The 251,736-nt window shown below is 43.5% G+C and overlaps 10 protein-coding genes and 2 long non-coding RNA genes across 25 annotated transcripts; 7 read left to right on the top strand and 5 right to left on the bottom strand.

Annotated features, from left to right (window-relative positions):
• Positions 1 to 9,535: 9,535 nt before the first annotated feature.
• LOC129857636 (interleukin enhancer-binding factor 2 homolog) lies at positions 9,536 to 12,587 on the bottom strand. Its single transcript, XM_055926083.1, has 5 exons — positions 12,010 to 12,587; positions 11,440 to 11,888; positions 11,172 to 11,259; positions 10,509 to 10,685; positions 9,536 to 10,083 (listed from the first exon to the last, which is right to left on the bottom strand). Exons 2-5 carry the CDS (start codon positions 11,511 to 11,513, stop codon positions 9,979 to 9,981), a joined length of 444 nt encoding a protein of 147 aa, XP_055782058.1. The 5' UTR covers positions 11,514 to 11,888; positions 12,010 to 12,587; the 3' UTR covers positions 9,536 to 9,978.
• Positions 12,588 to 24,312: 11,725 nt separating this feature from the next.
• On the bottom strand, positions 24,313 to 28,942 carry LOC129857631 (cyclic AMP-responsive element-binding protein 3-like protein 4). Of its 3 annotated transcripts, none has more exons than XM_055926079.1 (10): positions 28,734 to 28,942; positions 27,839 to 27,979; positions 27,392 to 27,656; positions 27,139 to 27,281; positions 26,605 to 26,712; positions 26,302 to 26,408; positions 25,961 to 26,029; positions 25,775 to 25,859; positions 25,583 to 25,679; positions 24,313 to 25,491 (listed from the first exon to the last, which is right to left on the bottom strand). In XM_055926079.1, the coding sequence occupies exons 2-10, from the start codon at positions 27,974 to 27,976 to the stop codon at positions 25,166 to 25,168; spliced, it is 1,338 nt and encodes a 445-aa protein (XP_055782054.1). In that variant the 5' UTR covers positions 27,977 to 27,979; positions 28,734 to 28,942; the 3' UTR covers positions 24,313 to 25,165. The 3 variants fall into 3 exon arrangements, with proteins under 3 accessions (XP_055782054.1, XP_055782053.1, XP_055782055.1); XM_055926078.1 differs by having other exon boundaries at positions 27,824 to 27,979; positions 28,734 to 28,941; XM_055926080.1 differs by having other exon boundaries at positions 26,623 to 26,712; positions 27,824 to 27,979; positions 28,734 to 28,938.
• Positions 28,943 to 29,139: 197 nt separating this feature from the next.
• On the top strand, positions 29,140 to 38,195 carry LOC129857634 (uncharacterized). Its single transcript, XR_008759930.1, has 2 exons — positions 29,140 to 29,492; positions 29,674 to 38,195. It is a non-coding gene; the product is annotated as an uncharacterized LOC129857634 (long non-coding RNA).
• Positions 38,196 to 40,318: 2,123 nt separating this feature from the next.
• On the top strand, positions 40,319 to 44,824 carry LOC129857633 (zinc transporter ZIP1-like). Of its 2 annotated transcripts, none has more exons than XM_055926081.1 (4): positions 40,319 to 40,478; positions 40,994 to 41,211; positions 42,765 to 42,895; positions 43,268 to 44,824. In XM_055926081.1, exons 1-4 carry the CDS (start codon positions 40,459 to 40,461, stop codon positions 43,961 to 43,963), a joined length of 1,065 nt encoding a protein of 354 aa, XP_055782056.1. In that variant the 5' UTR covers positions 40,319 to 40,458; the 3' UTR covers positions 43,964 to 44,824. The 2 variants fall into 2 exon arrangements, with proteins under 2 accessions (XP_055782056.1, XP_055782057.1); XM_055926082.1 differs by having other exon boundaries at positions 40,320 to 40,478; positions 40,920 to 41,211.
• A 389-nt stretch (positions 44,825 to 45,213) lies between these two features.
• On the top strand, positions 45,214 to 66,683 carry LOC129857630 (CREB-regulated transcription coactivator 2-like). 2 transcript variants are annotated; one of them, XM_055926076.1, is made up of 14 exons: positions 45,214 to 45,553; positions 49,126 to 49,227; positions 49,439 to 49,552; positions 49,789 to 49,850; positions 50,951 to 51,019; positions 51,430 to 51,530; positions 51,726 to 51,752; positions 51,891 to 52,020; positions 52,883 to 53,121; positions 55,074 to 55,552; positions 56,245 to 56,790; positions 59,515 to 59,589; positions 59,727 to 59,928; positions 60,203 to 66,683. In XM_055926076.1, the coding sequence occupies exons 1-14, from the start codon at positions 45,380 to 45,382 to the stop codon at positions 60,400 to 60,402; spliced, it is 2,520 nt and encodes an 839-aa protein (XP_055782051.1). In that variant the 5' UTR covers positions 45,214 to 45,379; the 3' UTR covers positions 60,403 to 66,683. The 2 variants fall into 2 exon arrangements, with proteins under 2 accessions (XP_055782051.1, XP_055782052.1); XM_055926077.1 differs by lacking the exon at positions 50,951 to 51,019.
• A 21,031-nt stretch (positions 66,684 to 87,714) lies between these two features.
• On the top strand, positions 87,715 to 110,616 carry LOC129857629 (DENN domain-containing protein 4B-like). Its single transcript, XM_055926074.1, has 26 exons — positions 87,715 to 88,032; positions 88,550 to 88,802; positions 88,917 to 88,986; positions 89,206 to 89,375; positions 94,873 to 95,114; positions 95,269 to 95,335; positions 96,055 to 96,113; positions 96,302 to 96,446; positions 96,570 to 96,745; positions 96,870 to 96,970; positions 97,258 to 97,473; positions 97,685 to 97,830; positions 98,074 to 98,207; positions 98,578 to 98,692; positions 99,193 to 99,528; positions 99,643 to 99,787; positions 99,918 to 100,070; positions 102,126 to 102,363; positions 102,480 to 102,762; positions 102,920 to 103,200; positions 104,028 to 104,178; positions 104,278 to 104,517; positions 104,630 to 104,729; positions 104,827 to 104,992; positions 107,313 to 107,371; positions 107,479 to 110,616. Exons 1-26 carry the CDS (start codon positions 87,734 to 87,736, stop codon positions 107,622 to 107,624), a joined length of 4,491 nt encoding a protein of 1,496 aa, XP_055782049.1. The 5' UTR covers positions 87,715 to 87,733; the 3' UTR covers positions 107,625 to 110,616.
• A 9,188-nt stretch (positions 110,617 to 119,804) lies between these two features.
• LOC129857628 (immunoglobulin superfamily DCC subclass member 3-like) lies at positions 119,805 to 143,530 on the top strand. The gene is made up of 14 exons (XM_055926073.1): positions 119,805 to 120,046; positions 128,334 to 128,639; positions 129,345 to 129,489; positions 129,576 to 129,706; positions 129,859 to 129,996; positions 130,362 to 130,520; positions 135,939 to 136,104; positions 136,272 to 136,522; positions 136,741 to 136,905; positions 137,196 to 137,384; positions 137,584 to 137,700; positions 139,079 to 139,208; positions 139,378 to 139,504; positions 139,619 to 143,530. Exons 1-14 carry the CDS (start codon positions 119,995 to 119,997, stop codon positions 139,724 to 139,726), a joined length of 2,184 nt encoding a protein of 727 aa, XP_055782048.1. The 5' UTR covers positions 119,805 to 119,994; the 3' UTR covers positions 139,727 to 143,530.
• A 6,813-nt stretch (positions 143,531 to 150,343) lies between these two features.
• Positions 150,344 to 177,351, bottom strand: LOC129857626 (gonadotropin-releasing hormone II receptor-like). 6 transcript variants are annotated; one of them, XR_008759929.1, is made up of 5 exons: positions 170,431 to 172,507; positions 167,379 to 167,580; positions 166,256 to 167,207; positions 157,060 to 157,277; positions 150,344 to 156,933 (listed from the first exon to the last, which is right to left on the bottom strand). XR_008759929.1 is itself a non-coding variant. In XM_055926071.1 (5 exons), the coding sequence occupies exons 3-5, from the start codon at positions 170,965 to 170,967 to the stop codon at positions 166,786 to 166,788; spliced, it is 1,161 nt and encodes a 386-aa protein (XP_055782046.1). In that variant the 5' UTR covers position 170,968; positions 172,514 to 175,220; positions 176,770 to 177,350; the 3' UTR covers positions 163,152 to 166,785. The 6 variants fall into 6 exon arrangements, 5 of the variants coding, with proteins under 5 accessions (XP_055782046.1, XP_055782047.1, XP_055782045.1 ...); XM_055926071.1 differs by lacking the exons at positions 150,344 to 156,933; positions 157,060 to 157,277 and adding exons at positions 172,514 to 175,220; positions 176,770 to 177,350 and having other exon boundaries at positions 163,152 to 167,207; positions 170,431 to 170,968; XM_055926072.1 differs by lacking the exons at positions 150,344 to 156,933; positions 157,060 to 157,277 and adding an exon at positions 176,770 to 177,351 and having other exon boundaries at positions 163,152 to 167,207; positions 170,431 to 170,968.
• A 2,932-nt stretch (positions 177,352 to 180,283) lies between these two features.
• On the bottom strand, positions 180,284 to 182,442 carry LOC129857625 (uncharacterized). Its single transcript, XR_008759928.1, has 3 exons — positions 182,357 to 182,442; positions 182,050 to 182,084; positions 180,284 to 181,958 (listed from the first exon to the last, which is right to left on the bottom strand). It is a non-coding gene; the product is annotated as an uncharacterized LOC129857625 (long non-coding RNA).
• A 763-nt stretch (positions 182,443 to 183,205) lies between these two features.
• LOC129857624 (tetratricopeptide repeat protein 24) lies at positions 183,206 to 194,971 on the bottom strand. Its single transcript, XM_055926067.1, is given in 10 exon segments — positions 183,206 to 183,384; positions 186,924 to 187,016; positions 187,342 to 187,463; positions 187,932 to 188,060; positions 189,042 to 189,194; positions 189,303 to 189,504; positions 193,507 to 193,800; positions 194,165 to 194,319; positions 194,322 to 194,412; positions 194,705 to 194,971. Coding segments are annotated over 9 exon segments (1,197 nt in total). The 5' UTR covers positions 194,368 to 194,412; positions 194,705 to 194,971; the 3' UTR covers positions 183,206 to 183,381.
• A 307-nt stretch (positions 194,972 to 195,278) lies between these two features.
• On the top strand, positions 195,279 to 223,043 carry iqgap3 (IQ motif containing GTPase activating protein 3). Its single transcript, XM_055926066.1, has 36 exons — positions 195,279 to 195,519; positions 195,839 to 195,926; positions 203,027 to 203,183; positions 203,546 to 203,623; positions 203,738 to 203,882; positions 204,005 to 204,118; positions 204,424 to 204,602; positions 204,707 to 204,788; positions 204,878 to 205,041; positions 208,886 to 208,973; positions 209,151 to 209,314; positions 211,822 to 211,982; positions 212,084 to 212,199; positions 212,344 to 212,507; positions 212,602 to 212,692; positions 212,833 to 213,000; positions 213,350 to 213,489; positions 213,610 to 213,780; positions 213,891 to 213,974; positions 214,060 to 214,131; positions 214,227 to 214,296; positions 214,451 to 214,659; positions 214,797 to 214,949; positions 215,087 to 215,250; positions 215,346 to 215,570; positions 215,870 to 216,010; positions 216,225 to 216,309; positions 218,885 to 219,117; positions 219,237 to 219,369; positions 219,500 to 219,750; positions 219,843 to 219,930; positions 220,044 to 220,256; positions 220,424 to 220,590; positions 220,692 to 220,820; positions 220,935 to 221,043; positions 221,236 to 223,043. The coding sequence occupies exons 1-36, from the start codon at positions 195,483 to 195,485 to the stop codon at positions 221,347 to 221,349; spliced, it is 4,947 nt and encodes a 1,648-aa protein (XP_055782041.1). The 5' UTR covers positions 195,279 to 195,482; the 3' UTR covers positions 221,350 to 223,043.
• Positions 223,044 to 224,992: 1,949 nt separating this feature from the next.
• LOC129857622 (transcriptional repressor p66-beta-like) lies at positions 224,993 to 246,403 on the top strand. Of its 5 annotated transcripts, none has more exons than XM_055926065.1 (11): positions 224,993 to 225,297; positions 234,807 to 235,210; positions 235,324 to 235,453; positions 235,837 to 235,968; positions 237,642 to 237,770; positions 238,138 to 238,314; positions 238,735 to 239,098; positions 239,245 to 239,444; positions 239,586 to 239,696; positions 240,577 to 240,832; positions 241,319 to 246,403. In XM_055926065.1, exons 2-11 carry the CDS (start codon positions 234,813 to 234,815, stop codon positions 241,453 to 241,455), a joined length of 2,034 nt encoding a protein of 677 aa, XP_055782040.1. In that variant the 5' UTR covers positions 224,993 to 225,297; positions 234,807 to 234,812; the 3' UTR covers positions 241,456 to 246,403. The 5 variants fall into 5 exon arrangements, with proteins under 5 accessions (XP_055782040.1, XP_055782039.1, XP_055782037.1 ...); XM_055926064.1 differs by having other exon boundaries at positions 238,723 to 239,098; XM_055926062.1 differs by having other exon boundaries at positions 237,642 to 237,791; positions 238,738 to 239,098.
• The last annotated feature ends 5,333 nt before the right edge of the window (positions 246,404 to 251,736 follow it).

Below are 251,736 nucleotides of genomic sequence, written 5' to 3'. Positions count from 1 at the left end.
CAGGGCATTGTGATGGCCACTCCAATACCTTGACTTTGCTGTCCTTAAGCCATTTTGCCAGAACTTTGGAAGCATGCTTGAGGTCATTGTCCATTTGGAATACCCATTTGTGACCAAGCTTTAACTTCCTGACGGATGTTTTGAGATGTTCCTTCAATATATCCACATAATTGTCCTTCCTTATGCTGCCATCTATTTTGTGAAGTGCACCAGACCCTCCACAACATGATGCTGCCACTCCCATGCTTCACGGTTGTGATGGTGTTCTTCGGCTTGCAATCCTCCCCCTTTTTCCTCCAAACATAACGATGGTCATTCTGACCAAACAGTTCTATTTTTGTTTCATCAGATCAGAGGACATTTCTTCAAAAAGTATGATCTTTGTCCCCATGTGCAGTTGCAAACCGTAGTCTGGCTTTTTTATGGTGGTTTTGGAGCAGTGGCTTCTTCCTTGCTGAGTGGCTTTTCAGGTTATGTCGATATAGTACTCGTTTTACTGTGGATATAGATACTTTTGTACCTGTTTCCTCCAGCATCTTCACAAGGTCCTTTGCTGTTGTTTTGGGATTGATTTGCACTTTTCGCACCAAAGTACATTCATATCTAGGAGACAGAACGCGTCTCCTTCCTGAGCGATGTGACGGCTGCGTGGTCCCATGGTGTTTATACTTGCATACTATTGTTTGTACAGATGAACGTGGTACCTTCAGGCGTTTGGGAAAAAAAACTTTTTCTGAGGTCTTGGCTGATTTCTTTTGATTTTCCCATTATGTCAAGCGAAGAGGCACTGAGTTTGAAGGTATGCCTTGAAATACATCCACAGGTACACCTCCAATTGACTCAAATGATGTCAATTAGCCTATCAGAAGCTTCTAAAGCCATGACATAATTTTCTGGAATTTTCCAACCTGGTTAAAGGCACAGTCAACTTGGTGTATGTAAACTTCTGACCCACTGGAATTGTGATACGGTGAATTATAAATGAAATAATCTGTCTGTAAACAATTGCTGGAAAAATTACTTGTGTCATGCAAAGTAGATGTCCTATCCGACTTGCCAAAACTATAGTTTGTTAACAAGAAATTTGTGGAGTGGTTGAAAAACAAGTTTTAATGACTCCAACATAAGTGTAAGAAAACTTACGACTTCAATTGTATGTAATTAATTAGATCTATATCAATGACCATATCACATTCACCGGGCTGCCAGTAGAAGACTAAAGATTTCATGTTACAATAGTTATGGGTGGCCATTTTCCAGAAGATCACCACAAAAGAAGCTCATATAAGGTGCATTTTGTGCCACATGAACAGATTACCTGGTTGGCAAAATGAATATGGCACTGGGACAGCATTATACCCTGCTACAAATTAGGTTTCTGTTACGTCTCACTGTTGTTCCCATGAGATGCCGACTGGGAGGGAAGAAGAGAGTTCCTGAGTGAAAGAAGGACTCAGTTCACTCAGTCTCAGCAGATTGTGTGCAAAATTCACATTCCGTACCCTCCCCATCGGCTCAGGGCAAGATGCTCATCAGTGTCCCTGAACGTCAACAAAACATATTAATGCTTGCTGTTGAGCGAATTTGACATTCATCTTCTTTCTGTGCTGCATAATTTTTTTAGATTGGAAAGAAATCCTACTTTTTGAAATAAAAAGATAAGTCAGTTTTCTAAGTTTAAAAATGAGTTTAGGGTCACAAAGCCAGCACACACTAAAAATAAATAGTAGAATAATCAACTTTGTTAAAATCTTTTACTTGAACCAAAGCATTCCTTTTTAATTCCATTACAGAATGTGAGACCTAACCTGGTGGAAACGGGGATGTAGGCTAGTATGTACCAGAGGAAAAGTCACGGCTCCATGATGATAGCAGACAGCCATGTTCAAAAGCTTGGGATGAGATGTCAGGTTGTTTTTTTGTTTTAAAGCTGTCACGATCGTCAAAGGGACTGAGAGAGGACCAAGGCGCGGCGTGTGAAAAATACATCTTCTCTTTATTAAAAGAAGGAAAAACGAGACAAAACAACAAACAGACGACCGTGAAGCTATACAAACATAAGTGCTGCCACAAAACACTTCGACATAGACAATTCCCCACAAACATCTAAAGCCTATGGTTGCCTTAAATATGGCTCCCAATCAGAGACAACAATAACCAGCTGTCTCTAATTGAGACCCAGTTTACAATTGGCTCATTCATCCCCCTCCTCTCCCCTGTAACTATTCCCCAGGTTGTTGCTGCAAATGAGAACGTGTTCTCAGTCAACTTACCTGGTAAAATAACGGTAAAATAAAATAAAAAAATTCAGGCAACCATAGACTTTCCTAGATACCTACACTCAACCATAGACACAGCTAGACTTCTATACTAAACAGAAACCCAACTACTCTAATAAACCCCTCAACCATAGACACAGCTAGACTTCTATACTAAACATAAACCCAACTACTCTAATAAACTTTACAACCACCCTAGACACTACAAAAAACACATACATTCCCCATGTCACACCCTGACCTAACTAAAATAATTAAGAAAACAAAGAATACTAAGTCCAGGGCGTGACAAAAGCATCAGATCTTTTTTTATTTACAGGCTGACAATTACCGTATAATTGTGTAACCAACGATTAAGGATGAAGACCGTCATGAAAATAAAACAACTGCCATAACCGTAAAAAACAACAGCTGACTGAAGACGGGACGGCCGGGCATTCATGCGGTTGAGTCAGTTTCCGCAGTAACATGGACCCTTTGCAACATGAAACTTTGTTTATTTCAGCAATGCACAACATGGTGTTGTAGCAAACAAGTCTAGTTTCCTAGGTAACACCCCCTCCCTGCAGCAGCACAGCACATACAGTCAGTCAGGAGCGGACGAGAGAATGTGCGTATTAAATATATATATTTTGCTATTCACGATTATAATTTTGACCACGGTCATTTGGCTGACCAATAACCGTCATCCAAAATTCCATGACAGTCACAGCCCTAGGCATATATATATATATAACATACATACACACACCTCTCTCGTCACATATCAGCTCCAACATGTCAAATCGGTTTTGAATTATAATTGTTTTGCCTGCAGTCATTTTACTTTTTTCTATTCTTATCAGAATGGCTCTGCTACAGCATAGCAACGGGATAGCCACTGCTGAAGGACATTTCTATCAGGCAGATTTAATTACATTGTCCCCAGTCATTGAATTCCATAGACATACATTGCTGAATTACATGTGTGGGAATTGGCCTATATGGATAGGGATGAATTGAAATGTTTCTTACAGAAGAAATATGGAAATCATATGTATACCCATGGCAGCTATTAAAAGGGAACAGTTGAGATTATGGGGATATTAAGACTAAAGGTAAGGACAACAGTTCACCTGACAGGACAATCCAAACATGACTGTTGATTTTTTTGGTGCATTTTATATTGACTGTCTCCTTGCTCTGCCATTGAGGAACTAGAGCAAGAACACTTGTAGTTGTTTGGAACACAGCAGTTCATCCATCCTTTACACAATTACGGTTGTTTACGCTATCAAAAAACTGCCCAATACAAATCGCAATCTGGGTCAGGTGGGCGTAATTTGAAAGCTTGTTCTATTGCCAATATGACTAGCAAAATGATAAAATATTATCTTACTGTGTTATGCTTTCACAAGGCAATTCAGAGAAGCGGGTCGTAATTTGTGAGCATAGAATGTTGTCATGAGTGCATTCAGATGCCTGGTCCACAGCAAATGTTCTTCACAATACAACAAACATGGACTCATTCTGTTCAGTACAACCCAGGGTATAACCACATAACATATTGTAACTGTACAAACATAGTGATCATAAACATGAACACTGTATATTACAAGTTTCATACGGTAATGTGAAGTGCCCATTTGTACTCACGGTGTTTGGCTTGCTTGTATGACAGCAAAGCCATATTTATTAATAGTTGTCAATGTCTCATCTTTGAAAATACATAGAGAATACAAAAGACGTCATTTATTTTTTATATTTAACATTTATTTAACTACGCAAGTCTGTTAAGAACAAATTCTTATTTACAATGGCAGTGGGTTAACTGCCTTGTTCAGGGGCAGAAAGACAGATTTTTACCTTGTCAGCTCTGGGATTCGATCTAGCAACCTTTCAGTTACTGGCCCAATGCTCTAACCACTAGGCTACCTGCCCAATTAGCGGGAGGGATGGGGGGAACTTGTTGTCCTACGCGGTGCTCAAGTTCAGAACGGCTGTCTGTCAAAACCAATATAGAGCTGTCTGTCAAAACCAATATAGAGCTGTCTGTCAAAACCAATATAGCTGTGAAACGCAGATCCAGAGCTCTGATTTCACATATAATATGTTACTGTACAGCGTTCCAATTTAGAAGCTTATTAGTGTCCAAATCTGCCATTTTCAAACTGCATACAGGTACGAGTAGACAAATACTGCAAATCAACAACCCATTGAAAAGCTAACCATGGTCAAGGTCCAAGAAAAAAAAAACAGCATAATTTCTGTTATTTTGACACAAAAGTAGTCTATCCAGTGTTACGGGATTTTTATGGATAATGACTAAATATGTATACATTTGACTTAGAATTATAACTAAACAGAATACTACTATGTTACTGTACGGATGAATGAATCTTATTATAATCATAATGCTGAATATAATCTGTTCCTTGTTAGAAAGAATGGAGTTATCTTCAGACAGGCTGGAATGATGTGTTCCTTACAGGAAATTCTGTCTCTACCCAGGGAGGGGTGAGACCTTGGGCTGGTTGCAGATTGTTTAACAGGTGGCAGACAATAAGAACGCTAACTGTACTGCCATTGTATCCGAGAGGAGGAAGGACATTTTAAAACCTATGACGTCAGTTTTATTATATAACCTGATGTAAATTGTACTATGATCAGTACTCTCGAGAATAAACGCTATTGATTGATTGATTTTGAGACTGGTTTCTGTCCATTTTATGCTAATAAGAATCTTACAAATTCTTATGTATGGGCAGAGTGTTTTAATTGAATTGGTTGCTAACATATAGGAATAAAATTCCTTTAACATCCAGCTATGTTTTTTCTCAGAATGGTTGGAACCCTCAGAAGGATGCAAAAGTTTAAACCTCTGCCGTCTGAGGACAAGTACTCCAAAACCACAGTTGCAACATTCCATTTGAAGAGGATGTGGTTAGTCAGCTGGAGTATCAACAATAACTACAGCATGTTTATTCAGCTTAATTATTCAAGAAAAAGTTTAAATATTGAAAAAGCTCTGTTCGATGTGTGGGACAGAATAAATCCTTGAGTTTAATGGCTTACGAAAGCACTGAAAGATACTTTAAAGATTTCATACCAATAGCATAGTATTTTGTGCACTCATATCAAACAAAATAGATGATATTCTATCAGCCATGGCTCGATCTCCGTCTAGCCAGAGAAAACCTCAGTTAGCCAGCCTTGGGTTTAATTGCTGAGTGCTAGCAGCTTACTGCCTCCCCCTCCCATCACAGCTCCTCTAACTGATTATGACATTTTGCAGTTCTTCTGTCAAGGGACTCCGTAATTGGGTTCATTGATTAAAGCCCAGTTATTACTGACAACACCACCGCTGTATGCAATAGTCCAGATAACATAAACAGAGACACGTCTGGTCTCCACTGCCTGCTCAGTATCTTCAGACACCAAACTGACATGATCTATCCATTTTTGACAGCCAGCTCGGTGAGAAACTGTACACTGGAGCACCATCAATTGGGAGTGACCATAGAAATAAGATTTTCCAATTCAACTTTTTTTAATCAAAATCTTTGACATAATAAGCCAAGAGAAAATAGTTCAATTTCTGTTAACAAGACTTGATATGAAATGAAACATAGGAAGCCACACATTGTGTTCCTAGTATCAGGTTTGTCTGAAAACAAAACAAGCCCTTAAACTGGGCGACGGTACAAAAATAAAATATAAATCCCCATCCCTCCTCAGAAGGGGACCATGCAACACAGTCGAATGATAAACTGAATAAAGCCCTTTACCACAATCACTCTTTAGCGTCCATGCCCTCTTTAGCATCCATGTCATCCATTTCTACATCACTATCAACATCATCCACCTACAATTCCAACTCTGGCATCTTCTCATACGCCTTCTCAGAAGGCTTCACTGTCACTCCATCCCACGTGGATGTCTCCACCACCAGATCTGACCAGAGAGGACAGAACAGGTAAACGTGCGTGGGGGAGAAAGTTCAATCATTAATAAAAGTGCTGCAAATGCCTCATGTTCAGGTGAGTTGACTTACAGCTAGCGTCTCCATCCAGACCCAGAATCTTCATGTAGCCTGTCACGTTCCTGACCTGTTTTCTGTTGTTTTGTATGTGTGTGATGGTCAGGGCGTGAGTTTTGGGTGGGCAGTCTATGTTTTCTGTTTCTATGTTGGTTTTGGGTTGCCTGGTATGGCTCTTAATTAGAGGCAGGTGTTTTGCGTTTTCCTCTAATTGAGAGTCATATTAAGGTAGGTTGTTCTCACTGTTTGTTTGTGGGTGATTGTCGCTGTGTCTGTGTTCGTTGCACCACACGGTACTGTCTCGTCTCGTTCTTTCGGTCGTTCCTGTTCATGTGTTCTTCGTTTCATGTAAGTTCGTAGTTTAGGCCTGTCTAGTTTGTTTTGTTATTTTGTATATTTAGTCAAGTGTATTTCGTGTCTGTCTTTGTCTTACAATAAAGTATTATGTATTCATCACCCGCTGCGCCTTGGTCAACTCACTCACCGAAAGAGAGCCGTTACAGAATCACCCACCAAACCCAGATCAAGCAGCGGGTTAACGGACAGCAACGACAGCAGCAGTGGGAAAAGGAGGATTGGACATGGGAAGAGATCCTGGACGGTAAAGGACCCTGGGCAGAGCCAGAGGAGTGTCGCCGTTCCAAGGCGGAGCTGGAGGCATCGAAAGCGGAGAGGCGACGTTATGAGGAGGCAGCACGGAAGCAAGGCTGGAAGCCCGCAAGTACTACCCTAAAATTTCTTGGGGGGGGGCTAAGAGGTAGTGGGCCAAGAGGTAGTGGGCCGAGGGCAGGTAGGAGACCTGCGCCCACTTCCCAGGCTAACCGTGGAGAGTGGGAGTACGGGCAGACGCCGTGTTACGCAGTAGAGTGCACGGTGTCTCCTGTACGGGTGCATAGCCCAGTGCGGGTTATTCCACCTCCCCGCACTGGTAGGGCTAGATTGGGCATTGAGCCAAATGTCATGAGGCCGGCCCTACATATCTGGCCACCAGTACGTCTCCTTGGGCCGGCTTACATGGCACCAGCCTTAAGCATGGTGTCCCCGGTTCGCCAACACAGCCCAGTGCGGGTTATTCCACCTCCCCGCACTGGACGGGCTACGGGGAGCATGCAACCAGGTAAGGTTGGGCAGGCTCAGTGCTCAAGGGAGCCAATACGCCTGCACGGTCCGGTATTTCCGGCGCTACCTCCTCGCCCCAGCCCAGTACCACCAGTGCCTACACCACGCACCAGGCTTCCAGTGCGTTTTAAGAGCCCTGTTTCTCCTCCACGCACTCTCCCTATGGTGCGTGTCTCCAGCCCAGTGCCTCCAGTTCCGGCACCACGCACTAAGCCATCTGTGCGTCTCCAGAGCCCTGTACGCACTGTTCCTTCTCCCCGCACTCGCCCTGAGGTGCGTGCCCTCAGCCCGGTACCTCCAGTTCCGGTACCACGCACCAGGCCTATAGTGCGCTTCGAGAGGTCAGTGTGCCCTGTTCCTGCTCCCCGCACTAGCCTTGAAGTGCGTGCCGTCATCCCGGTACCTCCAGTTCCGGCACCACGCACCAGACCTACTGTGCGCCTCAGCAGGGCAGAGTCGGCCGTCTGCCCAACGCCTTCTGCACTGCCTGTCTGCCCAGCGCCGTCTGAGCCATCTGTCTGCCCAGCGCCGTCTGAGCCATCTGTCTGCCCAGCGCCGTCTGAGCCATCCGTCTACCCAGCGCCTTCTGAGCCATCCGTCTGCCCAGCGCCTTCTGAGCCATCCGTCTGCCCAGCGCCTTCTGAGCCATCCGTCTGCCCAGCGCCTTCTGAGCCATCCGTCTGCCCAGCGCCTTCTGAGCCATCCGTCTGCACAGCGCCTTCTGAGCCATCCGTCTGCACAGCGCCTTCTGAGCCATCCGTCTGCACAGCGCCTTCTGAGCCATCCGTCTGCCACGAGCCATTAGAGCCGCCCGTCTGTCCCGAGCCATTAGAGCCGTCCGTCAGTCAGGAGCCGCTAGAGCCGTCCGTCAGTCAGGAGCTGCCAGAGCCGCCAGCCAGTCAGGAGCTGCCAGAGCCGCCAGCCAGTCAGGAGCTGCCAGAGCCGCCAGCCAGTCAGGAGCTGCCAGAGCCGCCAGCCAGTCAGGAGCTGCCAGAGCCGCCAGCCAGTCAGGAGCTGCCAGAGCCGCCAGCCAGTCAGGAGCTGCCAGAGCCGCCAGCCAGTCAGGAGCTGCCAGAGCCGCCAGCCAGTCAGGAGCTGCCCTACAGTCAGGAGCTGCCCTACAGTCAGGAGCTGCCAGCCAGTCATGAGCTGCCCTACAGTCATGAGCTGCCCTACAGTCATGAGCTGCCCTACAGTCATGAGCTGCCCTACAGTCATGAGCTGCCCTACAGTCATGAGCTGCCCTACAGTCATGAGCTGCCTTACAGTCATGAGCTGCCCTACAGTCATGAGCTGCCCTACAGTCATGAGCTGCCCTACAGTCATGAGCTGCCCTACAGTCATGAGCTGCCCTACAGTCATGAGCTGCCCTACAGTCATGAGCTGCCCTACAGTCATGAGCTGCCTTACAGTCATGAGCTGCCCTACAGTCATGAGCTGCCCTACAGTCATGAGCTGCCCTACAGTCATGAGCTGCCCTACAGTCATGAGCTGCCCTACAGTCATGAGCTGCCCTACAGTCATGAGCTGCCCTACAGTCATGAGCTGCCCCACAGTCAGGAGCTGCCACTCAGTCAGGAGCTGCCACTCAGTCCGGAGCTGCCACCCAGTCCGGACCTGCCAGAGCCCCTCAGCCCGGACCTGCCAGAGCCCCTCAGCCCGGACCTGCCAGAGGCCCTCAGCCCGGACCTGCCAGAGGCCCTCAGCCCGGACCTGCCAGAGCCCCTCAGCCCGGACCTGCCAGAGCCCCTCAGCCCGGACCTGCCAGAGCCCCTCAGCCCGGACCTGCCAGAGCCCCTCAGCCCGGACCTGCCAGAGCCCCTCAGCCCGGACCTGCCAGAGTCCCTCAGCCCGGACCTGCCAGAGTCCCTCAGCCAGGACCTGCCGCCCCTTATCCCGGTGCCGCCCCTTATCCCGGTGCGCCCCTTATCCCGGTGCCGCCCCTTATCCCGGTGCTGGCCCTTATCCCGGTGCTGCCCCTTCATTTAGGTGGTTTTAGTTGGAGGGTGGTCATTGGGAGGGGAATACAGAAGCGGGGAGTGACTATGGTGGTGTGGGGACAGCGTCCGGAGCCTGAGCCACCACCGTGGTCAGATGCCCACCCAGACCCTCCCCTGGACTTTGTGCTGGTGCGCCCGGCGTTCGCACCTTGAGGGGGGGGTTCTGTCACGTTCCTGACCTGTTTTCTGTTGTTTTGTATGTGTGTGATGGTCAGGGCGTGAGTTTTGGGTGGGCAGTCTATGTTTTCTGTTTCTATGTTGGTTTTGGGTTGCCTGGTATGGCTCTTAATTAGAGGCAGGTGTTTTGCGTTTTCCTCTAATTGAGAGTCATATTAAGGTAGGTTGTTCTCACTGTTTGTTTGTGGGTGATTGTCGCTGTGTCTGTGTTCGTTGCACCACACGGTACTGTCTCGTCTCGTTCTTTCGGTCGTTCCTGTTCATGTGTTCTTCGTTTCATGTAAGTTCGTAGTTTAGGTCTGTCTAGTTTGTTTTGTTATTTTGTATATTTAGTCAAGTGTATTTCGTGTCTGTCTTCGTCTTACAATAAAGTATTATGTATTCATCACCCGCTGCGCCTTGGTATACTAACTGTCCGAAAGACGACCGTTACATAGCCGCCATGAGACAGCAACCTCACCAGGGTCTGAGCAGTGAGGCACACCATGTCCTGGACAGAGCAAATATTATGTCAGCATCTTGGTATAATGTGGAGAACACACTGAAAATGTATTGTTTGTTACCTTAGTATTACAAATTAGGCCACGACTACTGTCTCGCAGACTACGGTTTAGACAAGCAAAAAAAACAGAAATAAAAAAATAATTCAAGATTGCATTCAGAAAGTACAGGTTTACACTCTTACAAGATAGGATAAGAGACAGGCCGACGGGTAGCATAGCGCTTAAGAGTGTTGAGCCAGTAACCAAAAGGTTGCTGGTTTGAATCCCAGAGCCGACTAGGTGAAAAATCTGTCGATGTGACCTTGAGCAAGGTACTCAACCCTAATTGCTCCTGTTAAATTGCTCTGGATAAGAGCATCTGCTAAATGACAAAACATGTAAATGTAATGGAGAGAGGCCGGCAGGTAAGTACCTGTTGCTCCAGGTTCATGACAGTGAATACACAGTAGTGTCCATTCTCACAGGGGTCTGCGATCCCAGCTGAACCAGGCAAGAAAAGCCCTGTTGGCAGCATCTGCAGGCTCCGCCTGAAGATCACATTGAGGGCTAGTGGCTGTCTGCTGGGGTTGTTCATGACTGCAGAGTGACCCTGGACAGAGAGAGAGAGAGAGAGAGAGAGAGAGAGAGAGAGAGAGAGAGAGAGAGAGAGAGAGAGAAACCGAAAATCTTCACCACGGAAAAACAGACTAAGCAGGCAGGCAGCATCTTGTGCCAGTACACATATTGACTGTTGTGTCAACGCTAAAATAGCAGGGCTGGCCATTATTTTGGCCTCGTAAAGTGCAGTTTGCTTGGGTAATGAATGACACCCAGAGACTCTTGAGTGCGTATCCAACTGCTGAGCAAACCAAAACCTCTCCTCCAAATGAAGCTTGTCAGGAGCATGTCCAGGCAATCCAAATATTATGCCCACACTGAAGTCTAATGAGGACACTAACATATGGGAGTGGTTTTTACACCTCTTCAGGTTCAACACACAAACTCTACAACCAGTTTTCTAAAATGGGGTCAGGACAGGCATACAACATAAAATCGATAAATTGAGTGTATGCAAACTGCTGTTTATGGGGCTCACCAGTAAGTCCAACATCCAGGGGGTAAGGGGTTCAAACCCTGGGAAGCGGGTCCTCAGGTCCTTCAGCAAACTGACCAGGACCTTCACCCTGATAGGCCAGAACCAGACCCCCCCCCCCCCCCCCCCCACACACACACACACACAGACAAATTGACATGTTTGGATAGGTACATTTAACATAAACAATATGTCATTCCAAAATGTACAGGAAAAAAAATAAACTACTGACGAAACCATAGGTGGGTGGGTGTTCGCAGTGGCAGCTCACGTGGAGTGGGAGGCATTTTCTTCAAACCAGCGAGCTTGGCGAACGGCAGCCAGAAAGTTCTGCAGGAGCTTCATATCGACTGTGGAGAAGGGAGGCAGACAGAAATCACTCAATATATCTGGCTAAACCTGCCTGACATTGATGTTTTAGTCCCTCACGTCAGCTATAATAGCAATACTTCAGCGACTGGCTTCTTTGATCAGAGGGTACAGACAGTAGAGGTGAAAGGTTAACAGCTAAACCATTCCCATATCTCTGGATGCCTCCATCCACCCTTCATCCCCCATCCATTGTAAGAGTGTGACTGTTAATCCTCGCTAAACTATATGTACTGTGCACATCAGGCTCCAGCTTGAGCATGTTGTGGGGCACGGTGGCAATGAGGATCTTCACGGTGGCGTCGGCCGAACTGATCTCAAAGCCCATCTCATTGGGCAGCATGGAGAGTACTGGGGAAACATATTCAAACACATACTGTAGTTTACCAAGGTCATAATCTCAGATTGTTTCTGAGGGGAGATGTATGAGGAAAAGACTGATGATAATGTAAAGAAAAGGGATGTGCATTACCTTCCGAAGGGTCCTGTGTGCGTAGGGTCTCCACCACCTTGGTGCCCAGCGCGATCACTGTCTCCACTGGGAGAAACAGTCATATTAGCGGTCAGTTTTGACCGTGTTCCATCCACTACCCCATTTCCTCAGAGTAGTGATTATCAAGTAATAGGGGCATTAGAAATGCATTTAGGTAAAAACTTTCCAGAAGGCAATATCTTCAGAATGACAGCAAGGTCTGCAACATTGTGTCCTGTTGTCATTGTGCCTTTCTTGTAGGAGCCCACCCACCTGTCTCATTTCCTCAATTTCCTAGAGTTAGAAAATTATGAAAACAATGTTACATTCAACTCAACTAACTTGTTTGAAATTCCCTCATCCCTGCATTTGAGGACTCACCAAACTATTTCTCTGTTGAGATCAAATCTGACACTGTAGTACGTACCACTTCATCAGCCCCAGCTGAAACGATGACGTTGTCAATGACGTTGGTGATTCTGTTGACCAGTGACAAGATGGATGACTAGAAGACAGAGAGAGAAGGTTTTAAAACTACTGTCTGATGGCAGTTCTAATGTGCTAGTTTAATTGGTGTCATCCTGGATACTGGTTCAAAATGGGTTAAGGAACACTGGTCTATGAAGCACACAGCGGGAGTGAAGTAACACATCGGGCACCACTAAACTATGGAGTAGGCTGCCACCAAGTGTCTGAAATCAAACTGCCATAAACACACACAACTTCTTGAGCACTTGAAACCCACATCACAGCAACAACAGTTCTTGCCCGTAAACATTGCAGACACATGCCAGATCTTACAACAATTAGGTATTTGTAATGGGAAATTATAGTAACTATATACCTGTATTTGAGTTACTGTGGATATGGATTGATAGGTAATAAACATTTATTTGTATTTATTTAACTAAGCAAGCCAGTTATGAACAAATTCTTAATACAATTACAGCCTACCAAAAGGCCTCCTCCAAAACACACATCCCGACAAGAGAGACAACACTACATAAAGAGAGACCTAAGACAACAACATAGTATGGCAGCAACACAGCATGGTAGCAACAACATGGTAGAAGCACAACAAGGCAGAAGCACAAAACAGGGTAAACATTATTGGGCAAACAACAGCACAAAGGGCAAGAAGGCAGAGACTACAAATACATCACACAAAGCAGCCACAACTGTCAGTAAGAGTGTCCATGATTGAGTCTTTGAATGAAGCGATTGAGAAAACTGTCCCGTTTAAGTGTTTGTTGCAGCTCGTTCCAGTCGCTAGCTGCAGCAAACTGAAAAGTCGAGCGACCCAGGGACGTGTGTGCTTTGGGGACCTTTATCAGAATGTGACTGGCAGAACGGGTGTGGTATGTGGAGGATGATGGCTGCAGTAGATTGTATCTGTGGCTCCCCATGCAGACAGAAGCATTCCCTTGGGGAAGGGAAAAAGGAGTTAACCATGAATGTTTAAGTACCATATTTAATGAAGCCATTTGGCGCCTGTTAATCTATCATTATCTGATGTAACTATGTACTGATGATTTTACCTTTGACCTGTATCAAATGTCTGCCAAGTGTTGAATGTTGTGCATTTAGTTTTTACTGACAGTAGTTAGGCTTCTATCCAATTGGCAACAGATTTTCATGTGAATATTCTAAAATCTGCATACAAACTAAATCAATTCTCTCACCAGAGATGTGTTTCCATCAAATTGACTTGTTAGGAAACAGTCTCTGCGTGATGACTTAGTGCACATAGTAACTTTTGCGGTTCAATTCTCATGTACTGAATACAAAAATACAAGTTAAATGGGTTTCTATCACGTTCTCAAATCGACTGTTGGTTTGGTAAGAAATGTTGCGTTATACAGCAAATCTCTGGTCTTGGCACGTGCGCTTTAGCCAACAGCTCACAGATACAGTGCAGGTAGGCTACCTACATGATGAGAGAGAGATTATTTTTGTTTGTTAAATGGTAGCCAAACATTGATCATCATGTCATCAGAAGACCCTCAATATTTATTGGAAAGGAACATCAAGCTCATCACCGTGCGCTTAACCACCCTGTAATGTTCATAACATATTTAATCTGTAGCCAAATAAACCATGTTTTCCCGAGTCGTAGTGAGAGGAGCACAAAATATTTTTGTGTGAATCGCAGTTTATTTTGATATGGTTAGTAAATAAATATTTGTACATAAAGGCATTTCTACCGCCATCTCTCACATACTTAATTTTACCGACACAAAAAAATCCCACCTCGTCTAGCGTATTTTGTTTTGGCGACATTTGGAAAGTTAACAAATTTGCTGTTTCCATCAGACCTGTCGTGACATTTTTTTTTATCCGTCATGTACTTTACTTGCATAAGAAGGTAGGATGGAAACCTGGTAACTGTGTGATTCTGTAGCAGCAGGGGTGTATTCATTACGATGATTCTGCTGCAAAATGTTTTGCAACAAAAACTATTTACTCCAAACAGAAAATGTGTTTCTATTTGACAAATTCAAGTAGGCCTCTCCCCATTTCATTCCATTTGCTTCTTAAAAGGTAAACGGTTTCTGTTGCAAAACGTAATGAATATACAACCCTGATGTTGTGACTTCCTACAAGCCTCTCGGGCTTGTGTTTAAAGAACATTCGGTACGGTGTGATTAATATAGAAGGGCCTTCTCAGAGAAGGATTGTTAGACATTTTCTCTGCTCCGGTTCTGGAGGTGTCTCTCCTTTGCAACTTGTAATAAACCAGAGATTTTATCAATGACTGCCTGCTTTTTTTCTTCACATGGAAATTCCCGTTACAGTATTTGACATATTAGCTAACCACATCATATGATATAGCAATTGATGCCCAGTCGATTGACTTGGCATGCTAACATTGGTTGATGCAATGCTGCACCGGCGCATCTAGTTCGGCAGGAAAGCGATCATTACCATAAGTGGATATTATTGCCAGCTTATATTACAGACACACAACTAAAAAAAGGCACTTGCTGCTGTAGTGTCTGGTCAGGCCACCTCACTTGAAATACTCCAGTTGTACAGTCTGCTGCTTGTGAACATGTTTAAAATAGTAAATGGTCATGTAAACACGTGTGCGCTTAGTAACGGACCTGTTCAACAGAGGTGGGGCCAAGGTCCTGGTTCCTCTTCAGTAGGGCCTCACTGAAGGCTGTCTCATCAGGGGCAGGCTTCAGGCAAGGGAAGGCTATTTCACACTGAGACAAGGGGAAATAGATATTTATTAACACATCATGTTGTATTATGTAAGTAGCAACATCTTCCCATCAGTCCAATTATTTCTAGTAGAAGGAAACTCTGCATCTAAAGAGTGTTGCGGAGCAGGGTGGTGAGAAGAAATGTGGAAGCTCAAGGATGGTAATATTAACCACAACTTTGGTGTTTTTATACAATATATCCCAATTATTCCATAAATAATATCTGTGGAGAAAAATTATGCTTATAAATTTAGGACCATGACAAGAAAACGTGCCGATGAAAAGCAGAGAGTTTCACTGGAACTTTGTCAATATTATAATTGCAAACCAACATGAAGTTAAGGCCACTAAAAGTAGAGAAGACATGATGAGGAATAAAATTCCACATAGAAGTGGTTCTTCTTAGGAATTGTTCTTTCCAATTGATCTTAAAAGTATTATTTAAGGTAGTAAAGTCCAGAAAATTCATCCCACCATACTCGTAAGTGTTCATTACAACAGTTTTCCTAATGTAATGGGTAAGGTTTCTCCACAGAAAGTTGAAAAGCATCTGGTCTATCTCCTTGCTTATTTTACAGTCAAGACATAAAGATAGAGCGCCATATGCTAGCCTAGAGATACCTTCAGCCTTAGTTATTAGGACTCTTCCTTTTAAAGTTAAGTCACTCTGTAGCCATTGATTTAGCTTCTTCTGGGGTTTTTTAATAAGAGGGTTAAAATTTAGTAAGCCTCTAGACTTGTGATCCTTAGTAATGGTTATGCCTAAATATGTAAGTTCTTCTTTCACTGGAATACCATAATATGAAGGTGTCACAATCTTTGACAGCCATGAGTTCACGTGTATTCATGTTAAGATATAGACAAGATGCTTTGGAAAAGGATTGTATCACATTGATCGATATGGGAATTTGGTTAGCGTCTTTCAGAAAAAGTGTAGTATCGTCAGCCAGCTGGCTTTTAATAATTTCTTTACCAGCTATGGAAATACCTTGTACAGGACTATTAGTTAAAGATTCTGTAAGAAGTTGGGTGATTAATAAAAACAGATACGGAGAGATAGGACAACCTTGCCTAATTCCTTTCTTTAACTCAAATCTAGGTGAGGTGCCATGTTTCTGTTTGACAGAACTGTTACCATTTCTAAAGAGTCTTAATAGCCTTACAGAAAAAATCCCCAAAGACAAATTTCTCAAGGGAGTGGAAGAGGAACTGATGGTCTACTGTGTCAAATGCTTTATAAAAATCAAAAAATAATATGAAGCTATCCTCGGTTATTAGGTCTGAGTAGTCAAGTGTGTCTAATACTAGGCTGATATTGTTAGAAATATGACTGTTCTTCATAAAGCCAGACTGTGTTTCATCAATGATTGCATCCAGGATTATTAAATAATTTTTGCAAGTAGTTATATCTTATAGTCATTATTGAGAAGTCAAATTGGACGCCAGTTATCGATGAGCACCATTTCTTTTTTAGGCTTAGGTATCAGTGTTATTAACCCCTGACTTATTGTAGGAGGGAGAACATTGTTTTTAATACTCGTTAAAAAGACTTCAAGTAGGAAGGGAGCTACTTGTTCAGAAAATAATTTCAAAAATTCAGATTCCATCAACATTTGGGGATTTATTGTTCTTTCGATGTTTGAAAGACTCTATTATCTCTTCAACTTTGATGGGTTCATCACACTGTTAGATTCTGTATCACTGATAGAGTGAACATTATTCAGTGAGTCAAAAAACATATATGTGGATTCCTGGGAGTACATAGAGCTATACAATTTCCTGTAAAAATTGCTACCATATTTAGCGACTGTCACGCCCTGGCCTTAGTATTCTTTGTTTTCTTTATTATTTTAGTTAGGTCAGGGTGTGACATGGGGAATGTATGTGTTTTTGGATTGTCTAGGGTTTTGTATGTTAAATGGGTCAGTGTCTTGTCTAGGTGTTTGTATGTCTATGGCTGCCTAGATTGGTTCTCAATTAGAGGCAGCTGTGGTTCATTGTCTCTGATTGAGAGCCATATTTAAGGCAGCCATAGGCATTGGGTTTTGTGGGTAATTGTCTATGTAGAACGTTTGTAGCTTTTGTATTGCACTTACGTTTGTAGCTTCACGGTCGTTTGTTGTTTTGTTTCGTTTTGTTATAAGTGTTCGTTTCGTGTTTCTCTCGTCTCAAATAAAATATGTATTTTTCACACGCTGCGCCTTGGTCCACTCATTATCCTCAAGACGATCGTGACAGAATTACCCACCAAACAGGGACCAAGCAGCGTGTTAAGCAGCAGCAGGAGCAGCGCATAAAGGATTCTTGGACTTGGGAGGAGATACTGGAAGGTAAGGGACCTTGGGCTCAACCGGGAGAATATCGCCTCCCTCGTAAAGAGCTGGAGGCAGCTAAAGCCGAGAGGAGGCGAAGCAAGGCTCTAGCTGTGGCTCTAGCTGTGGGACTGTGGTGACGTGGGGACCACGACCAGAGCCGGAGCCGCCACCGTGGATGGAAGCCCACCCAGACCCTCCCCTAGACTGTGTAATGGTGCGCCCGGAGTTCGCACCTTAAGGGGGGGGTTATGTCACGCCCTGGCCTTAGTATTCTTTGTTTTCTTTATTATTTTAGTTAGGTCAGGGTGTGACATGGGGAATGTTTGTGTTTTGTTGGTTTTGGGTGTTTTTTATGGTAAAGGGGTTGTTGTATAGTATATGGGTTTGTGTGGAGTACATGTGTCTAGTGTTGTCTATGTCAGAACGTTTGTAGCCTGTGTGTGTAAGTGCACAACGTTATTTAGCTTCACGGTCGTTTGTTGTTTTGTTCGTTTTGTTAAAGTGTTTCGTGTCGTGTTTATTTTTCGTCATCTTTTAAAATAAAAGAAGATGGCTTATTTTCCAACTGCTGCGTTTTGGTCCGTCAATCCACCACACGATCGTGACACATATCCAAATGTATTGATAGTGAGTGTGTTACTACAAATATTTGTGCTACTCCCCTCACAATTGATATTAAAATATTTACCCTTGATACTGATCTTGATAGGGCATCCTACTAGAAGCTAAATAGCTTGTAATTAAATAATAATTATAGTTAAGTTTAAGGTTAAAGATCTGCTCTCACACTTTTTGGGAAAGGGCTTGTGAAGAAAAATCATATTGCAAGAACTGGGAGCTCTTTCAATTTGAGGTGTCCAAATACCTTAGAAAATATGGTAGGAATCTTGCTACGACCAGAAGAGCTGAGGAGGAATAGGTGATCATTTAGATAACTTCCCTTTCTCAGAGGTCCTCAGTCAGCCTCTCAGGGGAGGAGAAGATGGAACTAATTGAGTTACAAAATAAACTGTATAATATATATAGATTAAATAAACTGGATAATATATATATAGATTAAAAGCATGAGCTTTTATTAGATCTAGGAAAAAATGGCTTGAGGGAGAACAGAATTCATCCTAGTTCTTTAGACTTGAGAAACGTCACTCTACAAATAACACTATCCATTGATGGTGTTATTGCAGATGACCAAAAATTAGTCGCTGTCACGATCGTCTTGAGGATAATGAGTGGACCAAGGCGCAGCGTGTGAAAAATACATATTTTATTTGAGACGAGAGAAACACGAAACGAACACTTATAACAAAACGAAACAAAACAACAAACGACCGTGAAGCTACAAACGTAAGTGCAATACAAAAGCTACAAACTTTCTACATAGACAATTACCCACAAAACCCAATGCCTACGGCTGCCTTAAATATGGCTCTCAATCAGAGACAATGAACCACAGCTGCCTCTAATTGAGAACCAATCTAGGCAGCCATAGACATACAAACACCTAGACAAGACACTGACCCATTTAACATACAAACCCCTAGACAATCCAAAAACACATACATTCCCCATGTCACACCCTGACCTAACTAAAATAATAAAGAAAACAAAGAATACTAAGGCCAGGGCGTGACAGTACCCCCCCCCCCCCCCCCCCCCCCCCGTAAGGTGCGGACTCCGGACGCAAAACCTAACACAGAAGGGGAGGGTCCGGGGTGGGCCTTCCTATGGCGCCGGCTCGGGTGCGGGACGTGACCCCCACTCCACCATTGTCAATACCAGCTTTGGCTGCTCATGGCTGGCTGCTCTGGCTGCTCATGGCTGGCTGGCGACTCTGGCTGCTCATGGCTGGCTGGCGACTCTGGCTGCTCATGGCTGGCTGGCGACTCTGGCTGCTCATGGCGCTGGGCAGACGGATGGCTCAGACGGCGCTGGGCAGGCAGGCGGCTCAGACGGCGCTGGGCAGGCAAGCAATGCAGGCGGCGTTGGGCAGACGGCCGACTCTGACCTGCTGAGGCGCACAGTAGGCCTGGTGCGTTGTGCCGGAACTGGTGCTACCGGACTGGAGACATGCACCTCAAGGCTAGTGCGGGGAGCAGGAACAGGGCACACTGAATTCTCGAGGCGCACTATAGGCCTGGTGCGTGGTACCGGAACTGGTGGTACCGGGCTGAGGGCGCGCACCTCAGGGCGAGTGCGGGGAGAAGGAACAGTGCGTACAGGACTCCGGAGACGCACAGGAGGCTTGGTGCGTGGTACCGGAACTGGAGGTACCGGGCTGGGGACACGCACCTGAAGGCTAGTGCGGGGAGAAGGAAAAGGGCATACTGGACCCTGGAGACGCACATTAGGCCTAGTGCGTGGTGCCGGAACTGGTGGTACCGGGCTGGGGACACGTCTCTCAGGGCTAGTGCGGGGAGAAGGAACAGCGCATACTGGACCCTGGAGACGCACATTAGGCCTAGTGCGTGGTGCCGGCACTGGTCGTACCGGGCTGGGGACACGCATCTCAGGGCTAGTGCGGGGAGCAGCAACAGGACGCACAGGACTCTGGAGACGTACAGGAGGCTTGGTGCGTGGTGCCGGAACTGGTGGTACCGGGGTGGAGACACGCACCATAGGGCGAGTGCGTGGAGGAGGAACAGGGCTCTGGAGACACACTGGAAGCCTGGTGCGTGGTGTAGGCACTGGTGGTACTGGGCTGTGGCGGGGAGATGGCGCCGGAAATACCGGACCGTGCAGGCGTACTGGCTCCCTTGAACGCCGAGCCTGCCCAACCTTACCTGGTTGTATGCTCCCCGTCGCCTGACCAGTGCGGGGAGGTGGAATAACCCGCACTGGGCTATGTAGGCGAACCGGGGACACCATGCTTAAGGCTGGTGCCATGTATGCCGGCCCGAGGAGACGCACTGGAGGCCAGATGCGTTGGGCCGGCTTCATGACATACGGCTCAACGCTCAGTCTAGCCCGGCTGATACGTGGAGCTGAAATGTACCGAACCGGGCTATGCACGCGTACAGGAGACACCGTGCGCTCTACTGCGTAACATGGTGTCTGCCCGTACTCTCGCTCTCCACGGTAAGTACAGGGAGTAGGCGCAGGTTTCCTACCTGACTTCGCCACACTCCCTTTAAGGCCCCCCCCAAGAAATTTTTGGGTTGTACTCACGGGCTTCCAGCCTTGTCTCCGTGCTGCCTCCTCATATCGCCTCCTCTCGGCTTTAGCTGCCTCCAGCTCTTCACGAGGAAGGCGATATTCTCCAGGTTGTGCCCACGGCCCCTTACCATCCAGTATCTCCTCCCATGTCCATGAATCCTGTGTAGGTAGGTCCTGTTGCCGCTTTCCATGCCGCTTGGTCCTATAATGGTGAGTAATTCTGTCACGATCGTGTGGTGGATTGACGGACCAAAACGCAGCAGTTGGAAAATAAGCCATCTTCTTTTATTTTAAAAGATGACGAAAAATAAACACGACACGAAACACTTTAACAAAACGAACAAAACAACAAACGACCGTGAAGCTAAATAACGTTGTGCACTTACACACACAGGCTACAAACGTTCTGACATAGACAACACTAGACACATGTACTCCACACAAACCCATATACTATACAACAACCCCTTTACCATAAAAAACACCCAAAACCAACAAAACACAAACATTCCCCATGTCACACCCTGACCTAACTAAAATAATAAAGAAAACAAAGAATACTAAGGCCAGGGCGTGACAATATGAGCCAAAAATCTATTCTGGACTCTCTGGAACCTGTTTTGTTACTCCAAGTGAAAGATCTGTCGGCCGGGAACCTCTCTCTCCATATATCAGTAAGATCATACTTTTCCATAAAAAGTATTAAACTCAAATTCTGACTGGTTGGCCTACCTGGGGGCCATCTATCAGATGAATTATCTATAGTAATGTTAAAGTCCCCTCCTATAAATAATAATGAATTGGGAAATTTAGATAACCAATGAAGTATATGTTTCTCTATAGATTCAAGCAACTCATCATTTTCAAGTTTGGTGCTGTACCCGTAGAAGTTTACAGTAATGAGCGTAATGCCATTGTAACTGATCACAAGACAAATAAAGTGACCAAAGGGGTCACATTCCGAGTGTAGAATATTACCACCAAAGATATTTTTCATTGTAGTGACACCAGTGGAGCGTTCAGATCCATGAGATAGCCTAATATCGTTGTCCCACTGTGACCTCCAAAAGTTGGCATCAGTAGAAATTGAGTGAGACTCTTGAAAAAAAGCAAAAATCTGTTCGAAATTGTTTAGCAAATAAAAATAAGACCTTGCGCTTCACATTGTTTCGTAACCCCCTAGCATTAAGAGAAACTACAGACAAAGACAAAACAACAAAGACAATATAAAAGTATAAACTGTAGGATGAGTCAAAAACGTTGGAGCAGTGAACGTAAGCGATAAGGAACTGAGATCTGCACCATTTAAGTCAACTTAAAGAGGAAATAGCTTATCCCATAAACTCTGAGCTAGTTGTTATCCGGCTTTTGAAATTCAACTTAACAGAAAATTATTTTCAAAACCAAACCAAGGGTTCTCTGTAGTAAGAGAGACTAAGAAACCCTCTTTAGTGTTATCAGGGACTATTCTGTGTCACGCCCTGACCTTAGAAAACCTTTTTATGTCTCTTTTTGGTTTGGTCAGGGTGTGATTTGGGTGGGCATTCTATGTCCTTTATTTCTATGATTTGTGTTTCTATGTTTTGGCCGGGTATGGTTCTCAATCAGGGACAGCTGTCTATTGTTGTCTCTGATTGGGAATCATACTTAGGCAGCCCTTTTTCCCACCTGTGATTGTGGGTAGTGGACTTTGTTAGTGGCACTATAGCTCTCGGAAGCTTCACGGTCGTTTATTTTGTTTCTTGTTTTGTTGGCGACATTCTATAATAAAAGGAAATGTACGCTCACCATGCCGCACTTTGGTCCACTTCTTTCGACGGCCGTGACAGAACTACCCACCACCAAAGGACCAAGCAGCGTGGCCGGGAGGAGTAGCGCTTTCTGGAGGAATGGACATGGGAGGAGATATTGGAAGGCAAGGGACAGGCTGGTGAATTTCGCCGTCCTAAGGAGGAGCTAGAAGCAGAAAAGGCGGAACGGCGACAGTACGAGGAGTTGGCACAGCGGAGCAAGCACGAGAGGCAGCCCCCAAAACATTTTTTTTTGGGGGGGGGGGCACACAGGGAGATTGGCAGAGTCAAGGTATAGACCTGAGCCAACTCCCCGTGCTTACCATAAGGAGCATGGTACTGGTCAGGCACCGTGTTATGCGGTAAAGCGCACGGTGTCTCCAGTGCGCTCTCATAGCCCGGTGCGCTATATGCCAGCTCTCCGCAAGTACCTCGCAGAGTGGGCATCCAGCCAGGGCAGATTGTGGCAGCTCAGCGTGCTTGGTCTCCGGTGCGCCGTTCCGGCCCAGTGTATCATGCGCCGTCTCTGCGCACTGTGCGCTGTGACTGCTTAGTGCATCCTATGCCTGCACTCCGCCCATGCCGGGCTAAAGTGGGCATTCAGCCAAGAGGAGAGGTGCAAGTGTCAAGCACCAAATCTCCAGTGCTCCCCCACAGCCCAGTTCATCCTGTGCCTGCGCTCTGGAGGTGCCGGGCAAAAGTGGGCATTCAGCCGGTAAGAGTGGTGCCAGGGATCCGCACCAGATCTCCAGTGCTCCCCCACAGCCCAGTCCATCCTGTGCCTCCTCCAAAGACCGGGCCGCCAGCGACGGCCTCCAGTCCGGAACCTCCAGCGACGGCCTCCAGTCCGGAGCCTCCAGCGACGGCCTCCAGTCCGGAGCCTCCAGCGACGGCCTCCAGTCCGGAGCCTCCAGCGACGGCCTCCAGTCCGGAGCCTCCAGCGACGGCCTCCAGTCCGGAGCCTCCAGCGACGGCCTCCAGTCCGGAGCCTCCAGCGACGGCCTCCAGTCCGGAGCCTCCAGCGACGGCCTCCAGTCCGGGGCCTCCAGCGACGGCCTCCAGTCCGGGGCCTCCAGCGATGGCCCCCAGTCCGGGGCCTCCAGCGACGGCCCCCAGTCCGGGGACTCCAGCGGCGGCCCCCAGTCCGGGGACTCCAGCGGCGGTCCCCAGTCCGGGGCCTCCAGCGACGGTCCCCAGTCCGGGGCCTCCTGCGACGGTCCCCAGTCCGGGGCCTCCTGCGACGGTCTCCAGTCCGGGGCCTCCTGCGACGGTCTCCAGTCCGGGGCCTCCTGCGACGGTCTCCAGTCCGGGGCCTCCTGCGACGGTCTCCAGTCCGGGGCCTCCTGCGGCGGTCTCCAGTCCGGGGCCCGCGACGAGGGTCCCCACACCAGAGGCGCCACCAAAGTGGGGTGAGCCAGAGGTGGCGCGGGGTCAACGTCCCGTCCTGTTCCACCTTTAACGCACGTTTTCAACTTTAGCCACTCTCATTTTGACATCCTTGATTACACCACATGCAAACTCCAGTCTTTTTCAAGCCTTTGATTACCACGGTGTTCGCACCTACCATTGTCTCAATGGCGTCAGACCTGGAGTTGATGAGTAAGGAGAGGGTAGCCACGATGTCAGAGTCCATGTTTGATTTTTTGGAGGGTGGAGGTTTGCATGGAGTAACCGGTGAAGAGGGGAACTCGTCATCTTCAACAGCATTCAAAAGCATGAGATTATCCTCAGGGCAAGCGTAGTTTTGGCAGTTGTCAATACATTTTTTCATGGATTTCTTCAATGCACTGAATAGTCAAACTTCAGGTAGGCTGTATAATTACGATAAAGCAAAACCAGTATTGTTCCCATTTAATAAATATAAAAAGTAAAGTAAAGCACATAAAAATAGGACACCAGCAACCACTAAAATTAGGATAGCAAGTTCTGTGAAGAGTATACATTTGGACCACAATTTCATGCTTAAGATAAGGACATGTTTGGATTGTACACACCGTTTATCTCTTAACCGAATAAGGGCCAAAGGACATTTTTAAGTACACGCAAAAGATATGACAGTTTGCTTACAGTGCAAAATGAGTCTCTCAGCATTCAGTTATGGGAGCTGCAAACTACATTGAGCACAGATGCCAGTCAGAAACTAGCTAGGCAGTTTCACAAACAGTTTGCACACGAGTAGGTAGTTAGTCCAAAACATAATCCATCGGTGTAGGCTCACTTTCAAGGAGTGTGTGTGTGGTGTACACTAAGACTTGCTTAAAGTATGCATAGCCAAAACAATATATTCATATCTGTGGTGTTTTTGAGGCTACAATCTAACAACCTTCATCCTTCCCACAGGATGTACTAACTAACTCCTCAGAGTTCAAAGTTAGAAATGTACTGAAACCTTTTCCATACAAACATTAAGAAGTGGTGCTTAAATAGAAAAGTCAAAACAGTCAAAAATGTTTTACCCATTTTGAGGACCATTCCACCGAATCCCAGATTAAACTTTGTTTGCACCACAGCACCAAAAAAGAGTAAGGCAATGGTTAGGCATTGAAGGCACCCAAAGGGGTCTTGTTGAAAACCAATGTGGTAATGGGGCCGCATATTGGACTTGTCCATTGTTCATAATGAATTCAAGGAGCTTTGAAGAGCTCTATAAAGCAAATGGAATGTTGTCAAACTAGTTCATCAACAATGTCTACATCTCATCAGTGTGGGCTGGTTTGGTGGGGTCAAGGCTTGCACTCCCTTTTCCTGTTGCTGACCCCAGGGCCAGAGGTTCAGTAAGCCCGTCAACCAGAGTCGAGCTGTTCCCTGGTTGGCTCTCCTCCAGGGCCACACCCTCAATGTCAGTGATTTTGGGACTTTCTATTGGTTGCTTTAGTATTATGGAAGCATCCGGGGGATCTGATTGGCTGAGGTCACGGGAAACGGGTAGGGTATCGGGCTGAATGATACGGTTGTCCACATCCTCAGCAGCTTGCAAGGATGAAGCAGGATCTGTGAGGATGTTTCTGGAGATAACTGAAATGGTAAAGAAGAGGGAAGGCTATTTAACTTTCATAGTTTTCAGAAGAAAAATGATCCATTATTAATTCCTAAATAGATAACTAACCTCCTTTTGGTGTATAGTCTTCTTCTATGGATGAGGCGCCCCAGTGGAAGGGGCTGTAACTTGGGAAGATGATGAGGCCCAGAGAGAAGATGATAATCTGATGGGAAACAACAGACACACGTTCAATTAACTTTTTTTAAAGATCACCCTGAAAGTACCCAAAGGCATGGATGAAAGACATGTTGATCTCACCATGACGCAGGTGCTGGTCTGTGCTGCTTTAGTGACCGTCTGCTTGATCAGCGACTGTAGTCTGCGCAGCTGAGCCAGGAGAGACCTGTGCATGGAGATATTATTAAAACAACAGAACTAACAAGACACAAACATCTTCATTGAGCATCATCAGTGCAAAAAGGTGATGTTAGCCAATTTACTTACATGTTGTGTTTCTCCAGCTGTTCCACGGTCCTCTGCAGCTCTTTGTTTTGCACTGAGCAAGCTGCTGCCCTGAGACACAGAAAATACCTAGGGTCACTGACAAAAAAGTATTCCTACTGTCCGACAGTGTCACCCCATTGGGGAGAGTCAACAATAATTCAGTGGCAGAATAGAACAGAAGGACCCATTGTCAGGACTTCCTACTGCACATGCCTCACTGTTGTACCACAAATGAAAATGCTAAGGAAATGCAAGTGAGTTGTTTATAGAGGATATTATCCACCATGGACTACAAAGTGGGTCCAATTGTCATGGAGCCTAATCAAAGCCTGAGGCCTCACCTGCTCTCAAGCCCATCCACATAGTCCTTCTTCCTGCGACGGCTGTCTTGGGCTGACTGTTTGTTGCGTATTTTGCGTCTCACTTTTTTCAGAATCCGTTCCTCGGCCTAGAAGGAATTCAGTCCAGTACATTTAGATGCAATTCAACTCAGCGCTAAACAATTTCACTCAATTTCAGTCAAATCATATAAAATATACAGCAAAGTAATTTGTTATGTCAAAGTTGTTATGCAAAAGTAATGTAATCCAAGTGCATGCAGGAAAGTAATGGATTTGGGGTACATAGAATAGTGTACCATCTACCGTGCGTGTGTGTCTGACCTTGGTGAGGGGCAGGTTGTTGGGCAGAGAGATCCCCTCTTGGTTCAGCAGTTTCTGCTCCTCCTCAGTCAGTGTGAGGTCAGGGTAAAGCTGATCAGGAGAAGAGGATATTGTGTTTATAATCCTCACCGCCATAATCCCATAGAGAGACACTTGAACAACCACCGGGGTCTCAGACTAACAATCCCCCTCCCCTACTATCTTCTTATTGTGCCTATCTTCTCCATTCATTAGGGATTGAGGCCTATGGATTTCACCACATCTTTACAATAAATTTGCAGGCCATTATAAATAAGCGGGAAAGATTGTCACTATGTAATTACATCTAATTAGATGGTAAAAACATTCCCTATTCATTTGGGATTGAGCCCTGCAGCTTTGTCCTAATGCATACGGCGGGATCTTCACAACAGATGCCATTGAATATGGATTTATCTTGGCATAAGACCACTTTTGTGGTGTGAAAATACCAAACAACTCTTATTTTGGAGTCAATTTGCCCCTTTTAAGTCTCACCAGCGGGCTGTCTGGACTGGTGGGGCCTGAGGTGGAACCAGAGAGGGTAGAAAGGTGACCATGGTCAAATCTACCAGCGGATACTAGGGGTAACTCGTTGACGATACAGGACTCCGAGATCAACATCTGAGAACTCCACTCATCTGTAGCAGAAGACATAGGAAAAGAGAGTAAACTCCCACCCAACATACATGGACTCACACACACATATGCGTGTGCGCTAGCGTACACACACACACACACACACACTCACCCAGTTCTATGGAAATTACATCAACACTATGCTGCTCTGGCTCCGTCTTGATGTTGGCCAGGGTGCTGATGTCATAGACCACCTGATAGATAGTTGTGGGGACCTGAGAGGGGTCCACCGTGGCAGTTAGGGGGCTCTTGGAGCAGGGTTCCTCAGAGATGCCACTGTCGCTCTCTGAGGAGGTCTCCACTGGGTCTCTGGTAGGGAAGACGTCATTTGGATTGATGGCATAAAGCACATCCTCTGGCTCGCTGTCGTTTAGACCCTGTAACATATGGAGAGGAATTTGGTAATACTTTAAGCAAATGGGTATAATACATTATTACATGTTAATAATGTGTTAACAAATAAAGTTGAGTAAATATTGCCCCAGGTCTTTACAACTTGGCTCACTATATTGTACAACTAGTCATAATGGGAAACCATCCGCACACTTTGGGGGTCTACCGTGCATTCATCCAGGGGTTTTTCAGAGCCAGCATAGATAACATCAGAGCAAGAAAATGGCCCTTCCAGTCCCCAACTCTCCTCTGTCATACTGTCCTCTTTGTGTCCGAAAAACAGCTCTCCATTCTCTATATCCATGTCCTAGAAGAAACAAAACAGCAGTTAGAAGTATTACAAAATATTTATCAATTCAGTTCACTTTTGTGTACTTCTCTTATTGCACTGTCAATGTTACAACTCTTTGTTATTAACGTGTTTGAAACTCATATCTATGTTGTTGTAAGTTAAGATTTATAAAGCATGAAGAAGGTGTGGCAACTGCTCAGAGAGCTGTTAAAGGGTGGAGCTATATCTATTATTACTGTTTGATCAGTGGGAGTCCTTTCGCAAGAGGATATCAGCATCCTGGTACACGCACGCACGCACGCACGCACGCACACACACACACACAGTTGTATTAAAAACGGATAGGCTTTCTCAATAACAATTGTACCCCCTCATAAAATCACAACTGTTACCCTTTTTTGGCCTTATATTTAATATGTAGGCCTACTAGTTAGGCTAGCAGAAATAATAATAGCACGTGACCCACACCATTAGTATTTAATAAACTATAGTCTGTCTATTCGTATGTTTTCTATATTGTAAGCTATTGCATGAATATTTCAGCCAATTGTTTAGATAATGATCTCACACTATTAAATGCCCGAACTTAAATAAAGTTGATCCATTAAAATTCAACATTCGTAAACGATTTCCCTCTTGGTTCGTATTAGATGTTGAGTTTGACACGACACCTCGGTCATGTGTAGGATTCCGTTCCCTGTCAAGCAGGATAAACAAGTGTTACATTGTACTCTCCGACTATAACTTCATGTCACCGCAAACAACTTACTTGTCTGCTGCTGTTTTCAGAAGCGATGATTCTTCCGAATATATATATAGGTCTACTTCAAGAACATTACAACAATAGTAGGCCCAACGTGAGGAGAAAAATGCAGACGAGTAGTGTTTAAAGATCAACCAGTGTAAGACGCATTTCTCCCAAAAATCCAGCTGGCAATTCTCATGTCAATCATCCCGGAGGGCGAATAACCATACTGACACGGCGGATGTGCGTCGCTTATACGCAACCGTTGGCTCTAAAATCACTAACTGATAGAGTATGTGGATTTCTCTCTGTTTCTTACTTATTCCATAATGCAAAAACATGTCCCCTTTATAAATCAGTACAATTACACCAACATTGTACAGTTCATAAACGTCAAATAACCCCGAAGTCCCTCCCACTTTACGCCTTTGATTCGGCAAGGCAATTTATGTGTGAAAAATGTGTGGGCACAATGTAGCAGTAAATTAGAGATTGTACTGGACATACTGGAAAAGAACAGTTACAGTATCGTATTGAACTCAAAAGACCTATACTTTTGCCAACATTCTCTAATGAGACGTTTTTGCAGTAGGAAAGTCAGAGCAAAACCAGGGGATCATGGCAAAATCTAAAAGTCTGTCACACCATCTGGAGTTCTGACTTTGAACAGGTCATGGATATGTCAAAGCAGTTTTGATGCTTTGGACTACATGGCTGGCACGTCAATGATGGTTGGAAGAGCCTGGTCGGTTGGTGTTCCTTGCAAAAATGGATAGCAGAGTGGTGAGTCAATCTTTGTATGTGTTCACTGCTCTCTTTGCACTTATCTATTTCAAATAGACACTAATCTTTTTGTCTCGCCATTCTTTGTAGTTGATTGACTGATCAAGAATGGAAAAGGCAGCCAAATGTTGCGATCTTGAATGCAACTTTGTGAAATTGTATCATTCCCTTTACCCTGTAGGTGGCGTTAGAGTCTGTCCTGCTGGTGGATGGTGGGGAGACCATTGTAGCGCAAGGGCCGTGGGTGGCTCCTAGTGTGAGTGGCCAGGGGATTACTGGTTCCATCCAGAGATGCCTGCAGTATATGCCTGCAGTCACTTTCCACAGGTCACTTGCCCGAAGACTGTGCCGAGAAAAAAAAAGCTGATGCTCCAGATACTCAACTAGTCTAAAGAAGGCCAGTTTTATTGCTTCTTTAATCAGAACAACAGTTTTCAGCTGTGCTAACATAATTGCAAAAGGGTTTTCTAATGATCAATTAGCCTTTTAAAATTATAAACTTGGATTAGCTAACACAACGTGCCAAAGGAGTGATGGTTGCTGATAATGGGCCTATGTAGATATTCCATAAAAAATCTGCCGTTTCCAGCTACAATAGTCATTTACAACATTAACATTAACACTGTATTTCTGATCAATTTGATGTTATTTTAATGGACAGAAAAATTAGCTTTTCTTTCAAAAACAAGGACATTTCTAATTGACCACAAACTTTTGAACGGTAGTGTATGTATGGACAAGCATCATGCAATGTATCTTGAGCTGAAATAGCCTTCTCTCTTGAATCACCTATTGTGTATTGTTCTTTATTTGTGTTGTGAGGTAGGTGACATAGGACCTTTCCTTGAGGAACTACAACAGAGACTCGACCAAGAGTACAAGGCTGAGGCCTTCAACCCAGTGACCCTGAGCCAAGCAGAGGCAGAAAAAGCAGTGCTGAGCACATACGTAGTTGCAAACCTACTGCCGGGTTGCACCATTATCAACGACTGAGAGCCACTGAAGTTTATGGAGGCTAATCTGGAAGTGCTTTGCAGGAGGGGGCTAACCTGGGTAGCAGACTGCCCACTCAGGCCCAATACCCTCAGTCTCCGCACCAGACCACACCCAGCGCCCTATTGCCACGTTGCCCTCCATTTTAACATCAACATTTTTTGGTCACAGCCTTGATTCAGTCTGTACTCTGTTCCTGGCACAGCTTAGAAACCTGCCCTGATGCTTGAGTGGATATCTCATCTTCTATACTTACAGTACCAGTCAAAAGTTTGGAAACACCTACTCATTCAAGGGTTTTTCTTTATTTTGACTATTTTCTACATTGTAGAATAATAGAAGACATCAAAATTATGAAATAACAAATACGGAATCATGTAGTAAACAAAAAAGTGTTAAACAAATCAAAATATATTTTAGAATGTATATTCTTCAAAGTAGCCACCCTTTGCCTTGATGACAGCTTTGCACACAGCTTTGCAGCTTGGCATTCTCTCAACCAGCTTCACCTGTAATTATTTTCCAACAGTCTTGAAGGAGTTCCCACAAATGCTGAGCAATTGTTGGCTGCTTTTCCTTCACTCTGCGGTCCAACTCATCTCAAACCATCTCAATTGGGCTGAGGTCGGGTGATTGTGGAGGCCAGGTCATCGGATGCAGCACTCCATCACTCTCCTTCTTGGTCAAATGGCCCTTACACAGCCTGGAAGTGTGTTGGGTCATTGTCCTGTTGAAAAACAAATGATAGTGCCACTAAGCGCAAACCAGATGGGATGGCGTATCACTGCAGAATGCTGTGGTAGCCATGCTGGTTAAGTGTGGCTTGAATTTTAAATAAATCACTGACAGTGTCCCTAGCAAACCACTATCACACCTCCTCCTCCATGTATCACGGTGGGAAGCACACGTGGGGAGATCATCCGTTCACCTACTATGCGTCTCACAAAGACACGGCGGTTGGAACCAAAAATCTCACATTTGGACTCATCAGACCAAAGGACAGATTTCCACCAGTCTAATGTACCTTGCTCGTGTTTCTTGGCCCAAGCAAGTCTCTTCCTATTATTGGTGTCCTTTAGTAGTGGTTTCTTTGCAGCAATTGGACCATGAAAGCCTGATTCACGCAGTCTCCTCTGAACAGTTGATGTTGAGATGTGTCTGTTACTTGAACTCTGTGAAGCATTTATTTTTTGGGCTGCAATTTCTGAGGCTGGTAACTCTAATGAACTTATCCTCTGCAGCATTGGTAACTCTGGGTCTTCCTTTCCTGTGGCGGTCCTCATGAGAGCCTGTTTCGTCATAGCTTGATGGTTTTTGCAACTGCAATTGAAGAACCTTTAAAAGTTCTTGACATTTTCCAATTGACTGACCTTCATGTCTTGAAGTAAGGATGGACTGTTGTTTCTCTTTGCTTATTTGAGCTGTTCTTGCCATAATATGGACTTGATCAATTACCAAATAGGGCTATCTTCTGTATACCACACCTACCTTGTCACAACACAACTGATTGGCTCAAATACATAAAGAAGGAAAGAAATTCCACAAATTAACTTTTAACATTAATTGAAATTCATTCCAGGTGACTACCTCATGAATCTGGTTGAGAGAATGCCAAGAGTGTGCAAAGCTGTCAGTGAGGCATCAAGGTGGCTACCTTGAAGAATCAACAATCTTTTTTTCTTTTTTTTTTTTTTTTAACCCCTTTTTCTCCCCAATTTTCGTGGTATCCAATCGCTAGTAATTACTATCTAGTCTCATCGCTACAACTCCCGTACGGGCTCGGGAGAGACGAAGGTCGAAAGCCATGCGTCCTCCGAAGCACAACCCAACCAAGCCGCACTGCTTCTTTAACACAGCGCGCCTCCAACCCGGAAGCCAGCCGCACCAATGTGTCGGAGGAAACACCGTGCACCTGGCCCCCTTGGTTAGCGCGCGCCCGGCTCGCCACAGGAGTCGCTGGAGCGCGATGAGACAAGGATATCCCTACCGGCCAAACCCTCCCTAACCCGGACCCTAACCCGGACAACGCTAGCCCAATTGTGCGTCGCCCCACGGACCTCCCGGTCGCGGCCGGCTGCGACAGAGCCTGGGCGCGAACCCAGAGACTCTGGTGGCGCAGTTAGCACTGCGATGCAGTGCCCTAGACCACTGCGCCACCCGGGAGGCCCCCAAGAATCAACATTCTTAAATATATTTTGATTTGTTTAACACTTTTTTTATTGCTACATGATTCCATATGTGTTATTTCATAGTTTTGAGGTCTTCTATTTTTCTACAATGTAGAAAATAGTAAACATAAAGAAAATCCCCAGAATGAATAGGTGTGTCCAAACTTTTGACTGGTACTGTATGTGCATCCCAGTATCCATCCTGGGCTAAAGCAGTTTTGTCAGAACCCTTCCAGTGCCATGTTCTTCAAGGATTATTGGAAGGAGCTTTTGCTGGAGACCTTTATCAATATCTGGAGCTGGAGGAAACACAATTTGTATTTATTTTACCTTTATTTAACCAGGTAGGCTAGTTGAGAACAAGTTCTCATTTACAACTGAAACCTGGCAAAGATAAAGCAAAGCAGTGCGACACAAACAACACAGAGTTACACATGGGATAAACAAACGTATAGTCAATAACACAAACTAAAAATCTATATGAAGTGTGTGCAAATGTAGTAGGATTTGGGAGGTAAGGCAATAAATAGACCAAAGTGGCGAAATAATTACAATTTAGCAATTAAACACTGGAGTGATAGATGTGCAGAAGATTAATGTGCAAGTAGAGATACTGGGGTGGAAAGGAGCAAAGAATAAGTAGCAATATGTGGATGAGGTAGTTTGGTGGGCTATTTACAGATGGGCTGTGTACAGGTGCAATGATCGGAAAGCTGCTCTGACAGCTGATGCTTAAAGATAGTGAGGGAGATAAGAGTCTCCAGCTTCAGTGATTTTTTCAATTCGTTCCAGTCATTGGCAGCAGAGAACTGGAAGGAAAGGTGGCCAAAGGAGGAGGTGGCTTTGGGGATGACCAGTAAAATATACCTGCTGGAGCGCGTTCTACGGGTGGGTGCTGCTATGGTGACCAGTGAGCTGAGATAAGGCAGGGCTTTACCTAGCAAAGACTTATAGATGACCTGGAGCCAGTGGGTTTGGTGACAAATATGAAGCGAGGGCCAGCCAACGAGAGCATACAGGTCGCAGTGGTGGGCAGTATATGGGGCTTTGGTGACAAAACGGATGGCACTGTGATAGCAAATTGGATGTAGTCTAAGTAGAGTGTTGGAGGCTATTTAGTAAATTACATCGCCGAAGTCAAGGATCGGTAGGATAGTCAGTTTTACGAGGGTATGTGTGGCAGCATGAGTGAAGGACGCATTGTTGGGAAATAGGAAGCCGATTCTAGATTTCATTTTGGATTAGAGATGCTTAATGTGAGTCTGGAAGGAGAGTTTACAGTCTTGCCAGACACCTAGGTATTTGTAGTTGTCCACATTTTCTAAGTCAGAACCGTCCAGAGTAGTAGTGATGCTAGACGGGCAGGCTTGTGCGGGCAGCGATTGGTTGAAAAGCATGCATTTAGTTTTACTTGCATTTAAGAGCAGTTGGAAGCCACGGAAGGAGAGTTGTATGGCATTAAAGCTCGTCTGGAGGTTAGTTAACACAGTGTCCAAAGAAGGGCTAGAAGTATACAGAATGGTGTCATCTGCGTAGAGGTGGATCAGAGAATCACCAGCAGCAAGAACGACATCATTGATGTATACAGAGAAAAGAGTCTGCCCAAGAATTGAACCCTGTGGCACCCCCATAGAGACTGCCAGAGGTCCGGACAACAGGCCCTCCGATTTGACACACTGAACTCTATCTGAGAAGTAGTTGGTGAACCAGGCGAGGCAGTCATTTGAGAAACCAAGGCTGTCTAGTCTGCCAATAAGAATGAAGTGATTGACAGAGTCGAAAGCCTTGGCCAGGTCGATGAAGACGGCTGCACAGTATTGTCTTTTATCGATGGCGGTTATGATATAATTTAGGACCTTGAGCGTGGCTGAGGTGCACCCGTGACCAGCTCTGAAACCAGATTGCATAGCGGAGAAGGTACGATGGGATTCGAAATGGTCGGTAATCTGTTTGTTAACTTGGCTTTCGAAGACTTTAGAAAAGGCAGGGTAGGATAGATATAGGTCTATAACAGTTTGGGTCTAGAGTGTCTCCCCATTTAAAGAGGGGGATGACCGCGGCAACTTTCCAATCTTTAATGATCTCAGATGATACAAAAGAGAGTTTGAACAGGCTAGTAATAGGGGTTGTGTAACGGCGGTCCTCCTCCTCTTCGACCGAAAAGGAGGAGTATTGAGGGAACCAAGGCGCAGCGGAGTTTGAACACATAATTTATTAAAGAAAACACGAACTTGACTAAACTAACAAAAACAACAAACGGTGTAGACAGACCTAGACGACGAACTTACATAAAACAAGAAGAACGCACGAATAGGAAACATAGGCTACACAAATGAACGAGGAACAAACAAACCGAAAACAGTCCCGCGTGGTGTGCAGACACAGACACGGAAGACAATCACCCACAACGAACACTGTGAAAACGCCTACCTAAATATGACTCTTAATTAGAGGAACGCCAAACACCTGCCTCTAATTAAGAGCCATACCAGGCAACCCAATAAACCAACACAGAAACAGAAAACATAGAATGCCCACCCAAACTCACGTCCTGACCAACTAACACATATAACAAACTAACAGAAATAGGTCAGGAACGTGACAGGTTGCAACAATTGCGGCGGATAATTTTAGAAAGAGGGTCCAGATTGTCTAGCCCGGCTGATTTGTAGGGGTCCAGATTTTGCAGCTCTTTCAGAACATCAGCTTTCTGGATTTTGGTGAAGGAGAAATGGGGGAGGCTTGGGCAAGTTGCTGTGGGGGGTGCAGAGCTGTTGACCGGGGTAGGGGTAGCCAGGTGGAAAGCATGGCCAGCCGTAGAAAAATGCTTATTGAAATTCTTGATTATCGTAGATTTATCAGTGGTGACAGTGTTTCCTAGCCTCAGAGCAGTGGGCAGCTGAGAGGAGGTGCTCTTATTCTCCATAGACTTTACAGTGTCCCAGAACTTTTTGGAGTTTGCACTACAGGGTGCAAAGTTCTGTTTGAAAAAGGTAGCCTTTGCTTTCTTATCTGCCTGTGTATATTGGTTCCTAACTTCCCTGAAAAGTTGCAAATCGCGGGGGCTATTCGATGCTAATGCAGTACGCCACAGGGTGTTTTTGTGCTGGTCAAGGGCAGACAAGTCTGGAGTGAAGCAAGGGCTATATCTGTTCTTAGTTCAAATTTTTTTTGAATGGAGCATGCTTATTTAAGATGGTGAGGAAAGCACTTTTATAGAATTACCAGGAATCCTCTACTGATGGAATGAGGTCAGTATCCTTCCAGGATACCCAGGCCAGGTCGATTAGAAAGGCCTGCTCCCTGGAGTGTTTTAGGGAGCGTTTGACAGTGATGAGGGGTGGTCGTCTGACCGCGGACCCATTACGGACACAGGCAATGAGGCAGTGATCGCTGAGATCCTAGTTTAAGACAGCAGAGGTGTATTTAGAGGGCAGGTTGGTCAGGATGATATCTATGAGGGTGCCCGTGTTTACGGATTTAGGGTTGTACCTGGTAGGTTCCTTGATAATTTGTGTGAGATTGATGGCATCTAGCTTAGATTGTAGGATGGCCGGGGTGTTAAGCATATCCCAGTTTAGGTCACCTAACAGTACGAACTCTGAAGATAAATGGGGGGCAATTAATTCACATATGGTGTCCAGGGGACAGCTGGGGGCTGAGGGGGGTCTATAACAAGCGGCAACAGTGAGAGACTTATTTCTGGAAAGGTGAATTTATAAAAGTAGAAGCTCGAACTGTTTGGGCATAGACCTGGATAGCATGACATAACACTGCAGTCGATTGAAACTCCACCCCCTTTGGCAGTTCTATCTTGGGTGAAAATGTTGTAGTTGGGGATGGAAATTTTTGAATTTTTGGTGGCCTTCCTAAGACAGGATTCAGACACGGCAAGGACATCAGGGTTGGCGGAGTGTGCTAAAGCAGTGAATAAAACAAACTTCGGGAGGAGGCTTCTGATGTTAACATGCATGAAACCAAGGCTTTTACAGTTACAGAAGTCAACAAATGAGAGCGCCTGGGGAATAGGAGTGGAACTGGGGGCTACAGGGCCTGGGTTAACCACTACATCACCAGAGGAACAGAGGAGTAGGATGAGGGTACGGCTAAATGCTATAAGAACTAGTCGTCTAGTGCGTTGGGGACAGAGAATAAAAGGAGCAGATTTCTGGGCGTGTTAGAATAGATTCAGAGCATAATGTACAGACAATGGTATGGTAGGATGTGAGTACATTGGAGGTAAACCTAGGCGTTGAGTGGCGATGTTAGAGGTTTCGCCTCTGGAGGCACCAATTAAGCCAGGTGAAGTCTCCACATGTGTGTGAGGTTGGACAAAAGAGCTATCTAAGGCATTTTGAGCGGGACTGAGGGCTCTACGGTGAAATGAAACAATAAGAACTAGCCAGAACAGCCGAGTGATCATAGGGGCAAAAGAGAAGCAATAGGTGAGCCAGGGTGCCGTTCTGTAGTCACTTACTACGCTAGGCGAGCAGGGGACACAGCGTTCAGAAAAGCTAGCGGGCCGGGGCTTGTAGATGGTTCTTCGGCAACATCGTAACAGAATAGCCTGTTGAGACCACATCGGGCGATTACGTCGGCAGTCCAGTCGTGATGGATCTGCGGGTCTCCATGTCGACAATAAAGGGTCCAAGCCAATTGGCAAAGGAGGTATTGTAGCCCTAGAATTTGCTGCTATATGGGCCTAGCTCGAGGCTAGCTGAAGGCTAGATGGTGCTTGCTTCAGGACAGAGGCGTTAGCTAACAGTAGCCACTCGTTTGCAGCTAGCTAGCTGCGATGATCCGGTGTAATGATCCAGAGCGGCAGGAATCCGGTGTTATGGTAGAGAGAGGCAGTCCGATATGTTCTGGGTTGATATCGCGCTGTGCAGACTGGCAAGTGTTGTCCGAGCTAAGGCTGGTTGGTGACCGAGAAAAAGGTGAAGACCGCTAGCCGTGGCTAACAAGAACTAGTAGCTAGTTAGCTGGCTAGCTCCTGATGGAAGTTCCAGTTATAAGGAATAAAAATAGCAGAGCCGTACCACATTGAGTGAGGCGGGTTGCAAGAAAGTATATTTAGTTCGTAGATAGAAAGTGAGATTAAGATATATACGAAAAAGACCGGCTATTTACACAGGATAAGATACGGGATAAGACAAAGACAAATGTCCTACTGCTACGCCATCTTGGATCCGCTGTGTCGGATTGTGTCGTTGAGCATTCATGTACATATAATAACACCGTAAATTCAAAAGCCGTATCTACATACTGAATTCCAAACCAGGCCTTTAGCCAAAATGTCAGACAATGTGTTTAATATATTCATGTCCTTTATACTGTATTTCATGGTTTATTCATATTATGGCAAATATAAATTGGATAGGATCTCCTGTATACTATGGCAAAATAGGACAGTTATATATGACTCATGGAACTCTGTTTTTCTCTTTTTTTATACAAGGCAAGGTTTGTCTTTATGATCTCACTTCATAAGAACTGGGTTGTGGCATCAGCAATTTCTGCCTCAATAAATACATTAAAAACATTGTGTTGGTGATCTTTTAAAAAACACAGATGGCCCTAAATTCTAAACAATATACTATGCAATCAAGATATTTTTATTCTATACAGGAAGTAATAACATACATTACCCACTGAGCAAAATTACTTTGAAAATAGTTTTCCATACGTTGACATCACGTGCCTTTCATGTGCTGAATGAAAGGTTTGAAGACGTCTTATACGGACATAAAAAATACGTCTGTAATGGATGTCAAAAAGACAATTTACAGACGTGAAACATATGTATTTTTCTGTCATTGATTCTATGGACAAATTTCAACTGCACATACATTCTCAATGAAGTATGCTTTCTATCACAATAATATAGGAAAGACTGCAACTGAAGACTGCAACAGAATATTTATTATTGCTCCCATCTGTCACATGCACTTAATGTTAGATTTTGGTGCCGTATTCTTTCCATTTTTTAATAATGGATTTAATGGTGCTCTGTGGGATGTTCAAAGTTTCTGATATTTTTTATAACCCAACCCTGATCTGTACTTCACAACTTTGTTCCTGACCTGTTTGTACATATGCACGCACCACTTTTCCGTTGTATTTTTTTTGAAACAAGTTATTTTTTTCGTTTCACTTCACCAATTTGGATTATTTTGTGTATGTCCATTACATGAAATCCAAATTTAAATCAATATAAATTACAGGATGTAATGTAACAAAATAGGAAAACGCCAAGGGGATGAATACTTTTGCAAGGCGCTGTAAACACCTTTTTCTCACACTTCGAGCGTTAACGACTCTGATCTGTCGAGAAGAGCCCCAAGGAGGGCGACGTGCTTAAGTCTCCACAGAGGACATATGTAAGTCATTCAAACGTGTTAACCCTCGCAAGGCTGCCGGCCCAGACGGCATCCCGAGCCGCAACCTCAGAGCTGATGTGTTTTCGGACATTTTCATCTCTCTCTAGCTTAGGCCGTTATCCCCTCCTGCTTTAAGATCTTCACTATCATCCCAACCCGTAGCACTCACGCTTTGAGGCTAGTCAAAGACCACATCACCTCCTCCGTCCCTGACACACTCGACCCTGCATCACTGCCTGGTATGGCTACTCCACCGTCGCTGACCGCAAGGCTCTACCGAGGGTGGTACGCTCAGCCAGTATGTTTAACAAGTTTAAACATCCCATTGGAGTACGGCAGTTTAGTACAGTAGAGCACAATACGGTATGGCCTGGTACAGGAGTTTTATTAAATAGAGCACAGGTAGAGTACATTAGAGTAAAGTAGGGTACAATACAGAGCACTATAAAAAAGAAATTTAAAAAAGACATCAACGTCTGTAAATGCTTGGTTGGTAAGTGTAGGCCTATACTTGTTCACTATAGGACTTCCCACAAATCTAAAAGCAGGATCAGTGGAATTTTGGGGATAGTAGGAGATTCCAGCATTTTTCTTAGGCTACTCGTCATGTTTCATTGTCATGGCTGTCATCCCATTTCTGACACCAGTGTAGCAAACAACAAACTCGGTTCTTGGCGTGAAAGGCAAACACCCTATCGGACCAATCATAGAAGTATATATGTAGCCAAATCAACGCCAGCCTGGACCAGACCTAATCTAAACCGATAATAGCCGTCTGTTGACGTTGAAATCAAGGCCAGTCCGGACCGCAGCAAAAATATATATATAAATACCACTGGTCCAGACTGGACCAGAAAAAACGACGTCCAAATGACATTGCCTGACGGTAAATGCTTAGCTAGTATGTAGCCTACTAGGTTAGGGAATGCAGCAGAGGTGTGGTACTGGAACGCATGCCATTGTCATATTTCGCACATTTACTGGACTGATACAAAGTCTAGAGATGGCACGAGATGGCACATGATGTCCCCTCAAACCTTCATCTGTTGCAATTGTGTGCGATTTAATAAGTGATACAATGTACAGAATTTCTTGTATCAAAAGTCCACGAATGAATAGACTGCGATAGTTCGAAGTTGCTCCGAAACAACTGATAAATTATCTGTTTATCGGACCCCCAATCTTGAGATGAACTATCGACAGCTAAAACGCAGATCTGACTTGAGATCAGATTTCACTGAGCGTTGACGAATCCGGGATATGCCCCTCCCTCGAGGTCGTCCCAGCCTCATTCTGATCAGTTGAATCATCACTTCCCGTACAGAGTGCAGTTTTTTGGCATAGCAGTAATGTAATTTTGCTGCCTTTTTTCCACTTGTTATTAAGTCTGTGCCAATACAAGCTGCTCACCAAGGCTGTCCTTTTATGAGAGAATACGACAGAAGGTAGTACATTATTTATTGCTTGCTATTTGTAATGTGAGAGATGCCATAGGCAGAAAGCTATACGTTTAGTCAAATTGTTGAAAACTTTTTATGGACTAGCGACAGTTTTTAACTTTCTAAACAGCTGTACATGATATTATAACAGTCCCGGTAAAGCAATTTAATGTTATCTATCTGATGTTAGATCAGTCACATACTTTCTATGCCCCCCCTTTCCTTCACAAACTGTACGTTTCTATCCTTTCACATACTGTATCTGGGAATTCATGTTATTTGTTTGCCAAGATCCCAGAGCAGATGCTACAATGTGACATTGTCACAGAAGTCTCTCACCCTAACCATGGGCACTATGAAAATGTATGCAATAAATGTCAAACTGCGTTTATTTGTATTGACTTGATTTGAATGTAGGTAAATGTTCCTCAAACTTCTCTGATGCAGGTGGTCTACCCCTCCCCATTCGATTGTAAGCCAATGGAGGGCGTCTGAGAGCTACTCTTTGCTGTTTCACTCAGGCGTGAAAGAGAAGCAGGGAGTGCAGAGATGGCTCTCAGAAAAGGATCTTCTGTTGCCCTCTCCGGGTGGCCATCTGAAGTGCAGATGAACCCAGCTTATGTCCCTGGCCTGGAGGTAAAGCTGGGAGCACTGGTTGTTCTTTTCTCCATCACACTGGTCTGTGGCTTCGCCCCTTTGTGCTTAGTCAGGGGGGCAGGGAGGTGCAATGTAGACCCAGGTAAGTGGTACTTTAGATCAGAATGAATTTTGAGAATGTGATTTAAAGGTAAATCCATTTGCATTAAAAAAAAAAATGATAGTACTCCTTTTGAATTTAATAGAACCTAACCTTCCTTACATTTCTTTCCCATTGTAGAAGTGCTCAGAAAGTTACTTTTTGTACCTGAATGGCAAAATAGTCAAGAGATAAAATACACGGTTGACCTATTTTGCATACACACCATACCATGAGACATCCATCTCTTCATCACTGGAAAAGATAAACAGTTGAGATTTACATATTTAAAAGCTTATGAACATGTTTTTTAAACATAGTTTTATATTATACTGTCAATCCTCCATAGGAAACCTATTGAAATATAGATCATAGAATAGACATGACCATTTTAAATTGACATTCGACAATGGGTGGACCAGCGGAAATCTTTGTTAGTAATTAGAAGTAAAAATGTCATTTAAATTAAAATGTCAATGGTATACCAGCTAAATTACAGAGGTCTGAAGGGATAGGTCCATTCTATGAAATATATTTCTATGATTGAAATGACACCCACCCTGTATTCAAGAGCATGTTGCGTCTCAACCGATGGCAGGAACAACACAAAAACCTCAGATGTAAAAATAGGGTCTAAGCTACAACATACAGTACCAGTCAAAAGTTTGGACACACCTACTCATTCCAGGGTTTTTCTTTAGTTTTAAAATGTTCTACATTGTAGAATAATAATGAAGACATCAAAACGATGAAATAACACATATGGAATCATGTAGTAACCAAAAAAGTGTTAAACAGATCAAAATATATTTCATATGTATGTGAACATGAAGATTATTTTTTAGATAATTGATGTTAAGGTAAAATAATATTTATTAAAAACATTTTTCAGTAAATTATTAAGTAGTTTGATAACCCTGTTTGTAAGCTTTTAAATGGCATCAAACTCAACCGTTTATTTTTTCCAGTGATGAAGACATGGATGTCTTATTGTATGGTGGGGTATGCAAAATGGGTCAATTTTTAGCACTTATCTCCTGAATGTTTTGGGATCGAGGTCCAAAAAGTCACTTTCTGACCACTTCTTCCATGGGAAAACATGTAGGAAAGTTTTGTTTAAATCAAAAGGGATGCTGTCAAAAAGTGATTGAATTCAAACGGATTTATCCGAAAGGAAGTCCTGGGTGTAAACTTACTTGTTGACTCCTATGTGTTCCTTCCTTTCACAAACCCTACATGAAACAGAAAGACCCCCAAATCCATGTAAAGACAGTAGCATGTAAGCGGGTTCAACTTCCATGCACATCCGATAACTTTGCACAGGGCTGAATAATAAAGTGCAGATAAATTAGTAAAAGGAAGACATACCTACTCACTTTTGTGTAATCTGTTCCCGGATGTTGTCAGATGTAGTCTGTCAAATCTGTATATTTTTTCCATGGAGACCAGATGAAGACAAACAGGTTAAAACATTGACATTGTTGTAGAGCCATTCAATAAACTTGCATGACTGGCTGATACATTTGTGGCTGAGTTGGGTCTATTGTATTCCACAGAAACGCGTCACAAGATAGTGAGCTTGGTGAGCTGCTTCGCTGGAGGAGTGTTCTTTGCTACTTGCCTTCTGGACCTGGTGCCTGACTACCTATCTGGGATCAATGAAGCATTTAGTAGCCTGGGCATCACAGTAAGAATTTGGGGAAGTCCCCATTAGCGGTGTCTTTTTTTGGTTTCTGCCCTTCTGTTAGTCATTTCACATCTGATTAGTATTTAGGAAGTACAGCGTTATCTTGGCCTGCCCTGTATTACTTGATGTCAGAATTACATTTTTAATCTTTGTCAAATTTGAATGCTGAGAAAAATACAGATGAATGACTTAGAGAGAGTCATTGTAGAGTCATCAATTTCTGTTCGCAGACACCTTTTTTTAATTGATTTTTTTTAATGTTACATTTGTCAGCTTAATTTGACTGATTAGGCTATCTTTGCGGTTGTTAGTTCTTCCAAGTAAGTTATAAACTGTGTGTTATCCTCTTATCTGTCTATCTACCCCTTCCAGCTTCAGTTCCCTCTACCTGAGTTTATCATAGCCATGGGCTTCTTCTTGGTCCTGGTGCTGGAGCAAATAGTCTTGGCCCTCAAAGACCGATCGGCGGGCCACTCTGAAGAAAGACGCGCACTATTGGTGGACTCCAGCGTCCAATCACATGACAGAGATGGCCGGAGACACTCCCACCACTCCCATGGTAGGGAGGAATTAGGGGGAGAGGATGCCCACTTCCATGTGGACTTTAACTCTACCTCGGCCATCCGGGCCTTCATTCTAGTATTTTCCTTATCTCTGCACTCAGTGTTCGAGGGCCTGGCTGTGGGGTTACAGGAGGACAGTCAAGAGGTGCTGGAGATCTGTGTTGCTCTACTCCTCCACAAGAGCATCATCTCTTTCAGTCTAGCCCTAAAGCTGGCCCAGGGCAAGCTGCGGCGGGCAGCCGTGGTAGGTTGCCTCCTGCTCTTTGCCCTCATGTCCCCAATGGGCATTGGGCTGGGCATTGCCCTCACCGAGACCAAGTCATCCCCCCAGCACCAGCTGGCCAGGTCCACCTTAGAAGGCCTGGCGTCTGGCACCTTTATGTATATCACCTTCATGGAGATCCTGCCCCATGAGCTAAGCTCTCCGCAGAACCGCATCCCCAAGGTGGCCATGATTCTCACTGGGTTCGCAGTGGTCACTGGGATGCTGTTCATCAAAATGTAAATATTCTGTAGATCAATCCTTTGGGTCTGATTCGATCAAAAACTGACAACCCTTCTGGGAGTTAAGACAAAAACAAATTTCCTCTTGCGCCGTGAGAATGCAATTTGGACTGATAAGCATTAAACAATGTTTACAGCATGAGACCAAAAGATACTCAAGCGTGTTATTAATTCAAACAAGTTTTCTTAAGGTGCAGGGAGAATGCTGGTTTTCCTTACACTGGAAACTTGATTCTTTTAGTTTTAATATGTAGATGAATGTTATTCATTCAGATTTAAAAAAGGATATATGCTAATCCTGCCATGCTTTGAAATGAACATCATATAACATTTTCTATTTTAGATATGAGAATTTGAATGTATCTATATTTTTTATATTAACAATAACATACTTCACAAATGGCTTTCTGTATACCGTGATGTGGTCAAAATGACCTGATTTAAAAAAAGGTAATATGAGCATTATATAACTCCTGGTTTGATATTATAGCATACCTAATGTTTTGCTGGCTGTGAAATCTAACTAGCTGTGTCCTGAATTGTACACACATTTGTTTGTTCAGTAGTATGACTGCCTAGCCCCTAAAAAAAAACATAAGAGCATATACAGCTGGCTACTACTTTAAATGCTTAAAAAGATACATGGAGTGGTTGCTCTTTGTCAGAGCCTTACATTGAGATCTAAATATAGGCCCTTATTTCACTGCCATGTGGTGAGAGATGTGAATTCGTCCTCTATTCTCTTGTAAAACTTGAGTTTGAATAATTGAAATGGCTGCTCTTGTTTTTATGTTCACTTTTATATCAGCACTTGTTTATCTGTACCTGGTTTACTGATTAAAAGTAATCTGAAATAATTGAACATGTTTCCTATTTCTTTTTCACCTGGAGAGCGATAGGATTAGTGATGAGTATGATAGTGATCAGACAACCAGTCTGGCAGTGTATTTTACTACTGAATAATCAGGTTAATATGCGGCCTTTTTATTTTGAGAAAATCAACCAATACAATAGTTGTATTTTGGAACAATTTAACGTTTTTTAATCAATATCCAAAATATCCATTACACAGTACTGTAATTTCTGTGTTGACCTAGCCTTGCATAAAAATAAAATAAACTACATGCCCCAGATTGGCTTGGGCGCTCACTTTCTCCTCCCCCCACCAAGTCAGATGGTTTCGACTAGCTAGTTACCACAGCTACAAAGTAAAAATTATTTGTCGTACAAATTCATGAAAACAAAAATAGCTTTTTGGTCTTCACTTAAGGTTTACTGTGTTAATGTTAGGTTTAAAATCCCATTTTAAGAAGATAAATTGTAGACATAGGCAGCCCGTATCACTTTGTGGCTACAGTAACTAACGTTAGTGACGACCAAGTCAGATCATCCCACTGCGTGAAGTCGTTCGGCAAAGATGTCTGCTACGGATGTAGGCGGTTGTGGACCCGGAGCAGGACCCAGTTCGGGTGTTGGGTCCGGGGCATCAAACCCTCGAAAATTTAGCGAGAAAATAGCTCTACATACCCAACGTCAGGCTGAAGAGACTGCCGCTTTTCAGGAGGTTATGATGGACATCACCTCTACCAGGGTAAGTTGGAGGGGGAGGCAGGAGAGGAAAGCTGGAGTAAGTACAGGCCCGGGGCTTGTCAAGAGGGTAAACAAAAAATACGAAAATGATAAACCAATATAAGTTTAGCGCGCTAACTCTAGCCAAGAATGAACGTTATCCACGATTTGCCTTTTATCTGTTGGAGTTTGAATGTCTTCTAGTTATTTCACCTACCTAACGTTAACTAGCTAACTACGATGTTGATTGCTATCTTATCTAACTTGTCAAAAGTGTAATGCGAACCAGCTAGCTAGTTAACTAAAGTTAGCGTAAATAAACGAGTTAGCTAGCCCTGAGTTAGCCATATGTGGCTAAGTAGTATTTCAAATTCAGTAGCTAATGTTAACTAGTTCGTTACGTTACTTAACGTTAGCTCGCTAACTACTTAGCAAGCTAATGTTAACGATATAATGTAACTAACAGTTTTAATACATTTTCAAACCTGCTGAACTGTGTGACTGGTTGATAACGTTAGTTACCAGCCATGTTTTGGCTTAACGTTAGTTTTTCAGTGCTTAGCTAGCTAGTTGGTCAGACAGGCGGTGCATCAAGTGAAGTGGCACATAGTGGTTGCTGTCAACCACCACAGCAGAACAGATTGCAATCTCTTGGCATAACTGAAACCCACTCCATAATTTTTCCACTGAGTTTAACATTCACAAAATTGTGTGTTTATAGGAACTCCACTGCTGTAGTAAGTACACCGATTCTGTTCCAAAACGTTTAGCAACGTTAACCGTTTACTCCAAACATACATTTTTGTTCAACGAAAACTAGTTTATTGGACAAATTCAGGTAGGTCCCTCCCCGTTTTTAATAGTTTGCTCTGTTTGTGTAAGTTTGATTCTGTAACGTGTTTCCGTTGCAAGACATAATACATACACCCCAGATTTCATTCTAAGGATCTTTCAATTTGAAGTGAATAAAGTTTGAACTGCTTTTCAAACAGATACTAATTATTAATTTGGTTATTAATGAATTCATCATATTTTTTTGAACATTCAATATTTTAGAAACATGATAATGGCCAGAATTCCCCACCTCTATGAATATCCTATACATTTTGAGGTGAATGTGATGCAGACTGGGTGGGAGGAATAGAGAAGAGTGGGCAAGTCAAATTCAGTTATGACTCACCCTCCTAAATTGCATTGTTGGGCAGCACATTCAAGGGCTCAAGTCTTACACTGACTCATCCAAACCCCTCATAGCACCCCACTTTCTTCATTCATGGTAATTCCCCTTTGCCATCTCAACCACTGTAGTTTCTGGGAATTCCTTTGACTCCTGTCCTTTACAACCTCCCCATCTAATATACTTTTTGTCAGGGTGGTCCAATCAGCCTAATAGCAAGGCAGGCATGTGGTTACCGGTAAATGGAGATGGAGCAAGCTGTGAAACTGATGTGCGAGAGAGAAGGCACAAACTATGGAGTAGAGTAATGCAGAATTAGGCTGATACTTCACTTTAAAATGAATGCCAAACAAAAACCATTGATTTCAAAGTTGAACAAACCATACAATTCGATGCACAATGACTACTTTGAACAATTTACATAGTAAATAAAAAATCATTTTACTGGAAAAACTGTACAGGGTAAAAGTTTCGTAACAGAATTATGGTAAATTCTCACTCAGTTTCATTTGTTTTCAGACTTAGGACCCCATCCTGTAAATGTGCTTTTGTAAAATGTTCAGTGGAAATTGTTAAAAGTAGTACTTGTGAATAGAGTTCTATGGGTTGTTAAACTTATAAATCAATGTTTTTTGTTTGGTATAGCTCATAGCCTGGTTCCTCTCTAGGTTTCTTCCTAGGTTTTGGCCTTTCTAGGGAGTTTTTCCTAGCCACCGTGCTTCTACACCTGCATTGCTTGCTGTTTGGGGTTTTAGGCTGGGTTTCTGTACAGCACTTTGTGACATCAGCTGATGTAAGAAGGGCTATATAAATAAATTTGATTTGTATACATTTTAAAGTGAAAAATCTGAGTGTGTAAATCCGTTACCATGGATTTACCGACTTCCATTCATTCATTGTATTTATGAATCAGTTTGGTTGTACAACCTGTATATGTGTGGAGAATTCATATTGTCATCAGTGTGATGAATACTGAAAGCGCTAGCTATTTAAATCGTCTTCGCCTGCAAAAGAGAAAGGGGATTTAAAGATGGAATCCGCACAGGGGAAACAGCGCTACCTTCCGCCCCATGGCCGTTGTTATTGCTTTTATTTTGTTGACGAAGCAAAGGTGAGGAGCGTCACCCATCGTAGTAAAAAAATGTATCACATATTCTGCTGTTCTATCGCTCGTGCAATGATGTCAGAGGGGAAAGAAACTGTGTTAACTTCTTTGTTGTTGTAATATCGCAGTTTCACAATTAAGGATTCAAGCTTTAAGGCTTTTGGACATTTTTAGATGGGTTTGTAAAATATGACACAGTCGGCCTATCTTATCTGTATGCTGGAACAGTAGTGGTTCATATGAATCCATTTTAGAAGGGAACTTTGTAAGGGCAGATTTAATCTTATGTCCTATGAAGACCTTGTCTCATTCTTCTGCTGTCATAATATTTTACACTGCCAATGTCACATTTGGGAGGTACACAAAGCAGTATTTTCTCACTGTCACCTCACTGGAAATGTTTTACATTTACATTTTAGTCATTTAGCAGACGCTCTTATCCAGAGCGACTTACAGTAGAGTGCATACATTTTACATACTGGGACAAGGATGGCCAAACCCTCCCTAACCCGGACGACGCTATGCCAATTGTGCGTCGCCCCACAGACCTCCCGGTTGCAACCGGCTGCGACAGAGCCTGGGCGCGAACCCAGTCCAGCCTGGGCGCGAACCCAGAGACTCTGGTGGCGCAGCTAGCACTGCGATGCAGTGCCCTAGACCACTGCGCCACCCGGGAGATACAGGGTTTTGTCCTACTTGGAATGTATTAGGCAACTCCTGGGTGTTATTAGCGATATCCAATATGGTGGTGGGGATATTGTTGCTTTGTGACTGTTTTCAGAGTTCTTATTTTTCTTAGAAATAATAATTTAACAGGTTTTCCTCAATACTTGTGGTTTTCCCTGTGAATGATTGTCCTTTTATTTTTATTTTTTTACAATGATGAACTCACTGCCGTCTGTTTTAAAGGTTGAGAGACTGCATGAAAGATGTCAGAGGCAGGACAGCACATTTTTATAAAATGTCAAGCTTTTACTCAAAAGAACAAGGTCTGAAAAGACACCAAGATGTTTGGCTGTCATTAATGAAAATGGCCAGATAGTGTCTTACTAAAAGAACGGGCCAGCTCATTTCAAACATTCTATCGTGACGTAGGACAACCACAGCTTTGCAGGTGATAAAGCACACTACAACAAACTCTTGAGGATCTTGTTACCCACTTGATTATCTCAGTCCACTGATGTGGCTTCTGTCTCTGTGTAGGCTATGCAGCAATCCAGCAGTGAAGTATGTCAAGGGCACAAGTATTGCAGTTTGTCTTACAAAAGACATTAGGTATTCATAAAATCTTCATCTCCTCTTTGTTCTCCAGATCCAGGCTCAGAAAGTGCGTCTGGCTAGAACCCAGGGCCCGTACTATGGGGGCTCCCTACCCAACGTTAATCAGATCGGCAGGAACCCAGGCGACTTTCAGGTGAGAGAGGTTCACCTTTTTTTATCCTCAGTGTGTGTGTGTGTGGGTCCACATTTAATATATAGCCTAAAAATCTATCCATACAATCACTTGACACCAATATAAACACCATGGTGTCTCTCCCTCTTCTCTTGCACCCCTCTTTATCCTCTTTCCCTTTTATGTTTCTCTCTTCTCCTACTTATTTCCATCATCGGTCCCCCTCTCTTAGGGTTTGTTCCACTCTAACCTGGACTCCAGTCGCTCCACACGGCACCACGGCCTGGTAGAGCGGGTCCAGAGGGACAGACGCTTCATCTCCCCAGTGCGCCCCTACAGGAAACAAGTATCCTTCACAATACATCTGAGACCAGAACATCGTCAGACCTTGTTGCACAATCCAGGAGCTAATCCAGAGTTTTGCTCTACTTAGGCAAAGGACTGCTTTGATGATATATTATTGACCATAACCCTGATATATTATATTACTGACCAAATCCCTGGTTGTTAATCTCTGATTGTGGATGAGAAGAGTAAAAAGTGTAACAATTTAGTTGTTGCCTTGACTTGTGTGCTCCTCAGGTGGACAGCTCTCCGTACAACTCAGCCTATCTGTCCCCGCCTCCGGACACCAGTTGGAGAAGGTAATGATCTGGAGTGGACCCCAATCTGCAGAGACATGGGTGTCCTCAGGGAGCCTGTTTTATTTTTTATGTATTTTGCTTAGTAGTTTTTCTCTGCAGCATTCTAGCTTGGTCTCACGGTAACAATGCATGCTAACGCGATTGGGACTGACTAACAAGACGCCTGATTTTAGCTTTCCTTCATAGCCTTGAATTTAGTTGCTTTTCAGAACTTTATATTTATTTTCTTCACTTTCCTCCCTTTTTTCTGGCATCCGAATACACTTACACTCTTTTTTTCTTCAAGTTTTGGAAAGAAACTCCCACCTCTTTTCCTTCTTGCCAGTCCTCTTTTTTCTTTTTTTCTTTTCTTTCTTTCTCTGCTAAATGGAAAAGGACAAACTCTTTGAGAAAGGGAAACTGGCTTTGACATGAAATTATATGACTCTTACACACCTCCCAACAGTTCCATTGTTTATCTTATTGTCTGAAAAAATAAAGGCATGTCGAGATGACTTATAAAGCAGCGTTGATGCATGAATGAAATGAAGGCCGCTCTAAACCAGCGTTTCTCATCCCTGCTCGCTTGGATGCTGCGCTTTGGGAAATAGCCTCCATCAATCAGGTGAATGGAGGGAGCTGCTCCTGAAGTTTGTTTGTGGTGGATTTGGCACACGTCTGTCAGATTCTTTCCAGATCAGCACTGGGGCTGGAAACACTGATAAACATCTTCGTAAATTCAACTGACTTGAACCGATCGCTGTGAGACCCCGGTTTAGCAGAGAATTTAAGAACCTCTTTCATAATAGCCAGTCTTACAGAAGCACATGAGTACACACGCATGAGCGCAAGCTCACTCTTGTGAATGCATATATTTGTGCACATGAGCATGCAGTAACACACACCCACAAATGCACTCAATTCACTCAATATTCTCTGTATCCCAAAAAAGCATCTATGGATGGGCCATGTGTTCTGTAGATTGTCAGTATCCCTGTCTTCCTCCCTCTATCTCTGCGTCTCTTATGCTAGCCGTTCGTCCCAAGCCTTCACTCTCTTTTTTTCTCTCTTTTAATCCTTCTCTGGAGAATAACGGCCATTTTTGTTGTTGATCACAAAAGGAACTGTTCGGGCAACTTCCCAGGAGACAAAAGCCAGTTGTTTCGCCTCCCCACCATGGCACTCAACAGGTGAATCCCACCCTCTCCATCTATCTTCTCTTCTCCCCCTCAACATAGGGCATCAACTCACTGTCCTGGGGCAGACATTAACAGACGATTGTGCCAGTGCAAGATATGACCATTCAAAGATCTTCCAAGAGCTTGTATATTGAATGAGTTTTTCCTTTTTATATTGAATGAATTGATATTTAAGACTGAGTTCCAATATATCATGGATGGAGTTAGTTTGTGGCTGAGCAGAAGCAAAAGTAAGGTGGTGATTGTCATGATGTGGTTACCGGAGGACTTTTCTAATGAGTCATGGATTGACTTGAGTAGTTGGTTCCTGTTTGGTGAATGTGTATGTGGGTTGATGTGGCAATGGAAAGAGACCTCCTGGATATATCTTTCTCCTCTCCTAATGCTTTTTGTCTATGCAGGACCAACTCAGACTCTGCCCTCCACACCAGTGTGATGAACCCCCCTGCAGGAGACCTCTTCAACGCTGGACACACACTCACCCTTCAGGGCAGACTCACTGGTGAGGACTCACTAAAGACTAAACCAACAGCATATGTGTTTAGTTAACACATCGGAGTGGGTGTTGAGGGTTTCCCACTGAGATAAGTGTCTGCTAAATTACCATATTGTTATAATTGTTTAAGTGTGATTGTGCCTTAAGCCCATTCCCAGTTTGCCTCAGTACTCTGACTTGTATCTCTCTGTGCTCCTCTAGGTCAGAGTGAAGGAGAGGGGAGAAGAAGTGAGTCTAACAGTCACACTCGCTGTACACTAACAATTCGGTCCTACTTTAAACACACCACAAATAATCTTGACAATGGAAAGAAATGCTTATGACTAGGAGACTTTGATTTGTGATCATGTTGTTTGTCATCCACAGTGTTTCCGTACCCAGTTCCCCCCATTGAGGATAACATTCTGGATCAGGGCAAACTGCTCAAGCCCTGGGACACCAAGAAGTTGCCCCTGCTTTCTTCTCGACCCAAGTCCTGTGAAGTTCCCGGTATCAAGTAAGTAAATTATTCTAAAACACATCCAAGTCATTTCTACAGCTTTTCTCACAGGACAGAATAACTTATGTGAAAATGTCTGTGCCTCTAGAAGTTTTCACACAATTAATTATCTATAGTAATTTGTTTCAGTGCAGACACACAGTTATTAAAAACCTGCGATGTTGTGCATTCATTTAGAACTAATGGAATTTGTTGTTGCTGCTTACATTAAGGTAATTTGTTTAATTTAATGTGAAGCAGCAATATATTGAGGGGAGTCTGATAGGAGACATAGTATTGTACTATGGCTAGTGTGTGCCCTCAGGTATGACATATGAATGCATGGCTGATTTTCTGTTGAACACTTTCTGTTGATGTAAAAGCCTCAAGCTCAATCTCCATTTGTTTTCCATTGAAACATCCATTTGAAATATCTTCCTCTGTTTTCATCCTCTGTCTATCCTCCTCTTCTTCGTCATGACTAGCATGACTTTCGTTGCGCATTATTTTATCTTTCTCTCATAGCTGGGGTTTAGATTGGAACGTGTGTGTAGTGGACATTCTTTATTTGTTCCTCATTCACTTGCTCTCTATCTCTCCATTTCTTTATTTTTTTCTCTTCTCTCTCCTCTGTAATTTATTATCTCGCTCGCTTTCTCCCCTCTCGGTCTATTCTGTTCTTTTTCTCTCTGTCGTTCTCTCTCTCTCTCTCTGCGTGTGTCTGGAGGCTGCTGTTTGGTGTGGATCAGTTTAGCTCTGGGACGCTGAGGTCATCCTGTCTGGAAATCACACACGCCCCAGTGTCTAATTCTTGACGAATGTGAGACACCACTGTGGTTTCTCTTGTCTTTCTAAATAGTTTCTCCATCTCGTCCTCCAGTATCTTCCCCTCCCCTGATCAGCAGTCCAGCACCCCCCATGCTCCCTCAGCCCTGAATACGGGGGGCTCCCTGCCCGACCTCTCCAGCCTGCACTTCCCGTCGCCGCTGCCCACCCCGCTGGACCCAGACGAGCCGGGCTACCCTTCGTCCCTGAGTGGGGGCAGCAGCACGGGCAACCTGGCCTCCACCCTGACCCAGCTGGGCATCAATGCCAGCAACGCCTTCCGCCACTCGCCAGGTACAGGGAGGGACTGTGGGACAGAGGCTGAGGGAGTGTGTGTGTGTGCCATGTTGATCTTCAGCACTTCTCTCTTTAGTGTATGTTAGTGTGTGCGCTCATGCAGGCAGGCTAGGAACAATACAACCCTTTCCGTCACACTAGTTAAAATGTCTAAGTTGTGACTCAAACGGAGGAAGCTAGTGGGTGTTGGTACAAGAGGGAGACAGGCCAATATTCATTTAGGTGGGTAAGATGTATTTAGAAAATGGAGGTAAAGTGCAGGGCTGTGCATTCTGAAAAAGTAGCTGTCCTAGGGCCCTATAAAATCCCTGATGCAGAGAACGCGGACAGAATCAGAGAATCCAGACAAAGCGGAATTCAACAATATACATTTTTTTTATAGATCTTAGTAGGGAGTCAACTAAATGTATTGAACATTTATTAATTAGCCCAGGTTTATCATAAGACATGAACAGAATGCATCAGTGATTTGTATTTCCTGCAACTTTCTGAAGAGGCAATGAGAATTCTCCCATCTGTGTATGTGCGGTGTGCGCAGTTACCACTTTGTGTAGCTATTAGCGTTGATGCTAATGAAAACAGTCTTCTGGTAGATGGAAAGGCTTTCCCAAAAACCTTCTAAATTAAATGTTAACAACAAAGCCTATGCCTACCTGGCAGAATGATATCATGATTATTTGCATCAGGCCAGTGGGTGTTTGTTTTGCAAACTATCATAACAAAAACACAGCTTAACAGCCTCTTGCTAGGTGTGCAATCAAATTAAAGGGTAACTACACCCAAAAATCTAAATTTCAAAAACAATTCCCAGACCTCAAAAGTAGTCTCCTAATGTGGTTTAAGCATTGTTGTGGACTTAAAATCCCATTTAGTTGTTTTTCAATTCAAGTGTCATTTGGAGAGTGAAAGCCTGAAAGAAACCGGGGTAAACAGAGACCTGTAAAACTCAACGGAATTTGTGTAAAAATAACTAACCGCAATCAGGCAAGGAATTTAACAGATTTTATATGGCCCTACTGACCTTATCTGTGTTGAGGTGATTTGGCCGACCACACACAGGAAATGTTAACTTCAGTCTAGAGGCAAGGCCTAGGGTGCATGTCAATAGTCTGAGGTGGCTTGCTCTTCTCCTCTCATCTCTTGAGAAAACAGTATGGTGAATGCTTACCAGATATTTGTTGGTATTATTCTAGTTCTTTCACATCAGTGCAAATTAAGGATAGGAGATGATGAAAGGAAACCTAGTTTGACACTTGAGATGCACCCTGCAGCTCAGGGCCTCTTCAGGGGACTGAGCTACCGTTGTACCTCCTGATATGATCTCCAGGAGACAAACTGTGTTGCAGTTTGTCATATTAAATGTTAAAACGATGAAATGTTGCAATACATTTTCATTGAATTTTAGATGTTTGTAGTCTTCTACACTGAATAAAAATATAAATGCCACATGCAACAATTTCAAAGATTTTAGTTATTTGAAATGTAAGGAAACCAGTCAATTGAAATAAATTCCTAATCAATGGATTTCACATGACTGGGAATACAGATATGCTTCTGTTCCTCACAGATAAAGTACCTTAAAGAAAGGTAGGGGCGTGGAACAGAACCCAGTCAGTATCCGGTGTGACCACCATTTCCCACATCTCCTTCGCATAGAGTTGATCAGACTGTTGATTGTGGCCTGTACTATTTTGTTCCACTCCTTTTCAATGGCAAACAAATTTGTGTGCAAATTTGAGAGAAGCTTTTTGTGCATATGGAACATTTCTGTGATCTTTTATTTCAGCTCATGAAACATGGGACCAATACTTTACATGTTGCGTTTATATTTTTGTTCAGTCTATTATGTACGCATTACCACAACTTTTCACACCAGGACTCAATGTGTGTGTATTATTTTATGTAGCTCTATATTCAAATCTGTTTATTGGTCTTGTTTATTTGAACAGGTCTCCTGGCATCTCTTCAGGGCACTCTCAGTAACCCCTCCCTGCAGTCCTCGCTAAGCAACCCCAACATCCAATCATCTCTCAGCAGCCACTCCTTCCCCAACTCCCTCAGCTCCACCTCCTTGCACTCGTCACTTAGCAACCCTTCCCTGCAGTCCTCCCTTAGCTCCTCCCCCTCCCTCCAGTCTTCCCTGAGCAACCAATCCCTGCACTCCTCCCTCAGCAACTCCTCCCTGAGTGGCCAGTCCCTCCACACCGCATCCAGTAACCCTAGTTACAGTAGCGGGGTGGGAGGGTCCGGCTCGTGCTCCTCTTATTCGCCACTGCTAACTAGCCAGGGGCAGTCGCCTCTCAGCACGTTGCCACGGAGACGAGCTCAGCTCTCCCCTCTGATCCTACCCATGGGAGGGGAGTCTCGCCGGCACCACTCCAAACAGTTCTCCCCCACCATCTCTCCTAACTTGTCCTCCATAACACAGGTAATGTCTACCTACATTCTCCTTTTACCATGTTTAATCACAGGCCAGAATAAGCACTGCCCTGGGGTTGGGCGGTATCCAGATGTTCATACCGTTCCTGTACTGCACACACAAAACAAATAGTAGACGTCAGGGATCTTGATCCAGGAGGGGATTTGTCTCTGCTGTAACCAAGAAGATTGATCTTGCAAGCTAGCCACTTAGTTAGACAAAAGAACCTGACTAGACGTTAATTACTTCTCTTTCTGGTTGGAACTGTGCTATGCTAGAATGTGGACACCACGGAGCCGGCGCGAGATATGGCTCGGAAAACGTACATCAATCCAGGAATGGGAGATGGCGCTGTACTCCTAATTATGATGAATCGAGTAGATTGAAATACTGTTGGTTAACTAAACTGCCATTTTCGTCAGCATGCAAGGGTAGTTAATGCTGCTTTATCTATTAACCTAGTGCACAAGTTGACTGTAGGTATTAAAAAAAAATATATATATATATATTCAAATTGCTGAGAAATTGCCCAATTCTTTTGACGGTATTGAAATCATACCATGAGTATTTCAAAATACGCTGGTGTATATATAGTTTATACTGTAAACCGCCCAAGCCTACACGGCACCATAACATTGGCCGACCTGCATGCCAATTGAGTTTGTATTCCATTTCCAATCAATGTGTTTATCTCCTCCCAGGGTGTCCCTCTGGACACCAGCAAACTCCCCATGGACCAGAGGCTCCCTCCCTACCCCTTTAGCCAGCAGCAGCTTCATCAGCCAGGTCCTCCAGCATCCCATCAGCCCCAGCAGGCCTCTCAGGTAGGACAACAGCTCTCCCAGTCGTCCGTGGTACTGCAACAACAAAATCAACAACAGCATCAACACCAACACCATCAGCTGCATTTGCAACACCAGCTGCACCAGCAGCATTGTGTCCAGTCTCAGCAGGCCCTCCAGCAGCTGCACCTGCAGAACCTGCGCAATGCCCAGATGCAGCACCTGCAGCAGCAGCATAGGGTGTCGGTCAAAATTGAGAAGCAGGGTGAGCAGGGCCAGAACTCTCAGTGCCTGCAAACGCAAGACCCGCAGTCTACCCAACATCAACAGCAGCAGCAGCAGCAGCAGCAACAACAGGACCAGCAAGACCAACAGCAGCAGATGGAGCAGCAAAGGCAGCAGGGAAGTCTGCCCCAGCTGCAACACATCAGTCATTCTCTGGCCACAGACCTGGGTCTCTACAACGTGAGTGGAGTCAGTGCCAGCCCATACACACAACACACTGCCGCCAATTGGCACAATAAAGCCACAATTTCCTCTATGTCCTCCTACTATCGGTCCGTCACGGTTAACCTACCTCACCTCTCTGGGGCAGAGGGGCATGACTGCCACCATGGCTTGATGTCTTTGTAAACGCATGGTGTTTTAAAGCAAGCGCAATGTTGTAAATGTTGGTTGTGATAGAAACTGAGGTCAATAGAATGATCCGGATGATGTAATCATCTGTACAGCTATTATCAAGACCATAACCAGTGACATCCTGATGGCTTCTGGGCACACCAGGACATATTTTTTAAAGAGTTTACTCTGTCATCTAGCTAGAATTAGCTCACTATTTTGTATTGTATATTTGTGTAATCAGTTAATTTATTTATAAATTTGGCCATGCAAATTAATCACTGTTCAGCCTCTTAGTGTGTGACATCCTCAAGTATCAAATAGTATAATATCATCTCATTACACTTGACACATTACTCTGCTGTTATGGGATATACAGTACCAGTCAAAAGTTTGGAGACCTACTCATTCCAGGGTTTTTCTTTATTTTTACTGTTTTCTACATTGTAGAATAATAGTGAATACATCAAAACCATGAAATAACACACATGGAATCAAGTAGTAACCAAAAAAGTGTTAAACAAATCAATATATTTTACATTTGAGAATCTTCAAAGTAGCCGCTCTTTGCCTTGATTACAGCTTTACACACTCTCGGCATTCTCTCAACTAGCTTCATGAGGTAGTCACCTGGAATGCATTTCAATTTGTTAAAAGATAATTTCTGGAATTTCTTTCCTTAATGCGTTTGAGACAATCAGTTGTGTTGTGACAAGGTAGGGATGGTATACAGAAGATAGACAAATTTGGAAAAAGATCAAGTCCATATTATGGCAAGAACAGCTCAAATAAGCAAAGAGAATTGACAGTCCATCATTACTTTAATACATGAAGTTCAGTCAATCCAGAACATTTCAAGAACTTTGAAAGTTTCTTGAAGTGCAGTAGCAAAAACCATCAATCGCTATGATGAAACTGGATCTCATGAGGACTGCCACAGGAAAGGACGACCCAGAGTTACCTCTGATGCAGAGGATAAGTTCATTAGAGTTAACTGCACCTCAGAAATCGGCAATTAACTGCACCTCAGATTGCACCTCAGAGTTCAAGTAACAGACACATCTCAACATCAACTGTAAAAGAGGAGACTGCGTGAATCAGGCCTTCATGGTCGAATTTCTGTAAAGAAACAACTAGTAAAGGACACCAATAAGAAGAGACTTGCTTGGGCCAAGAAACACGAGCAATGGACATTAGACCGGTGGAAATCTGTCCTTTGGTCTGATGTCTCATTGTGAGACGCAGAGTAGGTGAACGGATGATCTCTGCATGTGTGGTTCCCACCGTGAAGTATGGAGGTGTGATGGTGTGGGGTTGCTTCAAGGCACACTTAACCAGCATGGCTACCACAGCATTCTGCAGCAATATGCCATCGGATCTGGTTTGCGCTTAGGGAAAGGGGGATACGTAGTCAGTTGTACAACTGAATGTATTCAACTGAAATGTGTCTAACTCATTTAACCCAAGGAGGCTGCCATAATTGACATCTACTTCTTCGGTGCCTGGGGAACAGTGGGTTAACTGCCTTGCTCTGGCAGAACGACAGATTTTTACCTTGTCAGCTCGGGCTTAGTGGGACTATCATTTGTTTTTCAACAGGACAATGACCCAACACACCTCCAGGCTGTGTAAGGGCTATTTGACCAAGAAGGAGAGTGATGGAGTGCTACATCAGATGACCTGGCCTCCACAATCACCTGACCCAATTGAGATGGTTTGGAATGAGTTGGACTACAGAGTGAAGGAAAAGCAGCCAACAAGTGCTCAGCATATGTGGGAACTCCTTCCAGACTGTTGGAAAAGCATTCCAGGTTGACTACCTCATGAAGCTGGTTGAAAGAATACAAAGCTGTCATCAAGGCAAAGAGTGGCTACTTTGAAGAATCTCAAATATAAAATATATTTTGATTTGTTTAACACTTTATTTAGTTACTACGTGATTCCATATGTGTTATTTCATAGTTTTGATGTCTTTACTATTATCTACAATGCAGAAAATAGTAAAAAATATAGAAAAACCCTTGAATGAGTAGGTGTGTCCAAACTTTTGACTGGTACTGTATTCAAAACAGAACTTAGGCTATTCAAGAGGCCATCTTGTTATAACTGTGGCTCAATAATTTCCTACATGATGCTTCACATTTCCTGGACCTGTATAGCTTCTCAATACATTTCCAATGCTCACTCAAGTCTCAACTTGGTTCCATAACTTGCCACTGGAGATTGTTTCACAACATCCTTCTGACATTGAACATGCGCACAATTTTTTTAGCTGCAGAATGCGGTGTGTGAAACTTGAGAGGGAACGCTGATGTCATGCCCAAGTGAGGTGAAATGAATCCTGGGCTCTGTTGTTGAATGTCTCTATTAATAGCAGTCCAGAGAGCTGACTGTCTTAATGTGCTGAAGGGCGGTGACATTGGGACCACAGTGAAATTGGCCTGTAGGATGTCGCATCAATGAAGCTCCACTTTACTGCTACAGTCATGTTGTAGGTGATGTCATTCAACATAACTTGGTATGACGTGTTGTTCTGTCTTTACACTAAAGTACCTGTGTTTTGTGTTGTAGGACACATTACTGTTAAACTCTCTGTTGGATGATCCCTACCTGGGCCTGCAGATCGCCTCCAGACAGAACCAGCAGGTATACCATTTCTGCAGACACTTTATTTCTCTCAGGCTCATTTGTATTGACTACTGTACCTCTGCTTTCATTGTGGAGTTCTGTTGTACTGTATTTGTCTGCCTGAATTCACGTTTGGTGTTTTGTCCCCGTCTCAGTTCAACATGGAGACTCCGGGAGACAGCCTGTCGTTCAACCACGGTGGCTTGGGCTGTGGGAGTGGTGGAAAAGGCCAGGAGGAATCCTACCACCCCAACCATGGCTTCCTGGAGCTCCACGACTCCGGGGATAGGCAGCACCTTAACAACCAGAACTTTGGGGGAGAGGGATGCCACAACGTCCCTAACATCATCCTCCCAGGTGAGATCTGGGCTACCACTTTGGCTATTACTTGCCTGTAGGAGAGGAATGCTTTCCAAGTACATAATTATAACTACAACTAACACTAACCCTGAGTGGCTCAGTTGGTAGAGTATGGCACTTACAATGTAAAGGGTTGTGGATTTGGTTCCCGCTTGGGCCACCCATTCGAAAACGTATGCACACATGACTGAAAGTCCCTTTGGATAAAAGCGTCTGCTAAATGGCACATTTATTATTATGTATTACTTGCCCTTTTTTCTTTCTTCACCAGGAGACAGTTCATTGGGCCTTTCCAAGGAGATCGCCAGCGCCCTGTCCCACGTGCCAGGGTTTGAGATGGACTCCTTTGCTCTGGACGACCCCCTCAGGATGGACCCCCTGGCCCTTGAGGGGCTGGGCATGCTGGACGGGGACCTCATGCTGACCGACCCCGCCGTGGAAGACTCCTTCCGCTCCGACCGCCTCAAGTAAACACTCCCAGGAGTGGATACGGAGGAGTGAGGTGGGTAGGGGGTTGGAACGACCCCAGACTGAAGTGGAACAGGTGGGGTTGAGCCCTGCTTCGTTTCCCCCTCCTTGGTGATTGACGCAACCACAGCATCTGCAAATAAAAGGTCAGGTGGGAGGTTTTGGACAGTCCAGTGCATGGATCTCTGACTGGTCCAGGAGAGAAACTGGGGAGCAGGCTGTTGTACCACAGCACTAATACACCTGTCAAATAATCAGCTAATCACTGTCTTAAATCTGGACCTTGATTATTTGAATCGGGTGTGTTAGTGCTGGGCTTGAATAGAATTCTACATGCTCTCCAGGACCAGAGTTGGAGGCACCTGGTTTAGTGGGGACCTCGCCACGTGCTTTTTGTGAGGTGATGTGGTGGTAGGGAAGGTTGGAGGACAGGACTGACATGTCAGTGGTGGAGCAAGTTCGTTTACGGTTCTTTCCGCTACATCCAGGCAGTTATCGAAAATGCACTTGTGATGCTTAAGAGAAAAAAAGAAAATATAGGCATTGTAGCTTGTACGAGTCTTATCTGCATGTAAACAAATGCACTTCAGATAATGCATAAACGCAGGGATCACGCATGAGGTCAGTTGCACTTGAAAATGCCGTCTTAAAAACCATACAATATGCATTCTATGAGACGGGACTTTCCCGACTGGTCTTTCGGCTTTGTCTGTCGGTGTTCCATCATTCCAACGCCAGTATGGGGAGGCTGGAATATCGGCCATGTTCGCCATCTTTCTACTGCAAGAACATACAGTAGATCTGGAGTATTTTATGGATTACATCAACCCTACCAGAGACTGTTCAACCAATAGTTGCCAATTGACATGTCATTAAGTGTTTCTATTTTATTTAAGTTTGGTGAAGGTAATTCAATGGCGGACCTTGCTAGCTATAGTTCAGATATATAGTTCAGTCTTTCAACGGACAAGAGAAGAAAGTGTCTTTTTGGAGATGTGACTTTCTCAGTCCCTCAGGACAAGTTGGCACTTACGGGGCCATTTTAGTGTCTGGATGGCATATTCGTCTGTAAGATTATCACTGTGTCTGTGTTCAAGACCCAGCTAAATTGACCATTCTCATTTGACGTCTGTTAACTTGAATCGTCTTGATGGTTCCGAATCTAAAAAAATTACTAAATCAATCGTCTAAGGATATTGTCCTCATATTGAACCAAGTAGTCCACAGAATCCATTATCCAACTCTCCTGTTTATAAAAACAACACAGAAAATAACACATTTCATTGCACCTGTCTGGTGTGTGACAAAATATTTTTGTATTCTTTTTTAAATTTTTATATGTCCCAACATGGCAGCTGTTGCCATTCTGCCAGCCTGCTTCTATACCATTGAGCTTCTCAGTAAGTTTAAGCCGAGGACCTTTTGCTATGTACCACCCCTGTGTGCCTGCTACCCCCCCCTCAGATCTTAGACCTACCCTCTTCTGCACATTCCCTTTAAAGCAACTAGGGACTGTTTGTTTTTAAATGTGTGCTATTGACAAAGCGTTTGCCTTTCATCAAGAGAATTGGCGTTGTTGATATGGAAAAGGAAAAGCCCTCAATACATTTCAATTACATGAATTGGAGTTGTATTTTTTATCTTTGAGTAATTGGGAAACGGCAAGGCCAAAACCAAGTAGACTAATGCATAGCAACATTTTTGCCATAGTATATATTTTAACTGCTACTACTATCCTAAGGCCTTGGAGCTTTAGTGTCCGTTTTAGTCAGGTAATTCTAGCCACCGTGATTGACACCTCTAACCCCTCCCACCTGCTGCACCCGTCTTGCCACAGCAAGGGCCATAGCCAGATTATAGTAACATATTTTTATGTAACAAAGTAGTTATTACTATGAAGTTTTATTTTTTAATTAAAGGTGGTCTATGTCTTTGTATATAAATGTATAAATAACAGAGTATATTTAAGAAGAGAAGCCTTTTGGTTCCGCAACACCCTTAAACCGGTTGCATGATTTGAAAAGCAACAGGTTCTGAACAATGTAGTCCATTTGCTATGCAAAGTGTTCTTGTGCATGTCTCGTGTGACTGTCTGGGAGTTGTCAAATATTTTTTTTAATTTAGTACATTTACAAATAGTACATGTGCATTATACTATTGTATTGAAAATACATTGAAAAAAATGTTTTTGCTTTTTTATCGGTTTTTAAATGGTCGTATTTTGCTTTGGTGACAATGTTTGATATTGGTGTCTGACGACTACTGTAAGTTTGACATTGTGTGGTAGCAACAGGAAGTTAGAGCGCTTGAGATAATATCGTTTAACTTTCATAATGACAAAGATTATGGAAATCAGCCCTTCTTTCCAGTGTGGACTGAAAGAGGCCATGTTTGACAGACTTAATAAAACACAAGCTTTGCAATTTGGATATAGAAAGCTGTGTGCAACTGTTACATCATAGATTGGTAAAACATCATCCTAAAATGAAGTAGTGCTGTTCTGAAGTTGTGCTAACATAGAGTTTAACCCCCTTATTTACAGATATTGAAGTACCTCTAATTACCGGTATGCTTTATTTCAACCATATTGCTTTTACACTGATCATATGAGCCAAATGCAAATCTGTTTTGACAGGAGTGGTGGTTGAAGTGGTTTGAGGATCTAACCAATGGTAAAACCCATTCACTACTGCCCCCTATCCAACAGTAATAGTGTGGGTTTGCAAAGTCTTCTTTTACCACTGTGAGCCAATGTTGTGCCTCGATGTAAACACAGCAAAAAAAGAAACGTCCGCTCACTGTCAACTGCGTTTATTTTCAGCAAACTTAACATGTGAAATTATTTTTATGAACATAACATTCAACAACTGAGACAAACTGAACAAGTTCCACAGACATCTGACTAACAGAAATGGAACAATGTGTCCCTGAACAAAGGGGGGGGGGGGTCAAAATCAAAAGTAACAGTCAGTATCTGGTGTGGCCACCAGCTGCATTTAAGTACTGCAGTGCATCTCCTCCTCATGGACTGCACCAGATTTCTCAGTTCTTGCTGTGAGATTTTTACCCCGCTCGTCCACCAAGGCACCTGCAAGTTCCCAGACATTTCTGAGGGGGAATGGCCCTAGCCCTCACCCTCCAATCCAAAAGGTCCCAGACGTGCTCAATAGGATTGAGATCCGGGCTCTTTGCTGGTCATGGCAGAACACTGACATTCCTGTCTTGCAGGAAATCACGCACAGAACGAGCAGTATGGCTGGTGGCATTGTCATGCTGGAAGGTCATGTCAGGATGAGCCTGCAGGACGGGTACCACATGAGAGAAAAGGATGTCTTCCCTGTAAGGCACAGGGTTGAGATTGCCTGCAATGACAACAAGCTCAGTCCAATGATGCTGTGACACACCGCCCCAGATCATGACGGACCCTCCACCTCCAAATCGATCCCGTTCCAGAGTACAGGCCTCGGTGTAACGCTCATTCTTTCAACGATAAACGTGAATCTAACCATCACCCCTGGTGAGACAAAACCGCGACTTGTCAGTGAAGAGCACTTTTTGCCAGTCCTGTCTGGTCCGGCGACGGTGGGTTTGTGCCCGTAGGCGACGTTGTTGCCGGTGATGTCTGGTGAGAACCTGCCTTACAACAGGCCTACAAGCCCTCAGTCCAGCCTCTCTCAGCCTTTTGCGGACAGTCTGAGCACAGATGGAGGGATTGTGCGTTCCTCGTGTAACTCGGGCAGTTGTTGTTGCCATCCTGTACCTGTCCCGCAGGTGTGATGTTTGGATGTACCGATCCTGTGCAGGTGTTGTTACACGTGGTCTGCCACTGCGAGGACGATCAGCTGTCCGTCTTGTCTCCCTGTAGCGCTGTCTTAGGCATCTCACAGTACGGACATTGCAATTTATTGCCCTGGCCACATCTGCAGTTCTCATGCCTCCTTGTAGCATGCCTAAGGCACGTTCACGCAGATGAGCAGGGATCCTGGGCGTCTTTCTTTTGGTGTTTTTCAGTCAGTAGAAAGGCCTCTTTAGTGTCCTAAGTTTTCATAACTATGACCTTAATTGCCTACTGTCTGTAAGCTGTTAGTGTCTTCATGCACCTGTGGAACGGTCATTTTCATTAATTGTTTATGGTTCATTGAACAAGCATGGGAAACAGTGTTTAAACCCTTTACAATGAAGATCTGTGAAGTTATTTGGATTGTTACGAATTATCTTTGAAAGACAGTGTCCTGAAATAGGGACGTTTCTTTTTTTGCTGAGTTTATATCTTGTTTCTTACTAGGCTGGTGGTGTTGGTAAGACCACAAGTCATTTTGAAGAGTCATAATAATGCATTTCCAATTTAGCCATTAATGAGGAGGTATAAAAAATATCAAGTTAGCGTGAAAATCAAATTTGAAAGTGTTACAATTTTTCCTGCATTGCTTAGTCCTGTGTTCCCGATTTTCTGTGGCATGTTTCCTATGTTTTCTGATTTTGTTTAGTTCTGCACTGTGGAGCATTCCCAACCTAAACTGAAAATATTATTTTGAAGTGCTATTTGAATTGATAGGCTATATAATGGAGATTTGAATGAGGCCTTGTTTTAATTGGACTGTAGGGTAGAGTGGATGAAATGTCTTGTCTGTTTAGAAGGAATCATGTAAGTGTGGCTAGTATATTTTAGATTGGGTCTGAAGGGTATTCTGATGAAGTACCAGTTAGTTTCAGGGTCAGCGCTGGCAGTTGACTCAAGAGGTATGATGATTATATGATCTCTATCTTCCCCTGGTGTGAGAAAAGGCTTGAAATGCAGAGAAAGTCATTTTTATTGTTTTCACTATTATTCTGCAATTTGTCATTTGAAAACCCAAGAGCACGCCCGCCATTGGTTGTCCTGCTTGATTAGTCCAGGGTGAAGCTCTACCAGTTGTTTGATTTAGAATCTGTGACAATGCTACGTAATGCATCAGAGAGATATCGGTCACTTTGCCAATATAGTTGGCTTGTTGAAACATTTTCTTCATGCAATTATTTAAATGTTTTATTTTACTTTTATTTAACTAGGCAAGTCAGTTAAGAACAAATTATTATTTACAATGACGCCCTGGCCAAAGCCTAACCCGGACGACGCTGGGCCAACTGCTGCACACAACATCACGGCCGGTTATGATACAGCCTGGAATCGAACCAGGGTCTGTAGTGACACCTCTAGCACTGTGATGCAGTGCCTTAGACCGCTGCGCCACTCAGGAGCCCAAAATTATCATGTGTATCCTAAAGTTTGAATGTGTACACTGCAGTTTTTAGTTACTGAGAAAGGAGCAATATTGGCTCATTTATGTTTTCCCCCTCAGTATTAGTTAGTTATACCAAGTGAATTTGTCTCATGTCTTGGCAATTCTTCACAGCTGCAATTTGATGTTTCAGCTGTCATGCCTATAGAGAGCAATAGTAATGTGGTCTTTTTGTAGGCACTATTGGAGCTAGGCTTACTCCACCATGGCTTGTTGGCCAAAGCCTATGGAGAAATTATTTTGGGGTTTGTTTTGATAAATGCAAAAAACAAGGCCTGTGTGGAAAACACAGGCTTAGGAGATCTTATGTTTTGTTCTATGAGATCATCTTCATCACCTAAAGTTACTTTTTTTGTGAATTTTGAAGCATTTATGTAATCAAAATAAGCACAAAAAGGTTCATAATTCATAAAGGTCATGTTAACAGACATATATTATCTCATCAAACAAAGCATATAAAATCATCAAAGGATGTGTTAACCTCTGACCTTATTTGCGGCGTTTAGCCCCAAACCTCATTAATTTCCTCCATAGGAACGGCTTGAACGAACCTGAGGTTTCATTTCCGATTTTTAGGACTACATGGAGGCTCTGCGCTTATAACTTAATAGATCTCTCCGCATCTGTCTGTTATGCAATAACAGTGTAGTTGAAGACCATGCACGGCAATAACACTGCCAGTAGGGGCTGCTGTTGAACAGTGAAGTTGTGTGATAGGGATCAGTCAGATTGCCATATTAATTGCTGTGTTATTGTTCAGTGTATTTTACGGTTGTAATAAAAACATTTTTGCTTTATGTTTAGGGTCAAAACCATATGTATTTTGCGTTTTCAGAGGAATACATTTAAATGTTTATTTTACATCTTTATTTTTAAATTGTAATATCCAGGGAACCCATGTATGATGTAAATACTGTTCCTAAACCACTGTGCATCTTTAAACCTAACAAGAAAATATTTGTACCTTAACATTATTTTACAAAAAAATAAAAAATCCTGTCAATGTCTGGTTTTATATTGTATTATTATCCGCGTTGTCATAACAGATTCACTGGTCTTCAGTACAGTGACAGCTGTAAACAAAACCCAACAGCTGCATGCACGCGGGGGTGTCCACCAATTGTTTTTACCCTCGCAATTTCCTTTAGTTTTATAATGAATATTGCCACAGCAAACGTGTTTTTAAATGCACAACAATAGACGGCAGGGTGTTGAACAAATTAATAATTAGTTTGTATCTATTAGTAAAATAGTAGTGCACTACCAAGGCGCAATTTTCTGTGTTCTGAGAGCTCTTTCGGTCTGTGGCACTGGAAGTACGACAGTGTTTTAGTTTCCATCTCGACCGAAGGAGCTGTTTGCAGCTAACCTCCCAACCAGCAAGAAGCGGACTGATACGACAGACATCTGCACTGGCTCTAATTAGAAACCGACTCTATGGTACACACGACCTCAAACATGGACGCTAAATGTCTAAATATGTCCTAAGCAAGATGATATCCAAAGTGAGCAATCGTAACTGCCAGCAAGGATTACAAGGTAAATTATATTGCTAGTTAAATTGTGGTAGTAGCGTTAGTGTCCCCACTATTTTGTTTGTTAGCTAGCTAGGAAGCTAAGTAACGTCAGCTAGCTAATACTTGTCTCTGCTCTGGATTAATGTCACACAATTCAGGTATGGTGACAACTCAAACCCCCTCTCGAGTTTTTTATTCGAAACCCACAATAATAGTTGTTAGCCAAAATACCAAAGTATCTGTGGCCGAAATGCTGCTCTAACCGGCTAATGTGCGAAGCGATAAAACAGTAGTGTGGTGTGTGTGTAACGTTAGGCTATTTCTCATGCTGGCCCGTGTCGTGATACAATGAGTGGTACCAACCACTGACCCAAATGTATATGGTACAACCGATTTTAAAGCAATTAAAGGTTGGTAGTAATACTACATCGCCTGGTGCTCCCTGCCCCTAGTCCAAAATGTAAAAATATGTTGCCAGCTCGGACATTGATCAAGGATATTTGACGTTGTACTGCGCGTGCGTCATGCTTTGCATTGGAACGCATTTCTCTGCATTTGCCATCTCATATACTGTGTTGTCCATTCATGGTACTTTGTGGATTTAGAAAATGCATTGTGCATTTATCGTGTTTCTGCTTGAGTATTAAGCATACCTACATCCAGAAATGCTTAATTTTCCACAACGATTTGGGTATACCAGTAGTGTAGCGTGGTTTCGTGGGCCCCTCTCAAGGTCCGAGCAATATTTATTCAGAATATTGACCAGAAAAAAATTGACTTCAAATATTGAAGGAGTTGACAACAGACACTCAAGACAGACATATTTGTGTCTCAAAAAAAAAGATAAATACATTTGTAAAATATAGAAAATTATTCATTTGAAAATACCCTATTAAAAACAACCATTCTGTCTGATCTTTCAGCGTTCTCATGGAGTTGACGTTAGACAAAAATCTGATGGAGTTTGTTTTACGAGTTGAATAGTACGTTTTTCGTCTTTTCAAGTGGTATACACAGACTGTATCAATTTTGTTTTTCCAGTTATTTTATGATTTCTAAAACCTAACTAAATGTAGCATATTTGAACAAAGAATATTCATTTATCAGGCAGATACAGTTGACAGATTATGGTTCTGACCATGGTGATTCCAATATTGTTTGTTTAAACATGTCAAAAGTTGATGACTTTACAGACAGTGAATGGTCTTGTTGCACTACATGTAATGAGGACATGAATAAGGGTTCCTTATGCTGACCCTGCTCATTCCTGATTAATTTAGGATTTTAGAGAAATCTGGCGGAGTTGACCAAACCCCGGGACACGTCTTTTAGGAATAACAGTTTTGAGTGAGCTATTCTTTAAAGTCACAGGGATATTGCAAGAAACTACATAAGAACATTTTTCAGTTGATATCCAATATTGGCAGTTGAATTATAATTTTAACACTTTTTTTGGACTGTTTGAAATAGGAATCCTTTGCGCCGGACAAGGGCATTTCCAGGCATAGAGCCGACATGGAAATGAGTAATGATGGAAGTATTTTGAAAATCCTTAACAAATATTTTCCCAAGTGGTGCAACGGTCTAAGGCACTGCATCTCAGTGCAAGAGACGTCACTACAGTACCTGGTTCGAATCCAGGCTGCATCACATCCGGCTGTGATTGGGAGTCCCATAGGGCGGCGCACAATTGGCCCAGAGTCGTCCGGGTTTGGCCGGGCTAGACTGTCATTGTTAATAAGAATTTGTTCTTAACTGACTTGCCTAGTTAAATAAAGGATGAATAAATATTATGATCCCCCACAAAAATGTAAATTTTAATCTCAAATAACTATATAAATAAAGCTTCCTTGCCGGAAAATAATCGTTGAGCTCGCCTTGCGGGGGTGTGTGCTATGCCATTGGGGAATACCTCAAAGAATGATACTCTCAATGCATAACGTTACTATTTTGACAGCGTCATGCATCTTGCCTCACACCTGTCATTGATTTGATTTATTTATCATTTTGGCAATACGGTTGTTTGGATATTCTTCCCCATTTACAATGTTTCAAACAAATGTTAACCCCCATGTGTTTCATGTTTCAGCATATGGAATAAAATAATTTGCCCGTAGCATTTTTTTGTACTGATATTGAATAGGGACCAATGATAGAGCTGTTTTAAAGCTCGTAGGTGATGTTTAGGGTCAAATATCTGTTGGCGGGGACAATTGTAGGCTAAACACAAACATGATTTTTGGAATGCTCATGCGATGTTATCTTCTACAACAGTTAGCCTGAACATCTTCCTAATATTGAGTTGCAACCCCCCGCTTTTGCCCTCAAGACCGCCTCAATTCGTCGGGGCATAGACTCTACCAGGTGTCAAGCGTTCCACAGGAATGCTGACCCATTTTGACTCCATTGCGTCCCACCGTTGTGTCAAGTTGGCTGGATGTCCTTTGGGTGGAGAATCATTCTTGATACACACAGGAACTGTTGAGTGTGAAACCCAGCATCGTTGCAGTTCTTGACACAAACGTAGCGCCTGGCACCTACTACCATATCCTGTTCAAAGACACTTAAATATTTTGTCTTGCCCATTCACTGTCTGAATGGCACACATACACAATTCATGTCTCAAGGCTTAAAAATCCTTCTTTAAACTGTCTCCTCCCCTTCATCTACACTGATTGAAGTGGGTTTAACAAGTGACATCAACAAGGGATCATAGCTTTCACCTGGATTCACCAGGTCAGTCTGTCATGGAATGTTTTGAACACTGTTTTGTATAGTGTTGGTCTCATGACATGTCCTCGCTATCTGTTCCTGATGTTTAAACATTGCTGTGTACAAACCCCTGTGCAAATTGTTATTTTAACATGTCAATTGAGCTCAACATCAACATGCTGTCAGTAATCCTCAGCATGTTTTCTTGCCTATTCATTCCTTACAGATGACTCAATTCCAGACAAAATATAATAAATATGATTTCAACTTGACACACCTAGATTTTCATTTTGGGGAAAATAAGCTGTAGGTTTGTGGGCCTACTTTGTTGTGGTGTACTGAGCTCGCACAGAGAAGCACTCATGCTGCCTAACATACGCTCGTAAAACTGACTATCCTACCGATTCCTGACTTCGGCGATGTCATTTACAAAATAGCCTCCAACACTCTACTCAGACTACATCCAGTTTGCTATCACAGTGCCATCCGTTTTATCACCAAAGCCCCATATACTACCCACCACTGCGACCTCTATGCTCTCGTTGGCTGACCCTCACTACATATCCGTCGCCAAACCCGCTGGCTCCAGGTCATCTATAAGTCTTTGCTAGGTAAAGCCCAGCCTTATTTCAGCTCACTGGTCACCATAGCAACACCCACCCGTAGCACGCGCTCCAGCAGGTATATTGCACTGGTCACTCCCAAAGCCAACACTTACTTTAGCTGGCTTTCCTTCCAGTTCTCTGCTGCCAATGACTGTAACGAATTGCAAAAATCACTGTAGCTGGAGGCTTATATCTCCCTCTCTAACTTTAAGCATCAGCTGTCAGAGCAGCTTACTGATCACTGTACCTGTACACAGCCCATCTGTAAATAGCACACCCAACTACCTCATCCCCATATTGTTATTTATCTTCTTGCTCTTTTGCACCCCAGTATCTCTACTTGCACATCATCTACTGCACATCTATCACTCCAGTGTTGATGCTAAATTGTAATTGTTTTGTCTCTATGGCCTATTTATTACCTTACCTCCCTACTCTTCTACATTTGCACACACTGTACTTAGATTTTTCTATTGTGTTTTTGACTGTACGTTTGTTTATGTATAACTCTGTTGTTTTTGTCACACTGCTTTGCTTTATCTTGGCCAGGTCGCAGTTGTAAATGAGAACTTGTTCTCAACTGGCCTACCTGGTTAAATAAAGGTGAAAAAAAAAAAATAGCACACTTAGTCTAAATGTATGTGTAGATGCTGTGGGTACAGGTTTGGACAGATGGTTTAGATGATTCATTTCTTTACACTAATTTCTAAAATGAAGAGAAGCTGTTCTAAGTAGTAGAGGAACTGAGCCTACAGCTACCTGACATGAAATGAGTAATATAATATTACAACTGCTATTCGCTGCTGGCAGGCCTACTTAGCTACTCCTCTGCATAGACAACGGAGGCTTGCATTGTTGATTGTTCCATATCCTCACCACTTACACTAGTAGAAAATGACTAACTAGTTAGATTAGCCATGCACCAACTAATTAATCATCATTGATTTAGCAAGTCTTTTTGTGACACAACTAAAAGTCCACTGACTGTTTCCACTTATCGTCACAAAATCCATAAAGGCAACTTTCTCAAAGCCCCTTATGCATCTAAAGCACTCAATGTAACCTTGTAGTTGAATTTGGGAAATAGTTTGCGGAGGGTACTCTGTCCTCTTTTAGGCCTACTTATCAGCTTTTGCTAACTATACCTCTCTATGGCTCTCCAGTGTTCTTTCACAGCCGCCTCCTCCTCATGTCAGTAGACAGTAGTCTGTCTGCATGATACCTGAGATTGCGATCACACTTGGGACCTGTCACCTCTTGTTAGGGGTTTGCTACAGCTGGGGAACGTTTCTTGAAGAAAGGAACCTCAAAGCAACACATTGTCAGTGTTCATAACTCTCTGGGCACTAGGGTTGGGAGTCAATTACATTTCAATTCAGTCAAGAAGCTCAAATTCCAGAATTGAAGGTTGCTATTTACTTTGAATTAGGATTTTTCAAGGTATAGTCTTATCATTAGTGTTAGAGCCTTCCGTAAAGAATGTTTATCTGAAATCATGTCTAGTCTCCAACAGTCTGCCTCACTCAGACTATCTCCTCAGTGTAAACACTAAAGGTGGAATGCTATCTCCCAGTTCCCTTTTCACATCATATCTCATTGCAGATGTAGGCTATGCCTTGTGCATGAGGGATTGCTTATGTTTCTGCTTAACCTTTAACACTAGTGCTACATTTACATAAACCTGTAAGTTAATGCAAAATATAATGGTCCATGTTGAATGTCATAACAATGAAGTGGAAACGGAATGTTTAGAAGGAGGAACCAGGGTTTATCTTGAGACATGTTCAGTTGGCTAATACAGGGAGTGTGTCAGTATGATGTCATCATACCAGCCAGCAGGCATATACCATTTCATCTCAATAGTGAAATTTGGCCTCATTCCTCACCAACTTTATCAAACCACTGACCTTTGCTTTATGACCCAGTGTCGCACAGATTCTCCCTCGCCCTCCGTTTGGAAAATCTGACCATAATTCTATCCTCCTGATTCCTGCTTACAAGCAAAAATTAAAGCAGGAAGTACCAGTTACTCACTCAACCCGGAAGTGGTCCGATGTCGCGGATGCTACACTACAGGACTGTTTTGCTACCACAGATTGGAATATCTTCCCGGGATTCATCCAAGAGCATTGAGTATACCACCTCAGTCACCGGCTTCATCAATAAGTGCCTTTATGATGTCGTCCATACAGTGACCGTACTTATATTTCCCAACCAGAAGCCATGGATTACAGGCAACATCCGCACTGAGCTAAAGGCTAGAGCTGCCACTTTCAATGAGCAGGACAATAATTAGGATGCTTATAAGAAATCCCGCTATGCCCCCAGATGAACCATCAAACAGGCAAAGCATCAATACAGGACTAAGATTGAATCCTACTACATTGGCTCTGACGCTCGTCGGATGTTGCAGGGCTTGAAAACTATTACAGACTGCAAAGGGAAACCCAGCTGCGAGCTGCCCAGTGATGCGAGCCTACCAGACGAGCTAAATGCCTTTTATGCTCGCTTCGAGGCAAGCAACACTGAAGCATGCATGAGAGCACCAGATGTTCCAGACGACTGTGTGATCACACTCGCTGTAGCCGATGTGAGCAAGATCTTTAAACATCCCAACATTCACAAGTCCGCAGGGACAGACGGATTACCAGGACGTGTACTCTGAGAATGCACGGACCAACTGCCAAGTGTCTTCACTGACATTTTCAACCTCCCCCTGACCGAGTCTGTAATACCTACATGTTTCAAACAGACCACCATAGTCCCTGTGCCCAAGAAAGCAAAGGTAACCTCCCTAAATTATTGTCTCCCCTTAGCACTCACGTCGGTAGCCATGAAGTGCTTTGAAAGGCTGGTCATGGCTCACATCAACACCATCATGCCGGAATCCTTAGACCCACTCCAATTTGCATACCGCCCCAACAGATCCACAGATGACAATCTCAATTGCACTCTACACTTCCCTTTCCCACCTGGACAAAAGGAACACCTATGTGAGAATGCTGTTCATTGATTACAGCTCAGCATTCAACACCATAGTGCCCTCAAAGCTCACTAAGCTAAGGACCCTGGGATTAAACACCTCCCTCTGGATCCTGGACTTCCTGACGGGCTGCCCCCAGGTAGTAAGGGTAGGCAACAACACATCTGCCACGCTGATCCTCAACACTGGGGCCCCTCAGCGGTGCGTGCCTAGTCCCCTCCTGTACTCCCTGTTCACCCACGACTGCATAGCCAAGCATGATTCAAACACCATCATTAAGTTTGCTGACGACAACAGTGGTAGGCCTGACAGCCTATAGGGAGGAGGTCAGAGATCTGGCAGTGTGGTGCCAGGACAACAACCCCTCTCTCAATGTGAGCAAGACAAAGGAGCTGATCCTGGACTAGAGGAATAGGCGGGCCGAACACGCCCTCATTCACATCGACGGGACGGAAGTGGAGCGGGTAGAGATCTTCAGGTTCCTTAGTATCCACATCACCAACAAACTATCATGGTCCAAACACACCAAGGCAGTTGTGAAGAGGGCACACCAACACCTTTTCCCCCTCAGGAAACTGAAAAGATTTGGCATGGGTCCTCAGATCCTCAAAGGTTTTACAGCTGCACCATCGAGAGCATCCAGACCGGTTGCATCACCTTCTAGTATGACAAGGACCATCCAGGACCTATATACTAGGCGTGTCAGAGGAAGGCCCAAATAGTTGTCAGACTACAGTCACCCAAATCATAGACTGTTCTCTCTGCTACTGCATGGCAAGCGGTACTGGAGCACCAAGTCTTGGAACAAAAGGCTTCTTAACAGCTCCTACCCCCAAGCCATAAGACTGCTGAACAACTAATCAAATGGCCACCCAGACTGTCTACACTTTGTTTTTACACTGCTGGTACTCTCTGTTTATTAACTATACATAGTCACTTTACAAATGACTTCGAGTAACCCGTACCCCCAGTCATTGACTCTGTACCAGTACCCCCTTTATATAGCCTCATTATTATGTACATTTCTTGTTACTTTTATTTATTTTTACTTTATTTTGTAAATATTTTAACTCTATTTCTTGAACTGCATTGTTGGTTGAGGGCTTGTAAGTAAACAATTCACCGTAATGTGACAAATACAATTTGATTCTGAGGAAAGGCTAGAGAGTCCTTCCCAGATGTGTATGGCCCTCCCTCGTCATCATGAGAGAAGAGGAATGAGGTCTTACATTCATGTGTTGAAAGTGCTTAGGCAGCTGGCAATCTGAGGAAGTGGCACGTCATCCATCTAGTGAATATCGGATTAGGAAGTGGGTGTCGTGTTGGGAGAATATGATGTGAATACATTTGTGAGATGATGCAGGTTGGGTCTACTTTTCCTGGTGGAGTCCAGGTGCACTGTGATCACTGATAATGCAGATGGAAAGCAAACAGACTTTGTTATTCCTCACTCCACAATGAAGTCAGGTTGGGAGGCCATTGAAACTCATGTAACCCCGCTGTCAGCCTAAACCTGTGTATTGTCAGCCTCTCTAAACGGGTTACTCCTAACAGCAAACCTGATGCTGTTGTAGAAACGGGCTTCGTAACAGTCAGCCAGTCTGTCACCTGTCCAAGAATCTCTCCTTTGTACTGCTGTAACAGCCGCACAATACACTGTGCTATAGGGCCTGGTTCACAATGCTTAGCCCCGTATCGCTACTGTTGGGTTGTCTGCACTCACATACACTCTGATTAGTTTTGAGAACAGCTATATAGCCTCGAGCCCCATTGGTAAATGGCCAGTGTCAAGATTATGTATCCATCTGCGATGGATGTCTCCTCTTTTCACTTGCATCCTGTATCTTTTCGTCACTAGCTATGGCTAACACAGTGTAAATTACTGTTCTCAAAAGAGAGCATCACTTAAGACTCATACTGTGTGTAATATATAGGCCCACTGTATGCTGCATTATGCAACATAAAGAGGGGAAATTATGTAAAGTTTTAGTAGAGAAATGCATGAATATCAGTTATAGCCACATTTTATAGTCCACCTCGTTCAACGTCAAGGAATATATTTGTCCACTGCAATGTAATGATCATCCCACTTGTGCTGGCTAAATCAATCCTGGCAACTGCTCAAAATAAACCTCTCTCTCTACGCTTCCTTTCTCTCCTCTCCTTTTCTCTTTCTGGCTATCATGCTCTCTGACTCTTCCCTGTCATCTGTCCCTTCAATCCTGTCTTCCTCTGTTGCTCATACTTTCTGTCAGCCCTAGCTGACTTTGCAACCATCAGTGTGTCACACACACACACACACACACACACACACACACACACACACACACACACACACACACATTGTGTCTATCCCCCCTGTCGTACACACACAAATCCAGTTCCCTTGCTACAGCCTGTAGTTCATCCCTCCTTCCTCTACCTTTCTTTCTCTTTCCAAACTCCATCTCTGCCAGATAAAGGCAAAGTCTGTCCGTCCGTCCTCTATCCACTAAACTAGCATAAACACTTTAGCCACATTTTTTTTAAACATTTTTTAATTTCACCTTTATTTAACCAGGTAGGCAAATTGAGAACACGTTCTCATTTACAATTGCGACCTGGCCAAGATGAAGCAAAGCAGTTCGATACATACAACAAACATACAGTCAATAATACAGTGAAAAATAAGTCTATATACAATGTGAGCAAGTGAGGTGAGATAAGGGAGGTGAAGGCAAACAAAATATATCTAAAAATAAATAAAAATATAAAAAGGCCATGGTGGCGAAGTAAATACAATATAGCAAGTAAAAAATTTAAAAAACACTGGAATGGTTGGTTTGCAGTGGAAGAAAGTGCAAAGTAGAGATAGAAATAATGGGGTGCAAAGGAGCAAAAAAAATAAATGAATACAGTAGGTAAAGAGGTAGTTGTTTGGCCTAAATTATAGATGGGCTATGTACAGATGCAGTAATCTATGAGCTGCTCTGACAGCTGGTGCTTAAAGCTAGTGAGGGAGATAAGTGTTTCCAGTTTCAGAGATTTTTGTAGTTCGTTCCAGTCATTGGCAGCAGAGAACTGGAAGGAGAGGCGGCCAAAGGAAGAATTGGTTTTGGGGGTGACCAGAGAGATATACCTGCTGGAGCGCGTGCTACAGGTAGGTGCTGCTATGGTGACCAGCGAGCTGAGATAAGGGGGGACTTTACCTAGCAGGGTCTTGTAGATGACCTGGAGCCAGTGGGTTTGGCGACGAGTATGAAGCGAGGGCCAGCCAACGAGAGTGTACAGGTCGCAGTGGTGGGTAGTGTAAGGGGCTTTGGTGACAAAACGGATGGCACTGTGATAGACTGCATCCAATTTATTGAGTAGGGTATTGGAGGCTATTTTGTAAATGACATCACCGAAGTTGAGGATTGGTAGGATGGTCAGTTTTACAAGGGTATGTTTGGCAGCATGAGTGAAGGATGCTTTGTTGCGGAATAGGAAGCCAATTCTAGATTTAACTTTGGATTGGAGATGTTTGATGTGAGTCTGGAAGGAGAGTTTACAGTCTAACCAGACACCTAGGTATTTGTAGTTGTCCACATATTCTAAGTCAAAGCCGTCTAGAGTAGTGATGTTGGACAGGCGGGCAGGTGCAGGCAGCGATCGGTTGAAGAGCATGCATTTAGTTTTACTTGTATTTAAGAGCAATTGGAGGCCACGGAAGGAGAGTTGTATGGCATTGAAGCTCGCCTGGAGGGTTGTTAACACAGTGTCAAAAGAAGGGCCAGAAGTATACAGAATAGTGTCGTCTGCGTAGAGGTGGATCAGAGACTCACCAGCAGCAAGAGCGACATCATTGATGTAAACAGAGAAGAGAGTCGGTCCAAGAATTGGACCCTGTGGCACCCCCATAGAGACTGCCAGAGTCCCGGACAACAGACCCTCCGATTTGACACACTGAACTCGATCAGAGAAGTAGTTGGTGAACCAGGCGAGGCAATCATTAGAGAAACCAAGGCTGTCTAGTCTGCCGATGAGGATGTGGTGATTGACAGAGTCAAAAGCCTTGGCCAGGTCAATGAATACGGCTGCACAGTATTGTTTCCTATCGATGGCGGTTAAGATATCGTTTATGACCTTGAGCGTGGCTGAGGTGCACCCATGACCAGCTCTGAAACCAGATTGCATAGCGGAGAAGGTATGGTGGGATTCGAAATGGTCGGTAATCTGTTTGTTAACTTTGCTTTCGAAGACCTTAGAAAGGCAGGGTAGGATAGATATGGGTCTGTAGCTGTTTGGGTCAAGAGTGTCCCCCCCTTTGAAGAGGGGGATAACCGCAGCTGCTTTCCAATCTTTGGGAATCTCAGACGACACGAAAGAGAGGTTGAAAAGGCTAGTAATAGGGGTGGCAACAATTTCAGCAGATAGTTTTAGAAAGAAAGGGTCCAGATTATCTAGCCCGGCTGATTTGTAAGGGTCCAGATTTTGCAGCTCTTTCAGAACATCAGCTGACTGTATTTGGGAGAAAGAGAAATGGGGAAGGCTTGGGCGAATTGCTGTGGGGGGTGCAGTGCTGTTGACCGGGGTAGGGGTAGCCAGGTGGAAAGCATGACCAGCCGTAGAAAAATGCTTATTGAAATTCTCAATTATAGTGGATTTGTCGGTGGTGACAGTGTTTCCTATCTTCAGTGCAGTTGGAAGCTGGGAGGAGGTGTTCTTATTCTCCATGGACTTTACAGTGTCCCAGAACTTTTTTTTTTACATTACCATAGGGGTTAGGCCAAAGCCCAGTGCTCCACAACAAGGACAATATGGGCATTTGATCTTGGTAGAACAATCACAATAATTGGCAATTGCCCACCCCAAAATCTCTAACACTGTCTAGTACCCTACCAACTGTTAAATGTGGATGGATACATCTTGGTTCTAGCATCTAAAAAAAAAAATACGGACACTTTTTATTTTTAATGGATAGTATCCAAATTCGAGATAATGAGATCGTTGTTTGGTGCATCATATTGTACACTTAAGCCAGCATTGACTGAAGTGCCTTTCATGATGCTCTCAGCCTCGCCCAGTAGGGAGTCTTGGATATTTATAGCTAGATATCTTAATCTCCTTCAAGTGTCTGTCATTTTTTTTCTTTCTCTCATTTCAACAGTTAGGTCTCTTGTCTTTTCCCATGTTGTTTGGCAATAGGCTAATCCTTTACATTTTGACGAGGCCCACGGGAGACAGTTTTCCAGAAATCCTGGGAAGCTGCTGAAGTCAGTTATCACACCAATACCTGGAGACGTTTGAATTTGAATTCTAATACTTCAGCAGCAACAGTGAGAGAAGAAGAGTGCTTCTGAAGCAGGTCTCTTTATTAGAGAGAGGCAGAGCAGGCTTTAAATAGAAGCGTCGTTTGAAATAACCATTTCTCAGGAGTGCTGACAGTCAGAGACAGTGCCAGCCACGTGGCTCAATGGACGCTGCTGGAGCGGAATTAACAGCGCTGGTAGCATGAACCCTGCTGTTAGGGCCACCGAGGCCTCGGAATCTGTTTGGCTCTCTGACTTCGGGTGAACCAACCAGTACTGTTGTTATAATCTTATGTGGTCTTGAGAGTGGTGTGTTTTCCTTGCCCTGAGGTATTACCAGGGTGAATTCAGACACCCTGGACAATGTTGCGTTGTGACGTGGTCAGGGGACCATGCAGCCTGAGAGGCTCTCTGTGTTGGTTTTGTTCTCGACCCCTTTTAGTTTGTTATGGCCTAGGAAAGTGAGTAGGAGGAGAGTGACTAGCAGAGGAAAACCTTTTGTTTGAATTGAGACTAAGTAGGCCTAGTCGTGTTTTTTTTTTTTTGGAGTAAGCGAAATGACTAACCTTTCCCACTGTGGTTGCCTGTATCAAATTTTCTAAATTTAATTGTGGATGGCATTTAGATTTATCAAAGCATTATCAAGGATCAACTTTGGAAGTTATACACATCGAAGACACTCTTGCTCCCTGATCATTTTAGTTCTGCCAGTCTGTGTTGCAACATCAGCAAGACAATGTTTAAGAACTACTTTGAAAATCCCAGAGTCAAATATAGAACAACACATGGTGCGTGCTGTCTACTATTGGCTTGCTGAATACAAAGTGATGAATTAAAAATTAAACACAGTATCCACATGAAGCTTATTAGGTAGGCTTAGGCCTAATCTTTATCAACCTTATACCTGTTCCTCAGGTATACCATGGCTCAGTTAGAATGTCTCAGCCAGGCCATGTTTAGGTTGGATTGTTGACCTAGTTTGTCGTCTATCCCCAGCCCGCTATTTATGAACCCCCCCCCCCCACCCCCCCCTTTCGGAGTCATGACTCGTGTCATCTAGAGAGGTGTCATTAAGTGTTTCTCAACCCCTGGACTGTGGACTGGCACTGGCCCATGAGATGTCACTTACTCGTACATCCGATGATCTAACACCAATTTTAGTCTACCCTCTAGTGCTAGTTTTAGTTAAGTAACACTGACTCCAAGAAGGAGGAGCATAGCTTGTCGATTCGTGATAACTGCCAAAAACACTGGTGTAGGTCATGCCTTCTCTTTAGTGGTCTAATGGGCCAAGATCACCTTCATAACAACATGCTGACTGGACAGAGAAGGATTTGTCCCCCCACCACCCTACAATATTTAATCATCATACCCCTTCAAGTTAAGTTCACACTAATGGAAGTGTTCCCTATCGTGTTGTTCCACTATCGCTCTTCTAGGCCTACACAATTTTTTCTCCAAGCAGCTCTGTTAAGTCAGAGTTTTGGTCTTTGGTAAACAGTGTGTGATAATGGCTTTTTCATACTGTCAACACTTTGGATAATGCTATTTATTGTAGTGCGCTTGTGAAATGACCATTGTGGTACAGTACTCCCCTCTGGGCCTCACTCTGTTCACGGTGTGTGTGTAGGCTATGCACGCGTTTGTGTGAATGTATGTCCCCTCTTAACGTCATCACGTGCTTGCCCCGTGCATACAAAAGGGGCATTGTGGGCCATCCGGGCCTCCATTTTAGAATGGTATTGTGGCGATGCCCCTGAGTTGGCGTGGGCATGGCTGTACCAGCTACCAGGCATCTCTCTCCATGTCGCTGACTTCCAGCATCATCTCGCTGGGAAGAGCGACCCTGAATACCTCCTCTGTCACTAGCTGTGGCTCTGGTTGAAGGCCAGCTATGGGCAGCAGCATTCTGACAAGAGCAAAGGCACTGCCTCTGGACAGCATTCATCCCTAACAACTTTATCTTAAGCATTGTTTTGACAGGCAAATCAATCAAATTTATTTCAATCAATCAAATTTATTTCAATCAAATATATTTATAAAGTCCTTACATCAGCTGATGTCACAAAGTGCTGTACAGAAACCCAGCCTAAAACCCCAAACAACAAGCAATGCAGGTGTAGAAGCACAGTGGCTAGGAAAAACTCCCCAAATCAGCTGGCAAGCATATTTTGAGGAAGAATGTATGGCATTAAGTTGCAAGATACAAGTGTTCATAACAGCTGTTAGCACTGTACATTCTGCTGTATTTCAAATACATTCTGTGAGTGCTGTGGTGAGTATTGGCAATTCTGGGAGTTTTTTTTAAAGATCTCCACACTTTTGTGCTGTCAAAATGTTCCCCCAGGTATTACAAAACACAAAGTAAGAATCTGTTCTTTCGAGGGTGTTATTGACAAAGCTATGAAGAAATGTTGACATGTGAAATGATGTGCGTAGCACCTCTTCACACACATCATTTCACACATTCTCAAACATGTCAGGAGTTTGAGAACCTGCTGTATAGTGAGAGTGCCAGTCTACCAGTTCGGGGGCAGGATTTCTAGCTGCCAAGCCTGAACAGAGCTCTCTTTGTCCGTTTGGGGTGGCCTTATCAGGAGCTCACACCTGTAGAGATGTGGGGGTACGGGTTGAGTGTTGTCACTGCACTGGCTCAGAAATAACTCTTCTCAATCAGTTGGATGCAAGGCGACACTGTAATTCACATACACAGTGAGCTATAACTAACTGCTTTATTTGACTGATATGGGGATTTAACCTACGTAAGGTAGAGTAAATTTCTCCTTTCCTAGAAAATTTTCATTGAAATGACTCATTCCTCAGTAGCTTGCATTAGAGGTTTATAATCTTGTGGAAATATATATTCAAGCCTTCCAGCCTGGCTGGTGCTCAACAAAAGCAGGTGAATTAAAAGAAGAACCAAACTCATGATCCGTTTTAAATATCTTGTGGCTCTTTTTATTTCCTGCTTGTTTGAAACTACTTTTCTGAGGAGGTTGAGGTATGATGTGAGTGGCTGGAAGGCTTTCAGTTGCAGTTTTGTTTCTGAGCATTAGCTAGCCTATTTTGACAAATTTGTGTAAGCCACTGTTTCTCAATGAATTCTTGGTGAACCCTCAGGGTGCACACAACATACTTTGTTTTTGTATGTTTAAGTATTGTATCACCCCACTGAATAATAACATCAGTAAATTATTATAATAACTTGAAAAGCAGCCAGAGGGAGAGGCTGGCTGATATGTTCAAGATGCAATACAGACTAGATGGAGAAGTGGGTAGCGACCCGAATTCATGTGCTCAACTTGTTTGAATCTTATGTCATCTGTGTACGCCTGTGGATGTTTTTCATGAGTTATGACTCAGAAACTCTGACTTTAGTTCAACTAAGCAGGGATGCACAACTCTAGTCCTTGACGGCCGCAAGGAACTAGCAGAATGACAGACCGAACCCCTGCCCTAAAACAACCCCTCTTCTTCAGTAGTAGGCATGGTCTAATACTTCACATTGATGTCAGTTTGTATGATCATGGTGGTGGTCCACTGCTTCCAGGCTGAAGTGCATGTCAGACATGTCATAATTCTGGGGAATAAGACCTTTACTTCTCTCTTGTTGCTTGTGTAAATATGGCATATTCAATTCTATATCTATGATGCACTGGGTTTCATACGAATGGGACTTCAAAAGCCTCTTGTCAGGATGTGGGCACTCTAGTCCCAGAGCTTGTTCTCTCTCGCTCAAACCACTGACAGTTTTAATGAATTAATTTCTTAGTTATATTGACAAACATATTGAAATAACTTGCAGTCGCAAGGATTGTGACTAATAATAAGACATGTTGGACATTGGGGCAATCCAGTACTCAAAAGGGGTTTTCCAGTGTGTGTGTGTTTGTGTGTACATTCGCAAGCGCGTGTGTGTGTGTGAGAGATAGAAAGTGCACGTTACCATGCACGTAGGGTATTATGAAAAAGGGAACCAGCAATTATTAGCCTACATCAGCAATTTCTGAAAAACCCTGAGGTTCAGTGTCCTTGACAAGATCCCAGCAGGGCAACACCCTTTTATTATAGTACCATTGTAGGCCTTAGGGCCTAACAGATCCGTTATACTGGTGTGTTTGTTTTGCATCAAATGCTGCACTGAAATATTTATTTTTATAAGACATTAATAATACTCAAAAGCTCAAACTTTTGGGACAGTAACACATTTTTTGTTGTTTTGGCTCTGTACTCCAGCACATATGATTTGAAATGATACAATGACTATGTAGTTAAAGTGCAGACTGTCCGCTTTAATTTGAGGGTATTTTAATACATATCGGGTGAACTGTTTATGAATTGGATGACATTTTGATGCTACCATTATTACGGATAATCCTGAATGAATTGTGAATAATGATGAGTGAGAAAGTTAGAGATGCACACACATCATACCCCGAAGACGTGCTAACCTCTCAACATTACAATAACGGGAGGTTGGCATTATTGGGGGGGGGGAGTGTATTATATATGTGGGTCTAACTTGCTCACTTATCATTGTTCATAATTCATTCAGGATTGTCCGTCGTCATGCTAGCATCCACATATAAGTGAATTTGTCCCAATACTTTTGGTCCCCTAAAATGGGGGAACTATGTACAAAAACAGTTCTAAACGGTTCACCCGATATGGATGAAAATACCCGCAAATTAAAGCTGACAGTCTGCACTTTAACCTCAAAGTTATTGTATTTGTTGTATAATTTCAAATCCAAAGTGCTGGAGTACAGAGCCAAAACAACAAAAAATTGTCATTTTGGAGCTAACTGTATATTATCACCTACTGTAGCCTGTCATAATTTCCCCTTTGGAGAAGTGTCACCGTGCTACAGTGTCACTAGGAAGCTACTGATGAACTCTTGGAATATAACAGGAAACAGGCTGCCAGTGGCCACTTCCTGTTTGCCAGTTAACCTTTGGAGCCCAACCTCCATCGATTTCTTCTACTCTCACTTTTTCAAGGCCCTTTTATTAATTCTCTCACTCTCTAGGCATGCATAGTACTCTTACGCGTTAGATGTGCTAAATACTAGTGATTAGAGGTCAACCGATTAATCGGAATGGCCGATTAATTAGGGCCGATTTCAAGTTTTCGTAACAATCGGTAATCTGCATTTTTGGACACCGATTATGGCCGATTACATTGCACTCCACGAGGAGACTGCATGGCAGGCTGACTACCTGTTATGCGAGTGCAGCAAGGAGGGAAGGTAAGGTGATAGCTAGCATTAAACTTTTCTAATAAAAAACAATCAATCTTAACATAATCACTAGTTAACTACACATGGTTGATGATATTACTAGTTTATCTAGCTTGTCCTGCATTGCATATAATCGATGCGGTACCTGTTAATTTATCATTGAATCACAGCCTACTTCGCCAAACGGGTGATTTAACAAGCGCATTCGTGAAAAAAGAACTGTTGTTGCACCAACGTGTACCTAACCATAAACATCAATGCCTTTCTTAAAATCAATACACAGGTATATATTTTTAAACCTCTATATTTAGTTAATATTGTCTGCTAACATGAATTTCTTTTAACTAGGAAAATTGTGTCACTTCCCTTGCGTTCTGTGCAAGCAGAGTCAGGGTATATGCAGCAGTTTGGGCCCCCTGGCTCGTTGCGAACTGTGTGAAGACCATTTCTTCCTAACAAAGACCGTAATTAATTTGCCAGAATTGTACATAATTATTACATAACATTGAAGGTTGTGCAACAGCAATATTTAGACTTAGGGATGCCACCCGTTAGATAAAATACGGAAAGGTTCCTTATTTTTGTTTTCGAAATGATGACGTTTTGTTTTCGAAATGATAGTTTCCGGATTTGACCATATTAATGATCTAAGGCTCGTATCAACTCCCAAGATTAGGCTGGCAATACTAAAGTACCTATTAGAACATCCAATAGTCAAAGGTATATGAAATACAAATGGTATAGAGATAAATGGTCCTATAATAACTACAACCTAAAATTTCTTACCTAGGAATATTGAAGACTCATGTTAAAAGGAACCAACAGCTTTCATATGTTCTGAGCAAGGAACTTAAACGTTAGCTTTTTTACATGGTACATATTGCACTTTTACTTTCTTCTCCAACACTTTGGTTTTGCATTATTTAAACCAAATTGAACATGTTTCATTATTTTTTAGACTAAATTGATTTTATTGATGTATTAAGTTAAAATAAGTGTTCATTCAGTAATGTTGTAATTGTCATTATTACATACATATTGTAATGAAACAGTGGGGAGCAGGTCTCGAACCCTCGAACTCCTAGCCCGAGGTCCGGTGTGCTATCGACTGTGCCGCAAAAGCATGCTCAAGCGGCAGAGTCGATTTCCGCGCTTATAAACCCAGGGTCGTTACACTACTCCCTCCTTTCAAAGAGCGCGTCCTCGCGCTAGCTTGCGACTTTACGTCTTACAGGAACGCACTCACCGGCCAAGCACACGCACTGTCGTGGATGCGAGGTCCGATCCCACTTCTGACACCAATGTAATGACCTGACTAGATCATAAAAGAACAACTGTCCAGACAGAGAATTGAGTTTACGAATGGACGGTTTATTAAACCAACTTTACACAGGCTACTGTTTGGCTGTAGCCCACGCCAAATAAATTAAAGATAACCCACAAGCCAATCGTGACCTTCTCTTGTGAAGCCCAGACGTAAAAGAGAGAGAACAAAGGCTAAACCTGGTCTTAACTTCCAATGCTCCATCCCCTGGACAACCCCCCTCCACGCCACTCCGCCAACCGCCAGGATGCCCGGCATCAGAACATTCCAGGCATTCCCGTGATTGGCAGATAGCAGCTTGATTGACATGTCGGACCCCGCGAACACTGGGTACTGGTAGGTACAACACAACCATCTACTAGCCTAACACATAACACACAGCTGTCTGTGCGGGTCGCTACTATATATATATAAATAGGCCGATTTTTAATCAGTATCGGCTTTTTTTGGTCCTCCAATAATCGGTATTGGCGTAGAAAAATCATAATCGGTCGACCTCTACTAGTGATACACCAATATGACATTTTTGGCCGATACCAATATCGAATATTTTCCTTACTTGCTGTGCTATATCGTTGTTCAGTCGCTTCATTCTCAACCAGGATTTCTATGGAACGCGTTTGGGTCTTTGCGTGTCGTCAAATATACTGTTTAACGTGTCAAATAACACTATTTGACTGTCAAATAAGTTTGTTGACCAATCTGGACCTTACATTTTTTACGTAGTTATTACACTATCATTTCACATGTCACAACGATTCATCGATACGTATGCTATGATGCTGGTAAAGTTGTCTCGCTCACCTACAGTGCTGGTCATTAAAAAAAAGCTAAATAGCTCATGGATGCAAACAATGTTCTTCCCCAAAAGCATAGCAAAACGACAGATGTTTCAGTAGCAATAGTTAGCTAGCTAACTATATAGCTAGGTGTCAACATCTAAAATAACCCTAATTTATAAGACAGTTCTTATTTGATTAATGGTGGTCGGACAATAGTGGACTTTGCGGCTAGCCTTTAAAATAAAAGTATGGCATAATTCTACTATGTATTCACTGTCAATTACATACTTTTATTTTGAAGGCAAACCGCATATTCCACTTGTGCCGAATCCTTACTATGGCTAGCTTCACAACACATAAACCGGTCCGGTCGAGCCTCACTAGCCAGATAACGTTATAAGCAGCCAGCTAGCTTTATCTTTGGGCAACAGGGTTAAGTAGCTGGCTAGCTATTTATTTCCATGAACTGAAGTTACATTTCAATTGGCGAACAAGTGGCAACCTAGCTAATACTTACTCACAAGGATTCCTAAATCATTGCTAAGAATAATGAAAATGACTGCAGTTTCCTGCACTGGCCTGTCTTCCTAGCAGTAAATTATCGACTCATCCACTCTGTGAGGGAGGCCTATCCATCCTGTATAAATGCTCCCTCTGAAATGATTGGAGAAGGAATCCACATAATTTGTTTCTAATAATTCGCTGAATCGCTTTTAGTTTTTTGATGAGCTTTTAAATAGATTTGACGTATTTGTTGGCGTTTGGTTTGATTTACCTTACTAGCGATGTTGGCTAGTTAGCTTTGAATGCCGCAACACTACAGAAGTAAATAGGACTGCATTAGCAGAGATGGCTTGCAGTAGTGAAGGTTGTCCACTACTCTGACTGTCACAAAATGTATGGTGAGCCTGTGTGCCAGTGGCAGGATTGGCATCTACAAAGGGTTAGGGTAGAGATAGACTTATCTACGAAGCCCGACGCACAGAGAGGAAGTTGGGAATGGAGAGGTGTGCTCTGTGCTGCTGAAGCTACGGACCTCCGCTGACCATCCGAAGTGCAAGCCTGATCCCATCCACGACTTCTTAACTTTCTTGATTTTCTAACTGTTTCACATTTATTGTTCTGTTTTCTTGTATTTCCTGATGCATATGAAATCCAACTTTTAGTTGCCATGTATACTGAAATAAACAAACTCAACTAATGGGTAGGGAGAGGATGAGTGGTAATTGGTTGGATCTCCCCTCTCAGCAGAACTTAGCAGCTTATTGTTGACCCTCAGACTACCTCTCAGACGGGTCATATATGTATGAAATGCGAATGACTCAAGGCCTTTGAGTCAAAAATAAATATTTGTGTGTGTGGGACTGTGCGGCATCCACGTGCAATGATATTGTTATCACTCTCCTGGTTGTTTATCTATTGCCAATGATGAGAACCAAATATTGTCAGTCTGAATAATAAGGTTTTGTTTCTGACTGTCGGAAGGAAGAAATCCATTCATCATCAACTGCTCAGCCAGATGTATGTTTACATAAGCAAGCTCGCGCAATCTCACCTTGGTTCCCCCTCCCTCTACTTCTCGCTCTCTTTTTCTCCCACTCCAGCAGTTGGCAGACAGGCGGCATGACGGAGGAGAAATGCCCCCAGCTAGTGGACTATTTTGTGGTGGCAGGGCTGGCTCCGGGGGGCTCGGCCCTACTGGACGAAGAGGGCCAGCAGAGAGGGGGCCGGGTGGTGGAGCCGGTCACAGACCTGGCGGTGATCGCCCGGGGCTTGGGGGAGGAGGTGCCCGAGGGCTTCACCTGCATCGAGAAGACCCAGGGGGGCCACCCGGCCGAGCTGAGCACCGGACTCATCAACAACCCCCACATGTACCTGTGTTACCGCCGTGGGCATGACAAGCCACCCATCCTTGACCTCGGGTGAGATACTCCAGCAGTGATGAAAATAATGATCATTCTATTCTAATGTGTGCTGGAGTCAGACATTAGCTACAACATCAATTTAAAGCTATGCATGGTGCTTGGAGTTCACATACTGGAGTTCACATACTGTAGCTAATGCATAACAATGCTTTGAGCTTGCGTTTTGCAATTATCGACATACTGCATGCTGTAACCATGTACGTGTGACCACAAAGGTTTTATTGTATGCTATTGCTATGTAGCCCTGAACCGCCATAAACATTAAATTAAGCATGTCTGGCCAAGCCATACATGACTGCAAAATGTAATTGTATACATACCCATAGATTCTTTAATGGAAAGAGCTATGCACGTCACATGATACATTAATTCTGGACAAAGTGCGGGATGTCTTCTAAACATGAAAAGAAAAGCTTTCCTTGAATGAGTGATAGAAATTGGTTTCTGTTAACTGTATAACTAGTGACATTGACTGACTCATTGTCCTGACTCTGCCCCCTCCCCCGGTCCCCAGGGTGCTGTACGAGGGCAAAGAGGTGGTGAAGCAGGGCTGGTACTTGATCGAGACCACCCCCTACAGCCGCTCAGCCAGCCTGAGCTCCGGGGGGCCCGCCACCCACCGCACCTTCCTGACTTACCGCCGGGCCCCAGAGTCCCAGGCCCTCCACACCCTGGGGGTCACAGACATCTCCCTCCTGCTGCCCAGTAAGGGGGAGGTGGCCCCCCATACCTTCTGCCGGGTGGAGAAGAACCTCAACACTGGCATAGTGCGTTTGAAGCGCTCTGTTTTTCTACTGTATTTTTTTTTTTTTACCTAATTCTTAATCTCTCTCTCTCCATCCCTCTCTCTCTCACTGTGCTTTGTTGTTTTGGCTCCACAGTGGGGTCCAGCCTTATACCTGTGCTACAAGAGAGCTGTAGCCAAAGCCAACGCCCTAGTCTATGAAGCAGGTGAGGGTAGACTGTTCCATTCTGATGGTATCACAGCACTCATTCTGCTGCGTCAGGATATGTGACGTTGTAAACAGAGAAGACCTATTGACCTACTTCTCACAATTAAATACATTTAGAAGTAGAAAGAGACTTTCTACCAAAAATGAAAGTCTCTCTGTAGGCACTAATCAAAATGGTACTTTTATTAACCGTCTGTCTCTGTGTGTGTTTCCCCAGGTCTGATCAGTCGGTATCCGGAAGCGGACGTGGAGTCGTTCCCCCTGCCAGAGTCTGTGCCTATGTTCTGTCTGCCCATGGGTGTGACGGTGGAGAGCTGGCCCCTCAACACCAAGTACCAGCTCCCAGTCTTCTCTACCTTCGTCCTCACTAGCGCCTGTGGCGACAAGGTGGGTCCGCCTACCTGCCTTCTTCTCACACACACTCTCCAACACTCTAACACTGCGCAGTGGCTAAGCTATTGAGTCCATTGGGTTATGTGTTAAGCTGTGCAGGAAGGTTCTCTATATAATATCAGGTGAATGTATAATCTATTTTAGCTCGTTGCAAGTCACCGGTTCAGTCAATTTCAACAAATGACAATAACTTAAGATGGCATTATTTGTCAGACATTGAAATACTTCACTCCATCCATGATGCCTGCAGTAACAGTGACAATCATAATGGTAATAGTAAAGTTTCCTAAATTATATTAAATCCAGACAACAAGCAAACATTTTTATAATAAAAGCTCAGTTTATTCCAAAAAGTAAATCATATCATCCTATTAGATCCGGACCCCTTTCTTCAACTGTTTCCAGACCCTCCTCAGACCTATTTCAAGCCAAATCACCCCTGTACTCTATCCCTGCACCATCATCTCCATTACCACCCTCTTCACCTTTCCTTTCTCTGTTCCCTATCCTTCCTTTTCTGCTCTTTCCTCTCAGCCTTGCTCTCAAGCCGTGTTTTCTTATCCCCTGCCTTGTCCTGTCACCTGGGGGACCTGGCCATTCTTTTTCTAAGAAAGATAACAAGTATTGTTTAACTGCAAAAACAACAAAATACTAGTATAGCTACTGATTCTTGTTTAGTTGTACTACTGCTACTACTTTATTCATTCTAAAATGGCAACGTTGAAGAGATGATAATTTACTCAACAGAAGGATAGTATAGTAGAAACAACATTATAGTGCTGAAATAAACTCAGCAAAAAAAGAAACGTCCTCTCACTGTCATCTGTGTTTATTTTCAGAAAACGTAACGTGTAAATATTTGTATGAACATAAGCTTCAACAACTGAGACATGAACTGAACAAGTTCCACAGACATGTGACTAACAGAAATGGAATAATGTGTCCCTGAACAAAGGGGGGGTCAAAATCAAAAGTAACAGTCAGTATCTGGTGGGGCCACCTGCTGCATTAAGTACTGCAGTGCATCTCCTCCTCATGGACTGACCCAGATTTGCCAGTTCTCCCTGTGAGATGTTACCCCACTCTTCCACCAAGGCACCTGCACGTTCCCGGACATTTCTGGGGGGGAATGGCACTAGCCCTCACCCTCCGATCCAACAGGTCCCAGACGTGCTCAATGGGATTGAGGTCCGGGCTCTTCACTGGCCATGGCAGAACACTGACATTCTTGTCTTGCAGGAAATCACGCTCTGAATGAGCAGTATGGCTGGTGGTGTTGTTAAGCTGGAGGGTCATGTTAGGATGAGCCTGCAGGAAGGGTACCACTTGAGGGAGGAGGATGTCTTCCCTGTAACGCACAGCGTGGAGATTGTCTGCAATGACAACAAGCTCAGTCCGATAATGCTGTGACACACCGCCCCAGACCATGACGGACCCTCCACCTCCAAATCGATCCTGCTCCAGAGTACAGGCCTCGGTGTAACGCTCATTCCTTCAACGATAAATGCGAATCCGATCATCACCCCTGGTGAGACAAATCCGCGACTCGTCAGTGAAGAGCACTTTTTGCCAGTCCTGTCTGGTCCAGCGACGGTGGGTTTGTGCCCATAGGTGACGTTGTTGCCGGTGATGTTCGGTGAGGACCTGCTTTACAACAGGCCTTCAAGCCCTCAGTCCAGCCTCTCTCAGCCTATTGCGGACAGTCTGAGCACTGATGGAGGGATTGTGCGTTCCTGGTGTAACTCTGGCAGTTGTTGTTGCCATCCTGTACTTGTCCCGCAGGTGTGATGTTCGGATGTACCGATCCTGTGTAGGTCTTGTTACACGTGGTCTGCCACTGCGAGGTCGATCAGCTGTCCGTCCTGTCTCCCTGTAGCGCTGTCTTAGGCGTCACACAGTACAGACATTGCAATTTATTGCCCTGGCCACATCTGCAGTCCTCATGCCTCCTTGTAGCATGCCTAAGGCACATTCACGCAGATGAGCAGGGACCCTGGGCATCTTTCTTTTGGTGTTTTTCAGTCAGTAGAAAGGCCTCTTTAGTGTCCTAAGTTTTCATAACTGTGACCTTAATTGCCTACCGTCTGTAAGCTGTTAGTGTCTTAACGACCGTTCCACAGGTGCATGTTCATTTATTGTTTATGGTTCATTGAACAAGCATGGGAAACAGTGTTTAAACCCTTTACAATGAAGTTCTGTGAAGTTATTTGGATTTTGACTAATTATCTTTGAAAGACAGGGTCCTGAAAAAGGGACGTTTATTTTTTTGCTGAGTTTAGTCACTAAAGCTCACCTTTGATTGACCACCCTTTGTTTTTCCGTCTTTCTCTGGACAAATCCTGGACTTGCCAAGCCATGTCCTCTAGCAATCCCTCCATTTTGGCTAGGTATTCTACCCTCTACTTCCAGTTTTCTGTCTCTATAGGATCTCCCTCTTTCTGATCTGTCTCCTCTTGTCCTCTAACCACTCCCTCTCTCTCTTTAACATTCTGTCACATTTCTGTTCAAAAACGGTTAGGTCCTGTTTTTTCCTCATGTGATCTCCCTCTGCCTTCTGAGGGTGCGCTACTGTTTGGGAGTCAGTGCAGGTTTCACTGTTTGGGAGTCTGTGCCATCTCTCTCCTTTGTATGGATCTGTTTAGACAAAATGAAACGACTATAAGCCTATATGGAATTTTAGCCGAGACCACTTTCACATTTGCCTTCACTTGAAACGGAGCAGAAAAGCGATTCAGAAAATGCCAGTGTTTACCGAAGTTGGGCAGTGGTGTCTGGTCCTGGAACGACCTTTCTGATGGCTGACAATTTTCTTGTCGTCCTGAAAAAAGAAAAGGTTTCCATATAATCATGCAAACAAAACCATTACATTGATCAAGAATGGTTAGCGTATGGCAATAGGCTGTAGTGTTTTGGAAATATTTGAGTTTTACATTTTTTTTAATTCAGTTATTGGCCTTCTTGGGCACATAGACGCACTACGTCAGCAATTCATTACATTCCCCTCTGCCTTCTGTGGGTGTTCCACTGTTTGGGTCACAGAGTTAGTGCAAATGGAACAACACTTAGCCTATATGGAGAGTATAGCCAAGACCACTCTCACATTTGCCTTCACTTGAAACAGGTCTGAAAAAATGAAAATGCCTAGTGCCATAATGAATGTATGGGCTGGTTTACCGAAGATGGACAGTGACGTCTGGTCCTGGATCTGCCTCTCTCACGGCAGACAGTTTTCTCGTCTTTCTGAAAAAATAATAGGTTTCAATTATCATTATGACAAGAACATGACATGGATCAAGAATGATTGGCGTATGGCATGAGATTTGAGATTAGTGTAGCATGTTTTAAATTTATTGTACTTTTTTTAACTCAGTTGGCATTCTTTGAGGGATAGACGACACACTCCGTCCGCGAGTCATAACGTCCCTCTCTGCGTTCTGAGAGTAGTCCACTTTTTGGGACACGAGTCATAACGTCCCTCTCTGCGTTCTGAGAGTAGTCCACTTTTTGGGACACAGAGTCAGTGCCATCTCTCTTTTGTATGGATCTGTTAAGACAATGAAATAACTGTTAGCCTAGATTGAAAGTTGAGGTGGAACCAGGTGTCAAAATAAATAAATAACTTTTCAGAAAATGTCAGTGTTTCTCCATACTGTATTAACCAATGAGTATAAGGGCTGGTTTGTCAAAATTGGGCAGTGGCGTCTGATCCTGGATCTGCCTCTCTCACGCAGACAGATTTCTCATCCTCCTGAAAATAGAACATGTTTTATCACCATGAACATGACATGGATCAGGAATGATTTGCATATGGCATCAGATGAATAAATCTAAGATTAGGCTATCGTGTTAAAACAAAATTTTCATATTTTTTTAACTTACAGATCTTCCCCTTCTTTGAGGGACACACTCACTACATCCACGATTCATTATGTCCTTTTCTGCGTTCTGAGGGTGTTTCACTGTTTGGGTCACAGAGTCAGTCAGTGCCTTCTCTCCTTTGTATGGACAAAATTAAACAACTCTCAGCCAAGACCACTCTCAAATTTGCTTTCATTTGAAACAGAACTGAAAAAGTTTATTACAGAACGTCTGTGTTACTAATAAGTACAGTCTTATGTATTGGCTGGTTTACCGATGTAGGGCAGTGGCATCTAGCCCTGGATCGACCTCTCGCAGGGCTGACAATTTTCTCTTCATCAGAAACTGCAGTTCTTCGGGACATGGACACACTTGGTCCTCGATTCATTGGTTTGTTGAACAGAAGTTCCAATGAATGTGAAAAATCAGCTTGAAAAAATCTGCAGAAATAGCAAAGTTGACTCTTCAAAGGATTTTTCACAGACTGACGATTTTGCAATATGATGTTCCATTGATTTTGTTTGATATAGTAATCTATGGCAACTCAGAACTAATCTGATTATGATCAGGGAATCAGCGTCATGAGTGATGACATCACAATCACACGCCAGTGAGGCCACCAGTAAGGTTGCTAACTCTATGGTTGCGACAACAAAAGCTAATTCTAGGACCAAATGGGCGGAAATATTTCTAATTCTACAAAATGCCATGACCTACAGTGGTTGACAAGGTTCAGAAATAAACACTCACAAAGAAATGCATATCAAGTGTGATATATGAACTTTTTTTATTATTATTATTATTATTTTTTTTAAATTTTATCCCCTTTTCTCCCCAATTTTCGTGGTATCCAATCGCTAGTAATTACTATCTTGTCTCATCGCTACAACTCCCGTACGGGCTCGGGAGAGACGAAGGTCGAAAGCCATGCGTCCTCCGAAGCACAACCCAACCAAGCCGCACTGCTTCTTTAACACAGCGCGCCTCCAACCCGGAAGCCAGCCGCACCAATGTGTCGGAGGAAACACCGTGCACCTGGCCCCCTTGGTTAGCGCGCACTGCGCCCGGCCCGCCACAGGAGTCGCTGGAGCGCGATGAGACAAGGATATCCCTACCGGCCAAACCCTCCCTAACCCGGACGACGCTAGCCCAATTGTGCGTCGCCCCACGGACCTCCCGGTCGCGGCCGGCTGCGACAGAGCCTGGGCGCGAACCCAGAGACTCTGGTGGCGCAGTTAGCACTGTGATGCAGTGCCTTAGACCACTGCGCCACCCGGGAGGCCCGATATATGAACATTGACAAGTTCTAATGTTGATAAATACCAACTATCTGTTGATTGAGTTGTGTGTAGTTATTTACCAATGCAGCTATTCAATATCATGCTTGCCTACTTAAATTACAAGTTGTAAATTGGCCCACTATATAGACTTTATCTGCGACAGCAGCAAGAAGCTATAAAAACAACAAAAACATTGAGATGCAAATGAGTCCAGTATGAACTCGCTCACAGTTTAATTAAAAATAAATCTATCTAGCATTTTCTAAATGCTAACTGTTCACACAGTTCAAAGCATCTAGCGTTAGCTGAATCCTTACTTTTTAACAGTCCTGTTTCTCCTCTTCCCGTCCCAGGTTTACGGTGCTGCCATCCAGTTCTATGAGGCGTTCCCACGGGAGTGCCTCTCGGAGCGGCAGAGTGTCCGTCTGGGCCTGGTGAGCGTGGTGGATCGGCGGCCTATCACCAACCGCACCCTGCAAGTGAAGAAGAGCGTGTGTGTTCTCTCCCACTGGCCCTTCTTCACTGTCTTCCAGAAGTTCCTCACCTTTGTCTACCGATACTCCATCTCCGGACCCCACGTGCTGCCCCTCGAGAAGTCAGTGGCCCTTCATGGCAAATATCAGCAATGTGTCTTTATGAACTTAAACTGGCTAGTCTACTGGCTAACAAACCGTAATCCTATTGGCTTTTGATTCATGTTATGGTTGGTTGTTTGGTTGATTTATTAACATGAACTCTGCTCTCTCCAGGCACATCTCCAGCTTCATGCACAACGTTCCGTTCCCTTCGCCTCAGCGGCCTCGCATCCTAGTGCAGGTAGGGACACCTGTCTTTAACTCAATTCACATTCTCATCTTTATTCCTTATTAACACATCAAAGCACTTTAAAGCATCAGAAAGGTGGAATGGAAAACCTTGCTAAGCATTGGTTTAGCTCAGGGCTATACAGAAGGCAGCATTAAAACTGCTAATTCAAGTAAGGCATGACTGTGATTTATTAGTTGAGTCAGGTGTTTTAGTGCTAGTTTAGAACAAAAGCTTGCTTGCTCTGTGTGTGCTTGTATATGCCTGTGTGTGCGTTACAAGCAGAACCTCAGCTTGAGTTCTATTTGAACTTGACACCAGTAGCATTGTGGTGTTTCTCACTAAAGATTTGACTTCCTCCCCCACAGGAAATGGGCATGGATTAATTGATGGTTTCACTGGTTAGTGTGTGCAGATGGACAGGGTAAAAATAACACCCAATTAAAACAATCTATAATTTACTGTGGATTTAAAATAATTTCACATCACTGAATGATCCTTCCGGCTCTAGAAAGTAGAGACAATTGTTTGGGGTTTTCTCAAACTCAAATCGAGTCAAATGGGGCTTTTCAAACTTGATTCCTTATGGCTTGTTTCAAATCAACAGATATCAATTTGGTGAATGGTGGTCTATGAAATTGAAGCATGGCTAAACTTTCTTCCTTAGACCTATAGATTATTGTCCACCATGTAGGTTTGTTAATGAAAAATGTGTGTGTGTGTCATTTCAGCTCTCCCCCTATGACAACCTTCTCCTCTGTCAGCCTGTCTCCTCGCCCTTACTGCTCAGGTCAGTACAGTAAATCTGCATTAGGTCGAGTTGCAATAAACTATGTGGTGGAATGCGTTATTTTGCGCTAGGAGCTATCGCTCCAACAATGGCTTAGTTTCCCCTGAGGGATTTCTATTATCATGTTGGAAGTGAATCCATTAAAACAATAATGAATTGATAAAGAGGCTGTTATTTTTTGTCTGTAGTGGTGCCAGCTTTGTGAAGCTGCTGCAGAACCTGGGCCCTGAGAACGCCTGTGTCCTGCTGCTGGCCGTGCTGACGGAGCACAAACTACTGCTACACTCTCTCCGCCCTGACGTCCTCACCTCCGTCAGCGAGGCCCTGGTGTCTGTGAGTTACACACCAACGCCAAACCTACACCCACATATGCGCACACACACCGCCACACACACAAAGACATATACGTACACACACACACTCATTCCAATCAAAGAATGCACTCTATCCCTCCAGATGACGTTCCCTCTGCGTTGGCAATGCCCGTACATCCCCCTGTGCCCGCTGCGGCTGGCAGACGTACTGTGTGCCCCCATGCCCTTCATCGTGGGCGTCCACTCCAGCTACTTTGACCTCTATGACCCCCCTACTGACGTGGTGTGTGTTGACCTGGACACCAACACCATCTTTCAGTGAGTACACTGACCTTGAAGGACCTGGACCAGGATGCAACTGATGGAAGAGGAAGCAACAAAACCAAACATTTGCACGTTTGAAAGGATGAAATCCATAGTTTTGTTTTCTCTTCTCCTGCAGAGCAGAGGACAAGAAGCTGTTGTCATGGCGATCGCTACCAAGGAAGCATGGCAAGATGCTGGTGAATACCCTCACCAACTTGATGAAGACTCTGGAGAAAAGTGGGTGATGGCTGGAGACTCCATTCATGACATGCATTCTCTTCTCATCTCCCTTTTTCTGTCAATCATTTTTTACATCATTTAGCCTACTTATTCTGAAGCCCATCTAGGGATTGATGCTGGAAAATGAGTACAAGCTAAACATATTGGTGCAATACATCTGACTCTTGATAATTCAATGTGCCAATGCTTTTTATCTTCATAATTTTCTCTCTGTGCCTTTCTCCACCACTATCCCCATTTCCCTCACTTTTCCTCTACCCCCTCCCCACATTCTTCTCCATCAGTCTACACCACTGGCCAAGAGGAGGCCACCCTGGAGTTCCTGCTGACGGACTATGACCTGATCTACGGGCGTCAGAAGCAGCTGGAGCTGGAGATCCAGGAAGCCTTCCTGCGCTTCATGAGCTGCTTGCTGAGGGGCTACCGTGCCTACCTGCTGCCCATCACCCAGGCTCCCTCAGACAGGACCACTGACTGCAGCTCCCTCTTCAACCTGCAGGGTCAGTGTGGGGGAGGGTGACTGCCTGTGTGTGTGACTCATAACTCACAAAAAAATGTACACAAGTGTACACAATGTTATATAACTTTCTAGCTGAGTATGTGTGTGTGTGGGTGTTTTACCTCACCTACTTACTGTGTTGATAACCAGCATCCCTGTGAAGCTAGTGTTTTAATGTGTTTCTGAAGTTAACCCCTCCCTGGCTCTTGCAGGCTTCCTGAAGTCTCGTGAACGCACCCACCAGAAGTTCTACACACAGCTGACCAGGACCCAGATGTTCACTCAGTTCATCGAGGAGTGCTCATTCGTCAGTGACCGCCACGCCTGTCTGGAGTTCTTCGACGAGTGTGTCCAGAAGGTCAAAATCACATCTTCGTGTTTTACAGGATGTTTAGTGATGCACCATATCTTATGGAAGCCTTTAGTGTGTTGATTCTAATACTGAAACTGGATGAGCCTTTTTGTATTTGCGCAGCTAATGGAAATGTGTGTGATCCCATTCCTGCCCTCTATGTTGTCAATGTTTGTGTATACCTGTGTATGTGACCTGTGTTTGCGGCATGTATCTACATATATATATATGTGTGGTGTGTGTAAGCAGTCGGATGTGGAGAAGCCTGAGGAGGTGCGTCTGATAGACCTGGACGAGGCCCACAGTGGGGAGCACACGGTCTTCATCATGCCCCCAGAGGAACCCCAGGAGCCAGACGGTTCAGAGTGCCCCACTCACTACAGGTAACACAGGCTCTACATATAGCAGGGTCTTCATCATGCCCCCAGAGGAACCCCAGGAGCCAGACGGTTCAGAGTGCCCCACTCACTACAGGTAACACAGGCTCTACATATAGCAGGGTCTTCATCATGCCCCCAGAGGAACCCCAGGAGCCAGACGTTTCAGAGTGCCCCACTCACTACACGTAACACAGGCTCTACATATATAGCAGGGTATGTGTTCACTAAGCTTCTCAGAGTAGGGCTGGGACTAGGATCAGTTTAGTCTTTTAAAGAATAAGAGGGTTGATCTTATTCTAGATGAGCACAAATAAGGGCCCTGGCACTTTATACTGTCTGATGCTGTGACCAGTGCGTGTTTGTCTGTTTACAGCTATGAGACGTTCCCTGTGCTCTGCATGGATCTGTTTGACCAGCCTCAGGACCAGCTACGTGTCCCTACCAAGGGGAGTGCCCCCAGCAGCCCTGCCCCGCGACGGACCAAACAGGTACAGACCTCAACCTCCGCACCAGAGCCCCAATGCAACCCCACTGAAAGCCAACACAACCCCAGTGGATCCACTTTATCAAAACCACTAAGAACTATACAATAATAAGAGGCTGACTCACGCTGTTTAATTTCAATCTTTATTATTCTATTAAGAGCATTACCCTGCCAGCAAATCAAAATGTTTTAGCATCAATCAACTTGATCTGTTCAAGACTCCCCAGTTAGCTTTATGATAACCCAGTTTTCCACAGCTAAATAGGGAACATGCTTCACTGTTTTTCTGTGCCATTTGAATTGAATGAGCATTCATATTTCATCCTTCATTCAATATTTAAAAGCAGGAAGCACAGTGGCTGCTGTGTATTTTGGGTGAATACCCCAAGCACCCTTCAGGGTTGTTAAGTTTGCCTACTAGGACACATAGGAACCACATTATTACAGCTTTAGTAAATCTAGATTGGATTACATAACTCCTCTGTATCTTTCTCTCTCCTTTAGGAGATTAAGCTGGCACAGAAGCGGGCACAGATATACTCGGCAGTGCCCGACATGTGGTCCAAATGCCTGCTGGGCCACTGCTATGGGCTGTGGTTCATCTACCTGCCCACCTTTGTGCGGGCAGAGAGTGCCAAGGTGCGTGCCTTGCAAACGGCATACGAGGTGCTCAAGCACATGGAGACCAGGAAGGTGGTACTACCGGATGAGGTGTGTTACAGGATCCTGATGCAGCTGTGTGGGCAGTACGGGCAGCCTGTGCTCGCTGTTAGGGTACTTCTGGAGATGAAGAAAGCTGGGATCACACCCAACACCATCACCTATGCATACTACAACAAGGTGAGACATTATTTACTTCAATTAAAAGTTGAACCCGTCTGTGATCCCATCTGTAAGTGTTTATATATTTTTTCTCCATATTGACTCACCTCTGGCATTGCCCGCTCTCCTCAGGCAGTACTGGAGAGCAAGTGGCCCTCCACCAACCAGGGTGGCCGTCTGCGCTGGGCCAAGTTGCGTAACGTTCTGATGGCCGTGGCGCAGTTCAGACAGCCAGTCAGACAACGGCAGAAAAGTGGTTCAGTAGGCTCGCGGACAGGTCAGGACATATTTACATGTTATTTATTTTTTAATATTTTTTGTAACAAAAAAGAGTGGCCTTTTTAATGATTAAAAAAAATATATATATGTAAAAACAGAGGTGAAACATGTTTTGTCTTTTTAAAAAGATACAATGGACAGTAACCAACGATCCTGCCCACAATCTAACCTGATTCGTCAGTCCAGCTGGAGCGGGCTGAGTGAAAGCTCCAGCCACGAATCGCTGACGGGGTCTATGGTGAAGAGCAACAGCCTGAACAGCATGAGAGGCTCAACAGACAGTGAGTGATGGATATCTATTATATAGAAATAGCACTGTCATTGGAAAGTTATATAATGGCATTGAGGAGTACACCAACTCAGTCACCAGCTTCATCAATAAGTGCATTGACGACGTCGTCCCCACAGTGACCATACGTACATATCCCAGCCAGAAGCCATGGATTACAGGCAACATCTGCACCGAGTTAAATGCTGCCGCTTTCAAGGAGCAGGACACTAATCCGGATGCTTAGAAGAAATCCCCCTATGCCCTCAGACGAACCATCAAACAGGCAAAGCGTCAATACAGGACAACGATTGAATCCTACTACACCAGCTCTGATGCTCGTCGGATATGGCAGGGCTTGCAAACTATTACGAACTACAAAGGGAAACCCAGCCGCACGAGCCTACCAAATGGGCTAAATGCCTTTCATGCTCGCTTCAAGGCAAGAAATGCTGGAGCATGCATGAGAGCATCAGCTGTTCCGGACGACTGTGTGATAACGCTCTCCGTAGCCAATGTGAGCAAGACCTTTAAACGGGTCAACATTCACAAGGCCTTGGGGCCAGACGGATTACAAGGACGTGTACTCAGAGCATGCACGGACCAACTGGCAAGTGTCTTCATTTACATTTTCAACCTCTCCCTGACCAAGTCTGTAATACCTACATGTTTCAAGCAGACCACCATAGTCCCTGTGCCCAAGAACACTAAGGTATCCTGCCTAAATGACTTCCGCCCCGTAGCACTCATGTCGGTAGCCATGAAGTACTTTGAAAGGCTGGTCATGGCTTACATCAACACCATCATCCTGGAAACCTTAGACCCACTCAAATTCGCATACCGACCCAACAGATCCACAGACAACGCAATCTCAGTCGCACTCCACACTGCCCTTTCCCACCTGGACAAAAGGAACACCTATGTGAGAATGCTGTTCATTGACTACAGCTCAGCGTTCAACACCATAGTGCCCATAAAGTTCATCACTAAGCTAAGGACCCTGAGACTAAAAACCTCCCTCTGCAACTGGATCCTGGACTTCCTGACAGGCCGCCCCCAGGTGGTAAGGGTAGGCAACAACACATCTGCCATGCTGATCCTCAACACGGGGGCCGCTCAGGGGTGCATGCTTAGTCCCCTCCTGTACTCCCTGTTCACCCACAACTGCATGGCCAAGCACAAATCCAACACAATCATTACGTTTGCTGATGATACAACAGTGGTAGGCCTGATCACCAACAACGATGAAACAGCCTAGAAGGTGAGAGACATGGCAGTGTGTGTGTGAGCAAGACAAAGGAGCTGATCGAGGACTATAGGAAAAGGAGGGCATAACACTCCCCCATTGACATCGACGGGGCTGTAGTGGAGCGGGTCGAGAGTTTCAAGTTCCTTGGTGTCCACATCACCAACAAACTATCGTGGTCGAAACACACCAAGACAGTCGTGAAGAGGGCATGACACCACCTTTTCCCCCTAAGCAAACCGTGTCAGAGGAAGGCGCAAAAAATGGTCAAAGACTCCAGTTACCCAAGTCATAGACTGTTCTCTCTGCTATCAAGCGGTACCAGAGCACCAAGTCTAGGTCCAAAAGGGTCCTAAACAGCTTCTACCCCCAAGCTATAAGACTGCTGAACAATTAAGCGAATGGCGACTCGGACTATTTCCATTGACACCCCCACTCCCCCTTTGTTTTTAAACTGTCTTTTCGCTGTTTATTATCTGCGCGTAGTCACTTTACCAGTACCTACATGTACAAATTACCTCGACTAACCTGTACCCCTGCACATTGACTCGGTACTGGTACCCCCAATATATAGCCTCGTTATTGTTATTTTATTATTACATATCATTTGTTACTTTATTTATTAAATAATTTCTTAACTCTATTTCTTTAACTGCATTGTCGGTTAAGGGCTTGTGAGTAAGCATTTCACGGTAAGGTTACACCTGTTGTATTTGGCGCATGTGACAAATAAAATTTGATTTGGTTTAATGTAACATAACACTCTCATCAAACCACTGTGTCTGTTTGGGAACCACCCTCCTAACAATTTCCACCCCACAGAGTCTAAGCTCTCAATGAAGGCGGTGCTCCGGAACGCAGGTGCCAATGGCTGCAGTGATCCCGCCTCCCGTAAACCCCCCGTGGGGCCACGAGACACCGCCACCCCGTCTCCCTTTCCCCCTGGTGGTGTCCTGGTGCGCCGTGACCAGGTGTGCCTGTCCACCTTCTACAAAGACTGTGCCGAGACGGCCGACTCTGACCCTGACTGCAGCTGCCAGCCTGGGGAGAGAGACGGCAGGTGAGGGGGTGGAGAAGCTGGGACTGATATGTTCTGATATGTTTTTGGATTACAGTTTGAATATCACTTTGATATACTATAAGAGAATATCTCCCATTCCTCTGTTCTCAATGTAGGCCACCTGGGCCTAGAGACACTGTGAGCCGCAAGGCCGTGGACGAGAACTACAACAATGTGTCACCGCCGAGTCGGGGCAGCCTGACGGGGAAACTGCAGCAGCTGCTCACGCCTACTCGCCATCGAGTCTCGGGGCGGCGGGCCGCCAGTGTAGACGCCCGGCGCTCGGGGGGAGAAAACGGGCCGATGCGCCGGGTGTCGGAACAGAGACAGTCCAGAAAAGCCCAGGTGGCTGAGAGCCTGCTGAAGGCTAAGGAGAGGCTCTACAATGCTACCTCTGAGGTGAGGGGACAACATGTGGGTTGTTGTAGCTTATAGTCTAACTACACTGTATTGGCCAGCTGATTTAGTTTACTGTGGTAAAATGCATTTGCAGATGTAGGGAGTTATCAAACCTGTCAAAACATGCTTAATGTTCCTCCATCCTTTCCCTCTGTAGAGTTCTCTGTCAGTGGGGAGTGACGTCGAACTCCCTGACACCACCAATTTGGCCTTTCCTCTCCGCAAGTCCTGGGACACCAACCAAGAGGGAGCGGGACTACAGGTGTTGATGTCGAGTTGCTCCTTGTGTCGGAGCTGTAACTCTCTGGTCTATGACGAGGAGATAATGGCCGGGTGGACGTCTGACGACTCCAACCTCAACTCCAACTGTCCCTTCTGCTCGACCACCTTTGTCCCCCTTCTCAACGCTGAGATCTGTGACCTAGGACCCGTCAGCAGGTAGGACTACTCCTCTCATCATAACATCACCCAAACGTTTGTGTGTCCCCCAAATGGCACCCTATTCCCTATATAGTGCACTACTTTTGACCAGGGCCCGTAGAAGTCAAAATCCCTTCATTTTGACTCCTATTCTTATTCAATCTGTCTATTCAGAGCCATGTACAGTCCTCACCATATGTATTTGGAAAGTGAAGCTACGGTTTTACTGTCTAAATACAAATGGTGAGGAGTGTGTAATGTATGGTAAGGACTGTATGATTCTTTTATTTTTTTTATCCCATTTTCTCCCCAATTTTTCGTGGTATCCAATCGCTAGTAATTACTACCTTGTCTCATCGCTACAACTCCCGTACGGGCTCGGGAGAGACGAAGGTCGAAAGCCATGCGTCCCACGAAGCACAACCCAACCAGCCGTACTGCTTCTTTAACACAGCGCGCCTCCAACCCGGAAGCCAGCCGCACCAATGTGTCGGAGGAAACACCGTGTACCTGGCCCCCTTGGTTGGCGCGCACTGCGCCCGGCCCGCCACAGGAGTCGCTGGAGCGCGATGAGACAAGGATATCCCTACCGGCCAAACCCTCCCTACCCCGGACGACGCTATGCCAATTGTGCGTCGCCCCACGGACCTCCCGGTCGCGGCCGGCTGCGACAGAGCCTGGGCGCGAACCCAGAGACTCTGGTGGCGCAGTTAGCACTGCGATGCAGTGCCCTAGACCACTGCGCCACCCGGGAGGCCTCGACTGTATGATTCTTAAACTGAATGAACGTTAGACTTTTTTGTCACCCAATCTTTTCATTTTGACTAACAAAGCGCTCACCACAGCCTGGAACGTACCAACTGGAACACGGTTGAGGAGGTGGAGAGCGCAGCCAAGCCCCCTGGTGGCCAGGAGGCCATCCTGGGTCACAACGGTGTGAGTGAGGACTCCAGCTCTGAGACCAGCAGTTATTCTGAGAGCAGCAGCGCTACCATGGTACTCTACCAACACTGGTTTATTTCTCATCTTTATCTGTTGGTTTCTGGGAAATATTCAGTCTTGCTATATCCACAGTTAATGTGTTATTGACTCCAGGGTTCATCGGTGGGCGAGTCTCCCCAGGTGACGGTGGCCTACCTGAGCCCATTGGTGCTGCGCAAGGAGCTTGAGAGCCTGCTGGAGAACGAGGGCGAGGCGGTGCTGGCACAGGGCCAGCTCCTGGACAGCCACTCCATCATCTTCTGGAACCTGGTGTGGTACTTCCATCGCCTGGGCCTTCCCAGCAACCTGCTGCAGCTGGTTCGCTCCTCACCGCTGGCACACCAACTAGCACAGGTAACTCCGCTCCCAGGCTTCTTGGGGCCTAGTGATGAATTATTAGCATTAGTATATTACAATACATAATGTCCTCATTCTAATGTTGAGCTCCTGTCTGTGTGTATGTCAGACTTCAGAGAATTCAGCAGTGAGGGTGAGGCTGCTGTGGGACACACTGACCCCTGACACAGACCACTGGCCCCCCCTCTACATCCTGTGGAGGATACACAGTAAGATACACACGTTATTCACACGGAAATAGTCAGAATATACAGGTTCAGATCCTTTCATGAATTACATATCTCTCTTTCTCTCTCTCTCTCTCAGGTGGCGTACCCATGCGGAACCACAGCTGGCGGAGGCACAACCACCCCTTCACCCTGGCCTTCCTGGAGGAAGTGCTGCGCTGGGTCGGCATGAACGAGGTACACAAGGGAATCACCCTCTTCCTGGAAACCATTGCTAAGCAACCAGGCACGCCCAAGATACAAAGGTGAGTGCAGGAAATGGCCTCTGAATAATCAGTTGTTTATTACATTTTTTGTTTGTGTGAGTATTAGTGGCTTCAGAAATTATTCACACCCCTTGACTTTTTCCACGTTTTGTTGTTATACTCAGAATTTTAAATTGATTAAATTGAGATTTTTTTGTCACTGCCCTACACACAATTCCCCATAATGTCAAAGTTTTTCAAAAATTCTACAAATTAATTAAAAATGAAAAGCTGAAATGTCTTCAGTCAATAAGTATTCAACCCCTTTGTTATGGCAAGCCTAAATATACTGAACAAAAATATAAACGCAACATGTAAAGTGTTAGTCCCATGTTTCATGAGCTGAAATAAAACATCCCAGAAATTATCCATATGCACAAAAAGCTAATATCTCTAAAATGTTGTGCACAAATTAGTTTATATCCCTGTTAGTGAGCATTTCTCCTTTGACAAGATATGCCACACCTGTCAGGTGGATAGACTATCAAGAAGCTGATTAAACAGCATACTCACTACACAGGTGCACCTTGTGCCCAGGATAATAAAAGTCCACTCTAAAATGTGCCGTTGTCACACAACACAATGCCACAGATGTCTCAAGTTTTGAGAGGGGGTGCAATTGGTATGCTGACTGCAGGGTTGTCCACTGTTGCCAGAGAATTTAACGTTAATTTCTCTACCATAAGCCGCCTCCAACATCTTTTTAGAGAATTTGAATTTGAGAATTTTTTATTTCTGTCTGTAATAAAGCCCTTTTGTCGGGAAAAACTAATTCTGATTGGCTGGGCCTGGCTCCCCAGTGGGTGGGCCTATGCCCACCCATGGCTGCGACCCTGCCCAGTCATGTGAAATCTATAGATTTGGGCCTAATTTATTTATTTCAATTGACTGATTTCCTTATATGTACTGTAACTCAGTAAAATCATTGAAATTGTTGCATGTTGCGTTTATATTTTTTACAGGCTAATAAGTTCATGAGTAAAAATGTTGAATGAATAGTGTTTAACATGATTTTTGGTACCTAATCTCTGTACCCCACACATACAATTATCTGTAAGGTCCCTCAGTTGAGCAGTGAATTTTAAACACAGATTAAACGACAAAGACCAGGGAGGTTTTGCAATGCCTCACAAAGAAGGGCACCTATTGGTAGATGGGTAAAACATTTAAATTATTACATTGAATATCCTTGATGAAGTTAATAATTACACTTTGGATGATGTGTCAATAAACCCAGTCACTACAAAGATACAGGCGTCCTCTCTTACTCAGTTGTCAGAGAGAAAGGAAACCACTCAGGGATTTTCCCATGAGGCCAATGGTGACTTTAAAACAGTTTGAGTTTAATGGCTGTGATAGGGAAAAACAGAGAATGGATCAACAACATTGTAGTTACTGTGCAATACTAACCTAATTGACAGAGTGAAAAGAAGGAAGCTTGTACATAATAAAAATATTCCAAAACATGCATCCTATTTGCAACACGGCATTAAAGTAATACTGCAAAAAATGTGGCAAAGCAATTCACTTTTGTATTGAATACAAAGTGTTATGTTTGGGGCAAATCCAATACAACACATTACTGAGTACCAGTCTCCCTATTTTCAAGCATAGTGATATGGGAATGCTTGTAATCATTAAGGACTGGGGAGTTTTTCAGGAAATAAAAGAAACGGAATGGAGCTACGCACAGAGGAAAACCTGGTTGTCTGCTTTTCACCAGACACTGGGAGAGGAATTCACCTTTCAGCAGGATAATAACCTGAAACACAAGGCCAAATCTACACTGGAGTTACTTACCAAAAAGACAGTGAATGTTCCTGAGTAGCCGAGTTGAAAGTTTTGACTTAAATCTACTTGAAAATCTATGGCAAGACCTGAAAATGGTTGTCTAGCAACGATCAACAACAAACTTGACAGATCTTGAAGAATTTTGAAAAGAATAATGGGCAAATGTTGCACAATCCAGGTGTAGAAAGCGCTTTGAGACTTACCTAGAAAGACTCATAGCTGTAATCGCTGCCAAAAGTGCTTCTACAAAGTATTGACTCAGGGGTATGAATACTTATGAAAATGAGATTTCTGTATTTAATTTTCAATATATTGGCAAACATTTCTAAACATGTTTTCACTTTGTCATTATTGGGTATTGTGTGTAGATGGGTGAGAAAAAATCTATTTAATCCATTTTGACTTCAGGCTGTAACACAACAAAATGTGGAATAAGTCGAGGGGTGTGAATACTGTACTTTGTCACGGCAATGTATTGGTTATGTGATTGCACAATTGTGATCGATACTACTTTGTGTTGTTTGTCCAGGAGTCTGTACAGAGAGATGCTCTTCCTCACACTTGCTGCCATGGGTAGAGATCACGTTGGTAAGCAGCCTCTTTAAGACACTTTAAACACAGTTGGAATACTAGAACTTCACTATAGTTTCAGACCAACCAGGCTTATTGCTTACAGCACTTTCTCTGTCTTTTAGCTGCATTTGATAAGAAATACAAGGCTGCGTACCAACGGCTGAGTGGCTCCTTGGGTCGTGGGGAGCTCCGCAGGAAGCGAGCCCAGCCACCTAGCCCCAAGGCTGTGGACTGCAGACGGAGCTTCCTGCTGCCCCTCGAGTGCTGATACCACCTCCAGCCTGCAGCCTCCACCCACTCAAATCCAGATCCACCCCCATCGCTGATGCCTCCGCTCCCTCGGAACACTGATACCTAGCTGCCAAGAAGAAGGGATGATAAAAGCTAGACAGAAAACAACAGACAGAAAATTCTGCCTTCTCCTTTCACTTTAGACTTCTTCGCTGTGCTGCCCCTAGCACAGCCTGGCCACACTATAAAAGCCCCCCAACTGTGCAACTGTACCTCACTGTCCTTGTTTGTGTGAACCAGATATCTACATTTGACCTTCATTCATTTCCATTGTGCAACTGGCCTATGGACAGCTTCCTCAACAACTAAACACAACCCTCTCGGCCTATAGTTTAGCTATAGGGATTATTGGACCTGGTACTGTACATACAACCCAGCCCCCTTGGACTTTGCTCATTGCTCGTATATACATGGTCTCTGCCTCACCTGTATAACTCATACTGGTTTGTAGGTCATAAACCATGCATTTCATATGTATGAAATTTGTAAGGAATATTACCGACCTGAAATCTATGCATTCAATGTGAACATATTCTATAACTTGCATTGCTTGGCTTTCAGACAGAAAATCTCATAAGAGTGGGAGATGTCTAGTGATTCTTGATGTGATGGGAAGTGCCAATATCATCGAACTGTAACACATTACATTGCAAGGGTACATACTAATCACTCAGTCGCAGTCAAAACTTTTAGATTAGATTGCATTTCATGCCTCTCTTGCTTCTTTTTCACTCTCTGGAAAGAATTCTGTCAACTGGACATTCGTGGTAAAGTCCAACTTTCGGATGAGACCGCTTCAGCAAGTCTCTGCCAATCCAAACGAGGATGTTTACTCTGGGAGAGGATGATGTTGATTATCAACTTCGGGAGGATTATGTCAACTAAAAAAGGATGTCGACTGGGAAAGGATGATGTCAAACCTGGGAGAGGCTTATGTCAACTCCGGAAAAGATGATGTCAACTCTGGTAAAGGAGGATGTCGACTGGGAAAGGATGATGTTTCCTATTGATTTTTGGAGAGGATGATGTTAACTATCGGTTTTGGGAGCAGATGGTAGCAGTGTGGATCAGCAATGTAATGGTTTGATCACTATCACTATGGTTTCCTTAGTGTGTGTGTTTTCCAACTCATGGTGTGGAATGGAGCTATGGTCAAACTTTGGGTAAGGCAGGAAATAGCCTATGCAGAATCGGCAGAAAATGCTAACATCCAGTCTTCAGGTATACAGTATTTTCAACCTAAAGGAAGTGGGAAGTCTGCACAGGCTTCTCTATGCCTGCAACATTATGTTAGGCAGGAAGTGGAGGGAGGGTGTGACTGGGAACGGACACTGACAGTCGAGGTTAATCCACAAGTCACAACCAGGAAGGACTTTTCATACACGGACACACATACATATCGCATACAAGATTTATCAGTTGTATTGTGTTTTTAATTCCCTGTACTGTTCTTGTGAATTCGAAGTGTGATTGAGGGTTCTCAGTTCAAGAACTGATTGTCAATGATTGAGGTATTTGTACCAGAAAAGTGTCTGACAGAAGAAAAAAAGAAAAACGTGTGGAAGGGGGGTTTATTATGGTATGTACTATGTCAAGTGTTTTCTCACCTTTTATGCATATTTACCTCATCTCACACCTCTTTTCCCGTGTTAAACGGGAGTGATTTGTCTGGGAGGATGGTTCACAAGGAATGACTGTGATGGATCTTTAGTAGTAGTAGACTGTGATGGACCTTTAGTCACACATCACCAATTTTTCATTTACCACACAGTTATTCACCACACATTTAGGCAGTAGTATGTTATGGATTGTTGGCAGAGATTAAAGAACTTCAGAAGATCCACTTGAGTGGAAGGATTTAATGAGAGGAAGGTACTTCACCGTGGAGCCCATACTTACCTACTAGCTTCTTGTTTTCATGTACAATATCTGTGAGGCCTCCCCCTCATATTTTAACCCTTTATTTGTTGTTCAGCTTTGTATATGAAAACATATCAATTGCGCAATGGATTTTTCATTTTCTTTCAATTTCATTGTGTCACACTGTTAAATGCCTCTGTTACAGTCATACCTTGTTTTTGTTCTTGCAGTGTTATATAGCAGCGTCACGAGAGAATACCTTGTGTTCTGCCTTTGAAGATTGTGTGAGTGACATAAATGATTGTCCCACCTGGGGAGTAATGCTGTAATTACAACTAGGGATGTGAAGTTGTAGGGAGAACAATTTTTTTATCTCATATTTTAGTCTTAACCTTAGGGTGAGATATTTCAGATGGCACTGATATCGTTGTGTGATATTGTACCCATATATCATTAAAGTACAAGAGAGACATTGTTTGCACTCAGCCATCCAGTCAACAGGGATATACAGACTGGAGCAAAGCATTGAGCATTCTCTACCGTTAGAGGGCAGTAGGGCATACAGAGTCCAGTTCTAGCCATTGCTAGTGGAATTGGGCTTGAACAGGCTAAGGCAACCCTGGTCTTGGAATTGACATGTCTTTAGTAATAACATGGTGGGAACCTGTTTATTCAAATGACCTATCAGTGGTCATAACGTAAGGAGACCCAAGACGGAATGCTGTTTAAAAGTTAGTTATCGTCAGCGTCTCAAATTACACCCTATTTGGCTCTGGTCAAAAGTAGTGAACTGTATAGATAGTAGGTTGATAAAATGGTGTATAATTTAAGATTTCCCAGCCCAGAGTTAGATAAAAAATAATGTAGGTAGATTTGTTCCCCAACGTAGGCAATATTACATTTATGGCTGCTATTTCAATGCATCTGACTGCAAGTGAATATAAGGGACATTTATATTGTCTGTTCTTTTATTGGTCAAGTGAGCAAAGGAATGAAGAGAGGAGATCTGTATTTAAAATATATTGTGTTTGCTGTTGTAATTTATATGGATGTGACTTCAGTTGTAAATGTCTTGTTTTATAGAAGAAAATACACACCGATTCCCCAAAGTTGAGTTTTCTTGTGATTTAATGTACAGTATGATTTTCTCTATGCCTAACAATAGTATTAGAGCTGCTCTAAATTACATCCTCAAATAGTATTCTCTGATCCATCTTTGTTCTGAACTATTGAAAAGCTTTCAGGCTAGATAAAGCCGCAAATATTGTTCAATTGTGTGTATATTACAAAAATGTAAGTGTGCATATATATATATATATATATAAATATAGTACTAGTCAAAAGTTTGGACACACCTACTCATTCCAGGGTTTTTATTTTTAATATTTTCTACATTATAGAATAATAGTGAAGACATCAGAACTATGAAATAATACATTTGGAATCATGTAGTAACCAAAAAAGTGTTAAACTGCTCCCGAGTGGAGCAGCGGTCTAAGGCACTGCATCTCAGTGGAAGAGGTGTCACTACAGTCCCTGGTTTGATTCCAGGCTGTATCACATCTGGCTGTGATTGGGAGTCCCATAGGGCAGCGCACCGGTTTGCCTTTAAAATGTTATTTGTATGGAATTTCTTTCCTTAATGCGTTTGAGCCAATCAGTTGTGTTGTGACAAGGTAGGGATGGTATACAGAAGATAGACCTATTTGGTTAAAGACCATATTATGGCAAGAACAGCTCAAATAAGCAATGAGAAATGACAGTCCATCATTACTTTAAGACATGAAGCCCAGTCAATCCAGAAAATGTCAAGAACTTTTGAAGTGTCTTGAAGTGCAGTTGCAAAAACCTTCAAGAGCTATGATGAAACTGGCTCTCATGAGGACTGCCACAGGAAAGGAAAACACAGAGTTACCTCTGCTGCAGCGGATAAGTTCATTAGAGTTAACTGCACCTCAGAAATGGCAGCCCAAAAAATAAGTGCTTCACAGAGTTCAAGTAACAGACACATCTCAACATCAACTGTTCAGAGGAGACTGCGTGAATCAGGCCTTCATGGTAAATTCCTGCAAAGAAACCACTACTAAAGGACACCGATAAGAAGAAGAGACTGGCTTGGGCAAAGAAACACGAGCAATGGGCATTAGACTGGTGGAAATCTGTACTTTTGGTCTGATGAGTCCAAATTTGAGATGTTTGGTTCCAACCGCTGTGTCTTTGAGACGCATAGTAGGTGAGCGGATGATCTCTGCATGTGTGGTTCCCACCGTGAAGCATGGATGAGGTGGTGTGGAGGTGCTTTGCTGGTGTGATTTATTTAGAATTCAAGGCACACTTAACCAGCATGGCTCCCACCGCATTCTGCAGCGATTCTCCATCCCATCTGGTTTGCGCTTAGTCCCACTCTCATTTGTTTTTCGACAGGACAATGACCCAACACACCTCCAGGCTGTGTAAGGGCTATTTGACCAAGGAGAGTGCTGCATTAGATGACCTGGCCTCCACAATCACCCGGCCACAACCCAATTAAGATGGTTTGGGATGAGTTGGACCGCAGAGTAAAGGAAAAGCAGCCAACAAGTGCTCACCGTATGTGGGAATTATGTATAGTCAGTATGAGATCATCATATCCTGCATAAGGTTAGGTAGCGGTGTCATTTTACAGTAAAGCTCTGATCTACATTGTACAGTAGTTGTAATAGCCCAGTGAGGTATACATTCCAAACCAATTAATCTGGTCCAGTTGCCATGGACCTTTTTATTCCACTGTCAGTTTAAGTCTGTACATGACACCTTTATTTCAAGAACAATATATCAAAGTGGTATTTTCTTCCCTGGCGGTTGGGCACAAAATGTGTTGGGGTTGTTTTGCCTCCGTTTTTTGGGGTCTTTATACTATACGCCTCAGCTTGTTTATTTTCTGATTACTTACTATTCCATGAATTGGAATGTAGTTTCTGGTACATTGTGTAGTCAAGGACAAGTCTGCTGCAGGAAACAACAGTGTTTTTCTCAAATGTAAACAGGGAAAAGTCAAAGGTGGGGAAGCAAATAATCTTCATCTTTATCTCTACTCCTCTCCATCCTATTTCCTCCATGACCACAAGCCTTGTAGAGAGGAATGGTGTAAAAATCTGAGCCGTATGCATGCAGTGAGAAGAGGTCTTGCCAGGCCAGCTCAGATTAGACCACTGTGTTCGTCGCTATGTGAAACCCTAAACCCCATTATGTGGCTAATAGGATAAATCTTCGCTACTGCTGGGCGGACAATGAGCAACAAAGGGTTCTCAATACAGCCATGCTTACTGCGCACTGTTTAACCACAGAGGCCTGGGAATAACTCTATTAGTCTCTGTATGCATACTATGGAGGATAAGATGCTCGTATCAGTTGAAATGCACATTTGCCATTTTCTCTTGGGTGAAATATCATAGGCTATTATAAGCTGATGTACCTGCAGGGTAAGATTACTGATTCACATCGTCTGATGCATTACAGGTTGAAGGTTCATGTCACTTTGTTGAGTGTTGAGCATCCCTGTAATTTGATTGTTGAATCCAAAGTAACTTCATTCTAAAGCGCTGAATTCCTTTAATTTGTGATACCATAAACAGAAGTGTATGTGCTACAAAATATGAATTTGACTAATTTTAGTAATATGAGGTTAGATGTTTTGTTCTTAAACTAACTGCATCATACAGAGGTTTATTGTCAATGAGGGATATTTGAGTGATGTTGCACAGTAACGCCTGATCGGCTTCACTACAAGTCTACAAAACATTATGTACACATTGACACCATATGATACGTGCAGTATGTAGATTTAAACATGCTTGGCTCAGCAGATGAAGGTACATTTTCAGCAGGAACTGATTTAATGGTGGTGAGAAGAACCAGGGTGATTATGAGAAATCACAAAAGCTGCGTTTAGACAGGCAGCGCAATTCTGATATTTATTTTCCACTAATTGGTCTTTTGATCAAAAGACCATTTAGTTGGGAAAAAATATCAGAATTGGGCTGCCTAATGAGTTAGCTACGAAAATCATAAGGGGGGGGGGGGGGGGCTGTGTCTATACCCTTTCAAAGAACCTGGAATGTTTTGTCTCTTTCTCTCTGACTCTGCATGTATATATCTCAGGACATTCCCAGTTGGACCAGACCCCTGATTATATATATTTTTTCATGTCCTCTAACCTTTCTATCTCCCTAGCAACTTTAATGGCCAGATTAGGAGAATGTATGATATGAGATGCTTATACAGCTGTAGTATAGCTTTAACGAGCCCATGGGGGACAGTTGATTGATGCTGTCCTGTATAATTGGCAAGCATGACCACCTGCACTCCCTTACCAGACTGTGTAAAACATTATATTTGGTGTTCAAGATGTGTAAAAAATAATGTTTTAAATGGGGACTACATTGTATGGTGAGTTTAATAAAAGTTGTACTGTGGGTGGGGAGCATGGGAACATAAGCTTGATTATAGAGTAGGATGAGTGACCAGAAGATCAGATCATTGATTGATGGTTTAATGATGGTGAGAACCAGGGGTATTAGTATAGGAACAGTCACTGAGCTACTTACTAATGAGCTAGTTAAGAAAATAACAAAAACTGTGTGTGTAGGTAGGCTCTATGCCTCTTCCCTCAGATGGCTAAAAAACATGCATCTCATTCTCCTCCCAGATCCTTGTTTTGCATGTTGATATCTCCCTCATAATAGACCAGGCCACTCCCACTTGGACCAATCCCCAATTAGATCCCTTTATATGAACAGAAGACTACCTAATGAATAGCACGCTGCTACTAGCCTGTTGTTCTCTCTTAAGAGGGGTGCGTATTGTGTGTGTTATCGGGGCTGATGCCTGTTAATTGGCTGGTCTGTCCTGCTGTGAGCCGCACCGCATTCCAACAGCTTGGGTAATGGAGCCCCTTCCTTTACAACTCCATAGTGAGGACCGTTGGGGCAGAGGGTGGCTGAATGTGTTTTTTTATTTAAACATTCGTTATTGTACCCAAGGTTGAGCACTTCTTTGAGGCTGGTGGAGTTGAGATGATGAGATGATTTGAGTTGGTGAATGGTCTTCATTGAACAGACCTTCAACTTGCTTGTAGCTACTATGACTGTGTTTTTAGTAAAGCTGCAGTACAATATGCTTCCCCTTCTCATCAAGAATCTATTTTTTTAGGGGAGAGAAAAAACACCAAAGAGGAACAACATGATGACAATACCTATGTTGTAATTTCATGTTAAATGTTCTTACTTCACTACCTGTATGGGCAACACTTTACTTGACACCCAGTGTCATAACGATGTCATAATATGGTCATAACACTGTCATGACCCATATTTACACCTGTTGTGACATATATTATGTTATTTTATGGCTGGTTTTGACACCTACATACAGTGAGTGTGTCAAAACCCACATTTATTCAAATGAGTTTTTCCCTTGCTAAGAAGTTTCCTTTCGTTTGAAAGTTTGTTTCTTAAATGTGATGTTTTTTTCATCATATTTTAAATAGCTTGTAGAAAATACACTTTATGACACTGTCATGAAGCATTATGACCATCCTGTGTCACTTTACTTTGACCAAGAAAATAAACTTTGACACTGTCAAGAAGCATTATTATTTTGCCGTACATGCCCTGATTGTCAGTCATCAATCAAAAAGAGGGTGTCTTGTCCTGCTCCTGATATTTGCTCCTGCATTCATCCCAGTCATCAGCAACAGAGCATTGGGGTACGTGCATGTCTGACATCATTGTGTGCTCAATTACAAGGATAATTTAACATGGTCAATTTAACAAAAAAATTTACAACATAAACATACTGTTGAAACGTAGGTTAGGGTGTAATGGAATGTTTTGCCTTGTGTGGTAGGTTTTGTGGGTTTTTGCACTCTTATGTAGGTATTATAACCAGACAATAACGCAATATACAGTACTATGCAGAAGTTTTAGGCAGTCGTGAAAAAATGCTGTAAAGTAAGAATGCTTTCAAAAATAGAAATGTTAATAGTTTATATTTATCAATTAACAAAATGCAAAGTGAGTGAACAGGAGAAAAATCTACATCAAATCAATATTTGGTGTGACCACCCTTTGCCTTCAAAACAGCATAAATTCTTCTAGGTACACTTGCACACAGTTTTTGAAGGAACTCGGCAGTTAGGTTGGCCCAACATCTTGGAGAACTAATCACAGTTATTCTATGGATTTAGGAAGATGCTTCTCTCTCCATGTAATCCCAGACAGACTTGATGATGTTGAGATCAGTGCTCTGTGGGGTCCATACCATCACTTCCAGGACTCCTTATTCTTCTTTACGCTGAAGATAATTCTTTATGACTTTCGCTGTATGTTTGGTGTCGTTGTCATGCTGCAGAATACATTTGGGGCCAATCAGATGCCTCCCTGATGGTATTGCATGATGGATAAGTATCTGCCTGTACTTCTCAGCATTGAGGAGACCATTAATTCTGACCAAATCCCCAACTCCATTTGCAGAAATACAACCCCAACTTGCAAGGAACCTCCCCCATGCTTCACTGTTGCCTGCCGACACTCATCCGTGTAACGCTCTCCAGCCCTTCGGAGAACTACTGCCTTCTGCTACAGACAAATATTTCAAATTTTGACTCATCAGTCCAGAGCACCTGCTGCCATTTTTCTGCACCACAGTTCCTGTGTTTTTGTGCATAGTTGAGTCGCTTGGCCTTGTTTCCATGTCAGAGGTATGGCTTTTTGGCCGCAAGTCTTCCATGAAGGCCACTTCTGACCAGACTTCTCTGGACAGTAGATGGGTGTACCAGGTTCCCACTGTTTTCTGCCAATTCTGAGCTGATGGTACTGCTGGATATCTCATGACTGCGAACAGAAGTAAGCATGATGTGTCTTTAATCTGCTGAAGTAAGTTTCCTTGGCCGACCACTGCGTCTACGGTCCTCAATGTTGTCCGTTTCTTTGTGCTTCTTTAAAAGAGCTTCGACAGCACATCTGGAAACCCCTGTCTGCCTTGACATTTCAGCCTGGGAGGGACCTTGCTGATGCAATATAACTACCTTGTGTCTTGTTGCTGTGCTCAGTCTTGCCATGGTGTATGACTTTTGACAGTAAACTGTCTTCAGCAACCTCTCTTTGTTAGCTGAGTTTGGCTGTTCCTCACCCAGTTCTATTCCTCCTACACAGCTGTTTCTGTTTCAGTTAATGATTGTGTTTCAACCTACATATTGAATTGATGACCATTAGCACCTATTTGGTATACTTGTTTAATTATACACCTGACTATATGCCTATAAAACCTCTGACTTTGTGCAAGTGCACCTACATGAATTGATGCTGTTTTGAAGTAAAAGGGTGGTAACACCAAATATGGATTTGATTTAGATTGTTCTTCTGTTCACTCACTTTGCATTTAGTTAATTGATGAATATAATCTATTAGCATATCCATTTTTGAAAGGAGTCTTACTTTACAGAATTTTTTCACACCTGCCTAAAACTTTTGCGGTACTGTATGTCACAACAGGTCTAAAAATATATGTGTGGGGTGCCAGGATAATAACCTCTAACTCAATGTGATCAAGACAAAGGAGATGATCGTGGACTACATGAAAAAGAGGTCTGAACACGCCCCCATTCTCATCGACGGGGCTGTAGTGGAGCAGGTTGAGAGCTTCAAGTTCCTTGGTGTCCACATCAGCAACGAACTATCATGGTCCAAACACACCAAGACAGTCATAAAGAGGGCACAACAACGCCTATTCCCCCTCAGGAGACTGAAAAGATTTGGCATGGGTCCTTAGATCCTCAAAAAGTTCTACAGCTGCACCATCAAGAGCATCCTGACTGGTTGCATCACGGCCTGGTATGGCAACTGCTCGGCCTCCGACCGCAAGGCACAACAGAGGGTAGTGCATACGGCCCAGTACATCACTAGGGCCAAGTTTCCTGCCATCCAGCCACCCTAGTCATAGACTGTTCTCTCTCTTACCGCACGGCAAGCGGTACCGGAGCACCAACTCTAGGTCCAAGAGGCTTCTTAACAGCTTCTACCCCAAGCCATAAAACTGCTGAACAATTCATCAAATGGCGACCTGGACTATTTATGTTGCATTTCTTTTCTTTTTTCTTTCTTTCTTTTTTACTTCAGTTTATTTTAGTAAATACTTTAACACTTATTTTTCTTAACTGCATTGTTGGTTAATGGCTTGTAAGTAAGCATTTCACTGTATGGTCTACACCTGTTGTATTTGGCGCATCTGACAAATAACATTTGATTTAATATGTCATGACAGTGTTATGACTATATTATAACAGGTTATGATGCTGGGTGTCAAGTAAAGTGTTAACATATAGGATACATATATTTATATATATATATATATACACAGTGCATTTGGAAAGTATTCAGACACCTCCACTTTTCCACATTTTGTTATGTCACAGCATTATTCTAAAATGTATGAAATTGTTTGATTTTCCTCATCAATCTACACATAATACACCATAATTACAAAGCAAAAACAGGTTTTTAGAAATGTTTGCTAATGTATTAAAAATAAAAAACTGAAATACCACATTTACATAAGTATTCAGAGCCTTTACTCATACTTTGTGGAAGCACCTTTGGCAGCGATTACAGCCTTGAGTCTCTTGGGTATGACACTACAAGCTGGGCACACCTGTATTTGGGGAGTTTCTCCCATTATTCTCTGCAGATCCACTCCTGCGTTGTCTTGGCTGTGTGCTTAGGGTCGTTGTCCTGTTGGAAGGTGAACCTTCACCTCAGTCTGAGGTCCTGAGCGCTCTGGAGCAGGTTTTCATCAAGGATCTCTGTTCTGTCCTTTGTTCATCTTGCCCTCGATCCTGACTAGTCTCCCAGTCCCTGCCGCTGAAAAACATCCACACAGCAATATTCTGCCACCACCATGCTTCACTGTAGGGATGGTTCCAGGTTTCCTCCAGATGTGACGCTTGGTATTCAGGCCAAAGAGTTCAATCTTGGTTTCATCAGATCAGAGAATCTTGTTTCTCATGGTCTGAGAGTCCTTTCGGTGACTTCTGTCAAACTCCAGGCGGACTGTCATGTGCCTTTTACTGAGGAGTGGCTTCAGTCTGGCCACTCTACCATAAAGGTCTGATTGGTGGAGTGCTGGAGAGATGGTTGTCCTTCTGGAAGGTTCTCCCATCTCCACAGAGGAACTCTAGAGCTCTGTCAGAGTGGCCATCGGGTTCTCCCTGACCAAGGCCCTTCTCCCCCGATTGCTCAGTTTGGCCGGGCGGCCTTCTCTATGAAGAGTCTTGGTGGTTCCAAACTTCTTCCATTGAAGAATGATGGAGGCCACTGTGTTCTTGGGGACCTTCAATGCTCCAGAAATGTGCTGGTACCATTCCCCAGATCTATGCCTCGACACAATCCTGCCTCGGCACTCTACCGACAATTCCTTCGACCTCAAAAACCTTGGTTTTTGCTCTGACATGCTCTGTCAACCATGGAACCTTATATAGACAGGTGTGTGCCTTTCCAAATCATGTATAATCAATTGAATTTACCACAGGTGGACTCCAATTAAGTTGTAGAAACATCTCAAGGATGATCCATGGAAACAGGCTGCACCTGAGCTCAATTTCGTATCTCATAGCAAGGGTCTGAATACTTATGTAAATAAGGTATTTCTGTTTTTAAATTTTTTATACATTTGCATACATTTCTAAATCTGTTTTCGCTTTCTCATTATTGAGTATTGTGTGGAGATTGAGGAACATTTTTTATTTAATCAATTTTAGAAATAAGGCTGTAACGTAACAAAATGTGGAAAAGTCAAGGGGTCTAAATACTTTCTGAATGCACTGTATATATATATATTTTTTTTTTTACAGATGCTCACAATGTAATTTGGAAAGTGGTTACTGGAGTACTAGTAACATTGTCATTGCCAGCACCTCCACAACTGACAGCAATAACCACTATAACAGCATTAAAGTGTATGTATAGAGTTGTAGGTTGACAATATAATGACGATGACCTGCATATTAAGACAACATTTGGTTTTTGGAGCTTCTTTCTAGCAGGTCCCCTCAAGTGATGCTTTGGGGTGCAGAAGGGGCCACCCCTTTTGACTGGCCCCCATCCTGCCATTGGCTCGTTTACATGCCCCAGTCTCCGCTGGCCAGTTCTATTGTTGGTATCAGTGTCCATTCATTGACCGGGATGTCAGCGGGGACAACAATACCTTACGCATAACTAATAGCCCCAGAACCCCGCGAGGGCCCTTCTACAATAGCAAACAGGACATTCTCAAAGCAGCCTTGAACGCGTTCAGAAGCCAGCCGTTCGCTGGACAGTGGAACTTAATCTGCGGAAATGATTTTTTGAGATTTTGTTGGGATTTTTATTTAATACATTTTAAGGAGTGAAGCTCGCTATTAAAGCGTCGCTATAATAGTTAGACCTCAAACTAAAAGGGATTAATACTAAAACATGAACCAGACGAGGATTTTTCTGCTTTTTCTATTGGTGGTCATATCTTCAGGTACTGCTTTTCATATTTAAGCGCATGAGTGTTCGAGCTTTGAATAGGTAACGATAGTAAACGTCAAGTAAATGTGCTCCATGCGGAACCAACTGAATGGCTTGCTACTTGCATGTGACTTTGAAATGATTTTAGCATGCAGCCTCAATATCTCCTGTATTTGAGGTGAACGTGAAGACAAGTCTTTAGTGTGCACCTGCCTCTCTAGCCTATTGCAGTGCGTAAAAGCTATTTTTCCTTTCCTGTCGACTCCATCTCGTCTGTGTATGTCTTCCATAAAGTCATCGGTGTCGATTAGGGGACGTGTAGTTTGCAGCCTCTGGGATACCATGGGTGTAATTAGAGAAATCAATGGGGGCTATTAAGGCGCGCGTAAAGATGAATGGCCAAGTTGGAACCGTCAGGATATTTACAACTGTGTCTTTGGAGGGAAGCTTTTGACCTTCAACATACATGTCTATTGTGTTAATATTTTCATTATGCGTGGAAATCAGAATGAAGAGCCTTCAAAAAATAGAAAACATTGTTGTTATTGATTCGGGAAAGGTGAAATACAAGAGCATTAGATACTTTTTTAAAACGTTTTTTATTCCAATTTGTTTCATTAATTGTGTGTTATCAGCACAAAAGTTGACATATGTTTGATCAGAGAGTTCAACGTGTGCTAGTATGATGCAACATTCAGCCGATGCGTAAAGATACTAGCCTTTTCTCTCTCCTTTTACGCACAAGTTTACTTCTCAATAAGACAATTTGGGGACAGGAACTCACGGTGCTTTATCATGTCAGGCTTCATGTTATTAAATTTAGTCAGCTCCCACATTATTTTCTCTGATTACACCACTTAATACCAATTAATGACAATGGCTATCCATCAAACAAACTTCACATAATCATCACAACAATAATCCAATACAACTTTTCAATACTAACCTTGAACATGCTAGTAAATTTGACTCATCCCCTGAACCTGACTATTGCCTCTCATGCATTTATTCCTTAATCAGGTATTGGCTGTTCAAGTCTCCATCTGATTCAAAACACTGTATCATCTTTAACCAAGATGTGCAGTTTGTAACTGTTTCCATAAGAACCATGTTTACACTTCTCATAAAATAGTGTCAAACTCAGGCAAGGAACATATCTGTAAATCCAATAACTATATAATGGGAAATGGCAATGTTTTGGCTACCACTTGTGTATTGAAATCTCAGTGATATTTGGTCAGGGATATTTAGTCAGATCAGACTCATCTACCCTTCATGGCCATGGTCAGACACAGGGCAGCCAGGTGGACTGAACATTGGGGTCAAACAATGATGGACGACCTCACACCTTAATTTACATAAAGCAGACAGACCCTCTCTGTCTGCCTCCCACCCCACACCTCATTTGGGGGTATGATGGTGTGTGGGATTGGGTGTTCAGTAATCCCCCTGTAGCCGCCTTACTAGACATCCCATAAAACCTAGACACACACACTAACATTCTCCCCCAGCCTGCACAGACAGTGTTCTCCTAATCTCAACCAGACACCCTTCTGACTGGGGGTGTTAATCCCAAATATCTACAATGACGTAGAACCAGGGCCAAGGCGCTACTCTGCCATGAGGCTCAAAAGCTTTGCCTTAGTTCCTTCAGACATATTTGCTCTCTGTGCCATAGCCTCATAGCCTTCCCTGGTGGCCTCAACCACTTCTTCACCACTTATGTGGCTGGACCCACCCTGGGTTCATACATAACTAATAAGACTGAAGTTGGTGCATAGAAACAGTGCTCCTGGCTGTTATTGCTGTGTGTATCAGGGCTAAGAAAGTTCCCCACAGTTTAAAAACTGAGTTAATTACATGCATAGACCAAATATAAAATGCAGGTATTCAACCCATTTTGACAGCAGTTATGAATGACATATAGTTTGTAGATATGCGTTTCAATATGTATTACATTTTGTAGGACTTTAAGCAAGACCCAAAGGCAACACTGGCCATTGTTTTGATGCAATATTGCAGAGCAATGTTGCCAGTAATGGTTCCCGAAACTTTTTCCATTGCAAATGAAAATCGTTTTATTATCTGGGGAAATTTTATCGGCAGGGCCACCTAGTCAATAAGATTAATATTTCCAAAACAAATTGCCTGTGTATCATGGGCTTGGTGAAAGAACAATTTACACCACGAGTATCATACATTGAGAGTAAAATTCTCCCAAGGCCCTTTGAGGTGGGATGTACAGAGACTGAAAATAACATTGTGTTCACTATACAAGGAAACCTTTTATAAGAGAAAGAGAAAGACACACTGAGGATTATTAACCTCAAGAAAGTGTGTAAAAGTGAATTCTGAGGACAGTATTGGAAAAACATGTCCATCTCTATCTACCAGTTTAATTGAAACAATACCGATGCCCCTTTTCCTGAATAGAAACATGAAACAACCTTCGTTCTGGCATTGTTTTCGATTAAACATAAACTAGACTTCCTGTTCTTAAAAGTGAAATCCATTCAATCAACTGCTGGTGGTCAATGAGACCTGATATTGACTTCTTGACAGAAGCCTCTTTCACAAGCAGCAGTACAAGATGACATAGGCAATTTCTGTCCAACAATGTCAATACATTTTGGTCATCTCGATTCGGGGTTGCAATTACTTTGACAAAATGCGCTCCACTGCATCTTTCTAACATGTTTCTGAGGAACTCAGGCTGAGGCAAAGGGAAAGCGAAGTTGGTTAGTTTAGGATCTGTCTTATTTTGATTGTGCTGTTTTTACATGGCCACAGAGTGTTGAACGAAGTATAGGCCTATCCCACTTACAGCAAACTGGGGGTGAGAAAAATTGAGAATTTTTTTTCGCTTTAATACAGACTCTGGCCAAAATAAATAAAACATATGCTTGCAGCATATTCTAAGTAGTTAGAACAAGTGTTAAAATACTGATGATTTCATCATCACAGTGTGTTGTCATTAGAATGTATTGTCATTAACTAGGCCATTAAGGGTTGTTGAATGATGAATAACAGATAACATATTTAGCTTATCTCCAAACGTTGCATAATGGATGCTTGGTCTGTTGCCAACATTGCCCACATTCCTACAATGCCACCCCTTGTAGTTGGTCCTTAAATGCCCCCTACACTTGCTGAATGAACCCATGGGTGTGTAAGGAAGTGCTTGTGGGCGGAAGTGAATTAATTAGCGCATTGGGAAAAGGGTCTCGTGTTCACACACACACTAATGCCAAATTGGCTGGCAATTAATGAAGAAGTGGCTGTTTAAACAATAGGAGAGGAGCTATGCTGGGAGCAGATCTGCTGGTGCACCATCGCCAGCCATAAAGAAGAGCGTGCCACGCAGCTAGTCAAGGTTGGGGCTGGGAGAGGGGTAGAGAGGGGAGTTTAACTTCTATTAGTGGGACAATAGGCCCAGCCTTGCGACGTCAGTCCCCAAATCCACAGCCCCCTGCCCCAGCACCCCCAATCCTCAATCCCAGCTGGGCCTAGGAGTCAGACCCCAATACTTATACAGGCCTATCTACCCCCCTCCCCTCCATCCATTATGCCTGCCTGCATGGGCCTAATTCAGTAGACTTCATCTGTGCCTATCCCTCTGCTATGATGAAGAGTGAAGGAGGCTAGTGAAGGAAAAGGTGAAAAGAGAGAGGGAGAGCTGCTGGCTATAGCAATATCCACTGGTAATAAAACATGTTTAAGCCTATACCAGAGGGTCTGCCTGTGGTACAACTTGAGCTGATAATACAACTAAGCCTTTAGAATTCTATGCTTATTATAGCATGGTCATTGATCTTATCCATTTCACCTAATGGAGCTTATCAACACTGTAAACATTTAGGAAAGCACAATAAGTGAAGCGCACATAAAATACTTTCATTTTCACTATGGCATCCATCTATCTCCAAAGTCGGCCTCTCCCCTTCATGCAGGGGTTCCCAGGGTCAGGGAGAGGGGACAGTATGGGACAAGTCAATTAAGGATTCAGCGACAGACTTGCAACTGGGCTTGACTCACTAGCAGCACCCCCCCCCACACACACACACAAAAAACATACAATCCCACACAGGGAAAAATATAGAGGACGCAACCAATGAAGGGATTTACTTGTTTGCCTTCTCTGCCTTGACCCTGAACCCCCTTTTCATCGTCCTGGGGGGCTTAGCGACCTTCACGCCACAGTCACAATGGAAACTGTGAAGTTCACTGCCAAGTCTGAGGCGACAATAAACAATGAAGGGACTGGGGTAGGGGGGTGCTTTGGTGACCGAATGCAAGCTGTCCTCCACCCCGGCCCCCTCAGTCCTCTCAGCCAACTCTCTCATGACCTTTTAGGGTCTGGGGTCACAGTCTGGGGCTGAGGGGTGGAGATTTGGGATTTTGGTGGGGTGGAGTGTGAGGGAAAGCTGGGTGATGGGGCCAGGGGTCCCTGTCCTCAGTGTTCTGGATAGCCCCCCTTCTGCTTATTATGAGCACCAGATGGGTGGTGAATTTATCCCTAAACTTAACACTTAATCACACTCCGCGGCACAGGGGTGAATGCAGGGCTGCAGTGGTAAAGATGGGCTTTGCATTTTGACTATGTGGAATATGGCTGGGAATTTATAAGGCACAGCTGGGCTTGGCTGCTTTTATTTGGCATACATACATGTAGATAATAAATAATATCATAATTCGCTTTATTCCTCTGATTTCAAGCACAAACGAATGATTAAGGTTTCCTTATTGAGCAACCCAAAAATAATGTGCTGATTACAGCGCTCTCACCCCTCAAAGCCTCAGTCAACACAATTTGACATCAGTCTTAACTGTGCACTTAACTGCTTCCCTCATAGTCCCTTCTTACATTACACTTTCCCTCTATCCCCAGCATGGAAGTCCCCAGATATCTCTAATCCAATATGTCCCCACAGAAGATTTGACATGCAGCTAATCCTTAGTTACCGTGACCGACATCTCACTCTCTTTACATCCCCAGCATCCCAGGTATTCCATTATCCACTGCTACCCCTTACATCAGATGTTAAGCTTGACTGAGTGTCTCTGGGTAGCGCAAGCAGTCATAGTATTGAAATCCAGAATTTATATATTTTGCAGAGCAGATATGAAGGAGATTGTAAAATAAGTTTGAAGGGTTTAAGATTCCTTGTACTGTGTCTGCTTGTTTGGCATGCATCCATGTGTGCATTGATTGTGTAAATTATGGAGTTTTACCCTGAATGGCCCAAGCACTCATATAATATATAGTTGTTGGAAGGTGCAGGTGATTGAGAATAATTGTATGTCAGTGATTAAAAGGTGTATAACCAGAATCTAAATGTAATGATCAGGTATCTACTGGAGCGAGAAGATATCTTCATTTAGATTAAGATGCTTTAAGAATCTGTCCTGTGGATGCACAGCTATACTGTGAATAGACTGTAGTTTCTGGTTAGTTGTTATTTGTTACAGAGAAAGTCAATGGAGGTGGATTAATGGGAAAAGGGGGAGGGATTAAATGGAGTAAAGGGAGGCTAATTGGAGAAACAAAAAAAACAACTGGAGGCAGTGGAGATTACACAGCATGTGTTGGAGCAGAGCCAGGAGTTGGAGTTTAGACTGGGTCTCCCAGAAGGAGCTGATGTGGGAGAGGGGGCTATGGGAGAGGACTATGGCGAGGATGGGAAGACTATGGATGGATGGGGGGAAGGAGTTAGGGAAGAAAGAGCAGCTGTCTGGCGTGTTTTGGTGGGATGTTTGACGGTTGCAGAGGTTCGCTGTGGTCGGCCGTGTTGATGTTGGAGGGGGTTTGTTGTGTCTGGGTAGTGTGTATTGTTGTTCTTCAGAAGGGTCACAGGGTCAGGGGATCCAGACGTCACACGCTACAATTCCACAGCTCGCCATATTAACATAAGAGACTGAAAATTAACTGAACCTTTTCTTCCTCTCAGCATCTCTCCTTTTTTTTTATCTTGAACATCTGGGAAAGGTGGAGTGGACTTTAGAATGGGTAAGGGGAAAGGGAGAGGGTTAAAAATCAGGGGGAACAGAAGGGGTATCGCCAAATGGTGCGTATAATGGGGCGACGGGCGTGTCGACGGAATCGGTGACGGGGTTCAGCGAAGTGTGAGCGATGGGGGTGGCATGGGAAAGTCACCTCCAAGTTCAAGTTAAAAAGGGGAGAGGGGGACAGGGGGGTGCAGTAGAGTGGCTGGCGAGAGGGGGGCAGATGTTCTCATCTGAGTGGGCGATGACTAAAGGGGACAGAGGGGGAAAGGGGGTGTGTGGGGGGGCTATCACTAGTCATCCACCCAGACTTCATTGAAGTCATCCAAACTTGACCCCTAACCCCTCTCCCTCTCCCCCCTTCTTCCCCACTTCTTGCATTGTTCAGGCCCTCTCTTGCTTCAATGGCTCCATGGCATTCGGCACTATTGTAAGGCAGTTTTGGGAATTAATTGTGTTTGCGTGTGGGAGAAGGAGGGGGGGCACTGTGAAAGGCAGAATAGGATGGGGGGTGGAGGTGACTAACAGAGCTATCAATCAGGCTGGAGGAAAGTCAAGTGCAAGTTCACCCTTCTGAAAACTACCCAAACAGACTCCTCTGAAGACATTATCTTTGCTCCCCTCCCTCTGCGCTGTTGTTTCTCACTTTTTCAGACCAATACCCCCTTCTCTCTCTCTCTCTCTCTCTCTCTCTCTCTCTCTCTCTCCCTCTCTCTCTCTCTCTCTCTCTCTCTCTCTCTCTCTCTCTCTCTCTCTCTCTCTCTCCTCTCTCTCTCTCTCTCTCTCTCTCTCTCTCTCTCTCTCTCTCTCTCTCTCTCTCTCTCTCTCTCTCTCTCTCTCTCTCACACTCTCTCACTCTCTCACACTCTCACACTCTCACACTCTCACACTCTCTCACCATCTCTCACTCACTCACTCACCCACTCACTCACTCACTCACTCACTCACTCACGCACACCCCCGTCTGGAGAATGAAGCTGTCACCAGTGCACACTGTGTGTGGGGCACACCACTGAGAGCGGCAGTCCCACTTTTCACAGGGTCTCATTGTGGGGAAAGAGTTAGGGCTTCAGGCTGTCTGCCCTTACTCAATGAAACTGGCCATTTATCAGTGTGTGATTCCCAGCCTGGTGCTATAAACCCAGCCAAGCAGTAATCCAGCGTCCTCTTTTTCCCCTCTTAATCTCTCATTAACAACCCTGTTATTCAGCGGTAATTAAGGTGTTATTAAGAGCACAAGGGCCTGGATTATGTCCAACATCTAGTTGGGCAGAGATGCACAACTTGGTTTAGATAGAGCACTGGAAAAGTTTGGGCCTTTTTCCATTTTTTGACTTAACCTTTACTTGATATTTCAATATAAAGGAGCTGTAGCGCAAGATGAATAATGGAAAATACATTAAACAAGATACGAAATGTCAGTAGAGAATGGGTCGTAATGGTAGATTCCTCAAGAACTCTAAGACCCACTGTTTATTTGTTATAAATCAATCCACCAAGAAAGGTGCTTCAGTATATTTCCCCAGAACCACATGGCCATATATTGTTGGTATTGGAAGCCCCTAAACTTGCTAACTACATAGGAGCTATATTTTACAATGGTGATCTAACACAATGTGATATGTGCTTAAGGCACTACACCAAACCAATAGTTAGGTCGTTAACAGAGAATCATTTATGAACAAAGTCCACTTAGATCGATGACATCAGCACTTGGATGGCTTCATCAGCCATCTTTCAGTGTCTTCCTCCCTCCTCACCTTAACGTTGAATGGGCATTGTAAAATGTGGTCTTCAATTCGTTCATGACTCAATAAACTGAGGAGCACCACCCCTGGCCCTTCTCTGCTTCTTGAGGTTAACATTGTATAGCCTGCAGGCAGGGAGAGATTCAACCTCTGGCCCTCTGAAGGCTCTGTACTGGAATCACTTATTGATTGGTGTAGTAGTGTAATAGTATGTGATAGGTCATATTCCTGATGTCAGTTCAGCTTTAAGAGTATTTTGCATGTGTGTGTATGTGCATGTGTGTGTGTGTGTCATCATTATTATCATCCTCATTCTCATCTTCATCATTGTCATTTTTCAACAGCCCTCTTACTTCCATCATTGTCCTCCTCTTCATCATCAACTCCACCACCACCACCATCATCGTCATCAGATGCTCCATTCTGTCCTGAGGATCTCCCTTGTCATCTACATCAGCCCTCTTACCTCCATCATCATCCTTATCATCATCTGAATGGAGGAGAACTTCAGCAGTACCTGACCTCCCATGCTCCTCTTCTCTCACCCAGTGTTGGGCAGAGCCTCTGAGCTGGCCTTCCTGAAGGAGCCCAATGATGTCATCGCCGTGCGTGATCGGCCCCTGATGCTGGACTGCCAGGTGGAAGGGGAGGGGCCTATCTCTGTGATGTGGCGGTGCAACGGAGTGCCCGTTCCCACCGGGCCGAAGGCTAGCGTGTTGACCAACGGAACTCTCCTGATCAAGAGCTTCCAGAAGAGGAAAGAGAGCAATGAGACGGACGCTGGGGAGTATGACTGTGCTGCTCAGAACCACTATGGCATGTTGATCAGCCGCAAGGCCAGGGTTCAGCTGGCATGTAAGTTACACACACCACAGACACATATACATATTGGAGTGCTCACACACACATTAGTAGTCATACATAAGACAGATGATACACATACTGTATACTGTAAGAGTCATGTGTGACACATTAAATGGCATGCAGAAGTTAAATGTAAACTCTTTGAAATGGCTAGCAAGCCATTGAAGTGAACATAGCATCTCACATAAACCGGCTCCCATGCTGGTCAAGACATTCTTTATGTGTGTTCATTCATTTGATACTGCACATTGTGCCTTTAAATCATACCTGACTGCTTTAATCCTTCCTTCCCACCCCTTCCTCCATTATCTGTCCCCAGTTGGGACTGGACATTAATAACCACAGCACCTCCCCCCACTCTAAACGCCCCACTGAGTGGACAACCTTTCATTCACTCACTCCCCTGACCCCTCCCTCTGGCCAAATAAAACCAGAAGTGGGCAGTTGGGGGTTGGGAGGTGCAGGGGATTTTTGGTAAACCAGCAGAATTATGGCTATTGGAAGGATTGGTGGTGCTCCCCTCAGGGAAAGGGGTTACCATGGTGATTCACTTTCATTTAAGAAAAACGCAGTTGCTCTAAGCCTATCAGAAAGAACTGTCTCCAGGGACTTTGTTGTTTTTCGGGTTCTAGGACATTGAAAACCGTTTTGGACATGTCTATTTAAAATCTCTGATCTATTTTCTCTCACACATAGCTCTCCCTAAGTTCCACATACACCCAGAGTCCAAGTCGGTGGATGAGGGTGGCGTTGCCAGACTGACCTGCCAGGTGAACGGAATCCCAGAGGCCAGCATCTCCTGGGAGAAAAACAGAACCGCTGTGAATACTGATGATAACAGGTAACGCATGGGTACGCACACGCACGCACGCACGCACACACACACGCACGCACGCACACACTATAATTCTCCTTTCCTGTATTCAGGTACACCATCCTACCCACAGGGATCCTGCAGATAACGGGTGTAAGGCGGGCTGACAGTGGTGTGTATCGCTGCGTAGCCACCAACATCGCTAACACTCGCTACAGCCATGAGGCCCAGCTCACTGTCACTGGTAAGAGAAGCTGTCCTCTCTGAGTCTGTATGTGTCAGGGATCATATCTGCTAATAACAAATATGCCTATCTGTTTGTGTATTTACTGATATCTGTATTTTTTATTTTGTCACCATTTCCTGTCTTCTCTCTCTCTCTTTTTGTCTCTACAGTGGCAGCTCCACGGATCTACAAGGAGCCAGTGATTCTGTCGGGTCCTCAGAACCTGACCATCACTGTGCACCAGACTGCCATCTTGGAGTGCATCGCCACTGGCAACCCTCGACCCATCGTGTCCTGGAGTCGGCTGGGTAGGGTTCTGCCCCCTCTCACTCTACATCACTGTTCCCTATCACACAACCTACATCACTGTCCAAACCCAATACCAAATTATTCTACCACAGAGAGTATTGTCTCGTAACATCAATTTGTTATCGCTAACCGTTAAAATCGATTTGTTATTGTCACCTTTCTGACACCTATTCGGGTCACAGAAGTGACAGCAAACATACACATGATATAAGACTTCAATGTGTCCTTGGTAGTTGAACATTGACTGAATGCTGCCTTAATATTGTTGAGTAGTTCTGTGCTAAATAGATCATCCATGTTTGCTACAGATGAGACTTTCAGCACTCTAACTCCCCCCCTTCCTCTTTTCTTTCTTCTCCTCCAGACGGGCGCTCCATCGGGGTGGAGGGTATCCAGGTGCTGGGTACGGGGAACCTGATGATCTCAGATGCCAACCTGCAACACTCTGGGGTGTACGTGTGCTCTGCCAACCGCCCTGGCACCAGAATGAGGCGTACCGCGCTGGGCAGACTGGTGGTGCAGGGTGAGTCGTGGTACCCATCAATCTCACACCAAACACACTAGCATTAACCCTCAAACACCAAATACACACAATGCAATATTGGCTTTGTTGATACAGCACTTTTCAGATCTACGAGCCACCATTACCAGCCTCCAGGAAACCACTCAACCATGCCCCCCTAGCCCCTACCCAGAAAACACTTCTGTAGATCTGAAATGAGTGGATAGGTAGAAAAAACATGTCAGACATTCCACCCAGCCACTCAAGAGACAAGGTGAAGCTATTAGCATCTTTTTGAAACCTATGTGGTCTTTCTAGATCTACAGAAGAGCCTGAGGGAGTCGGGTCTGGGAGTCCATTTGGAAATTAATCTCAAGTCTCCCTCAGGGGAGCACCTGGCTCTCCCAGGGCTCTGTTTTGGGGGGTAGAGATAGAGGGGTGTGGGGGAGGGATGGGGAGATGGAGGGAGAGAGGTAATAAGCAGGATGGAGGATGGTGGGGATGCTGGGGTTATTTTAGGAAGGTCAGACTATATTAACCTTTGGTAGACCTGACCATGACCTTAAGGGTGAACTGACATCCCCCAACTCTTTTGGTCACCTTTGACCTCATGGCACGGGGCCTTAGTGTTCTGCTGTTGGCCAACATGTTCTATTGGCATTGGGCTCCAGCTGGACAAAGATGAAGGAGGAGATACCGTTTATTGGTGACCCTCCCTCTACTTCACCAAGACTTTATATACCTACCTCTCTGCTCTATCTATTTTAGCTCATAATACCTTGTTTTATACTATAGCATCTTAATGGTGGTTCATCCCATGGATTCAACTCACAATTATGCTTTACACAAATATAAACTCAGAGTAACACTCAAACACAAACACACTCAAATTTGAGTTTCAGAGTGAGTGTGTGTATGTGTTTAGTCAGGTGATACTTTCCTGTACATCAGTAATACACTGCCAAATGGCACGATAGTACACACATTTGTAAATGTATACTGGTAGCTGGTGTTAATGGCTGAGTTTGTCTGCTTGTCCTCGCCACCCAATTCAATCAATCAATATCTGCTTTCTGTGTCTTTCAAAATCAGGATCTGGCATAGCACCCTTATTGGGCTTGGTGAATATATTCATTAATTTATTGATTGACGTTGGAAAAGGCACAAAGAGCATAACTTGATTTGAAAACAACGAGGTCAAACCATCAATAGGTTTGGAGGAGTACAATTGCAGTCAGCGTTCATATACAGATATGAATCGGTTTAGTTTCCTTTGCTTTTTCATAACTTGATCAACACATGTATGTATGTTACCGTGTGGATAAAATTGCTGCTCTTTCTAAAACCACTCATACAGTTAATGTGGGGGTAGATATCAACAATCCAGTCCATAATGTTAACACCATCTATATCAGGGACTCAGGCTATACCCAAATCTAACATCAATAAAACATACCATATTAATTCTAGTTAACTCAATCCCTTGATATCTCATGTCAAATACCATATGCCTCAATGTGCCTGAAAATCTCCTAAGTTCACTGATTCTACTTGAACCTGACCAGCCTTTACCTTCTGCAGACCTTTTCGGTCTTATGAAGTCTGGGCTGGCTTTGCATATTATGGGATGCCCTTTCAGACCTCATCTCCCTGGTTGCGTCTGCCTCCTGCCCCCCTCCCCAAAACTAATTTGGGGTGCTGGCTGCTGGGGGTCATAAATTGGCTGCACCAGGGGACCACCTGACCAGGACAGATGCAGGCCACAGTCAGACAATGGCTGCATAGCCACCATCTGTGGCGAAGAGAAAGAGACAGAGAGAGAGAAAGATGCATGGAGAAATATAGAAATAGTGGGACATGTACACATACACTAAACACAAAAGAGAGAAGGGAAACAAAGGCATACAGAAATTGAGTATTGCAGTATACTGTACACACTTATAGACAGCAAGGAGAGATATACTGTACACACTCATAGACAGCAAGGAGAGATATACTGTACACACTCATAGACAGCAAGGAGAGATATAATGTACAGGGAAGCAGAGAGAGGTTGAGTAAGGGACGATTTAAAATAATAAATTAGAAAACAGACAGTGAGAAATACAGATGTAGGATCTTATTTCGAGCCAGTTTGCTACAAAAGGAAAATAATGCTTCAGCAACAGGAAATGTGATGTGGATGTGGATTAGAATTAATGGACATTTTTGTAGGGGTTGATAATAAAAAAAAGGGGGAAAATCAAGTCTGAAATATTAAAGTGGAACTTACAACCAAGCCTCATAAGAAGCTTTTTTAACCCCAAATACACTACAAGTCCATTGCAGGAAAGTTTTTCTGCAACAGGGTGATCAATTTAAGATCCTACATTTGTAGGTTGACAGAGAGAAAAAGAGAGATATAGGGAGAACAGATACAGAAGAAATTGTAAAACATAGAACTGAAAAAAGATAACAAGATATAGAAACAGAATAAAACAGTCAGTGCTAGCAAACCACAAGTGCAGGAGGAGGAGGAGCAGAGTAATCATGCCAGAGTGAGGGATCACCTCTGATCTCCCACCCCTGACCCTCTCCCTGCAGGCCCTAAGGAAATTATGCTTGAGATGGTTGGGGGTGGGGTTTGAGTTTTGGTGGTAGGGGGTGGGGCTATGATGGGGGTTTTGGTGCTATAGGCCTATGATTGGCAGGATTTGATAGAGCAGCGAGACGGTCCCCGCTCCACCTCCCTGGCCTGTGGGGACACTTGTCTTTGTCACAGCTGCAGGCGACAGACACAGGCAAGGCCAAGTTCAGGGGACAGAGGCCACCGAGTGCCAGACAGACACACAGAAGGGCTCAGGACACAAAGGGACATGACAGCCATTGTGTGTTTGCAAAACAGCTTATTCTAAGGGACATCTATGTGTAGGCCTACAGGCCATTCCCATGGCTTTTGGTTAGCATCCTCATGCATAGGGAGAGCTGAGAGTTACTTTTCATTCACACCTTCTGAAAATGTGCATAATATTCCAGGGAAGTTAGGACACTTCACAATTGCCATGTGGTGTTTGATTGGGACCTATGTGTCGTGAACTTTGTCATGATGGAAGTTGTGTTCGATTTTAGCCATGGTCATGGTCAGCTCATTGTATTGCTCTGATGACACTGCAATCAGGTTTACAGAGAGGGAAGCACATTCAGTATATTTCTGGATAGTTCAATATATTTCGGTATAGTTCTGTATGAGAAATGATGTGAAACAGTTGAAAACCAATCTATGACCGTGATTGGTTTTCATGATTGAGGACCTAAATGTGTGTATGACCCAGATGCCGAAGTCTGATGTATTCAATAAGAGTCACAGCAACGTACAGGAACACAGAAAACTCTATATAGTCCAGCCACACCTTTGGTAGGCAAACACCTAGACGGAGGGACAGGCAGACCCAAAGAAAAGCATTCACTGCAGGTTTCTCCTCTAGTTCACTGAAACAAAAGGAACCACTAACCCTCATTGAAATAACAGGGCTTGAATGCATCTCTACTCTAAATAAATGGCCTCACCCAAGTGTGAAGTGCACTCTAGCACAGGAGAGAGGGATGCTAGTGGGTAGATTCATTACCCGTCCTTCCCCCAAATGCAGTAGTATGAAGCAGCCCCCATTCACTCTCACAATGGGAGCCATCTTTTTTGCTCTCAAATGAGCAAACCAGCAAACCTGCACCCTAACCACAGTCTCCCTTTCCCACCTCTTCTCTACCCCCTCGGTCCCTTCTGCAGAGGGGCAGGCTGGGACAGCTGGGGAGCTCTCTCTGCAAACAGAATGACAATGACAATGACAATGACCCTGACTGCCGTTTTGTCACCAGGCTCTCACACACATCCACCATGTGGTTTACTCTAACTCAATTTCAGCTCTCCACACTGCTGGAGCTGAAGTGAAATACACACTTATTAAACACTTATTCTAGACTGTTTGGAGTACTCCTGTCAGTCTAGGCATAAGGAATTGGACAGTTCGTTGCTGATGGATTTGTCTAGAGGGCCATCTATGGCAGCTTACTGTTTCAACTTTCCTTAAACCAATATTTGGCCCTATGCTTTGCTCTCAGGTGGATTTCTGTTAGGGAGACGACGGAAGGAAAACTTTTAGGGAGACTAAACATGTTCCTGTGGTAATATAAAAACGTTTAGCACAATTTGTTGTCATATCCAAGTTCTGCTACCCTGGAAACCCTAACAGATATATATCTCCTCAATATCCTCAAATCTCCACAAGATTAAACCAAGTATTTATGTTTATCTTTTCGGTACACAAGCTTTAGAGGCCCAGCTTGTATGTCATCTTTTATTTTCCTGTCCCTTGTTAATGCAAAGAGATTGAGGCCCAGCGCCCTGGTTAGAAATAAAATCCATCCCTGCCATTGATTGATGGCCGCCCCATTCCCCCAGCCCCTACACCCCCCACCCCACCTCCCTCTCCTCTTGGTCTGCTTTTCCCAGAGTCCTGACAATGGATTTGTGAGCAGGCTAATTTTTACGAGGGGGGTGGGGGAAGTAGTAGATCAATGAGATGCGTGTGGAGGGGGGCGAGGCCTCAGGTTTTTGCACACACACATTATGCCATTGTGGCAGAGAGACTGCTTCTGAGCCCCTCTCTGTCTCCCTCTCCACTCGGGTGTCACGAGAGGGACGGACAGGGGTACCGCTTTAATTTGGGGACGAGATGCTGCTGTCATGGATAATGAACTTGATTTTGGACTCCTTGTTTTGGCATATGCTCAGTTGGCGTCCGAGTCTGGACCTTAATGTTCTTATCTTGTTGGAGATGTGGTAGCTCTTCTTGTTTGTGGATTATTTGGGGATTTGGATTCAGAGGCAAACACTCATCCTGACCACATAAAACACAAAACAGAATGACATTTCATCCTTTTCAAGTTCTTTGAGTAACATTCGACACCTAAACTATATTAATTTGAGCACAAACAGGGTATATAAAATATTGAGTAAACCCTAGAATTTAAATCAAGATTGTATCTCTCGTACACTGTCCATTATCCCAAACATAATTTTGGCAAGTTTATCTTAGTCTCATTTTAGTCTCACAGCCAGAATGGTCAGAATAATATCAAGTCCATCTGTGTCAAGTGCGTTGCTGAAACATCTATGCTGCCCTCTACTGTGCTTTATAGTAATTGCAAGACATAGGCAACACTGAACAGTCAAAGCAGCCACTGAGCCCTGTAATAGCAACAGTATCTCATCCCCTATCCATCTCCCTCCGCAACCCCTCTCATTTAAATGAAATTGAAATAAACTACATAATGTAGATATTGCCAAGCAGACTTTGAGACAACAGAAGATGGTGGAACATTTCATCACATACATTAATTACATAGCATGTAGCGAAATAGGAGAAGCTCACTCTCTTTCTTTTTCTTTCTCTTTATTCCCAGCTCCTCCTGAGTTTTTGCAGTGGCCACAGTCTGTCTCCAGACCAGCAGGCAGCAGTGCAGTGTTCACGTGTATGGCCCAGGGAGTTCCCGAGCCTCACCTCATCTGGCTGAAGAACGGCAAAATCCTGACGCCTGGTGACAATGTCAAGCTCACCAACAATAACAGGTACAGTAGTTAGTATGCTTTTACTCATCTAGATTTACTTTTAATTCTGCAAATATAAGATTCAAATGAAACATTAAGTAATGTTATTAATACATTCATTACACCACCATTATTAGTCACTCCAACTCTTAACAATACCCCCCCCCACCCCCACCCCCCCTCTACAGCACGCTGGCGGTAACGCGCATCACCACGGAAGACGAGGCCATCTACCAGTGTATTGCTGAGAACAGTGCTGGCACCAACCAGGCCAGTGCCCGCCTGGCCCTCACCCAGTCCACGGAGTTGCCCGAGGCCCCCCAGGACCTGACTGCCACGGCCCTGTCCCCCACCACCCTACAGCTCACCTGGGTCCAGCCCGCTCCAGAGGTCACCGACGGCATAATCGGATATGTGCTGCACATCCGCATGTTGGGCGGTAAGGAAGCTGTTATAATATAATACAACTTCATTGTCCAAAGTGAATCTTATATTTTTGCTGTTTTATGTCATTCATATGAAGAATTTAAGATAATTATTTTGCTGGCTCTTATGCATCTAATACTCCAGTAGTACACGAGACTGCCTCTTTTTAATACCTTGCTGTCGTAAGATGCAAAGATGATGACCTCACTTCCTATTTCCTGTCCCTTCCAGAGCCAGACAGCAGAGAGCTGCAGGAGGCTGTTAGTAAGACTACCTTCCAGCATGAGTTCACCACCCTGGAGCCCGCCACCACCTACTCCCTCTACCTCAAGGCTTACTCCCCTCTGGGAGCCAGCCAGCAGTCCAGCACTGTGGTGGCTACAACACTAGGGGGCGGTACGTCATTTAGACATCATGAAATGAGAGGAGATAAGCGGTTGCATATCAGAGTGCCTAATTTCTCATGTTCCTATATTTTTATTTGTCCAACTTTTTAATTTTTCTCACTTTTCTATCTTTTCCTGTTTCTGTAAAATCTCCTTGTTTCAGTTTTTCACATTTTGTTTGTTTATTCGAAGCCTCACTCATCTCTTTCCCTTTTCTCTATCTGTCTTCTCATGTTTGGAATTCAATTTGTATGCTAATCTACTCATCCTCTCTGTCCCTCCCCCTCTTTCCCCTCACAGTCCCCAGTTCTCCCAGTTTCTTCACCAAGGTGCTGAACAAGACGGCCATGCAGGTGTTCTGGGAGCTGCCCAGTAAGTCGGGCAAGGTAGAGGGCTTCAAGCTGTCCTACCGCGAGGTCCCCCAGCCCAACTTCCAGGGGCAGGAAGTGTTTCCCGGTCACATCAACACCCACACCATCTCCCATCTAGGTCAGTGATGAGGCAGAATACTACTAACCACTGTCACTGCAGGGTCTCAGATTGCAATGACTCACACAAAGCAGACATTTTCACAATGCAGAGTGCCGGTACCGGTACCAAAAGGACCTTTGAAATGGAATTAATGTAACTGTGTATTAGGGTGTTGCTTTCTATGGTTGATTTTCCTACCTGGCCATCTCTGTTTCAGAACCCGCTGCTGTGTATGAGATCCAACTGGTGGCCTACAACGGCAATGGGGACGGTGCTGCCAACAAGCGTCTGGTTTCACTGGCTGAGAGTGGTACCAGCGCCAAGACCAACTCCGGTGAGACACAAACACTGACCTTTAAGCTGATTTAGGATCAGGAACCTATGTGTAACTGTCAGTGTAGAATGGTACTGTCTAACATACTACACCAGGTGGCAATGTGGAGCAATGATGCTGTCTAGTCAGTATGTGTCAGGGGGTACATTTTGTATTGGATAGTTTATCCAGAGCATCTTACAGGAGCAATAAGGGTTCAGTGCTTTGCTCGAGGGCACATCGACAGATTTTTCACCTAGTCAGCTCAGGGATTTGAACCAGCGACCTTTCAGTTACTGGCCCAACACTCTTAACCGCTAGGCTACCTGGGTTGGAAATGGAGGGTATATTACTGAAAACTTTCAAAGTTTACCAGTTACCTACAAGAATTTTGGTAACTTTCAAGAATTGTATGTAATTTATAAAAAGACATCCAGTGGCCCTATTGGGTACTTTAAATTATCACAGATGTCTGTAGTTATCGGTGGCCCTCTCTCTGACAATATCACATGTCAAATCATTAAGTAAGGTGATTTAAAAAAACAAAAAACAATTGAATGACAAAGCTGTAAAACATTATCCTAAATATAAACCATCAACTAGTGAATACCATTAGTGTTTAATATGAAATATCCTTTATATATTTTTTGACACACTTCTATTTATTTTACTATTTCAATATGTATTTGCTGTCAATGTTTTGCCGTCAGATTGGCGGCAGATGTGAAAAGAGTCAATGTTGGAAGAGTTGCAGAGTTAATTGAAAATGATGCCGTTGCTGATTAGATGCTTTTTTCATTCATTCAGCTGTTTTCTCTTGAACCATACAGTCTATCTACTAGGAACCCATGGACAATATGGACACAGATATAAGAAATGAATAGTATACAGTCGTATTTATTTTTGTAAGCTATTCAAGTATACAGTAAATTACCAACGTTACCATAGATTGCCACATATTTTCTGTTAATTACCAAATTTACATTGGTAAATTACGAGTAGCTTTGCAACCCTAGTCAGAGGATATATGTAAAAACTACTCATCCTGGATAAGTGCGTCAGCTATATTATGAAAAAGTAAATGTAATGTAAATCTCTTGAGTTAATCTTTCAGATCACAGACAGAACTTCTCAGTGTGTGTCTGCACAGATGTTTGTCAAGTACACAAGAAAAGGAAATGTGTTTTTTGTGTACTTTTGTTTTCAACTCTTTCTGGGTGTAATTAGTGCACAATATTTGCCTCATTATATTAGAATTTAAGCAGATCGCTGTATTGACACCACAGATGGTGTGAGTTGTGGCACTTATGCGTGTCTGTGCGAGCATTAATGAGTGTGTATGTGTATCCCTCTATTGCTTTTCCACTAACAAAACCCATTTTTGTGCGTGTTTGTCCAGGTGGGCAGAGCCCATGTAACTGCAAGCAGGATGACGAGGGGTCCATGACTGGCATTGTGGTGGGAATCCACACTGGCATGGCATGCATCCTCTTCTGTGTTCTGTTCCTCATGTTTGGCTACCGCCACAGGTAAGGCAGCACTTTTTGGTCAAATGTAATATGGTAGCAGAATAAGTTTTGAATATGGTTTTAGTGTAATAACTTTGGATTTTTTGCTTTATTTATTATTGCCTGGATATTGAGTCACTTGACTCGAGGACACGGGTCTCATTCCATGTTTGAATGCTTCTCTCCCCAGCTTCTTCTGCAGGAAAGGGACCCAAGATGGCTGGTCAGGGCTCCGAGGAGGAGACAGGAACCAGCGGGCTAGCCCACCAAAAGAGGGGGTGATCCGCATGCCCGAGGTCATTGAATTAGTGCCACAGGTAAGGAGCTGTAATATGCACAATTCTACATTATACACACTCACAGTTCTAGCTTTCTGTGTCCTATGGAGCGGTTCGTATAATAATAACCATCCTTCTCTTTTCTGCCTGTAGAGATGTGACTCTATCACTGCTGCAGTGATGGTTGTTAAGGGTCCAGCGCAATGCCAAGTCCTCATCGAGCAGCCCCCACCATGCCAGCCTGGCACAGGCACCGGCTAAAGCACCCAAACACCACTCCACTTACCTCCCCCAACCCCAGTCCCCTTAGCCTGAGAAATGAATGGCTGTTTTATGGTTCCTCCACCTCACCTGCCCACCAACGCCTTAGCCATAGTCTGCCTATTGCAGCATCCAGCCGTAGTTCTAGCAGTGAATGAGAGAGAGAGATTGAGAATGAAACTAAGAGTAAGAGATGATGTGTTGAGGACTTCTGTTGAATGTCCAATACCACAAAGGAAAGGTATTTTATAATAGCTTCAAGTAAAAACAAAGTAGTACCAATGTAGTCATGAGTAACTATTGAGATTTTAACCCCATTTCTGTCTCTTCACCAAAGCTGAAAGCCTTATTTTAACATTTTATTTTTAGTTCCATGAAAATGTATTGATAGCCATAGAGGGAATGGGCACAGACCATTTATTATTCAAAATTACTCATTAGGTAAAATTCTGCTGGCTCATCTCTGAAGATAACTGCAATATTACTATATTCCTTATATTTTCAGTGTGGTATTGGACACTGTGCACCTTCTTAAAACCAAAACCCATAAATAGCTTAATTTTATGTCATTTTAAGTTAATGGCCAATGGTGCCATTTTCTGGTTCTGATAGATATATTGAGGCCTTTTACCAGTTTGAACAGTGAACATGGCTCTCAGATGATTAGATGTTGAGCTCGAGTCAATGGATGAGATAGAAAGTCTATCAGTCTTACATTGAGGCCAGTACCAAAGTGATTTCTCTGTTCAGCTTGTGAAACAGTAGATATAGTGAATGTTTTCAGTCGATAGGTGTTCTCTGGTTAGCTCCACAAGATTGTACCTCAGGGCTACGTAACGTGGTCTGCTTCAGCCTTGCCATACCTGACTGAGTTGATTGTTGTCTCACCATGTTAGCCTTGAGGCGGTCCGGTGTCGAGGGATCACAGATTCAGCCATTTCTGTTCAACCCCCTATCCCAAACTCTTTGTTAACTTTCTGCTCCCCCACCAAAACGTTTTACCTCCAAAGATAGCTACCTCAGCCTGACGAGAACGTCAGAGCTATCAAGGTAACCATTTTGCCTGTCGTGCTGCTGGTCAAGCATACCTACCTCAACCAAAAGGGTACTTCTGTGCCCCCTTTACCTTTTCTTTTTGGGTGCCAATGCCAGTCCTGTGCCAGCTGCCACTCCTTGTGTTCAGAGGGTGGTACACTCTTTCTATTCCTTCCTGTCAAGAAAAGCAGGAGACCTTGGATTGTGATTGAATGTCACTAGGCCCCTCTTCTACCCAGAATGTAACTGGTTGGATCTGTGGGTTTGCCAGTTCACTTATCTTGTTTGACATTGTATGATTCCTGATCGCCTATTCTCTGCAAGAATCGCCTGCCAGCTTCTAACCCTACGATTGGGACTCAACACCTTGTCCAAACCCTGAACGTCTGCCTTAATTTAAAGCGGTTCATTCAGAGTTTGGTCACTTCAGCTACTGACATGCAGTATGGAAGCACATGGCTATGATTCAAGTACATATTCTACCTCAGACTCAGCAGCTTCACAAATGGGTGATGGAGAGACCACCATCATTGATGATGTCAAATCAAGCTGTCTCGGAGCCCAGCGGTGGAGCACTACAAGAACCACAGACATGTCTCCTCAGTCAAACAGGGAAAGCGAGATGAATGTCTCTTTATTAAGGCATCACCTGCTGCTGCCAAACACCATCTCGTCTTGCTGGAGGAAGACATGACTCAGAAACGTGCAACAGGAAACAAAGTTGGAAGCCTGACAGAAAGTGAGCGATAAATATGAATGCACAGCATTTTTTCAACTTTGAACATTGCATGAAAGTATGGACATTAAGGAATATATAGCCCAAGTTTCACCATTCTGTTATGGATGAATTTGCTGACTTTTTTGCCCTTTCCTGCAGAATTCCAAAATGTAATTAGAAATGTATATTGTTGCTGAGACGGCCATTTTCAGGAAGCTTTCTGTCACCAACTAAAGGTGATTGGTTTGCAGTGCCTCAAATACCGTTGTTGTCATGGGTTAACTTTCTTGAGTGACTAATTTGTTTTGTATTTTGTCTTCATGTCTATTCATATTCAATATTCATATTCATATTCATATTCATATTTCTTACTTCACACTTACCGCACAAATGACACTAGCTTTTACCGTAGATCGCTGTTTCAACAAAACTTTCCAAATAGTCTATGAAAACCAAGTCGAACGATATCCAAAGATGTATGATTGTTACGGTTTTCAGTCTTCCTCGATTAACCTTTTCGTAAAAAAAGTTTTTTCAGTTGGGTTCCTGTTTTAAGGGGCTGCCATTAGCCAATGATGAGACAAACTAAGAAACACACAAGCAGCTTACATAAACAGCTTACATAAACCAAAAAAACAAATTACAAAGATAATTCAAGAAACCACCTGTAACACTGTAAAATATTCACAGGTTGTTTTCCATGTATCTCACTGGCAGACCACTTGAGGCATGGTATTCCACATATTTTCAGTTTCCAAAAATGGGATATTTTCATATTGTTACAAGAAGGATGGAGTTGAAATTGCCAAATAACTGTCTTTTGAATTATAGAAATACTTTGACCAATACTATGACTGATACTATGACCAATACTATGACCAAATTCTAACATTTTATGTTCCATTTATTAATGACCTAACAACAGGAATATCCGTGTTGTGATAGAGCACCGCCTTTCCCCTTTTTGTAACTACTGAATAAAATTTCAGTCAATTTGCTGGAGATACTCAGGAAAGTCTCCATCAAGCATAAGAGGATTCCATTTAAGTAAATTTGTTTTCAGATCCTCCAAATTAATTGTGTTGTAACTGTTTGAATGGATGTGAAAAACTTAGCCTTACTACAAGTTTATGTCTCTGTTTTGTGTGGAGGTCCATCTTTCATTGCCAGTTTCTGAATCTAGTATTCTGTGCAGAATTGGATTAGCTACTGCCACATACCCTAACAAAGTCACATAGTGCCACTGTCCTCAAGGTTTTAGATCAACTGTTTACCCCAGGTATCACTGATACCTTCCTTTTTTTTACTTTGAATACCTTATCTACCATTTTTTTGAAAGCATTTCTTTGAACAAAACAAAAGATTATGAAAAAAATGCTTTTCTTTTTATAGAACCTTTCTTATTCTTTCATTTTATAAATGTTCCCTCTCAAGGCTGTCCTGCTGTGTATGGGAATTCTTGCCAAAATAAAGATATTCCTTTTTAAAATGTTATTATTGTTATTAATATTGTAATTATTGCCATTTTTGGATTCACTCCCTTTCATTTTGATTTTCATATTGGTTGGCTCTTTTTGTTTCTGTTTTATTTGTAGTTGAATGATGTGAAAATGTTTGCTAGAAATGTGAGAATTCTAGAACGGTGTGTTGTCAGCAAAAGGTAGCGTAAAAAACTGTATTTTGACATTGAAGGAAGGATACCTCAAACTGTCTTGTATTTTCCAAATTGATATTTCCTCTCTTAAAACTACTTCAGCAGCAGCTCAGCAACAACCATGTTAAGTTAATTTGCAAAGATGGACACTTGCCATACTAAAGTAAGCCATATAGGAGTTTTCCTAAGCCATAATTTACACTACTGTTGTGTATTACAGTCCATACTTTGATATCAGGTTACTGAATTGTAACCTATCAACTGAGTACAGTATTTCTTGATGCCAGACGCACAACCTACCTGTTGCTAAACATTTACACATACTATAAAACACCTGAAATGTGGAGAAGTAGTGAATGAATGCTAGAACCAATGAAAAAATAAATGCTTTAATGTTCATACTTTTCTTTTCTCAAATGTATTTCTTTGTGTGTTTCATAAGAACCCCCCCAAAGCTTTAAACTGCTTTTAAACTAGTTACAGACCAGATGAAAGAGAGGAAGACGTGTATGTGTACCATTATAGCGTAACTAGAGACGTAAAAATAATTACTGTACAAATGGATCTTTGTTTGGTTATTAATTGAATTGAACTAACGCAGAGTAAGATCACATTGTAGTTGTTTTTGTCCCTGACTTTTAAACCATAGGTCTCTGGTTGATATGACTGTTTGAATATGTCAGCTGTTTCTTTAAGTTTCTCTTTCTTTCAAATGAAATTACACCTGTAAAGCAAATAAAACCAGGATCATTATGTAGACATCAGTCTTCCTGGAAAGTTCATTTATAATGCTGCTGATACCCTTCAAATGAATGAAAGTTTAAATGTATTAACACAATGTTCATAGCTTCCAAGCACCTTATTGTTGATTCAAATATGTGTATTGTAGACTTTCATCAAAAAGCTATACCCCAGACCTGAACCAGCTAAAATTTGAGTATTATAATGAAATGGTTCAAGTTAAAACTGATTTAATTTAAATAAGTCCTGTAGAATTAATTACACCATAAAGCATGCCTTTTTCAGAAGCAGTGACACCAATTTTTTCTCGAATGCAAGGTTAGTCAGTGTAGATTTGATTGAATTCCAGCGCCAGTGACATACTTTAGACCTAGTCTATGAAATACAACAGTTCAACATGTAGTTAAAAAAGTAATGTCAAATATAGCAGCGAGCAGGGAGTTCACAGGATGACAGAAAGGACACCAGATGAGTTGGATAACAAAGCAAGCAGTCTATCATGTAGGAACGATCTTCCTTTAGGTGCAAATCATGAGTCTAAATACAAAATCTGGAGTGAATCTGACATATGGTTTATGAGGAGAAGAGGATTTTGAGCATTAGCATTACATTTGCAAAGAATGAGTCGTTAATAGTTTCCTTGTTTTTTGAGATATCAACACCAAATTCAGTGTGGTTGATCTTAGCGACATCCATGATAGAGACGCCTAGTTTAAAGTTGATAGGCCACTGTGGAGTGGATTTAAAGTGGTTTAAATGGACACATAAAATCTTATTTTTGATTTGTCAATAACTCAAACATATTTTGACCAATCCCATTGCTTTCTCAAACTAAGTTAAGACATGTACCATGGGCCTACATTACAAAGGTGATGTCTTTAGGTCCTATGGTTCATGAAAATAATATTTTGAAGTATTGTTAGCAGCATCTACTGGTATATTGTGGCCATCTTTGAATGAATCAACGTTATCTTCTCAAACTCTTTAGGGACTATTATGATGAGTCCAAAGACCAAATTTGGAGTGAATCTACTTTTAGTCCATGAGAAGAACATTTTTAAAGATTATTTTAAGCATTACATGCTGACCAGACCGCTCGCGCGCGTGCGTCCGCATGTGCCATCGCGCGCATGTTGATTTTGTCCACACACACCAGATGCGATCAGAACACGGCAGTCGAAATATCAAAACTAACTCTGAACCAACTTTATTAATTTGGGGACAGGTCGAAAAGCATGAAACATTTATGACACTTTAGCTAGCTAGCTAGCTTGCTGCTACTAGCTAATTTGTATTGGGATATAAACATTGGGTTGTTATTTTACCTGAAATGCACAAGGTCCTCTACTCCGACAAGTAATCCACAGATAAAAGCATAAACCAAGTTCGTTTATAGTAATCTCTCCTCATTCAGGCATCTTCTTCTTCATCTTTGGACTTTATATGGCGGTTGGCAACCAACTTTAAGGTGCAATACCACTACCAACTGGCCTGGAGTGTGAACCTCAGTTCATCTTTCAATCACCCACGTGGGTGTATGCCCCTTAAAGCCAATGAGGAGATGGGAGAGGCGGGACCTGCTGCGCGTCAAGTGTCACAAATAGAACCAAGTTCTATTTAAGCGTCTGGCTACGCGGACGCTCATTGATGCGCGCGAGCAGTGTGAGTGCAATGATTGAATAACATGTATGTGTACATTTATTTTGCAATGCTCGTGCATGCGACGTGAGCGGTGTGGTCAGCATATGAGCATTACATAGTCAAAAAAGTTCATTGTTAATAGTTTCCTTATTATTTAGGATATCAATGCCAAACGTAACATAGTTCATCATGTTAATGTCTTTGATGACCCTAAAATGTTTTGACTTGATAGGCCATTGTGAAGTGGATTTACAAAGGATTTAAATGGACACGTAAAATCTGATTTCCTGATTTATCAATACCTCAGCAATATTTTTGACCAATCCCGTAGCTTTCTCAAACAAATTTAAGACGTACCATGGGCCTACATTCTATGTCATTTGGTCCTATGGTTACTTATGACCAACAGTTTCTGTGTGCCAAATTGGAAAAATTGTTTCCAATTTATGCTTGAGTTATTTGATAATCTAAGAATAACAATAGGTTTCACAGCTTTGCTGTGAACACCTAATTATATGTACTGAACTCGAAAACTATCAGATGCTGCTACAGTGTAGAGTGTACCAGCCTACTCAGCTCTGGCATGAAGTAGATGTGTGTTTCTGTATGGCCTGCTGTCTCTACACTCTTCCCAGGGAGTCCAGGCTACTGCCAGCCCCAACTAACACCTGCTGAGAACCTGATTTGGCCTGATGCCAGGTAGAGGAGAGAGAAGCTCTGGCCAAGGTGAACACTGAGTCAGCATTTAGCAATTAGATTTACCAAGGGACTGAAGAAAGTTTTTTTTATGTCATTGACAATTCAGATGGGTTAAAATACTTGTTTAAAAGTTTTTTTTTTTCTGTTGGTTTGCAGTATAATGTCTCTGTAGACTCAGCAAGGGGAGAGAGAGCATTTCTTCAAAAGTGTTTTGGGGTTTGTATAAGGCCTTAAAAAATCATGAAATGGAGAGAGCTCATTTCATGGTGGCAGGTAGCCTAGTGGTTAGAACGTTGGACCAGTAACCGACAAGCTGCTAGATCGAATCCCTGAGCTGACTAGGCAAAATCTGTCGTTCTTCCCCTGAACAAGGCAGTTAACCCACTGTTCCTAGGCCATCATTGTAAATAAGAGTTTGTTCTTAACTGACTTGCCCTAGTTAAATAAATAAACAAATCTGATAGTGTAGTGTGTTGAAGAAATCTGCTTAACCTGCAAAAAAAAAGTCATTTAACTATACTGTACAGGGGACAAATGCCATTTAATGCCCTTAAGTCATATATGGCCAGGTGATCCCAACATATATTGTGTCATCTCCACCGTTGCAAAATCAGTCTAGAAAAGGAACACTGCCAATGTTAAAGGTAGACATTTTCAGTTAACTGTCTGAAAGTCATGAAAGGATTCAAACCCACAGTAACCTTCATGAAAGAAATCCCAGTGTGGAGGAACATCTCCTGAGAGACATCTTCAAATAAATACGTTATTCCTGATTGTGAGGTAAGCAATGTGCATTGAGCATCTCATTGACTTTAGTACTGCCGAGAACAAGAGAGAGTGATTCAGCCGGACATCAAGAGCGTGTAGACAGCTTTATGCCTCTCATAGGTCTCGTTGATGTCTCAGTGACGTCTCATTAAGCCTGACACTTTTGTGTCACCTAAGCTCACCCCTTCCTCTTTTTCTCTCCCCTTTTTAAGAATCATATCTATTATTCATAATGTCTATAAATACACATGAGGATTCACACACTGTGGATGGTCATTATTCTCTGAACAAAGTTATATCCTGTCAATTACACACACAGGTGAGAACATGCCGCTAATTCAATCTTTGTCTGAGACCTGGTGAAAGGATCCTAAGCATTACAGATAATGGTCAAATTAGCTTTCCTTTTAACACGCTTTCTACTGTCTGTCTGTCTGTCTGTCTGTCTGTCTGTCTGTCTGTCTGTCTGTCTGTCTGTCACGTCTGCCCCCCCCCCCCGGGGGGTGGAGTGCGCCAGGTTGCCCTGCATCACCCACTCCTATCATCCATTACTCACTCCTGCCTTCTCTCGTCACGCGCATCAGTGATATTGGACTCACCTGGACTCACTCATCACCTGTTATTGCCTCCCCTATATTTGTCAGTACCCCATCTCTGTTCCCCGCTTCTGCATTAATACTTTTTTGTCTGTATTATTAGTTTGCTGACGCGGTTCCTGTCTCATTCCATGTCCCTTCTTTATTAAATGTTTTACTCCCCGTAACTGCTTCGTCTCTCCAGCGTCTTTTCCAAGTGACAGAATGCAGAAGCCTCTGTCACAAGTAATTGACGCTGGAGAGACGAAGCAGGTACGGGGAGTAAAACATAGATCTATCTATCTATCTATTTCCCCATGGAGAGATTTTCCAGCTTGCAGTTGTCAACATTAAGACCGCTAATTATCTTGAAAATGTTTCAAATATTTCTGATAAAGCAGGTTGTTGGAGGCAGTTTGCTCAAACGGCTGTCTGCATCACATTAGCACTGAATACTACCATACACAGGGCTGGACTACCGTATTTGAGCTGACTTAATATTTGTATACCACTAGCAGCGATGTGACTATTGGAAAGAAAAAGGGGGAAGGATATGAGAACCTTCCTCTCCCTGTCTCCTTTCCTTTCTGAAATTATGTGAACGAACTGGATAGGTGAAAGTTAACTCCTGGTAGTCATCATTTGTCTGTTCTTTCATGTCAATGCAGTAAGGAAAGGAGACGAGGAGCCATGTTAGAGTGAGATGCACCCACTTTCTCTTTGGAGTTTATTTTGTTGTTTTGTCTCGTAATGAAATCCTGCTGGTGATAAAATGTCTCATTTTGGATTACAGGTCATTTGCCATTTCAATCATCTTCCAATGAGCTTAATGTCATAACAGGTTAATGGCCAGTCTGACTATTAGCCCAGCATGGCACTTCATATCCTCATCTCCCATGGACACAACTGGGGACAGTTTTTTAGAATGTGTAATTCAGATCAAAATTATCCTGCCATGCCCATGTTATACTGACGGTGTCAAATAAGGTGTTACCAAAACTTCAAATCAAAATTCATTTTGAAGGTCGATAACCATCATCTGAAAACCATCAATCATGTTGTAGTGCAGTGGTGGCGTCTTTCGACATGACAACCATCTGTGGCAGGGAGAAGTGAGGGGGAGTGGTTATTGAGAGGAGATATCTTGCAGCCCCCCTGGCTCCACCCCCAAGCCTTATATGGACGTCCTGCCCCAATGAGGCGAGGCTGTGGATCATTAAGCCAGGAAGTGCTTGGCGATAAAGGAGGAGGCAGCCTGCAGAAAGCGGGAGAAGAGAGAGCAATATCTGTATGATTACCGTTGTGACCTGGACTGTCTGATTACCCCCCTATGTACCAAACTGGATTGGCTGAGGACCCAAGTTTTAGGATTACCCCTGGAAAACGGAACGGACAACGAGACCGGTTTGTGAACTGTGAAATAGTTGGTGAATTCCCCCCTTTTCCCCAGTGTACAAAAATCCCTAATAAACTCTCCATTTGCATTCTAGTGGTGCTACTGGTGCGTGCTTTGTTATTGAACTTGGTGACGTGGAAACCCCACACCCTTGAGCCTGCTACACATCAAACATTTAAAAATAGAGTATTATTGAAGAATATACTACATAAGACCTGACAGTCACAAACTGTTCCCGACACAACAACAAAACAAAATCGAATCCAAGCTATCTTAAGCCTGTCTCCTGTCAGTGGAATCTTCCATCTAATTTTACATAGGACTAGGAACAGGGATTTCTGGTAGTGTCTGTTGTCACATGTTTGGTTGTGTGGGGAATAGATATATTTTCATCCATTTGTCCCTTGACCCCACAGAAATAGACCGTCATTTCAAATTCAACTTGGCATTCATTTGATCTGTGGCAGGTGTGACTCTTCCAGACAGGATCCACCGCAGCTTCTGGCCCAGGGAGCCCTCAGGGAATTGCGTTCAGTTTACCCCAGAGCACACAGTACTGAAGAAGACAGGACAGTACTGTATGAGTGCTTGAAGTTGCACAGCTATCTGTAGGCTCTTTGGCAACTGTTCCCATTTTTTATACTGAGTTCACGCTCTGGGTTTATATGTTAATACGATGGTCATCAAACCTCATACTGGAAGTAGGACAACAGGAAGTTGTTTGTGTGTGTTCTGTTTTACCAATGTTTGTGGCACAGCTTTTTTCTTACACAAGATAAGACATTTCTTGCTCTGTTGTAACAGACCTATGACAGACAGGAATGACAGAGCTATTTTGGAGGATTGTCAGATGATTAACCCAGGTTAATTATTAGTCATAGAGAGTGGAACAAAATATGATGACAAATAGTTGTCATTTTGCCTTTCTCATCATCCTCTTTTTGAGAAAGACATAAAGATGTCCTCCTACCTGACTAGCAGAGAAGCAGGCATAATGAGCAAGCTCACTTTAGTTGCAGGTAAAAACATTTAAATATGTTCATGTATGTTCTGTTTGTGTAATGTGCAACATATCTTTATTGACTCTAAATCTGTACTTCTGAAGGTTTGTTCTTGGCTCTGTGCCACTTGGGCGAGTTTCCATTCTTTCCCACACAGATTAAATCAACATGAGACATTTTTTATTCAAATTGTCACTCAATATTTATCAAGATGATGAAGTTGATTTAGTTCCATAATACTTTGCATTTCCAACAAACTGAGATCTAGGGGCTATATTCAATATGTATCTTGTAAGATTAAGGTCACTATTGGTCAATTGCACACAAGGTCCAACTGAAACTGGACCTCTGCTTTTAACCCATCCCCTCCTACAGGTTTTGGAGAGACTTTGGCGCCCGGGGAGTTGTTATTGTGAGGGGTTAAGTGCCTTGATCAATGGCAGGCAAAGGCCTCAAGGATTTGATACCAGCAATAACCCTCCAGTTGTCAGCTCACTTCCTGTCAGATTTGTCCCGTCGGACCCTGGATTCAAACTGGCAACCCGCAGTTGCTGGCGCTCCTCTAACCACGAGGCTACCTGCTGGCCCCCTAGCATGTTTGAAATGTTAATGTAATTTCTGATTGAGCCGACATGAATGCGGGAACACTTCCTTCATTTCAATTGCGCTATAGTGCGGATATTCCGCGATACGGCTTGTATCTATGCCCTAATTGCCATCCCTCAACCTTTCAGACAAAACTGATGACAAATCCCCCGCCCTTTTGTCAGCAAAGCATGCACAAGATTTAACATTTCTGGTTTATGTAATCTGACTCCGGTACACCCTATGTAGGTGGTAACAAGTCTTTTTTAAAGACAGTAAAGAGCAATTTGATCCTCCTTTTCAGTTAGGAAGTTTACCTTTAGTTGACTTGACAGTGTGTATGGAACGTTTTGGGAGTCTGCTGTGACATGGTATTGATTTTCATTTTTCAGTCTCATCTCTAGAGGGCCATTATGTTATACAGGCCTAACCATGTAAACAACCTGCAGATAACACACAATACAGTCCAGGATTGGAAGGACTTCTTCTTGGTGTGCTCTGTCAAGACTGTCAAACCCTGAGTGATTCTGACCTTTTAATGAATTGTTGACTGGATCTCGGGACATTCTTCTCAGCATGTTCCACAGGCAATGCCCCTGTAGTTGTAATCGCATTCGCAAACTTCCAATTTAATAATAACAAGCAATAATTGCATCTGTACAGCTGCGCATTTCAATTTCACACGCTCAGACTGTTGGCAGTCTTTTAGCGCCCTACCATGACAAAAAGATTTGTAGATGTCCAAACAGGAATTTGCAAGAAAGGAGAGATAGAGCTAGAGCTCTGGGAGGGGGGACCTGTTTCTTCTAACCAATCAGATGAGATTTTCATAGACCAGCATACTCTACACTGGTTGGTTGGTTGGTGACAGCTCACATGCATCGGCCTTGTTGTCTGACGCAACCACCTGTCAAGGCCGCTTGGATGTGAGTAGGCTAGTGGAAGATGGTGGAAAAGGAAATAAGGAAGAAAGTAATTTATGAATTAACATGGAGTGGGGGATTGCACAGGCCTTCTGAGAGATCTGGTGAAGGAGAAGATGGACAATGAAAAAGAGACATGGAATATTTTTTGAGTGAATATGGAATTGAGGATCACACAACTTTTGGAAGAGCTTCAGGCGGAAATGGAACATGACGAGAGTGAAGATGAATTAAAGGTGGTGGCAGGTGCAGTGATGATTGCTGAGAAGAAGTTGAGTGTAGAGGGAAGTAGTAAGGGGAGGAAGGTGGGTGTGGAGGGAAGTAGTAAGGGGAGGAAGGTGGGTGTGGAGGGAAGTAGTAAGGGGAGGAAGGTGGGTGTGGAGGGAAGTAGTAAGGGGAGGAAGGTGGGTGTCATGTGCAAAAACAAGGAAATGTGCTCCAGTAGTTCAGAGACGGAACTTGTTGAGAGTGAGGGTAAAGTACCTACGGCTTTCGGGCCTCATCCCAAGGATGATAAAGATGATTTTATTGGAGTGAGATTTGTAGAGAATGGATCCTTGCTGTTTGGTTGATCCATGTGTGGTGTCAGGTTGGGTGGAGGGGAGGTTGGGGATTGTTGACATGGTGAAGGTAACTCTGAGTGGACTCGTGATGATTTACTGTGCTTCTTCCACCCAGAGGGAGAGGGCGCGCCGGATTATTAGATTAGGGACAAGAATTGTGACATGCTTTGCTCTATGGAGCAGGGTGCCGTTGAGAGGAGTGATAACGGGTGTGGCATTACAGTAGGTGTTACGGAGGAGCAGTTGAAATTGAAGATCCCGGTGAAAGTTGTGTGTTAGTTGTGGGGGTGATCATGGGGCTTATAGATCAGAGGTGTCCAGAGAGAGAAAGGCAGCTTGAGGTTTCCAGGGTTAGAGAAGTACAAAAAGTATTGTATGCCAAAGCAGTGAAGAGAGTACTAGAGGAAGATGGGTACAGGGTGAGGGAACCTGAGAGGATTCCTGTGAGTAGGCAGAGATCAAGAGAGAGTGAAGAAAATGTGCTTCAGTAAGGTGGGCTTTTTAGCATTCATAGCCATGGTTGTCAACTGTACTGCAGAAATTAATCGAAAGACACAGAAAATAGAGGTTGTAGTGGCAGCGGCAGAAAAGAACTTGGGATTGCGAGGATTTACTGCAGAACAGCTGCAGGAGGTGTTGAGTGGTAGTGTTATGTCCTCTCAGACTGTTTGTCTGGAGTAGGACTAGGTAGGGTAAAATAGTGGGATGTGTGGTGTTTTTTTAGAGAGGGCTAACTGGTGGTAGGGTCATTTCCCTTTTTCCCCAATCACGATGTGCACAACCAGTTTACAGCTGAGACTGATTGTGCAATGTCCACCAAAGAAGCCCAGCTGTTAGCTCTCATGGCTGGTAAGTTTAAATGTTTTTCTTTTATGGCTAGGTAGCATTATTTGTTTCTTATTTTTAATGTTTTTGGAAACTATTGTCCAAGTCATTGTAATTGAGAGTTTGTAACTAACATTGGAGTCTGATGTTAGCTACTGAAATTGACTAGGTAAAGTTATGGAGCCATAGCTAGCTACAGTAGCTAGCATTATCATTAGAAAATGAGTTCTGCTAAGAACTAGCAACTGACAGAATATCATCCAGTTAGATCTGGAGTTTTAGTAGAAGCATGACTGAAGGAAGAAATCTATTTGTTTAGCTTTGACATTGGTTGCATTCTGTGAATGTGCACTGCCCTTTGATTAATGTAAAACCCTATCTTAACCATTTATAATTGTGTGTCCCCACTCTCCTATTATATATTTATTGCAATTCGATACTGATTTTATTGCGTTCCAAACATAATGCTCACCATATTGTTTTCTGCAGAGAGCCATAAGAAAATTAGTTTTGTTCAGTTGTGGAAATATTTTACAAAAAGATGGGGGGAAATATTGCAATTTTGTGTAGGTACAGCCAACTAGCACAAAATAATATTACAATATTCTCAAAATTATACTATATATCATCAAAAATAATAACCCGATATGTATATTTTTATTTTATGTTCTGTATCACTAATCAGTGATATCTGGGCACTAATCCAAACTGTCTACCTAGCTGTCTACATACCACCACAGACCGATGCTGGCATTAAAACCGCACTCAAGGAGCTCAATACCGCCATAAGCAAACAGGAAAACGATCATCCAGAGGCGGCGCTACTAGTGGCCGGGGACTTTAATGCAGGGAAATTTAAATCAGTTTTTCCTCATTTCTATCAGCATGTTAAATGTGCAACCAGAGGGAAAAAAACTTGAGATCACCTTTACTCTACACACAGAGATGCGTACAAAGCTCTCCCTCACCCTCAATTTGGCAAATCTGACCATAATTCTATCCTCCTGATTCCAAGTAAAAATTAAAGCAGGAAGCACCAGTGACTCAGTCATTAAAAAAGTTCCTTTACACTCTTCCCTCACACTGCTGCTACTCTCTGTTTATTATCTATGCATAGGCACTTTACCCCTACCTACATGTACATATTACCTTAATTACCTTGACTACACCTTAACCCTGCACATTGACTCGGTACCGGTACCTCTTGTACATAGCCTTGTTATTGTTATTTTTATTGTGTTACTAATTTTCCTTTAGTTTATTTAACAAGTTTTTCTTACTTACTTTTTAAATACTCTGCATTGTTGGTTAAGGGCTCGTAAGTAAGCATTTCAGGGGTAAGGTTGTATTCGGCACATGTGACAAATAAAATTGGATTTGATTAGGCCTAACTACTTGACCTGAACAAAGGCCAACTGTGGTAAAACTTTTTTATTTTCTACACTATTACTGCCATTTTCCCAGATCTAAACCATTATAAAGCAAAGGAGACATCTTTATTGAACTTCATTCCCACATTCAAGAACATTTTCATGTTTTCTTTCTAATAAAACAATCCTATCACAGTTGAAGGCTGATTCTTAGTTTAGAGGGAAAGATGCTAGCTTAAGGTAAAGGTTATTCACATAATACACTTTCTCTTATTTCAAGCCAAATCTGAAATTTAGATCATTTCAATTTCCAAGGAGTGGAATGCACTTGACATGAATGGACTTCTGTATAGTGGAAGTTCCCGGAAGCCCTGCTGAATTTCACAGATGACTCCATGTCAAATCTGACCATAATTCTATCCTCCTGACTTCTGCTTACAAGCAGGAAAGCAGGAAGCACCAGTGACTCGGTCTATAAAAAAGTGATCAGATGAAGCCGATGATAAACTACAGAACTGTTTTGCTAGCACAGACTGGAATATGTTCCGGGATTCTTCTGATGACATTGAGGAGTACACCACATCAGTCACCGGCTTCATCAATAAGTGCATCGATGACATCGTCCCATAGTGACTGTACGTACATACCCCAACCACAGGCAACATTCGCACTGAGCTAAAGGGTAGAGCTGCCGCTTTCAAGGAGCGGGACTCACACCTGGAAGTTTATAAGAAATCCCGCTATGCACTCCGACGAACCATCAAACAGGCAAAGTGTCAATACAGGGATGAGATCAAATCGTACTACACCGGCTCCGACGTTCGTTGGATGTGGCAGGGCTTGCAAACTATTACAGACTACAAAGGGAAGCACAGCCGAGAGCTGCCCAGTGACACAAGCCTACCAGACGAGCTAAATAACTTCTATGCTCGCTTCGAGGCAAATAACACTGAAACATGCATGAGAGCATAAGCTGTTCCGGACGACTATGTGATCACGCTCTCCGCAGCCGATGTGAGTAAGACCTTCAAACAGGTCAACATTCACAAGGCCGCAGGGCCAGACTGATTACCAGGACGTGTATTCCGAGCATGCGCTGACCAACTGGCAAGTGTTTTCACTGATATTTTCAACCTCTCCCTATCTGAGTCTGTAATATCAACATGTTTCAATCATGCGATGCAATCTCTATTGCACTCCACACTGCCCTTTCCAAAAGGAACACCTATGTGAGAATGCTATTCATCGACTAGAGCTCAGTGTTCAACACCATAGCACCCTCAAAGCTCATCACTAAGCTAAGAACCCTGGGACTAAACACCTCCCTCTGCAACTGGATACTGGACTTCCTGACGGGCCGCCCCCAGGTGGTAAGGGTAGCTAACAACACATCTGCCACGCTGATCTTCAACACAGGGGCCCCAAACGGGTGCGTGCTGAGTCCCCTCCTGTACTCCCTGTTCACTCATGACTGCAAGACAACGATGAGTCAGCCTATAGGGAGGAGGTCAGAGACCTGACCGTGTGGTGCAAGGACAACAACCTCTCCCTCAACGTGATCAAGACAAAGGAGAGGATTGTGGACTACAGGAAAAAGAGGGCCGAGCACACCCCCATTCTCATCGACGGGGCTGTAGTGGAGCAGGTTGAGAGCTTCAAGTTCCTTGGCGTCCACATCACCAACATACTAACTTGGTCCAAGCACACCAAGATAGTTGTGAAGAGTGCATGACAAAACATATTCCCCCTCAGGAGACTGAAAAGATTTGGCATGGGTCCTCAGATCCTCAAAAGGTTTTACAGCTGCAGCATCGATAGCATCCTGACGTGTTGCATCACTTCCTGGTATGGCAACTGCTCAGCCTCCGACCGCAAGGGACTACAGAGGGTAGTGCATACGGCCCAGTACATCACCGGGGCCAAGCTTCCTGCCATCCAAGACTACTATACCAGGCGGTGTCAGAGGAAGGCCCTAAAAATTGTCAAAGACTCCAGTCACCCTAGTCATAGACTGTTCTCTCTGCTACCACACAGCAAGTGGTACCGGAGCGCCAAATCGAGGTCCAAGAGGCTTCTAAACAGCTTCGACCCCCAAGCCATAAGACTCCTGAACATCTAATCAAATGGCTACCCAGATTATTTGCATTGTAAGTAACCATTTCACTGTAAGGTCTACACCTGTTGAATTTGGTGCATGTGACAAATACAATTTGATTTGATTTATTATTGTGCATCTAGTTCCAACCACTGTCAGAAACATTAGAATAGAAAGGTATGATTGGACTGGTGCCCAGATATCACTGATGCTACATGAATCATAGAGAGCGCAGTACAGATTTACTTTTGTAAATATGAATTGAAGAACCAGGTGAAGCGGTACACAAACTTTTTGGCTGTCAGGTCCTCTGTAGTCAGTTCCTGCACCCTCACGGACACAGTTTTGTGGTAGAGCTTGAAGAACCTTTCAAGGTGTTGTAATGGTTTGGGAAGCCTTGCCCATGACGCACTGCAGCACTAACCGCAGTTGCTTGACCAGGTTGTTCAACAGGCCCTCCACCCTGCCGAAGTAGTTTCGAATGAGGTTCATGTTGTGCGTGTTCTTGCTGCACATGTGGTACTGATCATACATGAGGTCATTCCATGAGCACTCCAGGTTCCTCAGCTTGTGGTGGCCCTCCAGTAGCCCGGCTTGCTCTATCATTAACCTCAGTCACTGCACAGGAAAGTAGGAGAAATATTACTACACAAATACATTGTAAATGTACAATGTCACATAAAATGTTATGCAAGCCAACAATAATAGTTCCCAATCAAGTGGCATGTTAGCAGCTGAACATACCTGAAAATATATTCTTCAGGTTCGCCACGGCTGAGGCTAGCTGACTGTTGCATCCCAGCATATTTTACATCCTTCAGGTTCTCAACGGTGTTGACGCTTTGCCTCCAGTCATTGCCAATGTCTCCCAGGGAGATCTGAATGTCTTTCACATCCCCCAGGACATTGTGGAGCTGACGGAGGCCTGAACGGACCCTGTCTAACTGGGAGTGGATTGCAGCCTGGAAAGTGTGGACAGACAATTGTAAATGGTTTAGAGAGGGTTTTACATTTATCGAAGGGTAGTAGAGATTCACAGAATGCAGCCAGTGTCAAAGCTAAACAAATTATTTTCTACCTTCAGTGCCAAACAGGTCCCACCTCCCAGAGCTTCTGCTCTCACACACAGAAATCACTGTTTGCAGATCTACAAATATTTCTGTCCCAGTAGGGCCACTGTCTTTGATACGGCGCTAAAGCCCTGACAAAAGTCTGAGTGCGTGAAATTGACATGTGCAGTTGTACAGATGCAATTAATGCTGGCAAATATTAGAATTTGATTACAACTACAAACTCATCAGTTACATGTTTGAGAATGTGCTTACAACTACAGATTATTATTTAATGTTCACAAATTATCAGTTACACGCTGGCAAATTGTGCTCACAACTACAAATCTATTCCACACACTCAAATCATTATGCCAATGATTTACCTTCAATATTCTGTTTTCCACACCAATTGTCCTTCTGAAGGACAGTTCCCTCTGTGTGTATGTGTGTGTCCTGCCCATTGTCGTGCCTTGCCTCAAAATAGCCCTGTTAGACAGCCAGAGATTCATATCTCTCATCTACCTTTCAGCCAGGAAGATTGCACGCTGACAAAAACACTCCCCTTTGGAGTGTCCTTGTTTGCGTCAAACATTGTTTATTCCCCTCCACACTCCAGGATATTCCCTGTATAGCTCATTTGAAAGGAATGAAAGCATTCAAATGAAGCACTGTGCGTAGTGAAGCAATACAAAGTCAAACAATGGCAGCAAAGAGATCCTTTCCAGAGCCTGTTTATTTGGCAGGACAACTGCTGCTTTGATGTTACATTTGTATATTTCTTTAATCCATTTCTCTTGAAATCAAAAGGCATACTTGGATACATCTTCATTTTGGAGAGATCTTTTTATTTTTCCCCTTTATATTCAGCTATCAAGACAATACATTTGAAGGCTGTCATATAGGATCCAGTACTCTCTAAATGACATTTCTTCTCCATATCGCTGTCTCTTCACTAATAAGAGCTGTGCTTATGCAGCATTGCATTAGTGTAAACCAAGACTGTTCTCAGGGCATGCCTGGTTGTAACTAGATACACTACATGACCAAAGGTATGCGGACAGCTGCTCGTTGAACATCTCATTTCAAAATCATTGGCATTAATATGGATTTGGTTCCCCCTTTGCTGCTACAACAGCCTCCACTCTTCTGGGAAGGCTTTCCACCAGATGTTGGAACATTGCTGCTGGGACTTGCTTCCATTCAGCCACAAGCATTAGTGAGGTCGGGCACTGATGTTGGGCAATTAGGCCTGGCACGCCGTTGGCGTTCCAATTCATCCCGAAGGTGTTTGATGGGGTTGAGGTCAGGGCTCTGTGCAGGCCAGTCAAGTTCTTCCACACCGATCTCGTCAAACCATTTCTGTATGGACCTCGCTTTGTGCATGGGGGCATTTTCATGCTGAAACAGGAAAGGGCCTTCCCCAAACTGTTGCCACAAAGTTGGAAGCACATAATTGTCTAGAATGTCATTGTATGCTGTAGCGTTAATATTTCCCTTAACTGGAAATAAGGGGTCTAGCCTGAACCATGAAAAAACGCCCCAGACCATTAGTTCTCCTCCATCAAACTTTATAGTTGGCACTATGCATTGGGGCAGGTAACGTTCTCCTGTCATCCACCAAACCCAGATTCGTCCTCGGACTGCCAGATGGTGAAACGTCCATCACTCCAGAGAACGCATTTCCACTGACGCAGAGTCTAACGTCGACAAGCTCTACACCACTCCAGCCGACGCTTGGCATTGCGCATGGTGATCGTAGGCTTGTGTACGGCTGCTTGGCCATGGAAACTCATTTCATGAATTTCCCGACAAACAGCTCTTGTGCTAACGTTGCTTCCAGAAGTAGTTTGGAACTTGGTCGTTAGTGTTGCAACCAAGGACAGACAATTTTACGAGCTGTGCGATTCAGCACTCGACGGTCCTGTTCTGTGAGCTTGTGTGGCCTACCACTTCGTGGCTGAGCCGTTGTTGCTCCTAGACATTTCCACTTCACAATAACAGCACTTACCGTTGACCAGGGCAGCTCTAGCAGGGCAGAAATTTCACAAACTGACTTGTTGGAATGGTGGCATCTTTTGATGGTGCAACGTTGAAAGTCACTGAGCTCTTCAGTAAGGCTATTCTACTGCCAGTGCTTGTCTATGGAGATTGCATGGCTGTGTGCTCGATTTTATACACCTGTAAAGAACGGGTGTGGCTGCAATAGCCAAATCCATTAATTTGAAGGGTCATACTTTTGTATATATAGACTGTTTTCAGGTCGGGCCTGGTTGTAGCTAGATATGTTAGTTGTTTCGGGGACAATTGTAGCTAACCCTAACCCTTTTCCTAACCTTAATTATCCTAACCTGCCACGTTAATTCCCCTAACAACCTGCATACGTTCTCCTAACCTGCTACGAAAAGACACTTCTGCTAGTCAAAATCGGTAGACTTGCCCTGAGAATAGTCTTGGTTTTATTGGTTTTCTGTCCTGAGCCTCATGTTATCTTTCAATGAAGTATCGACCAGGAAGGATATCAAAGAAATATGTAAAGATCCAATTAGTATTGATGGCTCTGAACTCTGGATATCAAGGGTTGTTTTACCTCCTAGTCCAGGGTTTGTGAAAGTACGGAGGTTAAGTCGCGTGTCCTCAAGAGAAGGGTAGAAGAGGCTGGTGATTGACTGTGGTGTTTTTACACATCATGATGCTGTATCATGGTGAAGGTCTTGGCCGGTGTAATACATCTCTCTGTTGCTGCTCAGGCATTAAGCATGAGCCCATGTTGGTTCTTCTCAGCATGTGTTGGTTCTTCTCAGCATGTGTTGGATAAATAGGAATAGAAGACAGCCTCAAACAGATCACCCTTCTTAGTACAGTATATGCCTTATAGGGCATGGAATGGATATTTCCAATGTTTTCAGTCTCTAGCTTTTTTGATTTGGGAGTAGAGGTCTTCTCGGGTGCAAAATGTTTGTCCTCGGGTCCATCCAGGTCCATCAGACCCCGAACCGACTTGATCGTTTTTAATATAGGGGGACCCGGACAGACCCTGAGAACAATCAGACCCCAACCCGAATCGACCTGACAACAACCAGACCTAGACCCGACCCTAACCAGTACCTGATTGGATGCGAGTGACAAAAACAATTATGTTAATCAGAAGTTGCTATTCTGGTTAACAAATAGGTCTTCATATGTTGGCTAGGCCTTCTGTCAGTCAATACATTATTAGTGTAAAATAAATATGCTATGCAGAGTTGTGGTCGGGTCCACTCAGGTCCATCAGCTGTAGTTACGTAGACCCGAGACCTGATGACAACCGACCTGGACCTGAAAATAATTTTTGACCTTGACCCTCTCGGGTATTCGGGTTTGGGTGGACCCGTGAAGACCTCTAGTTGGGAGCAAACCACTTAAGTGTTCTGTTGCTTCAAATTAGTTTTTAAGTACAGAACTCCATAATAACATGTTAGGGCATTAGATGCTTTAACAACCCGCTAGATGAAGAATATTATCTTGAGCACCAATGTTTGGGGCATTTTAAAACTCTATTGAGGAATTAAAAACAGGATTGATGTGGCAAATCTTCAGAACCTAAAGCCTGGAAAAGGTTGCCACGGAATCAAGAAAAACAACAGGGGAGAAACTTTAATGGTACTTGCTTAATTATCAAGACGGAGCCCGACGTGTGTCTGTTCGCTAATGTAATGTATCATTGTTATTTACCCAATGTGAATCCTTGCGTCTAATCACTCGGCAGGGTGTTGTATGAGAATCTGTTTCTTCTAAAGCACAGCTTGGCCTTCCACACTCTGCCTTCTTCAGCTGACACCGAGCATCAATCAAACTCAACAGCAAGTATTCTGAATGTACATGTTGTTCCTACAACCTCCTCCAATGGCAGACAGTGCACTTGTCTAGCCTGTAAGTGCAAGACTTCTGTCAATCTCTTCCTTACTGTATGCACAGTGCTTGATTGGGACATAGTCTATCACTCACACCTCCACTTTTTGTCACCATTTTGTTTTAGATAGTAGTATGGAAAGTATGAAAAAAGATAGTATTCTTCCTATGAAAGATCTTAGCACATATTTTTATGTGTGTCAGACGGTATGATGAATCCTTCTCATGGCATGCAGTAATGATTCCTTTCATCTCCATGTTCACACTTTAATGTTTTCACTTCCCACTGGGCAAAAAACGTGTTCAATCAACGTTGTTTCCACGTCATTTCAACAAAAACATTCAATGTGATGGCGTTGAATCAACGTGGAAAACTGGATTTGCAAAAAGTCATCAACAAAAGGGAAATTAGTATTTTTTTTCACCCAACTTTGAACCTAAATCCAGTGACATGGTGACATTTTTGTTGATTTCACGTTGAATTCACGTTACAACTCATCCAAATGTAAATCAAAACTGGATGTGCCCAGTAGGTTATTACGCATAACTAGTTGGGAAGGAGGAGGCATTTCATATTCCGGTATTCCAGGACAGTCTTCCAAGCCTCTGGGAGAATCCCTCTGCACATCCCTTGAGCCTGGTGCTCTCTTCTCTTCTTGGAATATAATAATCAAGAGACAACAAAAAGCACACACACGCTCGTGCTTGCACATGCACACACTCATCACCTGCCCTTTTTAATGAGCAGCCTCATCCTGATGTCAGCACTGTGTGAATGTGTATGCTTGTGTGTGTGTGAATGAAGCAGGACAAGTCTGACAATATGGCTTTAAAAAAAAATGTACCCCTTTTTGCTCCACAATTTCGTGGTATCCAATTGGTAGTTGTTACAGTCTTGTCTCATCGCTGCAACTCCCGTACGGACTCGGGAGAGGCGAAGGTCGAGAGCCATGCATCCTCCGAAACACAACCCAACCAAGCCGCACTGCTTCTTGACACAATGCGCATCCAACCCGAAAGCCAGCCGCTCCAATGTGTTGGAGGAAACACCGTACACCTGGCTACCTGGTCAGCGTGCACTGCGCCCGGCCCGACACAGGAGTCGCTAGTGCGCGATGAGACAAGGATATCCCTGCCGGCCAAACCCTCCCTAACCCGGATGACGCTGGGCCAATTGTGCGCCGCCCCATGGGCTTCCGGGTCGCGGCCGGCTGCGACAAAACCTGGACTCGAACCCAGAATCTCTGGTGGCAGACCACTGCGCCACCCGGGAGGCGACAGTGTGGCTCTTTGAACTGTATGGGGAGCTATTATGGAGACCTTCCAGTAGATAAGAGGGCTGTTTTGTTCCCGGTTAACTAAACCCTGTCAGCTCAGCAAACCTCTTCTGCCTCTATGGACCACAGGATGGTTGTTACCCCCACATGTCACTAACACTGGCAGCTATGATAGATTAATTGATTTCTAATTGACACTGGTTTCCTCCTCCATCTCTTCCTTTATCTCTTTCAAGCTCTATTTTCACGGTATTTATTCATGATACGATCCATTAATATCGACCACATGGAGCATTCAATAAATGTGCAACTTCTGTGACTTCTGGAAGATTTTAACCCACTTAACCCCTAACTTCTCCATGTTTTCACAATCATTGTAAAGCCCTAGATTATTATTTATTTAATGTGATTAGTAGTCAATTAAAGTATGCATGGCCATCATTTTAAGGTCAATCTTGTTACGTGAACTCTCGTTTTAATATAGTGAAACGATTCCTTTAAAATAAATATTTTAAAAAACATTGTACATTAATAGTCAAATCAGCGTGAAAGCAGGTGGGAAACTGAGTGGGTCGAGCATAACACGTCAACTCTGTCACCCATAGACAGAAAGGCTAGAAATGTTTAAACAAATGTTTTTATTTAATTTTTAGCTTGCATTCAGTTGCCACTCCCTGTTGAACACACAGAACAAGCTTCCATTGCCCCTGTCACAAGGGGATTTGTGGCTGATTTTAAGATGAACTCATCAACCCTGTTATTGTCAACCCTGTTACTTTATAACCCTGTGAATTCCGAACAACAGTAAACAGCAAATACTGTACACTGAACATTACAATCATTCCAATTCTTTACACAGACGTACATTGTGTATTGATTCTAAATGCATTTCCATACCTTGTTATCTTGCTTTATCTTGCTACCCTGCTTCATAAACAACGTCTGTTACTTGAAGTGGATAAAAACAATTATGTGTCGACATTAGTATAACTGTCTTTTTTTGTATAATTTGGCAAATGTCTGTTTTTCCCCACAAGGTTCAAGGCAAATCTCAAATCAAATCAAATGTTATTTGTCACATGCGCCGAATACAGGTGCAGACCTTACCGTGAAATGCTTACTTACAAGGCCTTAACCAACAATGCAGTTCAAGAAATAGAGTTAAGAAAATATATACTAAATAAACTAAAGTAAAAAATTTAATAAAAAGTCACACAAAATAACAATAACGGGGCTATATACATGGTGTACCGGTACCGAGTCAGTGTGCGGGGGTACAGGTTAGTTGAGGTAATTTGTACATGTAGATAGGGGTAAAGTGACTATGCATAAATAGTAAGCAGCAGTGTAAAAAAAAAAGGGGGGGGGTCAATGTAAATGGTCCAGGTGGCCATTTGATTAATTGTTCAGCAGTCTTATGGCTTGGGGGTAGAAGCTGTTAAGGAGCCTTTTGGACCTAGACTTGGCACTTCGGTACCGCTTGCCGTGCAGTAGCAGAGAGAACAGTCTATGACTTGGGTGACTGGCGTCTTTGACAATTTTTTGGGCCTTTCTCTGACCAGGCCTAGTATATAGGTCTTGGATGGCAGGAAACTTGGACCCAGTGATGTACTGGGCCGTATGCACTACCCTCTGTAGCACCTTACAGTCGGATGCCGAGCAGTTGCTATACTAGGCGATGATGCAACCGGTCAGGATGCTATCGATGGTGCAGCTGTAGAGCTTTTTGAGGATCTTGGGACCCATGCCAAATCTTTTCAGTCTCCTGAGGGGGAAAACATTTAGTTGTGCCCTCTTCATGACTGTCTTGGTGTGTTTGGACCATGATAGTTTGTTGGTGATGTGGAAACCAAGGAACTTGAAACTCTCCACCTGTTCCACTACAGCCCCGTCGATGTGAATGGGGGGCGTGTTCGGCCCTCCTTTTCCTGTAGTCTGTGATCAGCTCATTTGTCTTGCTCACGTTGAGGGAGAGGTTGTCGCATACTCTCCCTTTATGAGAACTCTTACCTGCTCAGGAACATACAGATTTTGTGTGGGATGGAACAACCCCCTCATACCTCTGTGTATATGATATTCGGAACATTCCATAAGAAGGTGGGCATACAGTATGTGTACTGTGTATACCCCCAGGACAGACATTCCATGATATTCTTCTTACATGACTATCAATCTGGCTGCCTCAAGCCTCAGAGCATACCGTAGCTACAGGAGAATGATCAGGAGAATTTATTTGTATAGCATAATGACTATGGCTTAGCCCAGTACTTGTGACCCTACTAACAAGTATCTTCTTGGCCCTTTCGCACAATGGTAAGATTAATGGGCTTGATGCATTATGGATTCCACCTGTCTGCACTCTGCTGCCATATCCAGTGAGTGTACAAAACACTGCTTTTCCATGACATAGACTGACCAGGTGAATCCAGGTGAAAGCTATGATCCCTTATTTATGTCACCTGTTAAATCTACCTCAATCAGTGTAGATGAAGGGGAAGAGATAGGTTAAATAATGTTTTTTAAGCTTTAAGACATTTGAGACATCGATTGTGTATGTGTGCCATTCAGAGGGTGAATGGGCAAGGGAAAATATTTAAGTGCCTTTGAAGGGGGTACGGTAGTAGGTGCCAGGCGCACCAGTTTGAGTGTGTCAAGAACTGCAACGCTGCTGGGTTTTTCACAATCAACAGTTTCTCTCTCGTGTGTTTCAAGAATGGTCCACCACCCAAGGACATCCAGCCAACGGCAGGCCAGTGGTCGAAAAAGGGTAATTGATGAAAGAGGACAGAGGAGGCTGACACGAATTGTGTAGAGCAGCAACAGACGGGCTACAGTTAGTCAGGTTTTCATGGCTCACATTTGGCCAATTGATAAAAGTGGAGCAACTTTTGAACGCCACAGGATATCTGAACATCATTGCCAATCAGATGCATCCCTTTAAGGCCACAAGGCTAGGATTGTCCAGGAATGGTTCCACAAACATGAAGATAATTCAGCTACTGCAGTGTCTTGCCCAGTCACCAGATTTCAATCCAATTGAGCATCTGTGGGATGAGATGGAATGATCTATTCAGAGTAGAGATCCACTACCAGACAACTTAACACAACTGTGGGAAGCATTGGAGTCAACATTGGCCAGCATCCCTGTGGAACGTTTTTGAAACCTTGTGGAGTTCATGTCCCGACAAACTGAGGCTGTTCTGAGGACAAAACGGTGTACAACTCAATATTAGAAAGGTGTTCCTAATGTTTTGTACACTCAATGTGTTATAATATACTGTAGTTGTGCTTTGGTTTTCAAGCCTGAATGGCTGAAGTGAATGCATGAATAGTAAATACAGTACAGATTATGTTGTTCTCCATGACATGCACTGAATGTGACAGTTCTCTGGACTGTTTGTCTTCCGAGTGAAACGGCCAACCATTTTATTGAACCATCAAATGCATTTGTACATTTGTTTGTAACTTGACAGTTCTGTATAGTGATGTGTGGCTATGGAGATCATCTCATGCAGCCTGGCATTGTAAGGACACAGTGTTGCATGGAAAAGCAAGCTGTAGGCAGACAGCGAGCAGTGTGACATACTGTAAGCAGCATGGTGTATATATATATCAGGGGACAGACAAGGGTTTAAATGGTTCGTAGAAAGTTGTGGAACAGCACTTAAAATGAGTTTGCCTTTCCATTTGATAGTAATTGAAATAGAATGGCATGTGCTTAACTGTTGCTGTATATCTGGATATCCAACGTTGGCAGAAACGTGTTGCAGCCCAGTTGGTTCTGTTCTGCCTCCCTCTGGACCCCTTGGAAACAACAAACCATTTATGTAAGCTCACAAGATCAGGGTGGCTCCTAAGTCTACCTCTGAACTGCCTTAGCCATGGTGCTTAACGCTGAAGATTAGGCCCAGAAAACATGTATTTTCTGGGTAAAGTAATCCTGGAGGATTTTAACCCTTCAAACCTTGACTTCCGAGATAGTTTTGTCTCTTTATCCATCTATCCCCTTTCATCTCAGGTTGGGCTTGACCCCTAACTCAAGTGCCTCTTCCCATGCTTCAACAATGTCCTCAAAATGTCAAAGATGGGCGTACAATCAGAGGGGAGAAATTTTGGTGGTGCTGTTTAGCGTGTCATTGTCTTCACCTCACAGAATAAGCAGGTCGGTCTACATGCTCCTTAGTAGCGCTCATTTCCAGGTCTGCTCTCCCTCAGCCCTCCAACCTTACAGATGTACTTACTGTCAGCGCCAGTCATCTACCGTCACCTCCAGTCTCTTTGGTCTGTTCCACACCGGGGGCGTCAGAGTCCTGCTCTCCGCTGTGGGGGCCCTGGTGGGCGGACAGGTGGTCCAGAGACCTGGGCGACATATTAATGTCCCTTCTTCTATAGCACCAGCACATGGCCAGGTCGGCCCGGAACGAGGGCGTGTAGAAGCCATAGATGACCGGGTCAAAACATGTGTTCAGGTTGCCGAAGACAAACAGGGCGTGGTGGATGTATTCAGGCGTGACCTGCAGCATCTCCGGCTGGAACCAGTACCAGATACCCAGGAGGTAGTAGGGCGTCCAGCAGACCACAAAGGACATCACAATGATGATGGTCATCTTTAGAGTCTTCATTCGTGCTTTGGGGATCATGTCTGTGCCACTGCGTCTCAGGCAGGACTCGCCAGCTGGAAAAGTATGGCACTGGTTAGTAGCTTCCTAAAGCTAATGTAGCTATCATATCTCGCCTAAACATTGTCAATGTATAATTCATGTTTGAACAGCATATAGGCCTACTGAGGTTGCCATTTTGGACATGCAAGTATTGTGGTTGCCAGATTGGAATAGCTAGCTTTTACCTTTGTTCCTGTGGAGTTGCTGATTGATCTCAATGAGGATGCGTGTGTAGCAGAAGCTCATGACCAGCAGGGGGAACACGTAGAGAGTGACGAAGTAGAACATGTTGTAGACCGTCTCCTGCCATCGCTCTTTGAAACTGCCATGGGTCACACACTGGGTGAAGTCTACGCCCTCTGCCTTGATGGCCCGGAAGATGAACAGCTGGGGAACAGGAAGTCACTGAGTAACAACAACCACAACATCTAAGATGTATGACAATCCACCTACTGTAAATATAGTAGTACCTTTCACACAGGTATACACTGGGCTACTACAGTACTAATTTAGGTTCTGTTGAGGATCATTTAATCTACCTTCAAAGTATAAAACTCAGTTGAGGTCTTAGCTGCTATTTTGTGCCGGCGCACTGGCCAGAAATGGGTGGGTTAATGAGAAAATGCAGTGGCTGAGTCATGTCTGCAGTATTTTCTGATTAATGAATGTAGTGGTCAGTAGCATCACAATAACTTTCAAGGTGGATCCATATTCTGCAATGGCTTTCAAAATTATTTGGGGACATAAATCACCATGACAGACATATATAAATACTGAATTGATTTATGATTTTATACTTTCAGTTGTATCCCATCTGAGTTGGGGGCAGAGTTGTTAGCCTTTTGCAACAATGCAATTTTACTTGTTTTCCAATCCTCCATGTATTATTAAAATGTTAGATTGTTTTCAGTGTTTAAAATCTTGGTTTTACAACATCTCCCTCCTCCCGCTGCTGATGTTGCACATTCCTAATTCTCAGGAATATAATCATATTTCACACTCTGGGGGGCATTCACACTCTGGGGGGCACAATTAACTAACTAATATCAGCATGCCAGGAATTTAAAGATTTCTCGCTGAAATGCCTCCTCATTTCCAGGAAGACTCCAGAAGGCATATCCCTATCTGTCTATCTACCCCCTTGTCCTTGACCCTCTGCTGCATAGGGGCGGGGATTACGTGGGATCTCTGTCGGTGCGGCACTGATACGTAAATCCTGTTATGCCCCTCTGCACTCTACAGCCCTGAAAATTCAATTAGAGGGGAAGAGCCTGAGGCGAGACGTTCAAGATGCTCATGCTCTGTGGTGAATCACTCGCCTACCAGCAGGTGCACTGATAAAACTCCCAGCAGCCCCGGCGCCACTCTGACAGCAAATTAGGCTTATTTGTCTACTCAGATTCATAAATCTATCCTCATGAGGGACGCATGCCGTTTCTCCCCCCTTTGAATCTCCCGTCCCACACCCTGACACTCTACCCCCTTCAAGCAAACAGTCACTCTCCTGCAGCTTGAAGTAAGCCATCCAAACAATGTGGAGAAGCCTGGACTACTTTGAAGTTGTGGTGCAGTAGCATGCCATTACTCTTTGAAACCATTTTACATACTGTGCAAGAATATACCCAAGAACAATCCAAACTACGGTAAGTTATGTACTGTACATTTTATATTTCCTTAGGCTACATTCTAAATCAGATGACTTGTAATATATTTATTTATGTATTTCTACAGGGGAAAAAAAGATGCCCCGCAGTGTGATCTTGAATTGGTTGTAGCCAAAAACAAATTCAAAATCACACTGTGGGGCATCTTTTTTATCTTTTTTATAATAATAATACATTACAAGGCATAAACCACTCTGTCAAGTTCAGAGGAAATATTTAATTTCCCTGTCAAAGCGAATCAATGAATGCATCCATCCAGATTTCCCTCTACACCGGCTGTCCTCAAAGACCAGTGCACCATTAACTATCACTTTCACATAATCCTTAATGCACTGTTTTTGTCAAGGGGTTTTCAGGAAAGCATTTTTCAATGACACAGCAGACAGGATTGTGTTTTTGATTCAAGAAACACATTGCCAAAGAGCCAGGGAGATCCCCAGGCTATCTTCATTAAATCCCCATCTAGATCCATCAGTATGTGTGCACAGTAGGCGAAGCGGTTTCGAATTCTGGATGAGATGACAGTTGAGTACAGCACACCATGCAGGAACAGAATCGTAGGTAATGCCTCCTCGTTTGTCACTGTGTGTGTATGTGTGTGTGTATTAGATCTACGCTTGACCTTGACCAGATTAATTCAGTATCTGTCACAAATGGTGACCTAGGCCATCCTTTCACCTGTCATCTCCCATCAGCCACTGGGTCGAGAGTGTTAACTGGCACTTGAAACATCTGTGCAAACTGATTGATTATGTGTACACTCCCGCTCAGCCCAGTCAAAGCTCCTCTCTGTCCTGGCACCCCAATTGTGGAACGAGATTCCCCCTGAAGCTAGGACAGCAGAGTCTCTGCCCATCTTCCAAAAACAACTAAAATCCTACCTCTTCAAAGAATATCTTAACAAACTTCTGTATTTAGGCCAAATGTACTTATGACAACTGTGATATGTGGTTATCTCACCTAGCTGTCTATTTTTGATTTATTAATGTCATTTTTACCCTTTTTTTCTCCCCAACTTTGTGATTAAGATCATGTCTCATTGCTGCCGGGCTTGGGAGAGGCGAAAGTCGAGTCACGCGTCCTTCGAAACACGACCCGCCAAACCGTGCTTCTTAACACCTGCCTGCTTAACTCGGAAGACAACTGCACCAATATGTCGTTCAACTGACAACCGAGGTCAGCCTGCAGGCGCCCGGCCCGCCACAAGGGGTCACTAGAGCGTGATGAGCAAAGTAACCCCCCCCCCCCCCCCCGGCCAAACCCTCCCCTAACCCGGACGATGCTGGGTTAATTGTGTGCCGCCCTATGGGAGGCCCCCACCTAGCTATCTTAAGATGAATGCACTTACTCTAAGTACCTTTGGATAAAAGCGTCTGCTAAATTACTAAAATGTAAATACACACTTCTAAGTGCCTTGACTAACCCACAGCTAGAGCTGCACTTGGCATGAACACGTCATCTCAACAACATACCAGGAATGAACAAAATCACTTTCATTTTAAGGAATTTACCTTGAATTTCTTGGAGTGCCACACTATTTATAGTAAACAAGGCTACCAGGGTTTGAACTCACCTGTGGTAAGGCAAGAAGCACACTGAGGCCCCAGGCCAGACCCAGCATCCTCTTGTTCCTGTGGTGGGAGTTGAGTGAGTCCAGCGGGTGCAGGATGGCGTGGTGCCTGTCCAGACTGACCACCACCAGGATGAAGGCTGATGAGTGCATGGCAAACAGCTTGAGGAAGCACAGCATCTTACACATGGCGTCTCCGCCATACCACTGCACCGTGATGTTCCAAATGGCGTCCAGTGGCATCACCACAAAGGTCATCATCAGGTCGGCGGCGGCCAGGCTCATGATGAGTGGTCGCAAGTGAGAAGCCAGGCGCCGGCCACGCCCTCGGCACACACTGACCAATAACGCAAGGTTGCTGCAGGCAGCAAATAGGAAGAGGATTAAGGTGGCGCCGACACGGAATTGGGCGGCTCGGGTGAAGGTGGGCACCTCCCAGTCAACCAGAGGGGGAAACTGGGACATGTTTGAGAGGGCGGGTTGCATTGACCCGGTGGCACCCACTAAGGGAGGCCTCAGGAGGGACAGGTTGCCAGACATCCTGGGTTGGAAAAGACAAGGTTTATATGAATGACTGTAGATGACAAAGTAAAACATGTATGTCATTATCGTGATTACATACATTATTATCATATACACATCAAAGTTTTTATGCGTCGTCAGATATTCTACGTTGCTCTGGATAGTATAAGTGATTATTAATGTAAAATAAGACCTCATACGACTGATAAACAGTCCACAGTCCACCAACCAACTCATCAGAGAGAAGCGTACCCCCTGGGTACACCACATAATTTCAACGTGGATAATTGGATAATATTTGGTTGAGACGTTGATCAATTAGATTACAACATATATTCACCCACTCAAAAAGCAGTGGTGTAAAGTTCCTCAGTAAAAATATTTTTAAGTACTACTTAAGTAGTTTTTTTGGGGTATCTGTACTTTACTATTTATATTTTTGACAACTTTTACAAAATATTGTACTTTTTACTCCATACATTTTCCCTGACAACCCAAAGAACTCATTACATTTTGAATGCTTAGCAAGACAGGAAAATTGTGAAATTCATACACTTATCAAGAGAACACGTGGTCATCCCTACTGCCTCTGGTCTGGTGGACTTACTAAACACAAAGGAATATTTTGTAAATAATAGTGTTGGAGTGTGCCCCTGGCTATCCATATATTTTAAAAACAAGAACATGCTACCTCTTGCTTTGCTTAATATAAGAAATGTGAAATGGTTTATACTTTTACTTTTGATACTTAAGTACATTTTAAACCAAATACTTTTAGACTTTTACTCAAGTAGTATTTTACTGGGTGACTTTCACTTTTACTTGAGTAACTTTATATTATAATACTTTTACTCAAGTATGACAACTGGGTACTTTTCCACCACTGTCAAAAAGAAAGCCGAAAGTTAGTTGAATTGCCAATGTGTTATCACTATGCATTCAACCATCTAAAAGCACAACCAAATTCCAATGGAAAAACAATGTCTTATTTTTGGTTTAATTGTCACCCAAATGTCTATCACTGCGCTTTCAACCCTTTTAAACCACAGCAAAGTTCAAATGGGAATACAGTTTCAGATATTTTGTTAAATGTGTTATCACTGTGTTTAATTCATCTAATAGCAGAACCAAACCTGCATTGCAGTTGAGATTACATTAATGCCATTTGAGATTCTGTGCAGATTGTAAAGATCTCCATACATCTCCATGCAACATCCTATGCATACCATCTTGAACATGCATGCTTTATGTGATTACATAAGAAATGTATAGTTACAGTAACATCAATGTGCAAATGGACATATTACTAATTTTAAGGTGGAATGTTAAATTAGTTTGGAAGATAGCTTTAGCCTAAAGTTATTTACTATATTACAAAAGTAATATTAAATTCTGTTTGGTTGACAATGCAACTAAATACCAACATTTAAAGGAGATGTACTGTATATATCAAGTGTGAAGGGAAGACCCAGATGCAGACCACGTCGAATAAACAATAGTTTAATGTTCCAACAGGGGCAGGCAAGACAGGTATGGGTCAGAAAACCAGGTCAGGCAACGGTACCGGACGGCAGGCAGGCTCAGGGTAAGGCAGAGGTCGGTAATCCAGAGGGGGGCAGAGGTACAGGTCGGCAGGCAGGCTCAGGGTCAGGCAGGGTGGTTAGGCAGGCGGGCTCAGAGTCAGGACAGGCAAGAGTCAAAACCGGGAGGGCAAGAAAAGAGAGACTAGAAAAAGCAGGCGCTGAGACATAAACCACTGGTTGACTCAAACAAAGAAGACGAACTGGCAACGGACAAACAGAGAACACAGGTATATATACACAGAAGATAATGGGGAAGATGGGTGACACCTGGAGGGGGTGGAGACAATCACAAGTACAGGTGAAACAGATCAGGGTGTGACAGTATATACTGCTTGGATAGTTAGATCTAAGCCACTGTCTTAATCCTATTCTTTAACTTATATTTTTGGTTGAGTTAGAGATGTGAATCCAACATATCATTTGTTAACTTGTGGAAAATTTCAAAGGTGATATTGAATTGTTTTTGGTTGTAAATGCAACAAAATACCAACATTTGAAGGAGATATATATATTCTGCATGGATAGTTCCATCTGTGCCACTGAAAATTAAGAATTGATATGTTGGATTCACATCTTTATCTCAATAAAAAAGAAAAGTTAAAGGATAGGACTAAATCAAATCATACTTTAAATGCACTTTAAATTAAGTTTGTATTGTCTATTTTTTGTTGAATTTTGGGTTTAATTTAAACAATAGCTGTTGCTAACTTTTCAAATGCTATACAGGCCTAAATAGTATCACTGATGTTATATGATTGATAAAGTTTGGTCACATTTCATTTGCTCTGTCAAACCTACCCTGTGGAATGACTTCGATAGCAACAGTGAATCTATTTAGTTTTAAGTGGAGATCTCACAACAATCATTCTCATGATAGCACATCAGTAACAGTTAGGGAAAAATATTATAGCTAAGCAGGACTGGGATTTAAACCTTAAAGCCCTGGATGGGAGACCAAAGAGTAGATTCTCCAGTAGGAGGTGCTGCCCAGCCTATTGTTGTTTTCTGACAGTGAATTTTTTAACGTTGAAGATTTGACGTTGTTTAAAGGTACAAATTCAACATATTTTACACAAGTGTTGTCTATGTTTAAATTTGGTTACCATAATGACATAATCCTGAGGCTGAAATTTCACCCTCAAAACCACAGTTGATGACTTTTTTCAAATCCAATGTATTTTCCATGCAGATTCCACATCACAATATGTTGACAAATTAAGTTGAAACAATGTTGATTCAGCCAGTTTGTGCATGGTGGGTAATGGCATCAAGATGATAAACAACTATCACACTGACAGAATCGCAGGGTAACATATTGTAATCTCCTGGTAATCAGAATATGACGCTGCCTGTTATTCCTCAACTATACACAGAAGGCCAGTGGAGATGTATGGGTATTCAACACACTGTTTTGTCACTAATGAGACATGAGGCAGCCTCCCCTGCTAATAACAAACCTCTGCAGTATAACTCACACAGTAATTGCACCAGCGCTGCATCTTCCCTACTCATTACTGCTGTTTTTATGGCTCTAGTTGGCCTCCCAAATATCCCTCTATTCTGTTAGCTAGACACAGGTTTGGCATGTCAGCTAAACTCTTGCCCAGTGTAACATATTCATCTGAAGTCTTGAACACCAGGAAAATGGCCATATTGATGCTACTGTACTTTTCACGGCAGATGTTTGTGAGGAAATGTACATAGGATGTATGTTTGAACGGAAGGCTCTGTGTGGAATTGGACTTGGGATAAATGCACTGTATTGAAAAAAAACAGCCATTAAATCCTATGCTCAATAAGAAATACGGGACCAGCTGTTTCAAATAAGCTGTAGTGTTGGTGAGAAGCATTGCCATCATTACTTTGGAAAACTACTATCCAACTTGATCCGATTCAGTGACCCCAATTGGGTTGTAATAGAGGCCTACCTACCAGTAAATAACCACGTTGACTCTGACCATGATGGATCTGTATTTATACCACTTTATGGCCAATGCAAATCAGCCCACACACAGAGCACAATAACCTGGCCTGTGTTGTGTCCTAGCCCCAGAGGACTGCAATCAGTGCCCTAAAGCATCATTGTGTGCACTGTTTGTGGACTGTGATTCATAATGGCACAGTGATGTACAGAACACCATGGACCATAGTGGGGGAGCGAGATGTCTTTGCACATCAAAGTGTAATGACAAAGCCTCAAAGTGAGAGGCTGATCCAGGAGGACTTCATGTACTGTATATCACACACATATCAGAGGTAATAAGGTTGGAAATAGGATTATGATAGAATGATCAGACAAATGATCTGTATTCATCATCATTTATTGATGATCAGATCTTACAGATCTGACAGATCTTACAGCATAATATCAAATGAGATAAGATGATCAGACAGTATGTCACAGTGACTATACATCTTCTCTTAGCAAGTGCAGTAGATTTAAACACCACCAATCAACAATAGTCAAAACATTGTTAACGAGTACTCAAACACGTGAACTGTTCACCTAGAGTAAGATGGAATGACACTGAACCTGGAAACAAGAAAAGCCAGTGTTGTTTAGACTACATCATGTGCCGTCTGCCTGCTGACTAGTGGCTTGAAAGTCGATGTAGAGGACTGCAGAGCCTGACCTTACCCCACTCCAGAGCTGTCAACACCCTCGCCAAACACATTGCCCTGTGAATACTAAAGAAAAAGAAGAAAGATCATGTGTTTCCACAGCAGGGACATTGGGACAGGGAGACTTCTGCTCTTCGCCAGAGAGAAATGTCACACCAGAATGTGCTGAAAAAGCTGACCGGTGCAATGGATTCCTCATCAGCTCATTTAGTTTGTCAGCCTACCCTGGGAATTAACAGAGTTTAGAAATATTTTACAAAGGGCATTGTCATGTGTAATGACTCATATGCAGAGATGGTGTTCGTTCTTGGTTTGTAACACAGGGAAAGGCACATTAGATTGATATACTGGTCATTTTCAGCCTCTTCTGACCATGACTTGTTTCTATTCGGCCCCGTCAGATCCCTGATGGCCCCAGTACTGATGCTGAGAACATTGACACAGCACTGCACTGAAAGTAGCAGCACAAAGACAACCTTTCTCTCTGTCTCCCTGATTTAGAATACCCAACCATATCCCCCTTCAGTTTAGATGACCTTGGACCAAGTGTGTGTGTGTGTCCTATGCCACACACACACTCCCTCTATCCTTTGTCTCTCACCATCTCACTTGAATGAATTCAACATTAATTAAGCCTTTCCTACGCCACACACACACACACTTTCTCTCTCACCATTTCACTCTCATTAATTAAGTATTTCAACACTGATCCTCACTCTGTCTCCTCTCAATATGTTAACATATTCGAAATGAAGTCTTGAATAGGTGTTAATCACGTAATAGAATTATGTGAGTTATTTTTTGTGGCTGTGGCTGTTCTCCCATCCGCTGAAGAATCCCTGGCACCGGCACGCGAAGGTGTCTGAAGGACATTGGGATCAAGTTTCACGCAGTAAATCGATCATCCCAGTATGCACCAGTAGCCTACTAGGGTCTTCGATCAGTGTTTACCGTGTACTCATAAATTATTTTTTGGCGTCACTGAAAAGCGGCGGTAATGCAAGTCCTATATCGAAACCCCGAGCCGTTCTACTCTTGAGCAAGGCAGTTAATTCCCAACATCAACTGCTCGTCGGGCGCCGTGAACGTTGTAAGGCAGCTCCCCGCACCTACCTGATTCAGAGGGGTTGGGTTAAATGCGGAAGACATATTTCGGTTGGCGTCACTGCTTTTGCTATATTGGCGTGTATGCACTGAAAAACGTCGCGGTCGATTCGGAAACTGCAGCAATCTGATGGATGGGTCAATGGGATTCTAAACTTTAAGTGGGGCGAAAAACCTTTTACCTAACCTTTGAAAATGGAAGGTAAAAAAATGAAAGTATAAGACCTATATATTTGCAACGTTTTGCCTTTATATTTAGGACATTTGTTTGTTTTCATGGAGTAAATGGACAAGAAGCGTAGATATGCAAGGTTATTGCATATTTTATTCTATTGATTGTTTCGTACCATATAGTCCTTTAACAAATTAAGATATTTATTGTTATGCCACTATAATGTAGGCTATACAAGTTACTCCAATGTATCCTATAGCACGTTTATGTAGGCTAGTCATCTGTCCACATAATGACAACATGCAGTGAGATATATTACAGGACTATGTTCACTCTTACCTTGTTTAACGCTCAACTCACTTGGAATGCGCGCATTCTTCACAATACGCCACAAAGCACACTTTCTCTCCGATACAATGTCGTCTATTCCAATTGATCAGCTAAGCCGTAATGCAATGAAATATCTGTATTATCTTCAGTTTCCGCAGCATCGAAGATAATTGAAAACCATAATTACGTATTCGTCTCCAAAGTAGGCCTACAACAATTTCAGCGTTTCGGTTGATCCATCTTTCACTCAGTTTTCTTTTTGTATATCTCAATATCCATGGAAGTTTCAAAAAATTATCCAATGTCCAATCCTTGTCGGGCTCCGAGGTTGGTGAAATAGGTTCTGCAGCTACAGTTCAACAGACCACTCTATCCCACTACTTGCGTTCATCAAAAATAGACATGGGAGGGGAGCTGTCCATACACGCAGGTGCTGAAGTGCTGAAAAGAAACCTGGTGCATCAAAAGCAAAGACTACAGATTATTTGGCAATACTGATTTGCAGGCGCGTGCACAATATGGGTCTACCTGTGCCAGAACACCTGCCCCTTTTCCCTCCCACTTGCCAAGTGCTCTTTTGTGTGGTGGTATAATTTAATATTTTTGTACACAGTTTTTGTCATTGTTGTTCTGAACCCACTTCCACCTAGTTGTCGTGATGACGTCAAATTCGCCACCCCCTGTAATGGAGATTAGTGCTGAGCGATTAGGGTTTTTTGAGGTAGGTTCAGTTTATTTTTTATACATTAAATGCACTATGCATTATGTGGGTCGAATGTTGTAACAACACAGAATAAAACAATTAAAAGTACAAATGTTAGTGATGACCATTACTGCTTATTAACCATAATGGATTCACATTACTTCACTATTTCATTACAAGTCATCATCTCATCTCTATAGAGCTGCTGCCTATGCAGTCTGCCAAATCAACATTTTAGTAGTTCTTCAAAGTAAATAAAACAAACTTTTATGACTACTGAATGCCAAGTATCAATCACCCCATGTCTGCTCCACACGGTTCTTATTATAATAGCTCAGTGCTCCACACAGACCGGACAAGTATGCAGGTGCCCAATTGTCATTATAGTTAATTACCATGTTTTCTGTGCTAATATATGTAGAATATTGGCCTGTTGGAAACTAAAACAACCTACTACATTGCATAGTTCAGGCTTGATCTGATTTATCTCTACATAAACTGCGCATTGAGCTCACAGAAAAAACTCTAACAAAATGGAATTCAAATCATGTAAACTTGGTAAATTAGTAACCCAAAAACAACTGACATGTCGGTTAATTGCTCAGCACTCATGGAGATTGCGCTCGCCCATTATCCAAACATGCATGGCTTTAAATGCAGTCACTGGTGGAGTGTGTGTAGCAAGCTAACTAGTTTAAATATGAACAGTAATGCCAGAGCAGCATAACATTTGATTTACACTTTATAACACTTGATTTACATCATCACCAATATTCGGTCTGGATGGCTGATAGCCTATGTGCAGTAGCACTTCATCATGCATTTCCGTATACAATCATAGCAGCGGGAATGGTGCTGGAGGTGCGGCAGCACCCCTGATAAGGGACTGTACGTTATTGATAATGAGGGATACCTGGAGAAAATCAAACCTCTCTGAAATGAAAATGGATGGCCCTCCCTTCAGTATAATATTTATTTACCCGACCCTCCCTGAACGCTTTTTTTTTTTTTGTGACCCTCCCCTATACCCAAAATAATAATTAAAACAAAGTGGATAACAGAGAACATGCCTACGTTTACCCTCACTCCTATGACAGACCAGGGCTGGGTTTCCCAAAAGCATCGTAGCACTAAGATCATCGTAATTCCACTGACACTAAATGCACAGAAGAGTATCTTCGTGCTACGATGCTTTTATGAGACCCAGCCCAGAGCCTTAGATATGCAGTTTTAGAAACTGTTCTTTGTTTTGTAAACATTACATAGCAAAGTAGCTAGAAGATTGTGGATTTCCAGACCAACGCAGACAAGGGTAAGGATGAAAAGATATCCATTATAATAAAAGCACTGCATGAATCCATCATCTTATTTGCAGTCCGATTTTTTGTGTGCCTTTTATAAACGCATTTCTTGCAATTCTACGTCATTTTACGTGACTGGAGACAAACAGAATCTTTTTAAATACCACAACAGAGCATGTCAACGAATGAGTGCATGCTGCAGCACCAAAGACATTTAGATTTCTATAAAGACTATTGTTAAAAAAAGAGGATAGTCTAAGTTTGGAACAATACTGAAGTTGTCTATCAACTGTAAACATTTTGAGCAACAGAACCAGTTACAACTTTAGTATCTGATCATCAATGACTTAGAGAAAAAGCCATTTGTTTTTTTAACACATAACCTAAAACCTAAGGTTGAATTTATTTGCACTGAAGAAAATAAGTGATAAACAACAATACAGTTAAAAACAAATAAAAAACGGTGTGCAAGTATGGTTGGAAGCCCAAGGGCTTATAAAAAAACACAACACAAAAAAACTATATTCAATATATAAGAACAAAAATAAAAAAGGTTTGTTAAAACAGACAACCCTTTTTTCTCCCAATTTTTGTGGTATCCAATTGGTAGTTACAGTCTTGTCCCATCGCTGCAACTCCCGTATGTACTCGGGAGAGGCGAAGGTCGAGAGCCGTGCATCCTCCGAAACATGACCCAGCCAAGCTGCACTGCTTCTTGACACAATGCCCGCTTAACCCGGTAGCCAGCCGCACCAATGTGTCAGAGGAAACACCGTACACCTGACGACCGTGTCAGCGTGCATGCGCCCGGCCCGCCACAGGAGTTGCTAGAGCGCGATGGGACAAGGAAATCTTGGCCTGCCAAACCCTCTCCTAACCTGGACGATGCTGGGCCAATTGTGCGCTGCCCCATGGGTCTCCCAGTCACGACCAGCTGTGACACAGCCTGGGATCGAACCCTGGTCTGTAGTGACGCCTGCAAATTGATTTTAACAAACAATTGGTCCCCCAAAAAATGCAACCCTCAGTTGAATTTCAAAATCCCGATGTGGCCCTCGAACCAAAAAGCTTGCCCACCCCTGGCCTATAGAATAGGCTATGGATCATTTTATTGAGACCACACTAGGCACACTTGATATTGCACACCCAGCAGAGAATCAGCTGGGGGGCAGCATCAGGCACACATGAGATACTAATTCTCAAACACTGAGCAATGACATTTAAATCGATTCCAAATTACATGACCCTCCCATGGACTAAATACATTTTTTTTTTAAAGGAATAAAGACTAAACCCTCTCCCTGACTGAAATTGAAAAAGCATGACCCTCTGGGTAACAATTATGTACATTTAATTAAAGGTTATGCCTATTTTCTCATAGTGTGAGCTTTAGGAAAACCAATTGAAAACAGATTGAGTGCTTGTTCTTTTTTGTGTTTTCTTGTAGCAATGATCAACGGTGCTGGCTTTGTTAAGCCTTGGGGTGACTATACATTTACAAAGGATCAGAGTTAAATACTTCAAAAACACATGACATTTATTTCAAATTGTACAACCATGATTCAAGTGAAGAGCAGAGATTTAAGTTAGCATGATCGAAGAAATGATACACATGATAACAATCTTAGAATATTGACTACCAAGACACCTTGAAATAAGGCACCAGTAAACATGTCATCCCCCCACAAATGACTAACGTATGTACAGTTGATTACTATAGCCCCCCCCACCCCCGGCCCAAAAGGTATAATTTTGTCAATGACAGATCTCTATGGCATGACTAATCATTCACCCAAATTTTGTAAAAATTGGGCCAGTGGTGTCTGAGATATCGTGTGGATTAACTCATATCCCTAAACATGCATGCCAAATTTAAATCACTAAGTCAAACAGATCAACAGATATATGCCCGTTATAGCGCCACAGGAAGGTCGATATGAATGTTCTTGCATATGTTGAGTCTTGACAGTGTTTACCAAATTCCGTTACAATACGAATATCATTGACTGATATATATGCATGTGCCAGACCACACCCAGGTGAATGTTTATTGGTCAATAGCGGCCATGTTGATTTAGCTACCAGCCTGGAAAATATTGCGTTGAGAGATCGTTTTCCATAAATGCCACATATCAAGTTTCGTGCAGATTGGTCATTCGGTATCAGAAGAGTAGGGTTAAGTGTTTTTCACACAATTCAAAATGGTGGAAAATCATAATGGTCGGAACTTATGGGTCCGGAGGCAAATTTGTTCCTTGTGAAGACAGGGACCGATCTACTAAATTTCATGACTTAAGGTCAAACGGGGTGAGGGGCATGACCTTACAAAGTTTGCATTTTCAATCTCGTTACAGAGCCACCATCTGGCCAATCAGTGTAATTTTCTAAATGCCGTAAAGCTATGGCAAGATGCATCATTCACCAAAGTTTAGTCAAAACCGGGCCAATGCTGTCTGAGATATCGCTTGTGACTAACATATGAACGTACTAACGGACGGAAACAGATCCACAGTCCCTTCCCCAATTTCAGTGTGGGGGACAATGACCAGCATACACATCTGCTCATTTATCACTCCAGCGTTAATCTGCTAAATTGTAATTATTCGCTCCTGTGGCCTGTTTATTGCCTACCTCCTCATGCCTTTTCCACACACTGTATATAGACTTTCTTTTTTTTCTACTGTGTCATTGACTTGTTTATTGTGTTATTGGCTTGTTTATTGTTTATTCCACGTGTAACTCTGTGTTGTTGTCTGTGTCACACTGCTTTGCTTTATCTTGGCCAGGTCGCAGTTGTAAATGAGAACTTGTTCTCAACTGGCCTACCTGGTTAAATAAAGGTGAAATAAAAAATAAAAAAATAAAAACAGGGAATGTTTGGAAGACAAATGCAATGACAAGGCAACACTTGTACGTGCAGGAGATGAGACAGACAATGTTATACAGTAACACTTACATGTGCATTAGAATTTTTAATACCAATGTGCAAAGAGCAGACTTGAGCCATAGAAATACACTCAATAGAGTCATTCCTATGAATGCTTTCAATTAACCAACCACATTAACTTGGACTTGCATCTAGTCACATGACTGTGCAGATTTGGGACTTCCGTTTCTTTAATAGGGTTATGGTCTCTTCATTATCTGACGCACCAGTGGGTGAAACTTCGGAGCTTTCGGACAATGGAGTCTCACTAAAACACACAATACGTGTTCTGTCAGCATCAATGATTACTCAAACTGAAGCCGATCACTGGAAATAACTCACAGACAAACATTACGTACCTGTTAGTCTGTGTTGTCCTCGGTTTAATGCTCGCCTACAGAGGGATTATAACAAACAGTAAAAATTGTTTGAACAAAGCTTTTGATAACATAGCCATTACTTTCTTGTAACAATATGTGCAGAATGTGGAGTAAAAAAATTATAGTGTTATTTTAACATGCTAGTGGTCCTCTGTCCAAATAAGGACCTCTTAGCCCACACACTAGTTATAACTAGTAGCTAGCTACTTCCTCAATGGGAGATTTGTGCAAAAGTTCATGTTGCGCAACCGTTTCTCAGGTTAAGATTGAGGGGAGTGGTTCTTACTCTGCTGGGTGAGTACAGGGTGGTTTGATGGGTCCTGGTTCTAGTAATGGGGGTCGGGCTGCTCATATGTATTATTCAGGTTCCTGGAGGTGAGAGGAAGAGGCACGCTCAAACATGATCATCTCAAAAATAACTTTTCAAGAATAATTTAAAATGACAAGCAGCAGTGTAACACTGGCCACACACACACAGCAATGCCAAGTTAAAGGCATCTTAGATATATGGTTACTCTGGGAACGGGAGAATAACAAACAGTGCAGCTATGCAGAAATGAGTGTGTGTGTGTGTGTGTGTATGTATGTGTGTGTGTGTGTGTGTGTGTGTGTGTTTACAGGGGGATGGTAGTGAATCATGAGTGGAGGCCAAGGTCATTGCCATGGACATGAATTATGTATGCGGTTTTGTTTTCTCTGCTGGTGCTCTTATGATACATCTGTGGCTGGCTAATGACTCTCCATTTCCCTATTATTAAATTCTTCTCTGCAGAGCAGACACTCACAGAGCTCATCTTCTTCAGTGTAATTTAAGAAAACCCAATAGGTGTTAATACCTTTAAGACATTCTGCAAAAATAAACAATTTAAGAGGCACGAGTCTCATGGCACGAAATTAAAAAGTGTTTGATTTTCCAGTGTGCTAATAAAGAATCAAAGTCAATCACAACAAGTAAAATTACTCTGCGTTTCTTTATGAGTTGTCTGGATGGGTGTTATTGAGCGTGTGTATAATGGTGCATCTATGTATGTGTGCTAATGTGTACAGTAAATTAGTGATAATGTGCACTGTGTGAGCATGTATGATGATGTTTACAGTGTGTGTGTGTGTGTGTGTGTTAAATGCCTTGCCTGTTTGCCCCTGGCAGCACTGTCAGATAGCCCGGCTTCTCAGTGAGAGATCTTGTCACCGGTGACTGGGAGTCACATGCTTCTCCCATCGTCACTGTGTGTGCCTGTTCTCCATCTGGACCCGGGGCTTCCTCCTCCTTCCCCTGCTGTCCGGTAGACACCTCTGCAGAGCCAGCTCCACTCACTAGGGAACAACAACCCAGTCAGTACACTGGAGATGAAACTGTAGAAACGCATGAGTACACTTACAAGTTCTACAAGAGAGTTGAAAGTGGCTTAAAATGGAAACACATTTTTCACAGTCAACACGCACGCACGCACACACACAAACACACACTATAGTTCCCACCAACAGACCAGAAGATGGTTGATACAGTGCCTTGCAAAAGTATTCATCCCCCTTGGCGTTTTTCCTATTTTGTTGCATTACATCCTGTAATTTAAATGGATTTTTATTTGGATTTCATGTAATTGACGTATACAAAATAGTCCAAATTGGTGAAGTGAAAAAAATAAAATTTCAAAAAATATATATATACACTGCTCAAAAAAATAAAGGGAACACTTAAACAACACAATGTAACTCCAAGTCAATCACACTTCTGTGAAATCAAACTGTCCACTTAGGAAGCAACACTGATTGACAATAAATTTCACATGCTGTTGTGCAAATGGAATAGACAAAGGGTGGAAATTATAGGCAATTAGCAAGACACCCCCCAAAACAGGAGTGATTCTGCAGGTGGTGACCACAGACCACTTCTCAGTTCCTATGCTTCCTGGCTGATGTTTTGGTCACTTTTGAATGCTGGCGGTGCTCTCACTCTAGTGGTAGCATGAGACGGAGTCTACAACCCACACAAGTGGCTCAGGTAGTGCAGTTCATCCAGGATGGCACATCAATGCGAACTGTGGCAAAAAGGTTTGCTGTGTCTGTCAGCGTAGTGTCCAGAGCATGCAGGTGCTACCAGGAGACAGGCCAGTACATCAGGAGACGTGGAGGAGGCCGTAGGAGGGCAACAACCCAGCAGCAGGACCGCTACCTCCGCCTTTGTGCAAGGAGGTGCACTGCCAGAGCCCTGCAAAATGACCTCCAGCAGGCCACAAATGTGCATGTGTCAGCATATGGTCTCACAAGGGCTCTGAGGATCTCATCTCGGTACCTAATGGCAGTCAGGCTACCTCTGGCGAGCACATGGAGGGCTGTGCGGCCCCACAAAGAAATGCCACCCCACACCATGACTGACCCATCGCCAAACCGGTCATGCTGGAGGATGTTGCAGGCAGCAGAACGTTCTCCACGGCGTCTCCAGACTCTGTCACGTCTGTCACATGTGCTCATGTGCTCAGTGTGAACCTGCTTTCATCTGTGAAGAGCACAGGGCGCCAGTGGCGAATTTGCCAATCTTGGTGTTCTCTGGCAAATGCCAAACGTCCTGCACGGTGTTGGGCTGTAAGCACAACCCCCACCTGTGGACGTCGGGCCCTCATACCACCCTCATGGAGTCTGTTTCTGACCGTTTGAGCAGACACATGCACATTTGTGGCCTGCTGGAGGTCATTTTGCAGGGCGCTGGCAGTGCACCTCCTTGCACAAAGGCGGAGGTAGCGGTCCTGCTGCTGGGTTGTTGCCCTCCTACGGCCTCCTCCACGTCTCCTAATGTACTGGCCTGTCTCCTGGTAGCGCCTGCATGCTCTGGACACTACGCTGACAGACACAGCAAACCTTTTTGCCACAGTTCGCATTGATGTGCCATCCTGGATGAACTGCACTACCTGAGCCACTTGTGTGGGTTGTAGACTCCGTCTCATGCTACCACTAGAGTGAGAGCACCGCCAGCATTCAAAAGTGACCAAAACATCAGCCAGGAAGCATAGGAACTGAGAAGTGGTCTGTGGTCACCACCTGCAGAATCACTCCTGTTTTGGGGGGTGTCTTGCTAATTGCCTATCATTTCCACCTTTTGTCTATTCCATTTGCACAACAGCATGTGAAATTTATTGTCAATCAGTGTTGCTTCCTAAGTGGACAGTTTGATTTCACAGAAGTGTGATTGACTTGGAGTTACATTGTGTTGTTTAAGTGTTCCCTTTATTTTTTTGAGCAGTGTATTTTTTTAAACGGAAAAGTGCTGCGTGCATATGTATTCAAACCCCTTTCCTATGAAGCCCCTAAATAAGATCTGGTGCAACCAATTACCTTTAGAAGTCATACAATTAGTTAAATAAAGTCCACCTGTGTGCAAGTGTCACATGATCTCAGTATATATACACACACCTGTTCTGAAAGGCCCCAGAGTCTGCAACACCACTAAGCAGGGGGCACCACAAAGCAAGCGGAACTATGAAGACCAAGAAGCTCTCCAAACAGGTCAGGGACAAAGTTGTGGAGAAGTACAGTTCAGGGTTGGGTTACAAAGAAATATCTGAAACTTTGAACATACCACAGAGCACCATTAAATCCATTATTAAAAAATGGAAAGAATATGGCACCACAACAAACCTGCCGAGAGGGCCGCCCATCAAAACTCACAGACCAGGCAAGTAGGGCATTAATTAATTAGAGAGGCAACAAAGAGACCAAAGATAACCCTGAAGGAGCTGCAAAGCTTCACAGCGGAAATTGGAGTATCTGTCCATAGGACCACTTTAAGCCGTACACTCTACAGAGCTGGGCTTTACGGAAGAGTGGCCAGAAAAAAGCCATTGCTTAAAAAAAAAAATTAAGCAAACATGTTTGGTGTTCGCCAAAAGGTATGTGGGAGACTCCCCAAACATATGGAAGAAGGTACAGGTCAGATGAGACTAAAATTGACATTTTTGGCCATCAAGGAAAACGCTATGTCTGGCGCAAACTCAACACCTTTCATCACCCCGCAAACAGCATCCCCACAGTGAAGCATGATGGTGGTGGCATCATGCTGTGGAGATGTTTTTCCATCGGCAGGGACTGGGAAACTGGACAGAATTGAAGGAATGATGGATGGCGCTAAATACAGGGAAATTCTTGAGGGAAACCTGTTTCAGTCTTCCAGAGATTTGAGACTGGGACAGAGGTTCACCTTCCAGCAGGACAATGACCCTAAGCATACTGCTAAAGCAACACTTGAGTGGTTTAAGGGGAAACATTTAAATGTCTTGGAATGGCCTAGTCAAAGCCCAGACCTCAATCCAGTTGAGAATCTGTGGTATGACTTAAAGATTGCTGTACACCAGCGGAACCCATCCAACTTGAAGGAGCTGGAGCAGTTTTGCCTTGAAGAATGGGCTTTTGGCCCAGTTTTGCCTTGAAAATCCCAGTGGCTAGATGTGCCACGCTTATAGAGACATACCCCAAGAGACTTGCAGCTGTAATTGCTGCAAAAGGTGGCTCTACAAAGTATTGACTTTGGAGGGTGAATAGTTATGCACGCTCAAGTTCAGTTTTTTTGCCTTATTTCTTGTTTGTTTCACAAGAAAAAATATTTAGCATCTTAAAAGTGGTAGGCATGTTGGGTAAATCAAATGATAAAAACTCCCAAAAATCAATTTTAATTCCAGGTTGTAAGGCAACAAAATAGGAAAAATGCCAAGGGGGGGTGAATACTTTTGAAAAGCAACTGTATATTATCTGGTTATAGTGTTGGTATATTAACTAGATACTGGCTGATAGATAAACAAATCAGTTTGTTTTCCTGCAACTGAGTATGATGGTCAGGAGTGTGGTGACCAGACAGTACCTACCTGGGGTTTTCCAGGGGTGATCAGTGACAGCCTGTGTTGCAGGGCCTCACTCAGCTTGATGACCAGACACTCCTGGACCGAGCTGGACGAGACCTGGAAATGAAGAAGGCGGTTAACCAACGTTATATGGTCTGATAAGGTCTGAGCAACCATATATAACATATATAGTCTGGTTCCTCTAGGTTTCTTCCTAGGTTTTGGCCATTCTAGGGAGTTTTTCCTAGCCGCCGTGCTTCTACACCTGCATTGCTTGCTGTTTGGGGTTTTAGGCTGGGTTTCTGTACAGCACTTCGAGATATTAGCTGATGTACGAAGGGCTATATAAAATAAATTAAATAAGCTTGATATAACTGAAAAAGTATATTCTATTGGGGATCGATTGTATGGGTTGGTGTATTTGTAGTAGTGACCTCTTTACCTTGCACTTTGACAGTAAACCCAGAGCTTGTTTGTAGTATAGGGGGGCTCTCTCCAGGTCTATCAATTTAAAGCGAGCTTCCCCTAAACCCTCACAAGCCTGCCATTGGTCCTTATAGTCATCTAGATAGATAGATAGATAGATAGATAGATAGATAGATAGATAGATAGATAGATAGATGAGGAAGAAGAAAGATAAATATAAAGAAATATTGAGAAAGTTGAGTAAACAACATAGAGAGCGAAAGAGGGTGAGACTTAGTGTCAAAAGGGGTCAATGGATGTAAAGCACAGGTGTCAAACTCATTCCACGGAGGGCCGAGTGTCTGCGGGTTTTCACTCCTCCCTTGTACTTGATTGATGAATTAACATCACTAATTAGTTAGGAACTCCCCACACCTGGTTGTCTAGGGCTTTATTGAAAGGAAAAACCAAAAACCTGCAGACACTAGGCCCTCCGTGGAATGAGTTTGACACCCCTGATGTAAAGAGTCATTAATAGCCTGTTTAAACAATTAGAACACACTTCCAACATGACAAATGTGCTTATTATTATTCTTAGAAAGAATAAAGTTGGACTTGATTTTGTACCAGTGTCTTTGAAGGCCTGCCTGGCTTGGAGGTAGTTCTCTGCTGCCTCCTCATGCTCCCTCAGCTGACTGAGGGCAAAGGCCAAGTTACTGAAGCAGCGGCCCTGAGCACGACGACTGCCCAAAGACCCTGACGCAGACACACAGAATGATGGGGAGAAAGGGGGAAGGGTATCAGGGAGAGACACAGAGTTTGAGAGAAAGATAGATTACAAAGGGAGAGGGGTTAATACAGGGAACAAGAGACAATCTTTACAGCGTCATCAATTTTTCACTCACTTAAAAAAAGCATAGGTAGCTGTGTCACGTTCACATCCCCAACAGCATGTGGGCTGGCGAAAAAAACATGTCTTTAGAACCGTTACATGCACATATGCACAAGAAATACCAGTGTGTGAGTCACTCAGTGGTGCTGTGGTAAGCACTCTGTAAGTCCCTATGGGATGGCCTCAGTGGAATCTCAGCCACAATCTCAGCCACATTTGCTAAAATAGAAAATATAGGCTACTGATGGTGCCTTGAATACCGGTTTCTTTCATTTAATGTTCATGTTATGGGGATTTTTATATAAAGGAAATTTGTCTTTTGTGTCTGTTGAAAATTAAAGATTACTGACAGAGCCATAAGAAAATATTGCTTTATTTATCTGATCATATTGGAATATATTTGTTAGGTTTTCAGTAGGTTCAATTAGGTTCACTAGACTATATGCGTCATTTAAAAAATTTTCAATGAACATTCGAACAGTCCGGCCCTCGGCTTGTAGCTAAATTTTTTATTTGGCCCTCCGTCCATTTGACTTTGACACCCCTGCTGTAAAGGATTAATCAGGGTATAATGAAATGTTTGAGGAATGGTCTGCCCCTCTGCCTAAACAATTACTCCTTACACGCCTCAGGTAACATGTTCCTCACACACACATGATTCTCTGCGGCTCAGTTGGTAGAGTGCTTGCACCACTTATACAAAAAACATATGCACGCAGTGTACTTTGGAGAATAGCGCATGCTAAATGGTATATCATTATTACATGCAGTACATAACAGCACTGAACTTTGCAGAAAATACAGTATAACTATACTCTCCAGCGTAAGTGATGTAATAGGCTCACCATGCAGGCTGGCTGTCTATCGGTGGTAGTCCAGGGCCTGCCGGTACTGGCTTAGTGTGTTGTGAACGGCTCCCAGGTTCTGTAGGACCACGGCTGCCTCCTGGAACAACTTCAGCTGGGAGAAACTCAGGCCTAGGTCATTGTACACCTTACCTGAAAGACTGAGGGATTAAGTCACAAAACTGTGACCAAATTGTTGACAGACAACGCTGTTACTCATTTGTTTTTTCCTCAATTCAGTTAATCTGACAGTTTACCAACCGAGCAACTCTGGGTTTTTGATGTTGTTGCTCAGCTCAAGGCAATCAGTGAGCACAGTGATGATATCATCCATGGTGAAGTCATCTGATTGGAGCATGTGACTCCCTGCATATTTGAAGGCCGTGGCGGCTGAGTCCAGCTTGCCTGCCATCCTGTAGCCCTCCCCAGCCCTCTGGAAGCTCTGAGCTACCTGGATCCAGTCCTGAAAACACACAACTTGAATCAGAACCAGCTCTATGTAGGACAGTCAATGAGCTGTCAATATATAGACCTGACTGCTACAGATCTCAAATGAGTCAGTCAGACACTGCAGCTCTTAAAAATGAGGGATGTGCATCTTTACCTTTCAAGACGATTCGATACATATTTAGATACATGGGCTACAATACCATACAGGAACGATAAGTTTAAGTTTGAAACGATCTGTGCGTTTGTTTGGAGGAACGAATCGAAGCGATTCAGTTCGATGCAATGCACTAACATTTGTTGCATAAACACATTCCTTTTCTATTCTAAATTAAAATATGCTGCTGATGGAGCTTATGAGCTGGGCTTCTCTGAACTGGATCTGTCTGAGCCGACTTCTCTGTTTGTGTATGTGTGTGTGTGTGTGTGTGTGTGTGTGTGTGTGTGTGTGTGTGTGTGTGTGTGTGTGTGTGTGTGTGTGTGTGTGTGTGTGTGTGTGTGTGTGTAAATGATGTACTGTATATGTCTGTGTTGTATGTAGGCACCTGGGCTGAGCCATAAGGGAAACTGGGTATCTACCTTGCTTTTGATCTGAAATCCCCATCACCCACTAATTCAGTCGTCATTTTTGCACATTAAAAAAGTGTTAGCTAGTAATGTATCAATATTTATTTGTAAACAATTTGCTATGACATAGCCAATGATTATAAAGCACAACTTTGGATTTCACGAGTGTCTCATAATGGAATGGTTTAGATCTTTTGTAAATTGGACCTTTTGGACTCGAGTGAGCTCCTCTTCTTCTCCCGCTTCGACCATGCAGTGCAGGTAGCAAAAGTGATTGCTGTCCTCATTATGAAATTATCAACTTTACCTTGTATATCTAAAAATGACCGTATATACTCATTGTTTCAAACAAAAACTACCAAAACTATTGCTGATGGTGAACCTGAACAATCAAAATAAAATCCAATGTAAACCCTGCTCAGCATGTATAGCCAGATGAGAGCCGTGTGTTCCACGATAGTTTAGGTTACTTTTATTCCGGTAAAACACCATTTTCAACAGCGCATTTGATAAAAATAACCTAGCAAATTACATTGGTTGTCACTCAAGTGATAAAGCCTAATATTGCACAAGACATTTTCAAACATCTGAACGCTGAAGGTGAAGCGCAGATGTGCCAGATGAGAAATAGGCATGCCTCGCGTTGGTCAGCGAGCGAAGCTGCTCGCAGTTTGACTACTGATTGTGCTTGGGGTTGTTCGGCATGCAACATGACTTGTAGATTAATGACTGTCAACACAATTGTATGCTAAGTTTGACACTGAAGGAGAGGACACAGATGTCACAAAAGATGAGATGCATTTTCGGGAAGGCAGAAAGTAATTTGAGCACCAACAAGAATTGATTTTCGGACACATGCATGTTACACATTTGGATCGGTTTGGGGTCCCGCTGACCGATGCACTCAAATCTTAAACCAGGGACCGATGCATATACAGTTGAAGTCGGAAGTTTACATACACTTAGGTTGGAGTCATTAAAACTCGTTTTTCAACCACTCCACAAATTTCTTGTTAACAAACTATAGTTTTGGCAAGTCGGTTAGGACATCTACTTTGTGCACGACACAAGTCATTTTGTCCAACAATTGTTTACAGACAGATTATTTCACTGTATCACAATTCCAGTGGGTCAGAAGTTTACATACACTAAGTTGACTGTGCCTTAAAACAGCTTGGAAAATTCCAGAAGATGATGTCATGGCTTTAAAAGGAAGGCTAGGATAGGCTAAATGACATAATTTGAGTCAATTGGAGGGGTACCCCTGGATGTATTTCAAGGCCTACCTTCAAACTCAGTGCCTCTTTGCTTGACATCATGGTAAAATCAAAAGAAATCAGACAATATTTTTGGGGGAGACCTTCGCAAGTCTTGTTCATCCTTGGGAGCAATTTCCAAACACCTGAAGGTACCACGTTCATCTGTACAAACAGTAGTACGCAAGTATAAACACTATTTGACCATGCAGCCGTCATACCGCTCAGGAAGGAGACACATTCTGTCTCCTAGAGATGAACGTATTTGGTGCGAAAAGTGAAAATCAATCCCAGAACAACAGCAAAGATGAAGATGCTGGCGGAAACGGGTACAAAAATATCTATATCCACAGTAAAACGAGTCCTATAACGACAACCTGAAAGGCCGCTCAGCAAGGAAGAAGCCACTGCTCTTAAATCGCCATAAAAAAGACAGACTACAGTTTGCAACTGCACATGGGGGGGACAAAGATCGTACTTTTTGGAGAAATATCCTCTGGTCTGATGAAACAAAAATAGAACTGTTTGGCAATAATGACCATCGTTATATTTGGAAGAAAAAGGGGGAGGCTTGTAAGCCGAAGAACACCCTCCCAAATGTGAAGCACGGGAGTGGCAGCATCGTGTTGTGGGGGTGCTTTGCTGCAGGAGGGACTGGTGCACTTCACAAAATAGATGGCATCATGAGGAGGGAAAATTATGTGGTTTTATTGAAGCAACATTTCAAGACATCAGTCAGAAAGTTAAAGCTTGGTTGCAAATGGGTCTTCCAAATGGACAATGACCCTAAGCATTCTTCCAAAGTTGTGGCAAAATGGCTTAAGGACAAAGTCAAGGTATTGGAGTGGCCATCACAAAGCCATAACTTCTGAGCACCTAATACATTAGAAATAAGATGGCTCATAAGAATCAATCAACTGACAATCAATTAAAGGAGAAGTTGTATTTTTACAACTAAATTTAGGTATCGCTCAAGACGCACAAAAGGAAATATAATGTTGCGGATAAAGTTTGGAATGACACAATTTCATGTGTACAACATCGAAAGCCCTGCATCACTATACTGAGAGCTTTGCCGTTTCTAAAATGACATATTTGGTTGTTTTTGGAGCCTTTGTGTAACGGTCGTCTTGTGGTGAATGAGCGGACCAAGGCGCAGCGGGTGATGAATACATAATGAATTTAATAAGGAAAAGAATAACGATGACGAAGCACACTTTAGAAATTACAAAATAACAAAACGAACTAAACAGACCTGAACATGAGAACTACATGAAACGAAGAACGCACGAACAGGAACAGACTACATACACGAACGACAACGAAACAGTCCCGTGTGGTGCGACATACACAGACACGGAAGACAATCACCCACAAACAAACAGTGAGAACAGCCTACCTTAATATGGTTCTCAATCAGAGGAAACGTCAAACACCTGCCTCTAATTGAGAACCATATCAGGCAACACATTAAACCCAACATAGAAACACAATACATAGACTACCCACCCAGCTCACGTCCTGACCAACTAAACAAAGTAAAACAAAGGCAAATAAGGTCAGGAACGTGACACTTTGTTCATGTTTTTTCAGGGCCCCCATACTATACAACGTGGATGAGGAAGTGATTTGCTGTTTGTTTCTAAAGGTGTCTGGACCCTTCTATAAGAAACAATTTCCATAAAAAAGAAACAATTTCCATTTGGTTGTAAAAAAATAAAACCTATTCAACAATCATTCAACTATTGCAATTTTTTGAGTACTTGAGCATTTCTTTTAGCAGAGAAGCTTGTTTTCTTCCTATTGTGGTATAGTCCTTACATAACATTCAATGTTCAGTCTTGAGTATTCTAGGCCTCATGCGTAAGTATCTTATTTTCTTTGCCGAAGATATGGGTGGGCTTCTAAATTCTGACTCAGCACAATCTTAATGTGCATGAAGGCAAATCTCCTGGTGGTAATAACTCATTATAAAAAAGCACAGCTTGGGCTTTTCTCGGAATGTATTGGATTGATTTTAAATCGCTTTAGGAGAGTATCCCACCTAAATTTTGGAATGGCTTAAGGTGAGGAAGATAAGTACAGTTTACTGATGTTTTACAGTTCTCCTCTAATGGTTAGGGGTTGAGATTTTTGGCAGGGTAATCTGATTCTCGAGCTGAACCATAAAAAACATACACCTTGAGCTGACTGACCTTTAGGAGCAGGTGACAGTGGGACATTTTCATGCAGGTCTCCCCCTCACTGGCCCCGTCCCGCCGGCAGCGGTACAGCTGGGCTGCCTGGAGGCAGTGACCAGCCGCCTGGCTGTGGTTCCCCAGGGTCTCATAGGCTACGGCCAGGTTGAACTGGAGGTCTGCTATCCGCTCGCCCCTCTCTCCTGGCTGGGCCCGCTTCAGGAAGTCCAGCCCCTTCAGGGCTTTACCCGCCTCCAAGTAGGCAGCTCCCAGGTTAAAGGCACATGCCCGCTGGACCCTGGTCTCCTTTAGCTGTGGGTGATAGAGTATGGTAAGAGAGAATACTTAAACATTATAAAAGCTAACATAAGTACCAGTAAAAATGATGCAGCATATTTGACTTTCTTCCATACAGTATGTCTAAATATTGTGGTTGTCAGATGTATGTCATTGTGAAAACCAATTACTATTTGGGGACAATAAAGATTGTGTAAATACTGTAATTCATTTGGACTTGGAACCAGACAAGTTTTTGTTGCCTGGACATTTTCCAAACAATAAAATCAGGTGCTCAGTTCTCCCTCTGACAGTTTTAGCAAGCCCTATATTATATGGGTGAGGTGCAGGACAAAATGTCTCAAAATGGACAACAAGGAAGTAGCCTAAGTAATGTCACCTCTATGGAAGCTTTGAAGGCCTTTTTGAAGAGGCTGAGGGCTTCTTCACAGTCCTCTTGCTTTAGGGCAATGTGGCCAGAGGCTGTGCGATCCTCAATGTCCATCTGGACCTTCAGGACAACAGCCTCTTTGTCTTTGCTCTTTACACCCTGTCACTCTTATTTTTCCTGCCCTCGTGTAATGGGTAGCTATCAGATGCCATGTTGGTTTTGCCAGGGAGTGGCTACAGTATAGAATTATGAGGAAACTGATGGAAAGAGAGCAAAATAATTTTGAAGGTCTGATTGTCACACTCACTCAGGTCATGACACTGAAAGAACTGCCCTCCTTTGGTGATAGTGAGAACTTGCTATGTGGCAAACAACATGAGGACTCACTTAGTGCCTGTCCTTTTCAAATAAATGTTGAAGTTTAACCAAGTCTATTATGAGCTCACCGAAAGGCATTTATTTTATAGCCAGAATTATCGCATTCAAATAAACATTTTTGAGAAGTAGCATGGACAGATGTTTATCATGTTTGCTAGCTAACTTACTTACTTGAAACCACATGACTAATTAACGCATTAGCTTCTCGAGTCTTGGTAACATGGCTAACGTAGCTAGTTTAGTTAGCTATTTCAAGATGAACAGCCATCCAAGACAGAGCCGTTGAAATGAGTTAGTTAGCTTGACAAATACATTGGTCAATTATCCGTACAGCCGTAAACCCTAGTTAGTCTATATCACACGTTTTAGCTGGCATTTCTTGTTAGCTTGCTAGCTAATGTTAGGGAGTTACTGGTTCTGGAGACAGGGAAAGCTATGAAGGGTCTGTTGCTATGGCAATATTAAATAGGAAGTGAGGAGTATTTGGCCATATACATTATTTTCCACAATTAACAAGGAGACAGCAACTTAAATATCGTATTGCGAGCTATGATTATTTACAAAATGTTTACTTTTTTTATTTTTTATTAAGTAACGAGTAAACATCTCCCAGAAAGTTATTTATGGTTATCACGTACGTTTCAAACGTTTCTCAAATACATTTCATGTACCGCAATACAAAGTGACCAACTGTATTGGCCAATCAGAACAGCTTCTGATTAGCCAATGAGTGGATGGCGGGATATTCAAAGTTCAAATTTGACGGAACCTAAACAGAAAAATGTGTGCACTGCAGTTGAATCAGTAGGAAGGATTGTGCATTTTTTAGAATGTGGAAACAGCATCAACAACTTAATTAGAAAATCATATCGATAACTTGAGACCAGAAAATATAACTAGCGTTTTGAGAGAACGTGCCAGTAATCTCGTCCGAGGAAAAGTCAAGAAAATGGGAGATTCGGGCACACAAACGCGTTCAGGTGGATGTAAGTTAAGCGACCTTGCAACCTAATTAACATTACGTTTGTTAGACAGTAAATAGTAAACTGGTTGTTTTGACTGTTTTATGTGGCTGGCTAACTATAGATCGCTGGTAACATTAGCGAATGATCTAACCTTAACGTTAAAGGCTTACTGTAACGTTGTAACGTTAGCTAGCAAACTTGCAAGGCTCCTAATATAACGTTAGCTAACTTGTCAATGTTAACTTGGGTCAAGTTCATGTAAACTCAGGTATTTAGTTAAGTTAGCTAGCTAGGTGGTACTTTGTATAAAGTTATATGACTGTTTGACATTTTGTTACAGATGAGCGGTTGACAGCTGAGGAGATGGATGAACAACGCATCCAGAATGTTGCCTATCAATACCTGTGCCGTTTGGAAGAGGCTAAAAGGTAAGAACAGTTAACGTTCTTCTCAGTTGGTTTCGGACAATAACTGACGTAATTCAGACTATATCAGTATTACTTCACCCTATCATGGATAGCTAACTTGCTTTTGAAGACCGAGGTAAAGACAGTTTCAAGTTGGATATTCGACGGATATTCGCGCTTTCAAACCTCAATAGCTTTCAAACCACTTGAGCCACAGACTCCAAATAAGTGTCATGATGTTGGAAAAATTGCGACAACTTTGCACAGGTTTTATTTTCACGATTTGGACATTACTTCGCTTTCCAAAGCTAATAAACATGTGGAAATGTGAGCAGCATTTTGTATTCCTAGTTGAATTAGTTAGGGAGCATAAACAAAGTACAAACATTTTTTTACATTCGAATTTCAATAGCCTTGGTCATGTGACCTACTTGACTCAAACAAGGTTCAGAATGTACATTGACTACCCTTCTGTATTGCTCACCCTTTAGTTTGTCCATTTTCATCTCACATGATTTTACATTAATTATTCAAAATTTAGAATTTCAATAGCTCCTTGGTCATGTGACCTAGTGACTCAAACAAGGTGAATAAATGTAGAGCGTTTGTAGACTTTAAGAAAAAAATATTAAGTAACAGTTTCATTAGTACGTGCTTAAAGAAAGTCATCACAGATGAGTGTCCACCAAATCTATGACAATAGAGAATGAATTGTAAGCATCAAAGTGTGTTTGTCAAAATAATATCTGAAAATGTCAGTTGTTGAACATAATACTTCTATTTGCAATAGCAATTTATGATATTTGCAGTTGAGGAATATTCCATGTACCAACACTACATGTAGGACAGACATTCCCACATACAGTATTTTTAACCAGGTAAGCCAGTCACCTTTATTTAACCAGGTAAGCCAGTTGAGAACAAGTTCTCATTTACAACTGTGACCTGGCCAAGATAAAGCAAAGCAGTGTGACACAAACAACAACAGAGTTACACATGGAATAAACAAACATACAGTCAATAACACAATGGAGAAGTCTATACAGTGTGTGCAAATTAAGTAAGATTAGGGAGGTAAGGCAATAAATAAGACGTAGTGGAGAAATAATTACAATTTCGCAAATAAACACTGGAGTGACAGATGTGCAGAAGATGAATGTGCAAGGAGAGATACATGGGTGCAAAGGAGCAAAAAATAAATAACAATATGGGGATGAGGTAGTTGGTGGTGGCGCAGTGGTCTAGGGCACTGCATCACCAGAGTCTCTGGGTTCACGCCCGGGCTCTGTCGCAGCCGGCCGCAACCGGGAGGTCCGTGGGGCGACGCACAATTGGCATAGCGTCGTCCGGGTTAGGGAGGGATTGGCCAGTAGGGATATCCTTGTCTCAGTATGTAATAAAATGTATGCACTCTACTGTAATTTGCTCTGGATAAGAGCGTCTGCTAAATGACTAAAATGTAAAATGTAGTTGGGTGGGCTATTTACAGATGGGCTGTGTACAGTTGCAATGATCGGTAAGCTGCTCTGACAGATGATGCTTAATGTTAGTGAGGGAGATAAGTCTCCAGCTTCAGTGATTTCTTTTGCAGTTTGTTCCAGTCATTGGCAGCAGAGAACTGGAAGGAAAGGCAGCCAAAAGAGGAATTGGCTTTGGGGGTGACCAGTGAAATATACCTGCTGGCGCGTGTGCCAAGGGTGGGTGCTGCTATGGTGACCAGTGAGCTGAGATAAGGCGGAGCTTTACCTAGCAAGGATTTATAAATGACATGGAGCCAGTGGGTTTGGCAACGAATAGGAAGCAAGGGCCAGCCAACGAGACCAGCCATACATGAAGTATGTTGCAGTGGTGGGTAGTATATGGGGCTTGGGTGATGAAACGGATGGCACTGTGATAGCAAATTGGATGCGGTCTGAGTAGAGTGTTGGAGGCTATTTTGTAAATGACATCGCCGAAGTCAAGGATCGGTAGGATAGTTTTACGAGGGTATGTTTGGCAGCATGAGTGAAGGATGCTTTGTTGTGAAATAGGAAGCCGATTCTAGATTTAATTTTGGATTGGAGATGCTTCTTATGGCTGCAATCCCATTAACGGGATGATATGACAACAGCCAGTGAAAGTGCAAGGCGCCAAATTCAAACAACAGAAATCTCATCAGACCTTAAAATTCCTCAAACATACATGTATCTTATACCATTTTAAAGGTAATCTTGTTGTTAATCCCACCAAAGTGTCCGATTTCAAATAGGCTTTTCAGTGAAAGCACCACAAACGATTTTGTTAGGTCACTGCAAAATCAGACAAACAGTCATTTTTCCATCCAAAGACAGGAGTCACAAAAAGCAGAAATAGAGATAAAATTATTCACTAACCTGTGATGATCTTCATCAGATGACACTCATAGGACTTCATGTTACAAAATACATATGTTTTGTTTGATAAAGTTAATATTTATATCCAAAAACCTCAGTTTACATTGGCGCCATGTTCAGAAATGCCTCCAAAATATCAGGAGAAATTGCAGAGCCACATCAAGTAACATAAATACTCATCATAAACTTTGATTAAAGATGCATGTTTTACATAGAATTAAAGATACACTTGTTCTTAATGCAATCGCTGTCAGATTTCATAAAGCTTTACGGCAAAAGCACAATAATCTGAGAAAAGCGTTCAGCCACAAAAGCAAGCCATACAGTTACCCACCAAATTGTGCAGTCAACAAAACTCATAAAAAGCATTATAAATCTTCACTTTGCTGATCTTCGTCGGAATCCACTCCCAGGACTCCCACATCCACAAGAAATGTTAGTTTTGTTCGGTTATGTCCATTTATGTCCAAATAGCTATTTTTGTTAGCGTGTTTGGTAAACAAATCCAACGTCAGGAAGCGCGTTCAGTTAAAGCAGACGAAATGTCCAAAAGTTCAGTAACAGTCAGTAGAAACATGTCAAACGATGGATTGAATCAATCTTTAGAATGTTTTTAACATAAATCTTGAATAACGTTCCAACCGGAGAATTACATTGACTTCAGATGTGCGATGGAACATAGCTCCCTCATGTGAACGCGCATGGCCAGGTCATGGTAGACCTGACTATTTCCTGTCTCCTTCGGCCCCACTTCACAGTAGAGGCATCAGACAAGGTTCTACAGACTGTTGACATCTAGTGGAAGCCGTAGGAAGTGCAAACTCATCCATATCCCGCGGTGTTGAAAATCTACCAACCTCAGAATTCCCACTTCCTTTTTGGATTGAGTTCTGAGTTCTTTTATACTCAGACATCATTCAAACAGTTTTAGAAACTTCAGTGTTTTCTATCCAATACGAATAATAATATGCATATATTAGTAACTGGGACTGAGGAGCAGGCGGTTTACTATGGGCACCTCTGTGCACCTTTCAGCCAAGCTACTCAATACTGCCCCTGCAGCCATAAGGAAGTTATTAATGAGTCTGGAAGGAGAGTTTACAGTCTAACCCGACATCTAGTTATTTGTAGTTGTCCACATATTCTTAGTCAGAATAGTCGAGTAGTGATGCTAGGTGGACGGGCAGGTGCGAGCAGCGACCGGTTGAAGAGCATGCATTTAGTTTTACTTGCATTTAAGAGCAGTTGGAGGCCACGGATGGAGAGTTGTATGGCATTGAAGTTCGTCTGGAGGTTAGTTAACACAGTGTCCAAAGAAGGGCCAGAAGTATACAGAATGGTGTTGTCTGCGTAGAGGTAGGTCAGAGAATCACCAGCCGCAAGAGCGACCTCATTGATGTATACAGAGAAGAGAGTCGGCCCGAGAATTGAACCCTGTGGCACCCCCATAGACTGCCAGAGGTCCGGACAACAGGCCCTCCGATTTGACACACTGAACGCTATCTGAGAAGTAGTTGGTGAACCAGGCGAGGCAATCATTTGAGAAACTAAGGCTGTTGAGTCTGCTGATAAGAATGCAGTGATTGACAGAGTCGAAATCCTTGGACAGGTCGATGAATACGGCTGCACAGTATTGTCTTTTGTCGATGGCGCTTTATGATATCGTTTAGGACCTTGAGCGTGGCGGTGCACCCATGACCAGCTCGGAAACCAGATTGCATAGCGGAGAAGGTACGGTTGGATTTGAAATGGTCGGTGATCTGTTTGTTAACTTGGCTTTCGAAGACCTTAAAGGCAGGGTAGGATAGATATAGGTCTAACATTTTGAGTCTAGTGTCTCCCCCTTTGAAGAGGGGGATGACCGCGGCAGCGTTCCAATATTTGGGGATCTCAGACGATACGAAAGAGATTGAACAGGCTAGTAATAGGGGTTGCAACAATTGCGGTGGATAATTTTATGTAATACATGTATCACTAGCCACTTTAAACAATGCCACTTTTATATGTTTACATAACCTACATTACTCATCTCATGTATATACTGTACTCTATACCATCTACTGCATCTTGCCTATGCCGTTCTGTACCATCACTCATTCATATATCTTTATGTACATATTCTTCATCCCTTTACACTTGTGTGTGTGTATAAGGTATTTGTTGTGAAACTGTTAGGTTAGATTACTCGTTGGTTATTACTGCATTGTCGGAACTACAAGCACAAGCATTTCGCTACACTCGCATTAACATCTGCTAACCATGTGTATGTGACAAATACAATTTGATTTGAAGAAAGAGAGGGTCCAGATTTTGCAGCTCTATCAGAACATCAGGTATCTGGATTTGGGTGGAGATTTTTTTAAATTTATTTATTTATTTAACCTTTATTTAACCAGGTAGGCAAATTGAGAACACGTTCTCATTTACAATTGCGACCTGGCCAAGATAAAGCAAAGCAGTTCGACACATACAACAACACATAGTTACACATGGAGTAAAAACAAACAAATAGTCAATAATACAGTGGGGGAAAAAATAAGTCTATATACAATGTGAGCAAGTGAGGTGAGATAAAGGAGGTGAAGGCAAACAGATATATGTATAAATAAATAAAAATATAAAAAGGCCATGGAGGCGAAGTGAGTACAACACAGCAAGTAAAATAAAAACTAAAAAAACACTGGAATGGTTGGTTTGCATTGGAAGAAAGTGCAAAGTAGAGACAGAAATAATGCGGTGCAAAGGAGCAAAATAAATTAATAAATAAATACAGTAGGTAGAGGTAGTTGTTTGGGCTAAATTGTAGATGGGTTATGTACAGGTGCAGTAATCTAGTGAGGGAGATAGGTGTTTCAGAGATTTTTGTAGTTCGTTCCAGTCATTGGCAGCAGAGAACTGGAAAGAGAGGCGTCCAAAGGAAGAATTGGTTTTGGGGGTGACTAGAGAGATATACCTGCTGGAGCGCGTGCTACAGGTAGGTGCTGCTATGGTGACCAGCGAGCTGAGATAAGGGGGGACTTTACCTAGCAGGGTCTTGTAGATGACCTGGAGCCAGTGGGTTTGACGACGAGTATGAAGCGAGGGCCAGCCAACGAGAGTGTACAGGTCGCAGTGGTGGGTAGTATATGGGGCTTTGGTGACAAAACGGATGGCACTGTGATAGACTGCATCCAATTTATTGAGTAGGGTTTTGGAGGCTATTTTGTAAATGACATCACCGAAGTCGAGGATTGGTAGGATGGTCAGTTTGGGGGAGGCTTGGGCAAGTTGCTGTGGCGTGTGCAGAGCTGTTGACCGGGGTAGGGGTAGCCAGGTGGAAAGCAAGGCCAGCCATAGAAAAATGCTTGAAATTTTCGATAATTGTAGATTTATCGGTGGTGACAGTGTTTCCTAGCATCAGTGCAGTGGGCAGCTGGGAGGAAGTGCTCTTATTCTGGACTTTACAGTGTCCCAGTACTTTTTGGAGTTTGTTCTGTTTAAAATCTAGCCTTTGCTTTCCTAACTGCCTGTGTATATTGATTCCAAACTTCCCTGAAAGTTCCATATCGTGGGTGGCTATTCGATGCTAATGCAGTATGCCACAGGATATTTTCCCAGTTAGAAATAGTAGGCCATGCTTCAAATAACTATTTTCATCAGAAAAATGAACCCTCAAATGCACTATTGCATTTTGTAAGTTGTCTGCAGGTGGCTTGTTGTGAATGCACTCAAATATCAAGTCATTATCAGGTTCTGTAAACTGCGTTCTAATACTCAACGTAGAAGGATTTGTCTTAATGTACAGTATATGAAAGGGATGCTATGAAAAGGATTATTTTATGTTATCAAGCTCACTCTGTCTGACAAATCACTGCCTATTACTGTGATTAAAAAGAGCATATGAAACATTGTTTTTCATGAGGCCTTCCTTTAAGCACCCCTGTTTGAACACCTCTCCTGTCCTTGATCCATACCACATACAGGCATTTGCGGATCTTTTTGGTGTCCATGTAAAAGATAGTTATTGCGAGGTTGGAACATTTGCTAACTTCAAATTTTTTTTTTTACACCCATGCAAAATGAATGCCTGCCAAGCTTACAGATTTAAGTCTAATAGCATGAGATGAAAGTAGACAAACATCACAGTGTGCGAAGGCAGAGTCAGTGGACATTCTGAACCTGGTTTGAAGTCACTAGGTCACATGACCAAGGATCTATTGAAATTTTTAATTGAGAAAAATTAATCTAAAATCGTATGAGATGAAAATGGACAAACTAAAGGGTGGGCAATATAGAAAGGTAGTCAGTGGACATTCTGAACCTTGTTTGAGTCCAGTAGGTCATATGACCAAGGAGCTATTGAAATTCAAAAATGTAAGTAAATAATTTAAAATGGTGTGAGATGTAAATCTACATAAAAAAATGTGTGCAATGTGTGTCTATGCCATCGGGTTAGCTACAACCAGTTTTAGGAGTAATGGTTAAATAGCTATTGAAATTAGAAAATTTTGATTTGTCACTATGTTGACGGTCCCTAACTGCTGTTGGTGGAGGTAAGGAAAACTGCAGGTGAATATCCAGCCTGAAACAGTCTTTACCCAGGTCTTTTGAAGTGAATTGGCCAATTCTCTGTCTGCAGGAAATTGCAAAAGCAACTATCTCTGTCATTAAGTCTGATTGCTCTTACTTCATCATCACATGCAATACTTGGAAAAATATTGCGTTAATATTCGCTAGTAAGTTAACATTAGATGTATGTTCTCTTTACAGGTGGATGGAAGCTTGTCTCCACGAGGAGCTGCCTGCCCCGACTGAGCTGGAGGAAGGGCTGAGGAACGGGGTGCTGCTGGCCAAGCTAGGCCACTGTTTTGCCCCCAAGATAATCCCTCTCAAAAAAATCTATGACCTGGACCAGGAACGCTTCAAGGTCTGCTCTATTGTTCACAGCCCTATGGTTTTACTGAAATGCCTCTGTCTGTAAGAAAGACTGAGTTTCCTGCTGAGAAACTTTCTTTTGACAGTCTTGGCATGTATTTGTCTCTGAAAAATAACACTCTGCCTCTTGCTTACCTTCGCGGTCCTTTAGAACTACCTATTTTTCCTAGTACCTGCTCTAATGTAGTCTTTTCACATGTGACTGTGATTGAAAACCAACTCCTTTAGAGCTGAGATTTGATTTTTGCTGAGCAAGCATAATACTCTATTTCAAAGGCATTGAATAGTGTAGCTGAATATTGAAGAGGTGTCATAATGCAGATTTCTCCAACGAATCATATGTTTCTCCCTCAGGGTATGGGATTGCAGTTCCGCCACACGGACAACATCAACCATTGGCGCAGTGCGATGGCGGAGATCGGACTACCAACGGTAAATTTTGAAGGGAGAAATAAACTATTTATTAGCCCTCTCCTCACATATAACAGTAGCTATCTTGTTTACTGTTACACCTGAACTGCACCTAACCTGTCCTTGTTGTTTCAGATGTTCCACCCAGAGACGACTGACATCTATGATAAGAAGAACATGCCCAGAACTGTGTACTGCATCCATGCTCTCAGCCTCTACCTTTTCCGACTAGGTTTGGCCCCTCAGATCCATGACCTCTGTGGCAAGGTCAAATTTACAGGTAGAGTCTTACTTAGTAGCCCCTTAATATTCAATCACAACTGGTAACTGGGTTAAGGGGAAAATATCATATTAATATTCCTCTCTCATTTCTGTGATTTTGGGGTGATATTTATTCTCCAGAGGAGGAGATTAACAACATGAAACGGGAGCTGGACAAATATGGCATCCAGATGCCAGCCTTTAGCAAGATTGGGGGAATCTTAGCCAATGAGATAACAGTGGATGAGGCTGCTGGTAAGTAGAGGCGCAGATGTTTTGCTTTGATGTTTTCAGATGTAGAAAATACACCTTATTTCAAGTTAAAATATGAATTCACACTGGCCCAAAATGTGTTAGTTTTAGACAAGGGGTTGTCTGTTTGCACATTGGTACTCTCTACTTCAACTGATATGGATGGGATTCCAAAATTGAAACGCCTAGACGCATCAGATACTATTGAAGTTCCTTAGTCATCGACTGTCATCTAAGAGTCAATGTTTTCACTGTCCTTGAATAGTTTATCAAAATGTTGCCTCCATCTCCCTTCTCTCTCCCTCCAGTCCATGCTGCAGTTATAGCTATCAACGAGGCGGTGGAGAGTGGGAATGTGGAGGTCACTGCCCAGGCCCTGCGGAATCCCAGCGCCATGCTCACCAACCTGCAGGCGCACCTGATGCCAGTCTACCAGGAGATGCTGCGCCAAGCACGGGCACAGAAGGCGGCTCTTGCCTACACCAAGGTGACTGACTGAATTAATAGGATCGTTTAAAAATGCATTTATAGCCGTATCCCTGGTACAGAGTTTGTTGGTGTAAGGATGGTAATCGTGTACTGAATTTCTAGTGTAAAGGTTCAGAAGAGAAGGATATCTATGAGGAATACCTGACCCAAAGTGAGATTCAAGACAACATTGACAAAGTGAATGGTGAGTAGGACTTAACATCAAACAGATAAATAAGAAGATGAAGGGAAAAAAATCGTAACTAAACCAAATATTTTTGTCACTGTTTGCAGTGCGTGCGGCCATAGAGCAGGTGGACGAGGCCCTGGATTGTGGGGACTCTCTGGCCCTCCTGGCAGCCCTCCAGGTCCCCTGTCTGGCCCTGAGGGGCCTCCAGAGAGACCACGGGCCCTGGTACCTGGAGCAACTGGCCACTGACCGTGAACAGAAGGCCCTGGTAAGAAACTGCACATTAACACAAGTGCACACACACTAACCCGGTCTGCTAACTGCTAGCTTGTTAGCATCGGCCTGCTAACTGTCTGAATCGCCGTGTCCCCAGTCAGCCCAACCACTCACTGGACCCCTATGTTCACTTGGCAACGCATGCCTCTCTCTAATATCAATATGCCTCGTCCATTACTGTCCTGGTTAGTGATTACTGTCTTATTTCACTGTAGAGCCTCTAGCCCTGCTCAATATGCCTTAACCAACCATGCTGTTCCACCTCCTACATATGCGATGACATCACCTGGTTTAAACGTCTCTAGAGACTATATCTCTCTCATCATTACTCAATGCCTAGGTTTACCTCCAATGTACTCACATCCTACCTTTCCTTTGTCTGTACACTATGCCTTGAATCTATGCTATCGAGCCCAGAAACCTGCTCCTTTTACTCTCTGTTCCGAATGTGCTAGAAGGCCAGTTCGTATAGCATTCAGCCATACCCTTATCCTACTTCTCCTCTGTTCCTCTGGTGATGTAGAGGTTAATCCAGGTCCTGCAGTGCCTAGCCCCACTCCCCTCTCATTTGTTGACTTTTGTAACCGTAAAAGCCTTGGTTTCATACATGTTAACATTAGAAGCCTACTCCCTAAGTTTGTTTTACTCACTGCTTTAGCACACTCTGCCAACCCGGATGTCTTAGCCGTGTCTGAATCCTGGTTTAGGAAAACCACCAAAACCCTGTAATCTCCATCGCTAACTATAACATTTCCTACCAAGATATAACTGCCAAAGGGGGCGGTGTTGTAATCTAGCCTGCAGGGTTCTGTATTACTATCCAAGTCTGTACCCCAAAAATTCGAGCTTCTACTTCTAAAAATGCACCTTTCCAGAAACAAGTCTCTTACTGTTGCCGCTTGCTATAGACCTCCCACTGCCCCCAGCTGTGCCCTCGATACCATATGTGAATTGATTGCCCCCCATCTATCTTCTGAGCTCCTGCTACTAGGTGACCTAAACTGGGACATGCTTAACACCCCAGCCATCCTACAATCTAAGATTGATGCCCTCAATCTCACACAAATTATTAAGGAACCTACCAGGTACAACTCCAAATCCGTCAACACGGGCATCCTCACAGATATCATCCTAACCAACCTGCCCTCCAAATACACCTCTGCTGTTTTCAACCAACATCTCAGCGATCACTGCCTCATTGCCTGCATCCGTAATGGGTCTGCGACCAAACGACCACCCCTCATCACTGTCAAACGCTCCCTAAAACACTTCTGCGAGCAGGCCTTTCTAATCAACCTGGCCGGGGTATCCTGGAATGACATTGACCTCATCCCGTCAGTAGATGATGCCTGGCTATTCTTTAAAAGTACCTTCCTCACCATTTTAAATAAGCATGCCCCTTTCAAAAGATTTAGAACTAGGAATAGATATAGTCCTTGGTTCACTCCAGACCTGTCTGCCCTTGACCAGCACAAAAACATCCTGTGGCGTTCTGCATTAGCATCGAATAGCCCCCTTGATATGCAACTTTTCAGGGAAGTTGGGAACAAATGTACACAGGCAGTTAGGAAAGCTAAGGCTAGCTTTTTCAAACCGAAATTTGCATCCTGTAGTACTAACTCAAAATTCTGGGACACTAAAGTCCATGGAGAATAAGAGCACCTCCTCCCAGCTGCGCACTGCTCTGAGGCTAGGAAACACTGTCACCACCGATAAATCCACTATAATTGAGCATTTCAATGAGCATTTCTCTATGGCTGGCCATGCTTTCCACCTGGCTACCCCTATCCCGGTCAACTGCCCGGCAACCTCCACAGCAACTTGCCAAAGCCACCAACATTTCTCCTTCACCCAAATCCAGATAGCTGATGTTCTGAAAGAGTGGCAAAATCTGGACCCCAACAAATCAGCCGGGCTAGACAATCTGGAACCTCTTTCTAAAATGATTTGCCGAAATTGTTGCAACCCCTATTACTAGCCTGTTCAACCTCTCTTTCGTATCGTCTGAGATTCCCAAAGATTGGAAAGCTGCCGCGGTCATCCCCCTCTTCAAAGAGGGTGACACTCTAGACCCAAACTGCTACAGACCTATATCTATCCTACCCTGTATTTCTAAGGTCTTCGAAAGCCAAGTTAACAAACAGATTACCGACCATTTCGAATCCCACCGTACCTTCTCCGCTATGCACTCTTTTTTCAGAGCTGGTCATGGGTGCACCTCAGCCACACTCAAGGTCCTAAAAGACATCATAACCGCCATCGATATGAGACATTACTGCGCAGCCATATTCATCGACCTGTCCAAGGCTTTCGACTCTGTCAATCACTTCATTCTTATTGGCAGACTCGACAGCCTTGGTTTCTCAAATGATTGCCTCGCCTGGTTCACCAACTACTTCTCTGGTAGATTTCAGTGTGTCAAATCGGAGGGCCTGTTGTCCGGACAACCGCCTGTTGTCCGGACCTGGCAGTCTCTATGGGGGTGCCACAGGGTTCAATTCTCGGGCTGACTCTCTTCTCTGTATACATCAATGATGTTGCTCTTGCTGCTGGTGATTCTCTGATACACCTCTACGCAGATGACACCATTCTGTATACTTCTAGCCCTTCTTTGGACACTGTGTTAACTAACCTTCAGACGAGCTTCAATGCCATACAACTCTCCATCCGTGGCCTCCAACTGCTCTTAAATGCAAGTAAAACTAAATGCATGCTATTCAACCGATCACTGCCCGCACCTGCTCGCCCGTCCAGCATCACTACTCTGGACGGTTCTGACTTAGAATATGTGGACGACTACAAAAACCTAGGTGTCTGGCTAGACTGTAAACTCTCCTTCCAGACTCATATTAAGCATCTCCAATCCAAAATTTAAATCTAGAATTGGCTTCCTATATCGCAACAAAGCATCCTTCACTCATGCTGCCACACATACCCTCGTAAAACTGACCGTCCTACCGATCCTCGACTTCGGCGAGGTCATCTATACAATAGCCTCCAACACTCTACTCAACAAATTGGATGCAGTCTATCACAGTGCCATCCGTTTTGTCACAAGCCCCATACACCACCCACCATTGCGACCTGTACGCTCTCGTTGGTTGGCCCTCGCTTCATACTCGTCGCCAAACCCACTGGCTACAGGTTATCTCCAAGTCTCTACTAGGTAAAGCCCCTCCTTATCTCAGATCACTGGTTACTATAGCAGCACCAACTCGTAGCACGCGCTCCAGCAGGTTTATCTCACTGGTCACCCCCAAAGCCAATTCCTCATTTGGTTGTCTTTCCTTCCAGTTCTTTGCTGCCAATGAGTGGAATAAACTGCAAAAATATCTGAAGCTTGAAACACTTATCTCCCTCACTAGCTGTAAGCACCAGCTGTCAGAGCAGCTCATAGATTACTGCACCTGTACATAGCTCATCTATAATTTAGCCCAAACAGCTACCTCTTCCCCTACATTTATTTATTTAGCTCCTTTGCACCCCATTATTTCTATTTCTACTTTGCACATTCTTCCATTGCAAATCTACCATTCCAGTGTTTTACTTGCTATATTGTATTTACCTCGCCACCATGGCCTTTTTTTGCCTTTACCTCATCTCACCTCACCTCATTTGCTCACATTGTATATATACTTATTTTTCTACTGTATTATTGACTGTATGTTTTGTTTATTCCATGTGTAACTCTGTTGTATGTGTCGAATTGCTATGCTTTATCTTGGCCAGGTCGCAGTTGCAAATGAGAATTTGTTCTCAACTAGCCTACCTGGTTAAATAATAAAAATAAATACACACACACTGACCCCTGACCTTTGCTCACTGACATGTGGCAGGACCTGGGCTGTGTGGACCCTCTGGAGCGAGATGAGCTGCAGGAGGGGCTGTGTGTGGCTAACGAGGAGGCCCAGCGCAACCAGACAAGTCAGTACACAACTAAATACTGTATCGTAGTCAGTTCTTATAACAAGGGGCATGCACTATATCAATTCCAGTGACTTGAGTTGCTGCATGTGTGCATAAGTATATTAAAGACCTGTCCTTTGCAGTCACAATGTTCCGTTGTAGATCCATCCAAACAAAGTGTGGGTGTTTATTCAGTGCAGAAAGCTGTAAGGTCCATCAATGAGGCCCTGCGTCTTGGGGAGCCCAGGCAGACTGTTCGTGCTCTCATGGACCCTGATGCCCACCTCCCAGACGTCTACCCCTTTGCCTCAGCGCTCTACCAGAGTGAACTGTCCCCACTGCAGCGACAAAGTCCTCAGGTAGGTTAGGCTACAGTTCACCACCTGGCCCATCAAGCTACCATGGCCACCTAATCTCCCCCATCTCATCTCACTCAACTCCTTTTGTCTGCAACTCTGTCTTGGCTGTAAACTAGACTGTTCCATTAACATTTTGTATTAAAAAAAATTGAAATTTTACATTTAAGTCATTTAGCAGATGCTCTTATCCAGAGCGACTTACAAATTGGTGCATTCACCTTATGACATCCAGTGGAACAGCCACTTTACAATAGTGCATCTATATCTTTTAAGGGGGGGGGGGGGGGTCAGAAGGATTGCTTTATCCTATCCTAGGTATTCCTTGAAGAGGTGGGGTTTCAGGTGTCTCCGGAAGGTGGTGATTGACTCCGCTGTCCTGGCGTCGTGAGGGAGTTTGTTCCACCATTGGGGTGCCAGAGCAGCGAACAGTTTTGACTGGGCTGAGCGGGAACTGTACTTCCTCAGTGGTAGGGAGGCGAGCAGGCCAGAGGTGGATGAACGCAGTGCCCTTGTTTGGGTGTAGGGCCTGATCAGAGCCTGAAGGTACTGAGGTGCCGTTCCCCTCACAGCTCCGTAGGCAAGCACCATGGTCTTGTAGCGGATGCGAGCTTCAACTGGAAGCCAGTGGAGAGAGCGGAGGAGCGGGGTGACGTGAGAGAACTTGGGAAGGTTGAACACCAGACGGGCTGCGGCGTTCTGGATGAGTTGTAGGGGTTTAATTGCACAGGCAGGGAGCCCAGCCAACAGCGAGTTGCAGTAATCCAGACGGGAGATGACAAGTGCCTGGATTAGGACCTGCGCCGCTTCCTGTGTGAGGCAGGGTCGTACTCTGCGGATGTTGTAGAGCATGAACCTACAGGAACGGGCCACCGCCTTGATGTTAGTTGAGAACGACAGGGTGTTGTCCAGGATCACGCCAAGGTTCTTAGCGCTCTGGGAGGAGGACACAATGGAGTTGTCAACCGTGATGGCGAGATCATGGAACGGGCAGTCCTTCCCCGGGAGGAAGAGCAGCTCCGTCTTGCCGAGGTTCAGCTTGAGGTGGTGATCCGTCATCCACACTGATATGTCTGCCAGACATGCAGAGATGCGATTCGCCACCTAGTCATCAGAAGGGGGAAAGGAGAAGATTAATTGTGTGTCGTCTGCATAGCAATGATAGGAGAGACCATGTGAGGTTATGACAGAGCCAAGTGACTTGGTGTATAGCGAGAATAGGAGAGGGCCTAGAACAGAGCCCTGGGGGACACCAGTGGTGAGAGCGCGTGGTGAGGAGACAGATTCTCGCCACGCCACCTGGTAGGAGCGACCTGTCAGGTAGGACGCAATCCAAGCGTGGGCCGCGCCGGAGATGCCCAACTCGGAGAGGGTGGAGAGGAGGATCTGATGGTTCACAGTATCGAAGGCAGCCGATAGGGCTAGAAGGATGAGAGCAGATGAGAGAGAGTTAGCTTTAGCAGTGCGGAGCGCCTCCGTGATACAGAGAAGAGCAGTCTCAGTTGAGTGACTAGTCTTGAAACCTGACTGATTTGGATCAAGAAGGTCATTCTGAGAGAGATGGCAGGAGAGCTGGCCAAGGACGGCACGTTCAAGAGTTTTGGAGAGAAAAGAAAGAAGGGATACTGGTCTGTAGTTGTTGACATCGGAGGGATCGAGTGTAGGTTTTTTCAGAAGGGGTGCAACTCTCGCTCTCTTGAAGACGGAAGGGACGTAGCCAGCGGTCAAGGATGAGTTGATGAGCGAGGTGAGGTAAGGGAGAAGGTCTCCGGAAATGGTCTGGAGAAGAGAGGAGGGGATAGGGTCAAAGCGGGCAGGTTGTTGGGCGGCCGGCCGTCACAAGATGCGAGATTTCATCTGGAGAGAGAGGGGAGAAAGAGGTCAGAGCACAGGGTAGGGCAGTGTGAGCAGAACCAGCGGTGTCGTTTGACTTAGCAAACGAGGATCGGATGTCGTTGACCTTCTTTTCGAAATGGTTGACGAAGTCGTCTGCAGAGAGAGAGGAGGGGGAGGAGGATTCAGGAGGGGGAGGAGGATTCAGGAGGGGGAGGAGGATTCAGGAGGGGGAGGAGGATTCAGGAGGGGGAGGAGGATTCAGGAGGGGGAGGAGGATTCAGGAGGGGGAGGAGGATTCAGGAGGGGGAGGAGGATTCAGGAGGGGGAGGAGGATTCAGGAGGGGGGGGAGGATTCAGGAGGGAGGAGAAGGTGGCAAAGAGCTTCCTAGGGTTAGAGGCAGATGCTTGGAATTTAGAGTGGTAGAAAGTGGCTTTAGCAGCAGAGACAGAAGAGGAAAATGTAGAGAGGAGGGAGTGAAAGGATGCCAGGTCCGCAGGGAGGCGAGTTTTCCTCCATTTCCGCTCGGCTGCCCGGAGCCCTGTTCTGAAATGTATTGTTTATATAGAAATATACTGTATTGTTTATATAGGGGGAAATGACCAGGTTACTGAACTTGAATAACTTTTGTTGTATGTAAACTAACTGTAGTGAATGTGGTCCTCTGTGCCTGCAGGGGGACCTGCAGCAGGAGGAGCTGTACGTAGCAGTGGAGATGCTCTCGGCGGTGGCTCTCATCAACCAGGCGGTGGAGGCCAAAGATGTGGGAGCCTTCTGTGCCACGCTGATCAGCCCTGCAGCCGGTCTGGCCGATATTGACGACAGCCTAATCCAGAGGTGGGTTTCCAGTACCACTCTCCTGACAATTGTCCGTTGTCTCCATGTAGCCTGGTTGCAGATCTGTATACTTTAATGAACTCCTTTGTCATTTGCCTCAGGTACTTTGAGGAGCTGGGTGATCAGAGGAGGAAGGCTGGGAGAGCTCTGCTGACGTGGAACGATCTCCAGAGAGGACTAAACTCTGTAAATGCAGCAGCACAGGAAGAGCATGACCGTACGTTTGGAGAACTGGACACCAACTCCCAGAAACACTCTGGGTTTAGGTCCATTGACAGAAATATTTTGTTGGATGCTATTTGATTCTAAAACCATGGGAACACCTTGTATTTGACTGGATCTTCTTCCTGTTTGTCCCCAGAGATCCTCACCATCGGGTTGATTAACCAGGCCCTGTGCCGAGGTGACCCTCAGAAGACTCTGGCTGCACTGCTGTTGCCTTCTAGTGGCCTTGAGGGGGTGAGCACACTCAATGCCCGCCGCTACCATGACGTACTGACCAGAGCCCGGAAGCAGAAGGCTGAGGTATGTCAACCAGGAAGACATAATAGTTTAAAACAGGGAATCTAAACAATGTTTTGTGATTCATTATTCAATGCTGTGCCCTGACCTATCACAGGTGAACCGTGACCCAGGAGCAGAGTTGTGGTTGGCTGACATTCAGGAAGGAGTGAGAAGAGCCAATCAGGACACTCAAAGAGCCCTGAAGAGTGAGTTGGCATAATACCTTCCACATCGTGTTTGTAAAGCAATGGTGAAATTCTATTCTGATGGGTTTTGTCACAACAGCTGTAATTCATATTGTCACAATGTATACCGTTTTCTTAACTGTGTGTGTTTCCCTGGCCAGTGTCCCTGGGCTTGGCGGCCGTGAACCAGGCAGTGAAGGAGGGCAAGGCGTCCCAGACTCTGCGAGTCCTGCGTCTGCCAGAGGTGGCGCTCCGGAGCGTGGTGGCAGAATGTGCTGGAGTGTACCAGGCTGAACTCACCGCCCTACTCGGAGCCAAATCTGTGGGAGGTCCGTACCCACTACCGTGATTCACTTGCGTTCATGCTGATGGTGATCTATGCACTTAAATAGCATATTAGCTGCTCACAATTGGTCAGGATTAACCGTCGACTCAGCGACACACAAAGTAAATGTCAATTTCAACAACTAAGAGTTGAAGAATGAGGCTAAAAATCTCCACTGTTTTGGTCCCGTAGCCGCCACATTGTAGCAGATTGAAGTGTTCATGCACAGATACTATGTTGCATCGCGCTCATCTCAGTATCTGCGGTGCTGTTCCTGGCAGCGTCATAACACTGAGTCTACCTTTAAGCTTCTAGGTAGTGTCAAGCCCTAATCTCTATGTACTGGGACTCAGGAGACAACCGGAGCCCATGGCTGAAGACCAAGACTGAGGACAGCCCCTACTACTTCCACCTGCACAAGCTGGAGGGCACCTGGGAGAGACCGCAGGGCTTTGTCCAGTGCACAGTGTTCCTGGGCCACGAAGAAATACAGGTCAAATACAAAATTACCTGTAAATTCAGTACAAACAAGTATGGCTGTAGAGTTTGTATTGATTAGATAAGCCAACAGTTATTATGGCTGACTGTCTCTGTGGTCTGTCTCCCTCTACAGGCGGTGCTGAGCAGTGTAACTGCGGCCCACGGCCGGGAGGTGCATTGGAAGGCCAGTGAGGGCATGGTGGTGCAGCTGCAGGCCAGGGTCCAGGGATTCCTCCTCAGACAGAGGCTGGGTGCCCGTCTGCACTTCCTCAACACCCAGCTACCAGCCATCATCACCATCCAGGTCAGCTATCTAAGAACCATAGAACGCATAGAACTACAGTGCAGACTAACATTACATATCCAAATACATTTTTCAAAACTGAAAGGTGCTCAGTGTGTGTTTGTTTCCAGTCCCACTGGAGGAGGTTCGTACAGCAGAGAGCCTACAGAAAGAGGCTACAGTATCTCTACCAGAACTGGAGGGCTGTGGTCAGGGTAAGGTTGACCAAATATTATCTTTGTAAATTAGAAGACGAACCCTGTGTTGAAGTTGACATCGGTTGTTCTTACTGTGTGTTAGGTCCAGGCCAGTGTGAAGATGTGGATTGCTCGGAGGAAGTACCTTTCTCGTCGGCGCTTCTTCAGACGTCAAGTGAGTGCAGCCAACCATCACCCCTGTACACAAACCCTCAGCTCTAAAAATGGCTACATACCTTGAAATGTAGCCTGACCTTTGTCCTTCTACAGGTGGGCGCCATTATAAAGATCCAGGCATTCTTCCGAGCCAACAAGGCCCGTGGGGAATACAGAATGCTAGGTAGGTGGCCACAGCTCCACTCACAAGTCTGCCTGGTTTCCCACTTTTTTTTTTTTTAATCTTTTTTTTTTTAATACAATGATCATAACTAAAGTCCAGTCTCAATTGCATTGACATCCCCCCGTATTAACTCCTTGATCTTGCTCTCTTCCAGTCCACTCCACTACCCCTCCTCTGTCAGTAGTGAGGAAGTTTGCCCACCTGCTGGAGATGGGTGACAACGACATCCGCCAGGAGGGGGAGCTGCTGCGTATGAGGGAGGAGGTGGTGAGGACCATTCGCTCCAACCGCCAGCTAGAGACTGACCTGGACCTAATGGACCTCAAGATAGGACTGCTGGTCCGCAACCGTGTCACGCTGCAGGTCGGAGCCTATTTCATTCCGTTATTACTACACCTGTTTCAGACGTTCTATTCATTTTTGATTTGGAAGGTGCCTAGAAGTGTCCGTAGTCCATCACACTTCTCATCCATTTATTTGATTAACTAACGTGACTACAGGAGGTGGTTTCCCACTGCAAGAAGCTGACCAAGAAGAACAAGGAGCAGCTGTCGGACATGATGGCTCTGGAAAAGAGCAAGGGCCTCAAGGCCCTGAGCAAAGACAAGAGGGAGAAACTGGAGGCTTACCAGCACCTCTTCTATCTGCTACAGGTGAGCTGATGGAAACATTTTTTAAAATGGGTATTATCGATACAGGGTTGACTATTTTATCTGCCCCCTCGTATGTGGCCTGTGCTGAGTTTTCTTCAATTGCTCGCTTAATTTAAGTGTGTGTGTGTGTTCTCCAGACTCAGCCTCTGTACCTGGCCCAGCTGATCTTCCTGATGCCGCAGAATAAAACAACTCTCTTCATGGAGACGGTCATCTTCACCCTGTTCAACTACGGCTCCGACTGCAGGGAGGCCTACCTGCTGCTGCAGCTCTTCACCACCGCGCTGCGCCACGAGATCAAGTCAGTGTACACGCACTATTCACACACACACACACACACACAGGCTGTCAGGGGATCAAGTTGCACTGAACTCAACTTCTCTCTTTCTCTCTCAGGTGGAAGGTGGACCAGCCCCAGGAGGTGGTGACTGGGAACCCCACAGTCATTAAGATGTTGGTGAGTTTCTACCGCCATGCCCGCGGTCAGACCGCGTTGAAGGAGATCCTGGGGCCGGCCATTAGAGAGGTGCTGCAGGACCGCACCCTCAGCATCCGCACGGACCCCTGCGAGATCTACAAGAGCTGGGTCAACCAGACTGAGACACAGACCGGCCACAAGAGGTCAGCACTGAACCAGGAGCAAATATAGTATCACAGCAGCACACACTTGTTCTCCTATAGAGAGCCATCTACTAGAGGTGCCTAGACAATTTTAGCTTGGCTACTAGAGGTCAGCATACAGCAAGAAATACTTATACTATGCAGACTGATTTACTTACTTTAGTTGAATGTACTGATTTGATTTTCTCATGACTAGTATTTTAAAGATATGTACGCTTACATTCTCTGATTGGCTTCAAGAGGTCCATTGAGAAACGTACATCTATACAGACACAACATACTCTGTCTCCTCTCCCCAGCTCCCTGCCTTATGAAGTGAGTGCAGAGCAGGCCCTGGCCCACCCAGAAGTGCAGCGTCGGCTGGACATCTCTATCGTCAACCTCAAGAACCTCACAGACCGCCTGCTCAACGCTATCACCAGCAACCTGCATAAATTACCGTAAGAGGCCCTTCGTATGCACTCTGCAGAGCTTCCTTTTCATTCTCAGTGGAATTCATTTGAATCACCAGCAACTTAACCAAACAGCTGTTGGGCGCTCACGTCTTCCTCTCACCAGATTTGGCTACTTATTGATTTAGTTTGATTTGTTTCTCTGATACTTTATGTTCTGTGATGGGAGTTCAGCACTCAGGCGTTCTCCTTCCTCCCACAGATATGGAATGCGCTACACAGCCAAGGTCCTGAGAGATTCTCTACATGAGAAGTTTCCTCAGGCCAGCAAGGACGAGCTTTACAAGGTACACTACTGATCAGACTCGATGATTAAATCACTTTGATATCACTTAGATCAGCTATACAGGATCTGAACCTTCCATGTGTTGTGGTTAGATTCTGGGGAACCAGAGGGGTATTCGACAAAGATGGTTTAACATTCAGGATTTCCCGAACGTATCCGGCTTGTCTTAACCAGATGAGGGAGTTCCGGATTTCTTAGTTCCATAACCGTTGCTTCTCGTCTAAATTATTAGGCTAAGCAAAGCTCAGATTGGTTGATCTGACAACTGGCTCGTGCACGCAACATTCAAAAAGGTCCTCATGTCGATAGATATGGAGTCAAAAGACTGAGCCCAATATTTAACAAGTCTGAAACAATTGTAAAACAACAAATATTTTCACATACACTACATGACCAAATGTATGTGGACACCTGCTCGTCGAACATCTCATTCCAAAATCATGGGCATTAATATGGAGTTGGTCCCCCTTTGCTGCTATAACAGCCTCTACTCGTCTGGGAAGGCTTTCCACTAGATGTTGGAACATTGTTGCTGGGACTTGCTTCCATTCAGCCACAAGCATTAGTGAGGTTGAGCACTGATGTTGGGTGATCCAATTCATCCCAGAGGTGTTTGATGGGGTTGAGGTCAGGGCTCTGTGCAGGCCAGTCAAGTTCTTCCACACCGATCTCGACAAATCATTTCTGTATGAACCTTGCTTGGGGCACGAGGGCATACGTTGTCATGCTGAAACAGAAAGGACCTTCACCGAACTGTTGCCACAAAGTTGGAAGCACAGAATTGTCTAGAATGTCATTGTATGATGTAGCGTAAGATTTCCCTATACTGGAATTAAGGGGCCTAGCCCGAACCATGAATAACAGCCCCAGACCATTATTCCTCCTCCACCAAACTTTACAGTTGGCATTATGCATTCGGGCAGGATGCATTTTCAGCTCTCGGAGGTCCTGTTCTGTGAGCTTGTGTGGCGTATCACTTCCCGACTTAGCCGTTGTTGCTCCTAGATGCTTCAACTTCAAAATAACAGCACTTGCAATTGACTGGAGAAATTTGACAAAAGTGACTTGCTGGAAAGGTGGCATCTTATGACGGTACCACGTTGAAAGTCACTGAGCTCTTCAATAAGGCTATTCTACTGCCAATGTTTGTCTATGGAGATTGCATGGCTGTGTGCTCGATTTTATTCATTGGTACTTTAGTGTATATGTGGTGAATTTACCAAAAAAAGTAATACTTCCACTACTGCAAAAGCCAGAGGGAGAGCCTGGCAGACAATTGCAGACAGAGTAAATGCGCAAGTGAAGTGGCATGATTCCAATATTTAATAGGCCTAGCTTACACACATGGGTGACTAGTAATGTTTTTACTTTATAAGCATTTTTATTGCAACGCTGGTGATATATTAAGTGTCAAGGCTATGGCCTAATAGGCTACTACAACTTACATATGTCACAAATGCAATGCTAGAGACATTCCATGGCTTATGTCGGATGAATAATAATTTATTGAATTCATAGTGCTTTTCATGACCACATGGGCAACAATGTGTTCTATGTTTAGTTGAAACCCCATGGTAGTCACAGATCATCTGACCAAAGAAGTAAGGAAAATCATTGAATTGAATGACTGTTTCTGAAAATGATTTGGTTTGCTAGAAGTGTTGGCTACAATATTCAATAGCTACCTGTTTATCCAGCAAAAATATTTTCTATTCACTTAGTCTCCTTCATTTGGTCTAGAGGGTCTTTGAATTGGGAATATGTCCATCTATAGCACCAATGACTTTGGAAAATCTGAAGGATGAATTAGGCTATTTTTATCATGTTGCCTAGGTTTATTAATGTGAGATTAGCAAAGCATCGCTGTCAGTCAACTGACCTCAGTTTACTCTACCTGCAGTTCTGTAGAAGTCCTCCATGATTATATGGAAAACTTGATAGCCAAGGATGCAACAAAGACATCTTCAATGTGAGGCACTTAGGGCTCTACACACAGTTACCTTGCCAACTAGTTCAGCATCGCCCATATTAAGGACATTTCCAGTGGCAAAGCAATAAACTGTTTGTATAGCAGTCAAATCGAAACCCCGCTGGCTTAGATTTGCTATAAGTGTTGAGTAAATTGACTGGATATGAGTGATTGTATTTGAATGTTATTGTTTATCTGCACAGTCTTCTGAATGATCTAAAGGATGTATTCGAGGTCCAATAAGTCGTTCTCCTTTGTAAAGCACTGCCAACAACGCAGGTGCCGATGTCAAGTGTATTTTCTAAGAAGGGACAAGTCATAGTGATGAACAATCTTATTAGTGGAGTAGTCCTGTATTTATTCACCAAGACAGGCTAAGATCAAGTTAACCTAGTAGGTATCAGTTTTACTTAAGAGAATTTGGTGCTACTATGGTTTCTGATCAGGCTTCTTGGACCAGCCCCAGGAGGTGGGGCATCTTTCAAGCTCTTTTTCTGGAGCTGGAAAGTTCTGGTGTGACAGATCTCGCTAAGTTACTAGTCCGGCTTTCTGGAATACTGGCGTTATGGTCAGATTGTGGGGAACATGATGGTTTTGTTGTGGTCAGATTGTGGGGAACCTGGTGTACTACCGCTACATGAACCCAGCCGTGGTGGCGCCGGATGGTTTTGACGTGGTAGAGTTCTCGGCCGGGTCCTCCCTGCTCCCTGAGCAGCGCCGCATCCTGGGTTCCATCGCACGCATCCTGCAGCATGCCGCCGCACACAAACACTTCCACGGTGACAGTCCTCACCTGCGCGCCCTCAACGACTACATTACCCTGACGCACTCCAAGTTCCGGTGAGTCGTCCTGTCATTTTAGCGCAGCCTCCACCACCTTTTCAGAGGAGAGCTTTATTACTATAATTAGGCTATACATGCTAAGTGGTTCTTAAGCGTTGTTCATATGTCTTCCGCAGTAAGTTCCTGCATGCTGCGTGTGACGTGCCGGAGCCAGAGGAGCGTTTTAACATTGATGAGTACTCTGAGATGGTCATCCTCAACAAGCCTGTCATCTATATTTCCATCAGTGAGCTCCTCAACACCCACAAGGTCTGGATGCCACATAAGATAAAGACTCATCCAAACTTTTATTTGAATGGGTTCTGGGGGATGTTGGTTGGGTACAAACCTTTTCATTTTAGTAGATCCTGTGCACTAAAGTACGTGTGTGTGTGTGTAGCTTCTGCTGGAGCACCAGGATTCCCTGTGTCCCGACCAGTCTGACCCGTTGCTGAATCTGCTGAGAGACCTGGGAAAGGTCCCCACTATCCACGCTCTGGTTGGTGAGGGGGCTGTGAGCGCCGCGGAGCCCCATACAGAACAGACCCTGGCCCAGTACAGTAAGATGGAGGTGTCCCTCACTCTCACCAGCAAGTTTGATGTGTTCAGGGGCTCTGACGATCACCCTGACGCCAGGGGGATTCTCCTCAGGTAGGGCTTAAACCATTTAACATTTCAGTGTGGTACGACTATCACACTATGAAAATGGCATGTCTAATGTGAAGTGTGCTTGTGTTTTGCAGTACCAAACAGTTGATCATCGACGTGATCCGAGCCCAGCCTGGAGACACACTGAGTGAGGTCCTCAGAGCCTCCTCCTCTCAGGATCAGGTATATTCTACAGCTCTTCACTGGGCTCCCACACACCCTCTTCCTCACACTCTCATCCCTCCGCAGGGAGTTTGTAGTAGTTAACCCCCTAACCGCTGGTGTATTCCTCTCAGGAGGTGCAGCATGGGTGGATGATGCATCGCCGCGCCCAGAGGGATGCCCACACCCCCGAGAAGATGAAGAGGAACCAGTCGATCGTTGCCGACGGCAACCTGTCTCTGGAGGAGAAGAAGCGAAAGATCCAGCGTAGCCTGAGGAGGCTGGAGAGCCTGGGCGTCCTGACCCCACCTGACTCTGAGACACATATACTACAGCTCATAGCCAAGGTGGATAGAGACACTACACATCACACACAATGACATTTTAGTTGTAAAGTTATCATACCAAATCAACTACACCTAAACCAAGATGGTATAGCTTGTCACAATTGGTCGCCATTTGGATCCCCCCCCCCCCCAAATGTAACCCTCTCTTTCCAAACCATCCTTCCCAGGACATCCGCCACCAGCGTCTTTACCGGCAGCGTCGTCAGGCTGAGCTGGTCAAGCTGAGACAGACCATGGGCAGCCTTCACTGCAAGAGCTCCTTCCACAGCGAACAGGTGGACTTCTACAGCCAGTACATCACCACTTGCCTGGATAACCTCACCGCCAAACACAGGTACACATAAACACATGTGGGAGTGTGACCACACTGTTTGAAGTTCAGAAGTAAAACGGCTGCAGACTGCTACTGTGCTGAGCTCTCTCTCTCCCCCTCAGTAAGGTGAGTGGCAAGAAGGCAGCAGAGAGCAAAGGGAAGAAGAGCAGGCAGCCAACTCTGACCTACACTGCAGCCCGTTTACATGAGAAAGGAGTCCTGTTGGAGATTGAGGACCTGCCAGTCACACAGTGAGTATACACACACCCAAGCGGGAACATGCCCACACACCACCCTACCAGATCTCCATGTATGGTTACCTAGGGCCTCAAGAAATTAAATGTATTTGATTTATTATCCCTCAGGTTTAAGAATGTGATCTTTGACATTGTGCCTGGTGAGGAGGGCGGCACGTTCCAGGTAAAGGCTCGCTTTATGGGGGTGGACATGGAGAAGTTCCCCCTCAAATACCAGGTGAGTCTGGGTAGTAGTACAATGAAACTACAACCGACATTTCAATACAAACCTATGGTCTGTGATTGATGCATATCCCAGTCTCACTGAAATCAGTGCTCTATATTGTATGTGCTGCAATGGTAAATTATTTAGTGTTGCTATTTTGAAAGATCTTGGATTTCAGAACTGTATTTGTGTGTGTGTGTGTAGGACCTGCTGCAGCTCCAGTACGAGGGAGTGGCGGTGATGAAGATGTTCGACAAGGCCAAAGTCAACGTCAACCTGCTCATCTTCCTTCTCAATAAGAAGTTCTTCAAGAAGTGAGGGGTTAGAGGAAACTTCCAGATGTCCCACTCCAAAATGCAATTTTTTGTGTGTGTACTTTGGCTTCTTTTTGTAAATGTACCAATGGACAGATTTAGTTCATATCTAACAACATTTATCAAGTCAGTTAATTTAGAGTGATGTTGTTCAAACAGGAAATTCAAAAACGTGGTCACTAAGGATGAGGGTTGCTCATTTAATAATAATGAACTTGTGTGAATTGGAAATGTGTTTTCGCATATCCCAACTCCTGGGCCACCCTCAGCGAGTTGGGGTCAGAGCCAGCTAGGTGCAGACATAACCCCAATTGCTCCAGGTAGGCCGTTAAGGTTCTTGCCCAAGAGCATTATACAGATTTTTCACCTTGTCGGCTTCGAGATTTGATCCGGCGAACTTTCGGTTATACTGGCCCAACGCCATTGTCTTAAGTCAGATCGTGTCACTCTTACGTGATGCTTGTCCCTTAACCTCAATTCAACTCAAATCTGACGTGAGACAATGGGGCCAAACACTAACCTTGAGGTTACCTGCTGCCCAACTATTTGCCTTGAGTGATGTTGTTCCTCATTTTGCTTGTTGTGATGACAGGGCTATAGTATGCCTCAATTTGTATTAATCTCACCCTCCCAGATTTACATTTTGTTTTCTTGTATCTTCTTGAAAATATTAGAGCAGCTTTACTTTAAGGGATTTTAATCAAAAAGACTGCAACCGTATTTACATTTTTTTTTTTTATCTCTAGTGGCGCTATCTGTGTACAAACGGCTTCATCTGTTATCATTTATTTAATCCTCTGATGTTATATGACTGTATCTTAATCGTTTTTCAGCCGGCTGATTTCGCCACCTTTCTCCCTTTCAAAAACTCACTGAGCAACTTCTCATACATTATGGATGGATTTGTTTAAATAGAAACACTACAGTTTGCCACAGCAGCCGACACAATCCTCTAGTATTTTGTGCACTACTTAAAATGGGCAAAGGACCGCCGCTAGGCTGCATTTGCCCTCCCGCTCCACATGCATATGCTCTCAGGGGATTTTCTGTTGTGCAGCTTAATGTTTAAAATGCCACATTCATTAGCCTAGCAACAGGAAATGGTACAGTAATATGTGCCTTGGGACTTCCTGTGATTATAGCTTATTGTCTCCCTGACGTGTAGGTTACTGACAGATCTGGCCACATTGTAAGGTATTTGACCCTAAAGACATGATATTGCAATGAGGGTGACTCCATTTAGCTAGGCTTCTGTCAGCTGGAGATGTGGTTGAGCCTTGTTGTCCAACCTTTGACCTCTAACCTAAGAGGCTTGACCTTTTGTTAGTCTAGGCTTAACTTTGTTCAAACTTATGTACATATTTTCTGTCATTTAATTGTTTTTCTTCTCTTTGTATTTTCATCTCCTAATGTCAGTCTTGATTAGTTTTATTCTTTCGCTTTTTCTTTTCAACACTAACATGTTCAGGCCAGTCACAATTGGTTGGTAAATATGAATGTGGACCAACATGACAATAAAACGCATTATTTCTTTACATATCAGTGCTGTAGCTGTAAGGCAAATTTAGTCTTGTCTGGTTAGATAAATTAACCAACTGCCTGATTTTAAATTGATCTAATGAATCTTACTATGCAATGGAAACTGTTAACACTCCTGTTTTTTACTTTTATATTCAAATAAAAATTAAATTTCTGTCAGTTTTTGTTTTACATACTTGATTCATCTATTTTCTTCACCTGTTATTCTTAGTGATAGTTTATTTCTAATGAGAGCTTTATTTTCATAATGGCGGTAAGACTTTATTTTTTATGCATGATTGCTCTGTGAGCTCCACAAACTGGTAAATAACAATACCCACCATAGATATTCACCATGTATACAACATGACCGAAAGTATGTGGGCAGCTGCTTGTCAAACATACCATTCCAAAATCATGGTATTAATATGGAGTTGGTCCCCCCCCCCCCCTTTCTGCTATAATAGCCTCCACTCTTCTGGGAAGGCTTTCCACTAGATGTGGGAACATTACTGCGGGGACTTAAATCCATTCAGCCACAAGAGCAACAGTAAGTCTGGCACTGATGTTGGGTGATTAGGCCTGGCTCGCAGTTGGCATTTCAATTAATTCATATGGTGTTGAGGTCAGGACTTTGTGCAGGCCAGTCAAGTTTTTCCACATCGATCTCGACAAACCATTACTGTATGGACCTCGCTTAGTGCATGGGATTTTTGTCATGCTGAAACGGGAGCAGGCCTTCCCAAACTTGCTGCAAAATTGGTAACACAGAGTCGTTTTGGAATATTATTGTACGCTGTAGAGTTTAGATTTCCCTTCACTGGAACTAAGGGGCCTAGCCGGAACCATGAAAAACAGCCCCAGACCATTATTCCTCCTCCACCAAACTTTACAGTTGGCGCTATGCATTCGAGGAGGTAGCGTTCTGTCATCTGCCAAACCCAGATTCGTCCGTCGGACTGCCAGATGGTAGAGCTTGATTCATCTCTCCAGAGAACACGTTTCCACTACTCCAGAGTCCAGTGGCGGCAAGTTTTACGCCACTCCTGGCGAAACTTGCCGTTGTGCATGATGATCGTAGGCTTGTGCTCGGCCATGGGAACCAATTTGATGAAGCTCCCGACGAGCAGTTATTGTGCTGAAGTAGTGTCCAGAAGCGGTTCGGAACTTGACAGTGAGTGTTGCAACCGAGGACATGATATTTACGCACTTCAGCACTTGGCGGTCCCGTTCTTTGAGCTTGTGAGGCCCACCACTTCGCGGCTGAGTGGTTGTTGCTCCTAGACGTTTCTACTTCACAATAACTGTACTTTGACCGGGGCAGCTCTAACAGGGCATACATTTGACGAACTGACTTGATAGCAAGGTGGCATCCTATGACCGTGCCACGTTAAAAGTCACTGAGCTCTTCTGTAAGGCCATTCTACTCTCAATGTTTGTCTATAGAGATTGCATGACTGTGTGCTCGAGTTTATACAACTCAGCAACGGGTGTCGCTGAAATAGCTGAATCCACTAATTTGAAGGGGTGTACGCATACTTTTGTATCTGTATAGTGTATTTGGTAAAATATAATGCCTCTACTATACAGTAATGTGCCCGCGCAATACTACCAGGTAGCCACTAGAGGGCGCAGTTAGCATTGCGGTCAATAGCTTCCAGGCAGCATCCTGTGCAGAATAAATAGACAATGGTTTAACAGTATTTGTTCAACTAAATTGTAGAAGCATAGGGCTGATAATCTTTATGTTTAATGGTAGTTTACAACATTTGGAATGTCAATTAAAATGCATGCAGATTTGCATGTAGGCCATTAAGTGTTGATTACTCATGGCAATTAAATTACCTTTGTTTATTGTTAGACCGGGCATAATGCATGCTGAATGCGGGTCCCAGACTGATAGCTTACCTCAGCCGTGAAATATGTTTAACATACATAAGGTCCAAGTCATTGCATAAGAAATAGGCTACAAAAACCTGACAAAATTGTCCCTGTACTAAAAATAGTATAAATGCATCAAAGTAGGCCCAGTAGGCTACAATCAATTAATTTGACGTGATGTCTACACTAGAATAACTGACGACATGACTAGAATAACTGACGACATGAGCAAGTCACATTTTTGATGGCATATAGCCTAAATGTTGTATTGTTCACAGGATGATGGGCATCTCGGTCAATTTCTCCTCTTTTCTCCCCTCCAGACAACAACATACACCTTTGAGTAGAGGCGCGTCAGTGACACAAGCGCGGTCCAATAATTTGTCTGTCTGGTTACGGACAGAGAGCGTGAGAGCTTGTCGGGGCCCAATCAGCGCCTTTGTATTGCCTGCCAGTGTCGGGGACTGACTGGTTGTGAGTATTTACTGCAGCGCCCCAGGATCCCAAAGCCAAACCCGAAGCCAGTGGAACCTGCGGGGTGAAGGCGAGTCAGGTGAGACCGAGGATTTTGCCGCGGCCTATCTGAAGTGAAGTTTAACTAAAAACCTCAATGCCCGGATCATGGTTCTAGATGTGCTGAGGCTCCAGACTTCAGTCCAACTGAAGTACTGGGACAATGTGAGATGAGGAGCGAAATAACGGTTACATAGTAGTTCTATTGGGTTAATAGTGATGCGCTTGCCGTTATTTTTAGTTCCAAAATGTAGGTAATGAAAGAGGTCTGCCTAAAACAGCGGACACAAACGTTGATAATGTTTTAACGTTCCAAATTTGTTTACATTATAGCAATAAACGATACAGTGAGCGCGGATCATATTGATAGACATAGAGCAGAATACTTTTATTGTTTAATCTCGAGTCCCTTGAGGTTAACCTAGATTGGTTGGGGGGAAAATGCGTCTTCGTGGTGTCGTTATGAACAAAATGTTAATCTGAAACCGATGGTTGTAATTTGATTGTTGAAATATATTTATCAACGTTGCTACGATCGAGTTTGTGAATATGAAGGATATTTTTTGAGCGAACTGGAGACAAACGGCATGAAGTGTTGTGCATATGTCATACAATAAAATTAATTCAAAATGCATCAGCCATTTACGCAAGTGAAGACGTGTTCACCCTCTCAACTTGTTTCCTAGCCCTATGCAAATGGCCACCATGGTTGGCGATGACAAGTGCTGTTGAAGGAATCAGTGAATGCCTGTAGTGATACGTGGGGCAACCAGATGATCAGAGTTCTTATCAGTTGACTTTAATCAAATTTTGTTCAGCTGGTGTCAACTTCGTTTTTTTCTTTGAGTTTCATGAACATTTCAGTGGAAGGTCAATGTATGACAGGTTAATGTATGTTTCAGTGACAGGTCAATTGAGGTATTTTTGCATCAGAAATGTCACTTGTGAAACCCAATAGATAAGCAGATAATCTATTTTGTGCATGTAAGTGTTTATTATCATTTTGTAACTTGTGTATTTATTCCCACTAGGGTTAGACTTTACCTCTGGTTTTCGTGACCAACACAGAGGGACAATGTTTCACTAGTCAGTGCCACTTTCCAGGAATCCAATAGTAAATCTTTTCCATCCCTGAGAACTACTTGTTCAAACTATCATGGCCTTTACTCATGGAGGTCAAACAGAGACCTTACCACTCCTATTTAGTTGCACTGAATTATACAAAGATATAACGAACCGTAACAAACGGATAAAAAGCCCAAATCTTTGATTTATGCCAAATTTTGACTGTCATGTTCCTGATGATTTATTCCTATAAGAACTTGTCTAGTTGACTTTGACTTTTGCAGGTGAGATGAAAGTTTGGAGATTCCTCTGCCATACATTTTATTTTTGGAATAGAAATACAGTAAGGGGATGGACAGGTGGTTGTCTAACCTTACGTGCTCTTCTGCCATTCTAGTCTCCATTTGTAAATCTCCTGGCTGCAAATTATACATATCTTGGGCTGTTTATCTCCAGAAGCAAATTGGACTGAAGTGTGCCATTAAAGGAGCACAACGAGGGTTGAACTGAAGTGGGACCCGAACTGGCAACTCTTTAGAGTTCATATACCTCACATCATCGTCACAACACAAACCCTGACATGAGTGGTTGGCAGACGATGTGTGGGTTAATGTAGGTTAGAAGCAGTGTGGATGGTTTGAAAGGCGTCCACAATACAAACTCCATAGAACTAATCTGAATTTCGCACATCATGCGTTTGTATGCCCGCCCCCCACACACATACCCACCTCTGTCTCTCTCCCCCGTGTGACGTCACTAAAGGCTTCATATTAAGAGATCATTCCATATCCTGAGGTTATAGACCGGCTCAGACTGGCTAGCTCGTTAGGACAGTGCTTGGCACCACAGGGGAACAGAAAGGAGAGATAATGGGTGACTCTTGTTCTTAAAGGGACAGGGGGCCCAACTCTGTGACCCATGTTGTAGGCTAGGCCTTATCTACCTAGATGGGATTGGCCTTATGGCAGATGCAATGCATTTGTGTATGGGCAATTCCACGGTAACAGAATGATGCTGAGACTGACATGTTTCACTTTAAAATGTATGTCAAACAAAAACCAATGATTGCAAAGCTAAACAAACGATACAACAATGCAGAATGACTATTTAAACAATTTCCACAGAAAATTTTACAAAAACACATGTACTTGAAAAACAATGAAAATGCAGAATGACGGGTTGTGCTCTTTTGTGCCGTCCTTCTTTTACCGAAATTTGCATCTGCACTGTTCTTCAGCTAAATGTGTTTTTGTAACATTTTCCGTGGAAATTGTTCAAACTCATCCTTGTGCATATAATTTTTGGGTTGGTTTAACTTTGCAATCATTGGTTTTTGTTTGACATACATTTTAACCCAATGAGTCCCATCGTCGTGTTTTGGACTTTTGACCTTTAAACATCATGTGTTTGACCTACAGACCATCAGGCTCTGAGTGGCGCAGCGCTCTAAGGCACTGCATCTCTGTGCAAAAGGCAACACTACAATCCCTAGTTCGAATCCAGGCTGTATCACATCCGGCTGTGATTGGGAGTCCTATAGGGCGGCGCACAATTGGCCCAGCGTTGTCCAGGTTTGGCCGGGGTAGGCCTTCATTGTAAATAAGAATTTCTTCTCAACTGACTTGCCAAGTTAAATAAAGGTTAAATAAATAAAAAACGAGTATGTGGGAGCTAGTGTATGTGTGAGCTTTGTGAGACAAGGGCGGATCCCGAAGGATCCCGAAGGGGCCCAGGGCCGGATCTTTTTATAAAAACGTCTTTAGACTTTAGACCTGTTTACAAAAACATCAGAATGATTTGTGCTACAAACTACTAACAGCTATCTATGGAAGGCTGAGACCCTCACAAACACTTACATATAACACGTTTTGCTCTATGACGCTCACAAGCTACACAAGAGTCGTTAGAAGATAAGGGGTTCTTAGGAAATCCCAGGTGTCTATTGTGTAGTGTCAATAGTGTCTATTATGCTGTAATAAGCTCACATATTTGCGGTCACAAACTCCAAACTCCACACAGTTGTCACTGACTAGCTGCATATTAATTTCCCAGTGAGCAAACAATTTCTGTATTTACAGCATTCATATACATTTATTTTTATCAGGTTTTTGCTTTGGCTGACCATTTTTAAAATTGACATTTGTCAATAAAACTCACGAATACAGCTGTTTGTCAAACAGATTTAGTTTTACTTGTGCGCAATGGTTGTCCTGAAAATAAAACGATAGTCCTAAAACACTTAATTGGCTTAATATAAGGGCTGGACAGGCAGATAATTGAAAGTCAGATAAATGAAAAGCAGATTTTTGCTGGGGTCTTGGGACTGATAGGGTTAAAGTGAAAAATCTGAACAAACTCTTAACAAACCTTCTGTCTCGATCAATCATGGTTCGGCTATGAATGATCGGCTATGAAAAGCCAACTGACATTTACTTCTGAGATGCTGACCTGTTGCACCCTCTACAACCACTGTGATTATTATTATTTGACCCTGCTGGTCATCTATGAACATTTGAACATATTGGCCATGTTCTGTTATTATCTCCACCCGGCACAGCCAGAAGAGGACTGGCCACCCCTCATAGCCTGGTTCCTTTCTAGGTTTCTTTCTAGGTTCCGGCCTTTCTAGGGAGTTATTCCTAGCCACCGTGCTTCTACACCTGCATTGCTTGCTGTTTGGGGTTTTAGGTTGGGTTTTTGTACAGCACTTTGTGACATCAGCTGATGTAAGAAGGGCTTTATAAATAAATGTGATTGACGTATCATTAGGACAAAGGTATGGATGTCTTTCCAGGAAATTCAGCATCTCCACTGTAAACAGAACACAAAACTCTGACATCTCTGCTCTCTCTCTCCTCCTCTTCTTCTTGCTCCCTTTGTCCCTTGCTCCCTCCTTTGCTTAGGCAACCGCAGAAATTAAATTGATTAGTGGTGCGGTCTATAAATAGACGGGCCATAGTTGCCATGGCAACCATGTGATAAGTGTTGTGTGATGAAGAACTGGGCCTCCTAAGTGTTGTTGTAGTGTAGTGGGAGCAGGAGGATGGGTGTGGGTGACAGTGTGTAGGTTCATTTGTCTGGATTATGTGATCTGACACTAACAGGTGTGTGTATGATATGATATCACAGTGTAATGTTGGACTGTGTGTGTGTGTTTTGCATTTGCTTTGTGCTAGATTCATTATGTGAGTAAATGGATTCATCCAATTGAATAGATTCTGATTTTTTATAAAAAATCTGACTTTTTTGTCAAGGTGACCAGCTATCCCTTGGTTTCCCATGGACACTGTTTCCTAATCAGTCTCATGTCAGGAACCCTCTGTACTCTGGGGTTGATCTTGTGATGAAACCCTATTGGTTGTAGACAACAACCCCTGATGCCATCACTGCCATGTCCTCATATATTTTTCCCTTTCTTTTCAGTCAATACAGTTTTTATCAGGCTACATTTATGAGATAGATAAACTTAAGGCCCTGTTAATTATTTGTGTCCTGTCCTAATTTCTCTCCTCCCCCCCCATAAACACACTGATCTTGAATGGAGTTAGATATGATTGTGTTTGATTCCCTCCTAATGACCACAGTGACCCGGCATGAACCACCCGTGTTCTTTATGAACGGATCATTACATGTTATTATAGTAATAATGGTGATTTATAATGATGATAGGATTTTTAGATTAGCCTTATAGTCATTCTAGGGATTCAGTCTGACAGTACATATTCATTTAAATTAAATACAACTTTATTTATCACCTCGGGGGCAATTATGAAAGGCAAGTCAGTTACAAGTATCAGAACACAAGACATATAAAAGTAGCTAGTTTTAATATTACACAGACCAAAGAATAAGTAAAAAATATCACCTTAGCAGAGGACAGAAAAATTTATATTTTTAAACCTAATTTCCAGCTATTCTACAAATGTTGCCATGGAGCCGAGATTTTTTGTTGTTGCTGTTATTATCTAATCTCCTGCAATTCTACGCATTTTTGCATGTCTAATGCGGTGTTCTTATGCTCAAACAATATAACAAAATGAATGGGAGCCTGATAGTCTAGCATTTATTTTGTTGTATGTTCTCAAAGATTATAGGCTATTCTATAGATCCATTATCTTTTCTACATACTTTCTATTCGGTTTTAGTCATTTAAGTTGACACTGAAAGTGTTTTTCCATTCCAAAAATGTATTTCTAAATATGTGCAATGCGCCAAAAATGTAATCACTCGACCCACCTGGTCCTGACCCACAGTTTGGGATCCACTGCTGTATGGTATTATGTTGGAACAAAGGTTAAAACAAGATTTTTTGGTGTTAGTGTTTTTTCAGAATTTAGCTCAGGTTTCTCCCACATTAAGTCAGGAATCATGGGTGAGATCATGGCTGATTCGTTTCTTCCATTCGGTTGCAACTTGCTAACAATGTGTTGTCAAATGTGGTGTGATCAATAGTACTCCATTATTTGCATACAACCTGTGTTCTCTCATTGACAGGTTAGGCTGAGATTGGTGGGTTTCTAAAGCTGCTTCTGCACTGACTTCTGCTAGAACCTTATTGTTGCTTGGTAAACTAAGTAAATCACATCTCTGTTTGTATTCTACTCCTCATTCACCACGTACATGCACATACTTGGTCCCGACATAAATTAAAGCCCTTGGGACTATATTGCTAACAGTACGACATAAGCCCTTATTCGTCACTTCCCTTCCCCCCTCGGGGTCTTGCAAACACAACTATGCAGCATATGTTTACGATAAAAAAAAGTTGTATTTTCTCCCCAGTGTTTTTTGAGGGATGGATGGAGGGAAGTGGAGTTAGGACAGGGAAGGGGGAGGGAGGGAAGTGTTTTTTTGGGTGCGTTGTTGGCATCGCACAACTGTAGGAAAATGGAGGAGGGGTGGGGGTTGAGGAACGGGAACAAAGGAGCCTTATGTTGGCATGGTCTCTGAAATCCCAGTGTGTGTGTGTGGGTGCGTCCGTGCGTGCGTGTCTTCTCGCAGGGCTGGGTATGGCTGAAGAATACTGTACATATCTCTATCTGTTACTGTGTCAAAGTCTTCTATTGTATAGATCTCTTTTACAGGATATAGGCTACAGTGACTATGATATATACTGTATCGTAGCAGTCTGTCCGTTGTCCCTGTAGGATTGTTTATTTTGAATGCCAATATGATCATAGTAAAAAAGAGAAAGGACAGTAAGACAGATTTGTGTATATCACTGCATCTTTTATCCAAGGGTGCTGGTCCCAGTAGAATGTATTTTGTCAAGCCTCTACATCACTTCAACAGTAGCTTCACTTTGCAGGATAATGATTATGTAGCTTTGGGGAATGTTAGTGTGTATGTCTGACTGTCTGTCTGTGTCTGTCTGTGTGCTATTTAAGTATGTCTGTGTGTGTCTGTGCTTACGCTGATCATCCCCTCTCGTTTACCATCCTTCCATCTTAGCACCCCCTTTTTCTTCCTCCTCTCTTCCTCTCGCGGTATGGAGGCGTCTGACTTGTGTTGTTTGGCAGCGGGCCAAGAGTGTGGTGTGTGTGTGCATGTGTGCGCGCATGTGTGTCGATGCGTGTTGGGGTTGGGCGCTGTGGGAGGAGACTGGTGAGAGAGGGAGAGAGAGATAGATGGTGGTTTGTTGCAGCTGAGGGAAACAGTCATCACATTATATAAGGAGCAATAGGGACAGAGAAGAGGGCGGGGGGGGCAAGAGGTGCTGGGTAAAGATGGTCACATGTACACACACAGACACAAAAACACACACCACAAGACAATTCTGATTGGCTTGTTAGCCACGTTTGGTTTTACTCACACTTACTCACTATTCTATCTTCTCCTCATCTCTCTCGCTCTTGCTCTTTCTGTCTCTCTCTCTCTCCACAGTTTTCTATGTGGGTTACCACTTCCTTTTTCCCTTTGTAAAGGAAGTGGTAACTTCCATGTCTCATGCATGATGACTCTCTGGACCTGGAGAGAGAGAGTAGTAAACATATTTTTTTGTATTTTTTAATTGCTACAATGAAAAATCATACTATGTGTGTTTCATTATAAATGGGTGTGGTAGTGTGTGTGTGTGTGTGTGTGTGTGTGTGTACACAAGAGTGCTACCATTTCTACATAGCAAGGCATTATGCTCTAATTATAACCAGTCCACCATCCTAGTCCCCTGACAACCCCTCCCCCCACTCCCCCCCTCTTCCTGGCCAATCCTCATCACTCTCCAACTTCTTCAAACGTATCATTGGTCGAAGTTGCAGGGCAAACAAACTCCCTGTGGCACAACCTACATTGTCTGCCTGTGCATCCTCAACCAACCTTTGTATGACTCAAGTGTGTCAAATACAATCGGATTTGCGCACACACACGGTGAACCATTTCAGGGCCTGATAGAGTACATGACATATTAATTAATTGACCGTCTTTATGCGCACGTGTGTGCATGTTTAAGTCATCATATGTGCCCATGCATGTTACAGTAACAAATACACACACACATATATACACACACACACACACACACGCACACGCACACACACACACAGGGTACAGTATACATTCATATAGATACATAAAGCCCTCAAGCATGTTCTGTCTTGGGTACATATCATATTACATACCCCTTCAACTCAGACTGGAGAAGGTCAGGAAGGAAAAAGTGTGGGTGTGTGCCTTTTTCTGTACCTGTAACCATGTTAAAGGACAGAAAGTATTTCTCCCATTGTTTTCTGTTGGCTTTGATGGAAATATGAACTTTTAGGATAGAAGTAAGAATAATGATTATTGGAGTTGTAACAAGGTTGTTACACATGCTTATTTGACTCTTAATTCAATAGGATAGCTGTTTGTGCTGTACTGTGTTAGCCTGCTGCTAGTCTATGGTTATGGGACAGGGGTAATGACAGATAACTGTTAGCACTGTCTGAGGTGGCAAAACAAACAATATGGTGGGAGAGCAGCAGACCTGTCAGCTATCCTTCACTATGGTTGCTGCAACATTTTTCCATTGAAAATGAGCAACTTATTATAAACTGGGGAATTTTGATCAGTCGAAAGGGTCCCACAGGGATGTTGGCCCATGTTGACAGCAATGCTTCCCACAGTTGTGTCAAGTTGGCTGGATGTCCTTTGGGTGGTAGACCATTCTTGATACACACAGGAACTGTTGAGTGAAAAACCCAGCAGCGTTGCAGTTTTTGACACACTCAAGCCAGTGCGCCTGGCACCTACTACCATACCCTGTTCAAAGGCACTTAAATATTTTGCATTGCCCATTCACCCTCTGAATGGCGTATACATATACAATCCATGTCTCAAGACTTAAAGATCCTTCTTTAACATGTTTCTTCCCGTTCATCTACACTGATTGAAGTGGATTTAACAGGTGACATCAATAAGGGATCATAGCTTTCATTTCGATTCACCTGGTCAGTCTATGTCATTGAAAGAGCAGGTGATCCTAGTGTTTTGTACACTCAGTGTTTTACTGTATTCAGTTTGTTATGTTAATGGACAGATATCCACCCTGTGGTGCATGCTAATCGTCATTAGCATGCTAACCGAAACCCATGCTATGTCAATCGGACTAACAGGCTAATTCGCTAGCTAGCCATGTAGATTTTACTTTTTCGTTTTTCTTTTGGATAGTTTTTTTGTACGTTAAACTAGCTGGACAGCTTGATGAATACCATTTACACTTACTAGCTTATAATTATGAAGCAAAACCCGTTTGCTAAATCTAGTTATCCTTATGTCTGCATTGCCATTGTTGACTTGACTGGCAGTAGGTTGAGTTCTTTGTTGCTTGTTTGTTAGCTGACAAATTCCAGTACAGATGTGTCAGTCAACAGGCAACAAAAAGCTATAGGAGATGAGTAAATAAATGGGGAAATGTAGGTTTTAAGTTCATATGCTATTCATGGCCATATTGCTTATAATTGCTCCAGTGTCTCATACCCTACTCCGTTGCCAGCAATATTGTCTCCAAAAATTGCTAGTGTATCATTAGCTCAAGTATGCCCATGTTACAGTATAACTTTAAACCGTCCACTCGCCCCGACACGGGCGCGAACCAGGGACCCTCTGCACACATCGACAACAGTCACCCACGAAGCTTCGTTACCCATCGCTCCACAAAAGCCACGGCCCTTGCAGAGCAAGGTGCAACACTACTTCTAGGTTTCAGAGCAAGTGGCGTAACTGATTGAAACGCTACTAGCGCGTACCCGCTAACTAGCTAGCCATTTCACATCCGTTACACTCACTGTACGTACAAGTGAAGATATTTTCTTTCTTTGCTTGAGTAGAGGTTTTCATTGTTTGTGTTTGAGTTGCACATTTAAATATATGTCATAATCATGTTGCTCTTTTGATCTTAGAAATTCTTTGTTTTATCTTAGGACAAATAATCACGGCTAACTTAGAGATGTTCCTACGTACTCCTCTCCATCCCTTTATCCCTGACTCTCTCTTTTTCCATCCATCCAGTCCAGTATGGAGCGACTGAATGAGGAGGCGGTGCGGCTGAGCCTGCTGAAGCGAGGCCTGGACTCCTCCTCGCCTGCAGGCAGCGCCACGAGCAGTGAGCGAGATGATCTGCTCTCCAAACGCATCAAGATGGAGGGCCACCAAGCCATGGAGCGCCTCAAGATGCTGGCCTATCTGAAACGCAAGGACCTGGCTGGCCTGGAGGGGGGAGGATTGGGAGGGGTCTCAGGAGGCGGGGCCCTAAGGGGTGAGGTCAAGGGTCATGGGTCTTCAGGGGGAGGGGCTTATGAGGAGAAGATCAATGGGAGCCTCCGTGGTCAGGTTGTGGGAGCCCATGGCATGGTGGGAAAGAGCGGGAAGGAGAACATGGGCGAGGAGCCAGTGGATTTCAGTGCCCGGAAAGGGTGAGTGGAGGAGGAGAGAGGCGGAGTACAAGAGGATAGGAGGGAAAATAGAAATCCTTCTTACAATTAAGAATCAGTCAGTCAGAGTTGAAAGTGTGTTTGTTCTTCCACAGTGACGTGGACCGGGAGCGACACACACCCTCCCCTGATGTGATCGTCCTGTCAGACAATGAGGCGTCCAGTCCAAGAGGGCCCAGCCAAGGAGAAGAACGCCTGAGGGCAGCGAACCTGGAGATGTTTAAGGTGTTTGTGTGTGTTACAGCACATATTAGCGCAGTCTTGACAAATGTTGAAGTATGTGCATATTGTCTTTTTGTGTGTATGAGTGTTAGAATAGTGCATAGTTATATAGGGTTAATACATTATTTATTTTTTTAAACATTGTGGACCACTCAGATAGTTTTGAGACACTGTAGGCTAACAGTACAGATATTAATTTGGTATTAGCTATAATACATTATATCATCTATACATCATTGGTATCAGCTATAACACATAATCTATACACAAAAACCAAGTACAATAGATAAAATGACAAGTTTTATAGTTGTATATGTATGTATGGAGAGGAATGGCAGAAGTGGATACAGTATGTGTGCTCATTTGTTTCTATGTGTGTGCTTCAGGGTAAGACAGGGGAGGAGAGGCAGAAGATGATCAGGGCTCTGAGAGAGGAGCTGAGGCTGGAGGAGGCCAGGCTGGTGCTGCTGAAGAAGCTGAGGCAGAGCCAGATGCAGAAGGAGAACCTGGTGCAGAAGGTCAGTCAGTCACCCACCCGATGCTGTCCCATCCATCCTCTATACTCATCTGCTTCAGTCATTCACTCGCTCATCCCTCTGTCATCCACTGCTCACTCTGTCACACTCTCAGCCACCGCACTCATCCCTCTCTCACTCTCTCAGCCACCGCACTCATCCCTCTCTCTCTCAGCCTCTGTACTCATCCCTCTCTTACTCTCTCATCCACCGCACTCATCCCTCTCTCTCTTAGCCACTGCACTCATCCCTCTCTTACTCTCTAATCCACTGCACTCATCCTTTTCTCATTCACTTGCTGCTTATGCATTAACACTTTACACTCGGGGGAATTGGCCTATATGGATAGGGCCTAAACATAAAAAAGAAGCATATGCATAACCATTGTAGCAATTGAAAGGGAACACTTTAGAGATTATGAGGAAACAAACAGTTCACCTGACACAAGAATCCAAACATTACACTGTTCATTTTATCTGCTATTTACATTTCTTGTACTTTCTGCAGCATTTGTTGATAAAGAAATCTGAAAATATTCTGGACACATTCAATAACACAATGAGAATATCCATGCAACATTTGGGGTAGATGCAGTATAAGCCTAAACAATTTCAGGGTCAGAGGTCAAATTGGTGTCTCCAAGTTGCTACACACCACACCTATGTGTGCACAGTTCCTAAGTCATTTAAATACACGTTTATGAGTCAAGGAAAGAGCCTTCAACTATTAGATTCTCTTTTGAGCTCTCCTAGCTGTATAGTTAAGGAACTGAAGCAAGCACCCTTGTATTTTTTTGGTTTGGAACACAGCCCCGCATCCACACCATCACACAATTATTGTTGTTAATGCAATCCAAAAATGGTTCATTACAAATTGCAATCAGGGTTAGGTGTGCATATTTGAATGCTTATTATATTGCCAACATGAATAGCGAAGTTCTATAATCAGATTTTTAGTGTTAGGCTTTCACAAGGCACTTGTGAAAAAAAACTGAATTTTTGATGCGCATGGAATGGAGCCATGGGTGCATTCAGGTGCTAATTCACGGATCATTTTCTTCACATTACGCCGAATATAGGCTCCTTCTGTTCAGAACAATAACCTAGGGTATGACGCCGTAACTGTACATCAAACATAACAATCATTAATGCCAAAGTAACCCAATTGGCGCGAAGTATGGGGGCATCTTCTTGTTGCAGGTGGTGCTCCCGCTTGGAATGTCTGTCAGTTGATTCCCATGTCATGTCTTGCTGCCATGCTATGTTGTCGTCTTAGGTCTCTCTTTATGTAGTGTTGTGGTGTCTCTCTTGTCGTGTTGTGTGTTTTGTCCTATATTTTCATTTATTTTTATTTTTAATCCCAGCCCCCATCCCACAGGATGCCTTTTGCCTTTTGGTAGGCCGTCATTGTAAATAAGAATTTGTTCTTAACTGACTTGCTTAGTTAAATAAAGGTTAAATAAAATTGAAATTAAATATACCGCTTTAAAACGGATACCCAGAGCTCTGACCTAATGTATAGTATGTTACTATACTGCTATCCAATTAATGCGCATAAGAGTGAAAAGGGCTTACCTATAAGTTGCTTAGGATAAAAGTGTCAGGTAAATAAGCTTATTACATTAGTATTATTCTATGTTTGACCCCTCTATCACCTCTACCCTCCGTCCCCCTCAGGTCCCTGTGGTCCAGAACACAGCGTCTGCCCTCCAGAGTGGTGCCGTCCACGGTGCTCAGAGCATGAGCAAGATGTCTGGTCGCCCTGGCCACCACACCCCAGAGCCCCAGAACCATCGCACTGCACAGGTGGGCTACAGCATTGCACAGGTGGGCTACAGTACTGGTTCTCTTAGGGTTCCCTTTGTGCCTTGGGTCGGTCACAATGCAAGTTGGGCAGGCGCAAGGAAGCCAAAGTTGGGGGATGGGATTGAACAATGATTTTTAATATTTTGCTTGAGAACCATCTCACAATAAAGCAGTCTCCTGTTTCAATAATAGCACAGTGGTGCCATCTCGTGGTATGAAGAGGCATTATTACCCTCTTAAATAATCTCTGGTGAATATGAGCAGGAAAATGACATGACACTGAAAACCGACAAACACCACCACCCATGTCTTACTTATGATCTTTTTCTCCTTCTCTTCCTTCTTCTCCTCCTCTTTCCTCTCCCAGGGTCACTCTGTGATCAGGTCAGCCACCAACAGCTCCATGTCTCAGATGATGATGTCACAGAGCAGGGTGATAGCGCCCAACCCTGCCCAGCTGCAGGGCCAGAGGCTGGCACAGCAGAAGCAGGGTGGCATGCGCTCCTCGACTGGCAGCACTAACAACGCCATTAGCTACCAGCAGGTAAACCCCAACATCATCCCTGTTATTGGTCATAATCATCATAGAGCAGTGAACATTTTTTAAATAAGAGTACAGATTATTATAGGGGATAATGCAAACTTTTTTGAGAGATAATTAGAATATACTATTTTATTGATGAAATTGTATTTATTGGTTCTCTCAAACTAAAGGGATAGTTTACCCAAATTACAAAATCACATATTGGGTTCCTTAATCTGTAAGCAGTCTATTGACATGGTATGAATACCACTGTCATAGAGGTTCAAAATCAGTTGCTTCCACTCAGATGCCAGGTTTTGAGGGTTGTTATATCATTTTTAGCAGATAAATGTAGCTGTCATGCCATCAGACTTAAACTTAAAACCACTGTTCTGAATGACGGGTATGGTTCTCTGTGTTTACTTGCAGTCTTCCACCCAGCAGGTGGCAGCTTCTCAGCGCTCTGGCTCCTCCTCCTCCTCGGCCATGTACATGAACCTGACCCACATGCAGGCGGCCGGAGCCGCGGGAGGGGTCAGCGGGGTGTCGGGGGTGGGGGCGGTCAGCCCCTCAGCCACACACAGCCCAGGGGGGACATCGGTGGGCTCTTCCATGGCAGACACAGCCAGCAGTCAGGCAGCTGCCAAACTTGCTCTGAGGAAGCAGCTGGAGAAAACCCTGCTGGAGATCCCTCCTCCCAAGCCGCCGGCGCCGCTCCTCCACTTCCTGCCGTCAGCGGCCAACAGCGAGTTTATCTACATGGTGGGCCTGGAGGAGGTTGTGCAGAGTGTCATTGACAGTCAGGGTGAGGGAAGGAACTGGAACCCTTTTGCTGATGCCTAGCTATCCATTTGTCCTGCACACAACCATCAAACCATCAATGTTATCAGATGAGTCGGTTTGGAATTGGGCCCCTCTCCCCTCATTGAACTCTTGTGGCTCTCTCTTTAGGTAAACTGCGTTTGCCCTCCTCCATGGAGCCCTTCTCGTGTGCCCAGTGCAAGACGGACTTCACCCCTCACTGGAAGCAGGAGAAGGGTGGGCGCATACTTTGCGAGACCTGTATGTCGTCCAATCAGAAGAAGGCACTGAAGGCCGAGCATACCAATAGGCTGAAGAACGCCTTCGTCAAGGCTCTACAGCAGGAGCAGGTCAGCATTCCATTGGCTCCCCGTTGCTCTGTTCAAGCAACTATTGTTTATAGGGAAAGTGTGTGTGTGTGTGTGCGTGCGTGCGTGCGTGCGTGCGTGCGTGCGTGTGTGAATAACCATATTTTACTAAATGTGTCACAGGAGATTGAGCAGAGAATCCAGTTGCAAGCCGCTCTTGCCACCAGTTCAGCTCAAACTATTCCAAGCGTCAGTAAGGCTGAGTCTATGAGCAGACATCACACACACAGACAGGTATGTCACTGTCACCGGTGTTAGTAAGTGCTACCTGCTGCAACAGACACCCTGTCATCTAGCATTGTTCAGCAAAGTTGATAAAAGGTCCAATTGTAACAGCTGCATAATGGATACTTGATCAATCTTTTTTTTAATCGATCAAATATTGACTGAATTATAGCTCATAAACCTCTGTCTTGTGTAATATTAAACCCCCTATTTATGAGATTTGGTTGTACATTTTCGGGGGCGACTGGCTGAGTTACTTTGTAAACACTTCAAATGAATTAAATCTGAACTTTTTAAAACTTTACAAAAATGTACCACCGTCTTGTGCAATGATCACTTTCTCTTAATCCCAGTATAAGGGTGGGCGTTGAAATAGATGCATATCAAAAACCACATGTGCCATTGTTGACATTTTGAACTGGACTGGCATGTTTTTGAGTGGTCATTAAAAAGCAATCGCAAAATCAATTGGAAAGTGTATTTACAAGCAAGGGTTGGAATGTGCATTGCTTTCACGTAGTCCTCTGTAGCTCAGTTGGTAGAGCATGGTGCTTGCTATGCCAGGATAGTGGGTTCGATTCCTGGGACCACCCATACTTAAAATGTATGCACGCATGACTGTAAGTCACTTTGGTTAAAAGTGTCTCGTAATTGGCATATATTATTTTTAAATAAATCCATCCAGAGACGATTATGTGACAAGTGAATTTACACCCCACAAAAAGGGGAATCCTGAGGTGGGCGGGGAATGTGCGTTGATACTTTCACATTTCCCCAACCATCATCACACCCCCCTTTAGTTGTTGAGGATGTCCCGTGCTGACAAATGGACTCTCCATCTGATGTGTGTGTATGTGTGTGTGTGTGTGTGTGTGTGTGTGAACTCCAGGCGCCTCAGCCCCAGGTGACCCAGTCACAGGCCTCCCTCCAACGGGGTCTGTCTGGCTCGGCCCGGGGCGTCCTCTCCAACTTCGCCCATGCCTCCCAGCTCTCGGTGGCCAGCAGCCTGCTGAGCATGACTGGAAAGCGCAGTGGACAGCTGGGCACTAGTGGGCACAGCCGGGCACAGCAGCAACAGCAGCAACAGCAGCAACAGCAGCAGCAGCAGCATCACGACAACCGCCGCCAGCTCTACAGCATCCCTGGTGAGTAAACAGACCAGGGGTTGGGCTGGGGATGGGACTGAGATCAGCCAAATAACTTTATAGACCAGAGGTGGAGCTGGGGATGGTACTGAGGTCAGCCAAAGAACTTTAGACCAGGGGTTGGGCTGGGGTTGGGACGGAGATCAGCCATACAACTGTATGGACCAGGGGTTGGGCTGGGGATGGGACTCAGATCAGCCAAAACCTTTATAGACCAGGGGTTGGGCTGGGGATGGGACTGAGGTCAGCCAAATAACTTTAGACCAGGGGTTGGGCTGGGGTTGGGACGGAGATCAGCCATACAACTGTATGGACCAGGGGTTGGGATGGGGCTGAGATTAGCCAAAGAACTTTATAGACCAGGGATGGGCTGGGGATGGGGCTAAAATTAACCATAGAACTGTATAGACCAGGGCTTGGGCTGGGGATGGGGCTGAGGCAGGCCTTTTTGACAGTCTCTCACTGCCTCCCTCCCTCCCTCTCCAGGGGTGAACATTGCCTACCTGAACCCAGGCAATGTGGTCGGCCACAAGGGGTCCAGCCTGGCTGACCGCCAGAGGGAATACCTGCTGGACATGATCCCGCCTCGCTCCATATCCCAGTCCATCAGCGGACAGAAATGAACATCACCTCGCCCCGACGCAATACCACAACCCTTCCCCACACCACACCTCAACCCCCATCGCATGCAGTGCCTGTTAGTGTGCCTACCAAACTAACCTGTATGAAGAACACAATCAACGAGTTAAAAGAGGCCACCAAACTCTGAAATGACTTTTCATTTGAACGTGATGCAAACCCCTTTTAATTCCTCTTGTTATTACTATCGTCATTAGTGCTATGGATGTTGTTACTACATTGCCGCTACCAGTTATGAGCGTGCCCATCTTTGTGGAGAACCCCTGTCTTTATATGCTTGTGGCAGTGTCCCGAGTGTGGGGTGTCTTTTTGTTTTGGATTTATGCGCTTGTTTTTGAAGCAATATTTTGTCTCGCTTGAGCTTTCCTTACCGGACTCAAGTCTTTCTTATGTCTGGAATTACCAAGCTATCTTTTTGAGAACTGCACCAATCTCAAATCCCTGCTCTTTCTCTGATTTCTGAATTCAACCATCACCCTGTTTTTCCACATTTGGTTGTGTATTATTGGAAGAGAAATTCTACCAGACTGGCCAAACCTTTGTTTTAAAAAGGTGATTGTGATGGTTTAACTTTGACCTGAATCTCTCAAGCCTTTGAGCTTGAGCTTTCTTCAAAGATTTGTGGGGAGAAAGGAGGATGATTGAGACCCTGGAGTTGTCTGAAGCAACTTCTCTAACTGATTGTTGAAACAAGGATGGATACATATCCCACAAAGAGAGACAGCCCAATGCACCATCTGGACTTGGAGTGGATGCACCGCTGAAAAAATACTACTCCCATTGGATATGAAGGCACAGAAACTGAACCTATAGCAGAGTTGCCCTGTATCCTTTCACCTTTTCATCTGAGGCAGCCTGGGGGCTGTAGTTCAGAAGTGATGGAATTGAGGAGTTAGTATCCTAAAGCATATATAATTGATGGGGTATTGATTGGTGAGATCATTTAGAGGGATTTGATTGGACGAGAGATCATGTGAACGTACTTAATTGGCTGAGAGATCAGGTGAATAAGGTTTTTATTTAATTGGAGAGGATACAGGTATTGGATTTGGTGGGAGGGAGGGATCATCCTTAGACTCAAAATTGAAGGGGTTTCCCATAGGACCATGGTTTGTACGTATTTAGGAGTGGGAATGCGGGGTAAGAGGCACAGGGGTTCCCTCTGTCCCCTGTTTTCATCTCTTAGCTAATAGGATTTGCTATTGTTCACTCTACCCTGTCATTCAAAGTTCTGGATTCCGTTTAGATACTATTTGAACTTTCTTATGTCAACATTATCCCCATGGTGTCTGGGAGGCATTTGAAAACGGTCAGGGAGAGTGGCTAGCTAGCTATTAGCTTTAAACCTGCTCTAAGCTATTTAGATGTTTGGTGTCTTCTGAAATGTTTGCGTATCTGAAAGGTACTTTGCACAGGAGACAATAAATAAATACAGAATGACAAATGCAACTTGAATATCTACATAAATCAAACAGTTATATAGAAAGAGACATTTACAGGATATACAGTACCAGTCAAAAGTTTGGACACACCTACTCATTCAAGGGTTTTTCTTTATTTTTACTATTTTCTACATTGTAGAATAACAGTGAAGACGTCAATACTATGAAATAACACATATGGAACCATGTAGTACCAAAAAAGTGTTCAACAAATCAAAATATATTTCAGATTCTTCAAAGTAGCCACTCTTTGCCTTGATGACAGCTTTGCACACTCTTGGCATTCTCTCAACCAGCTTCACCTGAAATGCTTTTCCAGCAGTCTTGAAGGAGTTCCCACATATGCTGAGCACTTGTTGGCTGCTTTTCCTTCAATCTGCCGTCCAACTCATCCCAAACCATCTCAATTGGGTTTAGGTCAGGTGATTGTGGAGGCCAGGTCATCTGATGCAGTACTCCATTACTCTCTTTCTTGGTCAAATAGTCCTTACACAGCCTGGAGAGGTGTTTTGGGTCATTGTCCTGTTGAAAAACAAATGAGTCCCACTAAGTGCAAACCAGATGGGATGGTGTATCGCTGCAGAGTGCTGTGGGAGCCATGCTGGTTAAGTGTGCCTTGAATTCAAAATAAATCACTGACAATGTCACCAGCAAAGCAACCCCACACAATCACACCTCCTCCTCCATGCTTCATGGTGGAAACCACACATGCAGAGATCATCCGTCCACCTACTCTGCGTCTCACAAAGACATGGTGGTTGGAACCAAAAATCTCACATTTGGACACATCAGACCAGTCTCCTCTGAACAGTTGATGTTGATGTGTCTTTTATTTGAACTCTGTGAAGTATTTATTTGGTATGCAATCTGAGGCTGGTAACTCTAATGAACTTATCCTCTGCAGCAGAGGTAACTCTGGGTCTTCCTTTCCTGTGGTGGTCCTCATGAGAGCTAATTTCATCATATCGCTTAATGGTTTTTTTTTTTTTGCACTTGAAGAAACTTTAAAAATTCTTGAAATGTTCTGGATTGACTGACCTTCCTGTCTTAAAGTAATGATAGACTGTCGTGTCTCTTTGCTTATTTCAGCTGTTCTTGCCATAATATGGACTTGGTCTTTTACCAAATAGGGCTATCTTCTGTATACCCTACCTTGTCACAACACAACTGATTAGCTCATACGCGTTAAGAAGGAAAGAAATTCCACAAATTAACTTCAAGGTAACTACCTCATGAAGCTGGTTGAGGGAATGCCAAGAGTGCGCAAAGCTGTCATCAAGGCAAAGAGTGGCTACTTTGATGAATCTCAAATATAAAATATATTTTGATTTGTTTAACACTGGTTACTACATGATTTCACATGTGTTATTTCATAGTTTTGATGTCTTCACTATTATTATACAATGTAGAGAATAGTAAAATCAAAGAAAAACCCTGGAATGAGTAGGTGTGTCCAAACCTTTGACTGGTACTGTACATTATGGGTTATGGCAATGCACAGGACTTTACATGCAGAGCACTTAGGTACAGAGAGTAGGGATATTGTTTCTGTTCACCAGGAATCCAGGGTGAATTGATTGATTATTATTGAATTGATTATTGTTCCATCTCATGATAATTGTGGCTCTATTTCAGCTATGCCTGATGTTGAATTATTTCAGGATAAAATTTAGAAGTAACACATACTGGTGCATCCATTTTAAAGCAGCAGGAAATATTAATTCCAATTTCATTTTCTTCTTGCAAGCAGGAGTTGCCTGGTTATTGTCTCTTATACCCTGCAGTTTTAAAACATAACATAAAACATATTGCCAGAGAGCAGTGGATTACTCCTTGCCCTTTTTGATAAACTTCAAAAGCAGGTGCAATATTTTGAGACACAGGGAAGACAAAGTTCATTCAAGTATTTGTGCTGAATGTTACTATTTTATCCATTTAGTATCCCAACTACAGTTAGGTAGCCTTACTCCCATATACAGTAGTATAAGCACTATTTTTGTTGCACCCAGATGGAACAGATGTTGTATTGGCCGTGTTCAGTAAGCACCAAACTGAAGCAAATATTTTAACCAGAGGTAGTACTACCTGCACTTGTCCTATAGGGGCGTTCATTTCTGTTGTCCATCGGAAAACTTTCCTACTGTTTGTGCCTAATGAACACGACCCAGGGTTTGCCGTAGTCCAATAACACAGAACACCCCACAGCTAGATCATTGATTGGGATGGACAACAGTGACCCTTGGGTGATTTTCAGCCTCACTGTTTTTGATAGTTTTCTTTGTCCTCTCTGTTGTATGTATGTGTTATGGACTTACTTCATCATCAATATTTCTCTCTCTCAAACTATGCCAGATGCACCATTTTAACATTTTTCTTTTAAAGAAAGTAAAGGAAAAAACACAGGAAAAATAGCATTTTCAGATGTAATTTTTGTAAGGTTTCAAACATTTAAAAAACTACATTTTGCTGACCTGTCTATTCAATTTCATTTCTGACAATTTTTTACAAACAAATAGGGAAAAAGAAAAATCAAGAAATATAATTAACTAAAGAAATTGAAATTGTCAGGTAATATTATCTTGAACGGCTGTAGTTATAATAATGACGTATTTATTGTACATATGCGTTCCTCCTTTGTGGAATAAGACACATTGAATTCAAGGTGGGTATACATTGTATAGAAAAACTAACAAAAAGCCATGGATATTGTGAAGCTTGTCATTTTGTTTATTGATCACTGTATATTCCTGTGCCACAAATGTGCAAAAATGTGTGGGGTTTTTCTATTTACTATCAAAAGCATTCTCAACTTTCTATATATTGTTTTCTAGTACTTAGAGGCAATAGGATCATCTTTTATGAAGAGTTGTTTGATCTATCCCAGGACCACATTGTATGAAGTGCTCCGCTGTTATTACATGCTTTACTTTCAGCAGCATTGATGTTCAGTTAGCGATTAGTTAATATTATTATCATTATCGTACACTTTTAAAAATTTATCCTCGTAAAAATTATTGTAAGGCTTGGCGTAGATCAGACAACTGGAATGGGACATTTCATTATCTTTTTTTCTCCTAGTATATCTTTTCCAGGGAAAGGCAGTGCATGGTCCACATATAAGAAAGAGACTCATGAGATGAACTACCCGCTGTGTGTTTAAAATACAGTCCTAATGGATAAGCTATGTGCTAACCTAGCCATGGTCATAAAGCAAGTCTTCAAATACCCCTTTTAAAAGATGAAGGAGTACTAGATGTTGTGTCAAACAGAGCATGGAATACTCTCAACAACACAACGCAATACTGTCACAATATGACTCCAATGGCTTGCATCATATTCTGTCAATAAAGTTTAAGCGATGTTTTCAACTATTTGATGTGGTCAAATGATGATATGGTCTATGATATGTGGACCTTTATTATGTAATGGAAACATAAAACATCTGAAAGAATACACTCGATATTTGAATAAATAAATGGAATCAAGTGTTTTTTGTGCTGTGGCGGTGTGTGACACAGACACACCTCCCCTTGCCTGTGTGTCAGGGTCATTATGGTTCTGACTAAAAAGAGTACAGCTACGACCAGAAGAGACTTTAGTAGCAGGTTAGAAGAATTTACGCAGCAGGTTAGGAGAATTAATGTGGCAGGTTAGGAGACTTAAGGTTAGGAAAAGGGTTAGGGTTTTGCTCTCCTAACCTGCTATTAAAAGTCACTACGGGTGGTAGCTGTACTCCTTATAGTCACATCTGGTCATTAATGGGCGACATGATCTACATCACTTGTCTGTAAACAAGAATTATACAATTGCACAAAACTAAAAAATAAATGTTAAAGAATACCCAAATGATATCCTAATAATCTCCAGGACAGGCTGCTGTATATTCCATCCACCTCTCAACCTAAAGAGAAATTGCATCAAAAGATCTTTCCTTATAACAATGTTTTCAGCCCCTTCAGTGACTCCAGAACGAACACCTGAGTATTTACTATGGAAATGTAATTGTGTGGACAATGAGGTAATGATCTTTTTCAGAACATCCAGTCACAGTAATTTGGGTTGTGATTTAATATTCTAAAAAGTGATGCCAGATCAACTTTCAACAAAGTATTTTGTCTTATAACAATCATTGACAAAACTAACATGGCTAAACTGTGGTTCCTTTTCTTTGATAAATGTAATATTTTCACACAATTCTGGCTGTCAGTTAAAGAACAAATATAAATCAATTACAAATACATTTAAAAATGATGCTATGATATTATTAACCATATAGCTAGTTAACATAATTAGAGAAGCTGTGGACAATAACAGACACCATCAATATAATAGTGTGGTCACAGTGATGTGCTAGCCATTGCCCGGCTTTCAACGGAAACATAGATAACAAAAAAAATAGTGTTTTATTTACTGAGGTCCGTTTTTCAGGGGATGACTGCAATGTATTGCGGGGGCAGATAGTTCTGTTTAACCCCAGTACCCATATCTGCTCCCTCTGGACCCTTTGGGTAGCAGAAACAGAAACAACTGCAGGTCTGTAGAAACAACACAGGATATCATAGGATATTTATTACCTCGACAATGACATACAGTGCATTTGGAATGTATTTAGACCCCTTGATTTTTTGCACATTTTATTACATTACAGCCTTATTCTAAAATGTATTAAGTCGTTTTTCCCCCTCATCATAACTACACACAATACACCATAATGACAAAGCAAAAAGAGGTTTTTAGAAAGTTTTGAAAATGTATAAAAAATAAGAAATATCACAGATGGCGTCAACAGAGATGGTCACCTTTCTTCAAGTTTTTAGGAAACTATGCAGTATTTCGTTTTTTTTAATGTATTATTGCTTACATTGCTACACCTGGAAATCTTAAGTCTTATTTCATACAGCCGGGAAGAACTATTGGATATAAGAGCAACATCAACTTACCAACATCACGACCAGGAATACGACTTTCCCAAAGCGGATCCTCTGTTTGGACCACCACCCAGGACAATGGCTCTAATCCCAGTAGCCGACCCAAAACAATGGCGCCGTTGAAGGGGCAGACGGAGCGGCCTTCTGGTCAGGCTCCATAGACGTGCACATCGCCCACCGCTCCCAAGTATACTACTCGCCAATGTCCAGTCTCTTGACAACAAGGTAGACGAATTTCGAGCAAGGGTTGCCTTCCAGGGAGACATCAGAGATTGTATCATTCTCTGTTTCACGGAAACATGGCTCTGTCGGGATATGTTGTCGGAATCAGTTCAGCCACCGGGCTTCTCCATGCATCGTGCCGACAGAGATAAACACCTCTCTGGGAAGAGGAAGGGCGGGGGTGTATGCTTTATGATTAACGATTCATGGTGTAATCATAACATACAGGAACACAAGTCCTTCTGCTCAGCCGACCTAGAAATGCCGGTCAAGAGAATTCTTGTCAGTTAAATTCACAGCGGTGTACATTCCCTCTCAAGCAGACACCAAGACGGCCCTCAAGGAACTTCACTGGACTCTATGTAAACTGGAAACCATATATCCTGAGGCTGCACTTATTGTAGCTGGGCAAATTTGCAAATTTGAGAACAAGGCTACCTAAATTCTCAGCATATTGATTGCACTACACGCAAGGGTAATATTCTCGACCACTGCTACTCTAACTTCCCGCGATGCATACAAAGCCCTCCCCTGCCCTTCCTTCGGCAAATCCGACCACGACGCCATCTTGCTCCTACCGTCTTGTAGGCAGAAACTCAAACAGGATGTACCAGTGACGAGAACCATTCAACTCTGGTCTGACCAATCGGAAGCCACGCTTCAAAATTGTTTTGGTCACACGGACTGGAATATGTTCCGGTCAGCCTCAGAGAACAACATCGACCTATACGCTGACTCGTTGAGTGAGTTTATAAAGAAGTGCATTGGATGTTGTACCCACTGTACATGTGACTATTAAAACCTACCCCAACCTGAAACCGTGGATGGATGACGGCATTTGCATAAAACTGAAAGCCCGAACCACCGAATTTAATCATGGAAAGAGGTCTGGAAATATGGCTGAATATAAACAGTGTAGTTATTCCCTCCACAAGGCAATCAAACAAGCGAAATGCCGGTACAGGGACAAGGTGGAGTCGCAATTCAACGGCTCAGACACGAGATGTATGTGGCAGGGTCTACAGGAAATCACGGACTACCGCACCGTAGCACTCACTTCTGTCATCATGAAGTGCTTTGAGAGGCTAGTCAAGGATCATATCACCTCCACCTTACCGGCAACCCTAGACCCACTTCAGTTTACATACCGCCCCAACAGGTCCACAGATGACATAATCGCCATCACACTGCACACTGCCCTATTCCATCTGGACAAAAAGAATACCTATGTAAAAATGCTGTTCCTTGACTACAGCTCAGCATTCAACACCATAGTACCCTCCAAGCTCATCATCAAGCTAGAGGCCCTGGGTCTCAACCCCGCCCTGTGCAATTGGATCCTGGACTTTGACGGGCCGCCCCCAGGTGGTGAAGGTAGGAAACAACATCTCCACTTTGCTGACCCTCAATATTGGGGCCACACAAGAGCGTGTGCTTAGCCCTCTCCTGTACTCCCTGTTCACCCACGACTGCGTGGCCATGCACGCCTCCAACTCAATCATCAAGTTTGCAGACACAACCGTAATGGGCTTGATTACCAACAATGACGAGACAGCCTACAGGGAGGAGGTGAGGACACTCGGAGTGTGGTGTCAGGAAAACAACCTCTCACTCAACATCAACAAAACAAAGGAGATGATCGTGGACTTCAGGAAAAAGCAGAGAGAGCACGCATCGTTGGTACATATTCTCATTCAACCCTTTAGATTTCTGTGTATTAGGTAGTTGTTGGGGACTTGTTAGATAATTTGTTAGATATTACTGCACTGTCGGAACTAGAAGCACAAGCATTTCGCTACACTCGCATTAACATCTGCTAACCATGTGTATGTAACCAATAACATATTTTATTTGATTTACATAAGTATTCAGACCCTTTACTCAGTACTTTGCTGAAGCACTTTTGGCAGCGATTACAGCCTCGAGTCTTCTTGCGTATGACGCTACAAGCTTGGCACACCTGTATTTGGGGAGTTTCTCCCATTCTTCTCTGCAGATCCTCTCAAGCTCTGTCAGGTTGAATGGGGAGCGTCGCTGCACAGCTATTTTCAGGTCTTTCAAGAGAAGTTCGATCGAGTTCAAGTCCGGGCTCTGGCTGGGCCACTCAAGAACATTCAGTGACTTGTCCCGAATCCACTCCTGCGTGGTCTTGGCTGTGTGTTTAGGGTCGTTGTCTTGTTGGAAGTTGAACCTTCGCCCAGTCTGAGGTCCTGAGTGCTCTGGAGCAGGTTTTCATCAAGGATATCTCTGTACTTTGCTCCGTTCATCTTTCCCTCGATCTTGACTAGTCTTCCCGTTCCTGCTGCTGAAAAACATCCCCACAACATGATGCTGCCATTACCATTCTTCACCGTAGGCAGGGGCGGACTGAAACAATAATTCACGCCGGGAATTTGACTCCATCCCAGGCCACCCTGTTCATGCAAACCACCAGACAGCTAATTTTGTAGGCTAACCCTATTTGTTGATGGAACGGGTACCAAAGTAGTTATACATTTGGCCACTATGTTTATCTGGGAAGAAAGTTATCCACATTACAAAATACAAACATTTGGGACTGACCAACAAGTAGCCTATCTGAACACTGAACACTTGAGCACCCTCAAAAACTCACTAGGAATACACCAATCATAGCACATACAAATGTACAAGGCTAGACACACAAAACAATTAGCCTACACTTTTTAAAAAGAGAATATACAGAGATATACAGAATTAGCTCAAATGTTCAAATTATTATCTTTATACTCAAGCATCAAGCATATCAAAAGTATCAAAAACCTTCACACACACACACACTTTCACTGAACTTCAACATAAGCTACAACAATGTAAGTAAGCATAATAAAAAAGTCGAAAAAAGCACTCCTCTACAAAAAAATGTAGATTACAATGTTCATTCACTGGTGTCCATAAAGCAAACAGCACAAAATAAACACATCTATACACTGAGTGAAATTGAACATAACTGCAAGTATAATACGAAAGTCCAAAAAACATGGCTCTGTGCAAAAGCTTTTACTCACAGCAAATTTTCTTTCACCCATGTCAGCCTATTAAGAAAGAGTCACAGCATAGCTACTTCAGAGTAACCAGTAAGTAATTACCACTTGTAAACCAGTAGGCGGCGCAGTAACTCACTGCTCTCTGCCATCTTGTCAATGATGTCATCTTTGTCAAGTCCCATAAGAATCTCCTTCTCTGTTGCCATCAAAAGGAACGCTTCAAGGTTCTCTTGAGTGAGGGAGGTTCTTAGGCGGTTCTTCACAAATTTCAAGATGGAGAAGGTCCTCTCACAAGCCACCTGAGTGGCCACTTGTAGCCCAAACCAATGATGTGATACGCATCCGTGAGCAGATTGTACTGAGACAGGATAGCAGCATATCGGGCAGTTTTTACATGTGGAACAACTTCTGCTCACCAACTCCACACTTTCATCAGGATCCTCAAAGCCTTCCCCTGATTCATCATTGGTGGCAGCAGCAATTGGTGTTGTTCTCCTCCAATGCTGACTGTTTCGGTCTTTCCCACTGTTGTGCAAGGCTGATCAGTTCAACAGTGGCATGTTCATCAAATTCCAGTAAGAATTTACTGAGCTCCTTCATGGCTGTCTTTGGAAGGCCCTTTTCTCTGATCTCAGGAAAATGCTTCAGATTCATGCAGGAGACATCTG

This window comes from Salvelinus fontinalis, chromosome 6 (assembly GCF_029448725.1).
Source record: "Salvelinus fontinalis isolate EN_2023a chromosome 6, ASM2944872v1, whole genome shotgun sequence".
Lineage (NCBI taxonomy): Eukaryota > Metazoa > Chordata > Actinopteri > Salmoniformes > Salmonidae > Salvelinus > Salvelinus fontinalis.
Note: the sequence above shows the minus strand (reverse complement) of the source record. Positions and strands in the feature narration are given on the sequence as shown.

Coding starts and splice junctions, on each gene's coding strand:
- LOC129857636 (XM_055926083.1), bottom strand. CDS start 11,513: ATGAAGCTCCTGCAGAACTTTCTGGCTGCCGTTCGCCAAGCTCGCTGG. Junction 11,260..11,439: donor GAAAATGCCTCCCACTCCAC/GTGAGCTGCCAC, acceptor CTGGCCTATCAG/GGTGAAGGTCCTGGTCAGTT. Junction 10,686..11,171: donor CCTGGATGTTGGACTTACTG/GTGAGCCCCATA, acceptor CTCTCTGTCCAG/GGTCACTCTGCAGTCATGAA.
- LOC129857631 (XM_055926078.1), bottom strand. CDS start 27,976: ATGGATATAGAGAATGGAGAGCTGTTTTTCGGACACAAAGAGGACAGT. Junction 27,282..27,391: donor TGTAATTTCCATAGAACTGG/GTGAGTGTGTGT, acceptor CTTCTGCTACAG/ATGAGTGGAGTTCTCAGATG. Junction 25,860..25,960: donor CAGCTGGAGAAACACAACAT/GTAAGTAAATTG, acceptor CTCCATGCACAG/GTCTCTCCTGGCTCAGCTGC.
- LOC129857633 (XM_055926081.1), top strand. CDS start 40,459: ATGAGAGAATACGACAGAAG. Junction 41,212..42,764: donor GAGGTGCAATGTAGACCCAG/GTAAGTGGTACT, acceptor TGTATTCCACAG/AAACGCGTCACAAGATAGTG. Junction 42,896..43,267: donor TTAGTAGCCTGGGCATCACA/GTAAGAATTTGG, acceptor TACCCCTTCCAG/CTTCAGTTCCCTCTACCTGA.
- LOC129857630 (XM_055926076.1), top strand. CDS start 45,380: ATGTCTGCTACGGATGTAGGCGGTTGTGGACCCGGAGCAGGACCCAGT. Junction 45,554..49,125: donor TGGACATCACCTCTACCAGG/GTAAGTTGGAGG, acceptor TTTGTTCTCCAG/ATCCAGGCTCAGAAAGTGCG. Junction 49,851..50,950: donor CCGGACACCAGTTGGAGAAG/GTAATGATCTGG, acceptor TGATCACAAAAG/GAACTGTTCGGGCAACTTCC.
- LOC129857629 (XM_055926074.1), top strand. CDS start 87,734: ATGACGGAGGAGAAATGCCCCCAGCTAGTGGACTATTTTGTGGTGGCA. Junction 96,114..96,301: donor TCCTCGCCCTTACTGCTCAG/GTCAGTACAGTA, acceptor TTTTGTCTGTAG/TGGTGCCAGCTTTGTGAAGC. Junction 102,763..102,919: donor TCTACAATGCTACCTCTGAG/GTGAGGGGACAA, acceptor TTCCCTCTGTAG/AGTTCTCTGTCAGTGGGGAG.
- LOC129857628 (XM_055926073.1), top strand. CDS start 119,995: ATGAACCAGACGAGGATTTTTCTGCTTTTTCTATTGGTGGTCATATCT. Junction 129,490..129,575: donor GTGAATACTGATGATAACAG/GTAACGCATGGG, acceptor TCCTGTATTCAG/GTACACCATCCTACCCACAG. Junction 137,701..139,078: donor CAGCGCCAAGACCAACTCCG/GTGAGACACAAA, acceptor GTGTTTGTCCAG/GTGGGCAGAGCCCATGTAAC.
- LOC129857626 (XM_055926068.1), bottom strand. CDS start 171,219: ATGTGGTGTACCCAGGGGGTACGCTTCTCTCTGATGAGTTGGTTGGTG. Junction 167,581..170,430: donor TGCTTCTTGCCTTACCACAG/GTGAGTTCAAAC, acceptor CCTGTTCCCCAG/CTGTTCATCTTCCGGGCCAT. Junction 167,208..167,378: donor GCAACTCCACAGGAACAAAG/GTAAAAGCTAGC, acceptor ATACTTTTCCAG/CTGGCGAGTCCTGCCTGAGA.
- iqgap3 (XM_055926066.1), top strand. CDS start 195,483: ATGGGAGATTCGGGCACACAAACGCGTTCAGGTGGAT. Junction 203,883..204,004: donor TGGCAAGGTCAAATTTACAG/GTAGAGTCTTAC, acceptor TTTATTCTCCAG/AGGAGGAGATTAACAACATG. Junction 219,931..220,043: donor CCTCCTCCTCTCAGGATCAG/GTATATTCTACA, acceptor TATTCCTCTCAG/GAGGTGCAGCATGGGTGGAT.
- LOC129857622 (XM_055926060.1), top strand. CDS start 234,813: ATGGAGCGACTGAATGAGGAGGCGGTGCGGCTGAGCCTGCTGAAGCGA. Junction 239,099..239,244: donor GAGTGTCATTGACAGTCAGG/GTGAGGGAAGGA, acceptor CTCTCTCTTTAG/GTAAACTGCGTTTGCCCTCC. Junction 239,445..239,585: donor AGGCTCTACAGCAGGAGCAG/GTCAGCATTCCA, acceptor AATGTGTCACAG/GAGATTGAGCAGAGAATCCA.